This window comes from Callithrix jacchus, chromosome 14, assembly GCF_049354715.1.
Source record: "Callithrix jacchus isolate 240 chromosome 14, calJac240_pri, whole genome shotgun sequence".
Lineage (NCBI taxonomy): Eukaryota > Metazoa > Chordata > Mammalia > Primates > Cebidae > Callithrix > Callithrix jacchus.
In genome coordinates this window covers 104,794,002-105,050,377 of record NC_133515.1, presented here as the reverse complement: position 1 = coordinate 105,050,377, position 256,376 = coordinate 104,794,002, and the positions used below count along the sequence as shown (strand labels likewise).

The 256,376-nt window shown below is 49.6% G+C and overlaps 4 protein-coding genes and 4 non-coding genes across 27 annotated transcripts; 3 read left to right on the top strand and 5 right to left on the bottom strand.

Moving 5' to 3' along the window:
* The first annotated feature begins 9,629 nt into the window (after positions 1-9,629).
* GRHL1 (grainyhead like transcription factor 1) lies at positions 9,630-62,174 on the top strand. Of its 4 annotated transcripts, none has more exons than XM_002758039.5 (16): positions 9,630-9,787; positions 12,855-13,041; positions 16,767-16,837; positions 18,868-19,258; positions 20,583-20,659; positions 21,985-22,141; positions 22,334-22,445; positions 23,402-23,496; positions 46,160-46,318; positions 50,248-50,299; positions 51,544-51,683; positions 52,817-52,854; positions 55,750-55,841; positions 56,185-56,270; positions 58,667-58,731; positions 60,515-62,174. In XM_002758039.5, exons 1-16 carry the CDS (start codon positions 9,768-9,770, stop codon positions 60,627-60,629), a joined length of 1,857 nt encoding a protein of 618 aa, XP_002758085.2. In that variant the 5' UTR covers positions 9,630-9,767; the 3' UTR covers positions 60,630-62,174. The 4 variants fall into 4 exon arrangements, with proteins under 4 accessions (XP_002758085.2, XP_008979393.2, XP_078206096.1 ...); XM_008981145.4 differs by having other exon boundaries at positions 50,248-50,335; XM_078349970.1 differs by lacking the exons at positions 18,868-19,258; positions 20,583-20,659.
* A 44,676-nt stretch (positions 62,175-106,850) lies between these two features.
* Positions 106,851-118,483, top strand: KLF11 (KLF transcription factor 11). Of its 3 annotated transcripts, none has more exons than XM_035273260.3 (4): positions 106,851-107,044; positions 109,873-110,142; positions 111,047-111,992; positions 115,636-118,483. In XM_035273260.3, the coding sequence occupies exons 2-4, from the start codon at positions 109,882-109,884 to the stop codon at positions 115,914-115,916; spliced, it is 1,488 nt and encodes a 495-aa protein (XP_035129151.1). In that variant the 5' UTR covers positions 106,851-107,044; positions 109,873-109,881; the 3' UTR covers positions 115,917-118,483. The 3 variants fall into 3 exon arrangements, with proteins under 3 accessions (XP_035129151.1, XP_035129150.1, XP_035129149.1); XM_035273259.3 differs by lacking the exon at positions 106,851-107,044 and adding an exon at positions 107,526-107,716; XM_035273258.3 differs by lacking the exon at positions 106,851-107,044 and adding an exon at positions 108,212-108,354.
* On the bottom strand, positions 117,638-149,012 carry CYS1 (cystin 1). Of its 5 annotated transcripts, none has more exons than XR_013526772.1 (4): positions 148,677-149,012; positions 134,809-134,857; positions 129,599-130,523; positions 117,638-121,611 (listed from the first exon to the last, which is right to left on the bottom strand). XR_013526772.1 is itself a non-coding variant. In XM_017964554.4 (3 exons), exons 1-3 carry the CDS (start codon positions 148,992-148,994, stop codon positions 121,583-121,585), a joined length of 396 nt encoding a protein of 131 aa, XP_017820043.3. In that variant the 5' UTR covers positions 148,995-149,012; the 3' UTR covers positions 119,903-121,582. The 5 variants fall into 5 exon arrangements, 3 of the variants coding, with proteins under 3 accessions (XP_017820043.3, XP_078206095.1, XP_008979391.2); XR_008476467.2 differs by lacking the exon at positions 129,599-130,523 and adding an exon at positions 124,420-124,537 and having other exon boundaries at positions 120,721-121,611; XM_017964554.4 differs by lacking the exon at positions 129,599-130,523 and having other exon boundaries at positions 119,903-121,611.
* A 7,633-nt stretch (positions 149,013-156,645) lies between these two features.
* LOC118147614 (small nucleolar RNA SNORA26) lies at positions 156,646-156,764 on the bottom strand. The gene has a single exon (XR_004734055.1). It is a non-coding gene; the product is annotated as a small nucleolar RNA SNORA26 (small nucleolar RNA).
* A 5,406-nt stretch (positions 156,765-162,170) lies between these two features.
* On the bottom strand, positions 162,171-162,269 carry LOC118147638 (small nucleolar RNA U13). The gene has a single exon (XR_004734082.1). It is a non-coding gene; the product is annotated as a small nucleolar RNA U13 (small nucleolar RNA).
* A 5,543-nt stretch (positions 162,270-167,812) lies between these two features.
* RRM2 (ribonucleotide reductase regulatory subunit M2) lies at positions 167,813-228,963 on the top strand. Of its 11 annotated transcripts, none has more exons than XR_013526771.1 (13): positions 175,997-176,155; positions 176,243-176,317; positions 176,641-176,784; positions 176,945-177,061; positions 177,956-178,089; positions 179,794-179,888; positions 180,017-180,150; positions 181,442-181,546; positions 181,632-181,745; positions 193,733-193,812; positions 195,530-195,797; positions 227,396-227,505; positions 228,497-228,963. XR_013526771.1 is itself a non-coding variant. In XM_035273254.3 (12 exons), the coding sequence occupies exons 3-12, from the start codon at positions 176,057-176,059 to the stop codon at positions 181,975-181,977; spliced, it is 1,173 nt and encodes a 390-aa protein (XP_035129145.1). In that variant the 5' UTR covers positions 167,813-167,887; positions 168,852-168,910; positions 176,013-176,056; the 3' UTR covers positions 181,978-182,550. The 11 variants fall into 11 exon arrangements, 6 of the variants coding, with proteins under 6 accessions (XP_035129145.1, XP_078206094.1, XP_008979390.1 ...); XR_008476464.2 differs by having other exon boundaries at positions 176,638-176,784; XM_035273254.3 differs by lacking the exons at positions 193,733-193,812; positions 195,530-195,797; positions 227,396-227,505; positions 228,497-228,963 and adding exons at positions 167,813-167,887; positions 168,852-168,910; positions 181,825-182,550 and having other exon boundaries at positions 176,013-176,155; positions 176,638-176,784.
* LOC118147607 (small nucleolar RNA SNORA2/SNORA34 family) lies at positions 203,413-203,547 on the bottom strand. The gene has a single exon (XR_004734049.1). It is a non-coding gene; the product is annotated as a small nucleolar RNA SNORA2/SNORA34 family (small nucleolar RNA).
* Positions 228,964-232,725: 3,762 nt separating the features above from the next.
* Positions 232,726-232,835, bottom strand: LOC118147532 (U6 spliceosomal RNA). The gene has a single exon (XR_004733985.1). It is a non-coding gene; the product is annotated as a U6 spliceosomal RNA (small nuclear RNA).
* Between the last annotated feature and the right edge of the window lie 23,541 nt (positions 232,836-256,376).

Below are 256,376 nucleotides of genomic sequence, written 5' to 3'. Positions count from 1 at the left end.
AGATTAAAACAAAATCTTCAAGTTAAAAACAATGTTAAAATCAGTCAATATATTAATACTATGAGTCTTTGCCTATGAGAATACAGAACATTGGCCCAAATATTTCATTAATCTACAGGGTTATCTTATACATGGGAGCACAGTCTTGTTGTTTGTGTGTTTGTTTTTAATCCTCTTCCCCAAAATGGGTTTCTTTAGGCAGCTTGAGACTTCTATGCTAGACTTAAAAGGAAAAGGAGTGTGTACCTCTCGCCTAAGACCAGTGGACATTTTTATGGGAATCTACCAATGGTGGCAGGTTGATGACCCTGTTCTCCCTGCAGGTAGCGTTTCTTTCTGGGTTCTCAGCAGGTCTGCCTGTCATTGCCACCCAGAAGTGAAGCCACCTTCTGAAGCCCAAACCTAGGAGTGAGAGGCCAGGGCCCTCGGGTACCGCGCAGCAGGAGGCCGGGAGTTCACCTGGTTCTTTGTAAATCTTTTCTTTTTCCCTCCATTGGCACAAAGCCACCTAGCAGAAAAAAAAAAAGTATTAATTCAATCCTATATTCACACGGAAAGAGAGCATGATTTCCCAAATCTTTAACAAAACCTTGAATAGAGTTTCCAAAGTATGCGTGCCATAAAAATTTGGTGGATTATTATAAACTGCAGATTGTTAAGAGTGTGTGTTTTTATCTTGAGTATGTAGCTGGTGACTTTTTAAAAAATTTTAAATGCCTCTGTTTTGCTGAAAGCTGAGTAAATTCACACACTATTAAGTCTCTCACAAAACGAATTCAAGAAGCTCTAAGTGTATGTTCCCTTGTTTTGTGCCCTTGTGAAGTATTTAAGTATAAAGGGCTCTAGTGCCAGACCTACCTGACAATATGCTACGCCTTGAGAAGAGCTTACAAAAGAGTGCTTTTATTGACTTTATAAATGAAGAGCCTGGTATTTCAGCTCACTTGGCCTTCTGCCCTTCTGAAACAATCATTCCCTTCTGGGACAATTAGTACATGTTTTATGGATATTTGCGCTGAACTGGGTGACTCGCAGACACTCCCAAAGGAATTTTTAGTTAGAATACCACTTAAACGCAGCCCTTTTGTCACCGTTGTTGTCCACATTAATTTAAATTGAGTAAGTTAAACATTACCTACAATGCAAAAGGTGGTCTCTAAATTTTAAAACTCACCGCCAAGTTTTAAAGTAGGAAAAAATGTGTTCTTTGCCAAGTTTGAGGATAAGAAAATGTTGTAAAACACGATTACTTGTTTTTACCTTTCTCTCCTGGGCAATTGCCACCAGAATAAAAATCTCCCGGGAAAGGTCCCTCCAGTCCCAAGCGGTCACCCTGCTTGGGCCCCAGACCCCCCAGGGGTAGAGAGGTGGTCTCTGGGCCTCTTCCCTGCCACTGTCTATCCTGCCTCAGCAGTTTGCAGTGTCAGCTCCTCCACTCCAAAGCTGGTTTTGCTGCAGTTGCCCCGTGCTCTCTGAGTGCAGCCCATGGCCCCATGTGGAATGGGAATCACAGGTAGTAAAATCAGGAATGCTGGTCTCGCCTGCTGCTCCTCACCACAGCCCAAGGGTCAGAGCTGTGGGATGGCCTCTGAGAACCCAACTCTATCACACCCTCCCATCTCCTGCTGCTGCCCAGGACGGTAGGGACCCAGGCTTCTGAGCCTATCCGCTCATTCTGTCTCCACTCTCTTTCTTCAATTCCTCCGCATCTACAGCACAGCCTATTTTTGACATTATCGTAGCCTACTTACGTGTGTCCTGGTTTACTAACTAGACAGGCTTTCATGAGACACGGCTCCTACAGAACCCTAGATCCAGCAGATGTTCAGTAAATGCCTTGAAGAAAGTAGTGACGAGAAAGGGGAAAATTACAGAAAGCTTCCCACTTTCTGATCAGATACTGCTGGGCTGTTTTCACTATTCAGTGATTTCACCATTCTGTGAATGGTCTCAGTTATCTAGCTATCTGCCTACAAATGTTGGTTTTGAGTCAAAGTTCTTTGACGGCAGAAGGGGGAAATGGGCCTAGGTTTCGCCCCTGGCATTCCTGTGGCCATATCAAATATTGATATAGTGCTTAGAGTGGGCCAGGCACTTCACATGTATGGACTCTTTTATCCACACTTTTAGCAGCCCTACAGTACTGTCATGTTGTACAAAGGAGGATGGAGAACACAGAGAGGTCAATTACTTGCCCAGGGCCACGTGGTAAGCATGGAGCTCGGCTCTGATACCAGGCTGTTTGGCTGAAGTATGTGGGCTTGGCCAGCCCACCATGCAGCCTCATCAAGACTCAACCCCTGATGATGTCAGTTTGGAATCTAAAGGAACTCAAAAGCTGCTCAGAAGAAAACTGGAAGATTTACAGCTAGCGTAGATGCTCACCGCCCCTCCTCCACACCTCCACCCCAAACCTGTTCTTCCTCTCCCTTTCCTGACTCTCAGTGACAGCCCCGTTCACCTAATTGCACCAAGTCATAAATCTCCAACCCCTCCCTCCCTGTCACCTCCAAATCTCATCCTCACTTCACTGACTTTCTACCACCAAGCACCTCTGGACTCCGCCCTCCTTCCACAGTCACTGCCCAGCTCTAATGCTCCCCACGTTCTCCTTGGGGCTGCAAAGCTCTCTCCTGTCCAACATGCATTGCCTCTTTGCCAGTTATTTTCCCAAATTAGATCTAAAAACCCTCGGTGATGCAGCATCCTCCTGCGGCTCCTATTGCCTAGAGGCCAGTGTGTTCTGAGTGGGCCATCAGAGCGTGGCCCCAACACTTTTCCCGTCCCCTATCTCAGGGACTCCATGGCCTTTCACACCCTGTGTTCTTTGCCTGTGCTGTATGCTCTATCAGAAATGTCCTTCTTCCTTTAGGGCCCTTGCTGAAATGCCATCTCCATTCAACCTTCCCCTCTCCGCTCCCCAGGCAGAATTCATGGTTTCTGAGCACAGAGCTCACACCTCTGTTAGCTCATGCACCATCTGTGCCACATGCCTGGATCTCTAGATGGGGCCTCCTTGTGCTGGCCCGTGAGCTTGCTGTGCACACAGATGCCAGTTTCCACAGGGTAGGTAGGCACTGGGGTCAGCACTCCCTCCCCAACCCGAGGGCTTGGTAAAGTTTAACATTAAAGTTTTATGCAATTAATTTCCACCTACCAGCTCATCAGAAACCTTGCAGGTTTGCTCTTCTCTGCATTTTCAATGTGATGACTACATTTATTTAGCTACATTGAGAATCCTTTGCATACTAAGATTTGGCCTTTGCATTTCGCCTGTTCCTCCAACTACATGAACAGCCCTCTAATTTCATGTCAGAGTTAGTGCCTGCCCTCTGCTCACCCCCATAATGGTCCCAGAGCAGAGTAACTTGAGGTTTTATGATGCCTTGAGAAACTTTTATTAAAAGGACTGAGGGAATGTGTTCTCTCTCCAGGTCCATGAGGGGGCGTAGTTTTCAGGGCAAGAATTTCCCAGCACCATGCCCGCTTCCATCTCTCTCCATCCGGGAGATTTAACAATTTATGTTTGAATTTCGCAGGCATAGGAAGAAACTAAAAGTTAATCACTTCAGCGGAAGTTTTAGGGAACTGCTTTCATTGGCCCAGGGCCTTGGGAAGGTGGGAATTTCTCCCAGGATAAACTCCCCTGCTCCTTCACCCACGCCAGATTTCCAGCTCTCTGGAATCTCTTCCCACATGGTGGGAGCTCCCTTTCCCCTCTGGGATTTCCCCTCTGGAATCCCCTTCCACACTCTTTGTGGAAGTGTTTCTCTTCTTTTCCTTTTCTTCTCTTTTCTCTACCTAAATAAAATCACCTTTCTGCAACACTTCTTGGGTCTGATATTTACTTTTACGAGCATACGGCGCACCTGCAGTGGTCCCATCATTTATTCTTTAAGAGATTGGAGGCCAGAAACCCGCAGCATTATCTTGGGGGAGGTGTGCCTCACCAGCACCCAAGAAAAAACCCGGTTACAGGACCACAATACCTAAGTAAATAATGCTCAAGGAGCTCCCCAATTCCAAACCGGGAGAGCGTGGTTGTAGGTCTCTGCCATTCCTGAAGAGCAATCCTGAAACTTCAAGACCGTCCATTCTTCTCCCCCACCTTATGCTTATTGCAAAATTCTCCCGCTTTTTCCCTTCACCTTTTTTCAACCTCTAGCTCTTTTTCTAATCATCACCAAAGCAATGCCTCTTATTTGAAAGCTCTATGCTGTATTGAACATTTTACATTTGGTCATTTAACAGATCTAGATAAATCTTATTTATAGCTATAGCGATTCAAGATGTGGTCACAGCAGATTAAAACAAAACCTTTAAGTAAAAATTAATGTTAAAATCAGCGACTATATCAATACTATGGAAATCAACTCAAAAGTACAGATACTGAAATCAATAGTATCATGGTTTAGAAAAGACATACCAACATAGGTTGAAAAAACTCAGATTTCAAGTAAGGGAACTGGCAGCTGGGGAGGGATTACTGTAAAAACCCAGTTAATGAAATGTCAATTTTGGGCAGATGATTTAATCCCTCTTTGCTTTTTTCCCTACCTATAAAGCAAAGAAATATCTGTCTTGTACTAAAACGTGGTAAGATGCTCCAACAATTTTTCTTAAAGACGGAGTTTTGCTCTTGTTTCCCAGGCTGAGCTTCAATGGTGCAGTCTTGGCTCACTGCAACCTCTGCTTCCCAGGTTCAAATGATTATCCTGCCTCAGCCTCCCAAGTATCTGGGATTACAGGCATGTGCCACCATGCCCGGCTAATTTTTGTATTTTTAATAGAAACAGAGTTTCACATGTTGATGAGGCTGGATGGTCTTGAACTCCTGACCTCAGGTGATCCACCTGCCTCAGCCTCCCAAAGTGCTGGGATTACAGGCATTAAGCCACCACTCCCAGCCACTCCAACAATTTTAAATAGACATTATTTTACAATAGAGATGTTTGATCACTAATAGCCCTTTCTTCAAAGAGTGAAATATGCACCTGTGAGCCAGCAAGCCTCACCATAGCCCCTCAGCTTCCCTGTCTCAGAGGCTTGCTTGAAATACCATTGAGCCTAATGGCTCCGCCCCTCTTGGTGTCAGTCAAAGGCAAGAGAATTCACTGGAGATTAAGGCCAGGGTGCTTGAGCCCAGGGCTTTTGGTAAATGTGTTGCAACTATTGAGCCTTCCTTGGAATGGTTAGTGAAGCCACAGGAAAATAACGTGAGTAATCTAGGTTCTTCCAGCTGCCAACAAGTGGGTGACACCCAACATGACATAGCTGCTTCTGTCTCCATCCCGAAATGGGGAGAGGTGGCTACTGGCTTCATGACGACTAGGTCTGGGTCAAATCCCAAGTATTTGACAAGACTCACCTGAGACTCCAGTCTTCCTGATAGTGGCAGGCAGGTATGGCGGGGACAGGTGTCAAACCTCCATAAGCAAGCATGCTTAAGACAGCATTAACGAAGACATGGGAAAACAGAGCCTGTGTATACCCAACAACCGAGAGATAATCCACAAAGTCGATGTGTTCTCTAAGTTGGATAATCGACTTAGGAAGCAATCAAATGCCATCTTCCAAGCCAGACACTGTTACTAGGAAGTACTTGCCATGGCTGCCACATGTGTTCAGGTGCTCTGTAATGAGTGCTGCGGGCTGAATCCAAAATCTCACGCAGAAACTCCCACCCACTGGCAGTACTACCACTAGAAGGAAAATACAGGATTTGGAAACAAGATGTCCGGGTTCTAGTCCTAAACTGATTGACAAGGGACACTTAAATACGTTATCTGATCTCTCTGGACCCATTTCCCATCTGCAAAATGGGTATAACCCTGTCTACTTCCAAGGGTTGTTTTGAGAATCAAATGAGCTCAGATATGTGATCACATTGAACACTGAATTCTGCTAAAAGAAGGTACATGTCCTTATCATCCTGAATAACAATGAAAATTGTTGATCATCTATATTATGCTTGTCTCTATGTCAGATGATGAGGACATTTAAAAAAATATGAGATAGGCCGGGCGCGGTGGCTCAAGCCTGTAATCCCAGCACTTTGGGAGGCTGAGGTGGGAGGATCATTTGGGCCCAGGAGTTTGAGACCAGCCTGGGCAATATGGCGAGACCCTGTCTCTACAAAAATCACACACACACACGCACACACACACAAGCTGGGTGTGGTGGCATGCACCTGTAGCCCCACCTATTCAGGTGGCTAAGGTGGGAGGATTGTTTGACCTGGGAAGTCAAGGCTGCAGTGAGCTGTGATGGTGCCACTATACTCCAGCCTAGGCAACAGAGTGAGACCCTGTCTCAGATAAAATAAAATGAAATAAACAGGGTTATTGGCAACAGCTCAGATACAGATTTTCACTTCTGTTTTAAAGAGCTATTAGAGACAAACTATCCCATATTCAAATTGACAAAATAGACCCAATGTTTTTAATTACTACATCTATGGTCTAATAACCTCAGGCCCTTCCTGTTCTTATTTTTGGCTTTATGATTTGATATTTCTTCATTCATCCCCTATTTATTTTGTGCCTACCACGTATTAGGCTCAAGGGCTTTCATCTTCTGCAACAGGAGGGTCATTTAAAAGAGCCCCAGCTATGCTGCAGAAGGGAGGTGACTGAGGGCAGATGCATGTCTGCAAAGAACTGGATCCAGTCAGTAGACATCTGCTGGATGTTTTCTATGAATATACCTGGTACCAGGAATGTAAAAATGAAAGTGGTATAATCCCTGCCCTCTCTGGAAAAGCTCACGCTTGGTGGAGACCAACACAAACAGGAAAGCCCCATGTGGCAAGCATGGTGATGGGCAATGCAGAAGGCGCTGTGGATCCCACAGGACACTGCCCAGCCTAGAGGGTTGGGAATGCCACCTGGGGGAAATCAGCCAGTCTGGAAGTTGAGTGGAGTCCCAAGCATGAAGGGGAGGAGTAGGGAATGGGGGGATGGTGCACGAGAGCCAGCATTAAGGGAAGCGCTGGATGGCCAAGGGGAGGCTAAGCTCAGGAGTGTGGGCTTTAGAGTGATTGTAACCGAGTGACAAGAAATCTCTGTTTTATAAAGGTCACTCCAGCCACAGTGTGGAGCCGGATCAGAGGAAAAAAGAGAAAAAGCAGGTAGAGGGATACTGTTCCCAAGTCAGTCACTTTGGCACCACCCTGATGATTTGCACCCTATCTAGGGACCATCTGTACTCTTACTGACTTAGTACTTTTCTTAAATTAGCTTGCTTAGAAAATATAATTGATTTGGCTGGGTGCAGTGGCTCATGCCTGTAATCCCAGCACTTTGAGAGGCCAAAGTGGGCGGATCATCTGAGGTCAAGAGTATGATACCACCCTGGCCAACATGGTGAAACCTTGTCTCTACTAAAAATAAAAAATTAGTTGGGCGTGATGGTGGGCGCCTGTGATCCCAGTTAGTTGGGAAGCTGAGGCAGGAGAATCGCCTGAACCCAGGAGGTGGAGGTTGTAGTGAGCCCAGATCGTGCCACTGCACTCCAGCCTGAGCAACAGAGGGAGGCTCCGTCTCACAAAAGAAAGAAGAAAATATAATTGATTTAAACAGGAAACTAGTGATAAGCACAAACAACAGGCTGCATGGCTCCAGTGCTGGGCCAGAGTCAGAGGACAGAAACTGCGAAGGGCGGTCTCAAGTGAGGCTGCGGATTCAGGTCCCTGAAGGCCTAGGACCAGGGCACAGAGGAGGGCTGGCTGCAGAAGGGCCCTGTGACTTCATGCTGCTCCTCACTTCACTTCCTTCCGTTGGCTTCCACGCTTCCATTTCTTCCGACCTCGGTGTCACAGTCTTCTGTCTCCTCCATTGGCTCTTCTTCCCAGCTTTTCTGTGTCAGAGGCTCCCAAATCCAGCATGGGTCCCATCCTCTTTCTTCCCTTACAGCCTTCTCATGCTGTAAATGGCTTCTAGACATGGGTGGCACCCAGATGTGAGCTTCAGCCCAGATTTCTACTCCAGCCTGGTACCCAGCAGCCGGCCTGATTCGTGGATTTCGATCTCCCATACATCTTGAGCTTAGCATGTCCAAAAGCGACTCCTGTTCTCCCCCAAATCTTCTATGCCTCAGATCTTCCGCATCCCAGGGGATGGCAAATCATTCCTCCAGTTGCCCAGGTGGAAACCCTGTGGTCGTCCTGGATTCCACTTTCTCTCACACCTCATCCGATTTTCAGACAATCCTCTTGGTCCCACCTTCAGAGCATGTCCAGAATCCGGCCACTTCCCACCCCTTCACTCTACTGCCCTCGGCCTGCTCATGGCACTGGCTCCTACCTGGTACCCACCACGCAGCAGCAAGGAACTATTTTAAAATGTGAGATCCTGTCACTGCTCTGCTCTAAGCCTCCGCAATGCGTCCCCATCTCGCCCCTAGGAAAAGCCACAGTCCTTACGGAAACTGGCAAGGCCCTGCTCAATCTGCGCGCGTGCACCCACTACCTCCGACCGCAGCTCCCGGCGCCCGTTGCCCCTCCAGCCGCCCCAGTCCCCTCACGGTTCACTGAACACACCAAGGTCCCTGCCTCAGGCACAGTCCCACCTTCGTGGCCCCTCATCTCCTTCGAGCCTGAAAGCCCGGCTCCTCCCTGCCTCCCCAGGGCCTTCCTGTTTTACCTGCCAACGAGCCACACCATTTACTTATTTTCTTATTGCCCGCTACCCCAACTAGGATGCTCGAGGAAGGCGAGGCGTTGTGTCTGTTCTATTGACTGCCCTGTCCCCGGCGACAGGGGCCGCGCCCCGCGTAGGGTCAGGTCCTTCGCTGGGCTTGTGGGGACACAGTGACCAGACCCTAGAAAAGACGGCAGCTCGGGAATGACAGGGGGCCGTCGCGGTGGAGGGGCGCGCGACAGCACGGCCAGCGTGGGGCGGCCGCGCGGGGAAGCGACGCTCGAGAGAATGCGGGGCACTGGCGCGGTCGGGGACCGTCGCGGAGCCCCAGGGACTGCCACTGAGGGGACCGCGGGAGCCGCGAGGGCAGGAAATCCTGAAAGCGCGCGGCCGCCGTGGGCCGCGAGAAGGGACATTCCAGAGACGGCTCTCGGGGAAGCCACGGGACGCGGGCGTGACCGCTTTCGAGAACCGGGAGGTGAGACGTGCGATCCGGTGCGACTGGCGGAGGCGCCCCGGCCGAGCGAGCGCAGTGGCAGCGGGGGGCTGGGGCCGGAACAGCGGGCGATGCGGGCGTGGGACGCGGAGGCCTGAGTGAGCGAAGAAGGAGGCGGCTCCACTGCCGGGGCTAGTAGCCGAGGGGATGGCCTCGGGCAGCGGCGGCGTGGCGGCAGCGGGGGCGCTCTCTGTGCGCGCGGAGGGTTGGCGGGTGCGCGCCGCAACCGCGGCGCTCCCCTACCAGTCAGGACAGGTGCGGATGGCCGCGAGTTGAGCGCGCAGTCCCGGGCGCAACCTCGCGGAGCGCGCGGCCCGCGCCCCCAGCCCGCGCCGCTCGACCCCGTCAGCCTCGCCCAGCGCTTCTCTCGCTGACCAATCAGGAGGCGCAGTCGGCCTCCCGGCCCCCGAGTCCCCGCCCCCAGCCGGCGCAGCGCCAGCCAATGAGCGGCCGAGTCCGGCGCCCAGTGCGCGCAGCCCGCGAGGAGCCGGCTCAGAGCGAGAAAAGCGAACCCAACCCGTCGGGGCCGCCGCTCCGGACCCGCAGCCGCCGCCGCCTCCTCCCCCCGGATCGGGTGTACTGTCCCAACCCGAAAGTCCAGTTCTGCGGCCCGGCAGCGGCGAGCGGGCGCGATGACACAGGAGTACGACAAGTGAGTGAGGCGCGGGAGTCCGGCCGCCGCGGGGGGGCCGCGCTGAGGGGCCGCACCTGCCGCGAGCGAGCCCGGCGCCGACCCGGAGGCCGCGCGGGCGGGTGGGCACGGGGTGCAGGCCGGGGGCTGCTGCCCACTGTCCACTTCGCGCCGCCGCGGCCTCTGCCCCGCAGCCCTGCCCGGCTCTTTGTTCGGTCGGAGCTTCGGGAGGAGACCCCCGCTTCGGGGAAACTCGACACCAGAGGGGCAGTCCTCCTTCCCTCCTTCTCGGCCCCCCTTGGGCGCGCACGTCGGGGTCCGGTTCCCCGGCGTGGCCGAGTGCGACGCGAGGTCGGGGCGCCGCCAACGCCCCCGGGCTTCCCAGCTCCTGCCCGGTCGGCCTCGGGAGCCCGGTGGGGCGCGCGCCGGGGCGGGACAGGTGGACTTCTGCAGGTAATCTGTGGTCGCAGGCTCGTCACTCGGCGACCTGCCGTAACTTCCAGAACAGAAATGTAGGGGAAGGTTGAAGTGCCCCGATGTCTGGGCGTTTTCTTTTCACTGGCTGGCGGTGTGAGTGGGAAAACGGCTGTAGGAGTTACTTTGCCACTTGCATCATTGATGATAATTACAGATTACCGTGTTTTTAGTGCTCGGGAGAATCAAGAGGATGAAACTTTGAAATGCGGGTGATAAACGAGAGTACCGTACAAGCTATTATGCCTTTTAGAGTTTGTGATTTAAAAGCGTATTTCGACAAATGTAAGGTGGTAATGTAAGGCATGGGGGATTAACTGGGCGAGGGACATGTTTGTATTTTCTTTGCAGCTTTTCTGAAAATACAAAATTGTTCTAAAATTTTAAAAAACTTATTAAAGGGAAGTCGCACCAGGCCAGTCAGTATATTTCATTAAGCTCAGTAAATTTAAGGCAGACAGGTACCCCTCCCAGTTTCTTAGTTATTTGTGAAGGATCGGTTTTTGTCCGTGTTTTTTTTTTTCTGGATGAGATCCATATTTTGTAAGGAGTATCTTAAAGGGATTACGCTTGTGTTGTAGAATATGCAGTTAAATTATTGCCTAAAACATATTTCAGAATTCTGGGAGATCGAGGACGAAGGGTTTAAGGCTCACCTGAAAGTGATGATGAGCCTTCAGGGACTGAAGCCTACTTCCTGTCATGAGGAAGCAGACTAAGAAAGGCAACTGGTTTTGTGTTTATTTCTTGACGTATAGTTCAGATAAGGCAAAATTTCCAAAGCTAACATTTTGGCCTTAGGCAGGCTTTGGAAATACTAAAAACCTTGAGGGTGATTCCAAACATAAAGCCATTTCTCTATTTTCTATTGCTTGTACAAATTTGGGATGTGGGTGGGAGAAGAAGGGAAGCTGAAAACTAGCATTAAGGAAATTGAACAAGCCAAGGGCTGTCATAGTCTTCTGGAAGTAGCTATTACGCTATTAATTATATTTTAGCAATACACCGGTAAATCAGTCCATGATACTACCCATTCAGTCGTTGTCCTACTCTGGTCCTGGTGGCTCAGGGAATGCCACTTGTATATATTTATTTTCTCAAAAGTTGAGATTTGTGTAAGCAGTCTTCTCCATTTTTAGACAAACATCTGCTCGCTTTGAACAGCCTTTTCTGTTTGTTTTGTGTTAAAATAGTATACCACCTCAGGACTTCCTTACCAAATTAAGATTTATGCCTAGATATGAGTAAAAACATTGGCTTTCAAATAACACTTCATGTTGACTGAGGATACATTGTTGGGTTTTTTTTCCCCCTTTTTCGAAGATGTTCTCCTTTTTCTAAGTCTGTATCTGTTTTTAAAGGCCCTGGGTGACTCCCAAGCCCTAACCTTTGTTGATTACTTGAAAAGATAATCAGTCTTTCTACATTCACTTTTAAAATAGGTAGGTCACCTTTAGGCCATTTACATATTTCATTTGTGTGTTGCAATGAAAGCCAGTCCTTCAGTTTGCTTGTTAGAATTGTGATAATTTAGAGGAGTTCCAAACATTTAAATTTATTTTTCTCCTTGAAAATAAACTGCTTTGTTTTGCTAGAGTCATTGTTCCATTTTTTTCTCTTTATTGACTTATTAAATAGTACCAAGTGAACAGTGTTGAGACTGTTTACATTTCAAGTTTTGGAATCAGTAATGTTTGCTTTAATCTTTTAAATTAAATACTCCGTAAGGTTTTGCTAAGATCACGGTTGATTTAATTTTTTAAATTTTCCCCACCAAACTACAGTGTTAAAATGAAACAGGTCTTGTGCAGTGTGGAAAACTAGTAAAGATTTTTTTAAAAGCCAGATTTTCCCACATATTTTTTTTAAAAACTCTTTTTGTTCGGTGGCTTCATTTATTGTTGTAGATTCTTAAGTGTTTATCTCTAGGATAAGCAGTCAACTCCCATGCCAGAAAATTATGCCTCTTTATTGATTTACAGTCCCCTTTGGCCACATTCCATGCTCAATCTGCTGGTAATCAGTAGAATATTCTAACTTTCTCATATACCCCTGAGGATTATGTGAAGTATCCCTTTTTCTTTCTGCTGCTCCTTCCCTCCCTGCTGTGTTCAGGTAGGAGTTTTTAAGACGTGTCACCCCCCGTAGAAAGAGGGGAATAACATGTAGCAGGATGATGAAACGGCACATGCTCTTCTCAAGAGCGGACAGTCCTGACGGTGTGTTGGAAGAGAACAAATATTCTCTTTTCTTGACTGTGTCCTTGTGTTTGTTTATGGAAAGTATTTGAATAGCCTGGCATTTTCTCGAGGGTGGTTTTGTTTCGCTTTTTTGCCAAACAGTATATCCTGGGTTCCATGTGTAGGTGAACTGCCAGTTCTCTGGGTGCCTAGATACTTTATGTCTTTTTGTGGGACCCATTGGTCTGCACTTCAGTGGTTTGTCTTTTGCTCTTGTATTTGTTTGATCTTAAACTGGTCTTGTCTTAATATGACCTCCTAGGGTCATTGATGAAACAATAGGCTATTTTATAGGAATGTCAAGGAATTGGTAGCTTATGATGCCTTACAGTAGAAAAATGTGTGCTTTTTTTTTTCCTTTAATTTCTCTGAAGCAAACGGCCAGTGTTAGTTCTTCAGAATGAAGCACTTTATCCACAACGGCGGTCCTACACTAGTGAGGATGAGGCCTGGAAATCCTTCCTGGAAAACCCTCTCACTGCAGCGACCAAAGCGATGATGAGCATCAATGGAGACGAAGACAGCGCAGCTGCGTTGGGCCTGCTCTATGACTACTACAAGGTTGGTTTGCCTGCTTTTAATACCCTTAATAGCAGTCTGTAATGCACTTGATTCAGCAGCATATAAAACAGTCATTTGCTGGTAGAATGCCATGCAAGTTGCTTCTGTAGTGACTATAAATAGTTTAATGAGTACTCTGACTGACTGCGGTTCAAAGCTAAAAATCTCTGATTGTAGAATCAAAGGGTTGTTTTTAAATCATGCAAAGCAGCCAGCTGCTATGTCTCTATCCAGAAGGTGAAGCTACCATAAAAGAAGATGTTAGATGTGCCTTCTTGGGTTTGAACATCTCACTGAAGGTAGTTCTTAGTGCCATGGAAAGTGGGCAGGGCTCACTTACCTTTTGCCTTTATTCCTGTGTAGTCAGGATGATTTCCTTTTCCCTAAACGATACTACAGAGCCTTTGAAAGCATCTTCTCTAGTCTAGGACTGTCTCGTTCTGAGATCAGGATATGTTTTGCTGCCTGTTTTCTAGAGATTTGGATTGGTCTTAATTGAATATAGTCTGTACTCTGCATGGGATTTTACGTGGTTTTCATTATCTGGAAAGGACACTACTGATCTGTCTCATCATCATCATTGTCCTAATAACACTAGCTGCCACTATTACAATAGCATGTTACCAGCCTGTGTGACTTCTTACTCGGGTCACAGCTAGATGTGTGCAGCTGGGGCCCTCTCTGGTCCATGCCCTAGGCTGCTATCTGTCCAGTGCAGTGTGCAGGCTGCTCTGCCTCTGGATTCACCTTGGCATTCTTCCATCTGACCAGGAACACGCTTTTGAGGGTGGCTAAGTCTTTAGGGTACTACTTAAAACAGTAGACTGACTTGAAGCACAGCTTTGCCATGGGGCCTTTGTCTCATTGTCACTATATGTGACTGTCTTGTGTAATCATTGTGTTGTCATCAGTACCTACAAGATCTGTTTGGGATTACCAGAAGCTTTTTAATGACACTGCCTTCTCATGGAAATAGTGCATATTTTTTACAGTTTATTTTTGCTATCTTTTTGTTTTAAAAACTTTGAAACCTACATAAAACATAAAAAAAGAGGATAATTAATTCTTGAATACCTTTACCCAGAATTGCCAGTTGGTGGCCATTGGCTACATTCTGGTGTATTCTTTCCTTAATATAAGAAATACAGAGGGGAAAGAAGCATAGGAGATAGTTTTATTTTTAAAATTATGGTGATTAGCCTGAGCAACATGGTGAGACCCCATCTCTACCAAAAAAAAAAAAAAAAAAATACAGAAATTAGCCAGCTATAGTGGCACACATGCCTGTAGTCCTAACTACTTAGGAGGCTGGGGTGGGAGGATCACTTAAGCCTGGGAAGTGGAGGCTGCAGTGAGCTGAGATCATGACATAGCACCACACTCCTACCTGGGATGCAGAGACAGACACTACCAAAAGAAAAAAAAAAAAAAAAAGGAGGAGGAGGGGTAGTTATTTCCTAGTATGAGGCCATGTGTTTAAGTTGGAGCTGAGAGATTGAGGTCAGCTTTTTTTCTTTGAATATGAACAGAAACTTGTGTAATAACTAATAATGCCAGAAGAAACCATTACCAGGGAAACATAGCCATGAAGAATTCCTTTGAGGTGGAAATTATTATATATCTGTTCTTATAGCTTATTTTATTGACTTAGTATAAAGTTCCTAAAATATTTATTATTAATTTCCATATTTTTAACTGAAACTGTTGAGAATGGGAGAAACTTGTTGGTACAAGTTTTGTGCCAGAAAGACCAGTGTAATAACACTAGATGTAGTACCCCTGTGTGTGTTTTTAAAATAAAGTATCCTAAAAGTATTATATCTTACAAGGATAGAAATCCTCTTGTCTGTTGGTGAAGGGTGACAATTTTAGTGGTACTTACTTGTCAGACTTCTTGTGATAGGTATAAATGTATTTTCTTCTTCTTCCTTTTCTTTTTCTTCTTCTTCTTTTTTTTTTTTTAGAAGCAGAGTCTCACTCTTGCCCAGGCTGGAGTTCAGTGCCGCAGTTATAGCTCACTATAACCTCAGCCTCCTGGAGTTGAGTGATTCTCCTGCCTCAGTCTCCTGAGTAGCTAGAACTACAGTTCATGCCTGGCTAATTGTAAATTTTTTTTTTTGTAGAGAATGAGTCTCACTATTTCCAGGCTGGTCTCAAATTCCTGGCCTCAGGCAGTCTTCCTTCCTTAGCCTCCCAGAGTGTTAGGATTATAGGCGCCAGCCACTGGGCCTAGCCTATTTTCTTTTTTAAATAAACTGAATGATTTGTTTCAGATCTTTGGTTGTAAGCATCAGTCATTATTCCATAATAATTTTGATAAGGGTTGAAAAGCATATTTTTAATACATGAAGCATTGTTTTTTCTTCAATGGTGAAAAGAATGTAGGAATAGAATTTTCACATTGAAAACAATTTTTAAGCGTCTTAGCCATTTTGGAGTGTGCAGTGGGGTTAGGTCTCAGTTGAGTTATATCTACAGGACATTCACTAATGTTTGCGTACTTTTCATTTCCCTTGCCAAGAAAAGAACCAAAAAAAGGAATAGAACAATCTGAGTTAGACTTGTCCTTTGGGTGGTAGACATACAGATCCCAGTGTATCTAAAGACACTGATCATATGAATCCCTCATTTGGATCTTGGAAGAAATGAACAGTTAACATGGCTATTCCTTCTGCTTCTGCATTTGATGAGAAGGGAGAGTAGTAAGAGGGCACTGAGAAAGCTGAAAGAGCTCTGTTGTGTTTTCAATAGCGTCTTTTCTAATATTGTGTAGATAAACGAGTAAAACCAGGGCAGAGGTCTTTCTTTTTTTTTTCTTTTTTTTTTTTTTTGAGTTAGGGAGAGTCTTGCTCTGTCACCCAGGCTGGAGTGCAGTGGCGCAATCTCTGCTCATTGTAATCTCTGCCTCCCGGGCTGAAGCAATCTTCTCACCGCAGTTACTCTTATGCAGCTGAGACTACAGGCACATGCTATCACGCCCGGCTAATTTAGAATTTTTTTTTTGTAGAAATGAGGTTCACTGGGGCTGGGCGCGGTGGCTTAAGCCTGTAATCCCAGCACTTTGGGAGGCAGAGGCGGGTGGATCACGTGGTCAAGAGATCGGGACCATCCTGGTCACCATGGTGAAACCCCGTCTCTACTAAAAATACAAAAAATTAGCTGGGCATGGTGGTGCGTGCCTGTAATCCCAGCTACTCGGGAGGCTGAGTCAGGAGAATTGCCTGAACCCAGGAAGCGGAGGTTGCGGTGAGCCGAGATCGCACCATTGCACTCCAGCCTGGGTAACAAGAGCGAAACTCCGTCTCAAAAAAAAAAAAAAAGAAAGAAAGAAATGAGGTTCACTGTATTGTCCAGGCTGGTCCTGAACAGTCCTGCCACTTTGGCCTCCTGAAGTGTCGGATTACAGACATGAGCCGCCAGCTTTGGCCATCGGAGGTATTTCTTTTAAGAGATGAGACCCAAACTCTAGGGCAAAGTAAATTTATCATGCCCTGAGTTTATTTGGCAACTCAATAACAGTTGCTTTTTACATATCAACCAGATGGGTGACTAGATTTCAAGCTCATTGAGGGCAGATACTCTCTTAATCTTTGTGTGTCCCCATAGCTTGGTAGGCAACCAGTAGATGAATGATTGAATTTACTGAAAAATAAAAGGCTATATCTTTGGGTGAACTGCACTTCACTGGATAACAGCTAAATTCTTTTCATGTGTGTTAATATCAGGTTCCAAGAGAGAGAAGGTCATCAACAGCAAAGCCAGAGGTGGAGCACCCCGAGCCAGATCACAGCAAAAGGTATCGTTCAGTGCATAACAGCATAAATAGTGCAGGGGGAAATGCCACATTTCTGTAACAGCAAAATGGGAGTTTGTTTAAATGAACAAGCACTAGTAGAAGAGAGAGGTAAGTTGGACTCAATATCTCAATTCAGATTTCATCGCTGATTTGCCGCTGTTGCTCTGAAAAGTTTCTTTTCTTTGGGCATAGTAGTAGCCTTTTCTAGAATGAAAGTACTAACTTTCTCCTCCTCCAAAGGGTTATTTTTAGTAATAATTTAAGGGAAGTATTTGCTTATTTGTTTTTGAGGTTTTCGAAATTAGGGGGATGTGGCAGTGGTCCATTAAAAACAAATTAAGTACCAGTGACTCTTGAACAACTGCCTGCGTAAAATTGAATAAAGCAAGTTAAATTGTATTCAAATTTCTGTTGAAATTATTTGTGAAATATTTTAGATTAAAACTTTCAGAAAATTTAATTAAGGTTTAACTTATAGCCATGACAAACTTTAAAAAGACAACTTTTAAATTGCCCTGTGTTTTATTATTAATCAAGGAATAAAACATATTTAAAGGAAGAATGATCATCACCCAGTATCCCATTATGCTGTTGATTGGTTTATTCATTGTTTGGGTATGCATGCAAATTTTAGGTAGCTGTAGTTGTGTTCACAGATGGGATTTGGTAGTATACTTTCTTCTATTTAGTTTGTTTCATAAACATTTTCTGTTTGTTTTAATCTTCATAATTATCCTTTGGAAGAGGACTTGTGGCTTTTATCTTTTACTTTTCATTATGGACATTTTCAAACATAATAAAAATAGAGAAATAGTATAAGCCCACATGTATCCATGACCAGTCTCAGCCGTTATCAACACGGTTCCTCTTGTTTGATCTATTCTTCCCCCTTCTTCAACTTTGAGATTAATTCACGTTTTTATTTTATTTATTTTTGCTGGAGCATTCTGAAACAAACTCTAAATATCCTTATCATTGCTGCTATATCTAGTTTTCACTATTATAAAGCCTTAAGGAACAACTTTCTAGATTATTTTTCCATTTTAGGATAAATTTCTGGGAGTGAATTTATGGTTCAGGATTCAAACAGTTTTATTGATCTTGAAATGTAGAGAATTTCCAATATTCCTATTTCTTAAAGCTCAGCCTATATGATTTTTGGGGGTGAATTTTTGTATTTTTAGTAGAGACTGGATTTCACCATGTTGGCCAGGCTAATCTCAAACTCCTGACCTCGGGTGATCCACCCACCTCAGCCTCCCAAGTGCTAGGTGGGGCATGGTCGCAGGTGCCTGGAATCCCGGCTACTTGGGAGGCCGAGGCAGGAGAATCGGTTGAACTCAGGAGGCAGAGGTTGCAGTGAGCTGAGATTGCACCATTGCACACCAGCCTGGGTGACAAGAGTGAGACTTTATTAAAAAAAAAAAAAAAAAAAGAGTGAGAGAGACAAAGCCAAATAGCATAGGTGTTAGGTAAAGTGGTGACCAAGTAGCAATAGCTCACAGTTCTTGAAGACTGTGTGTCAGGCATTATTATGCATACTTTAGTGCATCATCTCATCTCAGCCTTAGGAGAATGGATGCCATTACTGTCCCCATTTTACAGATGAGGATTCAGTTACTAAGAGATGAAGTAACTTGCTCAGGTGACACAAAACTTGAACCCAGGCAGTTTGACCCTGGAATCTATGCTGTAACCCCAACTGATAGGTCACATAGCTTCAGGTTTCTAGTAAAATATATTAATTTGTTTAGGATTATGGAAAGCAAAACTTATTAGAGGAGAGCTCTGAGTCCTCAGTATTTCACATGAAATTTTACTTAATATGTTTGGATTTTATTTGACCTATAACGAGAAGGTCTTTTTCCCTTTATCTAGTAATGGGTAGTTTTGATGTTTTCTGTTTATTTGTTCTCTGTCAAGTATATTGTTATTGCATGGGAGTCAACAGCCCAATGCCATTAGGAAAATAAAAATTGCCAAAGAACTACATCAGCATCGAGTTTGAAAGCAGTTTTCTTTTTTTAAAGAAACAGCATACCAATTGTGACGGAGCAGCCCCTCATTTCTGCTGGAGAAAACAGAGTGCAAGTACTGAAAAATGTGCCATTTAATATTGTTCTTCCCCATGGCAACCAGCTGGGCATTGATAAGAGAGGCCATCTGACAGCTCCAGATACAACAGTCACTGTCTCCATAGCAACCATGCCTACCCACTCCATCAAGACAGAAACCCAGCCACATGGCTTTGCTGTGGGAATCCCCCCAGCAGTGTATCATCCTGAGCCCACTGAGCGGGTGGTGGTTTTCGACCGGAATCTCAATACTGACCAGTTCAGCTCTGGTGCTCAAGCCCCAAATGCTCAAAGGCGAACTCCAGACTCGACCTTCTCAGAGACCTTCAAGGAAGGCATTCAGGAGGTACAGGGAACAAAAACATCTTCCTAAGACACCTGTGTGTTTGTATAAGTATTGGGTTCCGCCTTTTTCTTGTTATGTAAGTGTGAAACTCAGCCTGAAATGAATGGATTAGGAATAAAAGATTTTTTTTTTTTTAAGAGAAAAGGCCCATGAGTATAATTTGTAAACTAAACCTATAAAACCAGAAGTTATTATCAGGGGTGCATGGCTAATCTTACCAACAGCTGATTTAACCATTATGATTTCAGCTAAGTGATTTGCTATAGAAAAAGAAAGAGAACCCCATACATAATCTTCTGTTGACCACGGATAGATTCTCATAGTCTGTTTTTAGCATTTGTCCTAGTGCCAAACAAGCTCCCTGGAACTGGTCTTAATATGAAATGAGTTATTATGTCTTTGCTTGGTGTTTCTTGGTTGGTAATATAGTTAGGGAGATCACAGATGCACTGTGTGAAGTTTACACATTAATTCCAAATAGTTCTGAGGGTTTTATGGTGATGAATACCTCACTCAGCTAAAAGTTAGGGACAGAATGTGTTAGAAACTGTATTTAATGACTTGGTGGAGGCAACGAGCATCCATCTTTGCGTAAGGAGTTCGGGGCAGAATGTTAACCTTTCCTGAGAAAATGCACCACAACTCTTCAGCTGTGGTGTGAACTTGATACTGTGTCTTAACTTGGTACAATGATAGGGTGACTCTTAAAAGCCATGAAATGTTGGTTGCAGATCCTAGTGTTTGAACAAAGTTGGGATGTGTGTGAAAGACAGAAAACGGGGTTATGAGTCAGAAGCACTTGGTGGAATTACCTACACAGCTTGTTGTAATTTACTTGAGTGGCATATAAAAAAGGATATTTTCTCTTTTTTAATTTTTTTTTTTTTTTGAGACAGAGTCACGCTCCATCGCCCAGGCTGGAGTGCAGTGGCATGATCTTGGCTCACTGCAACCTCCACTTCCCAGGTTCAAGTGATTCTCCTGCCTGGGACTACAGGCTTGTGCTACCATGCTCGCCTAATTTTTGTATTTTTAGTAGAGATGGGGTTTCACCATGTTGGCCAGGATGGTGTCGATCTCTTGACCTCGTGATCCACCCGCCTCGGCCTCCCAGAGTGCTGGGATTATAGGCGTGAGTCACTGTGCCTGGCCCTCTTTTTAAATTTTTAAAATATTTGTAGATTTAAATTTTTTATTTAAAAATAAATATGGAAATGATAGTGGGTTGCTGTAAGCCACATACTTTTATGCGGTACCAGAGCTTGGTCTTTAGTAACCATGATAACCAGTTAAATAGTTGTGGCTTATCACATTGATATTTCAGGTTTTCTTCCCCTCGGATCTCAGTCTGCGGATGCCTGGCATGAATTCAGAGGACTATGTTTTTGACAGTGTTTCTGGGTAATAGATGTCTTTTAATTTGATTTTTAATTTGCAGCTTTTTATAACTTATTCCTTTCTTGTTAACTTGATAAATCAAAGGTGGCTTTTGCCGGCTTTTTCCTTATCTTACTACATTTACTGTGGCACAATCTTGGGTAGAGGACATCTGCTTCAGTGCTTTTAATTTTGAACTCTTTGAACTATGTTTCAAGTTTCCTGAATTCTTGGTGTTGGTACTTTTTCTTTCTTTTGGTTTCTTTATGTGATGGTAGTAGAATGAAATCTAACAGGAGAGATGAGAGGATTAAATTCGGTCTCTGAGGTCCTTTCTGTTGCCAAAAATACATAATTAGGTGAGAATTTAGGAGTAACATCAAGTGGATAAAAGCTTTTATTTTTTTATTAGCTTCACTAATGATAAAATGAATGAAGTCAACTTTTTTCTGAGCTGACAACTTCCTTTTGACCTCACAAAATTGTATCTCACTCTGGGAATATGAATTTCCAAGTTAATTAGGAACTCATATTTTGTTTTATGTGTTTTTCACATGTGTTATGTTGTGCAGTTTTAAAAAAGTCTAGGATTTCATGGGAATTGAGACTTCCCTTAGAGATCTGCCTCAAGATGCAGGAGTCACAAACATTAATGCCTTTAGGGTGAGCTAACTTTGCCTGTAAAGAGTCAGAGAATACATATTTCAGGCTTTGTGGGCCATACGACCTCTGTATGTTTTTGCAACTACCCCAGTCTGCCATTGTGCAAAAGCAGCTGTAGATAACATGTAAACAAATGGTGTGGCCATGTGCTAATAAAGCTTTAGTTACAAAAATGGATGTAATCTGCTGAGCCCTGGCCTGGGAAGGTTATTAAATAACTTTAGGAGCACGTATGAATGGTAATGTTAGGTAATAGTTGTAATGTTGAGAATTGTGGAGTGCTTATTAAAGACATTTAAATTACAAGTAGAAACAACAAAAAAGTGCTATACAGTCCAAAATGAATTTAGTCAGAGGACTGCTATCCACCTGGCTGAAACCTCTGCTGGATAAATACCAGATTGGCAGCATGTCTTGTGAGAAGTTCCTTCCAAAGTCCTTTCCACCTATTAGTATCTTTGATACTCTGATCCCTCAAACTCAGGATATCTGATCACTAAGATCCGTCACATCACAGAATTTTTAATAGACATCTTGTACTTCTACATCTGAGAGACTTGAGAATTTCTACCTGCTGAGTACTTTCAGATTTTATGAAAAAGATAGCAAATGATATTTATAATATGATGTATAGCAAGCTTTGAGAAGAGTGGATTTAGAGACCTGTGACTTCTTTTGTCCTTTAGGAACAACTTTGAATATACTCTAGAAGCTTCAAAATCACTTCGACAGAAGCCTGGAGACAGCACCATGACGTACCTGAACAAAGGCCAGTTCTATCCCATCACCTTAAAGGAGGTGAGCAGCAATGAAGGAGTCCATCACCCCATCAGCAAAGTTCGAGTAAGTTCTGTTCTTAGTCCTGTTGTCTAGGAAAGCTGGTGACAGCCTAACATTTCCAGGTCTGAAGAAGCTCTGAATGATGGCCTAAAATTGCAGCTTCAAGCCTTCACTGTACAATATAATACTAAATACTTTTTCCAAAACACACTCACCCTTTAGTGTCTTTATGCTGTAATGCATTCTCTTTCGTAGAGTGTGATCATGGTGGTTTTTGCTGAAGACAAAAGCAGAGAAGATCAGTTAAGGCATTGGAAGTACTGGCACTCCCGGCAGCACACTGCTAAACAAAGATGCATTGACATAGGTAAGCAGCTCAAGAGCCTGCTTTTATTCCCAGAGGTGCAGCCATCCAGTTTTCTAAATCCAATTATTTTTGGCAGTGATTAGCTTCCTGCCGAAAGCATTTGAATTTTTATGCCAGCTACTGATCTGTTCCAAACACTGTCCTCAGCCTCCTGGAACCAGTGCTCTCACCATTCCTCCCATGCAGTAATGGGACATGTGCCCATGCAGTGGCTTTCCACAGGACACTGGGGCCAGAAGCCATGTAGCTGGCTAAGCTGAGAGAGTCCCCAGTTTTTAGTATGCAATTGCTTTAAGGGGTAATATCTTCTTTAAGAGATTCTGATTATTATTTGGAGATGACAAGATAGAGAAAAAAACAAGTAAAAGAAAATAAGTAAAAAAAGATAACTGCTGCTATACAGTTACCTAACGATCTTCCCTAGTCACGTGCTGAGCTGTGTAACTAACCTCTCCTATCTATGTGAGCTGTAGCGGCAGACCTGTGCAAATTCACATTTACTGAAGTAGCTTTACGCAGACCTCTGTTCTTGTCGTGTATGTAATTTCATGTAAAACCATTGCCTGTAACACAGATGGCTGTTAATACTAGTGTTACTTTTTTTCTTTATCTTTTGTAATGCTCATGTTGCCTTTTGAGGAGAAAGAACTCAGTTCTAGTCCTGTTTCTACGGAGTAGTTTTGTGACCTTGGGACTGTTATTTAAACTCTTTAGACCTAAATTTCTTAATTGTGACATAATGAGATTGAATTAAATATGTCCAAGCTTGCCTCTATTAAAAAAACTCTGTGATTCTTTTTCTTCATATTTTGAACTTCTTCTAACCCAACAAAATGTTAATTTAAGTTGTCCAGAGGTGATGATGTTAAAAACTAGATCTTATTTTGAGCTGCTGGGATCCCATGTTGAAACTAAAACTCATGAGTTTTTGTTTTCTCTTCCACCGCTTCCTATAGCTGACTATAAAGAAAGCTTCAACACCATCAGTAACATCGAGGAGATTGCGTACAATGCCATTTCCTTCACGTGGGACATCAACGATGAAGCAAAGGTGGGTGGTGAGGTCTGGGTACCTTATGTCTGGCCGTTTGAGAAATGGGAGGAGTTTAAGGATTTGACAACTGATGATTTTTTTTCACAGTTTTATATGTTTTCATTTTCAGGTGTTATGAAACTTTCCTCTCTTTCTATTCTCCCCTCCTCCAAAACAGATCATTTTTGTTACCATACTTTGCACAGAGTGCAGTGTGTGAAACATTGGGATTAAGTTGCACTCTGCTGCTCCTGCCTGACTTTGAGTCTGGCTCCTCATTCACTTGGCCTCATTTCCTCATTTGCACAGTGGAGGTGATACCTGTCTCCTTACATTCAAGAGGGTGTAAGGAGTAATGAAACAATGACCATCAAATTATTGGAGTGTCTTTGAGAAAGGCTCTTAAATACAAGTGATTATTAGTAGTACTTTGTTTCATATCATTACCTTATAAATATGACTCGGTGTTAAGATTCTTCTGCCTTGGGCTTTTACAATTGAAGAATTGCCTCTAATTCAGATGGAGTTAACTCTGATTGGCTAGAGTAACTCTATCTGGGTGACTCTAATTGGAGTTTTTGGGGCTTTTAAGAAAAATTCAGCATATTCTTAAGTCCTTTCTGCCTTTCCCATGCCTTATTCCCTGTTAGTGTGATCCTTCACTAAATTATTAGAGTTCCTATATTTCTTTCTTTCTTTGGATTATTTTAAAAACTGGGTGCTCAAGAAACTGAATAGAGGCTGGGCGTGGTGGCTCACACCCTTAATCCCAGCACATTGGGAGACTGAGGTGGGTGGAACACTTGAGGCCAGGAGTTTGAGACCAGCCTGGCCAAAATGGTGAAACCCTGTCTTTACTAAAAATACAAAAAATAGCATGGCGTGGTGGCATGGGCCTGTAATCCCCATTACTTGGGAGGTTGAGCCAGGAGAATCTCTTGAATCCGGGAGGTGTGGTAACAGTGAGCCGAGATCACGCCACTGTACTCCAGCCTGGATAACAGAGTAAGACCTTTTCTCAAAAAAAAAAAAAAAAGAAAGAAAGAAACTTCAGTAGAAACACAGGTCATTTTTTGGACGGTTGTCAACAGAAGGCTGATCTTTGATTTTTGTTAGAATATTAGGTATAGTGTTCTCTCAGGGACATGGTACAAAGAAGTGATGTTCATCTTCTTGTCCTTTTTCAGTCTCTGTTTTTCACTTTGTTCACTAAGAATTTTGGTAACTTTTAGAATAAGACACTGTATTAGGTGCTATTAGGGTTTCATTTCATACTGTCCAAGAGAGCTTTTGAAAATCATGTGACTGGGTCTTGAGGGCCATGTTAAACTTGGATTATAATTGCTTTTCTTTCTTATCATTGTCATCATGTCCAAGACAAACATGTGCCTTTCAGACTGCAGACTCTAGGCAGTTGGGCCCACCAGGCAGTATGGAAGTTTAGGTGATTGTAGCTTTAGAAGGGTTTTCCTGCCAACCACCTCAGTCATACATAATTATCAGGTAGATGCATAGTCCAGAGTTTGTTGCTTGGTTAAGCAATGAATAGATAAACTTTCAATTTTATATAATTGTTGTTACAGTTGTTTTGAAATTAAATATCATAATAAGACAGTCCACTGGCTACAAAGAACAGCTTATAAAACGTATTGGCCTTGTGCCCCAGGATGCTTTTATTCTTTTTTTTTTTTCAGTTCCTGAAAAATTGCCATAAGAGATGAAGATGCTTTTATTCTTAAAGCAAACTGGAATGTTACTTGCTATTAGCCATTGGGGCCTCACTGAGAAATTGTGGGGGAGGTGATAAAGAGCCCATAAGTCCTGAGTTCCCTTTTCCAGCTTATCCATGACCTTGGGTTAGTCCCTCAGTTCACTAGTTCAGTCATTTCTCCTTGATCCCCTAGGAAAGTCACAAGGTTGGAGTGGCCAACTCTTCTTTGCTGGGTGTTGTCAGGATTAATAAGCACTTGTCAGAGGCTTGGAGATCTTGGCTGAAAGGCCCAGTGCATGGGCAGGGCACTTTGTTTGTTTGATGTGTCACTCTTTGGGGTGGGAGTAATGAAAGCCAAGATGACGGGTAGGGATAATGGCTTGTTTTATTCTGAAGGCCTGCAGCATATTTGTATTAGAAATATTGTTGGAGGAGTGGCTTAAGTAGCCTTAATAGCATTGCTAATTGATGTAGGTAAACTCAGTTTCATTTCCCCTTTCAGACCCCCAGCACTGATGTGATTTTAAGCCTTTGCCTGCTGCCAGAAGGGTGTTGTGCCATTTTTTTAATGAGGCTGCTGCCTTTTGAAGCTGATATCAGGCGTCAACTTCAAGCGTGTGTTCTAATTAAGTATCGAGGTTTTTTGCTTTCCTGGCCAAGTTGATGTTTTCTGTTTTATTCTTAAAGTAATTAATGCCTCAGGGCAGCAAGAGTGAACAAGTGTACATGCAGAATCCTGTATAGTTGGGTTTTTTTTTTAAACTATTGTCTGAAAATACCTATTTTCTTTGCCCACTTTCTGGTTCTCATTTAGGATGCATTTGATTTCATTTTTTAAATTTAAGATTTATACTTGGCACATAATAATTATACGTATTTCAAAAATTAGCTGAGTGTGGTGGCGCACACCTGTGCTCGGGAGGCTGAGGCAGGAGAATTGCTTAAACCTGGGAGGCAGAGGTTACAATGAGCTGAGATCACACCACTACACTCCAGCCTAGTGACAGAGCAAGACTCCTATCTAAAAAAAAATTTGTATGTATTTATGTGGTATTTGTTAATGTGACTTCAAGTTATTTCTCCCCCACAAACATAAGGGTTTATTGGAGTTATGTGGCTTTTTCTCCCTCTCCTCCCCTTGTAATGATCTCTAATGTACCCTTTGGCCATGCCAGGATGAGTAAAACCGGAAGTCTGGCCCAGTGTCAACATCTGAATCTTACCTGTAGCTTCTGCTTCTCAGTTTGGAAGTGATGATAGTTTGAGGATGGTTTGGGTTGAATCTTGAATGCTTTGGCTTACATTCCACTTTGGGGAAACACTGATGAAGCTAGGATCCATCTTACACCTGCCCTTTGTGCGCTCTGTTCATCACCATAAACTTATATTTGCTATCATCATGGAAACTTTTGGAGTTCTGGAACTTGTGAAGATTTGTTAGTTTTCAAAGTGGTGGAAGAAAAGGAAGTTGCTTTTTGAAAAGCAGAAATGTCTTAGAAACAAGCCCCTAGGGGATCTGTCTGCTATATAGATTATTTCCTTCATTTTATTGTACTCCCACAGAATTAGATTTGTTTGGGTAGTTAAGAGTGAGAGGTCTCTGGACAGGTTAAAGGTCATCAGGCATTCATATTTCATTGTGAAATAATCGGTTTTCTTCCTTCCTGATGCATAGCTGAGATTAGCTGCTTGGGGTAATTTCTGCAGGGAGAAGAAGCAGTTACCTTTGAAGCATTAAAAAATTGAGCTCTGGTAAGGTGCTGAAGTTTAGGATTTGTAGGACAAGATGAGGGCACTGGTCTGGAGAAGAGTGGCCTAGGAGCTGAGGGGAGGGGGGCATACAGCGAGGTGGGAGAAAGATATACACAAACTCAGCTGGATCAACATTTTCTCTGGAGCCAGCGGTACACCTTTGCAGAAGTTCAGAACTGAGCCCAGCAGATTTCTGAGTGCCTGCTGTGGACAAGGCGTGGGCTGGATCCAGCTCCTACCACTAGTTCTGCAGGCCAGGTAGACAGTGGCATAAGTGTCCCCATTTGTGGGGACAGCCTGAGATTTTAAATATGACATGTTTTCTTAGGAAAAATGTTTTTATCCCACTTTAAAAATGAACTTTGGGAACACAATTTATAAACTAGGGCTATTTGTTCTGCAACAATTACAGTATTTTCTAAACCAAGCAAGTTTAGAATAGGCTGAACTGAATGGGCTGTGCATCTTGGCCTAGAGTGTAATTTCTTGCCTGAGTTGTAAATCTTAAGAGTCTATAACAGCATTGAGATTTGCTGAGTGATAAGCAAGGACCTCTTGAAGAGTGAAGATCTAAAATAAATAGAGGAAAAAGAAGTTAAGGAGAGAGAATTAACTTCTTTGAGTCCCTCTTATATGCTAGGTGCTGTGCTAAGGTACCTCATCTCTATTCATAGTAAGTGAGGCATGGCTGCTTGCCCAGCACCCATAAACAGTACCCAGTACTCCACGCAATTACATGCTTTCTGCTTGGTTATCCAAATGAGGCCTTCTGAGGAAGATAAACTCTAGACCTTGAAATGGATAGAAAATGTTCTTGACAGGGAAGATTACTTAAAAGTGTAGGTATTATTATTAATAGAACAGCGTTACAGACTCACTAATATAAATAAGAGCACCTTTGCTAGTAAGAAATAATTTATGTTAGATTATAATGTTTAAGTTGAATGAGTAACATTGAAGCACAGAGAAGTCGAAATTATAAACTAAAAAGCAGCTGTATTGAAATGCAATGAAAACTGGGCCAGCCAGCTCTGAGAGAGGCCTGTGAGCCAGCAGGCACTAAAGGAGGGATGTCTGGGGGTGATGTAGGGACACCTTTGATAGAGTCAGCGACCCAGCATGGCAGATGGGAAAACTGCGGTCAAAGCGAATTGCAGGATTTCTTTGGTCATCTGTACATAGGTATGATCATCATGAATAGTAAGCACACTTTTTTTTTTTTGAGACGGAGTTTCGCTCTTGTTACCCAGGCTGGAGTGCAATGGCGCGATCTCAGCTCACCGCAACCTCCGCCTCCTGGGTTCAGGCAATTCTGCCTCAGCCTCCTGAGTAGCTGGGATTACAGGCACGCACCACCATGCCCAGCTAATTTTTTGCATTTTTAGTAGAGTCGGGGTTTCGCCAAATTGACCAGGATGGTCTCGATCCTCTTGACCTCGTGAGCCACCCGCCTCGGCCTCCCAAAGTGCTGGGATTACAGGCTTGAGCCACCGCGCCCGGCCAGTAAGCACACTTTTAAAGGATGTAATGAATCCTGGGAATACAAAATAAGAGATTTTTCCAGTGCTAACATCTAAATCCCTACACTTAAGGTGAATTATGTTGTAGCTTTCATTCACACATTTCATTTTAAAAATAGTAACAGCAGGAATTTTCTGCCAGACATGTGCCAAGCTCCCACTGGATTAAGTGGCGTCAGAGAAGTAGACAGATGTAGAGTCTGACTTTTTTTTACTGTGTTGCTTATTCCATGTTAAAACACCTGGAGTTTTGGGCATTTTTCCTGAAGTTCTGTTTTTAGAACTTGGTTGCTTTGGTAAATCTTGATCAAACCTTCAAAAGGAGGCTCTTTGTCCCAGTTTGTGAGCAGGTTGCTTGCAGACAGATAGAACTTCATTTTTTTTCTTGATGTCGAGATCTTATCTGTGGGTGTGGCCGAGCAAATTTCAACACAGTTTGTCTCTTCCCAGTTCAGTCCCCATTCATTTTCCCCTTCAGTGTGGTATCTCAGCCTGTGGAGAAGGGGAAGGGGCAGTCAGAGACAGGACAAAACCAGAGTGCCTTGCTCCCTGGGGGAAGAAAACCCTTTCAGATCAGAGGATGCTGTGCTTTTACTTTTAATTATAATCTGTCAGCTCTAAGAAGGAACTCCAAGGCCTTTGGAAGGGTTGTCCTTCAGAGCCAAACGGTCTACATCATGGAAAGGCTCATGTTACAAAGGAAAGAGGATTAAAGAAGAACTTGGAGCCCGGCTAAGTACCAAGAAGCTTTTCCGTGAGGGAGCCTATGTTTGGATGGGGCATCGGTATCTCTCTCTTTTGTCTCCTTGTCTCAGCAAAAGCCAATGGAGTTCCTGGTGAGGGATTATTGAGGCTTGTAGAGTTCTTTTTGTAGAAGAGGGGTGTAACCATTCTGGTAACCTGAACGTAAGTCTTTCTGCTTGTGGGATGCAGGTTTATGAGTTTAATAACAGTTTGTTGTTTTGTCTAAGCATAATATTTGGAATTCATTGTGAGAGTAATTTTTAGTTTGTTTGGACTGAACATATTGCTTGCATTTATAAGGATTCCATTCTAGTGAAGCATCCATCAAGTGTATCATTAAAATAAGGTGTTGCCACGTTTGGTTCCATTAGGCAGGGACAGGTTTGGTTTGTTTCACAACTTTAAATTTCCAGTGTGATAGGAGGAAGGAGTGGGGAGAGAAGTGAGTCAAACATCCTACTTGCAATGGCAATTAAATGAAGGCAGGAGATTTAAAACTAAAGGGTATACTCCCTGGCCTAAATAGAAAAGATGTCAGGAAGCACTGTTAACTTTTGAAATGAAAAAGGTTTTTAGTGTCCAGGCAGATAACGAAGCTAACTAGACTGAGCTGGATTACTCACGTATTTCTGTCCTTAGACCCCAAGGAAAACTCAAGGTATAGCCGTGGAGGCTTCTGAATTGAGATTCATTTAATCCCAGGGGTTTTCTTTATGCAGTTTAACAATGCGTGTCTATTTAAATAAAAAATGAAGTGTTTTAGTAACAGAATCCAGATAACCACATTCCCCTACAGGGAATGAATAGTCTTTAGAGTTGTAGCTTGATCAGTATTGGAAATGACAAGAAAACTTCCTTTATTGGAAATTTGTAGAGAATGCCTTTAATTGGCTGATACAGAATAAAGTTTTTACTTGGCAATTGGACGTTTTGCTTTGATGAAGCTGCTGTTCTGGGGGTGATTGTGAGGATGATTTCTCCTAGAAACTTCTAACTTTTTTTTTAAAACTAAGTCTGTTGGACTTTGGCTGGAAAATATGTTCCATGCTGATGTGAAATAAAGTACATCGAATCATAGTAGAACTTGGAATCCACAGGTAACAGAAACACACATTTGTCGTCGTACAGGCCGGAGGGTAAGGGCCAAGCGGAAGCTGTCTCTGGACAAGGGAGGGAGTTGGCAGCTGAAGAAAGCTTTAGTTTAGTAGTGAAACTTGCGTCTTGTGAAACGGGTTTCCAGCACCCGCGTCTAGGGAGCCTGCATCTGGGCTGTCACTTGAATTCCTTTTCCTTTTTTATTTGGTCAAATTTTTACCCTTCCTCCACCCTGCCACTGCCAAAAAACAATTGACTCCTCTATAGAACTTTCTTTTTTGACAGCTTATCACCTTAACTGTCCTTCTCTTGGGTCCTTCCTGGAAATTCTATCTGTGGTAGCTTTCTTAAGCTGCCTTTTCAACCAGTTTTGTTACTTAGAAACTAAAGCAGAGAGCTTGACTGTGACCTGACATTATTAGTAGTAACTGAACTTATCCAGCATAGCAATTTCAAGGCAGCACGGGGCCTTGGAGTTCAGATTTCTTTTCTGTGGAGCTCTTTTGCATGCAAGACCCTCAATCCTTTAGTAAATACAGGACACTCCCTATGTTAATGTAGAGATTTTGCTTTTAGCTTTTCCTTTTAAATGAAAGAGAACTTCTGGTTGGAAGATAGGCTGCCCACCAGGTCTTCCTTTCTGGCCCATGGGTTTGCCTGCCCTGTTCTCTGCTTGGTGAGGATGGAATGTGGCCTCTGTGCCTGTGTCACACCTGCATCCAGTTCTGCATATTTCAGAGCAAACATTCGACTTATTTGGGACAAGAGGTGCCAAATCACTGTATGTGCCAAGTGTCCTTAGGTTCACTAGGTCTTGCTTATAGGACCATGACACAGGGGAGAACAGAGTGGTTTTTTTTTTTTTTTTCTGTCTCTCTGTTTGTCTCTGTGACTTTTCCCCCGGCTCCCTGCACTCCACAGAAACCAAGCCCACATGTGGGCGGTGTGGGAAGGCGGTGCTGAGGCAACAGCCAGGCTGCTGACTCGTCCTTGTTTTTCTTTATGGAAACGCCCCACAGATGTGGGAAGATTTCAAGTTAGTGCCTCTCTCTTCCCATATCCCTGTCCTCCCTGCCCGCCCCCGCCAATCCTTCTTCTTTTCCCTTGGTGGTCATTGGATAGTCTGAGAAATAACACAAATGCTGGCTGCTGCTGGAAGTCTTTTAGTTCTTGAGGGTCGCATTCTGCCCTGGGATAGGCTGGTCTCCTCCTACCCTCAGAGCACAGGAGGCAGGTGTGCTGGGGTTCTCTGACAAGTCTGAGTGGGTTCTGCCTGAGTCTATGACTCAGTCCCCAGTACCTTCTTGGGCCTCATGAATTAATGGAACCCGCACACCTGGAGGACTAGCAGGGGACCACACGGCTCAGACAGAAGAAAGGTCATCAGTGTTTATTTGTTTATTTTGGGTTGGGGAAGGAATGCTGCTGCTGATTAAGTGTCCTTCATATCATACTCAATAAAATGTTCCTGGGTATTTTGACTTTGATTTGTTAGTTTAAACCATTTCCCACTCTACTGACTTCAGTTGAATTTTATAACTTTATATACATGTCTTAGAAAATGATTTCATTCTCTTAGTGCTGTTGGATTTGGGGTTGAACTACATTATGGACCTTACATTTTAATTTTGGTTATTAGATTCTGTGAACTAGAATCTTGGAGCAGTTTTTTTGACTGATTTAGAGAATTAAAAATTTTCCTAGGGTTTCTACATATAATTTAGTAGATCAGTTACTTTCTGAAATATTATGTCAGCATTTGACTAAGTTGAATTTAAATACAAGGATGGGTTAAAATGATAAAGACTCCTAGAGGCAGCTGGGCCTGTGTACCCAATTGCTGCTGCTGTCTCATGGAGCCATGTCACCAGCTAGGGTCGTAACTTACGTGAAGTCAAATAGGAAGTTTGGAACGGCCTTGCTATTTAGTTCAAAATGTAGAGACCTTTCTTTAATATTATTCCTCATGACCAAAAAACAACCTGCTCAGAACTATTTGGGGTTCATCCTTTTCTCTAAGTTGTTCCACTGCACAAAACAGTTTTCCACAAGGTGCTTCTCTGGCTTTCTATCTGTCACTGTAGTAGTGTGGTTTTGAGAAAAGACCCTTGAGGTTGGCATCAGGAGACTTGGGTCCTGGCCTTGGCTTTGTCACCTGTGTACTGTGTGTCTTTTGCCTTCTGTCTTCAAAGCCTGAGGCTCAATCACAGCTTGACACTGTCTCTTGAGTTTAGAGATACTGAAAGCCAGAGACTGTGCACTGTGTGATATTCTTGTGAAAGGTGAATGTTTTTAGGGTAGATAGTGAGGATAAGTGCATTTTGGGATTGTAAAACTTTTTTCAGTGACCAACTTGCTGAAGCATCTTCCACAGTTAAATAAACCTACATTACTTTTTTTCTTCCTCTAACAAGATATTTTCTTGTTCTATTTACCAGGCAGTTAGAGCTCACTTGAAGCTTTTTAGTTGGGTGTGATAATGCACAAATGACAGCACGCATTGTTGACATGGGCCAGCAGGCGCTCAGCTCTGCGGGCTGGTCCAGAAACCTGCTGTGTATCATCCTCTGATTGACAAAAGCAAACACTTCCTCAAAGTTTTTTTTCCTCCCTGTCATTATTGACCAGTTTGACTCTTTTCTAACATCCGAGAAATTCTATACAAGGTGATTGCTTTATGGCTGCCCTGTGGAAGAACTGACTTAGGAAATCATGTTGCAGGGAGTCAGCTTCCCAAACTGTATATTCATTCATTCACTGAGTGAATTGTTCCTTACATACACTTCTCTATGTAAGCACTGGGAGGGAATAAGAAAATGACTGAAGCATAAGGCCTGTCCTCAGAGGAGATTACACTCTGTATTCAGGTTCATGTTGTGAGTGACATTAAAAACATGCTTCTAAATTTTCCAGGGAAATGGACTTGCAGCTGAGGAAATCACCAGCCTTTACTGGAGCTCCAGAATATTTTTGCAAAGGATGTTTGATTGGACCTTATTTCTTTTTCTTTTTCCTCATCTCCCCTCATAGAGTCGCTGTTGTGAATGTAAGTGGAAAAGAGGCAGCTGGAACAACTTAGTCTGAAGAGGTGCTTTCACCTGTTAAGGCCTGTGTGGTGCAGAAGCAACAGCTGCGGCCTTGTCTTCTGCAGCACTAAGTCACTCACATAGGAGTCTAAAGTGGCGGACATTACCACATCTGTAAATGCAACATGAAGGGATAAACCTGTATTTAATTATCAAATACAAATTGTTAGGTACCTGCAGCTTCTGTAACAGAAAGATAGTCACTGGAGATAGCCTTGAAAAGTGAGTACACACAATAGAAAGGTAGATCATAGCCTGTGAGGTGGGTTTATCTCTACCTTGACACTTACCTTCTATATCTCAGTGTATCTTAGGCAGTCTCTAAATACTATGATCTTTTCCAAAATACTTCAGGGGATATAGTCATTTAAGTATTTATTCAACAAATATTTACTGTTCAGTATGTGTAAAAAACTGCTGGGCATTTTAGATTCTACCCAGATGACAAGGAGTTCAAGTCTGCTTAAAAGAAAGTTGTAAACACAGGCTGGGTGGGGTGGCTCAGGCCTTTAATCCCAGCACTTCGGGAGGCCGAGGTGGGTGGATCACCTGAAGTCAGGAGTTCGAGACCAGCCTGACCAACATGGTGAAACCCTGTCTCTAGTAAATACAAAGAAAAATTAGTTGGGTATGGTGGCACATGCCTGTAATCCCAGCTACTTGGGAGGCTGACACAGGAGAATCGCTTGGACCCAGGAGGTGGAGGTTGCAGTGAGCCAAGATTGCACCACTGCACTCCATCCTGGGCAACAAGAGCGAAAACTCCTTCTCAAAAAGCAAAACAAAACAAATATATATATATATACACACACACACACACACACACACACACACACTCACAACTTGGAATGGGTTACCTAACCTCTAAGCCTTGGTTTCCTCATCTGTAAAATGGGGCCAACATAGTACCAATTTCATAGGTGTTCTTGAGGGTCAGAGAATGGTATAAATATAGCTCAAATATCATAGCAGCATGTAGTTTTATTTGGCTGGAGTTTAGGAAAGTGGGGTCATTCATCCAGAAAATGTATATTTCTTATTGTCCAGGCATTGCCAAGATGCTCTGGCAATGGAAAGATGAGTAATCCATGACCCAAAACTCAGAACTCAGTGGGAGGATTCCACTCTAGTAAGCGTAGGGGGGATGTAGGTGACATGAAGGAAGAGAGCCTCACTTGGAATAGGAAGATTCGTCATGCTTCTCAGGTGACCCCAGCAGGGTGGAGTCGGGGTCCTAAAGGATAGCAGGAACCAGGCTGGTATGCAGAACCCAGAATGAGCTGTGACCTTTTATGTCTGAACCTGGAGCGGTAGGGACTGCATAGGAAGGCCCTGGGGTACCCTCGCAAGGAGCTTGTCTCCAATCCCTGGGGTCTGTGGACCAAGGGTGTTGGGGTTGGAGGTTCTTTGAGGCTGTTTAATGTTGTGTTTTCAAGTTAGTGATGAGACTTTTTAGTCAGAACCCTATCCTGCCTGCCACCAGAGCCAAATGCTGCCAGGAGACGTCCATGCCAGGGTATGTGCTTAGGGATGGGGTTGAAGCCAGATAAAGGCCACATAAGGTCTTGGGGTGCTGGGTGAGCAGACATTTTACAGTCCTTTGAATAGAGTGGCATTTCTCAGACTCAGATATGGCTATATTTGTAGGGGTGAAACAATTTTTGCCTTTTAAAGAGGATATGTTTAGTATACACATTTGGGAAATACTCTTATAGGTGGTACAAAGTGTAGCTGGAAAGGTGGATTGGAGTCACATAAATAGCTTGAATGCTAAGGAATGTAGTCTTTTTCACACAGACTGTGGTAAGCTATTGAAAATGTTTAGGAATACATGATTAAGATTCTGAAGTGATACTAATATTTGGCAGTTGCCTAATGTTAAATAGTCTGTCTCTTTCTTTTTCACTTCATTGCCTGATTTGTAGCCATTTTATTGTTCGGGGGTCCTCTACTAGAAGTTGGAAGAAAGAAGGTTTAATTTCTGTAACTTTATATTCACTCTGTTTTATTGTTTGTGTGTGTTTATCTGGTGGGGGCACTGTTGTGTATTTATTATGAGGAGTTGAAACTTATTGAAATAAGATTTGGAGACAATATGTAGATTTTTGTATGCCCATGGTTTTTCTGTCTCATTACTAATATTTAATTCAGTATCATTTAGTAATAGATAATAATTGGAAGGAATACAAAATATGTGCTAAACACTGGAAGACTTTTTTTTTTTTTGAGACAGAGTCTCGCTCTGTCACCCAGGCTGGGGTGCAGTGGTACAATCTTGGTTCACTGCAACTTCTGCCTCCTGGGTTCAAGTGATTCTCCTGCCTCAGCCTCCCAAGTAGCTGGGCTTACAGGCGCTTGCCACCACACCTAGCTAATTTTTTATGTTTTTGGTAGAGACAGGGTTTCACCATGTTGACCAGGTTGGTCTCAAATTCCTGACTTTAAGTAATCCACCCGCCCCGGCCTCCCAGAGTGCTGGGATTACAGGCAGGAGCCACCACACCCAGCTGGAAGAAATTTTTAAAATGAACAACATCCTTGCCTTCAAGCGACCTAGGGAACTTACTAACTGCAATTTTACAGGGACAGGAGTTAAACAGAGGCGAATGTCAGGTTCTCGCTCCCTCCTTTCTGTCCTTGATCCAGGTGATGACCTTGACTGAGGCAATGATGAGAGTATAGAGGAGTGGTCATTTCCCTAAAGGATCTCATAGTCTGGTGTTTTAGTCAATTTTCACACTGCTGATAAAGACATACTTGAGACTGGGTCATTTATAAAGAAAAAGAGGTTTAATGGGCTCACAGTTCCATGTGGCTGGGGAGGCCTCACAATAATGACAGAAGGCCAAAGGCATGTCCTACATGGTGGCAAGCAAGAGAGAATCAGAGCCAAGAGAAAAGGGGAAACCCTTTATAAAACCATCAGATCTTATGGGACTTATTCACTACCATGAGAACAGTATGGGGGAAATCGACCCCATGATTCAGTTATCTCCCATGGGGTCTCACCCACAACACGTGGGAATTATGGGAGCTACAGTTCAAGATGAAATTTGGGTGGGGACACAGCCAAACTATATCATCTGGCCTTACAGGGAGTTTGAGGGAAGGAAAAAACTACTTAGTCCAACTTGGTAAATGATAAAATGGAACTGTACACTGAGTGCCATGGACACAGCTGAGAGCGTGAAGGATTGCCTTTGGGCAGATGAGGGGATGATGAGAGAAAGGGTGTATTCGTTGGTGCTAGGTCTTTGTCCATAAGGGAAATGCATGTCAGTAGACAATGGAGGAAAGGGTGTTTTAAAATTGAGGGGCAGAGAAAATAAAAATCCCCAAAGTTTGAAAGTGCCTGTAAAGAAGGTGTGAACTAGAATGGACATTTGGAGCTGTATTTTGGAAGGCCTTGAGAATTTGGATTCCTTCTTGAAACTGCAGAGAACCACTGAAGGTTATTAATGGTTTTTCCTAGCTAGGCTCTTTCATTTTTCCAGGCAATGAGATGATGCTGCTTAGATGAGTACCTGTGACATCTCACTTGCTCTTGTGAGCAGAACACTTAGTTACTCTATTTTAATTTGAAAATCAGATCTTTAAAAAGAAAACCGGCCGGGCATGGTGGCTCATGCCTATAGTCCCAAAACTTTGGGAGGCCGAGGCGGGCAATCACCTGAGGTCAGGAGTTTGAGACCAGCCTGGCCTTTAGTAGAGATGAAACCCTGTCTCTATTAAAAATACAAAAATTAGCAGGCATGTTGACAGGCATCTGTAATCCCAGTTACTTGGGAGGCTAAGGCAGGAGAATCACTTGAACCCAGGAGGCGGAGGTTGCAGTGAGCCGAGATCGCACCATTGCACTCCAGCCTGGGCAACAAGAGTTGCTCCGTCTCAAAAAAAAAAAAAAATTCAAAAATTAGCCAGATGTGGTGGTGCATGCCTGCCATCCCAGCTCCTTGGGAGGCTGAGACATGAGAATCGCTTCAATCTAGGGTGCAGAGGTTGCAGTGAGCCGAGATCGCGCCACAGCACTCCAGCCTGGGTGATAGCACAAGACTCCCTCTCAAAACAAAAAAAGAAAGAAAACCTTATTAAAAAGAAAACCTTATCCAAACTGTTGTAAAGGTGCTTCATATCAGCCTTAACGGATCTCAATATTCATTTTTTTTTAATCTAAAGACAGGGTCTCACTCTATTGCCTGGGCTGGAATGCAGTGGCATGACACAGCTCACTGCAGCCTCTACCTCCTAGGCTCAGGCCATGCTTCCGCCTCAGCCTCCCAAGTAGCTGGGACTACAGGTGCACACCACCATGCCCAACTTATTTATTTATTTATTTATTTAGAGATAGGATCTTGCTGTGTTGCCCAGGCTGGTCTCAAACTCCTGGACTCAAGCAATCCTCCCACCTACAGGTGTGAGCCACTGCCTGGCCAGTGCTCAAATTTTGAAATTGCTTTATTCTACTCATTTGAGCAAACTATATTATGAGAGTCATAAGGAAATTATTTTCAGCATTATAGCAGCAATGTTACAAAACCATGTAAAATTCTACCTAAATTTCCCAATGGAAAAAAAATTAAGACTAATATTTGGAGGTTGGATTATTTTTTTCTTTTCTTTTTTGAGATGGAGTCTGGCTCTTATTGCCCAAACTGGAGTGCAATGGTGTGACCTCAGCTCACTGCAACCTCTGCCTCCTGGATTCAAGCGATTCTCCTGCCTCAGCCTCCCTAGTTGCTGGGATTACAGGTGCCTGCTACCACGCCCAGCTAATTTTGTATTTTTAATAGAGATAGGGTTTCTCCATGTTGAACAAGCCAGTCTTGAACTCCCAACCTCAGATGATTTGCCGGCCTTGGCCCACCTCAGCCTTCCAAAGTGCTGGGATTACACTCGTGAGCCACTGCGCCCGGCCAGATTATTTTCTTATAGGTGAATGATAATATAGAATGAGTATTACTGGCCTTGTAGTAATTTTTAAAGAGGAACAGCCTTTTTGCTAGTTCATGAAAAATACCCTGATATGTATTAAACATTTTCATCTCTTAGCTCCTGACTTCACCACTTAATGTTTTTGTAACTTCTGATGAACTCTAAGTACTTTGTTCATACTTTCTTTTCTGTGAATTAGGAGAGTTAAAAATATTTCTGTAATTTCTCTCCACAGTTAAATTCACTTGTTAAAGTTCACGTGTCTCACTACTCCCTTTAGACTAGATAGTTAGCAAGCTTTACTGGGATTGTGTCTTGGTTTGTGGTGTTGATGATAAAGCTCAAAAGGAGTGGGTGAGGTGAGTTGGGGGTTTTATAAAATTGATTCTCAGTTGCTTTCCCTATACCTGCTGTGAAATAAACCTCTGATGGTGATCTCTGTTTTGAGCACACTGGGTTTTTTTTTTAATCTTTTTCCTCCTTGTTTTCTCTTTGAGGACTAACTTGGCAGAAGCAGCCAAGTGTGAACAGTGCTTATGTGACTGCCACAGCACTTCCTGGAAGAATCATTATAAATTAATTCAAGATCTGATTTCTTGTTGGTTTCTGTGCTTGTGAGCATTTAGAATAAAAGTCTGTATTAGTTATCCTTTGATCATGTAAATCATTTTATGTTGTTTCCCTCTCCTTTTCAAACTGAGGTTTGAAAACCAAAGAAGTTAAATATTTTGAAGCATTCTAAGTGCATACCTTATTGGTCAGGAATGAGGAACTGTCCTTCCTGGCCTGTTAGCAGGTTATGTTTGTGGTTAGTTTTTTTTTCTTCTGATAATTTGGGTGGGAATATTAGTTGCTCATCTTTTGAGATGGCTGTTCTAACTATTTGAATACAAACATTTTCTCAATAGGTGGGAAGGAAGTATGAAAACAGAAAAGACCATCTTTTGAGTTCTTAAAGTTTTATATCAGAAATCTTTACATCTTTCTAGAGAAGGAAGGTTGTCAGTCATTCAGCCTTACTCCAATTCTGAAATGGGGCTTTTGTTGTTGTTGTTGTTTGTTTGTTTTTGATACGAGTTTCACTCTTGTTGCCCAGCCTGGAGTGCAGTGGCGTGATCTTGGCTCACCACAACCTCCACCTCCCGAATTCAAGCAGTTCTGCCTCAGCCTCCCAAGTAGCTGGGATTACAGGTGCTTGCCATGACACCCCACTAATTTTTGTATTTTTAGTAGAGATGGAGTTTCACCATGTTGGCCACACTAGTCTCAAACTCCTGACCTGAGGTGATTCCCCCTGCCTTAGCCTCCCAAAGTGCTGGGATTACAGGCGTGACCCACTGCGCCTGGCCTGAGATGGGACTTTTTAAGCACGCATGCATGCGCGCGTGCACTCCCATATGTTTTATAGAGGAGGAGTTGGATATTTCCTCATCCATCTTTTTACCTCTTTCCTATCCTCTGTACAGATAGTTTAGTGTTTTCTGTAATCACATTGATAGTATTCGTCTGCAAGATAGGAACAGTCGAAGCCTGGTTTTACCTGGATTTGGGTGAGTAGCCCTGTGGTCTTGCTCACTTGGGGCTGCCCATTAGGTGGAATTCATGAGAAGTGTTAAAACTGAGGAAGAGGCCAGGCGCAGTGGCTCACACCTGTAATCCCAGCACTTTGGGAAGGCGAGGTGGGCAGATCACCTGAGGTCAGGAGTTCGAGACCACCCTGGCCAACATGGCAAAACCCCATCTCTACTAAAAAATTCAAAAATTAACTGAGTGTGGTGGTGTGCACCTTGTAATCCCAGCTACTCAGGAGGCTGAGGCAGGAGAATCACTCAAACCCAGTAAGTGAAGGTTGCAGTGAGCCAAGATCATGCCACTGCTCTCTAGCCTGGGTGACAGAGCAAGGCCCTGTCTCAAAAAAAAAAAAAAAAAAAACAAAAAAAAAACAAACTGAGGAACAAAGTGTGCCTGTGTTGTTGCTCCCACTGGACCCAAAGGAGAGCTCTGGCTTATGTTTTTACACTCGCCCTCTCGCTGTTTTAGGTGTTGTAGACTAAAGAAGTCTGCCCTCCTGACTGCAAAGATCCCTGGAAGCTGTACTTCCCCCTCAGAACTTGCCTGGTCCCCTCCATGAGTGTGGGCTGTGCTGACAGGGACAGTGTGTTTCCACAGGGGAGCAACGCATGGGCACACACTGGGTGTCTTGCCAGGAAGTTGCTTATGTGGAAAGTGGAAATTACAAACAGGGAGATGCACTTCTTCCCTATTTACTGCGTCATGATGTAACAATAAATTAATGTCCAAGCAACTTAGAGGAGGGTTTAGATCAGTGGTCGGCAAATGACAGCTCTGAGGCCAGCTAGATGCCTGTTTATATGAATCAAGTTTTATCAAAACACCGCCACACTCATATCCATGGCTGCTTTTACACTATTACTGCAGAGTTTAGTAGTTGCATATGGCCTATGGATGTGAAGATACTATCGGGCCTTTTACAGAAAATGGTCGATTTTGGTTTGGACAGGGATTTGAAAAGATATTTTATATATCTACATTGTACTTACTCTTAGCCATGCTTGTTCACTACCCAGCATGCATGTTTCCTCCTTTTCTCAAAAGCATGTGTTAAGCATGTGTCATGAGCCAGGCATGAGACATAGAGATGATTAAGACAGTGTCACCTCAAGGAGATCATCGCAGTGTGGAAGGCATCACATCATGCTTTGTCCTGTGGTTCAGAGTTACAACTTCAGCCTTCAGCTGGACACACAAGTTCATCCACAAATGCAAATCCCTATGAAATCAAACATGAGTAATAAAAATAAGCGGGAGAGTTTAGTATGTCTGTAATTGTTTTTTCCTGGTTAATATCTTAAGAACTCTGGAGTATTTGAGGATTTGTATGACCTTATTGAATAGCAGAGTTGAGCAAAATTGCTTTAATCTAAATCTTTCTGTAGATTACATGAACATTCTTATTTGATAGGGCTGTACCTGTGTTATACATATAAATACATATCAAAACCTGTTATACATTTAAATACATGTAAAATATCTTAATTCTTTAAGGAAAGGAAACCATGTATTGGAACTTGCTTTAATAATCTCAGAGTTTTGGAGCCAAAGGAGACCTTTTGTGGATCACAGTGTATAAGCAGCTAAAACACTAATTATTTTATAGTAGTGGATTTTAGTTTGGCCAATCACTTGAATTATCTGGGGAGCAGTCCCAAGGTCTTGACCCACCCCAGGCCAATGAAATCAGCATCTCTAGAGGTGTGGCCAGGACATCCAACATCCATAAATTTTAAAGTCCTGCCAGGTGATTCTAATTCAGTCAGGATTGTGAGGCACTGTTGTACAGACAGGGTTCTGAAACTTGAGTGTGTACAGAACTAGCTGGAGAGCTGGTTAACCTCCCCCTCCACTCCCTGAGGTTTTGGATTCAGTGAGTCTGGGGTGGGCACCAGGATCTTCATTCCCAGCAAATTCCCTTATGCTGATGCTCCCAGCACCACACTTTGAGAGCCATTGCTATATAAGTTCTTAAGTTTTACATAAGTAGTTATTGTGATGACTTTAACTGGCAACTTACATGGTATTTTTAAATGAATATGATTTATAAAAAGTTGTTTGGTAAATGTATTACACAAAATTATTGTCACCAGTAAAAATAGTATTGATAAAGGAATCATCCTTTGTCAGTATACATATGTAATCATAGCCATCCAGAGGTAGGAGTCATCTAGATCCATGAACTCACCCGGCCCTTTGATGGGTAAGGACCCTTGCGCTGGTCACAGTGCTAGTTAGGGGCCAGCTCAGATGCTTTGATATTCAGACCTAAGCTGCTTCTCTTGGGCACGTGGCTCCCCTTGTAGACTTTGATTGAGGGTTAGACCTAGCACGCATGTCCCCTCTGCACCAGCATGTCCCCTTGATGGTCTGTGTTCTTGCCTTGGATCTTTCCTTAAAAACAGGGGCACCATAAGCATTGGCCCCATTTTCTCTTTGGCATCTTTGGCCCACTGTTCCTGCCCCTCACATCCCTGGCCTGCTGTGCTTACGTTTCACAGCTTTGTCACTTTTTCCTGGGATGTTTGTGTATTTATCTAGGCAAGGTAGCTTTTTTTTTTTTTTTAATGCTGAATTAGGACCATCGTAAACTTTCTTTAATAAATTTAGAAAACTGCCAAGTTTGGAAATAATTGATTTTTTAAAATAAGAGAAATGTATGTCAGTAAGAGACCACAAATCATCATGAATGCACACCAGCATGGGGAAACCTGCGCCAAAGCTCCATGTTTGCCCTGATCCTGGGAATTGGCCCCTGCTTGTTTCTTTTTTGAATAGAAACTTGAAACTGGGAAGCGAGGGGAGGTTAGGTTTTGGGTTGGATTACCGTGAAATCCTCTTGTAAAGAGGATTTGGGTCAAAGACTTCTGGAATTGTTGAGGGTAAAGTTGAACTTTCCCAGGCAGCTGTTTTTAAATTAGGAATTGAGCCTAGAATGGCCTAGAAGGTCAGAAAAAAGTTCAGATTTTCCATCTGGTTGTAAAATGAAGAATATATGGTAGTTTAGTTACTTTACGTGCTTAGTTGTGTGCATGGACTTTTTTTGTTTTAAACCTGAATGGATTCCACAGACTGTCCTTACCTCTAATTTGTGGATTTGGGGATTGTACTTAAAGTGTTTTTTTTTTAAAAAAAAATGTAAGAAAAGATATAAAGTCAGGCCAGGCGCAGTGGCTCATGCCCTTAATCCCAGCACTTTGGGAGGCTGAGGTGGGCGGATCACAAGGTTAGGTGTTCGAGACCAGCTTAACCAATGTGGTCTCTACTAAAAATATAAAATTAGCGGGGTGTGGTGGCACATGCCTATAATCCAAGCTACTCGGGAGGCTGAGGCAGAAGAATCACTTGAACCTGGGAGGCAGAGATTGCAGTAAGCTGAGATTGCGCCCCTGCACTCCAGCCTGGGTGACAAAGCAAGACTCCGTCTCAAAAACAAAAAGAAATCAAAACACATATTTTCTGTAATGCTGTTGGAATTTGTACATGCCACTTTTGCCTCTATATCTAGATCTAGGTATTTAAATTAAAGCAATTTGCTTATTTACTGGAAATAAGTTTAAATGGAAAGAAAAATCATAGCAGGCAGGATAAGGCACTGTGCTCCATATTGGAAAGGACAAATTATGGAATATGGACCCAGACTGCTAAATATTTACAGTCTAATCAGGGAGATGAACCATGCGCATATCAAAAGGCAAACCATCCCAAGTAGGAGATCAAAGCCAGCTAATCAGGGAAGATGTTGGTTTGGGAGAGACATGGCAGGGTATGAAGAGGAAGGCCCTCTGATGAACCCTGGTGCATCGCTTTCTACCTTTTAAACACCACTGTGGGCTTCATCTGTACAAGTAGGATGATGGTCCCTTTTCCTGTGTGGTGAGGCTGTGCCTGACATGCCCAGCACAGGTCCTGAAGCCACGTGCGCAGTGTGTGGTCCCTCTGCTGTGTGGCCAGCCTGGTGCTTGTGACCATGTGTGGCATGGGACTCAGGCCAGCCTTACAGATGGAGACAGACAGGGGAAGCTGTGGAGGTGGGTCTGCCTGGGAAGCCACTAGCAGGAAGTGGACAAAGACTAAGGTGAGGCGGAATTGGATATGCAGAATGTGTTCAGGGAAGTGAGATCGGCCTGGGTGGAGGGCTTGGGACAAGATCAGAGATGACTTTTAAATCTGTTAACTTGGACTCCAGTCCTCTATCTTTTTAGGATGTGTTGGTCTTTTCCTGCTGAAAAACAGTGTATAGCCTAGAGTGAGGGTAAAACCCCCACCTCAGCATTTTACATTTTGCATGCCTTCTAGAGAGCCATCTTTGTCACCATGATCCTGACTTCCCTCTTCTCCCTCCCTTCCTTCTCCTTCATCTTACAAGTTCATATAGCTGCCCCCACCCCCATTATAAGGTAAATTTCTCCCCATCTGCCCTAGTTCAGCCAGTGACACCCAGTGCTGCTCGTGATGGACCCATTCTTGGTTGTTGACCCAAGGGCTATGTCAGCTCACAGGGCTTGGGTTTGAAATGGGCCAGTCTTGTTTTTAAAACTGTAATTCCAGTAATGTCCACTGTGTGGTGCACATGCATCAGAAATAAATTCTAAAAGTGGTTGAAAAGAAGCTCAAAAACATTTTAAGAATCCAGAATTATAAAAATAGTGGGGAAACGGCACATGTTTGTTTGCTGTACACTGGTTTTCTCTAAGTAGCAGCTTCCAGTGTCGTATTAATAATGTGACTCAGTTTATTTTAACTTTTGAGAAAATGTGCTGGGAGAGAACTGATTTGGATCCCAGGAGAGGAGAGAAGGGTGTGACATCTTCCGCCTTCCATTTGAAGGTGGGGGAATCCCCCTGGATGGGTTCTTTCTTGCTCACTGCGTCACTCAGGCACATGCTAGCAGATGGAGTGAGTGTAGCTGGTGCTAACCTTCTGTACTTGGAAGTCATCTTTAATACTGTACTTGTGGGCTGGGTGTGGTAGCTCCTTCCTGAAATCCAGCACTTTGAGAGGCCAAGGTGATAGGATCACTTGAGCTCAGGAGTTCGAGACCAGCCTGGGCAATATAGCAGAACCCTGTCTCTACAAACAAAAATACAAAAATTAGCTGGGTGTGGTGGTGCACACCTGTGGTCCCAGCTACTTGGGAGGCTGAGGTGGGAGGATGGTTTGGAAGGCAGAGGTTGTGGTGAGCTGAGATCACACCACCACACTCCTGCCCGGACGACAGAGCTAGACTGTCTCAAAAAAAAAAAAAAATTGCTTCTGTAAGAAGTGGTGGCTTGGACTTGGGCACTGATAGGAAAACAGACTTTTGAAACTGTGTTGAGAAGCTAAAAGTTTGCTTTAGATAGTTTCTCCGAAGTAATTTTGTAAATGGTTGAATAGTAGAAGTATTGCTTAAAGAATTGGATTCTTCTTTTCTTTTGTGGACATAGACCTGCCAGCATAACATCTTCCCGGGTTATTTTAGGAAGTTTTCACCACATCTATGTGGAACTTCTTGAATGAGGAACACATTCCTGAGTGTTTAATGATCATTAAGTTATTAACCCATTAACAAACTTTACCATTTTTGTCTTAGTTTTAATCTGGGCATGTAAAGAATCCAATTGTGTTTAAATAAAAGACCCTTGCACCGATATTTCCATACCTAGAAAGGAGTATGGAAATAATTGTAAATTATAAATTATTCCTTGAAGACTGGGCCCAGTGTTACTTGATAACCAAAAGATTAATAAGAACAAACTGGAAAGAACTGAGGACTGTTTAGTCTGGATAGGCAGAGATTGAGAGAGAACTTTATTGGAATCTTATGGTCATAAAAATTGTGGATTAGAGGAACACTGATTTCATAAGTTCTAAAATATTAGGACACAGAGTACTACCGGTTATCCTAAGAGGTTGTGTCAACATAAATATAGGTGGATTCCCAGAAGTTTGTACTGCAGAGGGAGCTATGCTCCTGGTAACTCTGCAACATGGCATAAGGAAAGCTAACCAGCCTCTTCCACCGTCCTAGCTGATACTAAATAGGGATTCTGGAAGGGAATGTAAGCAGAGGCTCAGAGCTGCCGACTCTTCCTCCTCTTTAAGATCTATTTCTATGACCAAAGGCAATTTTAAAATAAACCCCAGATTGCCTCTTTTTAAAAACTCTTTTTTAAAAAATGAGAAGCTGAACTTCTCATTTAAAATGGACTTGAGTAATTGGAGTGATGTTAATATTTTCATGAGCTGTGGCCTGTTGCTTATGGAACCTTCTCTTCTCTTTGCAGGTTTTCATCTCTGTGAACTGCTTAAGCACAGATTTCTCTTCCCAGAAGGGAGTGAAGGGGTTGCCTCTTAACATTCAGATTGATACCTATAGTTACAACAACCGCAGCAACAAGCCTGTACACCGAGCCTACTGCCAGATCAAGGTCTTCTGTGACAAGGTAAAATCAGCAGCGATGCTTGGAACAAGAGTTTGAGACACTCATGGAAAAAGACCAGGGTGTCTTTAATATTTGATATTAAAATGAGAATATAGCTGTTAATAGAGAATAGCTTTGTAAATTTTATTTATTTATTTTTGAGACAGAGTCTTACTCTGTCACCCAGGCTGGAGTGAAGTGGTATAATCTCGGCTCACTACAACCTCTGCCTCCTGGGTTCAAGCAATTCTTGTGCCTCAGCCTCCCCAGTCACTGGGATTACAGGTGCACACCACCATACCTAGCTAATTTTTGTGTATTTTTAGTAGAGACGGGGTTTTGCCATGTTGCCCAGGCTGGTCTCGAACTCCTGAGCTCAGGTAATCTGCCTGCCTCCAGCTCCCAAAGTGCTAGAAATACAGGCACAAACCACAGCGCCCAGCCTTTATCGAAGATGAGGTTTCACTCTGTCACCCAGGCTGGAATTCAGTGGTACAATCACTGCTCACTGTAGCCTCAACCTCCTTGGCTCAAGCAGTTCCTCAAACTCAGTCTCTTGAATAGTTGGGACTACAGGTACATGCCATCACACTCAGCTAATTTTTTAAATTTTTTGTAGAGATGGGGTCCCGCCATGTTGCCCAGGCTGGTCTTGAACTCCTAGCCTTAAGTGATCCTTTCATTTTGGCTTCCCAAAGTGTAAAAACAGCAAAACAGCTTTTTTTTTTTTTTTTAGACAAAGTCTGGCTCTGCCACCCAGGCTGGAGTGCAACGGCACGATCTTGGGGCTCACTGCAGCCTCTGCCTCCTGGGTTTGAACGATTCTCATGCCTCAGCCTCCTGAGTAGCTGGGATTACAGATGCAAACCACCACACCTGGCTAATTTTTTTTTTTTTTTGAGATGGAGTTTTGTTCTTGTTGCCCAGGTGGGAGTGCAATGGCAAGATCTTGGCACACTGCAACCTCCACCTCCTGGGTTCAAGCGATTCTCCTGCTTCAGCCTCCCAAGTAGCTGGGGTTACAGGTATGCGCCACCACGCCCAACTAATTTTGTATTTTTGGTAGAGACAGGGTTTCCCCATGTTGGTCAGGCTGGTCTCAAACTCCTGACCTCAGGTGATCTACCTGCTTCGGCCTCCCAAAGTGCTGGGATTACAGGTGTGAGCCACCACGTCTGGCCCAAAATAGCTTATTTTAAGTGAATAGTTACTGTTTTGGCCTTGCAAAGACACATTATATAGAGATTTTTAAAATTCCATTTTGACTGAAAGATTAGAAGGGTTGATAAGTACGTTTTGTTGGGCATGTCTGACAAGTAAAGGAGGTGCACACAGGACCCTCTGAGCCCAGCTGCTGGGTGTATAGGCGGTCACCCCTGCACGGGAGCTCTTCTTTAGCCACGTCTGAAAGGATGAATCACAAAGAACAGTGGCTTCACAGACCTGTTCCCCAAAGGCCCTTCACTAAGCCTGGGGAAGGAGAGGTGCGAATTCTCCACAGCCACAGGGAAGCAAGAAGAGAAAGTGCAGGGCCCCGAAGGATCTCTACATGACCTGTTTTCTCTGGTGTAGCTCCTTTATTTCTGGAAAAGAGAGGCTCACTTTTGCCTGGTACAGAGCCAGGGGCTGACCTGGATTCAATGCAGGGAGAGCCTGGAAGGTTCGTGCTGGCTCGGAACTGGAACTGGGGAGCAACCATGGATGAGAGTGAACAGTCCATTGAACTAAGGCAACAAGATCTGACTTTTTCCTACTCAAAAATATTGGACTTTTTTTCGTGGTAGTGGGGGTGGGGGGGGCAGTTCTTTTCATCCTGTTAAGGGAACTTGTCTTTTATTAAGATTTTTAGAAAGTGCTAGGAAGTATGTTTGCTATCAGAGGCCTGGTCCGTCACCCCAGCTTTTGCACCAGGTACACAGCGGCTGCGCACAGTGAATGAGCCTGAGGCCTTTTTTTTTTTTTTTTTTGGATTGTGTTTACTCTATGTTGGCATTTTGGTGATTTTCACCTTCCTGGGTGCTGGACATTTTTGTATTATTGTCAATCTCCTTAAATTTTGTCCTAAAATCTGGTTAAGTTGGTTGGAAACCATTTGATCTTCCAGATCTTATATCTGTGATTTGATAGGTGGTCCTGGAGCTGTGCTAAATGTAAGGCTAATCATTCTGTGCTTTTCTGATCAGGATTTTCCTGAATATTCTACCAAGTGCCCTGCTCATTATAAGTTTTTCTAGTGGTTGGTGGCAACAGTTACAATTTCTGGCTCTGTGTGGGTTTCAGGCACTGTTTCTCTAATCTTTTCAGATGGCAGTTCCCAACCCTGACCCCTGGTCTTGGGCAGTGTCCTGGCACCTATGTCCCTGTTGGTACCCGGCCACATACTGGAGGGGGGCTCCCTGAAGATCTCGGAGCTCTTTCTTCTGTGGTACTTTGTCCTGCTGCCTTGGTCACTGTGGACTTCAGCTCTGTCTGAAGGTGCCCTGGTTGAGGGTGCCCTCAACACAGGGCACCTGGACTGAGACCACGTGGGCTCTCCTTCCTATGCCACAGCCTGGGAACTCTGAAGGCAGCAGCCTGCATGGGTGTAGGGCTTACCATACATTCCTGTCTCCCAGGGATTGCTGTTCTTTGTTGCCTGCTGGTCAGGGCCTTCTCATCCTTGTTTCATGCATTTTGCCTGGTTTTTGTTGTTTCAAGGTGGAGGGTAAATCTGATCTGTGTTACTCCATGTTATGTAGAAGCAGAAATGCCTTATTCTTTATAGATTCATAGATAAAGAGGGACAGTCCTATTTTGTAATAGGACTGTACCATCCACCTTTTTAGAGGAGGGTGGTGTTTATCATCAGAACGAAGTTATGGTTAGACTCTTAGAAGGGACAGAGAGATCCAGACCAAATTCATACAATAATGGCTAAGAGATTAGGGATATTTACCTGTTTTTCTATGTCAAGGAGGGACTATTGTGTCAATGCTACATAGCAGTTTTTATAAGCAGGTTGTATGTCGACTGTGTTAGTATACTAGCACTTTCTAGAAAAGGCAGAAGGTGGTTTTATATTGTTTTTAAAATGTGTTCCTTATTATATAATAATGCTTAGATCAGTGGGATTTTTATTGCCTCTCTTTGCTATCAGCAGATTTATTTAATGGAAAAATAAGCTACCAGTTCATCCTAAACTAGATAACTATGTAAAGAAATCTGTACCATTCAGAAATTAATTCCAATAAATCAAGCAAAATGATTAAATGTTATGTTTTTAATACACTTAATTGCATGATTTCAGGTCATGTTTATTACTAATATGGTTCTTTTAAGAATTATTGTGGGTTCAGTTGCCTGGTGCTATTAGTCTTTGCTCAGTTGATCTACAGAGTACATGGGTATCCTTTTTCTAGGACTCTGAGTACACTTTTTCTCTTTTTTTTAAGATGGAGTCTCACTCTGTCACCAAGGCTGGAGTGCAATGGTGTGATCTTGGCGCACTGCAACTTCAACCTCTCGGGTTCAAGTGATCCTCCTGCCTCAGCCTCCCAAGTAGTTGGGACTACAGGTGCCTGCCACCACGCCTTACTAATTTTTGTATTTTTAGTAGAGGCGGGGTTTCACCATGTTGGCCAGGCTGGTCTCAAACTCCTGAGTTCACACGATCCACCTGCCTTGGCCTTCCAAAGTGCTGGGATTACAGGCATGAGCTACCGCATCTGGCCAGAATTTTGCTTTTGTTTGTTTGTTTTTCAAATAAATGTTGTTCCTTGTGATTTCATAGAATTAAAAATAATTTTTAAGACTAATCTATTTAGAAGAAACTACTATGATAAGCCTCATTTATATAGTAAGGGAGTTCCTGTCCACAGAAGAGAGGTTTTTCCCCCGACTGGTCAGGATAAGAGTTAAATATTTTAAAGATTGGAAAACAGAATCCTATCTTGTCTTCTCTTGACATATAGGGAGCTGAGCGGAAAATCAGGGATGAAGAACGAAAGCAAAGCAAAAGAAAAGGCAAGTGTCCTGACCCCAGCTCCCAGTTGAATGCCTGTAAGTAGAAGTGTTCCCACCACGCTTCAGACCTTTTCCGTTCAGAATGGTGGCTGGAGTTAACACACAGAAGATAGTGGGTGTCCTCCCTGCCCCGCAGTACAGCACTGCCTCTCCCTCAGATGCAGCAGTAGACACCGGCTCAGCGGGGTAGTTTTCCTGGAGCCTACAGATGGATCCCCAGGTTTTCTCGAGCTCAACTTTTCCAGCTGTTAATTCTAGTTCAGACTCCTGCTTCCAGTCTTGAAAAATGACATACATTCTATATGAATCGCTGTTAAAATTGGGACTTATCTAGATTTTTGAAAGTCATAATAATGGTTTTGTGAATTCAAGATGCCTTAACTCTAAATAGGATCATTTTTGTATCCAAAGTATAATATTTTAATATTTCCAAAAGCTATAAGGCTTCTATTTGGACATTTCACCAGGAAAGGTTTTCTTTTTTTTTTTTTATTGTGACCAGTACTCATATTCACAAAATCTTGTATCTAAAATGAAGAAAGTGCTGCTCGGTGCCTGTAGGATTTCATCTGTAGTACATGCGCTTCTGGCATGCTCTTTTGAATGGTCTGTCTGGCTCAGCAGACATTTGTCCTGCAACACCTTAGTCAGGATTCTCCTACTGTATCAAAGTGTAAACTCCCAGTGACACTTCAGAGACAGCTGACTAACCAGAAGACCTCATTACTGAGTACTTCAAGGCAAGATTACTGGGGAAGATGGAGTCTCTGACTTATTAAGTTAAAAATTAGATGGGCATACTTACACTTCACCTCATTGTCGGGTTTCTTGATGTGTTCTGAAGTCAATGGGTTCGTTAGAATGTAAATAATTTAATGGGGACAGCTGAGGTGAAATTTCTTCCAAATTATGTTTATACAATTACAAATTTTGGCCTTTTCAGTGAAAACTAAATATACTCTGCCTCTGTTGCAAATCTTGTGTGGACATGTGTCTCTGTGTGTTTGAAGATACCTTTTCCCTTTTGGTTTGATAAGACATTCAGATGATTTTAGTGGAAATACACACAGCAAATTCCTTTACATAAACTAGGATTCTTCTTGGCCAGCATGCCCTGTTGTGTCTTACAGAGTACGACACTTGAAGTGTCTTACACAGAGGTGAGTGCTCTGGGCCTGCATCCAGTCTGTATATAATCCTTTGACCTTGGTTTTCTCTCTCTCTTTTTTTTTTTTTTTTTCCAGTTTCTGATGTTAAAGTACCACTGCTTCCCTCTCACAAGCGAATGGATATCACAGTTTTCAAACCCTTCATTGATCTCGATACTCAGCCTGTCCTCTTCATTCCTGACGTGCACTTTGCCAACTTGCAGCGGGGCACTCATGTAGGTACCCAGATCCCAGGGCAGATTCCCAGGAAGGAAAGCATGGCAAAAGGAAATTCTTTGGCATTATTCATGAGAAACAGAAGCCAAAATTGGGCAAAGTTTGACCAGTTAGTCAGCTCTTTGGAATATTCTGCTGGGGTGACAATGGTACCCATGCAATAAAATATGGATTGTTGATTTGAAGGTGCAGTGCAGTCTCAGCTTTATTCTGTTTGCAATCCTTCATTCATTCATTCCTACATATCCTAGCTCATTTCAAAGATTCTAGGATAGTAACATAATTTGGAATTTGAGCCTGTGATCCTTCTGAATTTAACTTGGGAGAATACCTAGGTTAAGGAGCTTTCATAGTGTAAGAACATCTGAAGGCTTTTCTCATGGTTCCAGTTACTGAGTTGTCCTTGCCATGTGTAGTTACCAATGCCTTGGCAACTAAAGCTATTTAAAAAATAGTCATTCCTGTTTTGTGGCAAAGGCTTTCTAGAGACAGGAACTTCAGTAGAAAGGCATAGTTTTATGCTGAGTGCAAATAAATATTGAAAAGACAGTCTTTCCTGCACTTTGTGGGCAGATTTATAAGGACTAAAGATTTGTCAGTGTTCTTGGGGCCGTGGCCAGTACATTTAGTTTCTGATGGAAGTGAGCAGGAGTCAGCATGCTGTTTTTACGAAGGGCCAGGCGGTAAAGGTGTTCAGCCTTTGCGACCACATGGTCTGCACTGTGCAGCTCAGCTCCGCCATACTACTGCAGATGCAGCCATAAGCAGCATGTGAGTGAATGAGCGTGGCTTTGTTTCAGTAAGGACTTTATTTACATAAACTGGCTTTGGACCAGATTTGGCCCAACCACTGAGTTAGAGGAGTTCCAGACATCTGTAAGAATCTGGTTATTGAAAATTAGGGGTAAAGGATTTTATATTAGATTATATAGTATATATGTATACTATATATTATAAAATCTTATATAGTATACATATATACTATATAATATAAAATATATTATAAAATCTAATATAAAGGATTTTATATTAGATTGGTCAAATTCAAATTATTTCTATTTTAGGAATAATTGATTTATGGTCAAACATTTTGAGCATACATTTGAAAAGCAATCTGTTTCTTTGATCTTAGGTCCTTCCCATTGCCTCAGAAGAATTGGAGGGTGAAGGGTAAGATTTATGTTTCATTTTAATAATGAAAACAATCTCAAACTTGTAGAAAAACTGCAAATATAGTAGAGAACTCATTTTTCCCTGAGCCATTGAGAATAAGTTGCCAACCTGATGGCCCATCACTCCTGAATATCCTGGTGTATATTTCCTGCCAACAAGGAGATCCTCCTGTGTCACAGTTAAGATTAGGTTATTAACATTGCTACAACAGAACCAATAATGTCCTTTATAGCAAAAAAGGATCCAGTTCAGGATCACAAACTGTAGTTAGCTTAGTTAGCTGTCATGTTCGTTAATCGTCTACAGTCTAGAACGCTCTCAGCTGCTCCTTAATTTTTCTGACCAAATATTTTTGAAGATTTCAGCCAGCTGTTTTGTAGACTATTCTTAGTTTGTGTGTGTCTGCTGTTTTCTCATGGTTAGATTCCAGTCCTGGCAGGGATGTCATAGAGGCGAGGCTGGGTTCTCCATGCTTCCTAGCAGATGGCGCTCGATGTCAGTTTATCCTGTTACTACTGGTGTGCTTTGTCACTTGATTAAGGTGGTATCTACCAGCTTTTCCACTGCAAAGTGGCTCCTTTTGTAATAAGTGTTGTCTGGGGAGCTACATTATAGCTTTGTAAATACCTCATTCCCCATCAGACTTTGAATTTACTCATTTTTTATTTTTTTGAGACGGAGTTTCGCTCTTGTCACCCAGGCTGGAGTGCAATGGCACGATCTCGGCTCACCACAACCTCCGCCTCCTGGGTTCAGGCAATTCTCCTGCCTCAGCCTCCCGAGTAGCTGGGATTACAGGCGCGCGCCACCATGCCCAGCTAATTTTTTTTGTATTTTTAGTAGAGACGGGGTTTCACCATGTTGACCAGGATGGTCTCGATCTCTTGACCTCGTGATCCACCCGCCTCGGCCTCCCAAAGTGCTGGGATTACAGGCGTGAGCTACCGCGCCCGGCCTCAATTTACTCATTTATTGCTACAGTATGAACTCATAGTTTCCTGTTTTAGTCAATAAATCGTGGTCCATTAGTCATTCACTTTGATGCTCAGTTGTCCCAGAATTGGGCTCTGCCTTCGCATGCCAGGCAGTCCCCTACTCAGACACTGCCCAGTGGAGGCAGCTGACACTGCCCCTCTTTGGGCCATCAGAACCTTCTTGATGGCTTTGGGACTTTTTTCAAAAAGGCAAAGATTCTTTTTATTTCATTTTACTTTTAGAGACAGGGTCTTGCTCTGTGGCCCATGTAAGAATAGAGGGGTGCAATCACAGCTTACTGCAGACTTGAGCTCCTGGGCTCAGGTGATCCTCCTGCCTCAGCCTGCCAAGTAGGTGGGACTACAGGCACATGCCATCACATCCAGCTAATAATAATAAAATAAAAATAATTATTATTAATTGTTATTATGATTGTAGAGATCCTGGCTTCAGGCAGTCCTCCCACCTCAGCCTCCCTCTTTCTGTTATCTACTCTCAGAAAGGTGCATCTTGGTGGAAAGAGCCAAGGTTTCCATGGGAAGTTCATTCTTCCACATCCCTCTTCCCTTATCTTCCATCCATTCCCAGGGCTTGAACCGTCATACTGGGGACATTCATCCCCACACTTTACCCACTGTGCCTCTCTCTGAAGGCAAGGCCTGCATTACCCCTTTGATTCTTAGTGTTTCAGACTTGAGTCCTGCAGGCACCTTCACTGGACGGCTGCTGTGTGCTAGGAACTGAGATGACAGCGTCTCGGAGGCTCAGCCCGTACTCCCGAAGTGGCCATTCTGCTCCAAATCCAGCACTCACTCCCTTCACTTTCAGTTATTTGCCATTTCTCTTGTTCACCACAGTACCGCCTGCCGGACCCTCCATACCAGCTACCCCTGGTAGCCAGGTGCTCAATCTGAGCTTTTCTCTCCTCAGGCTCTTCTTGATTTGTTCTCCCCTTTTGGCTTCCATTACACCATCATATTTTAAACCCACAGAATCCTGTACTCAGATTAACCTCCTTCCCCTGGTTCCTGTGCTTGAAGGTCCTGGGGTCCCCTCCATTGTTGACCATACACTTTGGGTACCACACTCTGTTTTCAAATAGTCCCTCTTCCCTGCCATGTAAAATTTAATTCCTTAGAGCTGAATGATGAGGGCATTCACGGTTGAGCTAGCCTCCCTTTCTAGATGTGGCTTCCTGTGGGCCATTCTGTTTGAGCCAGGCTGGCCCTGCATTTTCCTGCACACACTTCCTCAGTATTTTGAAATGTCATCTCCTTTGTTACTGCCTGTACAAGGTTATCTCAGATCCTACGTCCTCCATAGACTGTTTCCTGAAAAGAAACACCTAAGAGTTAGATGTGGTGGCTCACACCTGTAATCCCAGAACTTTGGGAGGACAAGGCAGGAGGATCGCTGGAGCCAGGAATTTGAGAATATCCTGGGCAACATAGGGAAAACCCAATTCTACAAAAATAAAAAAATTAGTGGGGCATGGTGGTGTGCACCACTTGGGAGACTGAGGTGGAAGGATTGCTTGGGCCTGGGTGATTGAGGCTGCAGTGTGCCATGATCTGTGATGGCACCACTGCACTCCCAGCCTGGGCAACAGAATGAGACCCTGTCTCAAAAGAAAAACAAAAAGCACCTCATCCTCAAGAAAGCAGCTTTATCTAATGAGAGTGAGGGGCAGATACCTGCAAGTAACCTGAGTGTGGTCCCATGTCCGCCTGTAAATATCCATGAGCCTTGGAGTCAGGATCTTTCTTCAGGCCTGATTTTTCATCCCCAAATAAGGAAGCTGGACCAGATAAAGAATGAAAGTCATTTTAAATCTAGTTCCATGTTAGGCTCATAAACAGCTTTGTTGATGCAGCTTGTTGAGTTCAATCACTAACAGCGTATTTTGGATCGCTGCAGGTCTGCCTTGAAAAGGGGGCCATATGGCACAGAAGATGACTTTTCTGTCCCTCCTTCTACCAAGCTGTCCCGGATAGAAGAACCAAAGAGAGGTGTGTTGGTTTCCATTTGTTAGTGGGAGTTTTAAATCAGAAGTGAGTTTGGAATCTATCAAAAGCATAAATTACTCAAACACATTTTTTCCAATTTCACTTGCTTGAGAATTCTTCCATCAGACCAACATCTAGCTTGAGCTAGGACTTCTAGCAAAGTTCAGAGAAGCTGAAACCTGTGTTCCTTAAGACAGAATTTATATTGGCTGATGTTTGTCATCCTTGATGTGAATGTGTTTTTTATTTTAGCTAGTACCCGTGGTCTGTTTTCCTCTTTTGCTCATGTGAACTGAATCCTTTTTTTCTCTTTTCCCTTCCTTATTCCCGGTTGGGGATTGACTAGTGCTACTCTATGTTCGAAAGGAGTCAGAAGAAGTCTTTGATGCCCTGATGCTCAAGACCCCATCGTTGAAGGGCTTGATGGAAGCTGTAAGTAGGATCCACTCTGTACTCCCCTGTACAAAGTGAAAGGAACGTACATAGAATTTTATTGAAGCAGTTTATCAGATGATCCAAATCCTTTGTCAGACCTTCTGGAATCCTTGACACCTTTCTCAAGTCATCACGTGTCCCACATTTTATCCTAACGCAGGGATTCTGTGTAGTCACTCAGTAATACCTAGTTCACTGAATTGAATGGATTTGTGATGTCCTATGAAATAGTTTAATTTGTATATATGTGGTTAAAGGGAAATTGCCATTCAGAAGCTAACAAAAGTAATTTTTAATCAAGTAAAATCTTAAAAACTTCATATAGAACAACAGTGGCTCCTCAGTCTGCCTTTGAAACTCCCGATCCTAGAACAGTACTGAACTTGTATCCAAGAGCTCACGACAGCCTATTGGAGAGAAAGTAGAAGTGTAACCAGTGATGGCAGTAAATCTGTCTTACAGGGATCTCAACATAGGGCTGGAATAAACTGACCCCATGTTCCCTGTGGTGGTATCAGTAAGAGAGGAAGGCTGCTGTGTTAATTTCCCGTTCTGGCTATGCCCTAGGAAAAACGCAGGTCATCAGCACTGAGTGCAGACATTTACCACCCTGTCTCCTACAGACCATAGAGATCTTTGAGTTCAAACTGTGTCCATAATTGGGCTGAAAACATCTCCCCCAGCTCCCTCTGATGACTGTCATGTGTTGAATTCATAACACATCTTGATGAAGGGCATGCTTCATGCCAGGCATTGTGGCGGGCACTGGAGTTAGGAGCGTCAGTGACACAGTGCTGAATGGAGTTTATGTTCTAGTTAGGAAGACAGAGACACCAAAATAAGCGAAGAAATTGAGGTCCTTTTTCAGGTACTGGTAAGTACAATGAAGAGGAATAAAGCAGGGAGATGGAGCATGGGTTTGGGGAGCTGCTGTGCATCTCTCAGCCAGGCACCCCAAGTCCACGGGTATCACTCAGCACATCCCTGCCCACCTGTAGCACTACAGCACAGGCAGCACCATTCCCACTGTCGCTTCCTGCCTCCTGGGATGTCCCCTGGGTTTCTTTTTTCTTGCCTTTTGAGGACCCTTCATTATGTCTTTTTTTCTTTCTTTCTTTGAGAGGGAGTCTCGCTCTGTCACCAGGCTGGAGTGCAAGTGGCGCAATCTCAGCTCACTGCAACCTCTGCCTCCTGGGTCTAAGTGATTCTTCTGCCTCAGCCTCCTGAGTAGCTGGGATTACAGGCGCATGCTACCACACCCAGCTAATTTTTGTAGTTTTGGTAGAAACAGGGTTTCACCATGTTAGCCAGGATGGTCTCAATCTCCTGACCTCGTGATCCATCCACCCTGGCCTCCCAAAGTGCTGGGATTACAGGCGTGAGCCACCATGCCCAGCTCATTGTGTCTTAAGAATCATGCCAACTGTTTTGACAACAAACAGGTAAAACTTTGGGCTGGAAAAAGAAATAAAAAATCATGCCAATTTGCTGGGTACAGTTGTTCATGCCTGTAATCCCAGCACTTTGGGAGGCCCAGGCAGGCAGATCACCTGAGGTCAGGAGTTCAAGACCAGCCTGGCTCACATGGTGAAACCCTGTCTCTACAAAAAATACAAAAAATTAGCTGGGCGTGGTGACTCATGCATGTAATCCCAGCTACTCGGGAAGCTGAGCCAGAAGAATCGCTTGAACCCGGGAGGCAGAGATTGCAGTGAGCTGAGATCACGCCACTTTACTCTAGCCTGGGAGAGGAAGACTATCTCAAAAAAAAAGAATCATGCAAACCCTGATTACAGGGAGAGAGGAGAGTAAAGAGGATGGAGAATTACTATGGTGGCATAACTGTTCATGGCTCACAAGGAATTCATAACAGGATCTTACATTTCATAACACACAAAGTATTATCCACTGGTACAGAAAAGAAAAAGGACTTATGTGGTGAGAACTCGGAGCTGGGGTCTGGTATGAAACATGTGTTTGGAAGATTGGCAGGATCTGCAGGTTTGTCATCTGAGGCTGTTTCTCAGCACCCCCTTGAGCTTTGCTCTGTGGCTTGAGGTGAAGCTGGCGATGGATGACAAGTGTGAATCAAGTGTTGGATCTGGAGTGAATCAGCTATTTGTCCTTGAAGCAGCTCACCCATTCTCTTTAAAAATAGCCTCTGTGCCCCAAAAGGAAGACAGCCAGAGTTTACACAGAGAAGCTCATTACAGGGGGCAACCAGCTGAGGAGAGGCAGAGGCCCAGCGTGTGAGCTGGGGCTTTTCCGTGTCTTTGCATTTGATTTTTGAAAAACAAAGTTGAGTGCCTACACACATATATACATATATATGTTGCTGTTTGGTTTCTAAAGCCTTGGTACAGGGTTTTGTAATTTTTTTTTTTCCTCTTTAGATCTCAGACAAGTATGATGTTCCTCATGACAAGATTGGGAAAATATTTAAGAAGTGTAAAAAGGGGTAAGCAGCCATTGCATCCTTCATCCCTCAGAAAGTGCTGATCCCCGGCCCCTCCGTAGTGCCAGTGTGATACCCCCCCAGCACCAGTGTGACACACCCCTATGCCAGGGATATACCCCCTGTGACACATGTGCATTATGCCTAGTCCAACAGCAGCCGAAGAAACGTGGGTGCTAGAATGTGGCTTTTCTAAATTATATACAAAATTACTTAGACAAAAATTGATCTGGCTTGAGGAGATCTTTGTGGATTGCTTTTCTAAGTCACCTTTGCCCTCCACATGCCTCGCAGCAGTGCCATGGCTCCATACCCCAGGGTGTGTGACCAGTGCCACTGAGGATGGCCAGGGCAGCCCCTCTGTGTGTGGAGCTGTTGGAGCCAGGCATGGGGTTGGGCACGTCCATGATGCTGCACTTGGTCTTCACAGCTTCTTTCTGAGTTGGTCTTAGGGCTTGTTGTTCGTTTATAGACAGCAGCTGAGGAGCAGAGCTCGGCAGGCTTGTTGGCGCCGCAGTTCGTATCCGCTGCCTCTGCAGCCCATGCCTTGCTCTGCCTTCCTGCCCAGGATCCTATTTCCCAGTTATTTCACGTTGCTGCTTTGTCCAGAAATTCATACTTTTCGTTCTTTTTTTTGCCTGCCTGTGATGTTTGGCATGGATAAGCAGGGGCTAGCATGAGAATTTTTTGTCTTAGTTTTTTGTTTTTTTTTTTTTTGAGACGGCATTTAGCTCTTGTTACCCAGGCTGGAGTGCAATGGCGTGATCTCGGCTCACCACAACCTCCACCTCCTGGATTCAGGCAATTCTCCTGCCTCAGCCTCCCGAGTAGCTGGGATTACAGGCACGTGCCACCATGCCCAGCTAATTTTTTGTATTTTTAGTAGAGACGGGGTTTCACCATGTTGACCAGGATGGTCTCGATCTCTTGACCTCGTGATCCACCCGCCTCGGCCTCCCAAAGTGCTGGGATTACAGGCTTGAGCCACCAAACAAATACTAATGGGAAATTTCTAGATGGTTCTAGTGGAAAGAGTTGGACTTAGTAGTTCATTTATTTTTGTTTCTTATTCTTTATTTTTTGTTTGATAATAGTAGTTCATTTAAACTTTGAGGCTAACCTGCTGGAGTGTGCGGTTTGTCAGGGGGCTGTGGCTTCCCACCATGTAAGTTAATGTTGTTGATGTGCTTTTACTTTATTCCTTTAGAGGTGGTTTCACTCTGTCGTCCAGGCTGGAGTACGGTGGTGCCATCGTAGCTCACTGTACCCTTGAACTCCTGGGCTCAGGCGATCCTTTCACCTCAGCTTCCCAAGTAGCAGGAACTACAGGCATATGCCAGCACATCCAGCTAGTTTTTAAATTTTTTCTGTAGAAAAGGGATCTTGCTATGTTATCCAGGCTGGTCTCAAACTCCAGGGCTCAAGTGAGTCTCCTGCCTCAGCCTCCCAAAGTGTTGGGATCACAGGTGTAAGCCAAGTACCATTTGCCAAGTGACTACTATTAAATACATGCCAGAAACGATAATCACAAATAAGCTAATGTATTTCATCTCCCATGTGCTGTGATATATCACCTGATTTCCTCCTAACTTAATTCTCTCTACAATCCTATAAGATGGGTACTATTATTATCCTCATTTTATAGATGAGGAAGTTGAGGCTTAAGGAGATTTATAATTTGCCTCACATGCCACAACTAGTAAATGGGAGAGCTAACAGTTAAATCTAGGCCTGACTCCAGAGCCGGGGGGAGTGAAGTCGGTTTGTCTTGTACCTCCCCTTCCAGGATCCTGGTGAACATGGACGACAACATTGTGAAGCATTACTCCAATGAGGACACCTTCCAGCTGCAGATTGAAGAAGCCGGGGGGTCGTACAAGCTCACCCTGACTGAGATCTAAAGGCCCGTGGGCCACAGCTCCCTAGGAGATCAGTGCAGGTGTTTCTAAATCTTACGGTTTGGCAAGTGCAGATAACCCCAGTCAATCATCTCGCCAGCACAGGTCTATGTCGAGGGAAGGGGTTCCTTGCAGATTGGAGGCGGGGCTGCATCTGGCTTGGTGGTAGCATTTAATCTATTGCATTGGCGTTTTTCAGATGAAAGAGAAATCCATGTACCATTATGTTTGAATTTCCTGATATATACAGGATTTAAAATGAAAAATTTATTCTAAGAGTTAATGGTCTCTAGGAAGCTTTGGGATATCTGCTATGTTATTTATCAAAATATTGGGATATCTGCCTTGTGCCTATAGTATCGTGGGCCTGAGGTCAGCAGAAGTCAGAAAAGGTGGAGGCTTGGCTTTCAGTGTTATGTGCCTGGATTCAGTACAGCTCCACTGCCTCAGGTTAGTGGGAGCGAACCTGAAGAGGAAGGGGTGAGCCCTCTCTCCCTTACCCTCTCGTTCTCCACCAGTGTTTACTACCCAGGGCATGTTACTGAAATCTTCCTTTGAGACTTTCTTGGACATATCAACTGCCTTTCTCATGAAGAATTTTAATGGGTTACAGTATGAAATCAGTTAAGATAAAGCTGCATTGTATATAAGTGCAATATATTTTTGAAGGTCTGTAAATGTGTACATACATGTCTTATATAAATATATAATATATAAATGTGGTGTCTGTGTACATATAGTGAAGATATGCAGTAAGATCTACCTTAAAGACTTTCCCTAGTCAAAGGTTAAGTTATTTTTGATAATGTATGCCAAGCAGATAGATACTGTGCTTAGTGGAACAAACTAAAATCCTTTTTCTCTGTGTTTTTCCAAACACAAGCAGTCATTTTGTAGCATAGCAAAACCTTCTCAAATGACAGATTGTTTGCTATTGAGAATGTTGTTATTTGGATTTCTGTACTGTTTAACAAATGAAGTAAAAGAAAAACACTATTGCAATTCACATCTTTTGTTATGCTAGTATCAGTCAGATGTACTTCAAAGAAACAGTAATTACATCAAACATATTGCAAGTGTTGTGTACCAAGTGATACAGCTCAAAATGGAGTTCTCCTCGTCTTCCTGTTTGGAGAAATGATTATTTTATCACACTTCAGATCCTTGGTGCTTTGATTATCTTGTATGTTAACAATTCTAGAATACATTCACGAATTTATAAAAATATATTACTGTGGTAGGGGAACATTTTGTACACATTTAAATATATAAAAATACTAAACTATATAATTTTACAACAAAGTCACGGGTATCTAGGTTCAGGGAGCTAGACTAGGTCATCTGTGTACATAGGACTGGTAGTTACAGTCTTGGGTTAAAGTACTCTAATGAAGTATGGGAACTAAATTGCTGGTTTTCTAAGATGAGATATGGGATATGGGTCATACAACTATTTTATATTTTTTATGAATTTGATTTTGTGTGTTATTTTCAGTTGTATCATTGAAGATGTATTTTAAACCAAAGGGATTAAATTTTATATGTCTATTTCGTAATATGTCATTTCCTGTTTTTCAATCTGACTTTATCATTGCATTTGTCAGTAAAACGTGAGAGCTGAGAAGCATCTCTTGCTAGCACCTTCTCCTTCTTTCTTAATATGTATGCTTAGGTTGTTTCCTTCATGTTAACTTTTTCTCACCTATGTCTGAAATGATTCACATAATTGTTAGGTCAGGTTCCCTGAAAGATTTTTCAATTCTTACCAAAATTTAACCACTAAAGCTGAAGGTAAATGCTTTCATACTTAAAATCTTAGTATTTTTAGTGTTTAAAAGCCTAACAAAATATATGTAGTTAAAAAAATCTACCAATGTTTAAATCATCAGAATTTATAAAACAGGCGTTCTGAACATATTCCAGGGTAATCCAGGGCCTAAATATGATAGATGCTAAAACATATTTTTAATGAATACATGATCAAGTTAATGAAGTAAACTCCCTGATAGGGCTCCTGGGACATCTGGATTTTTCACAGTAACCCTTCGGCCAAAGTCAAGATGCTCCTGCGGCCTGGGTTCCCATTCACTCAATAGTTCCAGAGTCTAGCTCCACACAGGAGGCCTGGAAACACAGCCCCGCATCCTCATCCTGGGATCCCTGGAAACACAGCCCCGCATCCTCATCCTGGGATCCCTGGAAACGCAGCCCCGCATCCTCATCCTGGGAGCCCTGGAAACGCAGCCCCGCATCCTCATCCTGGGAGCCCTGGAAACGCAGCCCCGCATCCTCATCCTGGGAGCCCTGGAAACGCAGCCCCGCATCCTCATCCTGGGATCCCTGGAAACGCAGCCCCGCATCCTCATCCTGGGAGCCCTGGAAACGCAGCCCCGCATCCTCATCCTGGGAGCCCTGGAAACGCAGCCCCGCATCCTCATCCTGGGATCCCTGGAAACGCAGCCCCGCATCCTCATCCTGGGAGCCCTGGAAACGCAGCCCCGCATCCTCATCCTGGGATCCCTGGAAACGCAGCCCCGCATCCTCATCCTGGGAGCCCTGGAAACACAGCCCCGCATCCTCATCCTGGGATCCCTGGAAACGCAGCCCCGCATCCTCATCCTGGGATCCCTGGAAACTCAGCCCCGCATCCTCATCCTGGGATCCCTGGAAACGCAGCCCCGCATCCTCATCCTGGGATCCCTGGAAACGCAGCCCCGCATCCTCATCCTGGGATCCCTGGAAACGCAGCCCCGCATCCTCATCCTGGGAGCTCTGGAAACGCAGCCCCGCATCCTCATCCTGGGAGCCCCTCCTCACCCCTACCCTTCCCAGGACTTCCCTTTGCATCAGAATTTGCCTTTTCCCCAGCCTCCAAAGGCATTACCCCTAGTTCCTCAGCCCGGCACCCCCTCCCCACTCTCACAGCTCCAAGTGCTGACAGACACCTATGGCCTTCTTCGCAGCCTGTCATTTCCTGGAGAGCAGGCTTTGGTGTCTTTGTCAGCTTTGCATTTCTGGCACCAAACCTAATGCTGAATACATAGTAGATGCTCAGGGAATGATTCTATAATGATAAAGTGACTAGTTTACCATTAGAAACTGCCTTCAAATAATGCAGTCACTTGCAAAACATCAACAGGGAGTGTGTTTAGACATTACATGCCCAGAAATCAGTCAGGGCTGGATTTGGACCAGTAGGTGAGATTATCAGGGACTCAGGTGTACCACAGTACATGGCTTTCTCGCCTGGATCTTTGTAGTAGCCCAGCTGGACTCATTGTTTTCACCCCTGGGCCCCTTCTTTTATTCCTAATCCAGCAGCCATGATGATTCTTCTGAACTATAAATCAGGACTCTGCTCAAGACCCTGCAGTAGCTCCCTGCTTCACTCATAATGGGTACAAGATCTGTCCCCTGGCCACTGACCTCAAATTACACCATAGCTGAAGGTCCTACATAGGCCTGCTGAGGTTATGTGATAGTGAGAGCAAATGTAAGCATTTGGGTAATCAACACCTTTGACTCTTAGTTTTCTGTTGCTGAAAGTCATGTTGGACACATTGGCTCAATCTTAGTCATGTTTCCAGGAAGAAAAACTCGTTTTATGAGCCTCATGGGATATTGGTGGTGTTAATAACAAGAAGAGTTGAAGGTTGAGTGTCAGGACTCCTGTTGTTAGCAAATACTTTTATCTCTCTACTAAAATTAATCAGAAGTACTTCGCTTGCAGATGGCAGGGCCAATAATACACCTTCAGTGTCCCCCCTCGGGGCTCTCCTGGATTCCTCAGCCTGGTATTCATTATGTGAGGGGTCTGGTCTGCAGCAACTGTGGTCACCTTTCCAGCCCACAGGGTGTCAGTCAACCCTTCGCATTGCTGAGAGTGCAGGAGAGACCTGGAGAGCAGGAGGCAGCATCTCCCCCAGACAGCGTTAGAAGGTTACATGGATGTCAAAAGGTGGAAAACCACCCCTGCAAAAATTCAGGGGCTGCCTCAGTAGCATTTCTAGGGGCCAACGATCTGGAGCATGAAACAGGTCCTCTCCAGGGTGAAGGACAAGTGCTGCTTGGTCCCTCCACCCCACTCTCCAAACTCCTTCACCTGCTGTATTTTTCCCATCGCATTTATCACTCTCTAACCTGGCATCTATTTTACTTGATAATTGTGCTTACTGCTCGCCATTTGCCTACCTTTGCTAGAATGTTCCCTGTACCGGAACAAGGTTTTTTTGTCTGACTTGTTTGCAGACATATCCCAAATGCTCCAAAAATGCCTGGTACCCTGTAGATGCTTGTGTGCATACCTTCTCTTGGCTCTCCCGGTTCCTTCTCCCCGCCCTGCCCCGGGAGGCTCACCTGTGGGGCCCGCACCAACCCAGAGGCTAAAGGCCCCTTAGTCTATCCCACTCTCCCCCAGTTCTCAGGCCTTCAGACTGACCGAGTTACACCAGCAGCTTTCCCGGTTCTCCAGCTTGCTGGCAGCAGATCTCGAGAGGGACTTCTACAGCTGCAAAATCATATGAGCCAATCCCTATGGTAAATAAACAAAACATACTGGTTCTGTTTCTCTGAACCTGACACACAAATCTGGTTCCAAAAATGGATTCAGAATAACAGAATTTGAAGGATGTGTTCCAAACTGGGGTTCTGGGGTTTCCGGAAGTGGCTCTCTAAATGGATTAGATTCAAAGATGCTAATGACACCATTTCAATTAATAATGAGAACACCAGTAGTCCATGGTGTGAACTGTTTATAGAAATACACAAAATATCTATTGAATACTCCTGCTAATCAACCACTTGTGAAAAGCAGGAAGCTGAGTGACTCTGTAGATGAGAACTTCAGACATTTTTGGGAAACTAAGAAATATAATGGCATTGGTTGGTTGGTCCTAATGTCACTGGACAAAGTGGTGAAAGAAGAACATGAGCTCCGGGATTCAGATTCCCAGCCCGAGAGCTGCACAAATGACCACAGAGCTTCTAGGTGTGTGTGCCTTAAAGGGGAGACTCCTATCTCCTGTGGCTGAGAAAGACTGAAATGACTGAAAAGCAAATGCAGAACCTCATCCTTGGATTGCCTGGATTACCATGCAAGTTGACCCCCAGCCTTACTGAACATCTGCTATTCAAATGTGGGCATTGATTGGAAAGCAATGGGATCCTGTAAGTTGGAATGTGGATGGGTGGGAAGACTGATGAAAGGGGTAGTTGAGCCCCTAAATGCTGATGAGTCTTGTTTGCCTTAGGGAGAGGTCTCCCCACTCAGTAGCACTGAGGCCCAGTGGAACTGGCCTTCCCATCCCAGTAGCAGAGGCCTCCCCACTCAGTGGCATGAGCCTTCCCACCTCTGTCTAGGGGAACTGACTGCATTGCCTGAGGAAATGGTAGTGGCCTCCCCTGAGGCAGTTTTTAAAATTGCTGATTCTTCTCAGTACTCCTCCCCCACTTCTTTGCAGACCTAAACTAGACCCAGGTCCCAGCACACCCCTGAAGGTGAGAAGCACAGTCTCACCTGTGACGAGGTGTGCTACTTTCCAAACGAACTGCCTGAGTTTTCTAATTCATACAGAAAGAAATCCGCCCGTCACCTATACATCTAATTCATTCAAGCAGAAATTGTTCCCTATAAGTGAAAGAATATAAAGGGTGTGGGATAATGGGGAAGGAAACATGAAGTTGGATCAGGCCGATCTTACTGATGTGGGTCTACAAAGCAGAGTTTCTGCATTTAATGTTGCAGGTGGGGAGTTAGAAGGGACCCTAACAGTTTGGCTGAAACATGGATTGAAAGAGGGCCCACAGTGAGAGAATTGGAAATTCCCAGTCTCTCATGGTTTGATGTAGAAAAAAGCCTTGGGGAGATTGGAACGTTCCAGTAGATTTGTCATTTAAGACCTACTCACCTGCACTGAGACCGTCCAAAAAACATACCTTTCACCAATGCTTTGAGCTCTTCAACAACCCTGAAGAGCTCCATGACACGCACCTCCGTAGGCCAGACCTTACAGTGTGGACTGCAGCCCCACCGGAAAACCGAAGTGCATTGGGAGTAATTGGGTCATGAATGGGGCAGAGACTAAGTGGCAGCACTCACCCAGAAAAGCCAAGGTCGGCATGGGTCACTTAACGAACAGCAGATCACTGCCACCATCAGAACAGTCTGGCTAGTTAGTCACGGTGTTCCTAGGAGTGAAATTATTCCTACTTGACCTGTATAAGCAAAAATGGTCTAGGTCAAGTGAACAAAAGTCTTATTTGAATCATTATTTAAAAAAAAAAAAAAAAAAAAACCTCAGGCCAGGCGCGCATTGGCTTATGCCTGTAATCTCAACACTATGGGAGGCCGAAGTGGGCAGATCACGAGGTTAGGAGTTCGAGACCAGCCTAGCCAACATTATGAAACCCCGAGTCTATTAAAAATACAAAAATTAGCCAGTCAAGGTGGCACATGCCTATAATCCCAGCTACTCAGGAGGTTGAGGCAGGAGAGTCACTTGAACCCAGGAGGCAGAGGTTGCAGTGAGCTGAGATGGCACCACTGCACTCCAGCCTGGGCAACAGAGGGGAGACTGTCTCAAAGAAACAACCTCAGCGACTCTAGTCACAGCCCCTCAATTAGTTTCCAGATAAGCCAGTTTACAGACCCAGAACCTCTTGAATAAGGGGAGCCCAAGATCCCTCAAGGAAGGACCTTAGTACCCTACCAAAAATTTACAGTTAATCTCCCTGAAGGGAACCACCCTGGCCAGTGTAACTCTGTATTGGGGAAAAGGAAGCGTCAGTCCTTTTGGGGACTATTGGACACTGTCTTTATCTAAACTGACATTGATTCCAGGAGACTGAAAGCAACACTGGCCTTCTGGTCAGTAAGGGCTTATGGAGGTCAGGTGATCAACAGTTTTAGCTCAGATCCATCTCATAGTGAGGACAACGGGGCCCTGAGCCCACACTGGGCCTTGTCCAAACTGGGGTGATACCCCAGTTCCCGATGTATAATTGAAGCAGACATAGCAGCTGACAGGACCCCCACACTGGCTCCACAGCCCATGGAGTGAGGACTAATTACGGTTGGAAAGGCCAAATGGAAGCCACTAGAACTGTCTGTACCCAGGAAAACAGAAGCTGAAGCAATATTGCATCTCTGGAGGGACTGCAGAGCTTAGTGCCACCACCGAGGACTTGGGAGATGCAGAGATGGCGATTCCCAACACATCTTTATTCAATTCTATCTGGCCTGTGTAGAAGACAAATCTGTCTGGAAAAATGACAGTGGATTATCATAAGCTGAACTCAGTGGCGGCTCCAGCTGCAGCTGCTGCACCAGGTGTGGTTTTATTGCTTCAGGAAATGACTGCATCTCCGAGTACCCGGGACTGTATGCAGCTATTGATCTGGCACATGCCCTTTTCTCCGTACTTGTCCACAAGGCCCACAAGAAGCGGTTTGCTATCAGCTGACAAGGCCAGCAATCCCCCTTCACTGCTAGGGGCACAGCAGCTCTCCAGCCACACATCACAATTTAGCTCGCGGCGATCTAGATCTCTCCCTTCCACAGGACACCACACGGGTGTAATACGCGGATGACACCACGCCGACCGGACTTGGCGAGCATGAAGTAGCAACCACTTGACTTTACTGGAAAGATGTTTGCATGTCAGAGGGTGGGAAATAAATTCAACTAAAATTCAGGGGCTTTTTCCTTAATTAAATTTCTGGGAGTTTGGTGGTGTGGGGTATGTCAAGATAACCCTTCTCACGTGAAGAAGTTGCATCTGGCCCTTCCTACATCTGAGAAAGAGGCATGTTGTCCAGTGGGCATCTTGGGATTTTGGAGGCAACACATTCTTCATTTGGGTGTGTTACTCCGGCCCATTTACCAAGTGACCCCAAAAGCTGCTGGTTTTGAGTGGAGCCCATTGCTAAGGAAGGCTCTGCAGCAGGGCCAGGCTGCCATGCAAGCCGCTGAGCCACTTGCACCATATGACCCAGCAGATCCAATGGGGCTCAATGTGTCAGTGGCAGGTGGGGATGCTATCTGGTGGCCACCACTGGTGAACCCAAGGGCAAGCCTTTAAGATTTTGGACAAGGCCCCGCTGTCTTCTGAGATGATTACCCTCCTTTCAAGAGACAGCTCTTGGCCTGCTACTGTGCCTTAGTAAAAACTCAACACTTGACAGGGGTCACCAAGCTACCATGCGACCCAAGCTGCCCATCGCGAACTGGGTGTGATCTGACCCTCCAAGCCATATGGTTGGGTGTGCACAGTAACACTGTCATCAAGTGGAAGTGGTGTGTACAGGACCGGGCCCCCAGGCCCTGAGGCACAAGGAAGTCACGGAAAGAAGCAGCCCGAATGCTCCTGGTCCCCTGCCGCTGCTGCCCTGCCTTCTCTCTCCCAGCCTGCGGCCCGCATGCTCCTGGTCCCCTGCCGCTGCTGCCCTGCCTTCTCTCTCCCAGCCTGCAGCTACGGTCTTGGGGAGTTCCCCACGTTCAGTTAACAGAGGTAGAGAAGACTCAGGCTGCTTTACAGATGTTTCTGCATCATATGGGGATGTCACCTAAGCGTGGACAGTGGCAAGACCACAGCCCCTCTCTGGGACATCCCTCAAAGCAGTGGTAAAGGGAAACCCTCCCAATGGCAGGACTCCAAACAGTGCAACTGGTCATTCACTTTGTTTGGAAGGAGAAAGGGCCAGATGTGGGTTACACACCCATTCATGACAATGGTTTGGTTACATAGGAACTTGGAAGGAGCATGATTAGAAATTGATGACAAAGAAATTTGGGGAAGAGGTAATACCTCTCTGAATGGGCAAAAATGTAAAGATAATTTTTCTCTCATGTAAATGTTCAACAGAGTGACCTCAGAAGAGGAGGGCTAGAATCAGCAGGTGGAGAAGATGATTGCTCTGGGGCTGGCTCGTGAACAGAGCAGCCATAGCAGCAGGGATGGAGGCTGCGTGTGGGCTCAGCAACATGGACCACTGCTCACCAAGGCCGACCTGCTACGGCCACCGCTGACTGTCCCATCGTCCACAATGGAGACCAACAATGAGCCCCTGATAGGGCACCCTTCCCCAGGGTGACCAGCCAGCTACCTCGGGGCAAGTTGATTACGCTGGACCATTTCCAGCATGGAAGGAACAGTGTTTTGCCCTTACTGGAGACACTCGCTCTGAATATGAATTTGCTTTCCGTGAACACAGTGCCTCTGCCAAAAGTGCCATCTGTGGACTTAGAGAATACCTCATACACCCTCCTGGTCCCCCGCACAGCATGGCTTCTGACTAAGGAACTGACTTCATAGCCAGTTCAAGGTTTGGCAGTGGGCCTGTGCTCATGGGACTTGCTGGTCTTAGCATGTTCCCCGTCATCCAGAAGCAGCTGGCTTGATAGAACAGCGGAATGGCCTTCTGAAGCCACAGTTACAGCACCAGCTAAACGCCAATACCTGCAGGGCTGGGGCAAGGTCCCCTGTGAGGCTGTGATCTCTCCGAACCCACGTGCCATGGATAATGCTGTTTGTTCCATAGCCAGGATTCGTGGGTCCAGGAATCGAGGGGTGGGAACGGGAGTGGCACCCCAAGTGACCCTGTGGCAAAATATTTGCCTCCTGTTCCCACAACATCATGCTCTGCTGGCCTAGTGGTCTTAATTCTCAAGGGAGAAATGCTTTTACCAGGACACAACAATGATTCTGTTAAACTGTAAGTTAAGACTGCCACTGGGCACTTTGGGGTCCTCATTCTTCTGAGTCAACAGGCAAGGGAGGAGAGTTACGGTGTTGACAGGGATGACAGAGCCAGACTAGGAGGGAAAATGGACATTCCTGCACAATGGAGGTTGGAGATGTCTGGAACGCCAGTGATCTCTGGGGGGCCTCTTAATACTCCCCTGTTCTGTGATTCATGTCAATGGGAAATTACAGCAACCGAATCCAGGCAGGATTACTGAAGGCCCAGACCCTTCACAGGAATAACGGTTGGGGTCACCCCACCAGGTATAGAGACCTGTGGCCAGCTGAGATGCTTCCTGAAGGCGAAGGCAATGCAGGATGGGAAGCGGCAGAAGGCAGGAATGAAGACCAGCCCTGACCCCACACAGAAATAGGACTGCTGTGGCCACATTTCCCCCTTAGTGTGAATAGGTTCTTGGTATACATGCAGCACGCTAATATCTTTGTTTTCATTCTTCTCTGATACTGCTGGCATGTAACATACATGTGTTGGCTTTCTGTCAGTGGTTAAGCATGGTTAATTTCACATCGTGATATTTAGGGTACAGGGTACCAGAAGACTAACCACCACCAAGGGCTCTATGATGTCCTTGTTATTGCCTTTATTTGGAGATTAAGTGAGGTTAATGGGTGCTAACCTTAGCAAATGGGTGCTAAGTTGACGAGGGGTGGGCGAGGGGCCTGGGGATGCCTGGGTCGCTAGTGAAACCTCATTTCTGAGTGTCTGTGAGGATGTTTCTGGAAGAAACTGGCATCTGAATGAGTGGACTAAGGAGGAGTCACTGTCACCCGTGTGGCTGGGTGGCCCTCAACCCTCTGAGGACCTGAATAGCACAGAAACTGAGGAAGGATGAATTCACTTTCTTCTTGAGCTGGGAAACCCTTCTGCTCCTGCGCTAGACACTGGTGCTCTTGGTCTTGGTTCTCAGGCTTTCTGAACAGGACCAGGACTGAAAGATAGATAGATGATAGATAGATAGATAGATGATAGATAGATAGAGATGATAGATAGAGAGATGATAGATAGATAGACGATAGATAGATAGATGATAGATAGATAGATAATAGATAGATAATAGATAGATGATAGATAGACGATAGATAGATGATAGATAGATAATAGATAGATAGATGATAGATAGATAATAGATAGATAGAAAGATAGATAGACAGATAGAGGATTAATGAGGGGAACTGGGCCCCACATTTATGGAGGCTGAGACGTCCCACGATAGGCTACCTGCAGGCTTGAGACCCTGGGATGCTGGCAGCATGGCACTGTCCAAGTCTGAAAGCCAAAGCACTCGGGCAGCAACGGTGTAACTTTCAGTCCAAGGCCAAAGGCCTGAGAGCCGGGGACCACGGGCTAAGTCCAAACGACAAGGAGCCTGGCGTCGTCCAAGGACAGGAAGAGTGTGCCTCAGCTCCCGAAGATCCATGGCCCCCACAGGGTGGATGCCACCCACCTGCACTGAGGGCAGCTCTTCCCTGCCAAGCCCACTCAAACTCACATGCCCGTGTCTGGAAACCCCCTCACAGACACACGTGGAAACAAGGCTTTCCCACGTTTCCAGGTATTCCTTTATCCAGCAAGTGGACACCTAAAATTCATATCACAGCAGCCAAGGTCAAAGAATGCTCATTTTGTGGGGTGGGCAGACTGCCTTCCCCAGTACCCCTGGGTAGTGTCTAAGGGTGGCCCTGCTCCCAGGGTGGGTGCTGGGAGTGGTCTGCTTGCCCAGAGCTTGGGCTTGGCCATGGGGCACAGGGTGCACCTGGGCAAACCTGCCTCCCACAGCCTCCCAGGGCCTGAGGCAGGCTCTCTCCCCTAGCCAGCTAGGTTTCCCCGTGGCCTCCCAGCTCCTTTACAGGTTGTCCTCTTGGGTCCGTGTGGGTCAGTGAACTCCCTGCCCTGTCACTGCAGACAGAGCACAGGGAGAGCTTGGCAGAGTGACCCAGTTGCCAGGCGACCACAAAAGGCACTTGGCTCTGTTCACATGGCTGGTCTTGATAAGTCAGCAAACATCCTGCAGGCCATGCAGGCTGGGGTGAGGCTGCCAGGGTACCCCACAGACCAGCAGCCCTGAGGGAGAGACCAAAGGAGAGGAGAACCCCACCCTCAGGCTGCTCCAGCACCTTGAGGCAGACAGGGCAGGCTGGCCAGGCAGGGCCATCATCTCCAGGGCTGTGGGCAGTGACTTGTCACAGCAGCAGACAGCGCCGGCCAGCTCTCAGCTGTCCGCAGAGCCCATGCCCTTCCCTATTCCCACCCCACACCCAATACCCGACTCCTTTTTTTTTTGATAAGGTCTCACTCTGTCACCCAGGCTGGAGTATAGTGGTGTGGTCATAGCCCATTGCAGCCTCAAATTCCTGGGCTCAACAGATCCTCCCGCCTCAGCCTCCCAGGTAGCTAAGAATACAGGGGCGAGCCTAGCTAATTATTATTATTTTTGGAGGGACAGGTTCTCACTATGTTGCTCAGGCTGGTCTCAAATTCCTGGCCTAAAGCAATCCTCCTGCCTCAGCCTTCTGAGTGCCTGGGATTGCAGACGTGAGCCACTGCTCCAGGCTCTTTGTCATTTTTGTTCTTTTGGATTCATCCTCAAAGCAGGGTGTGCACAGCTCAGCAGTGCCCGCAGGACTCAGAGGCCAGGCTGGCTGCTGCTTTCATTCCAGCTCCCTTGGACTTGAGGGGCTCCCAGTGGCTCCCTAGCCCAATTTCTAATCTGGTGGCTGTTTGCAGGCAACTTTTGGAGGGTGGGGTGGCGATGGGGAAGGGTGTGGAGTGGCTCCAGCAGCAGACGGTACCCCAGACAAACTATGCGATGAGACAGCGTCCTCATATTTTCTTTTAACCCTTTAGACATGCTTTCCTTGTTTATTGAGCATATTTTAGACAATGAGTTTAACGTCTCTGCTAATAAATCCAGTGCCTGGGCCATTTCTGGAAGTTTCTATTGATTTCGCCCTGTATAGGGGCCTCACTTTCATGATTATTTGCATGTCTGGTAAGTTTTTGTTAATACCTGGGCATTTTAGTAAATAATGTGGCTCCTGTGGAAATCGGGCCCCCTTCCCTGGGCTGTGTGGCTGCGGTTTTGTTTGCTGAGTGACTTCTCTGGCCTCCTTCTGGAGTCTGCTTTCTGTGTCGTGTGTGGACCCTGCAACCTTTTCTCAGCAGTGCGGTGGGTGGCTAATGATTGGACAGAAATGGCCTTCAATGCCAAAGCTTTTCAGGCCTTGCCAAGGGCTCTGTGGGGTGCTTGGGCCACCTCGGACCCTCAGCCAGGCGGGCAGCAACTCTACCTTAGCCTGCCGTCCTGCTGCTCAGAGCCTCAAGCTCACCCAGAGGTGAGATCTCAGCCACCTCAGGTCCTTCCTGAGCATGTTCACAGCCCAGAAATTCGCAGGGCCTCCGGGTGCCTGGAAATGTGCACAGCCCCCCAGGGCCTGCGGAACACGCTGGAGCCTCTGAAGGCATCTCTGCACTTCTCATTGCCCGCTTTTCCTCCTCAGCCTTTCGGCGAGTCCAGTGTCTGCTCCAGCTGCCAGGTGCCTCCTTAGCCATGAAGTTAGGTGATTTCTTCCAAATCATTTTTGACAAATCCCCTTGGGAAAAAGGCTTTTCTTACTGGGGGAGCTCCCAGGCAGGTCACATGGCGGCAGCCTTGCCAGCAGGGTTTTCCAGGGACCCACAGGCATTGGAGTGACAACAGTCCTCAGCACTAAGCCTTCGAAGGAGCTCCCACCATGATCTGCCACTTCTGGGGGCTTCCAGGCTGCTGGGTGTTGCTGTGATTGTGGCTTTTGGCTTTCAAGGCTCCTGCAGGAGCTGAAGAATATAATGGATCTCACTCAGCAAGAGAGGAATAAACCAGCGACCACACAGAGGTGAGAGTCTCAAGATGACTGCGGAACTCAAGAAGCTAGACGAAAAGAACCCACCCCACATGACCCTTCCTCTACAACTCCAGAAAATGCCAACAATCTGTGGTGACAGAAAGATGGGAGGCTGCCTGGGATGGGGTGGGGCGGGAGAGAGGGAGTAGAACGGGGCTCAAAGAACCCTTCAGGGGTGATGGAGATGTTTAGTATCTGATGTGAGGACAGTTTCAGGAGTGTAGACATGAAAACTTACCAAACTGTATACTCATTGTATATGAATTATATCTCAGTGAAGCCGGGTTTTTTTCATTAAAAGATGACCTGGATCTCTACCTGAAAACAGCTCTCCTTCTCTGGCTTCCCCAGCCCCAGTCCGCCTGCATCCAGAGTTGGCAGGACCCTGTCTCTGCCTGAGACAGAAACTCCCTGTGAGTCCCTGTGGACACGGCTCTGCCCTCACCCACCTCTGCTTGCACAGCTCCCAGTGAGAGCGCCTCCCTCCCCCTCGCCCTGGTGAACATCTGCAGACTGCCAGCCAAAAAGAACCCACCCCACAAGCCAAGCCCATGCCTGAGCCCCTCCTGCTCTCCCCGTCCAGGGCTCATCTCCCAGTTTTTCTGGAATCCTCTGTGTTCTGGAATCCTCTGTGTATGCAACTGCTTCAGACTGCAGTGGGCAGCTTTGGCAGGGCGCTGGGTGCGGTGGCAGGAGCCAGGCTTACCCATCTGCTGTTGAAACGAACTCAGCAGCACTCTTGAAACAGCCTAGATGCTCTGAACCCGGGCCTGGTGGAGCGCCCGGCACCTGGGCGCGGTGGCTGCTGTGTGGTCCTGGCCACAGCCCGGTGTGAACAGGCCTAGCTGAGGGAGGACTATGGTCCCCGCTCTCTTTCCTGCCTTGGACTTTCTCTTCCATCAGCCCCTGCCCATGAGTGAGGAGGGCCAGACAGTCAGCAGGGGCCTCATGGGAGGCCTGCAGTCACCAGGCCCCCTGTCCAGCCAACTCCTCCCCTCCAGCATCACACCCTGGCGTGGCCCCAGAAGGCCCTCTTGTTGGGACAGCAAGGGCTGGGGCCTGGAAGAGCCTTTCCACGAGGAAGAGGGAGGCGCCGTCACGGGGCCTCCCTCCCCATGCTGGCCTGCTGCCTGCTCTGGAGACCAGAAGTCAGCCAGGCCTGTCCACAGGTCTCTGTAGCTGGCCGAGGTGGCTGGCTGCCAGGCTGGGGCTGGCCTGTGGGTGTCTGGCCCCACTGGCCACCAGCCACCTTTCCCCGCTCTGACCTTGGCCACAGCCCCACAGCTGGCACAACGCTGTGACCTTTCCCCCACTTCCAGCTCTGGCCTCCAGATGATTCCAGGGCCCTGAAGTTTACTTGAGTCACATGTCGCTGGCACAGAAGCATCCCACCCTGTTCCCTCTCCTTGTCCTGGGTTTAAAGGGCCACACTGGAGAGCAGGAGCAGGGCCTCGAGCCCTCGAGCAGGGCCAGGTGTAGGACCAGAGCCCCCATTGGGCCCAAGACCTGCAGTCCTCAGAAGCCCCAGCCCACACCTTGTGGGCCAGCTTTCTCTGATGGCATTCATCATGACGGCTGGGGTTCAGTGACCACTTTCTCTGGTGGCCGCCAGGATGGCATCTATGGGCTATCCCCCTCCCACCAGACACTCTGGCCTCTGCCCCCTGCTTAGAGCCCACAACCACCACTCCAGCTGCTTCTCTGCTCCCTGCAGCGTGGCACAGCCTATCAGCGACCCCCTCCTGCACACCTGTCCCCAACACGAGTGACAAGTGGGCCCCATGTGTCTGCCCTGAGGAAGCCTGAGGCCCGAGCGTCCTTCTCAGAGACCTGCAGCAGGGGCACAGGGCTGCTCGCCTGCAGAGCAGGGGCCAGTCCCACTGCACCACATGGGACAGATGGAGAAACCGAGGCCCAGAGAGGGAAGACTTGCTGAAAGCAGGGCCAGATACATGAGGCCCCTGGTGATCCCCAGCCCTTGCTCTGCCTGGACCAGGACTTGGGGACCCAGGGGCACAGAGCTGAGGGTGGGAGATCTGGGGGGAGCCGATGGCTCCCACGCCTCTCACACTTGCCTGGGGATGTGGGGCAAGAATGTGGAGAGGTCAGCATGGCCCTCCCCTGGCCTTTAGGGGAGGGAAGCAGGGTCTGGGCAGGAACCACTGCCTGGTGTGGAAGCCTGCAGACACCGCCTGCCTCTGCCTGGCTTCTGCGTCCAGAGAGTCTCCCTGTGTCCAGCCTGATGATCTGTAGACCTGGGCAGGGGATTCCCCGATTGCAGGGTAGATGGCACCAAAGTCACCTCTTGGCTTCTGTAGCTGGCCCAGGTGGCTGGCGGCCACTCACTCTACCCTTCCCTCTGGTGATTCTTGTTCTTCAGGTTTGGGGCAGGACCCAGTAAGCAAACTTGGGAAGTGGCATCCACCAGGCCACCCCAAAGAGCCTCCCATCTGCCACCAGGTCCCTTGGGTCTGTGCCCTTCCCAGGCTGAGGGTCCTCAGCTTCCCAGCAAGCAGTGGTCACCTGCCCAGCTCCTGGAATGGGCTCTCACTACTTTCCTGTTCCTCCAGAGAAAAACCCCATGGGCACACAGGTTGCGAGAGGTCACTGCAGTCCCCAGGAGGAGCCCTTCTTATCTAAAGCACTAATTCCTGAGTGAAATAACCGTAGAGCTCAAGGGCCTGGGACAAGTAAGACAGAGAATCTAACTGTATTTCTAGAGGTGCCCCAAGCCTGCAGAAACAGGCAGGGAGCAGGACTGTCTGTATCCTGCATTTCGGCTGTGTGACAGGCTCTGTGACTCGCTGCACCCACTCCAAGCTTCCATTTCTGCAGTTTGAAAATGGAGAGCCGTGATGAAACTGACTCATGGGCTAGCGTGGAGATGGAGACGGCACACAGAACATGCTGAGTGCATGGTGGGTGCTCGGCGCGGCTGAACGAGGATTGCTACGGCAGCGCTTCTGAGCGCAAAGCACTGGCCTCCGGCTTCTATCAAGAAATAACCTTGGCTGCACATGGTGGCTCACACCTGAAATCCCAGCTGTTTGGGAGGCCAAGACCAGAGGATCACTTGAGGCCAGGAGTTTGAGACCAGCTGGGCAACACAGTGAGACTTCATCTCTACTAAAGATTTTTAAAAAATTAGCTGGGCTCACATGGTGGTGTGTGTCTGTAGTCTCAAATACTCAGGAGGCTGAGGCAGGCGGATTGCTTGAGCCGGGGAGTTTGAGTTGGCAGTGAGCCATGACTGTATCACTGTACTTCAACTTGGGCGACAGAGCGAGACCCTGAATCAAAAATAAAAGTGGACATGCATGTGTGTCTGCACATGTGTGCGCAAATGTTACTGCTGTGTGCCTGCACGTGTGTGCACACGTTACTGCTGTGTGTGTGTGCGCAGATGTTACTGCTGTGAAGGTGTGTACATGTGTGTGTGTGCATGTTACTGCTGTGAGGGCATGTGTCTGCACGTGTGTGCATTCAGGTTACTGCTGTGAGGGTGTGTGCCTGCATGTGTGTGCGCATATTACTGCTGTGAGGGCATGTGTATCCGCATGTCTATACACATATGTTACTGCTATGAGTGTGTATGTATCTGCACATGTGTGCACATGTGTTACTGCTGCGAAGGTGTGTCTGCACATGTGCAAATGTTACTGCTGGGAGAGCCTGTCTACATGTGTGTGCATGCATGTTACTGTTGTGTATGCCTGCACGTGTGCGCACGTTACTGTTGTGAGTGTGTCTGCACGTGTGTGCGTGCTTGTTACTGCTGTGTATGTCTGCACGTGTGCACACATGTCACTGCTGTGTGCCCATGTGTGCGCACATGTTACTGCTGTGAGTGTGTGTCTGCCCATGTGTGCATGCATGTTACTGCTGTGTGTCTACACATGTGTGCGTGCATGTTACTGCTGTGTGTGTCTGCCCATGCGTGCACGTGCCTGTCTGCACGTGTGTGCGTGCATGTTACGGCTGTGTGTCTGCACATGTGTGTGTGCATGTTACTGCTGTGTATGTCTGCACATGTGTGCGCACATGTTACTGCTGTGAGTGTGTCTGCACATGTGTGTGTGCATGTTACTGCTGTGAGTGTCTGCCCGTGTGTGTGTGCGCGTTACTGCTGTGTGAGTCTGCACTGCTGTGAGGGTGTGTGGCTGCTCTCTCAGGTCCTGAGAGACACTCTAATAACAACAATCACCCTGCTGCCCAAATCTTGGCTTCTAAGTGTCGTTCACTAAAAGAAACCAAACCTCCTTGGAAAAATGGCTGACTCCAGGGAAAGGGCAGGGAAAGGAGTAGATGGGCCTGAACCACCTTGCTGAGCCAGAAAGCAAGGACTTGCTCCAAGGATGACAGGACCTGTCAAAAGGCCACAAGAGCCAGCAAAGGGGCTCTGTCTTAGTCACGTGGGCTGCTATGACTAAATCCCGTAACGCTGGCTTCTGTGAAACGGGAACGTATCTTGCACAGTGGGGAGGCTGGGCAGTCTGAGATCGGGACCCTGATGGCTGCGTTCTGGTGGGTGCTCTTCGGGGTTGCATCTGGCTGACTTCTCACAGTGTCCCTCTGTGACCGAAAGAAAGGTGCCAGCTTTCCAGCCTCTCCCACCTTCGTGACCTAATCACCTCCTGAAGGCCCAGCCTCCTAATGCCATCACCCTGGGGGTGAGGATTTTGACATGGGGACATGGAGAGGATACAAACATTCAGACCATGAGGGCTCCCGCTAGCCAAATCTGGGAAAGTTTGGAGCATCTGAGTGAGTAAATGATTGTAACACATGACTCACCGGACCAAACGGCTAGCACCCCCACACGGATATAAACTAATACATACATAAACTGAAATGTCAGCGTGAAATGGATATTTACACAATTTCAATGTACCTCCCCTCAAAATACTTACTAATTACAAAATAAAAAAGAGTAACTTGACATGGAGACATCTGGCAGACAGCACCTCATCCAAAGACCACAGCGAACACCGTCAGCCACAGGAGAAAGCAATCGTATTGGGCAGCATCACGGCATTGCCTGGGAGATTTCCTACAAAGATCACACCCTGACCCCAATCATAAGGACACATCAGACAAACCCAAAGCAGACCCACTGTGAGCATTTTCCCTCATGGGACACCGCAGAGCATCCTCTGGCCTGTGAGCGCCCTAAACACCGTCTGATGCTGCGTGTCCCAGGGCGCCGCCACCTCTGCTTCACCTTGCCAGTGCAGGCGGGGCCCCGGGGGCTGCAGCGGGGGCCGTGCGCAGAGTCTCTCTTACACACTGTGCCCAAAGGGCTTCATGAGAAAGAGTCGGAGAGGGCTTGGACCCCGAGGGCTCCAGGGGGATTGAGGAAAAACAAGGAAGGGATTGGGCTCCATGTAGTCATGGAACTCAACTGAAAGTGGCCCTCCACTGGGGGAGCCTCAGCAAAGCAGTCCCACGGCACCCCGGCTCCTGTGTGCTGATGGGGGACTGCCCTGGGAAGTGCTGGGTCTCATGTGGCAGCCAGGGCCTTCTGTAGACCAGGAGTGGCAGCAAAAGGTACATGTATGTGTGTGTGCCTCTGTGCACACAAGCATGTGTGTATAATTGTGTGCATGTGTGCGTGCACGTGGGTGTGTGTTGGGGGGTGGGTTAGCTTGCTGGTTTGCCGGTAGCTTGACTGCTAACTTTGAGAAGGAAGACCGTGTGGAACGGTGGGGGCTGGGGCTTCTCAAGAGCCCCTGTGTCATGGGACATTTTTAGCTGTTCTCTTTCTTCCCTGGCAATTTGCCGTCAGGTGGAGCCCATTAACCTGGAGAGAGAGGGACACCTTGCAAAGGAAAAGGCCAACCTTCCTGGGCTCATACCTGGTCGGGCCTTGTTCCGGGTGCCGGTGACCCCACTGATTCACATTGATGTCTGTCAGGGCTCTCAGTCACAAGCAACAGAAAACTCTCTAGCAACTTGGGCAGAAAAGCACTCTGAAAATCCATAGGAAGGCTGCAAAGACAGGCAGGAACCCGGCCAAGGTCTCAGCCCAGGAACTGCCCAGGACACACCCTGCTGCACAGGGGGAGGCAGACTGCAGGACCAGGGTTTCCTGCAGACAGGAACGGCAGGGTGAAGGCGGCTGTGAGTGACACAGTCCCAAGTAGGCCTGCCCCAGGTCTCTCTGAAGGGGGAGGTGGCAGTAGAGCACATGGCATGGCAAGAACCGGGCAAGGAAGCCTGAACAGCGGCGGGAGTCTTGGAGAACTTCACAGAAGTGGTGACGTGGCGGCGAAGTCTGGGCCAGAGCTGGGAGGACAGTGTGGAGAAGGGTGTTCCGGGGCTGCACAGGGGCGGTGGGAACCTGGCCCTCCTCCGACGAGTGCAGCTGTGATGTGAGGGCACCGGGCTGGGCTGGAGAGCTTGGGAGAGGAACGCGACAAAACTATGTGCCTCTTCATTCTTTGAGGGTCTCCTGTCTTGGGAAAGGGGTGGGCACCTGTGCAGCCCCTCAGGGCTGAACTCCCCTCCCCGACCTCTCTCAGCAGATGCAGGCCCCTCCCTGCCACTGCCTGGAACCCCTGCATCATCTCCAGTGAGAAACAGCAGGCCCAGGGCCCAGATCCAGGCCTGGGACTCTGCATTCCTCACTCTGCTGCCGGATGTGTTTGGAATTAGTCTAGAGGGAAGCCAGGGTCAGAGAGGGTTTCGAGCAGGAGAGTTCCCGAGGAACTGGGCTGTGGAGAACCGATCTGGCTATGGCTGGACGATGGACAGGAGACAGTGAGGTGGGAGGCAGGACTCCAGGCACAGACGCAGTGAGGCGGGGACTCAGTGTGGAATGTGGAGGAACTGCCCAGCTTGGGGGCTGATTGAATGTGGAGGGTGCAGGGGAAGCTGCTTTACCAGAATGAGCCTTCTTGTCCAAGGGAAGCTACTATGGTTTCCAGCCGCCCCACACACACCCCCACCGCCGCCGTCCTGAGCCTGTGGCACCTGTGACCGGCCCTGGCCCCACCTGTCTCCTCAGACCCACTGTTGGGCCATCTCCTCCCCACAGCAGGGCCCTGGGCATCAGGCTCAGAGCCATGGGGCTTTCTGGAAAGGGCTCTGGTTTCCTGGAAGGCCCAGGCAGCAAACACACAGCGTTATCTCTGCACTTGAGACTGTGCCAGGGCCTTGACTTGGGAAGATAAGGCTGTGTACACAGCGATCAGACACAGGGGTGACCTCGGCTCCCCAGCAGCTGGCGGGAACGGAGGGGAGGGACAGGAAAGGGTCTCAGGACACAAAGACCCAGGAGCTACAGTGCCCTCCTCCAGGCTGCATCTGAGACAGGGATCCCAGCTAGAGCCCCGAGTACACCTGGCTGTGAAGCTCTGCTGAGTACCTGGGAATCATGTCCATGCTAGCCACAGTCGGTCAACTCCACAAGTCAGGTGTGCACATGGGTGCCTCTGTGTGCACATGAGCTACTTCACTTCTTTCTGTGTTCACGTGTTCGTGGAAGTGCTCCAGGCCCAAGGTGAAGGGATAGGACGAAGCAGGGGCAAGGACTCCACTCCACACTCAGAGTCCTTGGGTTCCAGAGAGACACACAGATAAGTGGTTACTAGGATGCCCGGGGCTACGGGTGCACACAGACCCGACCGAGCCCAGCATAAGCGCCAGGGAAGACTTCCTGGGGGTCTGAGTGGAAGATGCAGGGTGAGTGGGAGGAGGGATGGTGGGCGTCAGTGTCCTAGCATTCAGGGGCGCACAGAGTCCAGAGCAGGCATCCCAAGCATGTGATGGATACTCTGGGGATCGCTGGTGCCGCTGAGCATAAAGCTTATGGAGATGAGGTGGGAGGACTGAAACCAACTTTAAATTCCCACAGCTCTGCGGGGACTGCAGCTGCAGCCATAAGACGGTGACAGATAGCAGGCTTCCCTTTCCCCCGTAAACAACTAGAAAACTAGACAAATGACATGAAGCAACTGTTTTGAAGCATAGATGCCGTGGCAGCACTGTGACCTTAGAGAAGGACACACATGAGGGAGCTCCAGCTTCACCCTCGCTCTCTGCCCGGACGTGGTTGGGGCATTTTCTGAACACAGCACAGGGAAGTGGAACTCAGAGAGTGGCGATCGTATGGGTCAGAGCAGGCAGAGACTGGAGTTGAGGGCCACTGAGGGGACTGGAACTTGTGGGGCTCCAGAGGGGAGAGGGTTGAGCAGAGAAGGAGCTCCAGAGATTTGCAGAGGAGTTCCCTTGAGTCTTTGAGTGAACTTCGAGAAGGAAGCTCCCTTGAGTCTTTGACTGCTAACTTTGAGAGGAGCTCCCTAAACTGCACGTGCACAGGCCGAGACTGCAAGGCAGAGGAGAGCTGCTGGGAGCTGGGAGCTGAAGCAGGTGCTGGAGGACGCAGGGGCATGGAGAGCTTAGAGTTCTGGCTGGCCAGGGTGAAGAGACTGCTCGGAACATGCCAGGCATTCAGAAAGAGACCTCAGAAAAACCACCCTTTTAAAAAAGCTTAGCTTTATTGAGGTATCATTTACATACAGTGAAGTCCGCCTTGTTTAGGTGTACAGCTCTGTGACAAATGACAGTCATGTAATCACCACACGATCAAGACAGAAACCATTTCCACTGCCCAGATAGTCCCTGTGCCCTTTGGCCGTCCTTTCTTCCCTCCACTCCAGCCCCTGGCAACCACTGCCCTGATTTCCATCCTTTTGAAAAGCACACGTCTTAGGTGTACTCCACTCACCCTGGGGTGAGGGCTGCTCTCAACCTTTTGTAACAAGCCTTGACAGGGCGAAACATCCACCGATAATTTAACTGGGTGCCAAAACAAACAAATTCACGAATCTTTGAAAGAAAACAACAAAACCCAGACTCCCAACAATGTAATATCATAATGTCTAGCATCCAATCAAAAATTATTAGACAAGTGATAAAGCAAGAAAACTTGAATCATAACCAGGAGAAAAATTAGCCCATAAGAAGCCCTGTGGGATTCATGGGGCAAAGACAAGGTGTCTTTTGTCATTGAGTATTTTCCACTGATAGATGGTAGAGCTGCCATGAAAAAATATTAATATTAAAAGGAGTCTTCAAAAACAAAAGAGAACAATGGGTGGAGGAGACAGCCAGAACCCAAGTGCACATCTAGATGGCAAATAGGCACACAGCGTGGGCAGGCTTGGAGTTAAACACTAGGACCCAGCCATGTGCACAGCCACATCACTGAGGGGTGAAGACAGACATGAGCACAGAGCAGAGGATAGATGCCACAAGAGACACACAAATGTCCCAGGCATCAAAGAGTGAGTGATCACCTTTCCCTTGAGAAATTGTAAAAGACTTCACAGAGGACATTTTCTTTTTTGAGACAATCTCGCTAGGTCACCCAGGTTGGAGTACAGTGGTGTGACCTGGGCTCACTGCAACCTCCACCTCCTGGGTTCAAGCGATTCTCCTGCCTCAGGCTCCCAAGTAGCTGGGACTAAAGGCATGTGCCACCAGGCCTGACTAATTTTTGTATTTTTGGTAGAGACAAGGTTTTACCATGTTAGCCAGGCTGGTCTCAAACTCCTGACCTCAGGTGATCTGCCTGCCTTTAGCCTCCCAAAGTGCTGGGATTACAGGCATGAGCCACTGCACCCGGCCAGGAAATTTCTTTTGCACTGGGCTTTTAAAGACGACAGAAATAGAGAAAATTATTTTAAAATCACCTATAAAGTCGTTTATTACCCAAATGCAATCACCGTTGGTATTCTGGTAAATTCCTTCTCTCTGAATTATCTTCTTATTTTTCCCAAGTGGAGCTCCATCTCCTCAATTCCATTTTGCATTTTTCAGTTAATGTGATTTCAAAAAGCATTTTCCGAAAATTCTTTGTAGCAGCTACTTTTAACAGCTGTGAAATAGTAACTGTCTGTGACATAATCCAATTATGATTCACTGTTGTCGGGTTTGTGGGTTATTTTCAGGCTCTAACTAATCCTGCAGTGAGCATCTAGTTCTTCTCTGTCCTGGTTAGTCTCTTAAGTTAGCTTTCCAGAACCAGGATGATCCTTTCCAAAGATATACACTTTGGGAGGTTCCTGATATGTATTGCCAAATGACTTTTCTAGAAAGTTGTGCAAATTTACACTCCCTCTGCACGCACTCTCTTCTGTTGTAATACACATTTATATGCCTTTTCCCCCACGGATTGTGCCCTATCCACCTTCCTACCCCCGGTGCCTGCACAGGCGCCACCAGCGGCTTCCCTGGCATCACACACCACCACACTTGCATCACGCGTGACTGCACTTTCACAGGGAAGAAGAAATATCCAGGGTCGGGCAATGTCCCTGACAGATACTCCAGGAACCAATACGTGGACAAGTGTGGATGGACATGTGGGTCTCTGGACTCTTTCTAGAACACCTGGTGTGAAGAGGAGATGGCTGTCAGAGACCTCGCAGTTCAGCTTTCTCGCTTGGTGGCAGGGAAGCTATCTAGGTGGGGCAAGTGGCTTCCACATGGCACAGTTCATCACGTCAGCGCAGCACCTGCTTCTCGGGGTATGGCCAGACGGGGATCTTGCAGCCTCGGCTTCCGTGAGGACCTAACTAGCGAGGGACCTCAACCCTAGGCTGACATCTTGGCCTTACTGGAGTCATGGCTCAGTCCTCACCCTGCGACCTGTGCAGATGAGGAGTGGGAGACGAGAGCTGGAGGCCAGACCTCCTGAGAAAAGGAGGGTTGGGAGGAGAACGACGTGGACTTGGGGGAGGCCAGGTTTGCTCTCCTTTTCTTCAGCAAGAATTTCCTCTTCTCATAATGCCAGGAGGACCCCGAGGTGGCTGTTGCCCCCTTTAGAGATGCTGTGTCCCAGTGAAGGGGCACCTAGAACAGGAATTCTCAACCTCCCAGGACAACGGTGGCCGCTGAGAAGCCAGAGACCTGGGGCAAGCGTCTCGGGCTTTCCTCCACTGCTCCACCTGGAAACCGGCTGGCAGGACTGCCTTGCAGGCTGCTGGGACTGCCCAGTTAGACCACGTGAGTGAGCAAGGGGCTTGTGCCTTGCCCCGAGGGAGTTCAACGCACACCTTTCTATAGGGCACATCCAGGGAGGCCAAGCTCACCGGCCATACTGAATGTCTTTTTTTTTTTTTTTTTGAGATGTAGTCTCTCTCTGTCTTCCAGGCTAGAGGGCAATGGCAAAATCACGGCTCACTGCAACCTCTGCCTCTTGGGTTCAAGTGATTCTCCTGCCTCAGCCTCCCAAGTAGCTGGGGTCACAGCTGCCACGCCCGGCTGAGTTTTGTACTTTTAGTAGAGTCGGGTTTGGTCACCATGTTGACCAGGATGGTCTTGAACTCCTGACCTCGTGATCGGCCAGCCTCGGCCTCTCAGAGTGCTGGGATTACAGGTGTGAGCCACCATGCCTGGCCAAGGCCTATCTTTTGAGACCCTAATTCCCCATTAAAGCTGAGCTCTGCTTTTCTTATCTCCTGTGGTAGACTACTAACTTTTATTTTTTTTGAGATGGGATCTTGCTCTGTCACTCAAGCTGAAGTGGAGCGGTACGATCATAGCTCACTATAGCCTCAACCTCCTGGGCTCAGGCAATCCTCCCACCTCCTGAGTAGCTGGAACTGCAGGCGTGCGCCACCATGCTTGGCTAATTTTAAAATTTTTCGTAGGTTGTCATAACTATGTTGCCCAGGCTGGTCTCAAACTCCTGGCCTCAAGTGGTCCTCCCACCTTGGCCTCCTTAAATGCTGGGATTCCAGGCGTGAGCTGTGCCTCCCCGCTCCAGCTGGTAGACTATTGCCCTGATGGTCCTCCATGACTCTCCCGATATGGATGATCTTCATATCCCCTCCCACACCAGATCTGGACAGACCTTCAGGCCTGTTTGACAGATAGAATGTGGTGGAAGACATGCTGCACTGGGTCCTGGCCTTTGGAGGCCTGGCAGCTTCCTGCTCTCTCAGAAGCTGCCATGCTGTGGGGAGGTCAGGCCATCCTCCTGGAGGGAAAGGCCATGCACACAGCTGCAAGAGTGACCTTCATCAATACCATGTGGAGCAGAAGAACCACCCCAGTGACCCACAGACTCATGAGGAGGAATCAATCACCATCATCTTAAGACACTCAGTAATAGATACTTGAAACTCCCTCCTCCCCATCCCAGCCTTCTCCTTTGGGTCTTCTCCTGCAGTGCACTAGTAAATATTTAACAAGCAGGCTGGGCGTGGTGGCTCATACCTGTAATTTCAGTACTTTGGGAGGCCGAGATGGGTGGATCACCAGGTCAAGAGATCGAGACCATCCTGGCCAACATGTTGAAGCCCCGTCTCTACTAAAAAATACAAAAATTAGCTGGGCATAGTGGTGTACACCTGTAGTCCCAGCTACTTGGGAGGCTGAGGCAGGAGAATCACTTGAACCCAGGAGGCAGGTGTTGCAGTGAGCTGAGATCGTATCACTGCACTCCGGCCTGGGTGACAGAGCGAGACTCCATCTCAAAAAAAAAAGTTTAACAACCAACTCTCTTCAGGGGGTCTAGGGGAACTAATGTGACGTGTTCGTCAATATCTATGGTGTAAATATTCTCATCATGGCTGATGTCAAGCTACCAACATGACATGCTGAAACAGGATTGAGAAGAAATGTGCTCCATCCCTCCAGGCGCAGCCCAAGCTGCACCCAGCATACCTGGGTTCTCCTCCGCAGCACTTGACAACCCTGCAAAGATTTAAGATCAGCAGCTCAGATTATGTGATCAGAAGCTTTTGTCACAGAGCCACAGAGTTCTGGGCTGGGCCTTATCTCAGGGCATCTGGTGGGTAGAAAGGCCTTGGAGTCATGCCCCAGGCCCTTGTCCTGTTCTCTGGGCCTATTCCCTCCCCTTGAAGTGGTGGAGGCAGAGCCCTCAGCTGAATGGTTGACGCCGGCTCTCCCTCACGTCTAGGCAGCAGGTCTGGGGAGGCAGCAGTCAGGCTGTGTCCGGGCAGGCCAGGGCGTAGCCCTATGGCCACGGCGAAGAGCAGTGTCAGGTAGAGGGAGTTCTGCACACCCATCAGCTCAGCCCCTGGCTCTATCAGAGGCGGTGGAATGGGCCCTGATGGAGCCTAGCCCTGGGCCTTAGGGGCAGGCCCTCCGGGTGAAGTCCTGGGGACCGGGTAGCCCTGCTCAGCAGCCCGGACCCCACCTCAGCAGTGCTGGGAAGTCAAGAGGATGAGGGACCAACTCGGGAAATGGTGAGTGAGGCTGGCAGCGCCTGGAAACCCCCATCACCAGGGCACAGCCCCAGCCCTGCCCCTCCCTGCCAGGACTCCAGCAGCTCTCAGCCGTAGACATGAGTTTCTTGGCCAACCAAATTGTCACCTAGGGGTTGCCGTGAGGGTGTTTTGTAGGTGTGAGTCACATCTGCAGTCAGCTGACTGGGATGAAAGCTGATAACGCTAAATCACATGGTGCCGCAGTGGGTGGGAAGCCTTAGGCAGCCAGTGAAACGCCTTACGAGCAGAACGGGGCTTCCCTGAGGACAAAGAGATCTCGCCCCTGGACTATAGCATCACCTGCTGCCCAAGCACCCAGCTGCCGCCTGCCTTGTGAATTTCCGCCTTGCTCATCCAGCCCCCGCCTTGACTATACAACACACGTACATGCATATCCCTGTGTAAACGTGTGTGCGCATGCACACTCCCCCACACACACCCCTGTCCTGCAGGTTCCTTTCTCGGTGGGGACCTGCCTGCTCCAGCAGGGGTGCAGAGCCTGTGTAGCCAGTGCGGTCTCAGCAGTGCAAGGCCCCAGGCACAGCCCCTCAGTGCCCTGCTCTTGGCTGTGGCTCCAGGTGTGAATCAGGACCTCCAGGTGCATGTGCCGGTGCCGTAGTTCCACGGTGTGTGCTGTGGGAACCCTCATCTTCAAGAACGTGTGAACTGTGCCCCCAGTTCTTTCTGTTTCCATGAGGGAGGCCTTGGCTTCCGGAACCCAGAGTCAGAAATTCCCTGGACCTCCTGTGCAGGCCACCCCACCTGGCTCCCTGGCTGTGGGTCCACGGCCTCCATCCTGAGTCGGGACAGGGAGGCCTGAGACTTGGGGAGGAAAGGGGAGAAGCTGGAAGCCAGGCAAGCATATGCCCCCAAACCAAGCTGGGGCCTGTGGACTGTGGCCGGGAGGAAGGGCAGAGGTTCGGGAGGGCTGGAACCCAGAAGAGGAAGGAGAGGGGATTTGGGGAGTGCCAAGGGAAGCTTCCACCAGGGCCCTGAGCGGTTGAGTCATGGGGACACCAACTGGCTGATTTGGGGGCAGATAGATGGGCCACAGGGGTGAAGTGGCCACAGGGGTGATGAGGCAGAAAGAGCACCTCTTTCCGCCCTGACATCTTGGCAGGTGCTGAGACGTGCAGCTTTGAATTTCATGATCACTGACGGTGGCAAGGGACCCCCACCAAAGGTCTCAGTGGGATGTGGCAACAAGGCTTAGGCACTCAGGCTTCCCCAGACTTTGTGACCTTGGTTGTCTGGTTCCAGGGTCCACCACCGTGAAAGGGAGGACTCTTCTGGGCCCGGCTCTGTCCATGGGTATCGAGAAACAGGGTCTGGGAGAGGCCTCCAGAGCCAGGCACTCAGGGTAGTCACGGTGTGGGGGTTTTGCCGCTGTTACTCTGACAAATTTTATTTATTGTAGTTCTGACCCTAGGCTGCTGTTGGGCAGTGAACAAACAGCATTGGATTCAGAGTCAGACAAGCCTGGGTTCAAGTCCAGTCTGCCTCTCAAGCTGTGTGGCCTTTAGCAAGTCACTTCTTCCCCTCAGGCCTCAGTTTCCTCATTTGCCATCTCACACTTCACAGCAGTGACGTTCGGATTCACGGGCTGAGGCAGGTGAAAGCACTGTAAATGCCACCCCGCCCCGGAGCTCTCGTGGAACAGCTGAAATGCAGGTGAGAGGAAACTCAGCATCCTGTTGTCCTCCCACCTCACATTATTAAAGAGACTTGGGCTGGGCGCGGTGGCTCATGCCAGCACTGTGGGAGACGAGCTGGGCAAATCACCTGAGGTCAGGAGTTTGAGACCAGCCTGGCCAACGTGGTGAAACCCTGTCTCTACTACAAATAAAAAATTAGTTGGGTGTGGTGGTACATGCCTGTAATTTCAGCAACTTGGAGGCTGAATCCCTTGAACCCGGGAGGTGGAGGTTGCAGTGAGCCGAGACTCCACCATTGCACTCCAGCCTGGGTGACAGAGTGAGATTCCACCTCCAAAAAAAAAAGTAAAATAAAAAATAAAGAGAATTGGTATGCGCGTGCACACACGTGGCTTGAGAGCATGCATAAACACAACAGGTGTGTCGTGGTGACACATATGGGCTGCCTGACACTTGCCATTAAAAGCATGATCCCGACGAACAACTCAACAAAAACCAATGGGCAAAAGAATCCACCAGACACTTCACGAAGGAAGATACCGTTTACAGAAGGCCGAAGTCAGCATGTGCATCGGCTCCACTTCATTAGTCGTCAGGAAGATACAAATGAAACCCACAGTAACAAGCCACTTCCACGCCCCAGAAGGTGAAGATGACAGCTGGCGCGGCCACAGCATGTGCTGGGAGGAGCGGGGCCCCGAGGCTCTTGCACACCGCCACGGCGGGGGGGGGGGGGGGGGGCGCACAAGGGTGGAGCTGCTGTGAAAGAAAGTTTGGTGGCTTGTTATAAAGTTAAGAATGGCCCGGCAATTCCACTCCGGTGTTTTACCCATAACAAATGAGAGCACATGTCCACACAAAGACTTGAACACGAGTCTTCATGGAGGCTTTATGCCAAAACGTCAAAAACTGGAAGCAGGCTGAGTGTGCACGAGCAGATGAACGTAGCATCGGGCAGGTGACAATGATGGTGGCTGGTGGGCCCACGGGAGTGTTAGAGGAACCCCTGCTTTCCAGGCCCTGGTTTGACAAAACAACACTGGAGTGAGTGCACCAGGCGCGGTGGTGACACCTATAATCCCAGCATGTTGGGAGGCCGAAGAGGGAGGAGTGCTTGAGCCCAGGAGTTTGAGACCAGCCCTGACAACATAGTGAGACCCCATCTCTATGCACACACCTGCAGTCCGAGCCACTTGAGAGGCTGAGGTGGGAGGATCGCTTGAACCTGGAGGCTGTGCGCCACGACAATTGAGCAAGATCCTGCTCAAAAAAAACCAAAAACACCCAAACAAAAAGCAGCTGTGGGACAGCCCTACAATACTATTCAGCAAAACCACACAATCATAAAACAAGAAAGACAACATTACTGGTACATCCATTAACATGGATTCATCTCCAAAACATTTTGCTGAGCAAGCCTCCCACAAAAAAATAAAAATAAAAAAATAGACACAGAAGAGTACAAACTGTATAATTCCATTTCTGTGACCTTCTATAGTGACAAAAGAGCAGATTCGTGGTTGCCAGTAATTCCAGGGGAGAATTCCCTGCAAAGGGGCACAAGAACCCAAGAGAGAGTTCTTGGATCTTGTGTAGGAAAGAATTCAAGGCAAGTCACAGAGCACAGTGAAGGAAGCGAGTTTACTGGAAATGACGCTGTTACAGAGTGGGACATCCTGAGGAAGAGGGAGGAGGAACGCACTGTCCTTTGTGAGCGTCGCTGCTTATAAGAAACTCTAAGGAGCGGTAATGAAACTTGGAATGTGCAGATGTGCTCACTGAAGGCGGGGCTCCTGGTGTTATCGGTGGCCATTAATCCTTCAACCTAAGCCTGCTCCTCGACGCTATGTTTAAATAAAGAGGGCTGCAGTCTCCAGACTTGTGGACATTCTGCAGGTGGAATGTGGTGGGAGATGATACTTTGAAATTTTGCTGTTTTGATCAGTGGTCAGCTTTGAATGTGGCTATTTTCAAACCTTGAATATTCTTGTGAGTGCCTAGCTACTCACGTCAAGATGGAGTCACTCTAGTCATGTTTTATTAAACCAGGGGCCCGGGCCAGGCATGGTGGTGCATGCTTGTAATCCCGGTACTTTGGGAAGCCGAGGCGGGTGGATCACGAGGTCAGGAGATCAAGACCATCCTGGCCAACCTGGCGAAGCCCCATCTCTACTAAAAATACAAAAAATTAGCTGGGTATGGTGGCTTGATCACGCCACTACACTCCAGCCCGGCAACAGAGCAAGACTCCAACTCAAAAAACAAACAAACAAACAAAGCCAGGGGCCTGGTAAGCAGGGATTCCTCTAACATCCCCGTGTGCCCATAAGCTGCCCTCATTGTCACCTATGTGATGCTGCCTTTGGGAAGGTCACAGAGAAGCCTCCAGGCCCGTGGGGGAGTCCCCTGTGGATTTCAGACCTGGCCGTATCTGGGGCTCAGGTGAGCCATTAGGTCACTCTCTCTGCTTCTCTGGTGGTTTTGGCCTCGGTCTCTCATGCTGCTGAGAGATTATCGCCATGGCTGCTAGACCTACGGCCCTGGCAGGCCCAGGAACATCTTGCAGCCCAGGAAGGAAGAGGCTGTGATTCCTGCCAGCCCCAGCAGAAGTCCTGGGAGAGGCCCTGCGGGTCTGGCTATGTCCCATGCCCACCCTTCAGCCACACTGTGTCCTGAGGAATGAAGAATTAGGACTGACCCACTCGGGCCACTGGTGAGAGAGGAATGGTCAGAGCTCAGTCCCATTTTTCCCATGAGGCCTTTCAGCCCTCCGATGAATTCGTGGATAGAAACAGATCTGTGAGCAGAAGAGCTTCCCTGCAGCCTCCAAACCCCGAGGGCCAGTGGGAAGGGAGGAGAGCTCCAGCCTCTTCCCAGACGAGACAACCAGCCTGGTGTGTAAGTCTGTGTAAAACATCTTCTTCTCAGGTCTCCGTGGCTATGAAGGGTTGCATACACAAATAAACAGGAAGAGGCCCCTGTCACACACAGAATTCCAAGATCATCTCATGATCTCGACCATGCATACCCACTCCCCTTGAGCATGGGTAGGACCTGTGCCTTCCTTCTAGCCAATAAGATATGCCACAGGGATGTCACTTGGTGGCCACACTGCTTAGCTAGAGTGTGTCTCCCGTGGCCTGGAAGAAGCGAGCTGAGGTTGCACTGCCCACGGAGAGGGCCATGTGGCAGACCTAGGAGTGGCCTCCAGCCCACAGCCACAGGGAGAGGACAGAGTCCTCCTAGGAGAGCTTCCGGATGAGAAAACAGCCCAGGAAATAGATCCACAGGTGGCTTTGAGGCTTCCAGCACAAAGCTGTATGCCAGGCCCAGGTTCCTGCCCACAGAAGCTGTGAGATGAGAAAGGGGTGCTGCTTTAAGCCACTGAGTTGAGGATGATTTGTTACACCGCATAGAAAACCAGGGCACCTCCACTTTTCCTTGTGGAATCACTGCCAAAGCCCCAGACTGGCCCCCAGCCCCAGCTTGGCACCTGCTCAGCCGCTCGCCATGGTCCACTTCAGAAATAGGGTCCTAAAATGCAAAGGGGTTGCCTGGTTCCCCTAGAGGGAGCCCACTGCTGCCTCCTCTTGGTTCTCAGAATAAAAAGAAAACTCTTTAGCAAGGCCATAGGAATGGGCTTCTGCCCTATCCGCTGTCTGCTAGGGCTGGGGTGGGAGAGGTCAACACCCCCAAACCCCTCATGCTCCAGGCCCTCCTGATCCAGTTATTTTCCCTCTGGATCTCTGCTCCCTCCTCCCTTCCAACACACATGTAAACATACCCCTTTTCCCCTTCCTCTTTAACGCTCAGCTCAAATGCCACCAGCAGGCAGGGTTCTGGCCCTAGGGGCTGGATGAGGTGTCCATCTGCCTCAGGCTCCCCCGCTCATGCAGTTCTTCTGGCCTGGTCTCATGCCTGGTCACATGACTGCCCACCCACTGTTGGTATACTGGAGTGGGGCAGCAAAAGCCAGAAGCTTGGGGTCCCCCAGGACCAGCTTTGCCAGGGCCCTCAGCGCTGAAATGAAATGGTGAAAAGCATGGGGGGTAGGGGTTATTTCACCCTTTCCCACCCTCTGGTTGAGGAGTGGGAGTGAAACATGAGCAGGGCAGTGTTGGGAACAGATGCCTCCAGTCCCCCTGGTCTGGACTGCCAGGGCACCTGGAACCCAGCTGCTACTTCCTGGAACCCAGGGAGGTGGGTTGATGCCCATGGGAACTGTTTTATCTGTGTTCACCACCCTCCCATTCCAGAGAGGAAACCAAGGCTGGGGTGACAGGAGGCTGCCTTCACACACACACTGGCTGCTGAGACCATCGGCCTGGGTGTGTCCCTCTGCCGGGTAGGTGGTGGCAGCCCACACTGAGGGCCAGGGAGGGACGTTCCCCAGGGTGGGAGCTTCTTGCTCCCTGGATACCAAAGCCCTCAGTGAGATCCTGTGAAACCAGTGGCTCCTGGCTGTCCTTTCCCACCTGCCTCCACCCAGAGGAAAGTGCTGGGCCAGAGACACCCTCTTCTCCTCCCTTCCTGCCGCGCCGCTGGAGCTTTGTCAGCTGGAGCCAGGAAGCTGGAGTGCTGGGAACGTGAAGGGTCTGCAGGCCTTGCTCTGAAGCAGCTGAGCAGGAAACCGTGTGTCCTGAAGCAGCCCAAGGCCTGGCTGTAGGCCAGCGGATGGCTTGCTCTTGAAGGACGTCAGCCCAGCTGAGGCTACACACCCAGGGTTCCTGCGGCGCTTCACCTGCCCCCCGAGACTCCGGCCTTGTCCCTGCCAAGGCTTCCAGGGTCCCCCATGCTGGGGCGACAAAGGCAGCTCCCAAGAATGAGGTACCCTAGATGTCCTGTCCTCCTGTAGGCATAAAACAAACCCCACTCCTGACAAACACACTGTTTCTGCTTTTGGCCAGCCAAGCCAAAATATCCCCTGCTCTGGGTGGCGACCGTTGATGCTCTGGGTGGGGATGGCTGATGGACTGGGTGGGGATGGCTGATGGACTGGGCAGGATGGCTGATGGACTGGGTGTGAATGGCTGATGGACTGGGTGGGGATGACTGATGGACTGGGCAGGATGGCTGATGGACTGGGTGTGAATGGCTGATGGACTGGGCGGGGATGGCTGATGGACTGGGAGTGGATGGCTGATGGACTGGGCGTGGATGGCTGATGGACTGGGCGTGGATGGCTGATGGACTGGGCGGGGATGGCTGATGGACTGGGCGTGGATGGCTGATGGACTGGGCGGGGATGGCTGATGGACTGGGTGTGGATGGCTGATGGACTGGGTGTGAATGGCTGATAGATGCCGCGATGGACTGGGCGGGGATGGCTGATGGACTGGGCGTGGCTGGCTGATGGACTGGGCGTGGCTGGCTGATGGACTGGGTGTGGATGGCTGATGGACTGGGTGTGAATGGCTGATGGACTGGGTGTGAATGGCTGATGCCACGATGGACTGGGCGGGGATGGCTGATGGACTGGGCGTGGCTGGCTGATGGACTGGGCGGGGATGGCTGATGGACTGGGCGTGGATGGCTGATGGACTGGGTGTGAATGGCTGATGGACTGGGTGTGAATGGCTGATAGATGCCGCGTTTTATGGAGCATCATCTCTAACTCTTGAAACAAATCAGCCAGGATTATATTCTTATTATTCCCATTTTATCTTTTTTTTTTAATTTTTAATTTTTTGAGATGGAGTTTGGCTCTTGTTGCCCAGGCTGGGGTGCAGTGGTGTGATCTCGGCTCACCACAACTGGGTGTGAATGGCTGATGGACTGGGTGTGAATGGCTGGGTTCAACCTCCACCTCCTGGGTTCAAGCGATTCTCCTGCCTCAGCCTCCCGAATAGGTGGGACTAGGGGTGCGCGCCACCCTGCCCGGCTAGTTTTTGTATTTTTAATAGAGACGGGATTTCACCATGTTGACCAGGATGGTCTCAATCTCTTGACCTTGTGATCCACCCGCCTCAGCCTCCCAAAGTGCTGGGATTACAGGCGTGAGTCACTGTGCCCAGACCCATTTTATCTTTTTTTCCCATTTCTTCAAACCTTGTAATTACGACTCCCATTTTACAGTTGGGGAAACTGAGGCTTCACACTGTGAGGTAGTTTCTGGAGAGCTCATAAAACCAATGAGCCAGGGCTGCAGGTGCAGGCTGGGTGGGGACTCCCAGGATGCAAAAAGCCAAGTGCAGTGGAATACGCTTGCCATGGAATACACTCAGAAAACATTACAGACCCAAGCAGAGAGCGTGCGTGTGCGCATGTGTGCTCTGCACAGCCAAGATAGCCCAGCTCTGATCGCCTGCCTCAGGAGGGAGGAAGATGCGATGGGCTGAGTGGCCACGTCCCCTTAGACTCATACTTGAAACCCTCATCTGCTAGGAGGCAGGGCCTTTGGGAGGTAATTAGATTGGGGGGTGGAGCCCTCATGAGGGATCAGTGCCCTGACAAGAGGCCAGAGGGTCGGTGCCTCCCGCTCTGCCACCTGAGGACACAGTGAGAAGGCAGCCATCTGCAACCTGGAAGACTGCCCCTGCCGGAACCCCACTATGCCAGCACCTGAGCTTGGATTTCCAGCCTCCAGAACTGTGGGAAATGAGTGTTCCTCGCTGAGAAGCACCGTTTATGGTGTTTTGAAACAGCAGGCTACGGGCAGAATAAAAGAGAGGACTCATGGTTTCTTCACAGGATTAAAGAGGTGGGCAGGTAGGATGGAAAGAAGAAGGGGGAGGGAAAGGGAGGAGGGGGAGCCGGATATCGCCAAGGTAAAGGAGCTCCCAGAGCAAACCAGGTGGCCAGCTTGCAGCACACAGCAGGAAGTGGGGCTGTGGGGCGCCCTGGAAGGGAGACTGCACAGAGGAGCTGCGTTTCCACTGCCCCTTCCCCATGCCACAGCCCATCAGGGCCGGTGCTGCGCTGCCTGTGGGCAGGATATGGTGAGGGGTACTTCCTGAGGAAGGGGGGCTTAGAGCCCTCTCTGGGCCCTGGGCCAGCCTCTGGGGCTACCATCTCACAGACCCTTGATGTGGGGGCATGAGCTTCAGTGTGACTCCCTGGAGGCTCCACGCGCTTATTGAGCAGATTTATGAGCTGAAAGGGAGATGGCCATCCGGGCGGAGCCCAGCTAGAGGACTTCTGGGGCATGGCTTGGGCAGATGATAAAGGCAGCTTTGGCCAGAAGTTAGGAGGGGCTTCCTGGGCATGGGGGCCGTTGCTCTGCACTAGAATGGGCTGCCAAGTGACGTGCTCCAGTTGGGTGGCACCACATGTCCGGACAGGAACTGCTCAAGCCTGCGGAGACCAAATGCCTCCACAAGACCCCAGAGTCTCAGGAGTGGCCTTGAGGCCTCAGCAGCCGGCCCATCCTGGACAGGAGTCTTCAAGGCCCCTGCAGGATTTCTGCCCAGTCAGGCTCAAGCACCCTTCTCGGGGTGATCCACCGCATCCACTGCGATCCTAATCCACCCGCCGCTTCGCTGTTAGCAGAGGGACAGGCAGTCAGCTAGTTCAAGGCTGGCTGCAGGATCAGTCTTCAAGGAGAGGGCTCCTTTGGGCTTCGGCCCTGTTGGTCCCTGTAGGTGTGGGAGGAGAGCCCCCAGGGTCTGACCATGATGGGCTGTGAGGGAGACAGTGGGAGTGAGGAAGCTGGGAGGAGGGAGGAGGGCCGGGACACAGCACACAGGACGAGCTAGGCCCTGGAGGACAGAGGACCCAGGCCTTGCGAACAGCGATGCTCATATTAGGTCCCCAGCTCTATCCCCTCCTCTATCCTGACCTGCAAACCAGTTGTCCACACACTCAACCATGAAGGGACTCGGCCACCTCCAAGGCGACTTGGTGCACGTGAGGTGAGACCCAGCCATCAGGAGAATCAGCAGAGCAGAGGGGACAGCCAGAGCCACACCCTTGGGGACTCCTGGTGACACTGGAAAGGATGTGGATTTCCCTCTGGACATGGGCTGAACACAAGTGGTGGAAGCGATTTCACTGTCATCTGAAAGAACAGGAGGCCTCAGCAGGCTGGGGTCTTGGGAAGAGCCAAGGACAGTCCCATGGGTAGAGAAAGCTACTCTCTGGGCAACCCAGTGGCCATGTCCGAGAGCTGGGGCTCTGCTCTGGCCGGCACAACCCTTCCCTTGCCTGGAAAGCCAAGCTCCTGGTACAACTTCGAAAGCCTGCGCCGGCCCCTGCCATCCCCTTCACCCACTCACACATGTGGATCCAGCCACACGCATGGCTCCCCCCAATCTCCAGGCCTACCCCTCAGCCCCACCTGGCATGTATGTATTGCTCCTTTATCCTCTCTCTCCCACCCCTCCACTTCTCTCTCCCTCCCCCGCCACACACACACACAGAAAACTTCCTCTGATTCATCTCTTATAGTGCATTAATTAAATTATTTTAGAATAATTTTAGATTTACTGAAAGCTTGCAAAAATAGGCTGGGCACGTTGGCTCACACCCGTAATCCCAGCACTTTGGGAGGCTGAGGTGGGTGGATCACATGAGGTCAGGAGTTTGAGACCAGCCTGGTCAACATAGTGAAATCCTGTCTCTACTAAAAATACAAAAAATTAGCTGGGCTTGGTGGTGAGTACCTGTAATCCCAGCTACTTGGGAGACTGAGGCAGGAGAATCACTTGAACCCAGGAGGCGGAGGTTGCAGTCAACTGAGATTGTGCCACTGCAATCTCATGGAAGTTTTCTGTGTGTGTGTGTGTGTGTGTGTGTGTGTGTGAGAGAGAGAGAGAGAGAGAAAGAGAGAGAGATGTGGAGGCGTGGGAGAGAGAGGATAAAGGAGCAATACATACATGCCAGGTGGGGCTGAGGGGCAGGCCTGGAGATGGCGGGGGACCATGCATGTGGCTCCAGCCTGAGAGACACAGTGAGACTCCTCAAAAAACAAACAGGTGGGCACAGTGGCTCACGCCTGTAATCCCAGCACATGGGGAGGCCCAGGCGGGCGGCTCACCTGAGGTTAGGAGTTCGAGACCAGCCTGACCAATATGGTGAAACCTTATCTCTAGTAAAAATATAAAATTAGCTGGGTTGATGGCATACACCTGTAATCCCAGCTACTCAGGAGGCTGAGGCAGAAGAATCACTTGAACCAGGGAGGCAGAGGTTTCGGTGAGCCAAGATCACACCATTGCACACAACCGGGGCAACAAGAGTGAAACTCCGTCTCAAAGAAAGAAAAGTTGTAAAAATAGTACACAGTCCCATGTACCCTCCACCCAGGTCCCCCTAATGTTAATGTCTTCCATAGCCATGGTACATTTGTCAAAACTATGAAATTAACACTGAGTCAAAACTGTCACCAACTGCAGACTTTCTTTGGATTTCACCAGCTTTCCACTAATGCACTTTTACTATTTCCACCCAGGACCACTGGGGTGCATTCAGTCAGCGGGCCTCCTCCGATGTGAGATGGTGTCTCAGCTCTTCCTTGGCTTTCATGACCTGGACCCTTTTGAAAAGCACCGATGAGGCGTTTTGTGGGTGCTCCTCAGTTTCAGTTTGTCGGATGTTTTTTCCTGATTAGACTGGAGCTCTGCATTTTTGGAAAGAATAATATGGCAATGAAGAACGCATCTCCTCGTGTCATATCAGGAGTATGAAACGTGAACACGGTTTATCACTGGGATGTTAACCTTTGCTGTCTGATTGAAATGATGACTCAAGGTTTCTTCCCTGCAGAGCTGCTCTTCCCCTTTCCATACTTCGTTTGCTAGAAATGTGTCACTAAGTCCAGCCCACACTCAAGGGGAGAGAAATTAAGCTCCATTTCCTGGAGGGGCGTTCTCTCCATATATTATTTGCAGTTCTTCTGTACAGAACTGTACCTTCTCTTCCATTTGCTTATTTACAATGCATTTTCATTATCTCCGTCCCCTCCCTGGAAGCTGAGTGGCCAGGTGAGCTCCTCCCCAGGGAGAGTGCTAAGGGGGATCTCCATCCCTGTGCCTTCAGGAGCTATACCAAAATCATTACTTTCCTTGTGAGCTTCCTTACCATGGGACAGTTTTTAAAAAGTCACTTATTGAGTAGTGATTGGCAGGCATCTTTGCCAAGTATTTTTATGAGCATGATCGCATTGAATTCCCGTGACATCCTATGGTTATAGTTTCCATCCCCATTTCACAGATGAGAAAACAGGCTCAGAGAGGTTAAGCTACCAGCCCAAGGTCACACAGAAACTGTGTCACACCCATCTCTCCCAGTGTCTAGCGCAGTGACTGGCAGCATAGCTAGCTTCAGCAGGAACTTGCTTACGAAGAGCAGCCCACACGTGAATGGGCATAAAAGAGCAACACAGCAAAACCCCAGGTGGTTATCCATAACTGCCTCAGGGCGTTGAGCCTACAGTCAGGGAGCTCAGCGAGCTCAGCCCAGGGTCTCGCCCCTCCTGCTGAGGCCCAACACCACTGAGCAGAAAGCGGGGTCCTTCTTGTAGTGGAGTGAGGGCTCCCATTTTCGTCTTTTTTTTTTCTTTTTTGAGATGGAGTCTCGCTCTGTTGTCCAGGCTGTAGTGCAGTGGCATAATCTCAGCTCACTGCAGCCTCCACCTCCCGGGCTCCAGGAATCCTCCCACCTGAGCCTCCCGAGTAGCTGGGATTACAGGCACACACCACCATGCCAAGCTAATTTTACCCACTTTTTCAAGTTCCCACACAGCAGTGGTAAACTGGTAGGGCTAGCAAAAGGAATGACAATTCCTTCCAAACTGCAGGCACCAGATGATTGCAGACAGGGACACTGTGCCCCTCCGTTCCCCATGCCATCCAAAGTGGCCCAGAGTGACCCGAGGGGACCCAGCATGGATCTGTGAGTGACACTGAACCAGGAAGGTGTGCAGGGAGGGGCTGCAGACCAACGTGGGCATGAGGCCTCTTTCTAAGGCCACCCTGATTAAGCGCCTTGCCAGTTTCTCCATGAGGAGCAGCTTCAGCCTGCCCCGGGCCTACTCAGCAGAGGTTTCCACGGCCTCTGGAGTTGGAGCCCCCAGTTTAGGGCGGAGACAGGTGTAAACTGACCAAGCATTAGAAGACATGGCCACATGAGGATGCCTGGGAGGTGCACTGACCACAGCCTGGGTGGCAGTGGCTCCTGGGCCAATGGGGTACTACTGTGGTTACGGAACAGGCCAGCAGGAGGGGCCAGTGATGAGGAGTGCCCTGGTGCCAGGAAAGCCCCTGGCAGAGGGCCTGGCCTGCCTGGGGGAGGCTGGTGACTCCTGGTTCCATTGTGCTCAGCTCTGAGCCAGAGGCTGGCCTGCATCAGACAGGGCATTTCCTTCAAGTGGTTAAAATTTGTTTTTGTGCTGAGTCAGGAGCTGGCTGGCTTGGGCCTCCCCGCCCCCAATGCTGAGTAGCACACAGCACCACTCCTGCAAATTCCTTTCCACCTGAGCTGAGACCTGGGTAAGTGCCGCTGGCTGGTGAGTGGCCAGGAGGTGGGAATGACAGCAGCTTCCCAACAGATTCCTGCTCAGACCCTGCAGGGATCCGCACCAAGTCACCCTGTGAGACGTTTCTCCACTGGTCACTCTGCCAATGCCTTGAGCTCCTGCCCTGGCCGTTCCTGCTGCCCCATTTGAGCTGGAGCCAGTGCCACGCTGGGTCACTGGGGAAGCCGGGCTGGCAACATACCAGGTACAAGCAGTTGGCTGAGCACACAAGCTGCATAGCCATGAGGACCCTTGGAAGGCTGCCCTCCCAGGCCAGTCGGTGGTTTGTGCTGTTGTCCAGCGACACGTGGGCCTCCTGAGGCTTTCCTCTGGGGCCGCTCCTGGGGCACTCAGTCCAAGAGGTGGCAGGGTGGCATTGCAGTGTGGTTCGGGGCGGGACTCAGCGTGAGTCTGGAGGCAGGGTGTCCAGTCATTCCTCTGCTCACACTCTGAGTATCAGAGACAGGCTGCTTGTGGTCGCTGTGTCTCCATTTCCCTTTCTGTAGACGCAGGGACTGGATTAAATCAGTAGTTCTCAGAGCTGAGATTCCTGGACCAATGGCGTCAGCAACATCTGGATACTAATTAGACATGCAGATTTGGCCGGGTGCGGTGGCTCATGCCTGTAATCGCAGCACTTTGGGAAGACGAGGCAGGTGGCTCATGAGGTCAGGAGTTCGAGACCAGCCTGGCCAACATGGGGAAATCCTGTCTCCACTCAAAATACAAAAATTAGCCAGGCATGGTGGTGGGTGTCTGTAATCCCAGCTACTTGGGAGGCTGAGGCAGGAAAATCACTTGAGTCTGGGAGGTGGAGGTTGCAGTGAGCTGAGATCGTGCCGTTGCACTCCAGCTTGGGTGACAGAGTGAGACTCAGTCTCAAAAAAAAAAAAAGACATGCAGATTCACAGACCCTGATGAGACCGGCTCAGTCAGAAGTGGGGTAGGCCCGGCAATCCGCGTTTTAACACGCCGTCTGGGCTCACGCTGCAGAACCACTGGCCTGGACAATGACCTGGGTTTCCTCCCAGGCTTATTTCAACTCCCTGGCACCCCCTGCATAGGAGGGCCTTGTGCTAAGAGCTAAAGAATGCAGACATGGAGGAGGCATGTCACTAGTACCCAAAGGTCACCTGTTTCCTGGGTGGCTACCTCCTATCTGTCCTTAACACCCAGCTCAAATGATGTGTTCTTTGAACACTGTCCCAGACCAGCCCTCCCACCAGTTCCTCAGACATGAGTAGTCGGGTCCCCTCTGCTCCCCCATGCCTGTGCCCACACAGCTCTCAGTATATAGGATGTACCATTGTTTGTGAGTCAGTTTCCTGCCAAACGGTAGGGGCCGGAAGGGCCAAGGGTGCTTCTGGTTCCTCCATGGTCTCATAGCCCTGAGCTATGAGGGCTCCCCTTTGCCGCCATAGACTGTACTGGCCCAGCCTCTGCAAGGCCCTGCCAAGTGTCCATGCCCTCAAAGAAGCTTTCAGAGCCTACTACACACATAGCCGCATTCTGGGCTTTCCTTTGGCGAAAGTTGCAGGTTGGGCCACGTGGTCCCTCTACTCTAAGCCTAAAACCCTAGGCCATCGGCACAACCTAGTTCTCCCTCTTGGGAGGTCTGGAGATGTAGCACACTGTGAGGCTGTAGCCTGGAGGCAGAGAGAAGGGTGAGTGCAGCAGCGGAGGCAGCCAGAGGCGGCAGCAGGGGGTGTGTCAGGTGTGGTGGGGAAGGGGGCTTGGAAGCCACAGCAGGAACAAAGAGCTTCCTCACCCTCTCGGGAGGGATGGGACTGAGCACCACCTTTTGTGTCTGGTGGGAGCTGCCTGCAGCCCCCCACTCTGGCTGGCTTAGGAGGACTCCGCAGGTGGTCTTAGCAGCTGCTCTTCCCGGAGCAGGCAGCAGGGAGAAAGCAGTACTGGACCTGCATTGGAGGGATGAACCCTGGTCCCTTGGCTAACTGCCAGCAGTGATGGGCAGCTGGCTTCACCTCTCCGTCCCTCAGTGTCTTCATCTATAAATGGGGCTGAAATCAGGGGATCAAAAGGCCTGAAGAGCTGGCACCAAGCACGATGCTTGGCCTACTTTTGGTATTTACTAAACATCTGACCTGGCCCTCCTTCGTACCTCAACCACATCAGACGCAGCATTGTGAGGCTTTCTCCCCTGAGCAAAGCGGCTTTGTGTGAAGTTGCTAGGCCTGAGTTCCCCATCTGTCAAATAAGCAGATTGACCTGGACGGCCTGTGCTTTGGCTACCCCTACAGACCTCTCTGCTCCCCATAGTCAGTGCCCCCAGGGGAGGGAGACAGGGCCCTGGGGTGTCTGGAGAAATGGACACTCACTTCCATTCAGGATTGAACAGCTCGGTGGATTTGTGGATCTGCGATTCATTCATCCATTCATTTAGTCAACCATTGATTAGGTCATTTGCCAACTAAACAGCCAGCCCAGTGGCTGGTCAGCTCACAGCATGTTCCGGTCCTTGTACTGCTTGCAGGTCCCTAAACTCAACCCAAGAGAAAGAGAACAGAAAAATGAGAATAAACAAAGTCCAACTGCCCATAACACCACATTGAGTGAAAGAAGGCAGACCCCAGATTGAACACACTGTAGGATTTTCTTTGTATTATAATAGTGTCACACACACAAAAAAAGCGTCAATACATGCAAAGCCAACCAACGGTGTTAGAAGCCACAATGAGGATTTTCCTGTGCAGGGGATTAGGGTAAGTAGTGACTGGAAGGCAGCCTCGGGGGCTTTGTGGATGCTGCTGATATTCTGTTTCTCAATCTGGGTGCTGGTGAGACAGTGTGTTTGCCTAGCAAAAATTTGTTGAATTGTACATGTAAGCTTTTGCACTTTCCTATATCTATACTATGCTATACTTCATTAAAAATTTACCAAAAAAAGGCCGGGAACAGTGGCTCACCCCTGTAATCCCAGCACTGTGGGAGGCCAAGGTGGGCAGATCATGAGGTCAGGAGATCAAGACCATCTGGCTAACATGGTGAAACCCTGTGTCTACTAAAAATGCAAAAAATTAGCTGGGCATGGTGGTGTCCACCTGTAGTCCCAGCTACTCAGGAGGCTGAGGCAGGAGAACTACTTGGACACAGGAGGCAGAGGCTGCAATGAGCCGAGATCATGCCACTGCACTCCAGACTCCAACCTGGGTGACAGATCAAGACTGTCTCAAGAAAAAAAAAAAAAAAAAGAGAAGAAGAAGAAAGAAAGAAAAAGCAAGGAAATGCACAGAGCAGTTAACTGAGAAATTCCAGTTCCAGGAGCTGCTCATCCTGCAGTTATCCTTCCACGTGGGTAAATGATGGAGGGGCACAATGTTCCCAGAAAACTGAGAACAACCTAAACGTCTCGGTTCTTCAACTAGAGTGTTAAATTGATAACATATTCAATATTACTTAACCATTACAAAGAATTAGGTTGATCGTTATGTAACAACTGCAGAAGACACTGAGAAGTCAGGCAGCATGTGTGCACAGCCATAGGCTCTCTCTGAAGGACACAGGAGAAAGCAGTGGCATTGTGGCCTGCAGGCTCACACTCTCCCCACAGGGGATGTTATCTGTGACCCCAACCAGTCTGCCTGACAGACCTTGCTCTTCCCAATGGTCTACAGAGCCTGGTGCCAGTGGTCTCAGTGAAGTCTCCAAATAAATGAACCCTAACAGTCTGAGCTTACAAATTTTCATCCCTCTGATTACAGGCAGGGCCAGAATCAGGGGTTTGACAGTGACTACGCCTGTCTCTCCATCTGGAAGATGGGCTAGATGTGGGCAGAACAGGGGCTCATGTCTGAAGAGGGCACAGTTCTCATGTGTGCCTGCTGTCCAGAGAGCAGAAACAGAGCTGGGGGCAAGAGAAGCCAGAGCGCCAGGTCAGGGAGAGCTGCTGCCGCCTTCTGTCCCACAGCAAGGAGGACTTGGCAAGGTCACACCAGCAGAGCAAGGATCTGGATCCAGGTCTGACTCCAAAGCCCAGACACGCTGCCTTCCACTGAGCGTGTTTGGGGGCATCAGGGAGGGCTTTGCCCCGGAGTCACATGCAATTTTTTTTTTTTTTTTAAAGACAGAGTTTCACTCTTTTCGCCCAGGCTGGAGTGCAATGGCACAACCGTGGCTCACTGCAACCTCTGCCTCCCGGGTTCAAATGATTCTCCTGCCTCAGCTTCCAGAATAGCTGGGATTATAGGTGCCCGCCACCACGCTGGGCTAAGTTTTTATATTTTTAGTAGAGACAGGGTTTCACCATCTTGGCCAGGCTGGTCTTGAACTCCTGACCTCAGCTGATCCGTCTGCCTCAGCCTCCCAAAGTGCTGGGATTACAGGCATGAGCCACCATGCCTGGCCATCTCATGCAGTCTTACAGTCAAAGCAGACAAGGATTGGCATGTTCCACGCAGAAGGAATGCTGTCTAGAAACAGAAAGGAGTGGCGTGACATGACCTTGGGAGCACTGGGTTCTATATTGGGTCATGGGGGCAGGAAGGCAGAAGGGAAAGCAATTTGGGGAACTGGTCAGAAATGATGCAGGAAGTGCTGGCTGGAGCCTGGCATGGAGTCTATGAAGTCTGCTGGCCAAGGAGCCTGCAGTCAGTCCCATAACTGTTTGGATTCCAACTGACAGTTTGAATGCAGGTTCAGTGCAATCTCTGCTTCCAGAAGATCATTCTGGCAGTGAGGTGAGGGCAGATTGTAGGGTGTCTGGCTGGAGGGAGGGAGACCTCCTGGGAGGCAATGGCAACAATTCAGGCAAGCAGGTGATGGCCAGGACAAGGGCTGGCATGGGTGACCTAGAGAGGAACTGAGGAAGAAGAGGAGCACAGCGTAATTGGCGAAAGAAAGCAACCCGGGAAAGGGAGGAGTTAAAGGTGATGCTCAGGTTTCTAGATTAAGGAACAGGGTATACAGCTGTGCCCTACAGGGAAGTGAGAAATCCAGATTTGGGTGGAATCTAAGTTCAGTTTTAAGGACACAATTTGAGGTGCCCACAGGATGTTCAAGCAGGGAGGATGGTAGATACCTTCATTTGCTCATTCCCCTACGTGGACAAATGAGATAGACAGCCTCCCTGGCCTTGGGAGATTCTTTCTGGTGGTGACACAGACATAAACAAATAAGTCATGGAAAAGGGATAGATCACCAAGTATTGTGGAGGAAGAAAACGAGATGGCGTGCGAGAAGGGGACTGGAGGTCAGCCCGAGGGTGCTCTCTAGGTGGACTGCGGGTAAGAAAAAAGGGGGCATCTGGGAGAAAAAGCATTCTAGGGAACGGCAAGTACAAAGACCTGAAGGTGGCAGAGGGGCTGGTGGGACAGGTGACCAAGAGGAGGCCCGGCCTGTCCCTTGAGGGTATGGGGAGAGGGATGGGGCTGGAGAGGGAGGGGCTGGATCGCTGCGGGAGCTTACAAGCCACTGTGGGAAGCAGGAGAGTTCCGCTAAGTGCAGCGGGAGCCACTGAATGGGTTAAAGACCCCTGGGGCTGCTGGGAGGGAAGGGGCTCTGGGAGCTGGAGCGGTCGCAGGGAGACGAGTTGGCAAATGCGGGAGTCCAGGCAAAAGAGAATATTCCAGTCTGTACCTAAGACGTTTCACCCTGTGCCCTTCTCAGAGCCCCTGGGGTCCTCATGCGAACACTTAATCACGGTTCATTCAACTTCAACCCTCTTACTGTTTCAGCAAACACCCTTTCCTCAGCCTGCTCAAACCCTCTCCCCAACCCGAGTGGGCCCCGCAGGAGCAAGTGGGGAGCAGAGCCTTGCTCAGGTGAGTGGTGGGGCCCGGCCTGTTCCCCAGAGCCCAGGCTTCTCTGGCTCAGAGCAAAGCCCCGGGGTGCTGGGATTCAGTATCTGCTCCCGCTACCCTGGATATGAGCTTTCAAGAACAACTCCTCATTGCGGTCTCTGCCCCTTGCATTGAGCGCCAACCCGCATCGCGGCTAAGCAAACGCGGGCGCAGTGGACAGAGGGGTGACCCGTCGCTGAGCTGAAGGCTGCAGCGACACAAATAAACAGTATGGCTCCTGCTCTCCACGAACCTGGCCCTGCAGACGTGGGCAAACCACACCAAGAGACGGGAACAACCGAAATATAGGGAGGAAAAAAAAAGGTGCCCTGGACACCGGGCCAGACCTCTCCTGTACGCTCGTGGACTTCCCGGAGGGGGCGGCGTTTCCTCTGGGCATGGGAAGAATGGGCGGGTTTCAGCAGGCGCCTCTCCAGTGATTGCCCGTCTCAGCTTCCCCTGACCCCGTAACAGAGCGGCAGAGGCCCAGAGACGCTTGAGGAGGGACACTCAGGCCGTGAAGATCCGGCTCCGGGTGTCTGCAAAAATGACCGAATTCAGGAATGTCACCTAGAACCAGCCACCTTTCAGACTTCTTTGGTCAAGGACGCACTCGTTAAGAGCCAAAGGTAGAGTGACAGAAATTAAAAAGCAAACAAAATCTGGGGTGAGGCCTATAGGTGAGTCTCCGCTACCGACGGATTCAGCCGGTGGGGCTGCAAGAGAGTCCTTTAAGTGCGATTTCCCCCCCATCCCGCCCCCCGCTGCGAGTCCAGTCCCGGCCCTGGGACTTCCCCAGCTGCCGCCGCGCCTCACCCTCCACCCCGCGCGCCCTCTGCGCCGCCGCGACCTTTCCCCTACTTTCCAGGGCCTCAGGCCCCGCCCCTCGCTCCGACCAAAACACGTGCTGCGTCCCGCCCTGACCGATCACGCCGCGGCCAGGCTCCGATCACGCGGCCCCCCGCGGCGCTCATTGGCCGGCCGCGCAAGAACCAGGTGCGGATTGGCTGAAGGCGGCCTGCCCCGCCCCGACGGGGGCGCGGTGTATTTTGGTTCGCCGCCCCGCCCCGCCGACCGCTCCCTCGTCGGCCGCCCCGCCCCACCCGCGCCGCGAGGGCCGCGCCAGGGTAGAGCGGCGCGGGCGGGCGAGGCGCGTGCGGAGCGCAGGAGCTCCGGGTCGCCGCAGCCGCAGCCCGTTGCGCACGTGCGACCGCTACTGCGCCCCGCGGCCGCTTTGTTGCTCCCGGCCGGCCGGCACTATGCACACGCCGGACACCGCGGGCCCGGACGACGCGCGCGCAGTAAGTGGTGGGGCCGCCGCGGCGGGAATACTCCTCCGAGCGAGGGGCGAGGCTAGGGACAGGGTGCGGGGCCCGCGCGCCCTGTGAAAATAGGAGGTGGGGCGTGCAGGGCCTCACTACGACCGCGCTGGTGGGGGTCTGGGCGGGCTCCGGAGCCGGCGGGGCGGTGGCCGCACGGGGCGCACCCGAGCCGACGGGGGCGAGAAGGGGGCGTGTGCCCCGCGTAGCTTTGTCTCTCGCTTCCTGGGCGGCTCCTCCCCGGCGGCCCCGCGGCTATTTCCAGCCATGACGTCACTCCGGTCCAGTGAGCTGGGCGGCCTTTGGGCGGGGGAGCGGCTGGCGGGAACGCGGCACGCGGCCGCGGGGGCGGGGCCAGAGCGGCTGGCGGGAGTGTGGCACGGCCCTGGGGGCGGGGTAAGGCTCGGGGTGGGGGCGGGGCAAGGCCGGGAGGCGGGAGCGCGGCAAGGTCCTGGGGGCGTGGCAACGCACGGAGGCGGGAACGCAGCATGCAGGCGTTGGGGCCCCTACGCGTCGCCACCCGGGTGCGTCGGAGAGGTAGCCGAGTAGACGTGGGCCGAGCGCGGGCCTCGTGGTGTGAGGGCAGCTGTGTACCGAGCGAGCCCCTTTCCTCCGATGTGGTGAGCGGGCCACGAGGCCGGGTTCTGTGACTTCACAGGGAGTTTCGTGGCGCGGCCTGCGGGACAGAGACCTCGTCTTGTTTGATCTGGGTGAACCCGGGCAGACGGAAAGCTTCGGTGCTTTGGTGCATGGCAGTCTGAGAGAAAACGTGTATCTTCGTACATTTAAAATTTTCTTTTGATCGAGATTAGCTCATTCCAGTCTCTTCCCTCTTGCTTAGAAAGAGACAGTGACGGCCTGGTGGTGGCTCACGCCTGTAATCCCAGCACTTTGGGGGGCTGAGGCGGGCGGATAACCTGAGGTCGGGAGTTCGAGACCAGCTTGACCAACATGAGGAAACTGCGTCTCTACTGAAAATACAAAAATTAGCAGAGCGTGGTGGCGGTCACCTGTACACCCAGCTAGTGGGGAGGCTGAGGCAGGAGAATCGTTTGAACACCGGTGGGGAAGGTTGCAGTGAGCTAAGACCTTGTCATTGCACTCCAGCCAGGGCTGCAAGAGCAGAACTCTGTCTCAAAAAAAAAAAAAAAGGCTGGGCGAGGTGGCTCGCACCTGTAATCCCAGCACTTTGGGAGGCTGAGGTGGGCGAATCACCTGAGGTCAGTTTTAGACCACCCTGGCCAACATGGTGAAACCCTCTGTCAGTACTAAGAATACAAAAATTAGCTGGGCGTGGTGACAGATGCCTGTAATTCCAGCTACTCAAGAGGCTGAGGCAGGAGAATTGCTTGAACCATGGAGGTTGGAAGTTCCAGACCAGCTTGATCAACATGGCAAAACTCCCTCTCTAATAAAAATACAGAAATTAGCCAACATGGTGGCGGACACTGCAGTGATGGTAGATTATGCCACTGCACTCCAGCCTGGGCAACTGAGCGAGACTCCGTCTCAAAAAACAAAAAAACTCTTAAGCGTCAGGTTTGCTTCCTGTCACCCCCAGTAGCCTTGGGACAGTGACAGATGACTTCTGTTCTGAATCTGGGGCAGGCAACTGGTGGAATCACCATGGTCCCTACCTGCCTAGAGTCCTGGAGGCCTAGGGGGAAGGCCCCAGAGTCCCTGAGAGCATCTGTAGGGACATTGCTCTGGTGGCTTTGCCACCTCAGAGAGCCATGGTCAGGGTGCCTCGGCCCCTGGCAGACCGACTAAGATGGCCTCAGTGTCAGTGCCTCCTCCCTGGGCAGCAGCTTCACCCCAGCCACTGTTTGACTTGCACCTCAGGAGTTAATTTTATTAATCATTTACCCAAGAAAAGTATGAACTTAGTAGCCTTTTTTAAGAGTGAGGATTTTTTATGGCAATGCTTGCCAGCTTAGTTCAGTCTTTGAAATGTTGGCTTAAGAGCCGAGTGGTTCCCCTGTAACATCTCTTACTACAGTTGAGCGTGTGTTGCTATGCTGTGTTGCATGTGCATTACATGCCTAGTGCAGGCTTCTGGTATGCATAGCCACATGGCCATCGTGGGTGACCTCTGTAGTTCCCTCCACTGAGAAGCTGTTGTGTTGTGTTGCCTCTAGGTTGGCATCATGGACATATGTGAGTCCATCCTGGAGAGGAAGCGGCATGACAGCGAACGGTCTGCGTGCAGCATCTTGGAGCAGACAGACATGGAAGCTGTCGAGGCTCTTGTTTGTATGAGCTCCTGGGGTCAAAGATTCCAGAAAGGTGACCTGTTACGGATAAGACCCCTCACGCCTGTCTCTGACTCTGGGGATGTCACCACCACTGTGCATATGGATGCAGCCACACCTGAGCTACCAAAAGACTTCCATTCTTTATCAACTCTGGTAAGAGGAGGTGGAAGAGGAGCATTTTTGTGAAATGACTAGAGTTGCTGAAATCAGTGTGTTGAAGAACTTGTGGGAAGATTCCCTGGGATGCTGGCAAATAAGTTGCATACCCTCTTTGTGTGGGTCTGAGGGAGTGGAAACTCTTCCTTCATTTCTGAAAAATGTGCCCTTTCTATGGATGGATCTTACCTTGCTAGCTATGGGGGTTAATTTCCGTGGAATGAAACCTACAGATACATGTGAGAAAGTGAAATTTACTTCTCCGGGGGTATCTTGGGGTGGAGCTTAGGTTCTCCTGGTGACCCAGCCTAGGATCAGGATATGTGGGTGGCAACTGGAGAAGCATGTGCTTTTACATCAGATTGCCTTCATTGGGTGACATCTCTGCCTTCCCGAGGCAGCCGACTCCTTCATGTGAGTTGGGTACAGTAAATCACTTGTTTTTGGTTTTTTAACTTGCTAATATCTGTGAAAGCATTTGGAAAAATAGCATATCAGCTTGGAGAAGTTGAGAACTGTAGGCTGCTAACAGAAGTGGAAATTGTGGTTGTCCTGGGCTGGAAGCTTATCTGAAAGAAGAGTGTAGAAAGCAGATTTGGAGAGGGGTGGGAGGGCCTTGTGGGGCATCAGGGGTTGTGGAAGCGGTGGGCCTGCTGGCCAGGAGCTCCTCAGAGTTCCCTGGCATTGGGCCCTTGGGCAGATCTGGGAGGGGTGAACACTGGGAAAAAGCTGAGAAAGTAAAGTGCCCCATGCAGCCTTGAAACCCACTGGGGCATTGAAAACAGGCTTAGCTGAGTCTCTAGATGATTCTATGTAAAGGTATTGGGAGCATTGTGATCAATTAAATCCCTTTTAAAATTTAAAGCAGCCTTTTCACGTGGTACTTTTTTTTTTTTTTAAGTGCATAACTCCTCCTCAGAGCCCCGATCTCATGGAGCCATCGACAAGGACACCTGTTTCTTCCCAAGTAACAGATTCCAAAGCATGCACAGCCATGGCCGCCCTCCAGTCCTCTGCTGTGGTGGCCAGAGCACTGAATGGGGCGGTGGAGAGGGGCCTGCCGGGTTTGGAGCCAGTGCCCAGCTCTCTCTGCAGGGCCGTGGGGACCAGCGTGATCCGACACACTGGGGAGAGCCCTGCTCCTGCCTGCTTTCCCACCACCCAGACTCCAGATGGCCAGCTTTCTGACAGCAGAGAAGAAGAGCAACTTTTGGGACCCTTTGAAACTTTGCAGGATGCACGCCTCACAGACTGTTTACTCAGCACTAACGCGGTGTCCTGTCAGCCTTGCTTGCACAAGCCTGGTGGCCTGCTCCCCACTGATGGAGGCCAGCAGGCAGGGTGGCCTGGTGCAGTGCAGACTTGCTCACCAAAGAATTACGAAAATGACCTGCCCAGGAAAACCACCCCTCTGATTTCTGTCCCTGCTTCTGCTCCCCCTGTCCTTTGCCAAATGATCCCTGTGACTGGACAGAGTGGCATGTTCTCAGCTTTTTTGAAGCCGCCTCCCCAGTTGTCTGTGGGGACTGTGAGACCCATCCTAGCCCAGGCTGCTCCAGCTCCACAACCTGTATTCCTGGGACCTCCTGTGCCTCAGGGAGCTGTGATGCTGGTCCTGCCCCAGGGCGCCCTCCCTCCGCCTGCCCCCAGTTCGGCCAGTGTTTTGGCTTCGGGGAATACCAAGTTGTTGCCCCTCGCCCCTGCGCCAGTGTTCATCGCCTCTAGCCAAAGCTGTGTCCCTCAGGTAGACTTTTCCCGAAGGAGGAACTACGTTTGCACCTTCCCAGGTTGCCGGAAGACCTACTTCAAAAGTTCCCACCTCAAGGCTCATCTTCGCACTCACACAGGTAAGCACCAGGGCAGGTAGGGCATTGGGCACACCAGACCCTGTGGTTAGGAAACACACCTGGAGCTGCCTTTGGGTGAGAGGGTGTCATGAGAACTCCTGGTGGAGGGGGAAGGGTGGCTTTTTCTTTGGTTCTGAAAAGCCTGCACAATCCTGTAAGGGCGGGGTTGTGAGCACAGCCTTCAGGAGTTTGCAGACGGCGCCAGCTGCTCACGCTGAGAGAAGAGGTAGTCTAGTTCTGTGATGGTGTCTTTCGGGAGCTTTTAGAGTGACTCACAGTGCCCCCTTGTGTTCACATTGCAGTAGACGGTTTATTTTTATTTATTTTTAAGAGAACATGCATTCACGTTCAGTAAATATATCTTATCAGTGTTACTTACGTTCATTGTGGGAAGGTCTGGCCAAACTATATTAAAGTTAAAATTCTAAAATTTTTTTTAAAGAGTATAGTTTTCTTACCTCTGAAAGTAGTTTTTACTTTAAAGTAAGTTCCACAAGACTCTTCTGACCTAATGATCCGTTGTCTAACCAGCTCTGTCCAACTGAATTTTCTGCAATGGTGGAAATGTTTGCTGTCTGTCCTTTAGGGTAGCCACGGCCTGCTCACATTTGAAGTGTGGCTAGTGTGCCCGAGGAACTGAATTTTACACTTTTAAATACTTGAAGTTTAAATAGCTCCATGGGACCTGTGGTTTCCCTGCCGCCCACCAGTGTTCTGGGTGTTGCTGGATAGAATGGCTCCAGTAGGTGAGGGCACCATTTCTCAGGCGTTCTGTGAGTTTGTGTTCTCTTGCTCTGATCATGGTGGCCTCCACGTGGAGAATGAAGCGCTATCTGGTGTTCAGACACTGTAAGAGGAACTCTACTGCTCCCCCATTCTACCGAGTGGATGTTTCCTTCCATGATAAGGCCAAACTTGGCCATGAAGTAGTTGCCTCTGCCCGTGCAGAAACAGCCTCCCAACCTTCTGTTCTATATTTCCACTCTCCCCCTCGGCCCTCTGTCCATGTCTACTTACCGAGAGCCTCCAAGGGCCCCCCCAGAATTAGTTATTAGCTTGTTTCCTTATCTTCCTTTCTTCTTTGGCCCCAGTCGTTTATTGTAGGTCTCACCACATTCTCCCTTTGCTTTTTAGTTACTTATATATTAATCTCACCTGGATATACTCCTGGTGCCTGATGATACAAGGGTGTGACACTAGTTAGTAAATGAGGGTTGGTCGTTCACATGGCGGATGGACTTGGGGGCTGCGTCAGGGAACCAATGCTTCTGATGAAGTTGACCTGCTTGCCTCTCTTAACGGGCTTGTTGACTTGGTGAGCTCCACATTTCACTGGGGCTGTGCAGGGGAACTTCACATCACACTGGAGCACAGCTTCCAACTTTGGGGAGGTGACTGAATTAGGTTTTGCTGTTTCAGTTTTCCTTGGTAAAGTACTGACGGGATGATTTACAATGATTAAAACAAGCTTCTTCCATGTTTCCTAAAGTACTTCCAATTAAATAACTGGCCGGGCGCAGTGGCTCACACCTGTAATCCCAGCACTTTGGGAGGCTGAGGTGGGCAGATCACGAGGTCGGGAGTGTGAGACCAGCTTGGCCAACATGGTGAAACCCCATCGCTACTAAAAATACGAAAATTAGCTGGGTGTGATGGTGCGTGCCTGTAATCCTAGATACTCAGGCAGCTGAGGCAGGAGAATCACCTGAACCTGGGACGCGGAGGCTGCAGTGAGCCAAGATCGCGCCACTGCACGCCAGCCTGGTGATGAGTGAGATTCTACCTAAAATAAAATTTAAAAAAATTAAAAAAAATAAATGAGCATAAGAGTTCTGAAGAATCCCCTTCTGTGCCATTTTGTAGACTTGGAGTTTTCATGAGAAGTAGAAACTGGGCAAGTTTCCCTTGGCTAAGACCACTTTTTATATATATTCCTACCAACCTGAAAGGTCGTTAAATTGGAATAAGCTAGAGTGAATGGATGCTACATTTTTTTTCTTTATTTTTCCACAAGTTATTGGGGTACAGGTGGTATTTGGTTACATGAATAAGTTATTTAGTGGTGGTTTCTGAGATTTTGGTGCACGATGCTACATTTTTAATTAATTAATTTTTATTCTTGGTAAAGACAGGGCCTTACTTTGTTGGCCAGGCTGGTCTGGAACTCCTGGGCTCAACTGATCCTCCCTCCCAGCCTCCCAGAGTGCTGGGATTATAGGCATGAGCCCCTGTGCTTGTACTTGGCTTGATTTATTTTTAGTTTTAGATATATTTTGAAAGATTAGCTTGAAATCTTTGGGTGCTAACAACATACTGCATCTTAAGTGTGGCAGGAATAAATGCTTTATGGAGGATTGACCCGGATCATCCAGTTCCATGTAGGGCTGATGGCCCCACACGGTCGTGGGGTGTCCCTTATGCTGTGCTGAGACGCAGGATCTGAGAAATAAAGAGACAGGACACAGAAGTACAAGGAAAACGCAGCTGGGCTTAGGGGGCCATGCCACCTGTAAGCAGAGTTAGGCGAGGCCCCAATGTCCCGAAGCATGAGTATTTATTGTGTATAGGTTAGGGGGCAGGGCAGTGAGTGAAATCATCTTTAAGGATAGTGATAGGGTCACGAGCAACAGAACATGGAGTCCACCCCCATTAGGTCACCTAGGCCAGGAGGTGGACAGTTCGCAGCAAGGGGCCCGTTCCCATGAAGGGGCAAGGGCCGGGTGCAGTAAGGGGTCCAGCCCCATCAGGTCACCGAGGCTTGAAGGTGGGTCATGCACAGTGAAGAGGGTGCAGTGTGCAATACTTTTATCTATGGGCAAACTACTTTTAAGATGATTTATAGGAGGATATTTTAAGTCACATAGCAGTGACAGAGCTGTTAAGGTTACCGCCACCTTCTGGCAGTTTCCAGTGAGTTTTATAGGAAGATGCTTTTTGAGCAGCATAGTAGCAAGAGCTGATAAAGCGCATACCAAGGTGGATTGCCGTTCGGAGGGCAGCCTTCCACGAGAACTGGAGCAAGGTCCTACAACTCCTTATCAGGAGGAGTGGCTCTCGCCGCAAGCCTGCCATAGAGCGGGTATCGTTACAATACTGAACGCTGCCGCCTGGGCTATGGATTCTTGTCCTGGTATAACTGTTTTTCCCTTAAATCATGCTCTGCACTGTGTTTACTCTAGACATTCCTCCAATTATAAGCTACTTATTCCTTAATTCATGCTCGGTACTGTGTCCACTTTAGGCATTCCTCCGATTATGAACTAAAATATAATTATATGTAGGGAAATATTCTTTAGGCACTCATACTATCAACTGTTATATGATTATATAGAGAGGATTATATAAAGGAGTTCTTTAAGCTCTCATTCTATAAACTAATATGATTATATAAAGGCTTATATAAAAGGAAATTGCTGAGTAGTAACACTATAAAGTGAAATATTCTTTAAGCCCTAACTGTGCCAGGGTTTTGCTTAGCTTTTATTCCTCGGTGCCTATATGGGGGGTTACCCACAGTTCCAGAATAAGAAGACATCGTTTTCTTGTGAGCTTGATGAACACGATTTTAAAACGACATGAATTAACCCCTTGAATAAGGTGCTCAGCATCTCCTTTTCTTCAGCATGTGTTTTCTCACACTTAGGGGAGAAGCCTTTCAGCTGCAGCTGGGACGGCTGTGATAAGAAGTTTGCTCGTTCGGATGAGCTGTCTCGCCACCGCAGAACTCACACAGGAGAGAAGAAGTTTGTGTGCCCGGTGTGTGACCGGCGTTTCATGCGCAGTGACCACCTGACGAAGCATGCCCGCCGCCACATGACGACCAAGAAGATCCCAGGCTGGCAGGCAGAGGTTGGCAAGCTGAACAGAATCACCTGTGCAGAGAGCCCAGGGAACCTGCTTGTGACCATGCCAGCCTGCACCTGAAAGGTCCACTAGGATGTTATTCATGGGGTTTTTAAAAGCCTCTTTTCAGGAATGGAACTGATGGATTGCTCTCCCATTGCCTTACCCCCAAAAAATGGTTTTGAGGGCTTGGGAAGATCGGGGAGCTGGTTTTGATGAAGGTGTGTTAACTTTTCCACTTGGGACCCTGTTCAATATGTTTTGTAGTTTCAGAAGTTTTTTTTTTTTTTTCTTTTTAAAGAAATGGTAGAAAATTTGGTAATCGAAATCACCAGCATTCAAACAAATATTTCGGCAATAAAGTTTACAAAATCTGGATTTTTACAACCTTTCTATGGATGTTTTGTAGAAATAAGACAGGGTACTAATTTTTATACTGTTTTTTATAAAAATATTTATATTGGTGCTCAAATCACCAGTTTCTAGATAGATTATTTTGCAGCCTTCTTTTCAGTGTTTAATAACAAAGTTTTTTATGATGACCCGTTTTAGTAAATTTGACATGTTACTCCACCAAAAAAAATCACAGGTTATCTGGCCTTTTAGATCTTTTTGGAATCGGAACTGGTTGAATAAGGGCCTCTTAAAAGGGAAAAATAAACTTTGCAATCAGCTTCTTCATAACATTTTCAAGGAAATTCTAGGCAGCCATTCCTGTCACCCAAGAACTGTAAGTGTGGTTGACTAAAACTAGTGAGCTGTGTCCATGGTGGGTCTTGTGAAGGATGTACCCCAGAGAGCACCATGAGCCACTGGGCACATCCCAGGGAGCAGGAGCAGCTGCAGGCTGCAGTCTGTGTGGAATCGTCTTGGCCATGGCCCTGCTGAACGCAAACCATTTAGTTTCTTGTTTGTACCTAAAACACCAAAAAAGATAAAACACTCAAATCCAGCCACTTTTCGTCAGTTGACTTGTTTTGCTGTGGCCTTATCCCTACTACACTGTGGGTAGAGTAACTTCTCAGTGAAGAAGTGTCCATGTTGGTGGGATGAACTTTCCACCAGAGAACAGCTTAGCCGAGGGTGAGATGCATGTGCAGGCAGGCAGTGCCAAGGTTCTGCTTCCTCTATTTACCAAATACTAGAACTCGAGGAAATGCAAGTTACGCTAAATAGCAGTAATACTACCCAACTGCCCTTTTGTCTTTTTTTTTTTTGAGACAGAGTCTTGCTCTGTTGCCAAGCGCCAGGCTGGAGTGCAGTGGCGCAATATCGGCTCACTGTAACCTCTGCCTCAGCCTCCTGAGTAGCTGGGACCACAGGCGCGTGCCACCATGCCCAGCTAATTTTTGTATTTTTTAGTAGAGACGGGGTTTCACCATGGTCTCAATCTCAACCTCATGATCCACCCGCCTCGGCCGGATTACAGGCCTGAGCCACTGTGCCTGGCCCTTTTGTTTGAAAGAAATTGTTTTGATCAAACAGAATTACCTGGAATGGTATGTTTTACAGTCTACCTAGAAAATAGATGATGGATGACACTTTTAAATGGTGTGAGCGCATATCCTGGATAAGAGAATGTGGCCACCTGCGTTCAGGAAGCCACTGAGACTGGTTCTTGCTAAACGGTGGAAGTTCAGGCAGTGGAATAAGGGTAGAAGCATGCAGAATGCTGCACTGATTGGTAGCCTGGGGATTTGTTTTGATTGTGCAGTATGTATGTAGCTTTTGTCTCTGCTGGTAAGTTATTGGCATTCATCTTTGTTAAAATGATGGAAGGTGAAACACTGAATAAAATGAGGTTTTGTGTTTTGTTCTTTGTAGTCTGATAAAATCCCCACCTGGTCATTCACTGTGTGTTACTTGGTACCCGTTAACTTGCCCCTTAGTATCAGTTATTTGACACAAATGTGTATGTTTTTAGGAGGCTTCCGTGTGTTTGTACACTCCCGTAGGTGGGTCCTGTCGTTATGAGGCAGTGCAGCTGTGGGAGAGCCACAGCGTGCATTGTTCCTGTGTCCTCATCACCCAGTCCTTCCTTCCACTCATCCAAACTGGCATCAGCATTTCCCACTATGCTACAAATGGCATCAAATTTGGATTTTTTCTTAATTATGACATGCAGAGTCGTTAGTCCTGCTAGTATTCTGGTGGATAAGGTCTTTGAGTATTTGGTTGCATATCACAGAACATTCTCCAAGTAGTGCTATTTCTAAGAAAGAGCTACATGTTGAAGATGGTTTAAATTTTACAGTTCCATTCCTGATTACATTTGGAAATGCTTTCTTTAAACCATCTTCCTTCCCCCTCCATCTGTCTGTTGAAAGGTTTTAAGTTGGAAAGAGTTCCTGTCTGAAAACTGTTCGAAGCAGCAGAACAGTTACCCTTGTTTGTGGATTCTGTGTGGAGCCCCTCGGCAGCGGCTCTGGGTGCTGGAGGCTCCCGGAGAGGCAGGCCCCCCTAGTGCACTTTATTGCCTGAGCAGTTTTGCTTGATCTTTTGTGACTTTGAGCCTTTTAAGTAGTTTGAATTGTAAGACTTAAAATGTTTCATGATTATGTTTTATGTAACAGACTTTGACTTATTATTTAAATGGGTATGTGTAATGTAACTTTTCTTTGAATCATATAAAACTTGATTTTAAACTGGATGTGTGTCCTGTGTCATAACTGTAAGTAGAGACTATTTGGAAGAGTCTATAAAATTCATTGTGTATTGGCCCAGACTCATCTCTCCTCTTTGTTTTCTGGGGTTTTATTCTGTTTCTTCGGGTTCCTCAGAGGGTTCTTTCTGAAAGAAATGGGTGAAGAGAGCCAGGTGTGGTGGCTCACACCTGTAATCCCAGCACTTTGGTGAGTTGAGCCAGGAGGATCCCTTGAGCCCAGGAATTGGAGGCGGCTGTGAGCTATGATCACACCACTGCAGCCTAGCCTGGGCGACACAGCAAGACCCTGTCTCAAAAAGCCAAAGTGTGAAGTGGCCACTCTGGCAGACCCAGTTGTGTGCCGGGTAACCCTGTGGCCCTCGGTGCTCACGCCCTTCCTGTGCCGGGGGTGGCTGCATAGAGGTAGAATTCAAAGTGGTTTTCCAGCCACTCTGGAAGAAGTGCTTGGAAGTGTCTTGTGTACTTCCTTCCTCCCCAGCCCAGGGTTGCAAAGCACATCCTGGAACGCAGGCTTCACTCTGGCTCTGCACATTGTCTCTCCAGCCCTCTAAGGGGGCCTTGCATCCACACCACTGAAGGTGCTCCTGGGGTGTGCTCAGGGCTTTCATGGGCTCAATTCTCAGGCCTGTCAGTGGCATCGGCTGGAGCTGGGGGTGCCCTGAAGGCCACCTGCCCCGTCCCCCCATCTGCCTGCCCTAAGTTCTCATGCTGCAGTCCCCGGCGATGTTTCCCAGCCTCACCACTTAGATGAAAACAGCATCTCTACCAGAAACGCCCCCACGGGGCTCTCCTTTGCACTTCTGTCCTGAGTTGGCGTCCCTGTATCCACCTGTCTACTTGGCACTGGTCAGTTAACACTGCACACTTAAAATGACCAAGGGCCTCATCTTCTCCTCACTTGACCCTACAATTCTCACAGTTGACCCTGTTGTCTTTTGTTTGCTTGCTTTTGAGATGGGGGCTCGCTCTGTTGCCCAGGCTGGAGTGCAGTGGTGTGATCTCGGCCCACTGCAATCTCCGCCTCCCAGGTTCAAGCAATTCTCCGGCCTCAGCCTCCTGAGTAGCTGGAATTACACGCCTGGCTAATTTTTGTATTTTTAGTAGAGACGAGCTTTCACCATATTGGTCAGGCTGGTCTTGAACACCTTACCTTGTAATTTGCCTGTCTTGGCCTCCCAAAGTGCTTGGATTACAGGCATGAGCCATCATGCCTGGCCAGACCCCACTGTCTTTAAAAAGAAGAGTGCATACATCCTTGCGAGACCTTAACTCTTCTCTCACCCCCCATCCCATCACGGTCCTCGACTCCTTTTAAAACATCCAGCATCACCAAGGAGGAACACATGTCCACAAATAGAGCCGTTTGCTGCTCCTCAGAATGAATGGAGACCAGAAATAGATGTTTATGCCCAAGAAAAGCAGGATTTCATTCCGCACTTCTCCCAGATGGCTAGGGTGCTAACTGAGGATGAGATAAGGTACCCAGAGACAGGAGATACTATTGCCTGGCTCCAGGAGGTCCTCCAGTGCCATTGGAGGCAAGCGTCACCAGGGCTGGACGGTGCTAGTAGTGTTCCGGGAGCTGGTGGCGCCGAGGAAACAGGATACCAATAGTCTCCAGCGAGCCCGACTGTGGGCTGCTGTGTGGGAGTGCTACAAGCTCTCTTCCAGTGGCAGATGACATCATGGACTCAGCCCTCACTCGCCAGGGGCAGATCTGCTGATATCAGAAGCCAGGAGTCAGTTTAGATGCTATCAATGATGCTATGCATATATCTACCGGAAGCATATATCTACTGCCTATTGCCAGGAGCAGCCCTGTTACCTGAGCCTGATGGAGCTCTTCTGCAGAGTTCCTATCAGACTGAGATTGGGCAGAACCTGGACCTCATACAGCCCCCCAGGGCGATGTGGATCTTGGTGGATTCACTGAAAAGACGTACAAATCTGGCTGCACGTGGTGGCTCACGCCTGTAATCTGAGCACTTTGGGAGGCTGAGGTGGGCGGATCATGAGGTCAGGAAATCGAGACCATCCTGGCTAACACGGTGAAACCCCATCTCCACTAAAAACAAAAAATTAGCCAGGCGTGGTGGCATGCTCCTGTGGTCCCAGCTACTCAGGAGGCTGAGACTGGAGAATCACTTGAATCTGGGAGGCGGAGGTTGCAGTGAGCTGAGAGCATAACACTGCATTCCAGCCTGGGCGACAGAGTGAGACTATCTCAGAAAAAAAGAGGTACAAATCTACTGTCAAGTACAAGACCACTTTCTACTCCTTCTGCCATTCTGGAGCTGCAGCCAGGAAGATCCTGCTGGAGATGGGAGAGTCCTTTCAGATTGAGGATGATCATCTTGACCTCTCTGGGGATCCCAATGTGACCAGCAAAGTTGGCACTAACATCCGGGGCCACAAATGCAGTTGGCTGATGGTTCAGTGTCTGCAGTAACCAGATCCTGCAGGAGAACTGCGGGCAGGAGGCCGAGCAGGTGGCCCGGGTGAAGGCACTACTCGAGGAGCTGGCAGTGTTCTTGCAATATGAGGAAGATGGCCACAGCCACATTGTGGATCTCATGGAAGAGAACGCGGTGCCCCTGCCTCCAGCCATCTTTCTGGGGCTGGCGAGCAAAATCTACAAGCGGAAAAAGTGACTAGAGACTGCAAGGGTAAGGAGAGGAAGCTTGCCATAAACGATTGTGTCACCTCCGATTCACCATCATGTGTCTCCTGGATTAAGCCCACCCCTCCCCACTTCTGCCTGGACCCCCTTCAGTCTGTGCTCACCAGCCACTGACGCTATGGAGAAATGTCAGGTGATTTCGCTCTGCCTGAAACCCCCAGTGGCTTTCTATCTCTTGCCAAAAAAAGCCAAAGTCACAAGGGCCCCCTCGGCCTCACCTGAGCGCACCTCCTGCTGCAGCTGTGCTCGCCTCACTGCCCCCCCCCCCCGAGAACTAACAGCACATTGGTCACTCTTCCTGCTGGACCCACTAGATCTTTTGTCAGGTGGTGACGATGTCGGTGTGTCTTGGATCAGGTTCCCTGGAAAGAGATCCTTGAGACAGATTTGCCCACAGCACATTTACTGGGCGAGACTTCCAAGACTGGTACCTGTAAGGAAGCGAGAGACGAGGACTGAGACCGGGAGAAAGCTAACTGCAAAGCCAGTGCCACGGAGGTGGCCCCACGGGAGCTCTGGCACCAAGAAGCCCTGCAAAGGAAACCCAGACAAGGGCAAGGAGCGCTGCCTTTGTCATCAGATGAAGGCTGCCCCAGGGGAGGCGTCACCTTGGGCAAGGTAGCTCCCTTCAGGCAGAATGCAATTCCTGAAAGGCCTGCAAGGGGCCCTAGCCAACTCTGTCGGCTGTGACCCCAGCACCCACCTCCAGGTGCTGTGTGTCACCCACTAGCAGCAACGCACACCAAGCCTCCAGGCCCCACATGACCACACTTCTGCTTCTCAGTCCACACTCTGTTCTCCTTTTTAGCACCTTCTCAAATGTACCCTAAATCTTTGAATTGGCTGTGAGATCCTGGAAAGACTATTGGACTTGGAACAAAAAAAATAGGTAACTGAATCCAGGCTCCACTAGTTACTTCTGTGTGCACTTGGGCTAATAATGCTTGCCCCACAGCGGGGTGAAAGGAAGAGGGTGTGTCGAAGAGTTTACTGTAATCCAAGTATGTTCAGTAAATGCTCCAGGATATCGTCACCATGAGGACAAGACCTGTCTCCACTGCCGCATCCCTGGGCCTTCAAACTGCCTGGCCTGGGGCGGGCACTGAACACGTGTCAGAAGGGATGCCATTCTTTGCACTGGAATCCAAGCCCCTGCCCAGGAATGTCGTGGCAGGGATGAGCAGAGCTGTTGGTTTCTGGTCCCGAGTTCCTGGGCAAACAGCCTGTGGGGAGTGGAGGGGGCTGGGGCTTCCCAGGTGCTGGGGCCAAGTGGTCCTGTGTCCACCACATGGGAGGGCTCCAGCTGTGTGTGCCTCTCTCAGAAAGGGCCCACTGCCTTCTAGAGCCACCCATCCAGGAGGTGGCCATGGAGAAGTTTACAGAGATCTTGTCACTCACATGGGTGTATGTGTGTGCATGTATGCATGTATGCGTGCGCATGCGAAGAAACGGCAGGGCTGGTAAATACTAATGGCCTTTGCATTCATCATTTCACCTGGAAAAGTCCCTCCAATTCCAAACCCTTTTGTCTCGGGGTGGCAGCCACAAGCCTATGACCCTCAGCTTTCTGACTGTGTAGCTGCTGTTCTCTGGGTGTTGTCACCAAGATTCGTAACGTCTTTCTGGCCATGACATCAGTACTCTTTTTACTTTCAACCTACCTTTTTGTTTAGGGATTTTTAAAATGAGGAACTTGAGACATTTTCCTAACAGTTGGGCCACATCCTGGGAGTGAGCCTGGCCCACTCCAGAGGTGTGAGACACACACACTCAGTCACCTCCCAGTTAGGGAAGTTCACTCTCAAAGTCCTCTCGCCTTTCCTCCTAAGAAGCCTAGCACGTTCCAGAGAGAGCAGATTGGACAAGAGAAATGAGAGAGAAGAAATAAGAGTATAAGCCAAGTGCCCGGGGAAGACGCACGTATATAAGCAGGTAGCAACAGGATGGAGCGCTGGAAGCCAAGTGCTGATGACGCCACCTCAGCTCTCACTGCTGAGCTCTCATGTGGCGACCTCTGGGGAGATTTCCCTGGCTCCCTCCCCTAGACTCCTGTGAAATCAGAGATTTTGACTGCTAGTAAAACCATGCCAGATTTTACTGAACTTCATTTATTGCAAATCTAGTTTACCTGCTAAAATACAAGCTGTTCTATTACAGGAATTATATCACATCCACTCATCCACCCACCCGTCTACCCACCCACCCACCCACCCATCGTCCATCCACCCATTCTATCCATCCAACCACCCATCGTCCATCCACCCATTCTTCTATTCATCCAACCACTCACCTACCCATCTACCCACCCACCCACCCATCGTCCATCCACCCATTCTATCCATCCAACCACCCATCGTCCATCCACCCATTCTTCTATCCATCCAACCACTCATCTACCCATCTACCCATCCATCCAACTATCCATTCATCCACCCACCCATCCATCCACCCACTGATTCATCTACCCACCTATCTACCCACCCACCCATCCTTCTACCCACCAATTAATCTATCCATTCATCTATCCATCCAACCACCCATCCACCCATCCATCCATCCACCCACCCATCCATCTATCCATTCATCTATGTATCCAACCACTCATCCGCCTATCCATCTACCCACCCATCCACCCATCTATCCATCCATCCACTCACCCATCCATCCACTTACCCATTCATCTACCCACCTATCCACCCAGCCACCCATCCTACCCACCAATTCATCTATCCATCCAACCACTCACCCACCCATCCACCCACCCATCCATCCAACCACCCGTCATCCATCCACCCATTCTTCTACCCATCCAACTACTCACCCTCCCATCCACCCACCCAACTATCCAACCATCCATTCATCTATTCATCCAACCACTCACCCACTTATCCACCCACTCATCCATCCATTCACCCATCCATCTACCCACTCATCCATCTACCCACCCATTCATCCATCCATCTATCCATCCATCCAACAAGCATTTAATGAATCCTGCTGTGTTGGGTCAGAAACTCAGAGATCAATTATCTCAGTTCCTGCTCCCAAAGAGCTCATACTTGAGTGGGTAAGACATGATGAACAGCCTGGGCATGGTGGCTCACACCTGTAATCTCAGCACTTTGGGAGGCCTAGGTGGGCAGATCACGAGGTCAGGAGTTTGAGTCCAGCCTGACCAACATGGTGAAACCCTGTCTCTACTAAAAATACAAAAATTAGCTGGGTATGATGGTGCGTACCTGTAATCCTAACTACTCAGGAGGCTGAGGCAGGAGAATCACTTGAACTCAGAAGGCAGAGGTTGCGGTGAGCCAAGATTGTACCACTGCACTCCAGCCTGAGTAACAGAGCAAGACTCTGTCTCAAAAAAAAAAAAAAAAAAGACATAATGAACATTTAGAGCAACAGGCAGGACAAGAGAGGTGGGACAGAGGGCTGGGGCACCCTGTGCTGTCACAGTGTCAGAATCACCTTGATTCTGCCTGTGCCACCGGGTTTATGGGGGCAGATCCTGGACTCATGCTCACCTCGCTGTGTGTGTGGGAACGCAAGGAGCCTGAGCGGTTTTTCTGTGGGATACCCCTACCACAGCTCCACAGAGGCAGTGGCATGTGCCCCAAAGGCCCTGGGGCCCTGGGGCCCTGGGTTGGGCAGCTGCGCTTCCAGAGCCCAGAGGCATGTGGGAGGCCCTGGGTTGCTGAAGTGCCACACTCAGGTGACCATGACTCCATAGAGACACCTCTGAGGAAACCTCAGAAACACTTATGCAGGGAGCACAAAAGTCCCTGGAGCTCCGGTAGTGTATGGGGCAGGGCTGGACAGCGAGGCCCTCATTTATAGTCTTGGGACAGGGGATACCCTAAAAAAGAGTGCATCTCTTGATAGACCTGGCCCCAAGTCCAGCTGAGCCCCATGGTTTGCTGGGCCAGGCCCTATTGCCAGCTTCATATGGGACTGCATTCCCTACAGGCACAGCCCAGCTCACCTGCTACTCCAAGGGGCCGCCAGGGCCCCCCCCACCCATGATTCTCCTTCTGCAAGACAGAAGCAGTCCCCACCACCATCACATGAGCTTTGTAGTGCACAGAGGACTCAGTAGGTCATTTGTCATCTCGGGAGGTGGGAGGAATAGGTGTGTGCTGCCCCTTGAACAGAGCAGGAAGCTAAGGTCCCAGAGGGCACATGGTTGGTAGTGGTGTGAAGTCAAGCCTGGCATCTGGGTCTCCTCCCTCGAACCCTGGGCTCTTGCTAGGCTCTCCACAGCCCACCTGAGCTCTCCCTGCAGAGGGAAGCCTGGCTACTTCCACCCTCCATGTCCTCCAGGCAGGGGAGAACAACCTGGGCCTTGGGTCTGACCGCTGACTCATCTGCACAAATCGGATGAGCACAATAGCTTCCCAGAGACACAGTCTGTGCTTCCTCCACACCTCACTCATTCCTTACTCATCGTGACTCTGTGTGCCTCAGAGCCCGGCATGCAGTACCTGCTTCAAGTAGTTGCTGCCTAAATCTTTAGAAAGATGTTTCTGGAACCTGTGCTAATAAAGTCATAGTATTTTATGTTTCACTTAAATCCTCTCCTGCCAGATTAGTAGGAAATTCAGTCTCTCCCTCTGCAGTTTCTCCCCTTTCCCACAAATTATTTTAAGCTTCCAGGGGTTAGTTAGCCCAAGTTGGGACTTTTTCTTTTTTTGAGATAGTGTCTTGCTCTGTTGCCCAGGCTGGAGTACAGTGGCACAAGCATAGCTCACTGCAACCTCCAGCTCCCAGGCTCAAGACATCCTCCCACCTCAGCCTCCTGAGTAGCTGGGACTACAGGCATGCGCCACCACGCCCGGCTAATTTTTGTACTTTTTTGTAGAGACTGGGTTTCACCATGCTGCCCAGGCTGGTCTCAAACGCCTGGGTTCAAGCTATCCTCCTGCCCCAGCCTCCAAAGTGCTTGGATTAAAGGTGTGAGCCACTGTACCTGGTCTCCAAGTCGGGACCTTCTAACTTCTACTCTCCAGGAACAGAGCTGTGATGGCCAAGCTGCTGCCGAGTTCCTGCTGCCACATCCTGTCACTGTTAACGGGCTGCAGGCCCATGGCCTTGTTGGAGGCCAAGATCACAGAAGAATATACTTGTCCCCTCAGCACCACAGGCAGCCACACGCTCATTTCTCGGGGGTGCAGATTTCAGGGCCCACCCTTTGTCTCCCATGTGGCCACATCCCAAGGCCCCCAGCCACACAAAGGTGCTAGTCAGATGTCACCTCTTGTGGACTTAAATTGCCACCTTTCTTTCCCACAGATCCATACCTCCAAAAAGGAGTGGTCTAGGTCTCCTTCCTTCTTTTCCTTCCTAACTATTGAAACTAAAGGCACAAAAAGCAAAAAAATAAAAAAAACAAAGAAAAAAAAAGAAAGAAACTAAAGGCTGCCGTATCCCCAGTCAGCACAGGCCCTGCCCACCTCTGAAGGTCTGATTTGTCCCTAGGGGGTCCAGACCCTCACCACACAACAGGTCTGATTACAGAGCTGCCTCCTAGAGCGAGCTAGCTGCTACAGCCACAAATGTGATTTATCCTCCTCAATGGCAACTGGGAATACTTTTCTCCTGCCTCATTATTGCCAGAAAGGAAACAGAAAAAAAGCCCCAGACTCTCTCTTCCGTGGGGTGCTTGGCTACACTTCTTCAACAGCCTTACGCTCTCCCAAGTGCTCACACCTGCACACGTGCACCCCACCCCTGGGAATGGAGAGTGCTCTCACAGGTCCACCAATCAATGTCAGCAGCAGGTGTCCAGGCACCATGTGTGAGTAGGCGCAGCATTCCATGAGGACAAGCGGCCCTAGGTCTTTGGAACAGCAAAGGAAAATGTCTTAGAAAGGGCCATCTCAGGGAGGTGCAGGGAGCCTGAGCCAACAGCAGCTGGGGAAGGAGGCCCCTGCCTGGGTGAGGCCAGAAGCCCAAGAGCCTGTGAGGAGAGGCTTGGGAATGCACGTGCCAGGAGGAGGGTAACAGCGGGGCTCTGCTTCTTCCTCGAGAAAACACACCCAGCATTTCTCAGAGCTGGGCGTGGACAGTGTTTTCTCAGTTCCTGGGGCTTTGTAGCATCTCCAAGGAACTCTCATACTACAGAAACTGGGAGACACACAGCCAGACATGGTGGCTCATGCCTGTAATCCCAGTACTTTGGGAGGCCAAGGCGGGTGGATCTCAAGGGTAGAAGTTTGAGATCAGCCTGGCCAATATAGTGAAACCCTGTCTCTACTAAAAGTACAAAAAAAATGCTTGTAGTCCCAGCTACTCAACTGCTTGAAGCCAGGAGGCAGAGGTTGCAGTGAGCCGAGATAGCACCGTGGCACTCCACCCTGGGCGACAGAGCAAGACTCCGTCTCAAAAGTGAAAAAAAGAAAAGAAAAGAAAAGAAACCAGTAGACACTTTTGTGGTCACTTAAGATTCTCCCAGGCAGTAACAGGCATCATTTTTGCCTTTGAGACGTTTTTCTTTCTGCCTCGATTCCAGCCACAGTCCTACCCTGGCAGTAAGCAAATCCCCCATGCAGTGCTGAGCAGGACAGTGAGCAAGCGCCCCATGCAGTGCTGAGCAGGACAGTGAGCAAGCGCCCCATGCAGTGCTGAGCAGGACAGTGAGCAAACGCCCCATGCAGTGCTGAGCAGGACAGTGAGCAAACGCCCCATGCAGTGCTGAGCAGGACAGTGAGCAAGCGCCCCATGCAGTGCTGAGCAGGACAGTGAGCAAACGCCCCATGCAGTGCTGAGCAGGACAGTGAGCAAACGCCCCATGCAGTGCTGAGCAGGACAGTGAGCAAGCGCCCCATGCAGTGCTGAGCAGGACAGTGAGCAAACGCCCCATGCAGTGCTGAGCAGGACAGTGAGCAAGCGCCCCATGCAGTGCTGAGCAGGACAGTGAGCAAACGCCCCATGCAGTGCTGAGCAGGACAGTGAGCAAACGCCCCATGCAGTGCTGAGCAGGATGCTGAGGCTCAGATGCAACTTGAGGCAGCCAGGAAGATGCCTGAGGTGGTGCCTGGCACACAGGAGGCACGGGTACAGGCTCGGGCCGGGCCGCAGGCTACAGCGACAACCACCCTCCACTTCCAGGCACAGCCCCTCCATCTCACGGGACAGAGCCCCGTGGCACACATCATTTTATTTGCTCTTTTTGATTTTTGTTTCACCTGCAGCTGCCGTACACACACTGCTTCATTTGGCTAGCTGCTGTTCAGAAGACACTTTCCCCAAATTCAGGAAAAACTTTTTCAAAGACACGAGAACAATTCCTGTGAGTTCTTAGTGTTGATGAAGTGCATTCACTTTGACATTGACGTAGCTTGTAACGACTTCTGAATTACTTTTTCCCTAACGCTTTGATCTCATTGGGAGTATTACACGTTTTCCACCAGAAAATGCCGAGGTATCATCTTTTTCTTGGAAACCGATTGAAAGCATCCCGTTTTAACAAAATGACATAAAACTATAAACATTTACATGATTAAATTCAAAGCCTGATCCATTTGGTGGTACAAAATAAAATGTTAACTTATTTTAAAAGACGTATTTGCATTATTATTAAAGTATAGTAATGACTTCCATCTTTATACCAAAGAAACAGTTGGGCTTGGATGGGCAATGGCTCCCGGCTCTGGGGAGGGTTTGAGCCACGCCCTTGAGGGGGCCACTGCAAGCTCCAAGCTCCGACTTTGAAGTTGGAGTTTCCTGGTTGTGAACAGCTGGTCAAAGGCACTCTCAAATAAAAGGTCAAGGAAATGCCCATTTGCTGATGGCCACAGCAGGCCTGTGGGTCTGGGGACAGAGCCAAGGAGCTGGCTGTTGGTTCCCGAGATGCTCCTGCTCTGCCGTGTTCTCAGGACTTGAGGGCTGGAGCTCTTCTCAGGAAACCAAGGATGCCCGGGGCAGGGGGCACTGTGCTGGCTGGTCAAACCAGATAACCAGGCTTGTACTGGCTTCAGTAGAAGCTGCCGCTGTTCCCTCCTTCCCCCTCTGTCCCGATGCCCTCAGAGGCTGCTGGGGAGGAGCCTGCCGCCTGCCTCCTGCCTCCCTGGACTGCTATTCATCCTGCAGTTCTCCCTCGAAGTTGTCCTTGCACCTGGGCCCAAGCCCCAGCCCTGCTGGCCCACACAGGCGTTCCCTCCAGCTGGAGCTCCGCCCCTGTTCCAAGGGCGTCCTGGGCAGGTCAGTTTTCCCATCTGCAACTAGTAACATTCCAAGGCTCTTCCTGCCTCATTGCTGTGGTTTCCCACCTTCCACCCAAGTGGGAATAGAATTTAAAAGCCCCAAAGGCACTGGCCAAGCTGCCTGCAAAAGAGAGAACTGGAAAGCCGGTGGCAGGCAGACCCTCCCGCCATGGGACCTGAGCGCTGGCTCCCCACAGGGAAGGCAGTGCTGTACCTAGGGCAGGGGGACCGCCGTGGCCGCCTGGACTGGCACAGTTCCAGATTGTCAGAGCTGGGGATGGCCTCCCAGAGTTGCCAGAGCTGATTTTCCAGAGAGGGAAACTGAGGCCCCTCTAGAGGCAGTGATGAACCCTACCTCCCACTGCAAGTCTGTCAAGGGCTAGGATCAGAGCTGGGGTCCTCGCTCCTCAAAGTGTGGTGGGGGGCTTCAGAGCTTGGGCCTGGGCTGGGAGCTGGTTACACTCACAGACCCTCAGGTGCTGCCCAGCCCAGCAGCATCCCCAGGCTGCTCCTTGGGGAGTTAAGAGGCACTAAGCTGACTTGGCCTCACCTGGAGAGATGGGCCTGAGGCTTGAGGGAGCAGCACAGGTGCACCTTCCACAGCAGAACCTTCCAGAAATGCTGTGGCACAGATGCCAGGAAAGCTCGCTTGTCTCACTCACGCCTTGTGAGCCCTCCCCACAGTGGAGAGCGGGCAACCAAGAGGGGCACACACTTCAGGCTGCAGAAGAACCTGGCAGGCTCCCCACGGTGGGGAGGAGGCGCCTGCGCCCCAGCCCATGCACCTGTGGGTCAGCACCACCTGCCTCCTGACCTGGTCTGCACAGCTGATCACCGCCCCCCCAGCAACCGTGACAGCCAGTAGCTGGCCCTGGGCCGCACTGTCTGAAAGCGAATTTGAAAGGTCAGCTCTGAAGTATCTGGGAGTGACTGTGTTTTGGAGGCGGCTCAGCTCCTGCTAGAGCTCTGGGCCAGCGGGGAGAGACCCAGCCAGCAGGTGCCTCTGAGGCCTGGCCGGGGGCCGGGGCGCGCTGTCCTCCCGAGCGGGGCAGTACTCCCGCTCGATGCTCGCCATCAGCCCCTCTTCCGCGTGGTCGTAGGAGATGGTGGCTGGCCTCTTGCAACTGCTGCCTGGGACTCTGTGGGCGAGAAATGGGCAGGGCTGTCAACAGGCAGGAAGTGCCTTCTCACTCGTCTCCCCTGGGCACCACCATGGCCACCAGTGGGCCCATCCTGAAACCCAAACTGAAAACCGTTCCCCTGGGACACCCTGGCTCTCTCGCCCAGCACACAGCCACCAGCAGCCACAATGCTGAGCCCTTGCATTCAGTGGACGCCAGCACCTGCCCTGTTTGAGGGAGGGCGGGCTCTGGGTGGGAGGACCCGAGCTTGAATCCTGGCTCTGCAGCTCACCTGCGCGGCAACGTCAGGCAAGGCCAGCCTCTGTTTTTTCTCCACAAGCAACTTGATTCATGAGTTTGTTCTGAGGTACAAGACAATGTGTGGCCAGCATGTGACATGGAATCCAGTGCACCACAGCCTTAATATATGGGAATTACGACCAGGCCCAGTGGCTCACACTTGTAATCCCAGCACTTTGGGAAGCCAAGGAGGGCAGATCACTTGAGGTCAGGAGTTCGAGACCAACCTGGCCAACATGGTGAAACCCCATCTCTACTAAAAATACAAAAATTAGCCAGCTGGGGTGGTGGGTGCCTGTAATCCCAGCTACTCAGGAGACTGAGGCAGGAGAATGGCTTGAACCCAGGAAGTGGAGGTTGCAGTGAGCCGAGAATGAGCCACTGCATTCCAGCCTGGGTGACAAAGTAGGACTCTGTCCAAATAAAATAAAATAAAAATAAGGGAATTAAGGTCACGTTGTCCGTGTACCGACATCAGTCCTGTGACCTCTGGGGTCTCACAGGAGCTGCTCATTCTGTGGAACCACACGTCCAGGATCCCGCCACTCCCTCAGCCCACCTGGCAGACCAGCTGAGAGGGACGGATACCTTAGCCCCTGCCCCTGCTACCTGGGCTCCAGAAAGTGACCCTGCCAGCCTGGGCCCTGCCGGCTCGTTCTGCTCTCCCAGTCCTTCTGGACTTTGTGTGGACACCTGGGTGGTGCTAACTGCCCCAGACCTGCCACGGCTATGTCGACAGGTGCAGGCCTTTGCAGGAGGGAGTCCTGGGAGTCCAGGGCAGGGCGTGAAGCCTTGGCCAGGCTGGGTGCTGCTTCTTAGAGACGCTGCCTCAGAAGGGGGTGTGCAGGTGTGCAGCTGACAGGGCCTGGGAGAGGTAGGCCAGTTGCCCATGGCCAGGTGCCCATGGCCAGATGTAGGATGCTGCCCTCCCCATGGCCAGCCAGGGACCCTGGGCAAGGGGAACACCACCTACTACTCTGCCATGTGCCAGACATCGGGGCCAGCCGCCCCCCATTTCCCGGCCTGGTTCCCTACCTGCCAGCCTTGGGGACTGGGCCAGATGGACTCAAACGTCCTTCTGACCACTGCATTCACACCCCACTGCTGCTCTGAGCACAGCCTCCAGGTCCCCGTCTGGCTCTCTTGGAACTCAGGGCAAGAGTTGGGCCCCTGGCACAGCCACCTGACTTCAACAATTAGGTTAAACTTTGCTATATTTACTTTACCACATACTTATCTACTTCTTCATCTGATTTTCGGATGCATCCCAGAGGCAGCTGCAGACATCAGCATCTGCACCCTGAAAAACTGCTGGAAGGACCCTGCCTGGGGGGCAAGGGTGATGCTGGAAGACTGAAGGACAGGACATTGTTGCAGCCACAGAATAAGGCACTGGTGCCTGAGAGCTGCACGCTGGGGGGCTGAGACTGGCCTGCAGGGTCCCCGGCTGCCATGAGAGCTGGGTGCTATGCTGTGGACAGTGAGAAGCACAGTGGGTACAGGGCAGATGCTGCCAGCCCGGACCCTGGGGCAGGCCTGCTGGGACCTGGGGCTTCCTTCCTGGTGGGAGCACAGCACTGATCTTGCTTCCTCATTTCTGCACCAGCAGAGCCAGGAGGAGCCAGCAGAGCCCCGGGCACTTCTATGCCCAGGGTGGCACTCAGGGAGGCCCTTATTAAAGTATACTGAATGAGAAGCCTGGCGAAGTGGCTCACGCCTGTAATCCCAGCACTTTCAGAGGCAGAGGCGGGCGGATCATCTGAGACCAGGAGTTCTCGACCAGCCTGGCTAACATGGTGAAACCACATCTCTATAAAAAATACAAAATTAGCCAGGTGTAGTGGCACACATCTGTAGTCCCAGCTACTGGGGAGGCTTAAGGCAGCAGAATCACTTGAACCCAGGAGGCCAAGGTTGCAGTGAGCCGAGATTGTGCCACTGCACTCCAGCCTGTGCAACAGAGCTTGACTCTGTCTCAAAATAAATAAATAGGCCAGGCGTGATGGCTCATGCCTGTAATCCCAGTACTTTGAGAGGCTGAGGCGGGTGGATCACTTGAGGTCAGGAGTTTGAGACCAGCCTGGCCAACATGGTGAAACCCTGTCTCTACAAAAAACACAAAAATTAGCCAGGCATGGTGGGGTGCACCTGTAGTCCCACCTAGTTGGGAGGCTGAGGCAGGGGAATCACTTGAACCTGGGAGGTAGAGGTTGCAATGAGCTGAGATCTTGCTGTTGCACTCCAGCCTGGGCAACAAGAGCAAAACTCCATCTCAATAAATCAATAAACAAACCAACAAATGAATGAATGAAGTATACTGAATGAATGAATGAAGTGCCACTGGTGAGTGGTGGTAACAGAAATGTGAGGGTGTCCTGGAGCGTGCATGTGTAAAGGTCAGAAGAAATAACAGCTAATTACTTTCCTTTTGAGGGGAAAAAAAAAGAAAGAAAATAAATAAATGAAATAATAGCTAATCAGTTCATGGTGGGATTGAACCCTAAATTCCTTGGGCTGATGGAAACCATAAAGTCCTTGGCAATAGTGCAGGGGCAGAGCTGCGTGGGCCTCCTCACCGCCTCCCCCTCTGCAGTGGCTTCTAATATTGCCCAGAGCCACCACAGCATTCTACTGGGAAGCAATGCCCAGCTGTTTCCACTTGGCATTCAAGGTCCTCCCCACACTTCAATCCTCTCTCCCACATTCCCTCTACCAAGCCCACCTGCCACAGTGTCCCAGAAGCCTCCTTCCTTCCCGTTTCCTCGGCAAACCCCTATACGTTCTTCGAGCCATCTTATATTTATATTTATATATATATGTATTTTTTTGAGACGGAATCTCCCTCTGTTGCCCAGGCTGGAGTGCAGTGGCGCAATTTTGGCTCACTGCAACCTCCACCTCCTGGGTTTAAGCAATTCTCCTGCCTCAGCCTCCTGCGTAGCTGGGACTGCAGGTGCACACCACCACTCCTGGCTAATTTTATTTTTTGCATTTTTTGTATTTTTTTAGTAGAGATGGGGTTTCACTATGTTGGCCAGGCTGCTCTCGAACGCCTGACCTCAGATGATCTGCCCACCTCGGCTTCCCAAAGTGCCGGGGTTACAGGTATGAGCCACTCTGGGCTCAGCCCCTTCAAGCCATCTTTGTTTTTTGGTGCTGTGACTCAAATCCCTTGAAGCCATCTTAAACGCCAGCTCTGACCTCCCCTGGAGCCCGCTGCCTGCATTTCCAGAGACCATGGCCCTCCCGCGCAGGGCCTCCATCCCAGCGCCTGCACTGCTGCCCTCAGCACTGCTGTGGGCTCAGGGAAGGACCTCCCGGTGTCTGTTACATAAGGGGGTCCAGCAGGGTTCCTGTCCTGAAATCATTTGTAATTAAGGACCATGGCTAACATTTCCAACCATTTTCACCCCCACAGTCTTATCTGAGCACAGTCACCTGCTCCCAGTGACCTGTCGTCACATTAGTTGGAGGTGTGCAAGCCAAGGGGGTGACTGGCCTGGGGTAGAAAGTCATCCTTGGAGCAGACAGATGAGGCCTGGGCTCTGGGACTGGGGGAGAAAATGAGCTCCTCGCCTGCTACTGGCAAGGGTGTTCAGCGTGATGGAGCTGTACATGGGCCCACAGCTGGCCCTGGACTGCCAGTTCCTTAAGGATGGTGTCTTGTTCCTAGGTCTGGCCATGGCGCCCAGCACAGCACCTGAGTATGTTTGAATGAGTTAAGGCACAAATAGGGAATGGGTTGGGCAAGCCCTGGTCTGATCCAGGTCACGGCCTTTTTTAGGCGGGAGATCAAAGCTGCCGTGAGAGGATGAGACTCCTGAAATCTCCGCGGCAGGACTTTCTCTTAAGCACTGGGGCTTTGCATTTAGAGCAAGCGGCCCCTGGAAACCTCGTGAGGACCTGGAGGAAAACAGTGAGGGCAGGAGGGCTCTGAGGCAGGCTGGAATCAACAAAAAGAACCTGTGGCTTTGGGGAGATGTGCCTCCCTGGTACTACTCACAGGCGCTGCTGCTCTCCGGGTGGTCCTCTGTGCTCTGCTCCGCAGACACCTTGAGAAAGATGAAACGAGGCATTCAAAGACTGTCAGCAGTGCAGCCTGCCTGATGCTTTGGCTCTGTGTGGACAGACGATGGCCACCACTTTCAACCCAGGATCCACAAGCCTCAGAGCTTATGGATCTCGAGCTGTCGAGTTCCATCTACTCATAGCACAGGCGAGAAAACGGAGGCTGCAAGAGAAGAGTGACTTGGAAAGCTCGTGCACAGAGCAAGTGGCAGAGCCAGGGCGAGGCTCACTGCCTCCCAGACGGCCACCCGTGCAAGGGCTCTGTCTCTCACCTCCAGGGATCATGTGACCCAGTGTCACCTAGCATAAGGACACCCCGTGTGTCACCTCCACGGGTCATGTGACCCACTGTCACTTAGCATGACGACCCCAACCCCACTCTAAACATTGCCCAGAACCTCTCTCTGCCGCCCTGCAGTGCTTTTTTGTCATAAGGCAAGGATGTGTCTACGCAGCATGCAGCTGCCGTGCAGTCTATGTGCCAGCAGTCCACTTGCCTATCCGTGCCGGGCCAGAACCACCCCGTCTCATCTCTGGTGTCAGGCAAGGCTTGCTGTCTGCTAAAGCTTGTCTGCCCGGCTTCTTTCTTCTTGCAAGAGAGTCTTGGTGATTCTTGGCTGTTGGCACTTCCAGGTACAGGGGCTCCTCTGCTTACAATGGGGTTATGTCCCAAAGAACACATTGAAAAGTTGAAAAATCCTATGTTGAATCATCAAAATCAGGGACCATATATACATATAATCAGCTTGTCATATTTGGGGAAAAAAAACGGGATTTTTCTAGGGTTGTACTAAACTACCTATCATTTCAGGGGGACTTACAGATTTACACTAATGAGTCTTCCAATTTATAAGTAGGGACTATCTATTCATTTAGGACTCCTTTAGTGTCGCCTAAGAAGTTATCATTTTCCCTGTAGAGATATCATGGATAGCCCTTTTTATTTTATTTGTTGTTTGTTTTTTGAGATGGAGTTTTGCTCTTACCAGGACGGAGTACAATGACAAGATCTCAGCTCACTGCAAACTCTGCCTCCCAGGTTCAAGTGATTTTCCTGCCTCAGCCTCCAGAGTAGCTGAGACTACAAGCATGGGCCACTAAGCCTGGCTTATTTTTGTATTTTTAGTAGAGACAGGGTTTCTTCATGTTGGTCAGGCTGGTCTCGAACTCCTGCTCAGGTGATCCACCTACCTCAGCCTCCCAGAGTGCTGGGATTACAGGCGTGAGCCACTATGCCCGGCCTATTTATTTATTTTTGAGACAGAGTTTTGCTCTTGTTGCCCAGGCTGTAGAGCAATGGCATAATCTCAGCTCACTGCAACTTCTGCCTCCTGGGTTCAAGTGATTCTCCTGTCTCAGCCTCCCGAGTAGCTGGGATTACAGGTGCCTGGCACCACACACAGCTAATTTTTGTAATTTTAGTAGAGACAGGGTTTCTCTATGTTGGCCAGGCTGGTCTTGAACTCCTGACCTCAGGCGATTCGTCTGCCTCAGCCTCCCAAAGTGCTGAGATTACAGGCGTGAGTCACCATGCCCGACCAGATATCTCTTTTTAGACCAATTTCTAGATAGCTACTTGGTAATTTTAATGTTATTGTCAATGTTATCTTTTAAAAATAAAAATTTCTACCTGCTTGATGCTTCAGAAATGACTGAGATACATACATTTTTAAAAAACTTCTTTCTTGGTCCGGGCGCAGTGGCTCACACCTGTAATCCCAGTTCTTTGGGAGGCTGAGGCAGGCGCATCATGAGGTTAGAAAATCAAGACCATCCTGGCTAACACGGTAAAATCCCATCTCTACTAAAAATACAAAAAATTAACTAGGTGTGGTGGCACGCATCTGTAGTCTCAGCTACTTGGAGGCTGAGGCAGGAGAATTGTTTGAACCTGGGAAGCAGAGGTTGCAGTGAACTGAGATCGCACCACTGCACTCCAGCCCGGCGAGAGAGCAAGACTCAGTCTCAAAAAAGAAAAAAAATTTTTTTTGAGACAGGGTCTTGCTCTGTTGCCCAGACTGGAGTGCAGTGGCCTGATCATAGTTCACTGCAGCCTCTACCTCCTGGGCTCAAGCGACCCTCCCATGTCAGCCTCTCATGTTGCTGGGACTACAGGCTCACACCTCCATGCAGCTAATTTTTCATTTTTGTAGAGATGGGGTCTCACTATGTTGCCCTGGCTGGTCTTAAAGTCCTGGACTCAAATGATCCTCCCATTTTGGCCTGCCAAAGTGCTGGGATTGCAGGCATGAGCCACTGGGCCTGGCCAGAGTTATATGAATTTATCTTGTGCTCAGCAGTCTTACTGAACTCCCTTATTAGTTCTAATAATTTATGGATTTCTTTGGATTTTCTTACTTCCCATTCACATGATCTGGGAATAATGACCATTTGATTTTTCCCTTTTGGATCCTTATACATTTTCCCCCTAACCTTTCTGCACTGGCTGGGACCTTCAGTAGTATAGTGAAAGGAAGTGACAATGACAGGCATCTCCATCTTAATCCTTTATTAAAAGGAAAAGTTTCCATCACATGAGTGAATAAGATATTTGCTGTAATTTCTTCTCTGGCTATCTTTTATCAGGCCCTTGTCTCTCTATGTTGTGTTCTGGGTCATTTCTATCTCCCTCTCTCCATCTCACTGATCCTCTCTTCATCTCTGTCTAATCTGTTAAACCCATACCATTGACATCTTTCATTTTGCTCATGGTATTTTCCATTTCTAGAAGTCTTATTTGGTTATTTTTCAAACCTTCTAGGTCACTTTCTATAGTCCTTGTCCTTTGCAGGTGTTTTCTTTAAACGTAATAAGGGTAGTTGATTATAATCTGTGTCTGGAGATCTTAGTAACTGAGCTCTTCATTGGCATATTTTTGTTTATTGTTTCTTGTAAGTCTTCACTTGCTTATTTGAGAGTTGGTTATTTTTTGTCATTTGCAGCTTGTCATCCTTGAAAAATTCCCTATGGGTATTCTTTGAGGCCTAAGAGGAACGTGCCTTCCTCCGGAGAGGGGATGCATTTGCTTTTGCCAGGCATGTAGCAGGCATCCCTGGCCTGAAACCACTTTGAATTAAATCTTTTAATTTAATTTAAAGGATATTAAATTAATCCTTTAATTTAAAGGATTTAACGTAAAGTATTTTGGACCACCCAGGTGACGAGAATTTAGGCTGCAAACATAAGAGGTGCCTGGATCGATCGTACAACTTCTCAGGGTTTGCAAGTTCCTTCTGTCCAAAGGAAAAACTTTAGGGCAAATACGTGTGTGCACGACTACAAAGAAACCCACTCCAGCTGCATGTGCCCGTTAACCAGTTTCTGATTCATAAATATAAATGGTCATAAAAGAACTCAGAGACATTTAAAGGGGAAAGTGCAAGAAAGAATAATCAAGATGAACCACCGGGTGCAGTGGCTCGGACCTGTAATCCCGGCACTTTGTGGGGCTGAGGTGGGTGGATCACTTCAGGTCAGGAGTTCCAGATCAGCCTGGCCAACATGGTGAAACCTTGTCTCTACTAAAAATACAAAAATTAGCTGGGTGTGGTGGCAGGTGCCTGTAATCCCAGCTACTGGGGAGGCCGAGGCAGGAGAATTGCTTGAACCTAAGAAGCGGAGGTTGGAGTTAGCTGAGACAGAACCACTGCACTCCAGCCTGGGAGACAGAGCAAGACTCTGTCTCAAAAAATAATTATTATTTTTAATTTTTAAAAATTAAATAGCTAAGTCTCTAGGAAGGGCCGAGCAGGTGGAGACAGGCCACGGACAAGAAACCAAGAGTCAGGTGGCCTCACCTGGTCATCAGTGACACTGGAAGCCAGTGTTATAATGGCAGCGAAGGTACAGGGGAAAGCTCAGAAATTTTGAACTCAGAAATTTAATCCCAAATAAACTATTAATCAGGTACTAAAGCAAATGAAAGATATTTTCAGACATACAAAGACTCAAAGTTTATCTCGCGTTACCTTTCTGGAAAAAAAATAATATTTTTTAAAGTTTTTTTTTTTTTTCTAAATCATAGAAGATAGAGGTTTCACGAGCCTAAAGGAATTAACCCAGGAATGCAAGGTAGTGGAAACTTCTGGATAATGTGTAATAGGCCCGGAAAGCAACCTGTCAATGTCCAAAGTTTCCATGACATCAACTGAGCAATCAGGGTAGCTGCCCCAAGTATCTGCCGAGCTCATGTGTGAAAGGGCCACACTTCCGCCTGTCCTGGGGCTCAGTGTGTCTGTGCTGGAGGGAGGCGGGTTGTGTTCAACACAGGGGGACTAGGTCAGAGCTGCCTGCGAGGGAGAGGCTGCCCCAGCAGGTGGCAAGATTCCTGTCACTGAAGCCAGACAGAGGCTGGGTGATTCAACAGCTCATGCCCCCCATTCGAATTCAAAATCAAGGCAAAACACACACCCTGAAGTCATGCACTTCTATTTCTATGGTCACCACAAACGCTCAGCAGGTGAGGAGGAAGAGTGCAAGGGAGGGGGGGATGGAGAAAACTGTGTCTTCGTGCACACCCCTCCTCACCTCCCAGGCTCTGGTGTACTTGGTTCAATGCCAAGGAGCTCCCCAGGGGTTCCCTCCTCTCCCAGTCTGGCCTGGTGCCCTTTGACGGGTGTGGCTTTACCCTGACTTCCATCGCTGCGCTCCGTGTGCTGTTTTGTAAGTGGGCTGAGATAGAGAACCTCTTTTATTTTTATTTTTTCCTTTTTTTTGAGATGGAGTCTTGCTGTCACCAAGGCTGGAGTGCAGTGGCGTGATCTCGGCTCACCACAACCTCAGCTTCCTGGGTTCAAGCTATTCCCCTGCCTCAGCCTCCTGAGTAGCTGGAATTACAGCATGTGCCACCATGCTTGGCTAGTTTTTGTATTTTTAGTAGAGATGGGGTTTCACCATGTTGGCCAGGCTGGTCTTGAACTCCTGACCTCAAGTGATTCACTTGCCTCATCCTCCCAAAGTGCTGGGATTACAGGTATAAGCCACTGCACTTAGCCTCTTTATTTATTTGAGACAGGGCCCTTCTCTGTTGCCCAGGCTGGAGTGCAGTGGCCTGATCAGAGCTCATTGCAGCCCCAACTCCTGAGCTCAAGCGATCCTGCCACCTCTGCCTCCTAAAAAGTGCGGGATTACAGGCGTGAGCCACCAACCCAGCCTGAAAACCTCTTAAAGTTAAGGTGGGGCCAGGCGCAGTGGCTCACACCTGTAATCCCAGCACTTTCGGAGGCCGAGGCGGGTGGATCACGAGGTCAAGAGTTCGAGACCAGTCTGGCCAACGTGGTGATATCCCGTCTCTAGTAAAAATACAAAAATTAGCCGGGCATGGTGGTGTGCACCTGTAGTCCCAGCTACTCGGGAGGCTGAGGCAGGAGAATCACTTGTACTTGGGAGGCAGAGGCTACAGTGAGGCAAGCTTGCGCTGCTACACTCCAGCCTGGGCAACAGAGCGAGACTCCATCTCAAAAGAAAAGAAAGAATCATCCTTCTTTGAAGCCCGGGTTTGGTTTGTTTGGATTTTCTATGTTTTCTTAAGGAAACCTGAACATGTACAGTAGAAAAACTACAGTGGCTCTCCTGGACCTGACCCAGCTTTCACAATTTTGCTAGTTGCATTCCGTTGCTCACCACCAGAGGGCACTGTTCTCCCTACACAGAGGCCAGGGTCCCCAGTGCCCTCAGGAAGCTCCAATGCAGGGCTTTGCAGGCAGCAGAAGCTGAGCAGAGCAGGTGGGATGTAGGTGGGGGGGCAGTGCAGGTGGGGTCTTTGTGGGGGGGTTGGTGCAGGTGGGGTCTTCGTGGGGGAGGCGGTGCAGGTGGGGTCTGCAGGGTGGGCAGTGCAGGTGGGGTCTTTGTGGGGGAGGCAGTGGGGTCTGCAGGGTGGGCGGTGCAGGTGGGGTCTTTGTGGGGGAGGCAGTGGGGTCTGCAGGGTGGGCGGTGCAGGTGGGGTCTTTGTGGGGGAGGCAGTGGGGTCTGCAGGGTGGGCGGTGCAGGTGGGGTCTTTGTGGGGGAGGCAGTGGGGTCTGCAGGGTGGGCGGTGCAGGTGGGGTCTTTGTGGGGGGTTGGTGCAGGTGGGGTCTTCATGGGGGAGGCGGTGCAGGTGGGGTCTTCGTGGGGGGTTGGTGCAGGTGGGGTCTTCATGGGGGAGGCGGTGCAGGTGGGGTCTGTAGGGTGCGCGGTGCAGGTGAGGTCTTCGTAGGGGGGTCGGTGCAGGTGGAGTCTGCATGGGGAAGCAGTGCAGATGTGTGGGAGCAGTGCAGGTGGACTCTGCATGAAGTGAGGGAAGTGGCAGGTGGACTTTGTGTTGAGACCTGTCTTGCATTGCTAAACATGAGAAGGACTTGTTCCAAAGGGGCTCTGGGAACCCTCCTGGCTGTGAGCTGCCAGTCCAGGGCCCCTCTCAACTGGGAAGGCCTTGCCTTGAAGGAGGTGTTTCCAAAGCCACAGAGAAAAAGGCAAGGGAGACCAGAGGCTTTCAATGGACTGAGGGTCTGAGAGGCTTGTCTGTGCTAGCAGGGCGTGAACTGCATTCAGCATAACCCCAAACAGGCATCCTCCCACTGGCCCTGCCGGTGTGGGTAAGGTGAGGGTCACACCCTTGTAGTTGGTTTGAACCCCAGTCCTGCCAGGGGACATAGAAAATCACCTTGCTGGGCCCCAAAGTCTTCCAATGTAAATAAGAAAGTGGGACTGGTTGGGTGAGGTGGCTCACACCTGTTAGCCCAGCACTTCGGGAGGCTGAGGTGGGCAGATCACGAGGTCCAGAAATTGACACCATCCTGGTCAACATGGTGAAACCTCGTCTCTACTAAAAATACAAAAATTAGCTGGGCGTGATGGTACGTGCCAGTAGTCCCAGCTACTTGGGAGGCTGAGGCAGGAGAATCACTTAAAACAGGAAGCGGAGGTTGCAGTGAGCCGAGATCACGCCACTGTACCCCAGGCTGGGTGACAGTGCAAGACCCCGTCTCCAAAAAAAAAAACAAGGTGAGACTGAACCATTTCTGAGGTCCCTTAAGCTCAAGTCATCTCAAATTTTAGTAATGTAAAGAAATGACAGTGGTCTGGCCATTTATTATCAAGAAACAGAGCTCAGGGGGATCAGAAGGGCAGCCTTGGCCAGGGGCTGCTTCCCTGCTGGGTAATAGGCTCACGGCGTTTGGGGGCAGAAGGGCCTCTGTTCTGTGCAGACCACTGTTCTGCCCTCCTCCCTGGAGGCTGCCTCAGCCCCATGGGACTCAAAGCTCCAAGTCTAAGAGCTCTTGGTCAGCATCTCTCTAGGAGAGCATGAGCCGGCACCGTTCCGTCCATGGCCTTTCTGCACCCTGCCGTGCCCAGTGCCCAGCAGCAGCCACCACGGCCTCTCAGCAGGGCAGGGAGCATGAGGCTATACCCCGACTCTGATGCAGCCAGGCTTCTAACCATCTACCGCAGCCAGCAGCCAGGACCATGGAGGGAGAGAGCCTGAGGTCGTCTGCTCCTCCCCTGCCTCTAGGCCCTGGACTTCTCACATCTTGAAATCCTACTCTTTTTATAGAACTCCAGAGAGAACAATTCTTCCTTCAGTTTTGGGTGTTCTCCATGTTCCAGGCTTGGCATCCCTCCCCACCCATCCACACGCTCTCCCTCAGCAACTGTATTCTGGTGTGGCATCAGCCACTATCCAAATGCTGATGTCCACAAAGTGACAGGGCCAGCTCCAACCAGGTTTTGCTGTTGCCAGGAGTTTCAGACAGCCCGCACGAATTATCCAGCTAAGAGTCAGAACTCAACTGTACAAAACTAGGCCATCTCGTTGATGGCATTATCTTCTCAACGACACAAGTGGGGAATCGTGGAGTCTTTCTAGAAACTCACTTTCCCTTGCTCATCACACTCAGTGGCTCACCTCACCTCCTCCTCCACCTCTTACCAGGATTCCTCCCCGACCCGGGCTCCTGCCCCATGCAGTCTCCCCCAGCGCAGCCTCCCCGCCACTGTGTAGCCTCCCATAACACGGGTGGGAAGACACACAGGAAACTGAGAAGCTGCTTGGATCTGGAGATGGGAACTGGGGAAAAGGTGGGCAACAGGTGGAAGGGAAGCTTCCCTTGCAGCTACCTTTTCCATGTCCCCTTGTGTGCCTGAGTTACCTCTTCTCATTAAAAAAAAATAAAACACAGAACAGGACAGTTCAGCCTCTTAGCCTGGAACCCTGTGAAATGTGACCCAAACGCGTCTCATTGGTTTCTGCTCTCCGACATCGCCTGGCTGAATGGCACATAAACTCCAGGCTGTTCAGAAGCGCTTCTGGGCCAGACATGGTGGCTCATGCCTGTAATCCCAGCACTTTAGGAGGCCGAAGTGGGTGGATCACCTGAGGTCGGGAGTTCAAGACCACCCTGGCTAACAAGAGACAGCCAACCCTGTCTCTACTAAAAATACAAAAATTGGCCAGGTGTGGTGGCACACGCCCAAAGTCCCAGCTACTCAGGAGGCTGAGACAGGAGAATCTCTGGAACCCAGGAGGCAGAGGTTGCAGTGAGCCAAGACAACACAAGACTCCATCTCAAAAAAAAAAAAAAAGGAAAAAACTGAGCGCTTCTGGAGCTCTGGAGTTTTCTACACATTGTTTTCTCTTTACGGAATGCTCCGCCCTTTGTCAACTGCTGGAACACATTAGTGATCCTTCAGAACCAACTCAGGGAAGACTTCTGTCTCCGGCAGGAGTCCGAAGCCTCCGCATGTGCACTCACTGGAGCGTGCCTCTGCCACATGCTTCCACGCTCACTTATGTACCCTCCCCAGCACGGCTATGAGCTTTCTGGGGGTCAGCAAGGTGCTTTCTTCTTGTCCCCTGGATGGATCGAAACATCACTTATTGCCATTCAACTCTGTGTTCTTTACTACAGACTTGAGCGCAGGCAGATAGTCGCCGTCTTCAGGACAGTGACCTTGTGTGGCTGCAGGTCTGTTAAGGCATCCATCACCGTGACGTCCCTCTGCGGAGCCGCTGTCCAGCCAGGCACTCATTGCAACTGCTCTTTTCACCTTCACGTCTCACAGCAGCTGCATGCCAGGATTACTGTGAAGTCCTGGCTGGGGTAACAGGCAAGAAAATTACCCGGATGCTCCACAGCCAGAGCAAATGGAAATTTCTCCAAAATGGTGGATGACAGAGTCCCTCAGCCTAAGGAGAGGACACTATTGCCTGAGACTTTCTTGCAAAGAATGGGCTATATTCTCAGCATCAGAAAAATTCACAGATAACATACTTCCCTTGATCTTGAGTGACCCAGGTTTATAGGCAAAGGGAGGAAAACAGTCTTGACGTACTACCTGCTAGTAAAAATACTGAATCTGGCCAGGTGTGGTGGCTCACGCCTGTAATCCCAGCACTCTGGGAGGCCGAGGTGGGCAGATCACCTGAGGTTAGGAGTTCAAGAACAGCCTGACCCATATGGTGAAATCCTGTCTTTACTAAAAATACAAAAAAATTAGCCAGGTGTGGTGGCACACTCCTATAGTCCCAGCTACTCGGGAGGCTGAGACAGGAGAATCGCTTTGAACCCAGAGGCAGAGGTTGCAGTGGGCCGAGATCGAGCCATTCCACTCCAGCCTGGGTCACAGAGCAAGACTCTGTTTCAAAAAAATAAATAAATAAAAATTAAAATACTGAATCTATGTCTACTTGATTAAACCAAAATTTCTCCTCCAAGGGTTCCTTCAATTTTCACGAGAGCATCTAATGCTCAAAACCACCTCTTATCCAGCCCATTCTGGGACAGATTTTCTGGTGAATTCCGTGTCCAGCAGAGCCATCCCTGCCACCACACACTCCTGCCATGCTGAAAAGGAGCCTTCTAGCGAGAGCTGACTGCCCCGCATGCCTGTGTCTTGTTCTCCATGAACTCCAGCCCAAGGCACCCCCACCACTCTCTGACCGCCTCTCAGCAAGGACCCTGAGACCTCCTAGCGGCTCCGTTCCACCACCAGCTCTCAGGCCTCCCTCATCACAGCAGCAAGCAGCACTTCCAGGAGCTGAGCATGCCCTCCGCCCTAAGCAGCTTCCTCCCTTGGCTTCCGGATGCTGCCTTCTCTTGGTTCTCTCCCCTTTACTGGCTGTTCTTTAGGATGCGGCCATTTCACTGGGCACAGTGGCTCACTCCTGGAATCCCAGCAATTAGGGGGGCAGAGGCGGGAGGATAGCTTGAGCCTAGGAGTTCAAGACCTGCCTGGGCAATATAGCAAGACCCTGTTCTCCACAAAAAGGAAAAAAAAAAAAAAAGGACGCCTCCATCTCCTCAGCCTTTGCACAGGGTGCTCAACTCCTGGCCTCATCCCACATTAGTTCACACAAGCACACCCTGGTAGCATCATCACTGGCGATCCCATCTAATCTCATGGGTTTAAATCCTCCCATGTTCTAATGGCTCCTAAATTAACTCCAAGCCTGGCCTTTCCCCTGAAGGCCAAACTCGTACACAGATCTACTCACCTGACGTCTCTGTTTGGATATCTGACAGGCATCTCAAATTTAAAATGCTGAAAACCAACTTCCTGGTTCACGACACCCCAAATCTGCCCCTTCTACATTTTCTGTGTCTGTGCATGGCAGCCACATCCCTCTGGCCACTCCGGCCAGGAACTCTGGGGTCACCTTTGATTCTTTTCTTCCTCACACATCCCACAGTCACCCCACTAGTAAGTCCATAAGCCAGCTGCCCCTCACCACCGCCCACCAACCTGGTCCAAACCACCCCGAGTCTCGCTCAGATGCCTGCAGAAGCTCCCCTCCACCAGCACAACTCCAGTTTCTGTGCCTGCCACCTCCTTCCCTCTTTGTTCACTTTGTCTCAAAAAACAAAAACAAAACAAAATATAAGATTCAGAATGATGATTCAAGGATAAACAGAATCAGCCTCTAAGACATTCCCAGTCAACAGTGGTTAAAATGTTTAAATGTGGGTGCTTAAAAGAATAACTTCCACTGAAGTTTGATGTTCTCCTATGAAGAATATGTCTCTCCTCCAAAATGTTAGATAGTTGTGAAGCTATAAAAGGTTCCTTTCCTCCTTTCTTTTTAAAGAAACTAGAAGTAGTGTTATTGGCTGGGCACAGTGGCTCACACTTGTAATCCCAGCACTTTGTGCGGCCGAGGCACGTGAATCACCTGAGATCAGTTCAAGACCATCCTGGCCAATGTGGTAAAATACGGTTTCTGCTAAAAATACAAAAATTAGTGGGGCGTGGCAGTGCACATTTGTAATCCCAGCTTCTCGTGAGGCTGAGGCAGCAGAATTTCTTGAACCCAGGAGACAGAGATTGCAGTGAGCTGAGATCATGCTACTGCACATCAGCCTGGGCGACAGTAAACAAATAAATAATGTAGTGTTATTTATGGCTGCACTCAAGCAAGCCTTTCCTCTGCTCTTAGGAACCTTCTACCCCGTCGAAGAAAGGCCAGCTTCTACATATGCGTTGTCATGCTGCCTCATCAGTCTCCCAAGTTTCTCCTAGCTCAATGGGGTCTTGTTAACTCAGCGTCCTGCAAAACGTACGACTAAGAGAGTGTCAATGAAGGGCTGTCATCTCTAAAGCATAGAAGCATGAACTCAAGTGTACGGGCAGAACCTTCAGAGCCCGTCAGTCATGAGGCTGCAGTCTTTTGCTTTGTCTCCCCAGACCTGAAAATAATGAATTGGACCCAAGGGCTCCCTTATAGCTCAAATAATCTGTAGCTCTGGGATTTATTCAAGAAATATTTATGGTGCAGAAGATACACATCGTCGGCTAAGTGTGGTGGATCACGCCTGTAATCCCAGCACTTTTGGAGGCCAAGGCAGGCGGGTCACCTGAAGTCAAGAGTTCGAAATCAGCCTGGCCAACATGGCAAAACCCCGTCTCTATTAAAAATACAAAAATTAGCCAGGCATGGTGGTGGGTATCTGTAATCCCAGATACTCGAGGCTGAGGCACAAGAATTGCCTGAACCCGGGAGGCACAGGTTGCAGTGAGCCAAGATCACACCACTGGACTCCAGCCTGGGCAACAGAGTGAAACTCCGATTCAAAAAAAAAAAAAGATATGCACAGTTTACACCCAGAAGGGCAACTGCAGCTGGGTGACTCCCTCAGCACTTCCTGAACCCATCTCCTCTGCAAGCCTCTCACGGCCACTGCCGTTCAGGACTCGGCCACCTGGACCATCGCAGGCCCTTCCCCACACACACAGGTGGTCATGTTATCTCTAGTCTGACTCTGTCCAGTTCAGCCTCCCCACAGCAGCTGGTGTGACCTTCCTAAAACACAAACTGTCACAATCCTCACCTTTCAGATGCCCAGAGCTTTCATAGTAATCCAAACTCCCTAACGTGGAATACTCCTGGCATGGCACACTGGCCTGGCATACTCTCTCAAGACCTCTCTGGCCCATGCTCTGGGCATCAGCTGCCCCAGCCACGACTGACATTAGGCACGAGGTTCTCTGCACAGAGCTTGCTGCCTGGCTCATATCCACAGACCCTTCCAGATTCGGGAAAACTTCCAAATTCGTCCCTTCTGGAATGCCTACCTGCCTCCCTTGGGACTAGCCGCTTCCTCCTGTGGCCTCTTGACATGGATCTCTCACCGCCCTGCTTTCTACTTTTTTTCCGAGACTCTTTTCTTCCCCATTAAGCTGCACACTTCTTTAGGGCAAGGGCTATGCTGTGTGGCCTCTTCCCTAGCACCCACAGCGGGACCCGGGCTCAAAGGATAGCCGGAAAATGACTGAAAGAATGAGCAGTCACCATGATGAATATCAGCAAATCAGAGGGCACAACTTCCGCTCTTGCTGTTTGCCTCTCATTTTCACCTCCAAGTTTCCAAAGCACTTGAAAATGAACACTCAAAGTAACTGCCTCCTTGCTCTGTGCGAATTCCCCCCAAATCTCTCAGCTATTTGTCCACTGTCAGTGTTATATAACTGCAGGCTGATGTTGTCTTAAAGGAATCTTGTTATATAATTCAGCCCTCCTCACTGCGGCTCCCTAGGGCTGTTTTTAAATATGGTTCAGGAGGGTAGCAGGGAACCGAGGCAGGAGGGAGAGAGCTCTGTGCACTGTCGCCTGGGGCTGTCCCTCTCCCCACCCTCCCTGGGGCCTTTTCAGGATTCTGGGGTGCGGTGGCGCCCAGAAAGGCATCTCCTTTGGTGTCCAGCAGCTACTAAGCAAAACCTAGGGGACGCCAGGGAGGAGGATGCGGCCCTTGGCACCCTCCCTGCGCCCGGGAGCGAATGTTAAAGATCTTGTTCATTCAGCTCTGCTGGAGCCAAGACGGTGGCCAAACCAGAGTGCTCCTTTTATTGTTTTTTAGAACAGCAAGACTGTTATTTTAAGTGTTCAGGAGAGAGAATAGGAAGCGCAAAAGAGATTCTGCAGCATCTTAAAAATAGCAGTAACGTGAGAATTGCCTGCCAAGCAAGGCGAGGATCCGGATGGGTGGGCATGGCAGGCGCTTCTGAGCCACAGCCCGGCGGCCGCGCCACCTCCCGCGCCCCCGTTCCAGGGCGGCCCGGGAAGGCCAGGCGCGGGCGCTGGCCCGAGGGGAGCCAGAGCGTGGCACGCTCCACCTAGGGGTGTCTGGCCCGGCCGCTCCCAGCGCGATCGCCCCCGGGCCTGGACACAGATCCAGAGACGGGGCAGAGAGGGAGGAGACCAGGGGGCTCGGGGCGGGGAGGCTGGGGTGGGGAGAAGGTTCGGCGCTACCGGGGCGATGGGCTGGGGTGGGGACCCGCAGCCGGCGAGTGGGGTCCCCGCAGTCCCCCGAGGCCCCGCGCTCCCACACTCACCAAGCTCCCCTCGCCCGCGGCGGGTCGGGGCCTGGCTGGGCGGCGCGGGGCGGGCTCCGGGGCTACCCAGGCCGCAGACTCCGCCAGCAGCTGGTCCAGCAGGCGCAGCGTCTCGTCCCTGCCGTCGGGGGGCGCCTCCGGGCTGAGGTCGCGGCTGGGCGCCTCCTCCGCGGCTGTCCCCGGGGCCTCGGCCGCAGCTGCCGGCATTCGCTGCCCAGTCCCGCCCTCGGGACTCCCGCCGGGCTCCCTGGGGAGGCTCTCAGGACTGCGGCGCCGCCGCCTCAGGGTCTGGCCGCTCCGGCTGCTGCCGCTGCCCATGGCGCTCCCGCCGCCCCCGGGACCGCCGAGCAGGCCTCGTGCGGGGGCGCGGCTGGGGGCGGGGACGCTGGGGGTGCGGTCGGGGCGGGCTGCAGGGGGGGCGCGGGGCGAGGCCGGGAAAGAAGGCGCCGCCGAGGGCGAGGGCGCCGGGGCGGGGGTCGCGGCCCGAGGGTTGGCATGCGGGCCTGGGGAGGGCGGGCGAGGCAGGGGAGGGGCGGGAGAGGCGGAGGCTGCACGGGCGTCCAGCTGGGGGGGCGCACGCCGGCCCTAGGGAGGGGCGGGCCCGAGACCCGGGCTAGGGGCACTGGGTGCGGGCGCGGCCTCCCCTCCCGGGTTTCCCCCTGCGTTTCCCCCCGCCGTTCCCCCAGTCCCGCCCACGGGCCCACTCAGTCCCCACCCTCCTGTCGGCCCTGTCCCAGCAGCGTGGAAGAGCTGGACACCAGGGGGGCCCCGGCCGGGTTTGTTCGTTTATGGAACCGTAGTCCCCAGACGACGCTCGCCCGGCCCGTGGGAGGCGGCGGGAGGATGGGGGGACTTTCCAGCGCCTGAGCCCCCTGGCGATGCGCGCGGGGTGAGTTGGGGTAAGATCCCGAGGGCTGCGCGCGCTGTCATCTCGGGGTCTGGCCCTCAGTGCGTCCCGGCCTTTCAGTGCCCGCCAGGCCTGAGACGCCCCGAAGGGGAAGGGGCGCTCCTCCCGGCACCGATGGTCGCCTCCCGCCTTCCCCTTCCCTCTGTAGGCCCAGCGGAGACTGGGTGTATGAAGGTTGAGCCTCATCAAAACCCCCGAATAGTAATTACTTTTGGGAAAGAAAAACTTTTAAAATGAGGGAGAAGCAGAAAGCAACCCCGCCCCCAGCCCCAGGAGAAAAGCAAAAGGAAATACCAGTAGGTGGTGGTCATAAGCCTAGCTTTTGGTCTTGAATTTTTTTTTCCGTTAACCGCTTTTCTTTTTAAGTGAACTAACCACAACCCAGAAGTGTACAAAACGCTCCAAAGCTGTCGGATTCAAACCCAGCGAGCCTTCCTGTTGGTTGGTCCTGTATTTTACTTAGAGGTGATTACTTCCTTCCCTTGCCCTCCCTGCTTTAAATTCCAGCTTTTCCAAGGCAGGGCAATTCAAAAGTCCTGGGTTTAACTCACCTATCTTGACTTGACCTTAACTCTAATACTGATTGGATTTCAGAAAAATTGTGAAAACGGAATTTCGGCTAAATGTTCCCAACCACAGACTTGAAATTTTACTATTTCATCACTTCAGAGGTAGACATTAAAAAAACATATGCCTAAGAAAATGGAATAAAAATGGGACTGAAATTCACATTCATTTATTTTTATTAAGAGAGAAAAAGAAAATATTTATGATCTGGCCAGACGTGGTGGCTCACGCCTGTAATCCCAACTTTGAGAGGTTGAGGCGAGCAGATCGCTTTAGGTCAGGAGTTTGAGACCACCCTGACCAACATGGTAAAACCGTCTCTACTAAAAATGCAAAAATTAGCCGGACGTGCTCACTTGAACCCAGGAGGTGGAGGTTGCAGTGAGTCAAGATCACGCCATGACATTGTGCGACAGAGGCAGACGCTGCCTCAAATAAATAAATAAATAAATAAATGCTGTAATCGTGGCACTTTGGGAGGCCGAGGCAAGCATATCACTTTAGGTCAGGAGTTCCAGACCAGCCTGGCCAATATGGCGAAACCCCATCTCTACTACAAATACAAAAATTAGCCTGGCTTGGTGAAGGGTACCTATAGTCCCAGCTGCTCTGGAGCCTGAGGCAGGAGAATCGCTTGAATCCGGGAGGCAGGGGTTGCAGTGAGCTGAGATCCCACCACTGCACTCCAGCCTGGGCGACCAAAGAGACTCTGTCTCAAAAAAAAAAAAAAAGAAAAGAAAAATTTTTGAGCCAGAGTCTCTCTCTGTCACCCAGGCTGGAGTCCAGTGGCATGATCTCGGCTCACTGCAACCTCCAGTTCCCTGGTTCAAACAATTCCCCTGCCTCAGCCTCTTGAGTGTCTGGGATTACAGGTGCACACTACCACATCTGGCTAATTTTTGTGTTTTTAGTAGAATATGGGGTTTCACCATGTTGGCCAGGCTGGTCTTGAACTCATGATCTCAGATGATCCACCTGCCTCGGCCTCCCAGGGTGCTGAGATTACAGGTGTGAGCCACCGTGCGAAGGCTCCCCCTCCATTTTCTTGTTTTTGTTTTCCTTTTATTTTGTTTGTTTTTGATGTGCTGTCTTAGCCATCCAGGTACAGGACATGGGGCCAAACAATTATTTCCAGAATAATTGTGAAAATGGGGTTGCGGCTGAACTTTCCCAATAACGTCATCTGGGTGCTCTAAGTCCACAGATATGTCTCCTTTTGAAGCTACTGATATAAATTTTCACTTTAAGAAAACAAATCTCATCTTGAAACTCTTTAAAGCCCTAAAGAACAACAACATTTAGAGGGAGACGAGATTTTTCTTGAGTTCAACTCAGTTTAATCATTTAAAAAAACACACGTTTTGCTTCTGCTGAGGTAGAAGCTAGTCACGTGACTCCGTTTAAAACCATCCGCAGCTCCCTGTGCCCACCTCCAGGGCAACCAATTTTTATGGCGGCTCTTGATTCCAACAGTTTCCCAAAACTTGTCATTAGATCTGCTTCAGTGAGAGGAATGCCAGAGCCTACGTTCTTTCCACTTTGAGAGAACATTTTAAAATCTGCTACATTTGTAGACCTGGCTTACGTCAAATATGCTGAAAATCCAGATTGATTGTATTAGAAGCTTCCTATAATAAGCAAACAACGTAAAAGCTTCCCAAATGACAAATGCTCCTAAAATCGTCTGTAGAAATAAACAAGAATCTTTGTTCGAAAGAGTTAGCAACTCCCAGGAATACTGGAGAACTGAAACGGGGTGTAATCCTTCTTAAGAAAATGTCCTGCAGCCACGCCTGCAGCTGAAGGACTGTTTTCTTGGGTGACAGTGCTGTGGGTGCTGGTGATGTGGGTGGAAGGTGAAGCCCAGTTTGGAGCTCTCTGCTTAACTCTTGGGAAGTAGAACTTCCTTTCTGTAAACAAACTTTGGAAGACGACTACAGTTGCTGATGCTTTTCAGAAGGGCTTGGGTGCCTGAGTTTTCCTTGGCTGCAGGAGTAGCCTGGCATCTATTTGGAGATGAAGCCAGTTCCTCTGACCATGACTCATGGACCAGTCGTTACAGTGGCCTGCCAAACCAACCCACCTTTCAAAACCCCACTCCAGGGCCCCTGCGTCAGGACCCGCAGATCCACTCTCCCTGCTCAGATAACCCTGCAGTTCCCACCGTTCGTGGCACTCCCAAGCCGTTACGTAAGAAAGATGTGTTGTGCAGGTGCTGGTTCTTATGAAAATGCACACAAATAGTATTTGCATCTGGGTGACAGATGAGATGGCATTTGAAACATAAGCCAGCCATGTTTCTATTTTTAATGCTTAATCGGTAACTGGAGAGAGTCACAGTGCTATTAATGAATGCCGATCTGTTTGTGCAGCAGCCCACATAAGTGCTATCGTCTTTTTCCAGAGTGTCCAAGCTTTTGCATTTGGTTTCGTGGGTTCAGCATCAAGAGGGGAAAACAAAATTTAAGGATAAGTCACCATTATTCATTAAGGACAAGTAATGAGTTACAGAACTCCTTTCAATATTTACTCAGAAATAAGATATCTGAGGTCCTGAGGGTTGGCCGCTCCAGGTCGTGGCTGCTTTGGCCTGTTCTATAACACTGTAAAAAATTCTGACTGTAAAATGAGAACGACTTGTACCCCATCTAAACAAAAAGTAGAAACTGGATTTTACAGTGCATACTTTCCGTTACTTGACCATTAGTTCTCACTGTTAAGAGATATCCGTCGGCTTCTGGCTCAGAACTGCAGATCGGGTGGGTGCAGAGCTGGCTTTTCTTGGTACTTGAGACTTTGCTGGAATTAAGTTAAAAGAAAAAAGGACTAGAGGAGGAGTTGTAAGCAGGAGGGAAAATCACAAATGAGAGATTTCAGCACATCTCTGGAAGGTGGAGAGCTGACAGTAGAGAGCTGCCAGATGACACACGCTGAGAAATTGGAGTCGACATCATGATGTCAGACGCCGGAGAGGAAAAAGCGTCAATGGATTGACAGGTGAGACTCCGGGACTAGGTCAGTGTGTATAAAAGGAGGTGGGAGACCAGGTGCGGTGGCTCAAGCCTGTAATCCCAGCACTTTGGGAGGCTGAGGCGGGTGGATCACGACGTCAAGAGATCGAGACCATCTTGGTCAACGTGGTGAAACCCCGTCTCTACTAAAAATACAAAAAATTAGCTGGGTATAGTGGTGCGTGCCTGTAATCCAAGATACTTAGGAGGCTGAGGCAGGAGAATTGCCTGAACCCAGGAGGCGGAGGTTGCGATCAGCCGAGATGGCGCCATGGCACTCCAGCCTGGGTAACAAGAGCAAAACTCCGTCTCAAAAAATAAAAAAAAAAAGGAGATGGGAGTGAGAAGTGGGCATCAGTCCTAAGGAGTGATTAAGGGTGGGGTGGGGCTTTTAATGGACAGGCTTTGATTAGCTGAGCAGGCAGGAAGCTGGCTGCCCTGAACTGGATCTACTGGAGGTTCAGGTGCCCATCCCTGGCCCACCCACTAGGACGATGTTTGTGTGGAAGGACTGTCCTTTCTCTAGGCTGTGCACACAGCAGTTGAGAAAGATCTGTGGACAGGTCCAGCAACAGGACTGTCCAGTACAGTGTCCACAGCCGCTGGCCTTGGTGAACGTAAGCTTCCTTCTCCTTACAAATCTGCTACACAGGATGAGCTATGAGCTGACTGCCCTGTCATGAAGCCAGTTTTTGAGTGTGAGATTTAGAGGCCACTCAAAACATACTTGGACTCTAGGCTTTGTTGGGGATATTTATCATCCTGAGGACAAAGTGTGAGGGGGAGAGGAAGGGCAGTGCTGGGAAAAGGAATTGAGTCTGTGTAAATTTGGCCATTAACATGTAATATTTATTACAGGGGTTAACCTTTAACTTTTTAACCAGCAATACTGTTGGCTAAAAAGAGTGTGCAACAAATACAAAATGTCCAACATTAAGCTCAAACCCCCACACGGTGGGTAGCAGCTTCTCTAATGCGGAAGTTGCCCCGTGGGGATGGCCACCTCTGCACGCATGCAGCCCGTGGTCCCAGACACCTGGGAAGATGCTTAAGTTCCTTCTTCTCATTAGAGATCTGAGAACCAACCAATTAATCTGCTCAAAGGAATAGAGTGCTCTAGTTAAGGCCCAGGTTAAATATTAAAAGCATCTCTTAGCTCTTTAATTAGTAGCTGTTGAACTTGGTAAGAGGAGTTGAAGTCCCAGCCTGCTCACGGGGATTCCTGATGAATGCCTGTGCACATTTGTGCAAGTCCAGCTGGCTGCACGATGGTCTGCCCTTCACCGAGCAGTCAACCCCCACCCAACAGGGACAGCTGATGCTTCCTGAGAGGCCGTCAGGCCCTGCCCTGACCCTCTACTGACTGTGGCTTGTTGCATGAGCCTCACAGCACCCTTGTAAGGTAGATATTATCTCCCTCTATTTTATGGATGGCAACACTGAGGCTCTGAAGAGTGAGGAGCTGGCCTAAGGTGAAGCTAGTGACAGCCGAAGCTGGGACTTGAGCCACCATCTGGCAGGACCTCATGGTCCTTTCATTATGCTATCTGTACCCAAATAAGTGACAAACCTAGCAGAATAGACCAGCTGAGCTCTGAATATAAGGAACTATTCCTCTTACCCAGGGCTGCCATGTAGGTGGGGTAATTGATACGGTTTGGGTTTGTGTCCCTGCCCAAATCTCATGTTGAATTGTATTCCTCGCCATGTTGGAGGAGGAGCCTGGTGGGAGGTGATTGGACCATGGGGGTGGACATTCCCCCCAGTGTTCTCATGATAGTGAGTGAGTTCTCATGAGATCTGGTTGTTTAAAAGTGTGTCTCCCCACCCACTTCCTCCTGCCTTAGCCATATAGGATGTGCTGCCTTCCGCTTCACCTTCTGCCATGATTGGGAGTTTCCTGGGGCCTCTGCAGCCATGCTTCCTGTACAGGCTGCAGAACCATGAGTAGCTGGGACTACAGGTATGTACCACCATGCCCAGCTAATTTTGTATTTTTAGTAGAGATGGAATTTCACCATGTTGGCCAGGCTGGTCACGAACTCCTGACCTCAGGTGACCCACCTGCGTTGACCTCCCAAAGTGCTGGGATTACAGGTGTGAAGTACTGCGCCTGGCCTCATCTGACCTCTTTCCAGTCCTGAGAGCTGTGTTTTTTTTCACTCATAATTTGGTCACGGCAGGGAGTTGTGGCTCGCACCTATAATTTCAGCACTTTGGGAGGCCGAGGCAGGCAGAGCACTTGAGGCCAGGAGTTGGAGACCAGCCTGGCCAACATGATGAAACCCTGTCTCTACTAAAAATACAAAAGTGGTGGCTTGTGCCTGAATCCCAGCTACTCTGGAGGCTGAGGGATGAGAATCACTTGAATCCAGGAGACAGGTTGCAGTGAGCCAAGATCGCACCACTGCACTCCAGTCTGGGTGACAGAGCGAGACTCTATCTCAAAACAAAATAATAATAACAATAATAATAATTTGGTCACTGTGCCATATGGACCTTACAACTTTGGTAGACATCTCTTCCTTTTATATAAGCATGCTGTGGGTTATGGACTGAAGGTTTGTGTTTCTCAAAGATTCATCGGTTGAAATCTTAATCCCCAGTGTGCTGGCATTAGGAGATGGGGGTCTTTGGGAAGTAATGAGGTCATAAGGGTGGAGCCCTCGTGCCTGTGATTAGTGTCCATATAAGAAGAGCCCTGAGAGCTCACCCCTCTCTTCTCTCTGCATCATGTGAGGATGCAGCAAGAAGAAGGCTGTCTGCAAACCAGGAAGACAGCCCTTGCCAGACACTGGGCCCATTGGCACCTTGATCTTGGACTTCCCAGCCTCCAGAACTGTGAGAAAGAAACATTTCTTGTTTAAGCCATCCAGTCTGTGGTATTCTGTTGGAGCACGCTGAGCTAAGATGGTGAGTTTGAGAGAATGGGAATACTTAGACCTGAAAATGGAATGCTGCCTCCAGAGGTCAGAAATCTATAGCCAGCAAGCCTAATTTGACTTCCAACTGTGGCCGTAAATAAAGTTTTATTGCAACACAGCTACATGCCCATTTGTTCGCATGTCTCTCTGGCTGCTTTTGCATCATTATGGCTGAGAAATAGTCACCATCTGGCCCTTAGAGAAAAAGTTTGCCCATCTCTGGTTTAGTTAATGGTTTTCTGGGTTTCATCCATTAATCCCAGATGATATGGTTTATTCACGAAAGAAAAGGAAGTTAATATTAACCACCTAAGATCTTTAGTAACTTATTTCTGCCTTCATAGCTAACTCGCTGTTCTCACCTGGGGCCTCAGGGGAGATTGTTGAGTCATGAACCCCAAGGTGAAAAGGGGAAATAAATTAACCTCCCTAATGTTTAAATTCCTCCGTTAGGAAGAACGAGAAACTAAATCTGAAAATCATTTTCACTTTTCTGCTTCTAGTTTCTTCACTCCTTACGATAACTGTGTTTCTGTTTTTTTGTTTTGGTTTTGTTTTCCGGCTGTGACTCCAGACAGGATCCTGAGCGGAGCTTCACAGCCTCTTCTCGGTTTTATGGAGACTGACTTTGCACTTTTGTGTTAGCTCCTAAGGCACTGTGTTAACCTTAAAGAGGCACAGGAAAGGAGGCAGATAAAAAAGCACCTCCGCACCTTCGTTCTTTCTCTTCTTCAGTCTCTAATAAAAGGAAAAAATCTGGCCGGGCCGATGGCTCATGCCTGTAATCCCAGCACTTTGGGAAACCGAGGCAGGCAGATCACAAGGTCAAGAGATTGAGACTGTCCTGACCAACATGGTGAAACCCCGTCTCTACTAAAAATACAAAAATTAGCCAGGCGTGGTGGCACTTGCCTGTGGTCCCAACTACTCTGGAGGCTGAGGCGAAAGAATCATTTGAACCCAGGAGGCAGAGGTTGCAGTGAGCCGAGATTGTGCCACTGCACTCCAGCCTGGCAACAGAACAAGACTCCGTCTCAAAAAAAAAGGAAAAATATTTTAGATGTTCAGTTTTCAGCAGCGGCACTAGAAATCAATTAAAAGTCCACTCAAGAATACCTATCCAAATGTTTTCACTACTTCAACTGAAAACAAACTGACACCAAAATGAAATTATCAGAAAAGAAACTCAGTCTGTTTGCACAAGTGTACACCCCACATAGTCCATTTGATTCAACTCTATAAATGTTTGTAGAGCACCTACCATGTGATACATTTGGGGATATAGACATGAATAATCCATAATTCCTGTCCTTGAGACCCTCGGGGGCCAGTGGGAGAGACAGATGTGTTAAATAGTTAAAGTAACAAGACAAACATGTAATAACAGGTTCAAAATGCAAAGGAAGGCCTGGGCACAGGGGCTCACGCCTGGAATCCAGCACTTTGGGAGGCCAAGGCAGGAGGATTGCTTGAGCCCAGGAGTTCAAGACCAGCTTAGTTAACCTAGTAAGACATTATCTCTACAAAATCATAATTTAAAGAAAATAGCCAGGCCTGGTAGTGCAGACCTGTAGTTCCAGCTACTCAGGAGGCTGAGGTGGGAGGATCCCTTGAGCCGAGAGGGTAGAGGCTTCAGTGGACTTTGATCAAATCACTGCACGCCAGCCTGGGCAGCAGCATGAGGCCCTGTCTCAAAAAAAGAAAGAAAGAAGTAGGAATGTCTTCAAGCAGAGGAAAAATGAGAAGGGAAGGTACTGAGGTAAGTCTGCTGAGGTACTAAGGACACAGGACCTTCAAGGAGGTCAGTGTGCCAGGCAAGGGCAGGACAGCAAGAGACGGTGCCATTTCCCGTATGGACTAAGCTTACTGCTACAGTGAGGAAAAGGGCAATCTGATTTCTTTTCTTTCTTTCTTTCTTTTTTGAGATGGAGTCTCAATCTGTTGCCCAGTCTGGAGTGCAGTGGTACAATCTCGGCTCACTGCAACCTCTGCCTCCTGGGTTCAAGTGATTCTTTCACCTCAGCCTCCCAAGTAGCTGGGATTACAGGCGTGCACCACCACACCCGGCTGATTTTGTATTTTTAGCAGAGATAGGGTTTCATCATTTGGTCAGGCTTGTCTCAAACTCCTGACCTCAGGCAATCCACCCACCGTGGCTTCCCAAAGTGCTGGGATTACAGGTGTGAGCCTGGCTTTTTGTTTTTTTAGACGGAGTCTTGCTCTGTCACCCAGGCTAGAGTGCAGTAGTAACCTGCATCTCCTGGGTTCAAGCCATTCTCCCACCTCAGCCTCTGGGTAGCTGGGATTACAGGCACCCGCCATCATGCCAGACTAATTTTTGTAGAGACGAGGTTTTACCATGTTGGCCAGGCTGGTCTCGAACTCCTGATCTCAGGTGATCTGTCTGCCTCTGGCAGTGCTGGGATTACAGGAGTGAGGCCGAGCAATCTGATTTCTAAAAAGCATCCTGCATTTTGAAGAAAGTGAAATGAAATCCAAAAGTGAAGGGAGGCTCCCCCTGCCCACAGGAAGTCTTTGGGCACTTGGGGCATGTGGCCTGTGTGGCACCACAAGGGTGCTGGATGAGTACACAGCAAACACACGGAGTTTTGGCGTCAGCAGTGGAAGGAATCCTGGATAATACATGCTCTGGGAACAGAGTCCTGAAGAAGGTGGTGACTCTTCCAAGGTGACCCAGCAGGTGTTCCAGAGCAATCCTTTGTTGAGGGCTGTGGTGTGCTGGGCACCCTGTAAGGCTCCGAAGTTCCCTGAGCAGCATTACGGGGTAGATTCTGTGGTCCTCCACTTGATGGACAGGGCATGGAGTCTTGGGGAGCCCGAGACACTCACCCATAATCACACAGGTAATCTGTGGGGGAGCCTCGGGGTCTCCCTCAAGGGCCTGTGCTCTCCTGACACCTTCCTTAACCTGAGGCCAGAATCCTGGCTCCCAGCTGTGCCCTCCATCACCAGCAAGCCACTGACACTAATAGGCCAGCAGACAGTTGCACAAATGGCCTCAGTGGCACCTGTAAAGCATGTGTCCCTGTCCTCAAGGGAACTCTCTCACAGACCGGAGCTGAATCAGCATCTTCCATTCCTAAAATGATCACAGACCAGCTTGTAGTTCGTATAACCTGGCGCTCACGTGCCTGCCTCTAGTGGCCAAATGCGTGAGGGGATTATTGGATTTGCATGGCATCCAAACCATGGTTACATCAGGCTCTCCACTGCATCTTGAAGTCCAAATGAGATCTGAACACCAGCTGCCCTAGAGCAAGCTTGGGTTGCCATGGTAACCAAGCCATCCTGCTCTTCTGGACTCCAGCAGTCCAAGTAACACCACTCAGGTCTTAGCTACAAAGCTCAGCTCACAGCGGGCCCCTCTGTCACCTCTAGCTGCATGTTTCAGAACACTGGGTGGGGAGAGGAGAGCTTAAGTAAGGTACTTCCTTGATCTGATTTTCCTCTGATTAACCTGTCAGCTAGTTCATATGCACTGACTGCGCACCAGCTGCATGGGAGGCCCCGTGCTGAATGTGGGGAGAGGGATGCCTTTAGCAAATGGAGATGGAATCGAAAGTCTAGGGAACATCTCGTCGGTAATCCAGTAAACACTTGTGGCCCTGCTAGACTCAGGCATTGTGCTAAGCACTGGGGGGCAATGAACATGACATAGACCAACCTTGCCCTCGAAAAACCTGTACGCTGGCTGGGGAGAAACAGGGTGAACAAGTAACTGCAGTCCATGGGGATGAATCGGACAGAGCACGCACACAAAGTCCTGGGGCAAGCACCTCTGCCTGGGGACATCAGGGCAGACTTCCCAGCAGAGCAAGCTTTTGAACTGCTTCCTTTTTTTTTTTTTTTAGACAGTCTTGCTCTGTTGCCAGGCTGGAGTGCAGTGGCATGACCTCAGCTCATTGCAACTTCTGTGTCCCCGGTTCAAGCGATTCTCCTGCCTCAGCCTCCTAAGTAGCTGGGACTACAGGCACACGCCACCATGCCCAGTTAATTTTTGTATTTGTAGTAGAGATGGGGTTTCACCTTGTTGGCCAGGATGGCTTCCATCTCTTGACCTCATGATCCACCTGCCTTGGCCTCCCAAAGTGCTGGGATTACAGGTGTGAGCCACTGCGCCAGCCTTTTTTTTTTTTTTTTGAGATGGAGTCTTGCTCTGTTGCCCAGGCTGGAGTGCAATGGCATGATCTTGGCACACTGTAACCTCTGCCTTCCAGGTTCAAGCAATTCTCCTGCCTCAGTCTCCTGAGTAGCTGAGATTATAGGCACCAGCACCAGCCATCACACCAGGCTAATTTTTGTATTTTTAGTAGAGACAGGGTTTCACCATGTCAGCCAGGCTGGTCTTGAACTCCTGACCTTGTGATGTGCCCGCCTTGAGCTCCCAAAATGCTGGGATTACAGGTGTGAGCCATCGCATGAACTGCTTCTTAAAAGATAAGTAGAGGTTGCTGGGTGCACTGGCTCATGCCTATTATCCAAGCACTTTGGGAGGTTGAGTGGGCAGATCACTTGAGGTCAGGAGTTTGAGATCAGCCTGGCCAACATGGTGAAACCCTGTTTCTACTAAAAATACAAAAATTAGTCAGGTGTGGTGGTGAGAGCCTGTAATCCCAGCTACTCGGGAGGCTGAGGCAGGAGAATCGCTTGAACCTGGAAAGTGGAGGTTGCAGTGAGCCAAGATCGTGCCACCATTTACCAGGCAGAGATAATGGTGAAGGGCGGTTCGTGTGGAATGGGAAGAGGTGGGGATGTCCAGATCAGAGGAACCTTGACTGCTGGTGAGCAGGTTGGTTTTCATTCTGAGGGCTGCTGCAAGTTTATCGAGTGAGTTTCAGCTGTCCACCCAACATGGAAAATGGAATGGAGAGGACAAAAGGCCAGAGTGCAGCCAGGCGGCAGGAACAGTGGTCCCGGTGAGCTGGGGTGACCTGGGGTCTCTCCTTCCAAACAGCAGCATTCTTCCACCCCAGTAGCAAACTGTGGAGCCAATACTTTGATCCTGAAGGGGCTCAGGGGGCCAAACTCTTTCCTTCACTGTCTGTGCTGTCCGGGGAACAGGCCTCTCAAGAGGGTTGTTTCCTGCCTCCCAGGCTCAGCTCTGGTGATTAGAAGTGGCTGTGGTGACCAGGATTGGCAGTGCCCTCACCTAAGAGCTGCAGTGAGTTGGGAAGCAGGTTATCCACCAAGGCCAGAAGTAGGGACCAGGCTTCAGGCTGCATGGGCCTTGGAGCTGGCTTCCAGGAGGGGGCTGGAGCCCCACCCCTGCCTGGACTCAAGTGAGCTGCCTGAGCTGGCCTCCCAAAGTTCTGGGATTACAGGAGTAAGCCACCTCACCCGGCCTAAAGCTGTGTATTTTTCTTCCTGACAGTAAAAGGAAGTGCTGGCTCTCGTATCTTGTACACCATGAATAACTTTGCTGTGACAGCTTCTTTTTTTATATATTTTATTTTATTATTATTATTATTATTTTTCCACAGAGATGGGGTTTCACCATGTTGGCCAGGATGGTCTCGATCTCCTGACCTCATGATCTGTCCGCCTCGGCCTCCCAAGTGCTGGGATTACAGGCGTGAGCCACCGCACCCAGCCTCTTTTTATTTTATTTTTAAGACAGGGTTTTGCTCCTGTCACCCAGGCTGGAGTGCAATTGCGCCATCTCAGCTCACTGCAACCACTGCCTCCTGGGTTCAAGCGATTCTCCTGCCTCAGCCTCCTGAGTAGTTGGGATTACAGGAGCATGCTACCACACCTAGCTAATTTTTGTATTTTTAATAGAGACAGGGTTTCACCATATTGGCCAGGCTGGTCTCGAATTCCTGACCTCAGGTGATCCGCCCACTTTGGCCTCCCCAAGTGCTGGGATTCCAGGTGTGAGCCACTGTGCCCAGTTAATGCCACCTTATTTCTTTGCCCCTCTCACTTTCTCACTAAATGTGGAGTCTCTGGCAGAGGCACGTCACTCACGCTGCTGGACACAGGCCCACGGAGTTCATGGGGAACAGAAAAGGATGGCTGATCTCTTCTTAATGCTGTGGTTTTAGTTTTTTGTTGTGTTTTTTCAGGTGAGATGGGTAATGTGCTGACGTAACAAAGTTCGAGGCTGGCACACTTCACACTGCATGTGAACACTCCTCATCATGCTCACAAACTACAAAGGACTGAGATTGCTTTAAATTCTTTATTACTCCAGTTACCCAGGCCAAAAGCCCTGGAGTCATCCTTGAGTCCTGTCTCCCAGCCCACCTCCATGTCCTTAGCAAGTCCCTAGCTGTGCCTTCAGTTGAGTCCTGGAATCTGACCACCATCGTGAACACCCTCATCTCTCGCTTCCATCTCCCTGCTCCCAACTCAGCAGCTGTAGCTAAAACACAGGCCTGATTATGCCCCCTTGTAACTCGAAATGTTTCCATATCAAAGTGTCACTCATAGGTCCCTGAGTCATTCAGAAGCCAGCAGCAGAACTCCACTTCCTTCAGGCGTGAAGCCAAAGTCCTTATAATGGCTTCCATGATCCTCTCATGTGGGCCCTCATTTCTCCTCTGATCTTGTCCCTTCTCAGTCCTCTCCAGCCTCCCTGGCTCCTTGCTCTTCCTCACCTGGGCCAGACACTCTTGAACCACAGGGCCTTTGCACTGACTGTCTGCGTCCTTCTCCCAGGACCCATAGCCCACGTCCATCCACGTCTCTCACCTCCTCTGGCCCCTGCTCACATTGCTTCTTTGCAAGGAAGCCTATTTTGTTTTCATCTTTTTTTTTTTTTTTTGGTAGAGACATGGTTTCATTATGTTGCCCGGATTGGCCTCAAACTCCTGGGCTCAAGTGATCCTCTGGCTTCGGCCTCCCAAAGTGCTGGGATTATAGGCATAAGCTACCATATGGGCCTGGAAGTCCTGTTTTAAATGAAAGCCCCCTTCCTCACATTCGAGATCCCATTTTTTTTTTGAGCCAGAGTCTCACTCTGTCGCCTAGGCTGGAGTGCAGTGGCCCAGTTGGCTCACTACAACTGTCACTTCGCAGGTTCAAGCGATTCTCCTGCCTCAGCCTCCCGAGTATCTAGGATTCCAGGCACCTGCCATCATACCCAGCTAATTTTTGTATTTTTGTAGAGACAGGGTTTCACTATGTTGGGCAGACTGGTCGTGAACTCCTGACCTCAGGTGATCCGCCTACCTTGGGCTCCCAGTGGGCTGGGATTACAGGTGTCAGCCACTGCGCCTGGCCAATCCAGATCCCTTTATTTTGCTGTTTTCTTTCCTTAGCCCTTTGCCTTGTAATGTACAATTCAAGTACTTATTGATTACGTTTATCAATTATTATACTGATTGGTTTACAGTGTCTGAACCTCAGTAACCATTTGTTACCTTGCTGAATAGTGCGAGAGGAGGCTCTGTGAAAGCCTCTCTCTCCTCCAGGGCAAGCCTGGGCAAAGAGGCCTCAGAACTGCTCCTCACAGGTTCTTGTTCTTCTAGAGCAGGGCTGTTTCTGGCCACATGCACACCATCTGTCTGGAGCAGGACTGGGGTCTGTTTGCGAGTACGAGCTCTATGGAGCAGCAGCGCCTGGGAAATGCATACACTCTGGATTCGCGGGAGTCTCCCATCTGTGTGCTGCGGATAGACTGCTTCATCTCACTGCCCCTTCAACTGCGGATGGATAATAACTGCCCTGTGTTGTTGAGAGAAGTGAATAAAATCAAAAGTGATCATGCATGTTGAGCAATCAGTACAGCATTCAGAAGATAACCAGGATCAAACAGTGAGCTAAAAATGCTTTTGCAAAAGACAGCTACTTAAAACTCGAAATACATTTTCCCAGAAAGTCAGGGGAAAATACCTATTCCATGGAGATCATGAGAAAAGTTTGGTAACTGAACAGAGAATGTATCACCACCTGAAGGCTGGTGTCAACTCAGTGACGGTTTTTGAGGCCCTAGCCCCGGCCGGCCTGTTCCTGTGATGGGTGGGGCTGCTTTAAGCACAGCCTTGATTTTTACCTTTGGCTCTGGACATGTGAATAGAATTGGAAATCAGAGCGCAAAGGACAGAGTCGGTGCCGTTTAAACACCATCCTTCCAGGTGGGCAAGCAGAAGCCTGGGGAGGGGAAGCAGCTCCCCCAGGTCACAGGACAGCGGGCTGGTGGCATGAGGACTGTGCAGGGTAGCAAGTGAAGGTCTCCCAGAGGAGTGTGGAGCTGGTCCAGGTGTCAGCAGCCAGTGAGGAGAGAGGAGCTCCACAGGGGTCGGCTTGTCCCCCAAATCCTTGCTCTTTTTTTTGAGACAGACTCTCGATCTGTCACCCAGCTAGAGTGCAGTGGTGCAATCTCGGCTCACTGCGAACTCTGCCTTCTGGGTTCAATCAATTCTCCCTCCTCAGCCTCCTGAGTAGCTGGGATTATGGCAGCTGCCTGCCACCACGCCTGGCTAATTTTTGTATTTTTAGTAGAGAAGGGATTTCACCATGTTGGTCAGGTTAGTCTCGAACTACTGACCTCAAATGATCTGCCCATCTCAGCCTCCCAAAGTGCTGGGATTACAGATGTGAGCCACTGCACCCAGCCCTGTGCTCTTTTTGATGCTTGTCTGACTGTGTCAATACCTGCGTGTAATGTGGAATAAAAATGTCGTCTCTTTTGCAATAAAAATGTCCCAGTGTCTTCTATATAATGAACAACTGTGTCCCACCTTGAGCCTCCGAACAGGCCCCTGCCTGGCCTCTGTTCCTTCAGGTCGTGTTTCAGGTCAGTTTCTCCCTATTCCTCCCAGCAGGGAAGCAGAGCTTTTCCCTGCTTCTGCCTGGAAGAAAAGGCCCTGAGCTACCATGAGGCTGGGGCGCCCCTGGCGGCCGCCGGCGACACACATTCCTAGGCCAACCTGGGAGCTCAGGCTGGGTGAGCTCCCAGAACTTCCAGACGGGAGGACTGAGGGCAGCCCAGTCATCTGCCCCACAGTCGAGGGGGTGAGAGTAGCTAAGGGACTTGACAGATGCCATGGGGAAAAGCGCGCTCTTGGATTAGGGTCCTCCATGTATTTGAGGAGCTTAAAGTTTAAAAATGCATTTGTTGGCCAGGCACAGTGACTCATGCCTGTAATCCCAGCACTTTGGGAGGCTGAGGTGGGCACAGATCACTTGAAGTCATGAGTTCAAGACCAGCCTGGTCAACATGGTGAAACCCCATCTCTACTAAAAATACAAAATTTAGTCAGGCATGGTGGCATGCACCTGTAGTCGCTGCTACTAGGGAGGTTGAGGCAGGAGAATTGCTTGAGCTGAGGAGGTGGAAGTTGTAGTGAGCCGAGACCTTGCCACTGCACTCCAGCCTGGGCAACAGAATGAGACTCTGTCTCCAAAAAGAAAAAAAAACATTTGTTTCCACATGAGGGAGTGGATACATGAGCACAGGGAAATGTCCCAGCCAAGCTACCCCCGAACAGGAAGGGCTAAGCAGCACTGAGGAGCCCATGGTGAGCGTGACGTGGGTGTGATCGTGTTCAGTGACCCAGCAGAGAAAGGCCCAGGGGTGTGTGTCATGATGGCGGACTGGCCAGACGATTCAAGTAGGGCTGACTCCCTGGCCTCGCCCCTCAGAGATGAAATCTTGAGTTGATCTCACAATTTAAATATGATAAAGCTAAAGGACCAGGCCATGGTGTCACAATGAGATGACAGTGGATGATTAAGGCGAGCCGAGTGGCCGTAAGAAGACACCAGTCCAGAGAAAAACAGGTTGGAAGATGTACAGTCTAGGTTGAAGATGTGTGCTGAGATCACCTTCCCTACCTAACGAGGGGGTGAATGTCCCAGGTGCCCCAGCTCAGGTCATCTTGAGAGAGGAAAACTGCTTCCATGTCCTGATTCTGGTTCAACTGGTGTTATTTTCTTATACATTTTTTATTTTTTTCAGACACGATGACATTTCCCCAGGCTGGAGTGCAGTCAGTGCTCACTGCAGCCTGGGCCTCCTAGGCTTAAGCCCAGCTGGGCTTGAGTGATCCTCCTGCTTCAGCCTCCTGAGTCCTGAGTAGTTGGGACTACAGGCCTGTACTACCATGCCTGGCTAATTTTTCTTTTCTTTTTTTTTTTTTTTTTAAGAGATGAGGTCTTGTTTTGTTGCCCAGGCTAGTCACAAACTCCTGGCCTTAAGAGATTCTCCCACCTTCACCTCCCCAAAGTGCTGGGATTACAGGTGTGAGCCACCATGCCCAGCTCAACTGATGTGAGTTCCGAATCTGTACCTGGCCTACTCTGAGAAATGAATTTTTCTTTTCTTTTCTTTTTTTTTGAGGTGGCGTCTCATTCTGTTGCTCAGGCTGGAGTACAATTGCAACCTCCACCTCCCAGGTTCAAGCAATTCTCCTGCCTCAGCCTCCCAAGTCGTTGGGATTACAGGTGCCCATCACCAAGCCCAGCTAATTTTTGTATTTTTAGTAAAGACGAGGTTTCACCATCTTGGCCAGGTTGGTCTTGATCTCCTGACCTTGTGATCCACCCACCTCGGCCTCCCAAAGTGCTGGGATATAGGTGTGAGCCACCATGCCCAGCCAGTTATAATAATTTGTAAATATAGCTTAAATCACTTATGAAAATTGATAGAAATTTGCAATAAATTTAAAAATATTTAAGACCACACACATAAACACACACACACACACACACACACACACACACATTTTTTAGATTCGGGTCTCACTATGTTGCCCAGGCTGGTCTCAAACTCCTGGCCTTAAGAGATGCCTCTGCTTCAGCTGCCAGAGCTGCTGAGACTAAGGTGTGAGCCGCTGCACACTCAGCATAACAGAATGATTTTTAAGGTTTTGTTTTACATATAGATGGTCCTAACTTAGGACGGCTCAACTACAGTCGCTCAACATTACAACGCTGTGAAAGAGATACACATTCAGTAGAACCTGTGCTTCGCATTTTGATCTTTTCCTGGGCTAGCAATATCAGTAAGGGACTGTCTGGCCATGATGGGCAGTCACAGCTCCCCGTCAGCCTGGTGATCATGGGCAGTAAAGAACCAGCACTGTAGACAGTGCACTGTGTTGCTGGCGTCCTCTGGATACTGTATTTTGTGATTAGGCATCCCATAATGTATGTACAATGCCCATCTGCATACGGAATCCAACCATTTGTTATAAAATAGGCTCCTGCTGGCCGACATTCCCCAACTGCAGATAATGTAAGTGCTCCAAGCACTCCTAAGACAGGTGAGGCTGGGCTGTGACGGTCAGTAGGGTAGGTGGATTAGACGCATGATCCAATGATATGTTCAGTTATGATGGCATTATCAGGGTGTAATCCCATCGTAAGTTGAGGACTATCTCGCTATTCGAGTGTTGGTATTTATTTACGGAATACGGTCTAAACATCAGGGAGATGTCTTTTGTCAAGCCCTAAATTAATCACTAGACTCTTTTTATGAGGAAGCAAGTAAAAGGTTCAGATTTTAAACAACTATCATCTGAAATCGTTTTATTTTTTACTCAAGCTAACATTAATATTTAGATATTTCCTGCACTGCTTTTGAGCTCTTTGCTTGATACATTCTTCTCCTTGAATTGTTTTCTAGGTCAGAGCAGAACTGGACACACAGGCGCGCACGCAGTCTTAGGAGAGGCAGGAAGCAGGAGAAAGGTGGGGGCTGCCACAAGTCAGATGATCAGCTTCCTAGGAATCAGGTGGCTGTGGTGAGCACAGCCACGCGGTGTGGTACTGGGGATGCAGGCGGGGGCAGGAGGGAACGGCTAACCTCCGGCTCTGTTTCATGTTTAGGAGCAGGTACAGCGGAAGAGTCTTGTTGGCCTTTTTGGGCACGTGAGCCAATCAACACTCCTTTGCCTGTCTGTTCTCATGAAGAGTCTCTTGCTGTCTCAGTTCTGTTTTCCTCTTTGTCGATTCCATTTTCCGCTCTGTACTCTCAAGAGCCGCCACCTCCGATCTCCAAGCTTCTCAGGCAGCAGAAGGGCAGTTTCTCTCTCCCTGCATGGGCAGCCAATGGCCTGAAATCCAGCTTCCGTAGTAACACTGGTGTGGGTGGCCTGTGCCTAATGGGTGAGGAGAATAGAAAACGTCCCTCCCCAGACCTTTGGGGATAAGGAGGACGGGGAGGGAGGGAGTCAGCTCCCTTCAATCTTGAAGTCTGGGAATGGGGGAGGGTGGTCTCCAGTAAATGTAGGGAGTTGCTAACTACAGATCAGGGGAGCGTGGGCGGGCAAGAACAAGAATTGCTCATGACTGAGGCAAAATCTGAAGGGAGAGAAATGTGTCTAAACTCCACTGGCGGCTATTTCTGGTTGATTAGAACAGGGATGATTTTATTCTATCTATTTTTTCTTAGTCTCTACAATGAATGTACATTCGTTTTCTTTGCTTTACGGCTCTGTCACCCAGGCTGGAGTGTAGTGGCACGATCATGGCTCACTGCAGCCTCAATCTCTTAGACTCAAGCAATCCTCTCACCTCAGACTCCTGAGTAGCTGAGACTACAGGTGCACAGACACTTTTTTCATTTTTATAGAGACAGGGTCTCACTATGTTGCCCAGCTGGCCTCGAACTCCTAGGCTCAAGTGATCCTCCCACCTTCACCTCCCAAAGTGCTGGGATTGCAGGTGTGAGGCACTGCACCCAGCCTGCATTAGTTTTATCATGGGAAACATACGATAAATTTTAATTCAAAAATTGAACAAGTCTAAGCTTCTCTGTGGTACTAAATAATTGTTTTATATGCATTTATCTTCCCAGATAACTGCAATCTCCTTGGAAACAAGAACTCTACTTCCCTGGGTTTCTGTGTTCCTCCGGTGAGTGCCGCTCAGGTGTCATTCTAGATGCCGGGATGCAGCAGTGAGCAGGACAGGTGAAAATGCCCATCCAGTATTCTAGAGGGGATGGGGAAATGTGAGTAAGTGAAGTCAGTATTATAGAGAAGGCAACTGGAGCAATAGAGAAAGAGGAGGAGGGGCCAGAGGCTGGGGAGTGCAGGGGGAATGTTTAGGGTTTTATGCAAGCCTAGTCATGATGTGGTCTCCCTGTGAAGATGACTTTGGAGAAAGCCTTGAAGGAAGTGAAGAACGAGTGCCACAGGTAGAGGGGCCACAAGGCCAGAGGAGCCCCTGAGGCAGCTGTTGTATCTTCAGTTTTCCAGGAAAAGGAGGAGGTCCTTGCATCTGGAGGGCTGGGCATAGGGAGGACACAGGGAGAGGGGCTGGGAGCTGACCATGTGGCACCCTGTGGGCCTTTGAAGATTGGGACTTCTGCCGAGTGGGATGAGACAGGGAAGTCAGAGGGCCTCAGGACAGCCGGAGCCCCGCCTCCCTGCCTCCAGGCCCTGTTCTTCCCACGGAGACCTGTCCCTCCACTTCCTGGAGCGCTGTCTTGCCACTTTGGTTTTGTCAATCCACCCTAAGTGTGATTCTTCAAGCTTCTGAACATGTGTACCCACTAGGCCCAATGTCTAGCCTCACTGATCTCTCCAGGACTGCCGTCCCCACAGGGCCACATTGAGATCAGCCTCTCGGGCCTGCCTCTTAGGCTCTACCAGGGAAGAACAGCAACACCTCCTGGGGTCATCACGGGGCTTTTGAGAGGTGGGTAAAGGGGGAGCCCTAGAAAACCCTGGCAGAGCTCACAGTCATCGCACCAGCTAGCATTCCCTGAAGATTCCATGTGCAGGCACTGTGCAACCTCTGCTTCCTCGGCTCAAGTGATTCTCCTGCCTCAGCTTCCCAAGTAGGTGGGACTCCAGGTGCATGCCATAATATATAACTGCAACATATATAATAGAAAGAGATCCTGTCCAAATCATATAAAGCCCCTGTAAATCAATCAGAAAGTGATAAATGACCCAATCAATAAGTGGACAAAGCCCAGGCACAGTGGCTCAGGCCTGTAATCTCAGCACTTTGGGAGGCTGAGGCTAGAGGATCACTTGAGGCCAAGAGTTCAAGACCAGCCTGGGACCCATAATGAGACCCTGTGTCTATAGTAAAAAAATTAGCCAGGCAATGGTGGTGGTGTGCACCTGTAGTCCTAGCCACTTGGGAGGCTGAGGCAGGAGGATTGCTTAAACCCAGGAGTTCAAGGTTGCAGTGAGCAATTATTGCACCACTGCATTCCAGACTGGGTGACAGAGCAAGCCTATTTATTTAAAAAAAAAAAAAAAAAAAGAGAGAGAGAGAGATGTGACAGACTAAGAATTTTAAAATAAGAATAACAAACATACTGAAATATGTGGATTCTAAATTCTAAGAGTTAAAAGCACATAGTTGCTTTCTTCTTTTTATATATTTACTTTGAGAGAGCATCTTGCTCTGTTGCCCGGGTTGATGCAATGGTGTGATCATGGCTCACCACTGCTTCAACCTCCTGGGCTCAAGCAATCCTCCTGCTTCAGCCTCCTGAAAAGCTGGGACCACAGGTGCGTGCCACCACAATCAGCTAATTTTTTATTTTTCAGAGACAGGGTCTGACTATGTTGCCTAGGCTGGTGTTGAACTTCTGGGCTCAAGCCATCCTCCCACCTCAGCCTCCCAAAGTGCTGGGATTACAGCTGTGAGCCACCATGCCCGTCCAGTTGTCATTTTAAAGGACTAATATTTGCAACAAGATTAGATTACATCCCCTGTAACTATTTAACATATGACAAAAAGTTTAAACATCAGTTTAATTCTTATTTATTTATTTTAGTTTTAGAGACAGGGGTCTTGCTGGTTTCAAATGCCTGGTCTCAAGCAGTTCTCCTTCCTCAGCCTCTGGAGTAGCTGGGAACATAAGGGTGTGCCACTATGCCTGGCTAAAGGTCACTTGAAATGTGTGCAAATGGGCACATCACTTTTCAACACCAGTTTGGAGGTTATCTGAGCACAAAGAAAATCACTGCTCCCAAAGGCTCTGCCCTGGGCTGCCTCATCCTCATCCTCATCCTCATCCTCATCCTCACCATCCCCTGAAAATGGCCTCTCAGTGGCTGGAGCTGTCCAGTTCGAATGTTCTAGACACTTATGATGTGGTGACACATCAACATCAAACAGCTCCATCTGGTTGTCCAACCAGCTTCCTGCTTAACCATTTCCTGCCAACTTCTGAGTGCTGTGCTGTGCTACGTTAAGAACGTTGAGCTGGGCTCAAAGGCTCATGCCTGTCATTCCAGCACTTTGGGAGGCTGAGGTAGAAGGATTGCTTGAGCCCAGGAGTTTGAGACCAGCTTGGGCAATATAATGAGACCTCGTCTACACACACACACACACCCCAAACAAAAACAATGTAATTTGCGGTTCTTTTTTTTTGAGACAGAGTCGTGCTCTGTCACCAGGTGCCAGGCTGGATTGCAGTGGCGCAATCTCGGCTGACTGCAACCTCTGCCTCCCAGGTTCAAGCAATTCTCCTGCCTCAGCCTCCTGAGCAGCTGGGACCACAGGCATGTGCGCCAGCACACCCAGCTAATTTTTGTATTTTTTAGTAGAGACAGGGTTTCACCATGGTCTCGTTCTCTTGACCTCGTGATCCGCCCACCTCGGCCTCCCAAAGTGCTGGGATTTCAGGCGTGAGCCACCACGCCTGGCCTGCAGTTCATATTAAAACAAAGTTTTTGAGAGTCTGGAATTCTGGAGTTAGTCAGACCTGGGTTCAAATCCTAGCTGTAGGGCCAGGTGTGGTGGCTCATGCCTGTAATCTCAGCACTTTGGGAGGCCAAGGTGGGCGGATCACGAGGTCAAGAGATCAAGACCATCCTGGCCAACATGATGAAACCCTGTCTCTACTAAAAATACAAAAATTATTGTATTTTTACCAGCCGCCAGCCTGGGCGTGGTGGTGCATCTGTGTAGTCCCAACTATTTGGGAGGCTGAGGCAGAAGAATCACTTGAACCTGGGAGGCAGAGGTTGCAGTGGAGATCGTGCCACTGCACTCTATCCTGGTGACAGAGCCAGACTCCATCTCAAACAAACAAACAAACAAATCCTAGCTATATTATCACCTAAGACGTCTTCTTGCCAATAACTTTTAACTTAAGTCTAATAAAGCCTTCTTCTTCTTCTCTTTTTTTTTTTTTGAGAGGAGTTTTGTTCTTGTTGCCCAGGTTGGAGTGCAATGGTGTGATCTCAGCTCATTGCAAACTCTGCCTCACAGGTTCAAGCGATTCTCCTGCCCCAGCCTCCCAAGTAGTGGGAATTACAGGTGTCTGCCAGCACATCTGGATGATTTTTGTATTTTCAGTAGAGATGGGGTTTCCCTATGTTGGCCATGCTGCTCTCAAACTCCTGATCTCAGGTGATCTGCCTGCCTCAGCCTCCCAAGGTGCTGGGATTACAGGAGTGAGCCACGGAGCAGGGCCTAATAATAAAGCCTTTTGACCTACTTCCAGTGTAGCATACAGGGGTCAGGAAAACAAATTAATTGACACGATGAATAAACAATCAGGCAAGTGTAGAATGTGGGACATTCTACAAGAAAACTGGCTTGCGCTTCAAAGTCAATGTGTGGGGAAAAGAAGTGGAGGAGCTTTACTAAGAGACTAAAGTGACACATAATAACCAAATGCAATGCATGTACTGAATTAGATCCTGTATGAAAAAAAAAATCCAAAATAACTATGAGACATTTTTGAAAAAAGTGGAAAAACAGGAATGTGTACTGGATATTAGGTGACACCGCAGAACTATTTCAGCTTTCTGAGGTGTAAGTGTGGTATTGTGGTGATGGCAGAGTGTCCTTATTTTTAGGAGCTGAAACATTTGAGGGGAGTCATGATATCTATCCCTCACTTTCAAATGATCCATAAAAAAGCATAAGCCTCACATACCCACAGAGGGTATTTGCTTTATTTGCTGGAAGCAAATATGGCAAAATGGAAACAGCTGTGGAATCTGAGGTTGTGGGTGAACAGTAGAAATCTTTCCATTATTCTGCATGTTGAAAACAACCATAATAAAAAGTCAGGGTAGAAACGTTCTGTTGTGTGACCTTGGGCAGTTTCCTTGCCTCTCAGGCCTTCATTTCCCTACTGGTGAAACAAGGTTAAAAATACCAATCCTGGTTGGTCTGTGCTCATGCTTGTAATCTGAGCATTTGGGAGGCCAAGGCGGGTGGATGGCTTGAGCCCAGGAGTTCAAGACCAGCCTGGGTAACATACTGAGAAGCCATCTCTACAACAAATTTAAAAATTAGTCTGGCATAGTGGTGCATGCCCGTAGTCCCAGCTACTTGGGAGGCTGAGGTGGGAGAATGGCTTGAGCTCGGAAAGTCGAGGCTGCAGTGAGCTATGATCGAGCCATCAGCCTGGGCAACAGAACGAGACCCTGTCTCAAAACAAAAAACACAAGCCAGCCTCACATGAGCCAAGCGCCCAGAGGCTGTGGGTGCTGCAGCTTTAATTATTATTATGACCACCCTCAGCATGGCGTCTGGTACACAGCGAATCCTCAGCTCCCCGGGTCGCGGTTTTTCCACCTTAATGGTGGACAGGTAGGAACAGCCTTTTGGAACCCGCGCTAACCTTGGCCAGGGACCTGCAAACCTGCACAAGCAGGGCGTGTGTTCGGAGCGCGCGCAGCGGAAACGGGGCGGGGCGCCCGAGGCTGGGGACGTAGAGGAGCCTTCCGGGGGGCGGGGCGGGGCCTCCCGTGCGGACCAATGGTGGAGTAAATGCCGATGTCAAAACGCGCGCCCAAGTGGCTCCCGCCAGGAATCCCGGCGCTTAGGGAGGCGGAGGAGGTGGGATCTCCTGGGGCCAGCAGTTTGAGACCATCCTGGGCAGCCTAAAGCAGTCACCTCTGTTTGCTTAAACAAAACCAATAAAACGAGCACCGAGGGAAAAAGGAGTAAATCCCCTGCGCTTTACTCCGGGATTCCCCTGCGCTTTACTCCGGGAAAAAGGAGTAAATCCCCTGCGCTTGCAGCGAGCGCCCTCCCGGGAGTGGCTGCACCGCCTGGCACCCCCAGGGGCGGAACCTCCAGCTTCGCCGCGTGGTCCTGGGCGCCACCACCTCCTCCGCAGTGGGGCAAAGATACCGGACCTGGGGGGAGGAGGGCCACGCCAAGATGACGCAGGCTCGGCGCGGGAAGGGATCACCCGGCCTCTAACACGTACGCATCTTTCCACTACTTCTACAGTGGCTATGTTATTTACGTGGCCAGGAACTAAACCATAAATGAAGCCACCTCTGGCTGCTTCAGTTCCAGTGAGTATAACAGGAGTAAAAAAGCATAGAGCGCCCCAGGGCAACCGAAACGAGGGCTTTGGATGTTGATTATGGGAAGTTGAAATCTGAGTTGGGTATGAAATGACACCAACAAATTGTAATTTTGTTAGATAATGGGTTTATCAGCCATAAAATTATCAATAAAAATACCAGTTTCCTGGAGACGGATGCTTTAGTGTGTTGGGGTGAAACTGGCACTGTCTGCGAGTTGCTTTAAACAAATGATGCACATCGAAGTTTTAGTTGTGGCTTTGTGTAAGGAATGTGATGCTCACTACTTATCTCCGCAACACGAGAATACTTTGAATACAAGTCTGTAGTACTTTTAATTAATGGGAGAAACCGTAGGTGGTGAGGGCACCTGCCCCACCCCACCCTCTATAAAGTATCTTGTCTAGAAAAGGCTTTGTAAAAAAAAGTCCAGAGTCTCTAAATAACACCCCGAGTGCAGCTGTTGAAGCTTTCTCAGGTTAATGATTTCTTTCCTGTTAAAGTTTCTTTCTCCTTTATTTTTGGCATTTTGCCCATTGCAGGGCCTGGCAAATCAGAAAGCCAGTGAGTAGTATACTAATTCCTAGTTCTAAAAGTCATTCTGTGAGCTTTCTCCCAGGAGTTTTCGCCCACTTTGTAATTAAAACAACTTTTTTCTTTTAATGGCGGGGGGTGGTCTCACTATGTTGCCCAGGCTGGTCTCCAGCTCGTGGCCTCGAACAATCCTCCTGCCTGGGCCACCCAAAGTGCTGGGATTACAGGCGTGAGCCACCGCGCCCAGCCATTTTGCAGTTAAGGCGAGGGTGACAATACGGGACAGGCGCCTGACTGGAGACAGGATTTCAGTGGAAAACTGCACCATGGGCCTTCTCTCCGTGTCCTGGAGTTTGAAGGTTTACAAAGGACTGCACATTTTTCATGAGTCATCTCAACGATCACGCTCCTCACCGTATTAACACCCCACGCGGTGGGTACTGTTATGAGTCCCATTTTACCCTCGGGGACACCGAATCTGTAAGAAGCCTGGTCGCTTATTCCATTTACAGCAAAAGGAGCCGCGGGGCTCAGCGGCTCTAACTTTTAGGCTGTAGGGTCCTCGCCGACCACCCCGCCAAAGTGTCAGGCCTCGGGGCCCTTGCAACCCCACCCAGGGACACGGATCGAAAGGGTGGCAGCAACGCCTCCCCTGCAGCTGGGAGCGTTTTCCAGACCTTTGCACCAACCTCGTTGGCTAAGCCCCCCGCCCGGCCGCCACCGGGCTGGGAGGAGGCACTTTTGGGAGGCGGGGCCGGGGCCCGGGGATACTCTCGCGCCGGCGGGCTCCAATCGCTGCGCCTCACGCAACCCCAAACGGTTCCCTGGCGAACTGGGGCCCGCGCGCGCCAAGTCCTCCGAGACCCTCAGGGGCTGCGACCCTGGTCTCGTGGGACCCGCGGGGGACCGGGCGGCAGCACCCCCGACTCAGTCAGCGGATAGTGGGGATCCCGGGAAGTCCCGGGGGCGTCCTCGGGGGTCTCCGGAAGACACTGGCTGAGGCTCCCGCGCAGCGCTTGAAAATTGCGCGCGGCCCTACGGCCAGCCTGGGTAGGGGCAAGGCGCAGCCAATGGGAAGGGTCGGGGCACTGCATAGCCAATGGGGAGGGCTGGGAGTACGCGGCGAGGGAGATTTAAAGACGGCTGAGTCGGTGTGCTGCCCGTGCACCCCTTCCCAGCCGCCCGGCCCCGGCTGCCAGCTCTTCTTCGTCGCGCCGCCACCATGCTCTCCGTCCGCGTCCCGCTCGCGCCCATCACGGACCCGCAGCAGCTGCAGCTCTCGCCGCTGAAGGGGCTCAGCCTGGTCGACAAGGAGAACACGGTGAGCGCGGGGCGGGCGCTGCGGGCGGGGGAGGGAGGCAGGGAAGGCGAGGCCGGCCGCCCCTCACTCACACGCGTCTCCCCGCAGCCCCCGGCCCTGAACGGGACCCGGGTCCTGGCCAGCAAGACCGCGAGGAGGATCTTCCAGGAGCCGGCGGAGCCGGTGAGTGGCGGGCGTGGGGCAGAGGGGCCGGGGGCGGCCTTGAGCGTCTTGGCGCCAACGCTGCATTGTTCCCTCAGCTGTTCCCACTCCCGCGCCGGCGCCTTTCCCGCCAAGGCGGCCCCTCCCCAGGGCGGCCGGTTTCCCGGTTCGGGCGTGCGCTCCCCTGCTGTGACCCACGGAGCGCGACGGGACAGCCACGTTTCCTTCCATCCTTCCACATGGGGCCCCACGAAATTGCCGCCAATGGAACGGACTTGGCCCAGAAAAACGACAGTTTGATGAGGCTCGCCCGTGCTTCAGTGTTTTACTTTCTCCCCCAGCAGAAAACTCGAGCAGCCGCCCCCGGCGTGGAGGAGGAGCCGCTGCTGAGAGCAAACCCGCGCCGCTTTGTCATCTTCCCCATCAAGTACCAGGACATCTGGCAGATGTATAAGAAGGCGGAGGCCTCCTTCTGGACCGCCGAGGAGGTAAGCGGAGGACCCCAGGAGAGCCCGGCAGGGGCCCCCGGGACGCCCCGGAAATGCACTTGGGGGTCCGGGTTGGCGAGGGGGGCTGCCTGGGAAGCTCAGCGTGAGTCCTGCAGGCTCCGCTGTTGTTCATGCTGAAGTTGTGACCACCGAACCGCAGGTGGACCTGTCCAAGGACATTCGGCACTGGGAGTCCCTGAAGCCCGAGGAGAGATACTTCATATCCCACGTTCTGGCTTTCTTCGCAGCGAGCGACGGCATAGTGAATGAAAACCTGGTGAGTTTCCAAGACGAACTCTCTCATTCCCTTGACGATCTGAGGTCGGACTAGGGCGCTCTCTTGTCTCTCTTTGTCTTGTAAGTCCAGCGTTTTCCACGCTCAGTGCGTGTGTGTGTGTGTAAGCCGGTTTTTAGATTACACGGCATTTCCTGTGTGTAACACTCTTTGCAGTTCTTTCTTCCGCATGGTATTTTCCTGACTAGAGAAACTGAGGCCATGATCAGTGGTAGTAACAGGCTGACTTCCTGTGGCCAGCACATCTGCTCCCGCCTTTTTTAAATAAAAAAAAAAAAAACAAAAACGGAGTCTCACTGTCACCCAGGCTGGAGTGCAGTGGTGCGATCTTGGCTCACTGCACCCTCTGCCTCCTGGGTTCAAGCGATTCTCCTGCCTCAGTCTCCTGAGAAGCTGAGATTACAGACGTGCACCACCATGCTTGGCTAGTTTTTGTATTTTTAATAGAGACGGTTTTACGGTATTGGCCAGGATGTTCTCAAACTCCCGACCTCAGGTAATCCACCCGCCTTGCCTCCCAGAGTGCTGGGATTACAGGCGTGAGCCAATACGCCCGGCCCTGCTCCCTCCTTTTGGCGGCTTTGCTGTTTAGATAGTAATTTGGTTGTATCTCTTACTATGAACAGATCTTTCTTGACATAAATTAGGAAATAATTGAGTGCTCAAAGAAATCCTATTTTATATGTTTCTATTTCCTGATCTGTAAATTGAGCATAGGATATAAAATATCACACTTTGTCACAGAATTGTGAAGAATTGGATGAAATATATATAGAAAGAAATCTTACAAGGGTGCAGAACGTGATGCTACCATCCATTGACAAGAGTTGCTGTCGCCAGTTTTTTCTCAAGCTTGACTTTGTGTTTTGCCACTAGGTGGAGCGATTTAGCCAAGAAGTTCAGATCACAGAAGCCCGCTGTTTCTATGGCTTCCAAATTGCCATGGAAAACATTCATTCTGAAATGTATAGTCTCCTTATTGACACTTACATAAAAGATCCCAGCGAAAGGTGCGTATTCAAGTGGTATGCCAAGATTTTTAGGACTCTTTAATTGTTGATTTGTGGCAAAGTTTTAGTTCATCTAGGGATAAAAATGACTCCAGAATGACTAAGCAGACATAGACATTTCCAGCACCCGTGGTCATGTCTGCTCTTAGCAAGGGGCCTAAATTCACTTTATTATTCACGTAGAGTTGTGAAGGTGCTCCACTTTTAGAGTTGGATGCCTACCAATCTAAAGCCTTTTTTTGAAGGAATTCCTACATGTTGGGTAAGACAAACTAAAACCTATGTCTGACCATCTTTGGTCATTTGGTAAATTTGTTGAGAAACTAGAATGTGGGGCTGCAGCAGGATGAAGGGCGGGGAGGACTTCCTGCTGAGGGGTTGCAGTACACTACAGGCAAATAAGAGGAGTTACACAGGCAGAGGCAGCAGTGAGCCCTGAGATGGATTTAGGTATGCAGCAGTTTGACTGAATAAAGATAGCATTAGGTCTGTTTTATGTTTTGGAGATTGATTGGAGGCGATGGGTTAGAAACGGGCTGTTGGAGTAGTCTAGACACTAAGGTCAGCTTTAGGGACTGGAGCCTCCATATGGAGTAGAAGTGGTGAAGCTGAAACCTAATGTGGCTGTTGTAAAATTAGAAGTGCATGAACAGGAAAGTGGTAACTTGAAAGGACTGAAGAAACTCGTTCTGGGTGAAGAGATTTGAATATGTTTATATAGGTGGAAATTGAGAAAAGAAGGCAAAGATTAGGGGTACGACTGGGGGCAAATGACCAGAAGGAGAATGGGTGGATTCAGGAAGTTCTGGGGAAGCCTCAAAAGCAAGGGAGAGGCAGACCCAGGTCTCAAAGAGAAGGACAGTGAGATGGAAAGAGAATAAAAGGCAGCCAAATGTGGTAGTGTGAGTCCCAGCCACTTGGCACAGCGAGGCAGAAGGATGGCTTGAGCCCAGGAGTTTGGTTTTAACATGAGCTATGATTATTTCACTGCACTCTAGCCTGGGCAACAGAGTGAGACCCTCATCCCTTAAATAAATAAACAGAAATGAAAGCTGCCCAATGTCTGGTGACCTTGGCTTCAGAACACAAGGTCATCTGGTAGGAACAGGCTGAGAAATCAGTAGCCTCTCAAGGTGGGCACCAGAAGAGTGGTAAGGGAGACCCACTTAACTAATACCCATGGATTTACTTTGCTGACCTGGGATTGACAGTGTAGGACAGAATTTTAGTAGGAAGCAATCTTTGTTTATTGGTTTAATTATTTTATGATAGAGATGTGGCAATTGGGGCCAAATAATGCACCCAGGGATAGTCTGATAATAGCATGGCAGTTAGGATTTTATGGTTCTTTAAATTTTATGGTTCGTCACATGGAACTATGACCTGGACTTGAAATAATAAAGGCAACAAATGTCCCTGCTGTACTGACCCACGTTTTACTGTTTGTAGACCCTGAAGCTCCATATGAACTACAGATTACCCACATTTGTATTAACGTAAATCAAATGTTGAGACTTTTAAAAGAACACTGGAGGGAAAAGCTGACCAATAAAAATAAAACATTTTGACATGGGTTCTTCCTTTGAGAAGAGAATCAGCAAATACTTGAATTTGGCCTTTGTCCCAGAGCTCTTATCTAGCAGCTGGTAATCGGGGGTCTTTTACTGTAATACTTCAATTGCTGATGCTGTGTGTGCCTACTAGGGAATTTCTCTTCAATGCCATTGAAACGATGCCTTGTGTCAAGAAGAAGGCAGATTGGGCCTTGCGCTGGATTGGGGACAAAGAGGCTACCTATGGTAAGGAGACCCTTGCCCCCACTTCAGCTTGAGCTTCATTTTCCATGTAATGTTACTGGATTGTTGACCCTTCCTATGAATACCAACAGTTACTCACTAGAATCCTATTGCTGTTAACTCTTAAATAGGTGAACGCGTCGTAGCCTTTGCTGCAGTGGAAGGCATCTTCTTTTCTGGTTCTTTTGCATCCATATTCTGGCTCAAGAAACGAGGACTGATGCCTGGCCTCACATTTTCTAATGAACTTATTAGCAGAGATGAGGTGAGTCTGAATCAAATCATAGGGTAACTGGAGTCCCAGACACAACTCGGGCATGCTCTGGCGTTTACTGATGGGGACCTGAGATACTAGATGGCATATATCCATGTTTAATGTGTGAGTTCGACCATACACATACTTGACAAAAGAAGGAAATACTTTAATTTACTGAAATTATTTTACTTGTATTCTCTATAATACATTAGTATATACCTATTGCCTTATAGGCTTTGAATGTGTAAAAAAGTACAAGTTTGTTTTTTGGGGGAACAGAATCTTGCTCTGTCGCCCAGGCTAGACTGCAGTGGTGTGATCTTGGCTCACTGCAATCTCCGCCTTGCAGATTCAAGCGGTTCTCCTGCTTCAGCCTCCCAAGTAGCTGGGATTACAGGCGCCCATCACCATGCAGGGCTAATTTTTGTATTTTTGTAGAGATGGGTTTCACCACATTGGCCAGGCTGGTCTTGAACTCCTGAACTCAGGTGATCCTCCCGCCTTGGCCTCCCAGAGTGCTGGGATTACAGGCACGAGCCACTGTACCTGGCCAAAACTACAAATTCTTAATGGGATTGGGATTTTAAGGAATGTTTTATTTTTGCCTGATATTATATGTGATCCCCTTTTCCATAAATGTTCATAGTAGCCATTATGTTTCTCCTGTTTGATCTAGAAATTACCTCTCTACTTCAGTGTTAGCATCTCAATGGAATGAGTATACATTTTGGTCTAGCGTATGTCTTTGATTAAATCACATTTGAAAAGGAAGAAGCATCTTACTTGGAGTCCAGTGGGCAAATCAAACTTGGTTGGTCTTACCTTATAGGAGGACCTTCCTTACTGGATCGGGAGATAAGCTTGGGGTTTAATGGGCTAACTTGCAAACTTGATTTACGTGAAATTGCATACAACCTTCCTGAAGATATACGAACTAACCTCATCACTGAGTTTTGCCTTTCCTTCTGGGAGTAGTGGCAAAATAAGTGTTCATGGCTGTAGAAAGAATATTTTGAGTGAAGCTCTGACTCCTCCTTTGCCACCACACAGAGCAGAGCAAGAAATAGACCTTGCCTGTTTTTATCTAGGTGGCAACTTTGAGGGCCTTGAGTGGGACTGAGCTTGCCTTGGTGGCATCAGCAGAAGAGAAGCCAGTAGTTAGTTGTCTTCCCTTTGAGAGTTCAAGTGCTCTCAATATGAGTATGTTGGATAAGGAGAATGCAGAAAAGGATAAAGTCATTTCATTTCTATGTTAATGACAAGTCTTCTGGCTTAAGTGATCTTGTACTTTTTTTCCTAGGGTTTACACTGTGATTTTGCTTGCCTGATGTTCAAACACCTAGTACACAAACCATCAGAGGAGAGAGTAAGAGAAATAATTCTCAATGCTGTTCGGATAGAACAGGTAAGCGGGTGATGAAAGGGGTCACTCAAGCTTGCTAGAAAATGTCGGCTTTAGTTGTATTCAGAAGCTGTATTTTGGTTCCTAGGAGTTCCTCACTGAGGCCTTGCCTGTGAAGCTCATTGGGATGAATTGCACTCTAATGAAGCAATACATTGAGTTTGTAGCAGACAGACTTATGCTGGAACTGGGTTTTAGCAAGGTAAAGTATTGTTTAAATAGCCTTCTGCTTGTTTTGAAACTGGTGCTCTGTATTTATGTCTTGATGTGAACCTTTTCAGGTTTTCAGAGTAGAGAATCCATTTGACTTTATGGAGAATATTTCACTGGAAGGAAAGACTAACTTCTTTGAGAAGAGAGTAGGCGAGTATCAGAGGATGGGAGTGATGTCAAGTCCAACAGAGAATTCTTTTACCTTGGATGCTGACTTCTAGATGAACTGAAGATGTGCCTTTATTTTGCTGATTTTTATTTTTCCACCTCATGAAAAAATCAGCTAAAGTGTTATCAACTAGCTACACCATGCATTGTCCATAATGTTCATTAACAGCATCTTTAAAACTGTGTAGCTACCTCACAACCAGTCCTGTTTATTTATAATGCTGGTACTATCACCCTTTGCTAGCAGGCTGGCTGGCTGACTGTGACTATCATAGCAGTGACAGTGACAGTCTTACGGGTGACCTTCTAGTGAGCTTGACACAGCAGGATTAAACATTTCATTTAACCAGCACAGGCAGTTGAAAGATGCAGCCTCACTGCTTCAATGCAGATTTTCATGTTTACTTAAATATAAAACTGGCACTTTACAAACAAACATTGTTTGTACTCAAAAGATGATAATAGCTTGATTTATTTGGTTTCTACACCAAATACAAAGCATTCTCCTGACCACTAACAGGAGCCAATTCACAATTCACTAACAGATTAAAGTAAATTAAACTTGTATAGACTAAGCATGTAATTTCTAACTTTTATTTTAATGAATTAAAATACTCATTAACCAACTTTAAAGTCAATGCTGTGTATAGCTAGATATCAGTCTGTTGGTGCCAGATATAAGATGGGTTGTGTGTTTCTTCTGTGGCTTGGGTAGCGTTCTGGGATTCTCTGCCCCATCTGAGTAGAGTGTTGTGGGATCAAGGAATCTCAGGGCAAGGAGCTTCTTAAGTTAAATCCCTAGAAATTTAGGCATGATCTGGGCCTTCATATGGGTGAGAAGCCGTTTCATTTTATTTCTCACTGTAGTTTGTCCAACTTCTGGTTGATAAGATTCTTGAAGAGTTTTCATATGTGGGAGCTAAGGTAGTATTGTAAAATTTCAAGTCATCCTTAAACACAATGACCCACCTAAGATCTTGCTTTTGTTAAGTGGCAAAATTGTTGTTTATCCTAGTTTTGTTTGTATGTCAGTAGGTTGTGTGAGTTAATTCATTTATATTTACTATGTTTTTTAAATTGGGATTTTTAATTATGTATGTCCTTTTAGATTTTGCCTGTAGTTCATACTTTGAAATAATTGCCGGGTGTCATCTTCTAGCATTGTCTAAATCTGACCATCATCTAGGGGAATCTTAAACTTCAGTAGGAAACCATGAGTTATAAATACAGTTTCCATTCAAATATTCATTTCAGAAGGAAACAAATATTCTTAATAGGGCTACTACTTTGAATTAATCTGCCTTTATGTTTGATAGAAAAGAAAATCTGTCTTTATGTTTAGGAGAAGCCGTGAGTTATTAATATAGTTTCCATTCAAATATTAATTTCAGAAGGACACAAACAAATATTCTTAATAGGGCTACTTTGAATTAATCTGCCTTTATGTTTGGGAGAAAAAAGCTGAGACGTTGCTTGAAAGATGATGCGAGATAAATGTTGGCCTTTTGGCCCCATTTGTTAATTGTATTCACTATTTGAACATTGTTGTGTTCTGTTGTTAGTTTTCATCATTTATTGTATAGTCAATTTTTAAATCTGTATATCTTTCCCTAGCTTTTAAGTTATTGTTACCTAAAGTTAACGAATCCAGATTATATAGTCCTTATACTTATATAACATTAAAATAAAGGCTTTGCCTTGCATTGTGGGATACAGGCAGAAGTTAGAATCAGGTTTTAGGATTCTGTCTCATTAGCTGAATAATGTGAGGATTAACTTCTCCCAACTCAGACTGTTTCCTAATCAGTTGAAAGGGAAACAAGTGTTTCAGTCTACAGGTGGCTCATGCCTGTAATCCCAGCACTGTGGGAGGCTGAGGCAGAATTGTTTGAACCTGGGAGGTGGAGGTTGCAGTGAGCTGAGATTGCACCACTGCACTCCAGCCTGGGCAAAAGTGAGACTGCCTTTTTTTTTTTAAAGTATGTTTTGTAAAGGCTAATGAGTTCATTTGTCTTCCACTGGTTCTGGGCGAGAGACTTGCCTTGTGCCTTTTCCGGCACATGGTATATAGGAGACGGGTAGACCCAAAAGGTGGTGCCCAAAATTATTAACTGCTATACTGCATGTGGGGTTTGTGAAGCCGGGGCCGAGGTAACTTCGCAACTGTGGGGAGCCACTCCTAGGCCTCCTTTTCCATTTGCAAAACAGGTGGGGCTACAGGTCTTCCCAGCTGGAGTTTTGCTTTGCTGTCCCTCATCTGACTGACCTGTGTGGATTCCTGCATAGGTTTGGATCAGTCCCTCTGTCTGTAAAAGCCCTTTCTTGACTTGTAATCCTACCCACTCTCATAAAGCCTTTTAGAATTCCTGACACCCATCTATCCCCAGATGAACCAATTATTATTCCTTATACCTCATGCCACCACTGCCATTCAGTTCATTGAACAAACAACAGCTCTCTCAGATGCCATGTTCCACCTGCATTTTAATTCAGGAAGATGGGTCCGAGCCAGAGGGGAGGCCCTTCTTTCTGGAGCTTGCGTTTACTCCTAGAGAGGGAAACTGATGGATGAGTAGATCGGAAGTGTTGGGCAGCGATGGGAGCAGCAGAGGATTCTAAGGTGGTGGGAGTGGTTGGGAGAGGCCTCATGGGGGAGACCATGTATCCTTGGAGGGGGACTAGTGTTTGAAGTGCTGCTTCCAACTCCTGCTTTTTCATTAAGATTCTTTCCCCCTTCCCGTGCTGCTCTGTAAGAGACAGTTGTCTTTGAGGACACACGTTTTTACCTATCTCTAATAGGTACACAAGGCCTTCAAGGGTCAGGTATTTAAGTGACTGATGTGTGAGGAAATAAACAAATTGGAACTCAAGTATTTTGGGTTGGATGGTAACTTGGGTAAAGGTGTGTTCTGTGTCCCAGAGGATCCTGGTAGAGAGCTTTGCCTTTGTACCTACAGGTGTTCAGTGATGGTCATTTGATTTGTAATGTCAGGTCTGTTGCAGAAGTTCAGGGCAACCAGGCTTCAAGATGGTGACCAACTACTAGAACAGCTCCCCTGCTGGTGGCCTGCGGTCCTATTCTGCTCCCCTGTCCCCAAGCCAGCTGCCATGCTCTATAGAACATGTCTGCCATGCTGCCCGAGGAGGGCCTGCAGAGTTCAGTGAGTGCTCACGCTGCTGAGTCGATTGCCCTGGGTACTCATTAGATCCATCCTCCCCCTGAATCAGTCTGGGGGTAAAACCAGGGACCCTGTAATCTTAATGGGAGATCTCAGACGTTTCAGATTGGGTGGGATGGACTGCTGACATAAAGGTCAAACCAATGGGTTTCAGCCCTGGATGTGAATTATAATCACCTGGGGGCTTTTAAAAGCTACAACTGTCTGGCTCTCACTTCTGGAAAAGATAGCCCTGCTCAGTTTTAGCATGTTCCAGATGTGTTTCCTGTTGTGCGTCAGTTCTAGACATGCTTATGTAAGGGTTACACTTCATTGTGTGTGCACTTTCGTGGCCCTGCCCAGCTGCAGTAGCCAGGCCTTGCTGCTAAGAGCAGACCTACAAAAACCTCCCTTCATCTGCTGGTACTGCTGTGGCCTCTGACCTGAGGACTTCATCCTTGCGAAGCAGGAACCAGATAGGTGTTGAACTGCCACCTGACCGGGGAGATAACTGGCTGTATGTTGAGGATCAGTGATCCTGCCAGTGTTGGTCTGGAGATCCCGATAATGGTTTAATACCTCTTAGCAAGACAGCGACAGGCCCAGCCCCTCATCAGTGAGTGGCCACAGCGGGACTGTGTGGCTTGGCCTCTTCCAGCTGTCCCTCTGGAGTGCAGAGGGCTACCCTCCTGGTGTCTGTCTGGACACAGGGAACACATCAGTGGTGTCTCCCTGCCATTCCCTGGAGGGAATATGTCACATCAGGATTTTTTCTTTAATTATGAGACTGGCTGAGCCCATTGCCACTTAAGGTTCATTAGTCATGTTCACCTTAGCCTTGGCTCTAGAGACTGGAGTGGCTCCAGCCAGGAGGTGGACTAAGGAACCAAACTCCTCCTGCTTCAAACATCTGCGCATGATAAATAGCACAACAAAAAGTTAAGTAGGTAGGCCGGGCACAGTGGCTCACGCCTGTAATCCCAGCACCTTGGGAGGCTGAGGCAGGCGGATCACCTGAAGTCAGGAGTCTGGCCAACATGGTGAAACCCTGTTTCTACTAAAAATACAAAAATTAGCTGGGCATGGTGGCAGGTGCCTGTAATCCCAGCTACTCAGGAGGCTGAGGCAGGAGAATTTGAACCTGGGAGGTGGAGATTGCAGTGAGCTGAGATCACACCATTGCACTCCAGTCTGAGCAACAAGAGCAAAACTCCATCTTGAAAAGAAAAAGTTAAATAGATGGTCACCTCTTGGGAAAGGGGAATGACCTCTTTGGGGAGCAAAGGAAGTGACCATGGAACCCCAGAGCCTGTAGCAGCCCTAGGAGTTGTCATTAGTCTCTTAGAGAAACTGAACAGTGACGGCTGATGGGCAGTTGGATTTGGAGGGAGAGGTTGATCTAAACCAGGGGAGGAGTTGGGACCAAAACCTTGGTATAGTCAGGGGCCCCAGTAACACACAGAAGGAAAAAATAACATGATACGGTGAAGAAATACATTTTAGAATTAAGAATGGGATACAGCGTAACTACTGGAGTTCAGGCCCAGAGCTATTTCGACACAGATGAGACAGCTGAGGAGTGGGCTTATGAACTGGAAGGGATGTGTCTGAGGGAATTATTGGAAAGTAGATGGAAGAAAGCATGGAGTGTGGACAGGCAGTGTTTGAGGAGGTAATGACTCGTGGCTTTCCAAAACGGACTCATCCTTGAGATCAGGAAGTCCACAAGTGAGAAGCTAAGGCACATTCATTCCTAGGCTCATATGAATGAAGCTGCAGAACATGAACAAAAGGAAAAATCATTAAGTGAAGATGTCAGTAGAAACCAAAAGATGATGACATATCTTCAGTGCTGAGGGAGTCGTTGGACTACACTATTTAGAAGATACGTTTTCATGCCAAGGTTTTGCCATTCATATCCCTGAATCAAAATAATTCCTAACAAATTGAGCCAAAAGAAAAGATGGTGGTGAGCAGAGATACTGGTTGGGCCACGGTGAATGGACAGGATCATAGGGAAGCTGGGCATGATGGTGAATGTCTGATCCCAGCTACTCAGGAGGCTGAGTCCAGCCTGAGCAACAGTGAGACTCAAATTCAAACAAATGGAACAATAGTGGACACTGCGGGGGATAAAGAATAAAGATTGAATCTCAACTTCTAAAGTGAGGGGAGTTAAAGCTTGATGGGCTTAGTAGAAGGCAGAAAGGGTTAGGTGGGGTAGCAGAGAACAAGTCAATGGAAAGCACAAGACAAATAAAAGCACAGTAGATGCAAATAGTCTTAAGAGTTAAAACTCAAGGCTCAAATTCCAGCTATAAACGATTTACAGACTAAAGAATGCGAACAATTGCCGTAGGAAGAAAGACTAAAGCAAAAAGCCCATTAGAGATGGAAGTTACCGGGCTAAAGAATGATTGTTCCTCTGGGAAAACACAATAACAATATTTGGATGTGACCTCAACCCTGCCCCCGCAGGCACTGAGTCCCAGTCAGGCTCAGAGTGAAGGCGGGTGTTGTCCTGGTGCTTCCATATCCCCTTTAGTCCTGTTTTTTACTCATTGTCCTCTGGTCCTACACACGGTCCCTAGGTTTGCTTTTATGCCACTTGCAGACTTCATGGCTCTACAGGGAATTGCTTGAGAGCTCACATTCCTACCAGATGTGAGAAGATGCTCCATCGTGTGTCCAGACAGGACTCGGAGTGGGGCTGGGGCCAGCCTAGATGGGGTAGGGTGTGGTAAGATGACTGCTCACAAGTGAATGGTTTGGATTATGCAACCTGGACACACTGGGATCTTGAGGGGCAGGGGGTTGAGGCCCGTGTGATGCCAGGTGGAAAGAGGTTTGCAGATGTTCCTTGGACATGTTGGAGCCTCTTAGTCTGGGGCAGGCTGAGCCCTCCTGGGTGTGGGTGGGCTTCCACCGTGTGGGCTGCTGTCCTTCCAAGCTTTGCAAGATGGAATCTGTCGGGTGTGGGCATGGTCTTCAAAAGGCATCCTCTCCCCTAGAGGCTGCTGCTTGACGCCCAGAGGTGTGGCTGAGCATGGTGGCTAGTGCCTGTGATGTCAACACTGGGAGGATTGCTTGAGGCTGGGATTTCAAGACCAGCCTGGGCAACATAAGGAGACCCTATCTCTACAGAAAAAGAGATTAGCTATGTGGTGGCATGCATCTGCAGTCCTACTCAGGAGGCTGAGGCAGGAGGAGCACTGGAACACAGGAGGTCTAGGCTGCAGTGAGCCATGTTCACACTACTACACTCTAGCCTGAGCAACAGCAAGACCCACTCTTAACATGCCCTGGCCATAGCCTCAGATTCTAGATTCCATACAACCAGGACCCCATGAGCCACACTTAAAGGTTTTCACTTTGTGGGGGATGGGGAGAAGGGAGGCCCAGGATTGGGGGTGCTGCACCCATGGGGGTAGGCTTCTCCAAGAATGGGGCCTCTGCTCTGAGGAAAGGAGAGCTGATCTGCAAGAGGCTGAAGCCTCATGACATCCATTTTCTGAGTCCAGCTATTCCTAAAGCCCACACCTCAGATGTTTCACTGAAATGAATCAATACATTCCTGATAGGATAGGGTTGATTTTCCTACCGCGTGCAGTCAGTTCCACCCCAACAGAATTCACTTGGTCTGCACAGCCACTCTGGGGCAGAGATGATCACCCCCATTTTACAGATGTGGCCAGGAGGCTTGGAGGCCATGTGTCTCACAGAGGACTGGCCTGCACAAAAACCAGTGGTTGCCCAGAACTTGAACCTGTCCATATTTGTCCCTTCACTGCATGTGCCCCTCTTGATGGGAGAGCTCGCACTTGCTGGCCTCATGCTTGTCCACTCAAGGAAATGGCTCCTGAAACCACCAGCTGGGCAGTGAGCCATGTGTAAGGGTTTGGTCATGTCCACCTTCAGCCTGCCTTTCCTCCCTGGTCACTTCACTGTGGTAGTAGGAGAGGGTGAGCTCTGCTTTGCCCCTTGTCACTGGCTGTGGGAATCCTGCCCTGATAGGACCAGGGGCTCTCTTACTGTCTGTACATCAAGGGTGGGGGCTACTTCCAATTTGCTTCTACCTGAGACTCCCAAGTCAGTGTCACAGGCCTGTGATGCCCTGGGTACCATGCTAGAAAGGTAGCTTATGGCCATGAAAAGTCTAGGGACAGGCACTCACATGCCCAGATGGATCCCCATACTTAGGAATGGGGTGAATGGGAAGCAGTGACTTACCTTGGAAAGTGGGGAGGTTTTAGTTTTCAGAAAGCCTTTTGGGCAGCAGCTGCCTGGCTGAGGCCTGTCCTTAGCCTCTGAGTCTTCCCTCTCTACTTCAGGGGGTGTCTAGCCTCTCCTCCAGATGGAGTGCCAGGATGAGATGGGAAGAGATTTGCTTTGGAGGGCTGGAATAGGTCTTGGGGCTGCTCTGACCTTCCCCTAAACTGATGTGGGTCCCAGTGTTAGTTACTGAAGGACACTTCCAAATCCTGTTGGCACAGGAGCCGCTGCAGCAAAGGGTTGACTTCAGGAGCCATCACCTGTCTGTCTGCTGCCTTGTTTTTGAGATGGAGTGTGATCATGCAATCTTGGCTCACTGCAACCTCTGACTCCTGGTTTCAGGCGATTTCCCTGCCTCAGCCTCTTGAGTAGCTGGGATTACAGGCATGTGCCACCATGGCCAGCTAATTTTGTATTTTTAGTAGAGGTGGCATTTCTCCATGTTGGTCAAACTGGTCTCGAACTTCCAACCTCAGGGGATCTGCCTGCCTTGGCCTCCCAAAGTGCTGGGATTACCCCCAGCCACCTTTTGTGTTTTTTAGTAGAGATGGGTTCACCATGTTGTACGGGCCGGTCTTGAACTCCTGCCCTCAAGTGATCTGCCCATCTCAGCCTCCCAAAGTGCTGGGATTACAGACATGAGCCACCATGCTCAGCCTGTCACCTCCGTTTTGGAAAACTGCTCGGTGAACTAGGATTTGTAATTCAGGCTAAATGGGCTTGTGATAATTTACATGAGTAAAGTGCCTGACATGCTTTGATAAATAATTTTTCACATGCCATTCAGTTTGCCCATCTAAACTGGGTGCGGTGGCTCACTCCTGTAATCCCAGAACTTTGGGAGGCTGAGGTGAATAGATCATTTGAGGTCAGGAGTTTGAGACCAGCCTGGCCAACATGGTGAAACCATACTAAAAATGCAAAAATTAGCCAGTCATGGTGGTAGCCTCCTGTAATCCCAACTACTTGGGAGGCTGGGCAGGAGAATTGCTTGAGCCTAGGAGGCAGAGGTTGCAGTGAGTAGAGATTGTGCCATTGCACTCCAGCCTGGGCGACAGAGCGAGACTGACTCAAGAAATAAAAAGAAAATAGTAATAAAGTATACGGTTCGGTGGTTTAGTATATTCACAGGTACGGGTAGTCATCCCTACAGTTGAACATTTTGCCCACCCCAAAAAGAGCCTGTGTCCATTAGTCATGCCCTGAGTCCCCTCCACCACCTTAGCCCTGGGCAGCCACTGGGCCACTTTCTGTCTCTGGGTTTGATCTGGCACATCTAAAGTAGAAGTTGTTGGTAAGGGCACTGGCTCTTATTTCTAAGAGATGATTTAGGATGCCGGGGCAGCAGAGGATGGGTCTGCCTCGCAGAGAGAAGTTTGATTTCCTTTTCAGAAGGAGCTCTCCTGGCATTTTAGGCCACTTGTCATTAAAAAGATTCGTGGGGCATTGTCTGGAGGGGACTTTTGCCACTGTGAGCTGGTGACAAGCAGACTAGAAGTGGGGGTGTCAAAGGCTGGAATCACTACCTTGGTGGGGGCAGAGGAGATGACAGTTAGTGGATTGGGGTCTGCTCTTCCCCATCTCTCTTGGTGACCTTTCCCCTCCATCGGGAAAATGAGGTGCTGAGCCATCTCTCTGGTCCCAGGCTTCGGTTGTCCTCAGAGAGCTGACTGTCCCAGGGCCCTTGGGAATTGGAAGCAAGTCCTAGAACTTTCTGGAACACAGAGAGTGGTCTGTTGGGCCTTCCTTCTCTTTCTCAGTTTCCACCCTCCCCCTTCACTCCTTTCTAGGACTTTTCTTCCCCACCCCTGGATCCTCCAGTGTTAGTGGAGCAGGAGTACTAAGGCCAGGGGTCAGGAAACAGCCTGTGGGCCAGATGGGGTTCCTGTGTGGTTTTGTACAAACTAGGAGCTGGGGATGTGTTTGAAAAATCAAAAAAACATTTCGTGTTGCATGAAGATTCTATGAAATTCAAATTTCAGGGCCCATAAATAGCCTTGTTAGGGCGCAGCCACACTTGTTTGTATGGTGTGTGGCTGCCTTCACCATGGATAACAGACTAGAATAGCTGCCGTGGCCTGCATTTTCTATTTGTCTTTATCGAAAATGCTTGATGAACTCTGAGGGGTCTGTAGTGGAGCTGTTGGGAAGGTGGTGCATGGCGTCGGCGGTGGCTGAGCCAGCAAGTGCCCACTCAGCTGGTTATTAATGGAGTGCTAACCAGTTCACTCTAGATGAGAAACATGCAGAGCAGGTTTAAACACATGGAAAGCTGTTTACAGGAAAATGATAAAATAGCAGAACATAAAATGCTGGGTACATTCAAGTCCTCGATATCCTTGTTAATTTTCTGTCTCATCGATCTAGCTAATGTTGATGTTGAAGTCTCCCACTATTATTGTGTGGGAGTCTAAGTCTCCTTATAGGTCTTATGTATCTGGTGTTCCTGCACTGGGTGCGTATATATTTAGGATCGTTAGCTCTTCTTGTTGCATTGATCCTTTTACCATTATATCTTTGTTGCTTTAAAATCTATTTTATCAGAGGCGAGAATTGCAACTCCTGCTTTTTATTTATTTATTTATTTTTGCTCTTTATTTATTTTTGTGGTTATGTTGTCATACAAATGTGTACATATGGATAGAGAGGAAGGTGTCCCACTTGGAGAAATAAAGAGGCACCTTGGACGGGTTGGGAGAGCAGTTTTTCTTTCTATTATATTTTGCTGTTTAAATGTTCCTTTTTTTTTAGTTGTTTTTTTTTTTTTGAAAAAGAAAGAAAAAAAATGAAGGACAGGAAGAGGGAGAATGGGAGTGTTGCTTTATTCTAAAAATGGGTCTTGAAAACCTCTTTTATGCCAATAATTGTGCTTAATAATGGCCAACCAATATTTCATTTAAACCTGTGAGTTGGTGTGATGTGGTACTGATAAGAGTGTATATTCTATATATTTAAAGTGGAGAGTTCTATAAATATTTATTGTTTACTTGTTCCGGATCTGAGTTCAAGTCCTGGATATCCTTGTTAATTTTCTGTCTCATCGATCTAGCTAATGTTGATGTTGAAGTCTCCCACTATAATTGTGTGGGAGTCTAAGTCTCCTTATAGGTCTTATGTATCTGGTGTTCCTGCACTGGGTGCGTATATATTTAGGATCGTTAGCTCTTCTTGTTGCATTGATCCTTTTACCATTATATCTTTGTTGCTTTAAAATCTATTTTATCAGAGGCAAGAACTGCAACTCCTGCTTTTTATTTATTTATTTTTGCTCTTCATTTGGTTGGTAAATCTTTCCCCATCCCTTTATTTTGAGTCTTTGTGTATCCTTGCATGTGAGATGGGTCTGGATGCAGCATACCAATGTAAATGTTCCTATAATGTTCTTATAATAAGTGTTGATGAGCACTTGCAGCCACTGGGGAAGCAGCTACCCAGGCAGAAGGCTGTTCTGGGTCCCCGGAAGGCTGTAGGCAGAGGGACCCTGAGCTCTGGACCAGGGTTAGGGGGAGGTACTCTGGGCATGTGGAGGCTGGCGGCCCAAGCTCCTGTGAGCCGGGGGCTGGGGCTGTGTCTCGCCTATGTTGCTGTCATGTATGTGTAGGGCCCATGTTGTGACTTGTGTGTCTGCCCACTATTGTGCTTAGCCTCTGGAAGTCGCTTAGGAGCCTGGGATTTTGTGGAGATGTGGGAGTCAGTTGCTTCTGTCCAAAGGAGTTGGCCAGTGGGGGCCATTCTGAGTTCAGAAACCTCTGGCTTTGAACCTGATGGACCCAGCCAGGCCCAGCTCTGCTGTTGACCAGCTGTGTGCTCTGGGACTCAAGTTAAGTCTGCAGGTGGCAAAACTGTCACCTGCCGTCCCATCTTCCCTTTACCCCGCCCCCGACCCCTGTGTTCCATTTGGGGCTTCAGAGAGTTGGTGCCACCTAGCTCCGTTCACTGACACGCATCTTGTGCTGTGCTAGGATGTCGTCCCCATGTTAGTGTGTCCTCTCCAGGGAGACTGGCAGCCCTCGTGGGCGTGCATCTTCTGCTTCTGCATCCTCTGTCACTGCCAGCAGAGGCCTGGGCAGTGGTGGACAGCGGATATTATCTGTGGTTGTGCTGGAATGGAGGAGGCCTGGTGTCTGGTTTTAGAGTCAAGAGCCCATGTGCTTAAGGGTTCCAAGCTCATACGGAGGAGGACGTGATTCGCTCTGGGAAGGAGAAGGGCTGGAAGGAGGGCAAGAGCCCTCAACCTGTTCTTGCTGGGAAGGAAAGAGCAGGTGAGGGTGGGATACTGTTCCAAGCATGGGAAACAGGCCACGGGAGGTGGCTATGGCCCTGGGAGGCGGCTGCTCCAGCACACAGTCACTGAGCCGTCCCGTGTGCTCTGCGGCAGGTTCTGGGAGTCTAGGAAGTGCTGAGCAGATGGAATCCATGCCCTCGGGGAGACGGGGACCATCACCCACCCAGAGTGTGGTAAGTCAAAGGGTGATAAGCTCCCAAGACAAGGAAAGCAGGGGGGAAGGGGCGGGAGATGCCCTGTTCTCTTTCATGTGGGGAGATGAGAGGAAACCGCAGGAAATGGGGACCTACCACATGGTTAGGGGAGGAAAGTGTGTTTCAGGCAGAGTCACCAAGAGCAAAGGCCCTGTAGCAGGCACGTCTGTTGAGTGGTCAGAGCAGAGTGAGGGCTGGGAGATGGCGGGTCAGTGGGGAGAGGGTGTGTACATGGCAGGTCCGCAGACCCAGGTAGAGTCTGGATTTCATTTCTAAGGGGATGAGAAGCTCGGGAAGGTCTGATCAGCCTTCTGTCTTGAAAGGGACACCCCTGCTTCTGTGCGTCAGGGTGCGCCAGTGGAAGTGGGAGATGGTTGCAGCTTTCAGGTGAGAGAGAAATGATGGCAACTTGCACGGTGGGGGAAGAGGCGCCGCCTTGGAGGTGGCTTGCGGGGCTTGTTACCTGCTGTTCTCTACCTCAGTGAACAGCGCCCCCACACTCCCCCGCCTGGTCCCCGATGGCAGACATCCAGGCCCTGCCAGCCTGCTGTTCTACGTGTGGCCAGGCGGGGGAGCCTTCACCCTCCCGTTTCCCTCGCCGCACGCCCCAGGCAGTGCGGTCCTGAGATCCCCCTCCATTCCAGGGCTCAGGCCCCCAGCAGGGCAAGACCCCCCTCCCCCGCCTTCACCCTCCCCCAGTCCATTGCACACAGAGCATCTGGAATGGTCTCTCAGGCAGCACCTCAGACGTGTGGCTGTGTCACGTGAGCCCCTCCCCTCACCGCAGCTCTCTGCCCTACCTGAGCCCAGGTACCTGTGGGCTCCCGGCTCACCTCTGCCTTGAAACTCCCTGAGTCTGAACTTCTTAAACACGACATCCCTCAGCCTCCTGCCTTCACACAGGACCCTGGACCTTGACCCCACCCACCCCTTCCTGATCCTTCAGGTGGCAACTTAGAGATGACTTTCCCCAGGAGTTTCCTCAGACCCAGGGAGGCCAGATTAGGGCCCCCTCCCTGCCCTTATGGCCCCAGGTGGTTAGCACTTCGCTTTTTCATGCTGTCGAAAGTGTACAGAATCATGTTTCTGATGGCTTGTTCCAGCTGTGAGTGCCCTGAGGGCAGGGATGGGGTCTGTGTCCCCACTGTGGGTTCAGCCAGCACCTGGCCGGGCACTTGTAGTGTTGTTGAATGCATGAGTGAGTAAGTGACCCTCAGGGGAAGCAGCTGTGTCTGACGCAGGCACATGCGGGTTGCACTGGCGGGGCCTATTGAGACCATGACTGGAGCCTCTGGCCAGCAGAGTGGGGGGCATCAGTGGGGCTTGCTTCCTCTGCCAACTTTTTTTTTGTGTGTGTGTGTGTGTGACAGAATCTCGCTCTGTCGCCTAGGCTGGAGTGCAATGGTACAATCTCGGCTCACTGTGACATCTGCCTCCCGAGTTCAAGCGATTTTCCTGCCTCAGCCTACCGAGTAGTTGGGATTACAGGCACGTACCACCACACCTGGCTAATTTTTTAATTTTTAGTAGAGACAGGTTTTCAGCATATTGGCCAGGATGGTCTTGGTCTCTTGACCTCGTTCGTGATCTGCCTGCCTCAGCCTCCCAAAGTGCTGGGATTACAGGCATGAGCCACTGCGCCCGGCCCTTCTGCCCACTTTCTTCCCCTTCCTCCTCCTTTCCCGTCTCCACTCAGGCTGTCTCTCGAGTGGCTGTGGATGCTGACAGAATGCGTGCCCACCTTGCCATCACTGTTCACGCACAGCACCTGCTAGGGACTCTCCTGTAACCCAAAGGGGTGGTGGAAGGATGGAGCTTCAGGCCTTGAGGGCCGGGAGATGAAAACGGAAGACTGAATCCTCAGGGGACCCCAGCTCTGGGCTGTGTTCTGAGGACGGGGAGTGGAAGGAGGTGGCAGCAGGAGCCGGGCCCGAGGCATCTCCCACACTATTCTGAGGTCGAAGGTGAGGTGTTATATCTGCTCGCTAATGCATGATTTCTTTTTCGGTTTTCTTTGGAACCTGTGCTGTGCAGCTGTTCACAATGTGGTGGGGAAGTGAGTTTTAAGAAACTCTTGGCAGAGTACCATTTGGCGTCCCTGTGGTTCTAGAGATTTCTGGGGCCTCGGGGATGTAGCACCAGCTGCAGACAGCTGCCTGCCTTCTGACAGCACTCAGCTTCTGGGCCCAGCAGCTTTTTCAGTTCTGAAAACGTGTGACCTCACGATTCTGGCCCTTCCACCATCCCTGGCAAACAGTTCCGGTGTGTAGGTGGAATTCCTATTTTTAATAGCCAAGTTGTTGAGAAATTGTAGGACTTTTACTTCCTTTGGAACGGAAGGGCTCCAGAAATATTTATATCTTTGCTTCTATAGAATCTAGGAGGTCATCTTTGCCCCGGGGGAGTCAGCATGTTGGAGAGGGTCACCTGGGAGAGGTCCCAGTATCAGCCCACACTTGCTGTCAGCAAATGGTACCTCAGCGAGCACCCAGGGGCTCAGCCAGCCCCTACGAGGGAAGTCCCAGCTGTGCACTGGGGAAGGGCAGGGTGGCATGGAAATGATAATGACCCCCAGGCTGGCAGGGGCGATGGCAAGGTGTGCAAGTGGAGCGTGAGCATGGGCCAGGACGCCCCAGGCTGGGAACCAGGGAGACACCACAGAGGAGGTGGCCCTTCCCTTGAAGGGTGAAGGATTGATAGCAGTCTGTGGGAGAGTGGAGGCTGTGGGAAGGAGGCCTGTGGGAGGAGGGAGGCTATTGCATTCCAGGCAGGTGTGGGAGCTCCTGGCAGAGTTTGCAGAAGCCAGCGGCTCAGTATGTGGGAGCCGGCTGTGGGCCGGGTGGGTGGGTAGACAGGGGCCAGGTCTGGAGGGGTTTTCAGTGCTGTGTTGAGGGGTCTAAAGTCCATCCTGAAAGTTGTAACTGGGGAGTGGCCTGGTGGTGGGTTAGAGCAGTGTCTTTCAAAATTTCTCCCAGTTCACACAGATAGAGACCTAGCGTGCATACTCGCATCCTGCTTGTGAGTCGCAGTCGCCCTTGCCGTGTGCAGCTCCTTCTGGCGTGTTCTGTTCTGCTTCTATTCCGGCTCATTTGTTCTTTGAACAATGCTGTTTGCAAGCCTCTACACTGGCTTCCTGTCTCCCTGAATATTTTTGATCTGCAGTTAGAACAGCACTGGATTGGCAAGAGGGAAACTGAGGCAGGAGCCCAGGCAGGGGCTGCTGTCAGTCCGAGTCCAGCCAGGATGAGAGACATGAGTGCCAGGCAGTGGGCCTGGGGCAGGGACTCCGGAGTGAAGATGCTACCTCGGTGGTCCTCACCCAGGCCTCAAGAGACTTGGGGCAGCTCTGGAAGCAGCAAAAGGGGTCCTGTCATCATGAGGCTCACTGAGGATCCGGAAGCTGTGGTTTCATAACTCAGACACTGCGTGGTGTCTGAAAGCCATTTCATTAAATGTCACATGGAATCAAAATAGAAATTACATCTCTGGGACAAAGCCCATTGAGCCAGGAGCCAGGCATTCTGAATTGGAACCAGAATAGCCCCCGAAGCTGGTACTGTGAATCCAAGGCGGCTTGTGTTTGGGGGGCTAGCCTCCCTGCCCTGTCTCGCTCACATCTGGACTCCCCAGAGGGGGCAGGTGGTCCTGGAGCCTAGCCTACCTGCTGGGAATCAGAGGCAGCCAAAGGTTTACATGTACAATCACCCATCCCCAGCGCCTTCTGGGAGGGAATTATATCTTACGGATGGTAACCTTGAGGCTCAGGAAGGGTAAGGTGCCAGCCTGAGATCACACAGCCAGTGAGAGGCAGAGATGGGGCTTAGACTCCAAATAATGGCTCCAGAGCGCCCACTGTTTTCTATGCCCTGGGCTGCCTTTTCCCCAGTGCTCCTTGCTGTTTGGAACCAGATGACCAATGTGGAGAGACATGAGCTGATTCAATCAGAGTGTATGGGGAAGGAACTTAGACCCTGGCTTTTTTTTTTTTTTTTTTAATTTTGAGACAGAGTCTCACTCTGTCACCAGGCTGTAGTGCAGTGGCACAATCTAGGCTCACTGCAACCTCCACCTCCCGGGTTCAAGCGATTCCCCTGCCTCAGCTCCTGAGTAGCTGGGATTACAGGCACCCACCACCATGCCTGGCTAAGTTTTTGTATTTTAGAAGAAATGGGGTTTCTCTTGGAGTATGTTTGAATTTGAGTTGCTGAAAAAAAAGAAAAAAAAAAGAGATGGGGTTTCACCATGTTGGCCAGGATGGTCATCTCCTGACCTCCGTGATCCACCCACCTCACCTCCCAAAGTGCTGGGATTATAGGCGAGAGCCTCTGTGCGTGGCCAGAGGCATTTTAAAAGCTCCCTGGTAAGTCACATATGCAGCTAGGGTTGGGGGGGCCTCTGCTCTGCGGAATAGGGAAGGGTTGTGAGTGGCCTTGTGTCCGCCCCGTGTCCGTAGCTGCCACCTGCTGCCACCTGCTGGTCCATCCACTCAGCTGTTGCATGACACGGGTCATCTTCTGGGGGCTACTAGCCCCCTCGCACTGGGCAACCCTGAGTGTCCCCTCTGCCCCTGAAGCAGGTGGGCCATCCTTGGAGGAGCGCAGAGAGCTGAGGTGAGGTGGGGGTGGATCAGGCCTTGAGGGGGTGCCTGGTAAGCCCCAAGAAGGGTAGGGAGGAGGAGGAGGGAGGGGAGAGGGCAGTGCAAGGGGCAGTGACCCCCAGCTTGGCCCCTGTTTTGAGCATAGGGAAGGTGTACACAGATATTGAGGAAATGCCTGCGTGTTCATTTTCTAATCCATTAATCTTCACTTTTTGTGTATTCTATGTACTTTTTAAAAGTTTATTTTGTTTCTTTTCTAACTTTCTATGTTAGATGTATAATTTAGTTTCTTTATTTAAAGATAAGGATTTGTTGTCTTGTTGGTGGTTTTTTGTTTTTGAGACAGTCTCACTCTGTTGCCCAGGCAGGAGTGCAGTGGCACAATCATAGTTCACTGTAGCCTCCACCTCCTGGCTCAAGCGATCCTCCCACCTCATCTGAGCAGCAGGGACTACAGGCATGCACTACCACACCCAGCTAATTTTTGTATTATTTTTTTTTGTAGAGATGGGGTTTTGCCCTGTTGCCCAGGCAACAAGCAAATCTACCCATCTTAGCCTTCCAGAGCGCTGGGATTATAGGCGTGAGCTACTGTGCCTGGCTTGAGATAAGTTTTTTATTCCCCTAGCCCCTGAAAAGATAAGATTTTAAAACTATATAGCTTTTCCTCTGAGACCTTTTTTTTTCTTTAAGTAGAATCTGCTGTGTTTTCACCCTTACTATTTCTGTATGTTCTGGGTTTCAGAGGTTCTTTGTTTTGAGGCGGCATCTCGCTCTGTTGCCCAGGCTGGAGAGTAGTGGTGCTATCTTGACTCACTACAACCTCTGCCTCCCAGGTTCAAGTGATTTCTGGCTAATTTTTGTATTTTTAGTAGAGACAGGATTTTGTCATGTTAGCCAGGCTGGTCTTGAACTCCTGACCTCAAGTGACCTCAAGTGATCCATCTGCCTCAGCTTCCCAAAGTGTTGAGATTATAGGTGTGAGCCACCGTGCCCAGCCATAGATGTTGGTTTTGACTTCCCCTTTAACTTGTAAAGAGTTTTTCTCCCCAAAGGTGGTAGCTCCTTTTTTTTCCTTTTGGAGTTTGTCATACATTACATTTTTTTTTTTTTTTTTTTTTTTTTTTAAGAAACAGGGTCTTGGTTTGTCATCCAGACGGGACTGCAGCCTCTACCTACCAGGCTTAGGTGATCCTCCCACCTCAGCCTCCTGAGTAGCTGGGATTATAGGCTGACACCACTGTACCTGGGCTGGTCTCAAATTCCTGGGCTTAAGCCATCTACCCACTTGGCTTTCCAAAGTGCTGAGACTATAGGTGTGAGCCTTCACACTTGCCCTGAATTCCTTTTTCAGCAGTATGTTTCCTACTAAAAGCACTTATGAAAAGTGAGTATTTTCTCTCTTACTCCTTCTCCTTTTTTCTGCCATCCAGTTTTTATATTGTATTTCTTAGTGTTTGTCTTGAAATGCGCTTATACCTCTATGCTATCTTTTTCTTATTTTTGCCCTCTCCCCCACAAGAAAGATAAAGAAATCAGAGACTTAGGCCAGGTGCGGTGGCTCACGCCTGTAGTCCCAGCACTTTGGGAGGCTGAGGTGGGTGGATCACTTGAGGTCAGGAGTTCAAGACCAGCCTGGCCAACATGGTGAAACCCAGTCTCTACTAAAAATACAAAAATTAGCTGGGCATGGTGGCTGGTGTGTGTAATCTCAGCTACTCAATAGGCTGAGGCAGGAGAATCGCTTGAACCTGGGAGGTAGAGATTGCTGTAAGCCGAGATCATGCCACTGTGCTTCAGCCTGGGCAACAGAGTAAGACTCTGATTCAAAGAAAAAAAAAAAAAGAAAAGAAGTATATCAGAGACTAACAACTCTCTTCTTCTTTCCTCCTTTTCTTCACAAGTTTTGTTTGCTGTATCATTTCTAAATTCGGGGATTTTTATTTATATATGACCATAATCCTCACATTGGCCCTACAGATAGATTCACTGCTCACTGTCAGTTCTCTTAATGAAGTTTTCCTATTTTTCTCTTGATTTTCTGAAATTCCTTCTCCAGCAGTTCCATCAAAAGGTGCTAAATGAAAAAGACTTACTGAGTTCTTGCATATTGAGCCAGGTTTCTAGTCTTCATGTTTGATCGATAGCTTTTTAGGATATAAAATTCTTAGTCCGCACTTTTCGCAGGTGTCACTTGTCTCTAGAGTTAAATGCCATCGTGGGAAAGTCTGAGTTAACTTCTGTTTTGTTTCCCTTTATGAACTGTTGTTTTCACTTGACTGTCCAAAGTCTTCTCTATTTAGCTTTCTCCCTCTTTCTTTTATATTTTTAGTCTCGTTGCTTTCATAGAAATTGCCTTGTTATCAACAGATTTTTGTCATTTTCCCCAAGACATGGTGTGCCCTTTCAGTTTGTAGATTTGTCTTCTCTTATTTCAGGAAAATTTTCTTGAATTATATCTTTAAATATTTATATTCCCTTATTTCAGTTTTCTATTCCGGGATATATGATGGGTCCTTTGTAGATTTTCCAAATCTGTCATTTTCTCTGTAATCTCTTTACACTGTTGGTTTTCATTTCCTTTTGCTCAGTTTCCTCAGCCTTGTTCTCAGTGTCCTGATTGTGTTTTGAGCATCTTTGATGCTCCTTGGCCCTGCTTTCCGTTTCATCATGACTTTGAAGATGTGATGTGTTTCCCTCATTCTCCAGTTCTGTCAGCTCTGGTTTTATGTTCCTCCTGAGCTCTCATATCTGTTTTGTTTGCTTGTTTTTTGGAGATGATTGCTTTATTAGTTTTTTTTTTAGACGAAGTCTCAGTCTTGCTTAGGCTGGAGTGCAGTGGTGCAACCTCAGCGTACTGCAACCTCCGCCTCCTCGCCTCCTTGCCCCCTCGGATCAAGTGATTCTCTTGCCTCAGCCTCTCGAGTAGCTAGGATTATATACCTGTGCCTCCGTACCCAGCTAATTTTTGTGTTTTTAGTAGAGATGGCGTTTCCCCACGTTGGCTAGGCTGGTCTTGAACTCCTGACCTCAGGTGATCCGCCCACCTTGGCCTCTCAAAGTGCTGGGATTATAGGCATTAGCCACAGCACCTGGTTTATGGTTTGTGGGCCTGTAATCCCAGCTACTCGGGAGGCTGAGACAGGAGAATCACTTAAACCTGGGTAGCGGAGGTTGTAGTGAGCCCAAGATTGCACCACTGCACTCCAGCCTGGGTGACAGAGTGAGGCCCTTTTGCCAAAAAAAAAAAAAAAAAAAAAAAAAAAAAATTAAAATAAAAGATCTCTTTCAGCTTTAAGATATGAAGATGTTTTCTTCTAGGTACTTTGTAGTTTTACATCTAGGTCTATGCTGCATTTTTAGTTAATTTGTAGTTAATTTCTATGTGTGGTATGAGGTTGGGGATTTGGGCTTATTTTTCTATTCTCTTTGATCTGGTTTCTGGGAGGAGACGGAAGACCCACTAGCTTTTGTGCAGTGTCAAGCTATTATAAAAGGCCCCATGGGCTCAGGTTTCTTTTTTTTTTCTTTTCTAGGAAAAAAAGAGGAAAAGCTATCAGCAATACCAAGGGAAACAGCAGTCTAAGGTTGGCACAGTTCTCAGTAACCCTCACGGCAATTCTCTGCTCCCTCCCTCACCTCTTGCCTACCGTTAATCCAAAAATGTCCAACAAATAAGACAAGACCTGAAAGCACTGAAAACTTTTTCTTGCCGCCAAGTATAAAACACGGACCCGTATAGTGGCTTAAAAAAGTAAATTCCCAGGAACATTTATAGAGATGGAAAATAGGACAGTGGAATAGCAGGGGCTGGGGAGGGGAGAAGGAGAGGTGCTGTTGAACAGGTGCAGAGTTTCTGTTTGGGCTGATGCAAAAGTTCTAGAAAAGAAAGCGTTGACGGTTGTACAACACTGTGAAATTCATAATACCACTGAGTGCACACTTAAAAACGGTTAAAATGGTAAATGGTGTTATCGATGTTTTACCACAGTTCAAGAGTATTTTTAAAAAAGCATATTCCCTCTGGGGTTAGCTGTAGTCAACATCCAAATTCCCTAGTGATGAACTGAAGTAGGGACCATCAGCATAAATGTAAATTAAAATTAAATATTGCCAAGCGGGCTGGGCGCATTGGCTCATGCCTACAATTCCAGCACTTTGGGAGGCCTAGTCGGGGAGATCACTTGAGGTCAGGAGTTCTAGACTAGCCTGGCCAATATACCGAGACCTTGTCTCTACTAAAAATATACAAAAATTAGCTGGGTGTGGTGGTGTACACCTGTAGTCCCAGCCACTTGGGAGGCTGAGGGAGGAGAATCACTTGAACCTGGTGGGCAGGGTTTGAGGGGGCACGCAGAAGGTACAGTGAGCCAAGATTGCGCCACTGCACTCCAGCCTGAGTGACAGAGCGAGACCCATCTACCTCCCTCCCAAAAAATTGCCAAGCAGTATGAGGTTGCTTGGTCAGTATCCTAAGTCACAAAGCAATCAAGGGATCTTGAGAGGGGAAAGGGAGGAGGTGGGGAGAAAGGAGGAGGACCAAGTTCCTCTGAGTGGCTAAGAAATGTTATTTGGTTAAGTCCCTAGCTCCACAGAGTAATTACTCTGTGTAATGCCTGATTCTAAGCCTAACAGAGTTAAATTACTCTGTAAAAAAAAGAAAAAAAAACAATGGCTGGCCGGGCGTGGTGGCTCAAGCCTGTAATCCCAGCACTTTGGGAGGCTGAGGCGGGTGGATCACAAGGTCAAGAGATCGAGACCATCCTGGTCAACATGGTGAAAATCAAAATACAAAAAATTAGCTGGGCATGGTGGCGCGTGCCTGTAATCCCAGCTACTTGGGAGGCTGAGGCAGGAGAATTGCCTGAACCCAGGAGGCGGAGGTTGCGGTGAGCCGAGATCGCGCCATTGCACTCCAGCCTGGGTAACAAGAGCGAAACTCCATCTCAAAAACAAAAAAACCAGTGGCTTTATATTCAAGACCATGTTGCTTCCAAGTAAATTGGCCACTCACACTGGGATACCGAGCAATGAACAGCCCACAAGGAAGACATCACTCTTGACTCCTGCTTGAAACCAACAGCTATAGCAAACTGCTAATCTTGATCCAGGGTCTAGTGGGGTTTCTTTAATTAGCAAGTTTACATTCATGGAGTCTTGTGAAAATGGTTCGATAAATTGCAGATAAATCAATATTTTGTACATCCAAGTATCTTCATTAATTTCCACCTGGCTACATGAGGCTCCCTCCTGTGGGCTTTCTTTCTTCGCCCTTTTGCTGCGGACAGAAGGTAGCCTGCTCATTCATCCATCCAGCTTATCAGCCAGGGGCGGCTCAGAGGGAGAAGTGGAGGGGATGTGGGCCTGGAATTAGACTGAGCTGGGTGTGTCCCCAGCTCAGGCCACACTGCCAGGCCCTGGTTTCATTACTATGAAATGAGGGGTGGGGTCAGTATCTGGTCTCCCACCCCTGCTACGAGGGGTTCCAGGGTTCTCTTCCACTCTCTGATTCCTTCCGCTCTTCTGTCGCAGTCCAGAATCCCTAAACGCCTCTCATCTTCATTTGATCATCAGCAGCTGCAGAGCCACAAGCCACTGGGCTTGGCTTGGGAGATGCTGGCCCTCCACTTCCAGCACTCTCCAGCTGGGATTTCCTCCAGAACAGTGGCAGAGAGTTTGCTCAGAGCTGTGTCCCCTTACTAGTGAGCAATGCTGAGCCAGTTACCTGGCTCCACTATGCCCCTAGGGATGTGAAATTGTGTCATCAAATTCCCACAACGACATTGGTTCTTCCTTAAGGATAAGGAGGCTACCGCACAGAGAGCTTGTGCAGCGCCAGCTCACACTGCTCTCCTGAGGACTTGCTTTGGCCTGAGTCTGCCTGAGTCCACAGAAGAACCCTGCTGGCCCCCCAGTAAGCCCCTCTAGACCTTGGAGCTCTAGCTGCTCTCAGAGCTTGCTTTGAAGGGAGCCTGTAAGGCAGGGGTGTCCAGTCTTTTGGTTTCCCTTAGCCACAGTGGAAGCAGAATCGTCTTGGGCCACACATAGAATATACCAACACTGACAATAGCTGATGAGCTAAAAAAAAAAAAAAAATCACAAAAAACTCATGATGTTTTAAGAAAGTTTATAAATTTGTGTTGGGCTGCATTCAGAGCCATTCTGGGCTACGGGTTGGACAAGCTTGCAATAATGGATCAGAGATACATACAGTCTTAAAGAAGAAGCAGCTCCCAGGCCAGTAAGGCCTAGCAGGCACTCACTGAGTGCCGTGAACAGGGGAAGGGGCAGGCCTGGGCAGTGGGGTCCTCTGTGGGGCCCAGCTGTGTCTCCAGTCATCTGGAGAGCTGGGACCAGTACACTGGGGTCTGTTGGCCTCCCCAGAAAGTGCTCACTTGCAGGAAGAGAGAACAGAGGTGCGAAAGCGAGGCCATGTTCATTATTCCTTCATTTATTCCCTGTTTATTGAGCTTTGACAACATGCGAGGGACTGCTTGATTGATTGACTGATTGAGTGATTAGGACGGGGTCTCCTCTGTTACCCAGGCTGGAGCGCAGTGGTGCCACCTCAGCTCACTGCAGCTTCTGCCTCCTGGGCTCAAGCCATCCTCCTACCTCAGCCACCTGAGCAGCTGGGATTACAGGCCCACGCCACCACATGCCGATATTTTTTGTCCTTTTTGTAGAGACAGGGTTTTGCTATGCTGCCAGGCTGGTCTTGAACAACTAGTTCAAGTGATCCTCCTGCCTCCCCTTGGCCTCCCAAAATGATGGGATTATAGGCGTCCACAGCGCCCGGCCAGAGGAACTGTTTCAGATGCTGGAACTGTGGTAACGTGTTGGAGGAAGGGAGTTTCTGAGCTCAGCCCATTTCTTATACTTGGATCTTCCCAAAGTTCCAGTGTAAGGGGCTTCGGTGGAAGGGAAGTGAGAAGGGAATGGGCTGTGTCCCTTGGCGGTAGGGCCACGGGATGTAGCCTGAGCTTTAGCGGCGTGAAGCGTCCGGACAGCCCACACCATTGCAGGGAGCCGAAGAAGAGACCCATGTCGGCGTCAGGCGACAGCACTGTGCCTGACACCTTGGAAGACCCAGGGGCTTTAGGACTGTCCAGAAAGAGGCCTGGGGTGGCAGATAAAGGGAGGACTGCATTTTTGGGAGAAAGTTATCCAGTGCTTGTCACAGCTCAGTTACTCATTATTAATGAAAAAAAAAAAAAAATAGGTTCTGGTTTATATGCCAGCCATGTAAACTTGGCTAATGTGAGTCTTCCTTGCAAGCTACTGTGTGTGCCAGTTCTGGCTTGGCCGTGAGGTTTCCGAGAGGGGTTAGCTGACAGGTAAATGCTACCTGGAAGGCCTCTTGGAGGATAGCCAGCTGGCTTCAGCCATCAGTAGCTCAGTAAGCAAAGGGTCATGTTCAGTTCAAGTGCAAAGATTGTGAAGCTCAATGGTGAAAAGCCAGATGAATTCAAGTCACCTGAGTTTTTCTCCAGCTTTTGCAGCCTGGACTAGGGCTGGGGTCGTGATGTGAGCTGGGGAGAGAGAAGAAAGAAGACCTGCGTTACATATGCAGGCTCTCCGCACTGTGTGCCAAAACCAAGTGTGGCCAGGGGCTGGTCATTCCTTCATTCCGAACCGTGCCGCTTTTCTGCCACTCCTTGAGGCCGATGCTAGGTGCAGGATGTTGACCTGACCTCTGTGTGGGGCAGAGAGGTGAGCTGACCCAGTTCTTGTCCTGAGGCCCTTGGGGTGTAGAGGGGGCTGAAATGGGGATGGAGAACTGAGCTATATGGGAGCGGGTGGGTGTTGGTCCTGCCCGGCTCTTACCTGTCTGCATCTGCTGTCCCTGGTGTTCCCTCTGTTCTGGGGGTAGCTGCTGTGGGGCCTGCCTGTGGCGAGGCCAGGTCTCTGCCAGCAGTCAGGTCTACACAGCAATCTGGCAGTGGAAGGAAAAGGGTTTTGGGGTCAGACACAAAATTTCCACTCTCCCTCTTCCCTGCTTTCCTTTTCTGGGCAAGTTGCTGAACTTCTCTGTGGCTTAGTCTTCTCATCTATAAAATGGGTTCTGAGAAACATATCTAGGAGAGCACTTTGTGCCTGATTGCTTAATTCAGGGTAACTCCTTTCCCACAAAGGGCACCCCCTCCACTCCATCTGCTTTGCTTCCCTGACGGACAACCTGATTCAGAAACCTTTTTCTACCCATGGACAAGGTCCAGGGTAGTGAGGACTTGTGGGCTGAGTGAAGCCAGGGAGGTGAGAACTGGGGCCTTCCGTTTGCCTGATCCGTAACCCAGGTCAGATTGCTGCATCACATTACACAGTCGTGGGTTCCATCGCTGCTGGAAGTTTTGAGAGAATGTACAAGGAGCTAAATTAAATTAAAACAAAATTGCAATCACTGAGTTAATGACTGTGGCAATACAAATAATTCACAACCAAATTAACGTAACATTAAATCTCATCATTATACTAATAACCTTTGCATGGCAATACAAGAACAACTGTTGGGGGAGGAATGATTTATCACATGAGAGAACAGAGTTTTGGGAAAGTCTCAGGCCAGGCACAATGGCTCACGCCTATAATCCCAGCACTTTGGGAGGCCAAGGCAGGAGAACTGCTTGCGTGGAGGAGTTTGAGACCCATCTAGGCAACATGATGAGACCCGGTCTCTACAAAAAATTAAAAATTAGCCAGGCATGGTGACTCCTGCCTGCAGTCCCAGCTACTTGGGAGACTGAGGTGGGAGGATCACTTAGCATGGGAGGTTGAGGCTACAGGAGCCATAAATGTGTCATGGCACTCAATTTGGGTGACAGAGTAGTGAAACCCTGTCTCAAGAGGCCAGGCACAATGTCCCAAACCTGTAATCCCTCTGGAAGGCCAAGCACTTTGGAATCTAAGCAGTTTGGAAGGCCAGGATGGGAGGATCACTTGAGCGCAGGAGTTGAGACCAGCCTGGGCAACCTAGTGAGACCCAATCTCTGAAAAAGAAAAAAAAATAAGTCTCAGAATTGCCTCTGGGATCTGAAAAGGGAGAGGGAGGAGCTAAGGTTTCTAAAGGGCCTATTGTGTGCCACAAGGCAGGGGTGACAGTCCTTGCCCTTGGGAGGTACTTGGCTCACATGGTAGGACAGCTGTATTTGCAGTGACTATGAAGTGAAGGGGCCTTAGGAGTCGAGGGTTATTAGGAAGGCTACCTGGAGGTGGCAGTTTTGAGTGAGCCTGGAAGGATGAGTAGGCTTGAGTAGGATTCAGTGGGTCTTGTTCTGCTTCCTTGTCTCCCTCCTTTCTGCAGCTGGCTACAGTCTGGCCCTTGGTCCTTCTTTGTCCCTCAGATGCTTTTACCAAGTAACCTTCATGTTGCCAGACCCAAAAGTGCGTCCTCAGGGCCTCGTCTTTCCTGACTCTCAGCAGCACACACTCCTGGAAACTTCCATTGGCCTCTGGGATTCACCCTGCCCTGGTCACTGCCAGCATCACTAGCTCCCCTTCTTTTTCCCCTTTGCTGGGTCCCCTCCCCTCCCAACCTCCTGCACCCCAGAGCGTGGCACTCCTGTCCTCCTGTGCTGCTGGCTCCCACCAGGCCCACGAACAACGCTGACATTCATGGCTCTGTCCCGGCCCTCCTGGCTGCCACACTCAAGTGTCTCATTTTCTGTGAAGCGCTTCCCCTGGGATGTCTAACAGACAATTTTATTGTTTTGAGATGGAGCCTTGCTCTGTCACTCAGTCTGGAGTGCAGTGGCATGATCTTGGCTCATCACAACCTCTACCTCCTGGGTTCAAGCGATTCTGCCTCAGCCTCTCAAGTAGCTGGGCTCACAGGTGCATGCCACCACACCTGGCTAATTTTTGTATTTTTAGTAGAGACAGGGTTTCACCATGTTGGCCAGGCTGGTCTCAAACTCCTGACCTCAGATGATCTGCCCACCTTGGCCTCCTAAAGTACTGGGATTATAGGCGTGAGCCACCATGCCCAGCTAATTTTTGTACTTTTTGGTAGAGATGTGGTTTCACCATGTTGACCAGACTGGTCTTGAACTCCTTACCTCAGGAGATCTGCCTGCCTCTGCCTCCCAAAATGCTGGGATTACAGGAGTGAACCACCACACACAGCCCTAATAGACATTTTAAAAAACTTAATACAGAAAAATGCACATATCATAAGAGCACAGCTCAATGCATTTTCTCAAAGTGCATCCACTTGTGAAGTCAGCCCCGCCCCCAGATGGAGAAAGAGAACATCATCAGTGCCCCGGAAACCCCTCCCGGCTCCTCCCAGTCCTGACCACACTAAGATGCCACCATCTCCACTTCCATCCTTCACTTGCTGGGTCTGGTACTTCATGCAGACGGGATCAAGGATGGTACACTTTTTTTTTTTTTTGAGATGGAGTCTTGCTCTGTAGCCCAGGCTGGAGTGCAGTGGTGCGATCTCGGCTCACTGCAACCTCCGCCTCCTGGGTCCCAGTTCAAGCAATTCTCCTACCTCAGCCTCCCAAGTAGCTGGGATTACAGGCACAAGCCACCATGCCCAGCTAATTTTTATATTTTTTAGTAGAGACAGGGTTTCACCATGTTGGCCAGGCTGGTCTTGTACTCCTGACCTCATGATCTGCCCGTCTCGGCCTCCTAAAGTGCTGGGATTACAGGTTAGAGCCACCACGCCCGGCCGAGGATGGCACACTTTTTGGTGGCCTTTTTTTTGGCTTCTTTGGCTGAACATCATGCCTGTGAGAGTCCAGGTTGCAGGAGCTGTAATCCTTTTTCGTTGCTGGAGAGGATATTCCATTGCTTGACTATCTCACAGTTTGTTCATTCTGCTTCTGATGGGCATTTTTGCATTTCATTTGTAAAATTGTGAATGATTCCATTAGAGGGAACTAACGGCTCCATTTTGCTCCCTACCCGGCAAACCAAGGCCTGCCCACAGGAACTGAACTTGTGAAGGGGGCAGGTGACATGTATTTTAGTGGGGCCCTTCCATGGCGTAACCTAGCAGAATGCCTAACGTTGGAACCTCAGGCATCACAGCCGGCCTCTTTATTTTAAATAAATGAGTGCGTGAATAAATGAAGGAATAAATGAATGAATGAGAGGAGGGTTAAGTGACTAAATGAATGCATTTCTGAGACGAGCATTATTGGGTGGTCACCTGTGCCACACCCTTTGAGATGGGATGGCCACCTTGATTTTATGGATGATACAATACCAGGGCCCAGAGAATCCAGGCCATTGAATCACTGAGCTACTCCGAGCTGCTTCCTCATGTTCGAAATGGGAGTCCGCAGAGCTCAGCCGGTTGTTGAGAGGATGAGGCGTGATACGTATAAGCCGTCAGCAGTCCTGGCACAGGAAAGCGCTCACCAGCTTCCTGCCCATCATCGTTCTGGTTTGTGCTCATGTAGCCTGTAAGTGGCCTGGCCAGGGATATAAATCCACAGCCAGCCGGGCATGGTGGCTCACGCCTGTAATCCCAGTACTTTGGGAGTGGGAGGCCGAGGCGGGTGGATCACGAGGTCAAGAGATTGAGACCATCCTGATCAACATGGTGAAAACCCATCTCTATTAAAAATACAAAAAAAAAAATTAGCTGGGGATGGTGGTACATGCCTGTAATCCCAGCTACTCAGGAGGCTGAGGCAGGAGAATTGCCTGAACCCAGGAGGCGGAGGTTGCGGTGAGTTGCGCCATTGCACTCCAGCCTGGGTAACAAGAGCGAAACTCCGTCTCAAAAAAAAGAAAAAAACAATCCACAGCCTTCCACCATCCCCTGCATACCTTCTGCCACCCCATGCTGCCTGCCTCTGGGAGATTAGGCGAGCGAAGGGGTCATGGCCATGTCTTTCCAGGCATGCACTCAGAGTGCAGAAGGTGAGGGGTCCCTGAGCCACCTCCATCTGCTCCCTGCCCTCACCCAGGGCTGTGATGGAGCAGCTCTGTTGGCTGAAAACCTGACTCCAGCGCTCTTCCTCCCCTCGCCTTCCTTACCCAGAGGATGAGGTTGAAATACAATTGCAGTGTCTGTGCTCACTAATTTCATTTTCTGTGTCTGCAGTAATAGGTGCGCTTGAACTCATTATGCTCATTTGAATTCAAATAATAAGCAGCCAAGCATGAGGCTGGCATGGGGGCCGGGGCCGAGCTCCGAGCAAGGCCTGGCTGCCCCAACTGGAGAATGGCTGGGCGCTTCCGAGGAGTGGCCTCCTCTGCTGGGAGCTTGGGGTGGGTCAGCTGGTCAGCTGTGACCAGGCAGGAGCTGATACTGACCTGACCCAACCTGGGAAGGCCCAGGAGAGTTCCTCCACAGACTTCACCAGCAAGCAGGAGTGTGAACAGTGCCGTGGGGGCCGGGCCAGATCATCGGTCCTTTGGACATCTTCTTCCATAAATTTACATCACACTCTGGCCAACAGGTGGAAGTCAGTTTCCAGTGGGGACCAAATTGGCCCTAATGTTTGTTCACATCTGGTACTGAGAGGTGAGGTGGGTGTGGGTGACATTTTCAAAGGAAGACTCCTTTAGAGGGTTCCCTAAATGAGACCAGATCACTCCCTAGTGGGTGGAGACAGCCTCAGCCCAAAGGCGTGAGTGGTGGGAGAGCTGTGAACAGTGGCCACCAGGTGCCCCACGTATGCAGACGATGAAGGCCACGCCGGCATTTCCCTGATGGTTCCCACCCTCAGCCTGGGAGCGTCGCTGTCTCTGGTGCTTCCGGAGCCTTGTCTTTTGGCTTCAGCCTTTGCCTAGTGTCCACTCCTGTGTCTAATTCTCAGGAGGCTGAGGTCTGGCCTAGGCGGGTCTCTCCTCCGACTCAGTTCCATGAACGGGATTTGACTCCTGGGCCCAGATCAGACACAAGGTCTTTCCACAAGGCCCTCCCAGAAGGTGGAGCTCTGAGTGGCAGGATTTTAATAGTGCAACAAGAGAAGAAAGGCTCCAGGATGACTGAGGTTTAGGCGTCACTGGGCTGAAATAGTTCCAGAGGCTTCCTTCCTGCAGGACTCCTCAGAGCCTTTATTGGCGGCTGTATTGTGTGTTCACATACATGGAGGGAGAGAATGGGGCTTTTCCCCACACTCAGACCTTTGTTTCCCAAGAGCCTCTCAGGGAGGAGAGCCCCGCTTCTGTTTCAGAAATGCTGGCCCAGAGGAGCCCTGGGAGCCTGCCCCCAATTTCTCCGTAGCCTCACGGTTGTGCTTCCTGCTGAGGGGAGGTGCCCGGGAGGCCTGGCTCTCCTCCTTGAGGGTAAGAACTCTGCTTAGTGTCTCCAGGGCCCTCGGGGGAAAGTCCAGTGCCCTCTCCCTGCCCCTCCAGGTCCTCTGTGATGAGTTTCCTCCCTGCTCTTGTGTGATTCCCTGTGTGCCCCTACAGCCTGGGCAAACCAGGGGGTTCCTGCTCTTACAGGCTGCCGAATTCTGCTCATGCTGGGCTCAGGCCTGGATGCCCTTCCCCTCACCTTGCACATAGTTCAGGTTTCATCTGTGCTGCATCCACTTCCAGGAAGCCCTCCTGACTGCCTTCTGCTATCTTTTCATTTCACTGCTCTGCAGCATTTTGTACCAAACCCAAAGGCCTTCTGAGCTGAAAGCATCACACGCCCTGACAAGATGCAGGCCCCTGGGAAGTGGTGCAACATCTAGTTATTCCCGGGTCCCCACTGCCTGCATGGAGTGGTGCTGAGTGGATGCTCTAGGAAATCCAAGAGCTTAACCCCGGGTTTGCCTGGCGGGTTCTGCAGCTTTGAGCGAATAGACTGAAGGTGCTTACTGTATAGAACTGAGCATGGGGGAGCCATGCAGGCAGGGGAGAGGAGGCCGGCGTGGGCAGGGGAGAGGAGGCCGGCACGGGCTGGGGAGAGGAGGCCGGCGTGGGCTGGGGAGAGGAGGCCGGCGTGGGCAGGGGAGAGGAGGCCGGCGCGGGCTGGGGAGAGGAGGCCGGCGTGGGCAGGGGAGAGGAGGCCGGCGTGGGCAGGGGAGAGGAGGCCGGCACGGGCTGGGGAGAGGAGGCCGGCACGGGCTGGGGAGAGGAGGCTGGCGTGGGCAGGGGAGAGGAGGCCGGCGTGGGCAGGGGAGAGGAGGCCGGCACGGGCTGGGGAGAGGAGGCCGGCGTGGGCTGGGGAGAGGAGGCCGGCGTGGGCAGGGGAGAGGAGGCCGGCGCGGGCTGGGGAGAGGAGGCCGGCGTGGGCTGGGGAGAGGAGGCCGGCGTGGGCTGGGGAGAGGAGGCCGGCGTGGGCTGGGGAGAGGAGGCCGGCGTGGGCAGGGGAGAGGAGGCCGGCGTGGGCAGGGGAGAGGAGGCCGGCACGGGCTGGGGAGAGGAGGCTGGCGTGGGCTGGGGAGAGGAGGCCGGCGTGGGCAGGGGAGAGGAGGCCGGCGCGGGCTGGGGAGAGGAGGCCGGCACGGGCTGGGGAGAGGAGGCTGGCGTGGGCAGGGGAGAGGAGGCCGGCATGGGCAGGGCCTCCTCCCTAGAGGCTGCTTGGATTCGAGGCGGTTCCCTCATGCCCAGCTCCTCTCCTTCCTTCCCATATTCACCATAGATATTTGGGTCCCCTCTTCCCTCTGCCTCTGCCCCAGGACCACCTGTGCAGACCACCCCTGCCTGCCAGACCAGTCTCAGGGCATCTGATGGCTTCCCTGCCTGCTCTGCCCACATCTCAGCCCACACCCCTAGACATCAGGACACTGCACCATGTAGCCCACTCACTGTATTTGCAAGCCTTCCCAGAATCCTGACCCTGCCAGGTGAGCTGGCTGCAATCTTGGGATGCCAGAACCTTCTTGCCCGCCTCTGCCTGCCCCATTGCTGCACCCTGAAGTGCTCCCACCAGGCTTTCTGAATCGGGCCTGGCCCTGAGGCCCCTAGCCCCACCTCTCTGTGGAAGCATTCCTGGCTGGTCACTCCATCCTTCAGAGCCTCCCTCCTTGGGGCTGCAGGAAGTGTGGACTGGGCCACTCAGCACCGAACTCCACTCTGTCCCAGCTGTAGTTCTTTTTTTTTTTGTTTGAGACAGGGTCTCACTTTGTAGCCGAGGTGAGAGTGTGCAGTGGTGTGATCTTGGCTCATTATAACCTCTGCCTCCCAGCTCAAGCAACCCTCCCACCTCAGCCTCCCAAGTAGCTGGGACCACAGAAATGTGCCACCATGCCTGACTACATTTTCTCATTTTTGATAGAAACAGGGTTTCCTCATGTTGCCCAGGCTGGTCTTGAACTCCTGAGCTCAAGTGATCCACCCGCCTTGGCCTCTCAAAGTGCTGCGATTACAGGCATGAGCCACCGCGCCTTGCCTGGTGGTTCTTTATTAGCATGGGTCCAAGACTTCGACCTCCCTATTGCAGGGCAGATATGGATGTGTGCCACCAGGGTCATGGCCTCCACCACCCGCATGCACAAGGGGCACAGCCTCCTGCAAGTGTGCCACACGGCAACCTGGACCAGTAATCTCCCCAGCCCAGTGAGGGGCCAGCCTCGTCTCCATTCTACAGATGAGCAAAGAGAGGTGCCAAGAGGGCGCGGGATGCCTGGGTGCACAGAGGGAGGAGGCAGGGTACAGCCGAGCTGCCAGGCCAGGCACAACTTCCTGATGAACAGAGTGGTGTGGAGCCACCTGTCACTCATGTTGATTCTCTCAGTCAATCAAAACGTTGCCGCAGCGGGCTTTGAGATGTGGTGTGTCGGTGTGTGTGGGTGTGTGCAGAGCGGCTACTGAAGTTACTCATAAGCGCCCGCCCAGGAGTCGGAGACGGGAGATGAGTCTCAGCTCTGCCATTTCTTGGCTGTATGACATCTGGGCCTTGATTTCTCCACGTGGAGACAGAGGAGCCCTTCCTTCTCTGTCCCCAGAAAAAGTGCCGGCCACACTCTCCTTGGTATGTTAACAGGGATGCACCTGCTGTTTAGTGGGAAACCGTCTTCTTTCATGGGCTCAAAGCCCTGCTTTTTGCTGGGCAGGATGACTGTGCACTGTGAGTTAGCCTCAGGGTCAGGGCTGGGAAGACACCAGCTCCCCGGGAGGCCTGGATTGGAGTTGTGGCTCTGCCTGAACCTGCTGTGTGACCTTGGGCAGGGCATCTACCCTCTCTGGGCCTCAAGTGCTCCATCCTGACAGTAAGGCCATTGTCCACCCACGCTAGCAGTCCCAATCCACGACAGGGGTGCTCTAGGTAGAGACGAATGGCCTGCATTGGCGGGGGTCTCCGGGCATGTCCGTCCCACCGCAGGTCCCAGGAGGAGCCCCAGCCTGGCTGGCTGCTTCTAAGAATAGAGCAGACAGGGCCTGGGCGGAGCCGCCAGTGGGCAGCTCCTGCATGCAGGGCCCTGGGTCCTGAGCTCATCAGCGAAGCAGGTAATTATGTGTGTGCTTTGTTCCTGCACAAAGGCACTCTCAGAGAACTTCCGAGAGGCTCTGCTTCCTTGCTGATTTGATTTTTTTCAGAACTGGAGTGTGAAAGTCAAGCTGAACCTGCCTAATTGTGCCTGCAAAGGCTATTCAGAGACTGCTCTTGGAAAGAAATCAGGACAATTAGCTCTTGGCTGCAGGGAGACGGGGAGCCAGCACATGATGGTGAATGTCAGCCTGTTCCTGGGGGAACCAAAGGGCAGAGCTGGGCAGAGGAGGGTGTCTGCAGCTGCCTCTGGGGGCCAGGGCCGAGCCCACCACCTGCGCCGGGCACCAGGCTCTGTGTGTGGATGTGGGGCAGCCAGGCTGAGAACAGAGGCCAGATCAGACAGCAAGCTCAGGGCTGCTCCTCCCAGCTCAGTGGGGGTTGGTTGTATGACCTTGGGCAAGTCATGTAGCCCTCTTGACCTCAGTTTCCCCCAGGTCTGCAAAATGAGTGCTGTGCGGAATGAGCAGATGGAGCTCATTCATCACGGGCAGCTGCAGGCGGGGGCTGTGGGGTCCGGGGCAGATGGTGCCGAACGGTTCTGAAGAGGGAAGTCCTGCAGCCAGGCGGACAGACTCGGGTCCCTGCATACCCGGAGCACAGCTATGGAGCTGGCCTGAGTACTGTGGGCTCCACCTCAGCAGCTGTGTGTGAAATCACCTTGTTCTGTTTTCTTAGTTGTGAGTAGAGGTCACATCCTCTGTCCACATCACTGCCTAGGTGTGTGGACTGCTTCATACACTCGGACGCCTCAGAACAAGGACTGGCAGTAAGTGCTCAATACATTTCATCATCATCATCATTGTTATTTTTGATGCTGACAGTCACTGTAACGTCCACATGAAGCAGCCAGTGCTGTGGGATGAGTCCACTCAGGAGCACGCAGGGCTGGGTCCACTCAGCGCTCACAGGCGAGGCTAGCATGCAGGCACGTGATTGGATTGGTCTCTGCTTGAACCCTGTTAGTTGTTAAACAGTTTGAATGCCATCCCTGGATAGAAGAGACAGTAACTTAAGGGCTATTTATAGATGCAGGGACTAGGGGATGGATGTGGGTGTGGCCAGAGAATCCAGCCCTGGGGACCACCCAGTTCTGATCTGGGCAGCCAGGGCCCCCGGGTCCTGCAGTCCATCTGGGATGTGAGGCTACTCAATCAGGCTCAGTTTTATATATGGCCTGGGGGCCAGCTGCCACCGCAGACTGGGAGCATTCCTCATTCTCAGCTGGCTTTACCCTTTGCTGTGGCTGCTCCTTAACAAAGTGTTTTGAATTCTGCCGCACACAGGGGACCCCGCTTTACTCTTTTTGTTTCCTTTTGCTTTTGAGATCAGGTCTTGCTCTCTTGCCCAGGCTGGAGTGCACGAACACAGCTCACTACAGCCTCAACCTCTTGGGCTCAAGCGATCCTCCCACTTCAGCCTCCTAAGTAGCTGGGACCACAGGTACACGCCACCACACCTAGCTGACTTTTTTTATTTTGTAGAGATGGGGTTTCACCATGTGGCCCAGGCTGGTCTCAGACTCCTGGGGTCAAGCTTTCTGCCTGTCTCGACCTCCCACAGTGTTGGGATTACAGACGTGATCCAGCGCGCCTGGCCTCTTTTGGTTGTCTTCATCGGAACACTTGCAGGGCCTTTGAGATCCATCGAACACATTTCCCTTTCAGCACCTTCCCTGAATCCTCTCGGATGAAATTTCCAGCAGGAGAGGAACTGAGGTAGAGCCACATGGGGTGACCTCTCAATTAATGGGCTCTGTAGCTGACGGTCCCAGGACAGGGGACCTGTGTGGGAAGAAGGGCAGACCTAGGCAAAGCCAACAGGGGTGAGGACACAGCGCGGGGGCCGCATTTACCCGGCTGGGGACCAGCTGTTTCTAAGGCTCCCGCCACTCCTCTGGACAAAAGGGGTATAAACATTGTAAAGCCTGCTGGAAATAATGGTTTTAAGCAAGCTCTGGAAGTGTCACATGCCCACGGGCGTTCCTCATCATCAACGCTGTCATCCTCTCCTGGGTGACCAGGGTGATGAGTGACCCAAAACATCACACTCGAGGAAAGGCAAAGAGATTAGGGAGATGGCTTGGCCCAGAGACTGGATGCTGCCTTCTGAACTGGAAGAGCTGTGCTGACAAAGCTGCATGTGATTCACTGGAATAAGTGCGGGGGTCCAGGGCCTGCCAATTGCTTCCTGGTCCCTGTGCATACCCTGTGGTGACTCCATGCAGTGCTTCACAGCCCTGTTGCTGAGGAGCTAGGGATGGGCCGGGAAGGAGGCTTGGACTGGGTGCCTCGAAGCCCCGGGCAGCAGCCGCATCAGAGGCGTCTGAAGGCAGGACGGGCAGCCAGCGGCCTGGGGGAGCACAGCAGCTGCTGGTGACAGTTTGCTGGGTGGTCACGGGGGCTCTGGAAGGTCCTTCTGCCCCGAGGTTTGGCTGAGCTTGGCGCGGGCAGCGTGGAGCGCATCGTTCCATCTTAATGCCTTTTCCATAAAGCCTTAAAGACGACAGGCCCCATTTCCTGAGCAGAGCTGAACACTTATTTTACACTTCATCTAATTGATTAAAATGACTCCTCTAAATTAACCAGGCCTTCCAGAGCTGAGTGTGGGAGAGTGAAGTCCGGAGACCAGGGCTGGCTGCAGGGGCACGCCGGGGCCCACAGCCCTTCTCCCGGGCCCTGCTGCCCACCAGCCCTGCTTGCATCCCAGGGTCCTGGTGACTGGCGCGAGTAGGTCAGCCAACTGGCTGATGAATGGCTTCTGTGCCCTGCACCCGAACACCAGGCTGCCCTGAACAGGGCCCGGTCTGTCAGGGTCAGGGTGGGCCAGGGACGCTGCGTGTGCTCCCCGTGCTTTGTGCACAAGTCTGGCAAGTGGGTGAGCTGTCTGGCACCCCAGTCTCTGTTAATTGTCCATGCTGCCCCTGTGGGTAGAGAATTATGTCACATTTTATAGCTGGAGAAACTGAGGCCTGTCTGTGATGCATAGCTAGGAGGCAGAGAGGCAGGGGCCAAGGTTTAGCCTGTTGCCTACAACGCCCATGCCCTGTTCCCTATGGCACGCTGGGCACTTGGATGCTCCCACGGAGTGGTGCCTCGTTGTCACATTCTATTTACCGAGCAGTGATAGAACATGCACTTTGCCCCTGCCCATGTCCTAAGCACTTCACAAGCATGAGTGTGTCTACATGGTGACAGTTTGCTCATGGTCTCTCTCTGAGGACTTTTACCCAGCAGCGTTGGAAACGTGGCAGTCGGTCACCACTGACCCTATTAGGAAACGAGTGTGTCTGTACATGCCACTTATGATGGGGACAGGCCATGGTCACTTTGCTGGGGCCAGTGTCAGCATGATGGCAGATGCCTTGAGAACAGGGCGAAGAACCCTGCCTTCTGGAGCAGGATGTCAAATGCTGTTTGATTCATGCATGTGACACCTGCCAAGAGCCTTGTCACAGCCGCTCTCAAGACACGCCCGGACTGCCATTCTCCCACCCCTGCACAGCACCTTCCCGACTGTGTTTTATCTGCCTTGGTTTTTCTGGGTCTGGCGTAGCATCGGAAATGATCGTTGATAAATGAATGAACCAATCAAGGAATGAATGAGCCAGTGAAAGGCAAATGACTGGACGTGAACGGTGCTCTTGATGGACTTGGGAAGAAGCTGGCCCGAGGGCCCAGGACAGCCTCTTGTCTCGAATGCCCAGGTGCTGGGATCTCACTGCTCGGCTTGGACATGCCTCTCGCCCTGCCTGGCTGTGGGGGACAAACAGCCGGGTGGTGGGTGTTGTGTTCATGCCTGTGTGGAGGATGTGGTGGCTGGTGAGTGTCAGGCTCCGAACACAGTGCCCTGCCTTGCATTTTTCTCTTCTCTCAGGGGCTTTGCATAGTCCTGGGCAGGTGCTCTTGGTGGGTGTGGTGGTGGGAAGGTCCTCTGTCCCTTGCTCATCCTGTGTCCTGGCTCTGCCTCCTTGTGTCTCCTCTCTGGGCCAGGAGGAAGTGGAGAGGTGGGATCAGGGCTGATGTCCCCAACCTGGGAGGCAGTGTACTGGACCATGGGTTCCCACCCCGAATTCTTCATGGCAGAGATTTATGACCTGCCTTTCCTCATTTTCCAAATTGAAGATAACTGGGCCATTCTGATATCTCTTCCCACACAAGGACATGGGGGCCACCTCTGAGATGTAATAAGCCCTTAGGCCAAATGTCTGCTTGGCCAGAGGAATTGTCTCTGGGGCTTTCTTGGAAACGACTCTCAAAGCATCCAAACTACAGTGTTAGGGGGAAAAGCAGTTTCTTTACCCACGTGGGCTCCATGTTTGAGGGTCTGAGAATTTCACAGTCAACAGATCAACAGTAGAAAAGACAAAGGCTGTTTTTGTTTTTGTTTTTTATCGTAGAGATGGGGTCTCACGTGATTCTCTCGCCTCACCCTCCCGAAGTGCTGGGATTATAGTCCCAAGCCACTGGACCCGGCCTGCCTGAAGAGACAGTTTATTCACATGCACAAACCCTCTCAACTGCTTTTTCTCTGCTCTCACCCCACCCTAGTCATCAGCACAGAAGACTTCAGGGACCGGATGTGTGGGGTTCCTCCCCACCACCAAGCATTGGGCACCAGCTGGCTGTCCTCCAGTTCAGGGCCAACATCACCTACCTGGACAGAGTGTCAGATGCCTCAGGCTGGGGTTCAGTCCGTAAGGCTACTCTACCCCCAGCAGACACTAGTCACAAGTCAGCCTCCAGAACTTCTGACCAACTGGCTTCAAGTTGGGGTTCCCACAACCCCCTCTTTGGGTTTGAATAATTTGCTGGAGTGGCTCCCAGAACTCGGGGAGACACTTGTGTTTCTGGTTTATTATAAAGGATATTGCAAAGGATACAGATGGAGAGTAGCGTAGGGCGAGGTGTGGGGGAAGGGACGCAGAGCTTCCATGCCCTCCCTGGGCGCCACCCTCCAGGAACCTCTGTGTGGTTTGCCATCTTGAAGCTCGAGAGCCCAGTCCTCTTGGGTTTCTATGGAAGCTTCATGATGTCAACATCTCTTCCCCCAGAGTATAGGGCGAGACCCTTTCTGGGGAGGGTGTTAAGACCCACAGTCAGAAAAGTGGGGGAAGATTGGAGCCCTGCCTTGGGGCAGGAGTGGTTCAGAGAGATTCTGTTTCCTGCGGCCTAACACCCGATGTTATAAGCGAGACTGTAACAAGGGCTATGAGAGTTAAAAGACTGTCTTTGCTCTAGAAAAGTGCTCACAGGCGCTGTGAAGGCCTAGATGTCCCCTGGGGGCAACTCAACAGAGAAGCCAGCAAAATGCTCTGTAGGGGGCAAGTTCTGTGCATGCGGCTGAGCTCAATCTCTCTCCTCCACTGCAGGATCGCATTGGTGGTTCATACACCTATGGCGATAATTCCTTCCCCCCACCCCTGATGCCCCCAATAAACTGTGCCTTCTTACCATCATTAACAAACGTCATTGAATCATTTTGCTTTAACACCAGGTTCAAGAGATCTCCTCCACCTTGCTCCTGGCAGGACATGCCCTCCGCCCCAAAAGAGAATTTATGGCAGTTTCAATCTGGACCTCCTTCCTGGGAGTGAAGCTGCCCCTTTCTGAAGAGGGGGTTTATGGCAGCCTCACTCCCAGACGTTTCTGCTTTTAGTCAGATAAGGGAAACTCCAAAAAGCCTTCTTTCTGGATCTGTTGAATCTCAGATATCTTCAGTTTAACATAATCTTGATTCCAGCACTGGGGGTTGGAGTGGGTCCCACGCCACTCTCCTATGCGCCTCACCTGTCCCCACAATCAGCTGAGAGATGTGCCGGCTCTGGGCTGGCTGGCTGGCTCCACCCTCCAGCCCCCGTCCTGTTGATTGATTTCTTCCCTTTCTTTTCTCCATTTCTTTTTCCATTACCCAGCCATTCCTTCCTTCTACCCACCCACCGACCTGAGCACCCAGTCAGTCTTCCATCCTTCAATCCAACCTTTCCTCAGTACCCAACCTGTGCAATGTACCATGGACTCCTTCAGGCAGTGGCTCCCAAAACCCAGCATAGAGCCGGTACTCAGTACGTACCTGTTTCAACCGTTATTTAACAAACACTGGTCACTTGCTGCTTTTCTTTATTATTATTTTTTGGAGATGGAGTCTCGCTCTGTCGCCCAGGCTGGGGTGCAGTTCTACGATCTTGGCTTACTGCAACCTCTGCCTCCCGAGTTCAAGCAATTCTCCAGCCTCAACCTCCTGAGTAGCTGGGATTACAGGCAGGTGCTGCCATGCCCAGCTGATTTTTTTTTTTTTGTATTTTTAGTAGAGACGGAGTTTCATTATGTTGGCCAGGCTGGTCTCAAACACCTGACCTCATGATCTGCCCACCTCAGCCTCCCAAAGTGCTGGGATTACAGGCGTGAGCCACTGCACCCGGCTTATTATTGTTGTAATATTTATTTATTTATTTATTTATTTAGAGACAGGGTCTTGCTCTGTCACCCAGGCTGGAGTGCAGTGGTACAATCATAGCTCGCTGCAGCCTCCACCTCCTGGGCTCAAGCCATCCTTCCACTTCAGCCTTCCAAGTGGCTGGGACTACAGGCACATGCTACCATGCCCAGCTCCTTGTATTTTTTGGTAGAGATGGGGTTCTCACTGTGTTGCTCAGGCTAGTTTTGAACTCCCGGATTCAAGCGATCCTGCTGCCTCAGCCTCCCACAGTGCTGGGATTACAGGCGTGCGCCACTGCACCTGGCTGCTTCTCTGTGCAAGTTCCCAAGTTGAAGCGTCCCCTTCAGGTGTCGTTTTAGATGTGCAACATGGGGGGACATCTTAGATTAATTGCTGCGTGCAGAATTGCTCTCAAAGACAAAGACTGTCTTTGCTCTAGAAAAGTGCTCACAGGCGCTGTGAAGGCCTAGATGTCCCCTGGGGGCAACTCAACAGAGAAGCCAGCAAATTGCTCTGTAGGGGGCAAGTTCTGGTTTTTGCTGCAGAGACAGTAAGAGATTCAAAGCCAGCACAGTGAGGGTGAGCTGGGGTGGGGGAGGGCATTTGAAGGCGGGGGCAGCTGCTCCTTGGAATCTGACAGGCTTGGCTACAGAATATGTGCCCCTTTCCTGGCCCCTCCAGGTCTGCACAGTTCTGAGCGCTCGTGCCGTGCAAATGAGTGTCTGAGCTTGGAGAGCCAGCCTCCGCACTGGGCTTCCTGAGGCCGGGAGGATGCCCGCCAGCCCCTGGGGATCCGAGGAGGTCTGGGAGCTGGCTTTGAACTTCTGCCCACGCTGGAACTTGAGGAGAAGAGGGAGATGTGAGTCAGGTTTTCCTAGTTCCTGAGGGCCTGGGAGGCCTTGGCTGGCATCCATCTGACTGTTCTGATCCAGATTCTGGTACTCGAGTGAGCTAGGCCACAGGAGCAGCCAATGTCCCTGCTGTCCCTGAAGGCCGCATGGGAAGCACCTGGGGCTGGGGCTCAGGCTTTCCAGAGTGAAGGGGGTGCCTTTGCCTGCCAACTTCCTGGCTTTAAAGTACACCCCAGACATCCCCAGACTCCCAGAATGAGCTCGAGTTCCTGCACCTGCCATGAGCCCTGGAAACACCTCTGCCTTCCAGGATGACCCACTCCCAGTTTTCCCAATTACCTTTCACACTCCCTCTTTGGGCATGGAATTTGATTTTGAGGCTGAGCAGGTGGCTGGAGACATAGAACATAATGTATCATGACTTGGGAGTTGACTGGCTTATCCTGGAAATCACTGTTCTCCCTCCTCGAGAAGAGGTCCCTTGGCCAGGTCACTTTGATCTTGCCCTGTGTTGAAATCAGATGGCCCCTGGCTCGTGGGCGCTGGAACCAGGGGGGAGTTTCAGGGTGAGTCAGGAATGCTGGGGGTGGGGATGAATGGGCTGTGCTGTCAGCCTTGTTTTCCTGTTGGGAGAGAGAGCAAAAAAGGAGGGGGACAAGAGAGAATGATACCAAGGAGGCGCCTGGGTAGCTGATGAGCTCAGCCCCAGGGTGACTGCAGTCATTTGGCACTGGGGACAGACACCAGCCCTGGCTGGGAGGTGGGTCATTTATGGCCTGGGTCTCCCCCCTCCTCCCTCCTCCTTCTCTCCAACCTGCTTTCCTGCTGCCAGAAGTGGGTGTACAGGCTCCCGTGTGCGGGGCACGGCAGAGGCAGCACAGGAGACTCCATGGGGCCTGTGTGCTGCGCTCCCTCCATCCTCCCCAGCCACAGCCCTTTGAGAGCTCAGCAGAATGAACGCTTGATTAGGAATCAGATGCCAGAAAGAAGCTATGTCTATTCCAAAATCAAGAGGCCAGGAGAGGTGGCGCCCTTTAAAAGGAGAGGAGAGAGAAGTGGCCATGAGGGGCTTGTTCCCCAGTAGCGCAGGCACTTCCAGGCTGCAAGCTCCTTTGAGAAGCGGGACCCAGCCCTCGTCAGGGGAAAAGTGGGCATCCGGGTGACCCTCTACCTGGAGTGGACCCTGCACAGGCTTGACCACTCATTATAGGCACAGACCCCAGGCAGCGAGCCTGTGGCAGGGCAGGGTGTGGTGGAGGCCGAACCCCTCCTCTGTGGCTGGCAGCTTGGCCCAGCCTCCTCTCTGGTGAACAGTCCGCTCTGCACCTCAGAGCTGCCAGGGGATTAAATGAGATAAGGTATCAACACCGAGCAGCTCCGCCTGAGAGCCATGTAGTACCCAGCAAGGCCCCGCAAAGGGAGAGAGAAGTCAGGTGGGGCCCATGGGCTGAGGTGGGGTTTGGTGGCTGCTGTTGTCTGCATCTCCCACCCTCCTCCTAAGCCTTGCTTCCAGGGCAGCCCGGCCCCTTGTGCCAGCTGGTGGCTTCTCTGCAGTTGTTCCTAAAGAGGGGCATGTGGGTCAATTGAGGTAAGCAGGGCCGGGCAAGATGGTGCTCACCGGTCAGTGCCAGAGTCTCCCTAATGTGGCCCGTAAGACAGAGCTGGCGTTGAACAAAGGAACAGGGTGATTTGGGAGCTGCGGCAGCCTCTGTCCTGAGCATGTGGGTCAGGACGACACGGATACCACCCCAGGATCCCTGGCATAGGGAGCCGAACAGGGCAGCCGGGCAGAGGCAGGAGCGAATAGTCACAGACACCTCCCGACCAGCAATGTCCCTGGAATAGTCTTTCTTATTAAAAAATATTGAGTGTCAGTTACGCATCAGGCACTGTTCTGGACACGAGGTCTCAGGAACAAACAAAATGAACAGCAACTTGGCCCTTGTGTTGCTCAGGATGAAGAATAGAGGACAGGGAGCTGTGAGGTGCCCCCATCTGGCCAGAGGCTGGGAAATCTCAGGAGAAGGTGCTGCTTGTTTAGAAAACCAGGCCAAGGGGCCCTGCCAGTCCAGGCCTAGCCAAGGCCCAAGGATGAGAGGAAGCGCAGCTCCTTTGGGGTCTGCGTGCATTTTAGCATGAGTGCATTGAGAGGGGGACATGTGTGTTAACAGGGCATGCGTGTGGGAGCCAGACAGACTTAGGCTGAGTCCTGCCCTGTCTACTAACTAGCCTGCTGGGTCACCTTGCATGGGGTGCAATTTCTCTGCTCTAAGTCGTGGATGCTGAGGCCTGCCTGTCTGTCGAGGGTCTGGGGAAAGTCAGACGAACTGAAGGAGGCCAGGGCTGGCACCATGGTGGTCCCTGGGCTGTGCCTGCTTCCCTGCCTCTTCCGCTGCCTCCACCTGATGCTGCTCTAGAGGGACCAGGGTGGGCAGACGGAGGACGATACCCCGTGCCACGCTCCTTCTCTGCTCGTCAGTGATTTATAGGAAGCCTGCTCAAACGAGCGCTTAGGGAAGATGGCGAATACCCTTTTGTTTTTAGTTCAATTTTGTGAGCAGAATGCTCCTGGGGCCAATAGATTTTTCCAGTAATGAAATTGTAAAATAATTGAATTATGCCTTTCTAGCTTCAAGGACAATCTGTGCCCTTTCCCCAGCCCTCCGCACGACATGAGCGAATGTTCGCCTCCCGCTCGGTCGGCCCCTTCCCTCTTCCTTCTGTCTGTTGGTGCAGCCTCCGAATATAATCCCGGCGAAGGGAGGGGCTGGGTGAGCTGTTTGTTACTGCACCCTGGACTGCCCACATCAGCTGCAAAATGAAATGTGGGGCCCTTCGTTGAAAAACAATGAAGAATTTCAAGACGGTGGCAGCAAAGCCTTCAGCTGAGCTCAGGGCCCATCTGAGCAGGGGCCCAGCGTGACCACATGGGTCACACCCTGTGATGCCCACCCCTCTGAGTTCCGTGGAACAGTGGTAAATCAGCACACAGGAAATGTCTGTTGAATGGAAAAGCCCATCTCCTCCAGCTTCCTCCTTGTCTGTTCTCTCCTCCCACCCCCATTCGACTTTCTCTCTTCTCATTGCACTCGACAGCATGGACTCTGGCTGCCTAGGTTCAAATCAGCCCAGCACTTCCTAGTTGTAAGCCTTTCAATAAGTGACTTAAACTCTCTGTGCTCAGTTTTCCACATCTGCAAAATGGGGAGATGAATAGCCCCTACCTCCAAGGATCGTCGTGAGAATGACGTGTATGAAGCTTGCCCAGCATGAGTTCCATAGCAGGCCCTCGGGAGTGTCGGCCAAGATGATTCTTTTTCTTCTTCTTTTTTTTTTGATGGAGTCTCGCTCTGTCGCCAGGCCTGACTGCAGTAGCGTGATCTTGGCTCATTGCAACCTCTGCCACCCGGTTCAAGCGATTCTTCTGCCTCAGCCTCCCTAGTAACTGGGACTACAGGTGCTCGCCTCCATGCCCAGCTAATTTTTGTATTTTTAGTAGAGATGAGGTTTCATCATGTTGGCCAGGATGGTCTCAATCTCTTGACCTCATGATCTGCCCGCCTCAGCCTTTCAAAGTGCTGGGACTACAGGTGTGAGCCACTGTGCCCAGCTGATGATTCTTTCTTTTCTCTCCTCTCCTTTCCATCTTATTTCCTCTCCCTCTGTTACTTGGTTCCCCTGTCCTTGGTCCCCTTTCTCCCTCAGCGGCATCTCAACATGCACAACAGTGGCAAGTGCCCAGCCTGTTCTTGCAGCCTGAGCCCCTCTGCTGGCTTTGCCAGTTGCCCCAGGAGCAGCTGGATCCGCCATGTCCTCTGGCTCTAGGGATGAGCCAGCTCCAGTCCCCCGAAACCCCTGTCTCTCCTTCCTCCCTCGGCAGAGGCCCAACTCAGTCAGGCCTGTGGCCGGATGGGAGTAGCTCTTCCCTCCGCCCCTGGGCCGGACTCTGCGGAGCCTCATCTGGAATCGGCCCTCATGCCTCAGGAGAGAAGGAGAATGAGGAGAGAGGCGATGGGGCTCCCTGGGTACCCCCGCTGCACAGTCTCCTCTGGGCTCCCGACGCCTCACAGCTGGAGGCCTGCCCAGAAGAATTCGGTCTAACCCAGTTCAGCGAACTTGAAGAGAACGAGGGCCTGCGCCGGCCGGGCAGAAGGCAGCCTTCCTGCCCTCCGAAGCCCTTGTCCTGGCACGGGTTGGTTAGGGCCTAACTCTGCCTGGGAGGCCGAGTGGTGATCAGGCTGGTTCTGTGCAGGGTGTGCTCCATGGGGGGCGTGATCTGGCAAAGCCTTGGAGGTGGGACTGTGAAGGCACCATTGACTGAACAGTCAGTATAATTCCGCTATTGATGCACTGTGGCCCCTGCAATTCCCATGTGGAAGCCCAAGCCCCCGGTGTGGGGCAGCCATTATGGTTAAATGAGGTCGTACGGGCAGGTGCCGAGCCACTAGGATGAGACTCCTTAGGCCTGCCGCCTTCTCTCTGCCACCTGAGGACACCGGGAGGAGGCGGCTGCCTCCCACCCAGGAGGAGCCCTTGCTGGACCCTGGGTCCTGGCTGCACCGTGAGTTTGGACTCTGGTCCCCAGAACTGTGAGAAGTAGATTTCTGCTGTTTATGATGTCCTGTCTGTGGCCTGAGCTAAGACAGCGGCGCTTGGGGAGAAACAGTCTCTGAAGAGCTCCTCAGTGCCAGCTGCCCGGGCCCAGCGTCAGCAAAGGAAAATGGCCGTGGCCACCCCCTGTCAGCTCCCTCGCCAGCTGGGCCTTCTGTGGGCTCCCTGGGCAGGCGGGGCCCTCCCGGCTCTGTGTCCTCAGCGAAAGCCAGCCCACGAGGGCGTCTGGGGTAGAGTGAGGAAGAAACATTCCCTGAGGGGCCACTCTCTTCAGAATACCTCAATGACTGTAGAAAACTGAATTTTTTCCTTAAAAAAACAAAAAAGCTAGGTGTGGTGGTTCATGGCTATAATCCCAGTACTTTGGGAGGCCAAAGGAGCACTTGAGGCCAGGAGTTCCAGACTAGCCTGGGCAACACAGCAAGACCCCATCTCCAGCTCTACAAAAAACTTAAAACTTACCCGTGTGTGGTGGCACATGCCTGTGGTTTCAGGTATTTGGGAGGCTGAGGCAGGAGGATCACTTAGGCCCAGGAGCTAGAGGCTGCAGTGAGCTATGACTGCACCAAGCATTCCCCCTGGGTGACAGAGTCAGACTCAAAAATGATAAAAAGAAGAAACAATGTTGCTAGCTGCTGTCAAGTCTCTCTTATGCTGTACCTCCTCATTTTACAGAAAATTTGGAAATAGGGAAAAGAGAAAGAAGAGGAAAAGATGCCTGAATATACCTAGACAGGCCCTGTGAACATGCTGCTGGCTCTCTTTCCACTCCTTCATCTACACAGGTGGGTTTTTCTTTATTTAAAATGTTTGTTTAGCTATAACTCACATGCAGCAGAGTGCACAAATCTGAAGTTAGTAGTTAAGTGTTAGACATGTACACACTCTGCGCCCACCGCCTCTGTTAGGATGGAGAGCAATGCCAGTGCCCAGGGGCGCCGCGGGCCCTGCCCAGCCTCACTCACACTCTCTTCAGCAAACCCTGATTCTCACTCTATTCCATAGGATAGTTTGCTCTGTTCTTAAGCCTCATATAAATGAACCATGTTATGTGTGGTTTTTGTGTCTGGCTGGTTTTCTTTTATTTTAAAAATTGTGTTAAAATACACATAAAATTTATCATCTTAACCATTTTTAAGTGCACGGTTCAACGTTATTAAACACATTCATCATGTGGTATAACCATCCCTGCCATCCATCTCTAGATCTCTTTTCATCTTGTAAAACTAAACTCTATTCTCATTAAACACTCTCTATTCCCTCCTCCCCACAGACCCGGTAACCACCATTCTACCTTCTGTTCATATAATTAAAAAAAAAAAATTTATTTTAGTTTTTGAGACGGTGTCTCACTATGTCCCCCAGGCGAGAGTGCAGTGGCGTGATCTCAGCTTACTGAAACCTCTGCCTCCCAGGTTCAAGCGATCCTCCTACCTCAGCACCCTGAGTAGCTGGGATTACAGGCACACACCACCACTCCCAGCTGATCTTTTTTTTTTTGGTATTTTTTAGTAGAGACAGCGTTTCACCATGTTGACCAGGTTGGTCTCAAACATGTGACCTCAAGTGATCCACCCACCTCAGCCTCCCAAAGTGCTGGGATTACAGGCATGTGCCACCGCCCACCCTTGTTCCTATGAATTTGACAATTCTAGGTACCTCCTATGGGCAGGTTCATACAGTACTTGTCTTTTTGCGTCTAGCTTATTTCACTTAGCATAATGTCTTCAAAGTTCATCCATGTTGTAGCATGTCCGCATTTCTTTCCTTTTTTAGGCTGAATACTATTCCAGTATGGATATCATTCGTGTTGCTCATGCATTCATCAGTCAATGGACACTTGGGGGTAGCTTCTGCCCAAGTTTTAGACACTGTGAGTAATGCTGCCGTGAACATGCTTGCACAAATATCTCTTCAAGACCCTGTTTTCAGTTCTTTCGGATATATACCAGAAGTGGAACTCCTGATCACATGGTAATTCTACTTCTAATTTTTTTAAAGGAAACACCGCACTGTCCCACAGTGGTTGCACCACTTTACATTCTGTGTCTGGTTTCTTTCGCTTAATATTGGTCAGGAAGATTTGTGAATGTCATGTACAGCACAAGTTTGTTTCTTTATAATTGACGTATTAAGGATTCCACTCTATGAGGGAAACCCAATCTATTAATTCCACTGTTGATGGACATTTGGATTGTTTCCCACTGTGGCTATTAGGAATGAAACTGCCACTAACTTTCTTGTACACGTTTTCTGGTAGTCATATGCACCTGTTTCTCTTGGGGGTATATTTAGGAATGGAATTGCTGCATCATAGGGTAGGCAGTTGTTTCACTCTAGTAGATATTAGGTGTAAATTTTGAGGTCTTAAAAATAGTACTGATTGGGCCGGTGCAGTGGCTTAGGCCTGTAATCCCAGCACTTTGGGAGGCTGAGGCAGGTGGATCACCTGAGGTCAAGAGTTTGAGACCCACCTGACCAAACAAAATTTAGCTGGGTGTGGTGTTGGGCGCTTGTAATCCCAGCTACCTGGGAGGCTGAGGTAGGAGAATCACTTGAACTTGGGAGGTGAAGGTTGCAGTGAGCTGACATTGCACCATTGTACTCCAGCCTAGGTGACAGAGCGAGACTTTGCCTCAAAATAAATAAAATAAAATAAAATAGTACTGATTGTTACATAAAGTTTTGAGGTCTGCCTTTTTCACTTAACATTAAATCATTACTATTTTTAAGTTAGAGCTTTTATTTTGAGATAATGATAGATTCCCATGCAGTTGTACGGAGTAACACAGAGATCCAGCGCGCTTTGTCCCGCATTCTCCCACAGATGGATATCTTGTGGACCCAGAGGGTAATGTCACAGTAACTGTATTGACATTGATCCAACATCCTCAGCTCTCCCTGGCTTTCTTTGCATCCATTCTTGTGCATGTTCCTCTAGTTCCACACACTTTTATCACCTGCTCATGTTTGTGGCCCCACCCCCCGCCACAGTTCCAATGCCACAGGGATCTCCTCCCCTCCCCTCCTTTCTCCTCCCCTCCCCTCCCCTCCCTTCCCCTCCCCTCCCCTCCCTTCCCCTCCCCTCTCCTCCCCTCCCCTCCCCTCCCCTCCCCTCCCCTCCCTTCCCCTCCCCTCCCCTTCCCCTCCCCTCCCCTCCCCTCCCCTCCCCTCCCCTCCCCTCCCTTCCTTCTTTGATTCTGTTCCCCAGGCTGGAGTGCAACAGCACCATTTCAGCTCACTGCAACCTCCACCTTCCAGGTGGAGCAATTCTCCTGCCTTAGCCTCTCAAGTAGCTGGGACTACAGGCAAATGACACCATGCCTAGCTAATTTTTGCATTTTTAGTGGGGACAATGTTTCACTATCTTGGCCAGGCTGGTCTCGAACTCCTGACCTCAGGTAATCCACCTGTCTCAGCCTCCCAAAGTGCTGGGATTACAGGCGTGAGCTACCATGCCTAGCCATCCCTCCTATTAGTTTCTAACACAATCATCTACCCAGCCTCTGACAATCACCAGTCTGTTCTCTGTCCTGATACCTTTGTTACCACAAGAATGGTCTGTAAATGGAATCAAGTAACTGGTAACCTTTGGGGATTGGCTGTTTGCAGTCAGCATAGTTCTCTGGGGAGTCATCCAGGTTGCCGTGTGCTGTGGTTTGAACATTGGTGCCCTCCTAAATTCAGATGTTGGAACCTCATACCCGATATAATAGTTTCAAGAGGTGGGACCTTTGGGAAATGATTAAGTCGTGAGGGCTCCGACTGCATGAATGGAATTAATGCCTTTATAAGACAGGGGAAGGGAGTGCGGCTGCCCCTTTCACCACGCGAGGACCCGGCACCCAACTGCTGTGTGTGAATCATGGAGCACTCACCAGACACCGAATCTGCTGGCGCCTTGATCTTGGACTTCGCAGCCTCCAGAGCTGTGAGCAATAAGTTTTTACTCTATACATGATGCAGTCTAAGGTATTTTGTTACAGCAGCTGGAGCAGACTGGGCACTATACCAGTGATTTGCTCTTCTCATGACTCAGTGGTGTTTCCAGGTCTGGATGTGCGGCAGCGTGTTGGCACTCACCATTTTTGTTTGTTTGTTTCCGTTTTTCTGAGACAGAGTCTCACTCTGTCACCCAGGCTGGAGTACAGTGTGATCTCGGCTCACCGTAAGCTCCGATTCCCAGGTTCAAGCGATTCTCGTGCCTCAGCTGGCCTGGCATTCACCCTTGAGAGGACATTTGAGTGCTACCAGGGTTTGCCTGCTATACAGGAAAGCTGCTGCGGAGACTAGTATATAGATTCCTTTGCAAACTTATGTTCACACAAGAATGCAGTTGCTGGGTTGTGTGGTATTTGCCTTGTAACTACAGATGCTTCTTGACTTACAACAGGGTTACATTCCAATAAACCCATTGTAAATTGGCAGCGTGGGGGAGTGGGAGCTGATCTCTCTGCCGCCGTCCAGCACTGTGAAGGAAGTCGTTTCTATCGAATGTATATCATGTTCGCACTATCATAATGTCAAAAATCCTGGGATAAACTATCATAAGCCAGGGATTGCCTGTACTTTTTTTTTTTTTTTTTTTTTTTTGAGACAGAGTTTCACTCTTGCTGACCAGGCTGGAGTGCAATGGTGTGATCTCAGCTCACCGCAACCTCTGCCTCCTGGGTTCAAGCAATTCTCCTGCCTCAGCCTCCCAAGTAGCTGGGACTACAGGCGTGTGCCACCATGCCTGGCTAATTTTGTATTTTTAGTAGAGACAGGGTTTCTCTGTTGGTCAGGCTGGTCTCAAACTCCCAACCTCAGGTAATTTGCCTACCTCAGCCTCCCAAAATGCTGGGATTACAGGCATGAGCCACAGTGCCCGGCCAGATTGCCTGTATTTGTAGAGGAGCCCAAGGTCCTAAGTTACTCTGCCAGTTACATATTCTGATGCAAACCTTTTCTGAAGTCTTTATTATCATGACATGCTGAGGGCCTCCACATCCCTCATTTTTGGGGATTAGAGGTTCCTTCTGTCTAATCCAGCTCTGGCGCCACTTTTTCTGGAAGCTTCCACCCAGAGTCACCTCCCTGAGAGAGCGGCCCCACCAGTGACCTTCCTGTGGAGTGATGGAGCTCTCAGGCTGGGCAGAGGATGCCACCTGATGGCTCCCTCCCCCTAGAGGAGGGGCCTCTGGTCTCAGCTAAGGCTTACAGCCTGACACCTGGCTCCAGACGCACCGAGAGCTCTTTCCCTGAGTGTGTCCCTGTCATGTAGACAGAGGCCTTTGAGAAGAGAAACAGTCCTGAGAGAAGCTCTTCCTACTGGGGGAAGCTGACTTGGTCTGGTGGAGACTTATTCACTTGCTTCCAGCAGAAAATAACTTCGCTGTGATCCTGGAGGTTATTATAACTAAGTCATTCTGCAAACTCTACAGACAGGCTGGGCACGGCCATTGCATTTCCATCACCCTGGAGAGAAATCTGTGACCAAATGGTTAAAAAAATTCCAAGTCATGCATTATTCACCCTCACTGCATAATGCATGAAGGCTACGGCCAGGTCCATTTATGTTTTCAGCGTTGGCCTCAAATGTCAGGCACTGCCTCGGAGAGGCCCAGGAGGGCCTTGGCACTCGTTGCTGGCCCCTGCTCCCCTCTGGATGAACTCAGGTCTCCAGGGCTCCCGCTCCTGCTCATTAGGCCTTCAGCCTGGATGGTCCTTCTTTCTCTTCTTCTATGAAGTCCTCTCCATTTTTCAAGGCTGGGAAATCACCTATCCCTGCCACCTCCCCAGGCAGGAAGTCATCTTCCCTCCCTGTTCCCCGTAACACTTTATTTTTATTTATTTATTTTTTCAAGGTGGCATCTCCCTCTGTCACCCAGGGTGGAGCACAGTGGCCCGATTGAGGCTCACTGCAACCTCTGCCTCCCAGGTTCAAGCAATTCTTGTGCCTCAGCCTCCCGAGTAGCTGGGACTGCAGGCACGCACCACCACGCCTGGCTAATTTTTGTTTATTTATTCATGTATTTTATTTAAAGCAATTAAAAGAAGTCATCCCTGAGCAGGGGCCGTGCTAATCTTCTCTGTATCGTTCCAATTTTAGTATATGTGCTGCCGAAGCGAGCACGATTTTTGTATTTTTATTAGAGATGGGGTTTCACCGTGTTGGCCAGGCTGGTCTCGAACTTCTGACCTCAGGTGATCTGCCTGCCTCGGCCTCCCAAAGTGCTGGGATTACAGGAGTGAGCCACCATGCCCAGCCCTCTGTAGTACTTTAGAATATTGATAACTACCACCACCGTGATCATGACTTGTATGACTTATGGAGTTTCTATTCTCTGCTGGACACTCACACTATCTCATTTAATGCTTACAATAGCCAGTGAGGCAGATATTCTATTTCTCAATTTTTAGGTGATGAAACAGGCTTAGAGAGGTTAATTAATTTGCCCAAAGACATGCTAGCAAGAGGCAGCGTCGCAGTTTGCCTGCAGGCTGGTAGTAATTGTCATCCCTTTTCTTCTCAATCATTCTCACCAGAAATGTATTCGCTTTGCAGCCTTTTCAAGGAACCAGCTTTAGGTTTTGTTGATTGTCTCTGTATCTTAGTTCATTAAATTTGTTTTCTTATTTCTAGTACTGCTTGCTTTAGATTTATTTTGCTGTCCTTTTTGTCATTTCTTGAGATAGATCTTAGTGCATTTCTTTCCAATTTTTTCTCCGTTCTCCAGCCCAGGCTGGTCGTGAACCCCTGGGTACATGCAGGCATTTCAGGCTAGAAATTTCCCTCTATGTACTGCTTTGGTTGCATCCCTGCAAATACAAGTTTTGGTATGATAGGGTTTATTATTCCATTCAAAATATTTTCTAATTTTCCTGGTGATCTCCAGGTGGGATTGTGCTCAATCTGACAGACTGCACAGCTCTCTCTCTCTCTCTCTCTCTCTCTCTCTCTCTCTCTCTTTTTTTTTTGAGACAGGGTCTTAGCTCTGTCACCCAGGCTGGAGTACAGTGTTGTGATCATGGCTCACTGCAGACTTGACCTCCAGGGCTCAAGCGATCCTCTCACCTCAGCCTCCTGTGTAGCTGGGACTATAGGAGTGAGCCACCACATACAGCTAATTAAAAAAAAAAAAAAAAAAAACCTGTTTTTTTTTTTGTCTGTAGAGATGAAGTCTCACTATGTTACCCAGGCTGGTCTTGAACTCCTGGCCTCAAGCAATCCTTGTTCTTCAGCCTTCCAAAGTTCTGGGATTATAGGTGTGAGCCACTGTGCCTGGCTCTTTTTACAGTGCTCTTTTCTGGCATTGAGCAAATCATCTTCCTGTCTGTCTCTCCCCCAGGATCAATGGGTCTTAGTCTTTTTTCCCACAACCACTAGGTGGTTTATTGTCGCTGTGCCCAGGCTAAGGGCTGTGCCCTGGGCAGTTCATGCTACCTGTCACTTCTTTCCCACTCAGGAATAGCATGACAGTGTGGGGGAAGTTGGTGATCCTGCAGGGATCCCTCGGATCTGTGCTAATTTACTGTGAAAGTCAACAGTTCATGAACTTGGGGCATTAGCTACAATGAGCCACACATTTTGAAGGGATCACTTAATTTGAAAAGGTCAAGCAGCCTACCATCTAAACACCCCCACTCTCCCATGGAAAACTGAAGTAGTGCCAAAGAAGAATCAGAGGGGATCTGGATAAATTACTGCGTATCTGCTTTATGGTGGTACGATACGGTCTTATTCCGTTCAGGCTGCTATAAGAAAGTACTATGCATAGGCTGGGCACAGTGGCTCACATCTATAATCCCAGTACTTTGGGAGGCCGAGGTGGGAGGATCACCTGAGATCAGGAGTTTGAGACCAGCCTGGCTGACATGGTAAAACCCTGTCTCTACTAAAAATACAAAAACTAGCTGGGCATGGTGGTACGTGCCTGTAATTCCAGCTACCTGGGAGCCTGAGGTGGGAGAATTGCTAAACGTGAGAGGTGGAGGTTTCAGTGAACTGAGATCGCACCGCTGCACACCAGCTTGGGTGACAGAGCAAGACTCCATCTCAAAAGGAAAAAAAAAAAAAAAGAAAGTACTATGAACTAGGTGGCCTAAGAAAAACAGACATTTATTCCTCACAGTGCTGAGTTCTGGCTGGGAGATCAGGGTGCCAGCACGGTCAGGTTCTGGTTCATAACTAGCTGTCTTATCCCCATGTCCTTACATGGTGGGAGTGGTGAATGGGCTCCCAGGGGCCTATCTTATAGGGCACTTATCCTGTTCACAAAGGCTCCACCCTCATGACCTAATCACCTCCCAGAGGCCCCACCTCAATACCATCACCTTCGGGGTTAGGATGTCCACATATGAATTTTGGAGGGACACAGTCAGTCCATGTCAGATATGCTTTGACATTATACTAGGGACACTGAGACCCATTCTTGGCCATCCAGGAACCTCCTGCCAGGCCGGGCTATACTTTGAGAACCACCACTCTTGATTCCAAGCTCTTCAAAAGTCAGCATGTGTCTTGTGATTATTTTCTGCACCCTGCCCCATCCTGGGTGGGGAGGTTGGGATGCCTGGTGGGGTCTGGAGGGGAGAGCAGGGCAGGTGAACTCCTGTATGCCAGTGAGCAGGCAGGGCAGGGAGGCTGGCTTCTCTAGCTGGGTGCCACGCTGGGGGCTATGTATGGGACAGTGCTATGAAGGGTCCTTTGGCCCCCAGGGTGGCCACCCAAGGGTGAGCTCTATGCAGGATGACTCAGCTAGCCCCCCAGGAAGCCGCCTGGCCATGTGGAAGAAGGAGTCGATGTTCTGCCACCAGCTCTGGGCACACAGCACCTGGTGATCGCCTCCTGGCACGCAGCAGTGTTGGATGCATAGTTACTTCATCAGTGTGTGCTGAGTGCATGGAAAAGTAAATGCTCACGTCTGAGATTTGCTTTAACATATGCCAGCAAAACAAGCAAGCAGAAAACAGTGGGGCAGGAGTTACATGGATCAGAATGGCAGAAGGTGGACTGCCAATCGCTGAAGCCGGATGGCGGCTACACGGTGCTTCATTGGACTAGTCTCTCTATTTTTGTATATATTTAACAATTTCTATGATAAAAATGTTAATAGATAAAATAAACACTGAAACAAAAGTGACTTATGGCCGGGCGTGGTGGCTCACGCCTGTAATCCCAGCACTTTGGGAGGCTGAGGTGGGTGGATCACCTGAGGTCAGGAGTTTGAGACCAGCCTGGCCAACATAGCAAAATTCCATTCTCTATTAAAAATACAAAAATTAGCCAGGCATGGTGGTACATGCCTGTAGTTCCAACTACTTGGGAGGTTGAGGTGGGAGAATCACTTGAACCCAGGAGGCGGAGGTTGCAGTGAACAGCGATCGTGTCACTGCACTTCAGCCTGGGCAACAGAGCGAGACTTAAAAAAAAAAAAAGTGATGTATTGGAGCCTTGATTTCCTCATGTAATAAAGTGGGACTGGTGTTGTGGTGAGATTTAAATGAGAGGGTCTCAAGTAGTGGCAAATAGAACGTGTTGAGGAAGGTGGAATTGTTACTTGCATATGTAGTGTGCCGGGCCGAATCATGGCTTCCCTGAGATGTCCTTGTGCTCATCCAGGAAGCTGTGAATATGTTCTGTCACGTGGTGCAGGAGAATCATGGTTGCAGGTGGCATTGAGGTTGCTAATCAGCTGCCTTTAAGACAGGGAGCTTATCCTAGATTATCTGTAGGAGCCAATGTAAACACAAGAATTTTTTTTTTTTTTGTTTTGGGACAGGGTCTCACTCCATTGTCCAGGCTGGAGTGCAGTGGTATGATTACAGCTCACTGCAGCCTCGACCTCCTGGGCTCAAGCAGTTCTCCTGCCTCAACCTCCTGAGTAACTGGTGTATGCTGCCATGCCCAGCTACTTTTTGTATTTCTTGTAGAGATGGAGTTTCACCAGGTTGCCCAGGCTGTGTAATCATAAGAGTAATTACATGGTGAAACAGGGAAAGAGGGAGGTGGAAGAGGAGAACCAGAGAGGGGCAGCCGAATGAGAAGGGCTCAGCCGGGGCTGGTGGCTTTGTGGGTGGAGGCAGGGCCATGAGCCAGGGAAAGTGGGTGGCCCCCAGGAGCTGCAGCAGGCAGGGGACCCGGCTCCCTCAGTGCCTCCAGGAAGGGCCAGCTGACAGCCTGGTTTGAGCCCAGTGAGACCTGGGTTGGAACTCCGATCTGCAGAACTGTAAGATAATTAATTAGTGTTGTTGTAAACCACTTATTTTGTGGTAATTTAAATATACAGCCCTAAAAAATAATATACACAACTTTAATCGAAATTGGGCTAAGAAGCCAGATGCTAGACCCAGCTATTCAGGAGGTGGAGGTGAGGGGATCACTTCAGCCCAAGGTGTTCGAGGCCAGCCTGAGCAATGTAGCAAAGCCCCATCTCTAAAAAATTAAAATAAAAAATTGGGTTAAGAGTTTAGCAGCTGGTCCTTAATAGGGCGAGCCATAAGGACTGGTAGTTATGTATCAGTTTGAAACACATTGTTGCCAGCTCTCTCCTCTACCTCCCAAGTCGTCACAGTGACATCCTTTTGCCCAGTGTCCTTCCCTGCAGGGTAGCTCAGGACAGAAGAAACAGCCAACACACCCATGCAGGGAAGTCAATGGCCACTCAAACGCAGGCTCTTTTAAAAGTGGGAGAATGGCTGGGTGCAGTGGCTCATGCCTGTAATCCCAGCACTTTGAGAGGTGAGGTGGGAGGATTGCTTGAGCCCAGGAGTTGGAGACCAGTCTAAGCAGCATTAGGAAGACCCTGTCTCTGCAAAAAATACAAAACTAGCCAGGTGTGATGGTGCATACCCAGCTACTCGCGGGGCTTAGGCTGGAGGATGGCTTGAGCCCTGGAAGCCAAGACTGCAGTGAACTCTGATTGAATCACTGTACTCCAGCCTGGGCCACAGAGCAGGACTCTGTCTCCAAAACAGAACAAAATAAATAGAAGCAGGAGAGGCGTGAGGATTGAGAGTTCGGCCAAGGAGGGGCAGCACTGGCTACCCAGCACTCACTGGCCACATCCGGTCCTGAGGATGTTATGTCCCTCAGGACTCACTGGGCTGATGTGCCATCTGAGACCTCTGGGACTGGGCTCTGAGCCTCTGGGACACTGGAGGGGTGCAGCAGGTGTCTGGGAAGCATCCAATAAGAAGCATGTGCCAGAGTCAACGTGGCAAGACCCCTTAGGGCCAGTCCAGCTTGCCCCTCCTGGAGGTCATTTTCCTGGATTCCCATCACAGCAGGCCTCTGTTGCTCTGCAGCTGATTCATTCAGAGAAGCAGGGTTCCGGCTGGGTCCGTTGGCTCATGTCTGTAATCCCAGCACTTTGGGAGGCCAAAGTTGGGCAGATCACTTGAGGTCAGGAGTTCAAGACCAGCCTGGCCAAAATGACAAATCCCTGTCTCTACTAAAAATACGAAAATTAGCTGGGCCTGGTGGCACATCCCTGGAGGCTGCAGTGAGCTCAGATCGTGCCACTGTACTCCAGCCTGAGTGACAGAGCAGGGTCCTTAGCCCTGGCTCCACTGTCTTTTCTGGCTTGGGAGACAAAGCTTGGTGACATCAGGACTGCAAGCATCCTGTGGTCAGATCTGGGACCCGCACTGGCCTGGTAGTTTGCTGTTTCATCAGGAGACGCAGTTTATAAGAAGCCTCTTCTTTCCTCCTCTCCCAGAGCTGGGCAATCTAAACAAAACTTCCTTCCCTTCCAATATTCCTCTTCACTAAAAATTTGCGCAGCCAGTTCTCCTGGGAGTGGGGGGACCAGCTTGGCTCAGGTTGGCTGTTACGGTCCTGGTTTTAGCATTGAAAACCACAAAAGCAATGAAAGTCTCACGCTGTGGGAGGCCCTGAGTCCAGGGCACGCTGGGACCGTTGGTCCAAACCATCCCTCCCACGAGTCCCACACGGCAGGCCCTTTGAGGCCTGGGGCAGGCAGGACAGAGGCAGCACCCGCCTGACATGGGCTGAGGCCTCCCGCAGCTGCCTCCTGGCCCCTTGTTCTTCTCTGTGGCTCCAGCGCAGCTGAGGGGAGACCTGAGCTCTCTCGGTCTCCGTGGGTTTGGGGCAGGCCCAGAATGGCCGAAGTCCAGTAACACCAGCTGTCCCTGGAAGTGTCACCTCCCTGGTCTGGGAGGAGCTTCGAGAACATCTCATCCTTCCATTTCTTGTACAGATGGGGAAATTGAGTCAGAAAGGGAGGAGACTGCCTTAAGAAAAATTCTTACAACTCAACTTTGATTCTGTAGGGCATTTGTGGGTTTAGGGGAACACAGGTCTGAAGACAGAAGACTTGGGTTTTAGCTCCATCTCTGCCCTGTGTGCCAGCGTGCCCAGGGTGGCACTAACCCAAAGCCAGTCTGACAAATGGACAAGTCATCATATTTGCTGGTTTCTCTGATCTATTTATAAAAATGAAAATTTATAGCAAATGCTGTAGGATGCGGGTAGGTTTGGAAGATTTCTATGATGTTTTGTTTGACTAATGCTTATTTTCCCTTTTGTATCAGTATTTTAACAAATGCTTTGGATTTCCTCCAAGCAGAGGAGAATCAGTGTGCAGCTGGTAATTTTGGCTGCTGACTCCAGGATGAGGAGGAGAGAGAGCAGGGGGAGGGGGGGCAGAGAGAGAGAGAGAGAGAGAGAGAGAGAGGTGGGAGAGGTTGAGGCTGAGTGTGGGAGGGAGGCAGACGGCATCGATTCATTAATATATTCAAAACCATATTCAAAAGCTGTTCATTAAAAAATTCTAGAATATATTGACTACATACTTAAAAAAAGACTTTTTTTATAATGGAAAACTTTGAACATAGGCAAAAATAGAATTATATGAAAGCCCAGCGTAGGACATGCAGTGTCAACAGAGGTCATTATGTGGCTTGTCCTATCTCATCTTTTTCCCCACCCAATCACTCCTCTCCCAAATCTGGATGGTTTTAAGGTGATTTCAGCCACTGAATTCCATCTGTGAGTATGGCTGACCGTTCTCAAGGGTACTGGATACATTCTTGAAGATACCCAGCCGGGTGCGGTGGCTGGTGCCTGTAATCCGAGCACTTACGGAAGCCAAAGTGGGCAGATCACCTGAGGTTGGGAGTTCCAGACCAGCCTGACCAACGTGGAGAAACCCCATCTCTACTAAAAATACATGCCTGTAATCCTAGCTACTCAGGAGGCTGAGGCAGGAGAATCGCTTGAACCCGCAAGAATTGCAGTGAGCCAAGATTGCACCGTTGCACTCCAGCCTGGGCAACAAGAGCAAAACTCCATCTAAAAAAAAAAATAATAATAAATTATTCTTGAACATATTCTTGAGGATGAGAACGAGAAATTCTTACAAATGTATATTTTTTTGTGTCTCTGTGTCTTGCCTTTCAGCCTCCTCTCTCTGTCCCTGTATCTCCTCTCCCTCACCCTTCACCCTCCCCCTCTGTTCTCCCCAGTCTCTCCTAAACTCCAGACCTCCACTCTGACCCTCAGTCTCATCTTCTGGGTGACTGGCACTGCAGCCCTTGCTGAGCTGACCCTCCTCTGTCCTTCCTCGTGCTGGGGTTCCCTCTCCTTGGCTGTTTCCCTAGCTGAAGCATAGGCTGCTGGACAGAGGCAGGCCCAACACATTTTGAATGTTGTGACAGAGCCCAGTGGAGAAGAGCTGGTCTAAACTTGGCAGAAATCTTCAAAATCTTTAAAAAAGAACCTCCTCCATTATGGGTCGCTGTAAAGTTGTATCAGTTGTCACAGTCACTGGACACATTGACTGGACTGGACTTTTGACATATTGCCTTAGAGCTGCGTGATTCTGGATGAGGCCGTTTATCTTTTAGAGCCTCCACCTCCTTCTCTATGAAGTGGGGAGGTGTGGATCATAGCAGTGGTTTTCAAACTGTTTTTGGAAATAGATTCATTTTTTTTTTCCCCAGCCAAAGCCTTGGTGAATGAACACTAGTGTATACAACGGTCAAAAGCAGAGACCTGCAGGTCCATGGAGCACACACTGAGATCAGGCTGCTGGGGGTCAACACCCAAGCCCCTCTATGCCTCTGCTGTTCATCTGCTGAATGGGTCTCCTGATAGTTGAGCAGTGGCTGAGAGATTTCCTGGGATGGAATACATGGAAGGGGCTTAGTGTAGGGCCTGCTTGGCATATGGTAAGCGCTCAGTGAACACCAGCTGTCATTATTACTTACCATGCCCTGCCTGAAGCAGGTGGGGCCAGGGGACTGGCTGGACCTTAGCCAATACCCCTCCCCTCACGTTGAGCCAGCCCCACCTCCACAGATTGGAGGCTTGGGGACACATGTCTTCTGTGCTTCACACTCTCAGGTCCCAGTGAGGCTGAACTCTGAACCACACAAGTTGGCAGGGCCAGGGCAAAGACCCAGGCTCTGGTGCCCAGGAGTCCCCTGAGAGGGAGTTCAGAGGATGTAGGTGAGTGGCTGGTGCCAGTGCCCCTGAGGTCCACGAGCAGCCTCCCTCTGTGGGAACTTTGCCAGCCAGCTTGTCCCTCCCAGTGCTGCATGGCGTTTCCTGCTGGAGTGCCGGTCACTGAGGGCTCAGACAAGGAATGACCCAGGGCTGGGTGAGCATCTCCGTGTTTCCCGCGGCTGCTGGGGCTGCTCCTCCCCTCCCAGCAGAAGGGTCCCACAGGAAGATCAGCTCTGAGGTTAAATGTCCTTCTGAATAGCTGCAGCCCAGTTGTCATGGAAACCGGTCACGCAGGGCTCCGTAGCAGGACCCTCCTTCCTACCTCTCCCGTGCTGCCACAGGCTCAGAGGGGGCTCGGGAGCCTGGTAGTGGGGGGCGATGGTAAGATGCTGCGGCCATTCTCCAACCATAGGCATCTGGGAGGCGAAGGCGGCCTGGAGCCAACTGGGCAGTGAGAGAGGCTTTTTCTGCGTCTCCCCCCAGCTGTCTTGTTTTCAGCAGTGGCCTCCGGGGAGATGTGGATGCTCTGAGGCCTGGAGCTGGCTCTGTGTGTCCAGGTCACAGCGGTGAGGGCCACCGGGAGAAGGGAAGGGCAGGGGCTCTGGCTTCGTGCGCATCTTGGTGGCCCTGGCACTTTGTTACTCTGAGCCCAGCCTCCCTTGTCTGTAGAATGGGGATGGTGGCACCCACCTTTTGGGGCTGCCCTGCAGATGGACTGGACTGAGCCACATCACTGGCGCTAGGCAGGGTCAGGCTCCTTCTCACCTCTGCTGTCCTCCTGCACCGTGATTCGTTTGGGGATGGAGGAAGGCGAGGAGAGCCATCTGTTCCTGCCTCTGACTTGGGCCATTTGCCCAACGCTCCCTGATGCTGCAGTTCTCCAAGTGTGGTCCCTGGCCTGGGAGCATCAGCTCCCCATGCGACTCTAGAAACTCAAGTTCTCCTGCCCCACACTAGACTGACTGAATCAGAAACCGGGGGTGGGGGGTGCCAGCGATCTGTGCGTTAACACATACTCTAGGGGGTTGATGCCCCTTGAGTTTGAGACCCTCTGGGCTAATGATTTATGGGTGGGACACTCTGCACCTCCTTCCTTGAGGACCCCAAGCTGCAGCCCCGGGGCTCCCCCTCATGCTTGGGTGAGTGTAAGCAGGGCCCAGGTGGCTGGAAGTGCAGTGGGCAGGCAGCCTGCCTGTGGTCTGGTGCCAGCTCAGGCTGCTCTAATGGAAGGCCACATACGGGGAGCTCACACCGCAGGAATACGTGGTCTCTTGGTTCTGGTGTCCAGAAGTAGAAAATGAAGGCACCGGCACTCAGGTTCTGGTGGGGCCTCTTCCTCTCCCGCAGGCGGCCGCCTTCTCGCTGTGCCCTTGCGTGGCCTTTTCGCATCCACGTATCCCTGGAGCCTCGCCCTCAGCCTGTAAGGACATCAGTCCTATTGGATTAGATCCCACCCTTAGGACCTCATTTCACATGCATCACTGCCTTAAAGACCTCATCTCCAAATCAGTCCTGTTGAGGGGTTGGGCTTCAGCATGTGGATTTGGGGGACACAATTCAGTCCATTGCACTCAGCCTCCCTGGGACTCTCAGCTCATCAGGGGTGATCACGAGCCACCTTCCTGCTTGAGGGGGACAAGGGGCAGCTGGGACCCAGGGTGTGGGCCTTGAGCTGAGGCATGGGGGGCATTTATGGGCTGGTGTTTGAAATCCTCCACCAGCACTGTGAGCACACCAGACCCTTGAAGAGAGGGCAGGGGCTCAGCCAGGAAGAGGCACTGTCTGGCCCAGAACACATGCTCTTCCCACCTGGCCGAGGAGGCGCTCACAAGGTACCCTCCAGGAGGGTGCAGAATGGGCCAGCCCCCTCCTTTCCTGCAGGCAGTGGCCCCCACTCTCCAGGGGAGTCAGACCTTGATTCTGGAGGCTGAGGTAAGGTGGAATTGATCTAGAGGGGAGAGGAATGTGAGGCGCTGTCCTGGAGGAGAGCGGAATGGGTCATCGACATGAACCAGTGCCATTTAGAAACTGGCAGCCAAAGGTGACAAGGCCACACAGGGCGGGAGGAGCAAGGGTGCATGCTTGGAGGTGGTGGCATTCTAGTACAGTGCCGTCTCAGCCTGGGCCAGGTCCACGAGCCCACCAGCAGCCTGACCCTTGCTGGATGGGAGCCTGAAAGCAGACCCCAGAGGCTATTGTCTTTGACCTGGGGGAGCTCAGGCCAGGGGCTTGTTAGAGTCCCCAGCACAGCCCCTTCCTCCATCCCACAGTGGGCAGCAGTGTGAACCTGGGCAGTGGTCTTCAACTTCCTTAGTCTAGTTTTTTCCTTCCTGTCAAGGGAACACCGGTTCCGACCTCACAGGGTGAGGGTTAAGTCAGATGATGTGTTTAAAGGTCTGACATGAGGCCTGGTGATACTAGATAGGCCGGAGATTCCTGAAGGCAGGACCGACTCTGATTCTTCTTGACATCCCCAGCTACTGGCCCAGAGCCTGGTGCACAGTGGGCACTTGAGGAGTGTCTGTTCCCTTCCCTCAAGAGGGGCTTCAAGTGGTGAATGGTGATGACAGCTGTGATGATGGTGATGGTGGTGATGGTGGTGGTGATGGTGATAGTGGTGATGGTGGTGGTGATGGTGATGGTGGTGGTGATGGTGATAGTGGTGATGGTGGTGGTGATGGTGATGGTGGTGGTGATGGTGATGGTGGTGATGATGGTGATGATTGTGGTGGTGATGATAGTGGTGATGATGGTGGTGATGGTGGTGATGATAGTGATGATTGTGGTGGTGATGATAGTAGTGATGGTGATTGTGGTGGTGATGGTGACGATTGTGGTGGTGATGGTGATGGTGGTGATGGTGATGATTGTGGTGGTGATGGTGATGGTGGTGATGATAGTGATGATTGTGGTGGTGATAGTAGTGATGATGGTGATTGTGGTGGTGATAGTGGTGATGATGGTGACGATTGTGGTGGTGATGGTGACGATTGTGGTGGTGATGATAGTGGTGATGATGGTGATGATTGTGGTGGTGGTGATGGTGGTGATGGTGATGGTGGTGATGTTGGTGATGATTGTAGTGGTGATGATAGTAGTGATGATGGTGATTGTGGTGGTGATAGTGGTGATGATGGTGATTGTGGTGGTGATAGTGGTGATGATGGTGATGATTGTGGTGGCGATAGTGGTGATGGTGACGATTGTGGTGGTGATGGTGACGATTGTGGTGGTGATGGTGATGGTGGTGATGGTGATGATTGTGGTAGTGATGGTGACGATTGTGGTGGTGATGGTGATGGTGGTGATGGTGATGATGGTGGTGATGGTGATGATGGTGGTAGTGATGGTGGTGGTGAGGTGGTGATGAAGGTGGTGATAATGGTGGTGATAGTGGGTTGTTGGTGATGAGTGTGATGATAATGATATGGTGAGGATGGTGGTGGTGGTGGTAATGGTGATGATTGTGGCAGCGATGATAGTGGTGATGGTAATGATGGTGATGATTGTAGTGATGGTGATGATGGTGATAGTGCGTTGGTGGTGATGAGTGTGATGATTATGATGGTGGTGGTGATGGTGGTGGTGGTGGTGATGGTGGTGATGATGGCAGTGATGAAGGTGATGGTGGTGATGATGGTGATGGTGGTGGTGATGGTGGTGATGATGGCAGTGATGAAGGTGATGGTGGTGATGATGGTGATGGTGGTGGTGATGGTGGTGATGATGGCAGTGATGAAGGTGATGGTGGTGATGATGGTGATGGTGGTGGTGATGATGGGGTTGGTGATGGTGAGTGTGATGATGATGGTGGTGATGATGATGGTGATGGTGGTGGTGATGGTGGTGATGATGGCAGTGATGAAGGTGATGGTGGTGATGATGGTGATGGTGGTGGTGATGATGGGGTTGGTGATGGTGAGTGTGATGATTGATGGTGGTGGTGGTGATGGTGGTGATGATGATGATGGTGATACAAATCCCATGCCACTTCCTCTTCTCTAGCTCTGTCTCTCACCTGCTCTTGCCTGAGCTCCACTGTGGCCACCCACCTGTGACCATGAGGGCCGTTTCTAACTGTGGATGGAAAGTCATTCTAATTATGACATTTTCCTACAGACAACAAACCACTGGGCTTCTCTGGCCCACAAAGGCATGGCAAGAAGAGCAATTTGCCCACAGGACCCTGGCATTGCCCTCCCAGATGTGCTGAGGACACAGAAGGCAGTAATGTGACTTGTTTTCCATCTGCTTGATGCTGCTCGTGCCTGGAACCCCCTGCTGTGCCTATGAGCCCCTAGGGGGTTGGCTCTCAGGGGAGCAAGAGACTCCCGGGGCAGTGTGGGCTTGGTCCAAGCAGAATGCTGGCTTCTGCCATTTAGGAGCCGTGTGACCTTGGCATGCTCCTTGACCTCTCTAAACCTTGCATGACACTCAGGAAGGTTAATAAGATCACGTCTGTGAGAGGCCTTAGTGCCACAGTAGATCAGTGTCAGTGAGGATGGGAACTTAGCCCTGTGGCTTGGGAGGCACAGGTGGCAGCAAGTCACTGTGCCTGTGAGTGGCTGAGTGGAGTGGGAAGAGGTGCTGTCGACTGGGTGCACAGGCAGAGGAGGGACCGCTGCCTACCAAGGGAAGTCTCTGAGTTGGAGTGGAGTAGGGACAGGAGAGAAGGGAACTGGGACCTTCTTGGGTTTGGGAGGCTCAGCACCAGGAGCAGCCCACAGCCGGGGCTCAGGACCCAGGGACTCTCCCAGCCCTCCTGACCAGGCTAACCTGCAGGGTCTGGAGGGAACATGGGCAACCAGGGCCAGGTGCACAGGGAATCAGTGAGATCCTCCGCCGTCTCAGGCCTGGCGTGGGCACCTTGGGCCTTTCCAGGGCCTGGGTGCTGCGGAGGTCAGGACTTGGTGTTGGTAGCAGGAGTGGCAGGGACACACTTTGGGACCTGCAGAGTGGAGGCAGGAGGACAGGGAAGTGGCCTTGTGTGAGTCCGCGACCCCTCAAGGAGTCTGCACAGCACTCCTGGCTGTGTTGTCACCTGCTATTAGGCCTCAAGCAGCCTCTCCTGAGGATTTCATGGAGGGCAGAGGGGACTCACCCAGCAGGGGAGGGTGTGAGCTCAGAGGCCAGAGCTCCCCAGGCTGCGGCTGCTGTCCCAAGAGAGCTCGGGGTGGGGGTGGGGGTGAAAGCTGCTCAGCCCAGGCTTTCTTGGCCTGGGGACTGACGTCTGGGTTTGTCCCCTTCAGTGAACTGACCCAGGTATGTGAATGTCCTGGTGCTGACCAAAGCCTTCACCAGTGGCATTTTCCCATTTTCTGAAGGACTTCTCAGAGCCTTTAATGGCCAGGAAATCTGTGATGCTCAGGTGGGGGCAGAGGAGGAGGGTTTCTCCAACTGAGGTGACTCTAGAACCTGCTCCCTACAGCAGCTTGGGGTGCTCCAGCTCTGGGGAACACACTCTGCAAAGGCTCCCACGCAGGACAGAGGTCTCTCTGCCTAACTCTGAGCCCTGCCCACTTGCCACCAGGGTTTTCAGTCCCCTGGTGTGAGAGCAGCTGCAGGTACCTCGAGCCTAAGCGGAAGAGAAGCCCAGAGAGCAGCTGGGACCCCTCGCTGGGGCTGGCCTCCTGGGTCCCTGTTTCCTGTCGGAGGATCTGGGGGAACCCACCTCCACCACCCAGCAGGGGAAACATGGAAGTGTTAGGGGGCCTGCCTGGGGTCAGTCCCGCCGCAGACCTGGGCACGGCCACCCCGCCCCCTGCTGCCACAGGTAGTACCTAAAGGTGGTGCATTTGGCCCCTGAACCCCCAGCTTCATGCGTTCTAGGACCCTCCTCTCCATGGCTCAGCTTCCAACCAATGACCCCGCCCCACAGGCAGCTTCTCTCCTCCAGCAGGAGGCAGCTTTGGCCCCTCTGGGTCTCTGTCCCTTCTGTGCTGCTGTCTCTTGGGCTCAGGGTCCTCCTTCATCCTTCTCCAAGGAGGCCACACCCTGCTCATGCAGACCTGCCCCGGGCTCCCCTCTCTACTCTGAGGAGCCCCTAGTCTTACAGGAGCTCCACAGAGGCCCTTCCACTGCAAAAGAGCTTAGGTGACAAGCCAGACACCTTGGGTGACCTCCTTCATTTGCCAGCCCTCCCCTGTTGGTTCTCTGCTTTTTCTACTCTGCCTGGGTCTCGGGGGGCTGGCCTGGAAGGAATTTGTCAATGACTCACCTGCCCTTTTATGCTCATTGTGCTTGGGAAGCCCTGGCCAGAGGTGCAAGTGTGGAAGGAGAGGTTGGCATGTTCCTGCGCCTCATCCCAGAGCTGCCGCTGTGGGCCAGGAGAATTCTTCCTCCTGGTGGCCTCCTCTCCTTCCGCCCCTCCTTCTCACGAGGCTCTGTGAGACTGTTTCGGGCCTGGAGGCGGTAACAGCTTTCCACAGGGCTGGGTGCCAGGTGCCTCAGTGTCCCCCACTGTCCCTCCATTCTGCCCACTCCTCTGCAAACAGCCTCTGCATCACGTGCTCGTCGAGATGCCAGCTGAGCGCCTGCAGGAGCCTGTCCTGCTAGGGGCAGAGGCCTCTGCTCATGGGGGCACAGCTCTGAGACGATCCTTGTAGCAAACATTGCTGAGTGCCCGCCACACACCAGGGGACCTCCTGGGCACTTGTGAGTCACGAGCAAAACAGGTTCAGGTGACTCAAGTCCCAGGCCCTAACTGGGCAGTTGCTCATGGGCAGCAACAGACCTCGGGCTTCAGGATGTCCCAGCAGAGCCGCCGCAGTCACAGAGCAGCCCCCCTTCACCCGGGAGATGGGGCTGGGCCTCTGAGAGCAAGCATGAGATTGCAGCTCCAAAACCCAGGCTGTCAAAACCATCAGCAAGAAAAACAGTTTGAATTCATTGGCACAGGGAAGTGGGCACTGGTTTTGAGGTCCCTAGACGTCTAGATCACGGCTGGTCCTGGGCCAGAGTGTGGAACCCAGAGGCATTTCACAAATTAACATAAATCCTGTGAACCCTCTGTCCTTTTCAATGCTTAATGCCAAACATAAACAAATGAAAGTCATTTCAGAATCTGCAGGAGTTTGAATAATTCAGACCCATCATCATTTACTCCAGAACGCCTCATTTCATCTTATGAGTCATCACTGAAAGGAAAGATAGAGATTCTACTTGATGTGAGAACCAGGAGAGCTGGAAAAGCTTCAGAGAGGAAGGAGGCTGCCAGCTTCCTGGACGGACAAGGCCGTGGCCAGTTCCAGACTCAGCTGTGGACAAAGGCCTCCTGGGACGGACAAGTGGCCTCTAAGCAGAGGCGGTGGAGTGAGGCGAGCAGGCCCATGTCCAGTTCCCGGTCAGGCTGCTGTGTGGTGGGACTCTGGGGGCAAGGTCTTGGTCCTGCCGTGCCTCAGCCTGGCCCATCTGTGACACAGAAATAGCATTTCCTACTCCCCAGCTTGTGTGGGCCTAGAGACGGGTTGTGTGTGCAAGAGGATTGGGGCCTCAGCATGTGCAGAGCAGGGGGTGTTACTAACATCACCCCACAGCTCCAGGGCAAGCACTGCCCCCTCCATCCAGCTTCATTTCTTTATGTCTTTGATGCACACGTCCATCTCCTCAGTCACCTGTGGGCCCCGTGGGTGGCTTGGCCGGCCCTGTGAGTGGCTTGGCCAGCCCCATGAGTGATTTGGCCAGCCCCGTGTCCCATGCCCAGCATGGCCAGCCTGTATCATATTCCCAGCATGGCCTCTGGCTGTGTCCCGTGCCCAGCATGGCCACCCCGTATCCTGTGCCCAACATGACCAGCCCCATGTCCTATGCCCAGCATGGGCTCTGGCCTGAGTTAGCACTTGCTGCCTAAGCACCTCTGCTATTCCTCACCTCCACCTGGAGTTGGCTCAGGAGGCTCCTGCTGGGGTCTGTGGGGGCATCCAGACTTTGCCGTCTGACCAGCCCCACTGTCCTGTCCTTCCCACCCCTGCATCCTCATCTATCACCACTTGGTCACAGTTGCCCCCAACTTTCCTTCCTGCTTCCTTGGCATAGTAGGAAACACGTGAGTTCCATTTCTGGGGCTACCTCATCCTCACCTTGGGCAAGTTGCTTGCTGGACCTCTTGGCATCTCCGTTCTCAGTGGTGGAGCACAGGGACCTGGCCCTGTACTACTGTGTATGGGTGTAGAGCTGAGGCCTGCGAAGCACGAGCCCACCAAAACCCTCACGAGGCCAGGTGGTCGTGGCCACAGGTTTAGTCTAAAATTCATTTCTAACCCCTCAGCCTTGGAAAAGGCACTTATCAGGGTGGTGGGAGCCACAGATGTGGTCTGGGCTCCTGGGGAGCTACTGAGGGTGACAGCCTCTCTGCAGAGGGGGGCTTCACAGAGCAGGCAGCAGCTCAGGCGGTCCCAGGAGCATGGGTGGGGCTTGGAGGCAGAGGGCTGGACTTGGGAGGAAGGAAGAGGGGACACAGGGCCTCTGAGCAGACAGTGTCGGCAGAGCCGTGGAAGGCACTGAGTCCCCGCCGTGATGGGTCCTGAAACACAGGAGTCTGTGGCAGGGGCATGCCGGGAGACCTGGGCCCAGCCCTGCAGTCGGGCAGTAGGTGAGCCCCAAAGTGGGAGGTAGCTCCAGCTGGATGAGAGGGTGTGGGGGAGAGGAGCGTCCCAGGTAGAGGGAGCCACGTTTACCTGGAGACCAAGGGTGGGGAGTGAGGGAGAAGAGGTCATGTGAGCCTCTGGTGGACCCGTGTGGCAGACATGTGAGTTGGTTCCTGACAGCCTCCTGCTTTCTCCCTGACTGCCCAGGAGCCATGTCCTCAGGTCCTGGGGACACGCTGTGACTGGCTGCCACGGTAGTCCTGTGCCGTGGGACCAGTTGGCAGGTAAGTAGTGACCTGGCCTGGCCAGAGAATTTTCCTGCTTGACCAAGACAGAGACTCACATGAGGAAATCCCTTCTGCTCCTCCCCTCAAGTCCACTGTGGACACAGTTGTGCTAGAAATGCTAGCTGGTGCTGCTGTGGCCATCTCACCACCAGCAGGGCAAGGCTGAGCTGCCCGCCCAGGGACCTGCCGCTGTGGGGCAGCCAAAGCAGCTGCAGGTCCGCAGAGCTGTGACGTGCTGTTGTCAGAAGTCTTTACCATGTAAGCAGTTAGTCAGATGTGCCACTTCTCACCCTGTATTTCCTCGGGCAAAACCCTGTGGTGCTACAGACCCCTGTCCTCATCTGAGGCCCAAGCAGTGAGGAGCTTCAGACCCGTGTGAAGACAGAGGGGCGGGGAGAAAGGTGGCTAGAGAGGGGTGGGGTGGGCCACGAGCCCCACCAGTTGCAGGCCCATCGCTTGGCAGCAAGCCGGGGTCTCCCAGGCAGCCTTCTGCCTTCCTTCCATAGCTCCTTGGAAAGAGCTGGGTTTCATCCCAGGCCAAAGCAGCATTAGGGACTGGCACAGATCAGTAGAGCCCCAGGGCCTGACTGTAGCCGTTTCTGTGGTGACCAGCAGCCGGCAGTGCCTGGCAATGCCTGGGAGTGGATGTGAGGACACCGTGCTCAGGAGGTCGGTCTGCCCACCTAGACTGTGTCCTGGCTGCTGGGTGGGGTGTGAAGAGTCCAGGACCAGCCGTTGTCCCACCTAGCAAACCCTCCGTGTGTGGTCCCCATGGAGGGCTAGGCCCTGGGATGGAAAGCCAGCAGCCCTGGCCTGAGCAGCCATCTAGGGGAGGCAGCAGACAAGAAACAGGCAGTGACTGCACAGGGTGGCCGTATGGGTTGACCGCACGGGGTGACCGCATGGGGTGACTGCATGGGGTGACCGCACAGGGTGACCACATGGGGTGACCACACAGGATGACTGCACAGGGTGACTGCATGGGGTGACAGCACAGGGTGACCGCACAGGGTGACCACACAGGGTGACCGCATGGGGTGACTGCACAGGATGACCACACAGGGTGACTGCATGGGGTGACAGCACAGGGTGACCACACAGGGTGACTGCATGGGGTGACCACACAGGGTGATGGGGCTGGACAGGGCGGAGGTCAGGCTGCTGTAGCCAGATGCCAAGCCAGAGCTGGGAGGCCAGAGGGAGGGCCGAAGCTGGGGCAGGAGTGACAGATGCCAGGGTACTGGAGTGAAGACAGGAGTGGGCCCCCCAACCCCTGATGGGAAGGAGATTGTGTGGCTGGGGTACCCAGGTGCATGTCTCTTTCGAGACCACGTTCCTCAGCAGCGCCTCCCTCTCTCAAGCGCCAACACTGGCTTTTTGGCTGTCTGAGAAGGAGCTCTGGGGTAGCCAGCTCAGCCCACCCCAGTGAGCTCCCCATGCTCAGAGGAGGCCCTCTCCAGGGCAGCTCAGCCCCTGCCAGTACCTGTGCCCCTGACACATCATCTCTCCAGGCCCTAGGTCTGAGCTCACATAACCTAGCCCCACACCACACTGACTCAGTCTCTGAGCCAAAAAACCCCGCCTTCGACAGGGGATAACGTTCCTGCCTCCAAGGGCCAGTGTGGGGGTTGAGGGAAGTCACAGGTAGTCACAGCTCTGTGAAGGGTACCATGTGCGCCTGGGCTGGGAGGCTGGGTCTGCAGCTGCGGGCTCTGTGGGCCATCTCCACCTCCTGCTGCCTGGATCTCTCGGCCCTTCCTTTCATCATGTTCCCTCTCCTGCCCAACGAGTACTGGGGGCACATAGAGACTCCTGGGCACAGGGGCTGGTCAAACTGTCCTTGGACAGATGCCTTCCTGCCCTGCCCCAGGCAGCACTGGGCAGCAGGAGGGCTGGGGGACTCCAGCAAGGCCTGTGGGGTGTTAGGCAAAGTCTGGAGAGAGCACAACTGTGGATGGCACACCTGCAGGTGGGCACACATGTGGACAGGCGTACCTTTGGGCTTGGAGTGGGGAGGCTGCAGAGTGGGCCCTGAGGAGGGGCTGATGGGTGTTACTGAGTAAGTGGCCCCCAGCGCTCCCAGTCCTTTCAACCTTTAAGTTGAAGAAGAAGTCACATCTAAATACTAAAGACCAACAAATTCTAATTTTCATTCCCATGCAGGAACTAAGTGTCTGTTATGTGCTGTCCTTCTCATCCCATCTTTTGGTTCCCAGGAGCCAGCAGAGCCTTGGCCATACTTTCTCTAAGGCCCAGGCTCTGGAGGGAAGGACCCTCAGACTTTCAGCACCACTGTTGGTGAATGGGACCCCTCTCAGAGGCCCTGGGTCCAGCTGGGCCTGTCTGTCTGTCTCACCATGGAAGCTTCCAGTGGGGCAGAGTCCAGGTTTTCCTCCCCACAAGCATGTTCCTAAGCATGTCCGCTCTGTTGTCATAGGTGTAGAACTCAACAATCACACCTCCCAAAGGAGGAGGAAGCCCTCCTTCCTCCCCAGGGCCCATTGTCTGCCTCAGGCCTGCCTCTCACCTATATATACTGCATACCTCCCCTTTGGAGGTGTGCACAGACTTCAGGGGAGCCCCACCCATGGGGTGCGTTTTCAGCAGGACAATAATCAGAGAACGTTTCAGTCCAGGATAGGGCAGTCCTCCACTTCTGGTCCTCCCCATAGTAACTTACATTTCCTCCAAAGTCATTCTTCTTCCACTTTTACGGTCACCTCTGCCTTCTGATCCTGGGAGGAGCCCTGAGCTGAGTTCATGGGAGCTGGGAGACCCTGCTGCCAAGCTGGGTCTCACCATCTTTTGGTTCCCCCTCTTTCTTTTTTTAAACAGGGTCTCATGCTGTAGCCCAGGCTGGAGTACAGTGGTGGGCTCTTGGCTCACTGCAGCCTCAGCTTCCCTGGCTCAAGCAATCCTCTAGCCTCAGCTTCCCAAGTAGATGAGGATACAGGTGTGTGCCACTATGCCTGGCTAATTTTTCATATTTTTTGTAGAGGTGGGGTTTTGCCATGTTGGCTAGGCTGGTCTTGAACTCCTGGCTGTAAGAGTTGAAGAAAGAAGAAAGAAACATGAAAAGTGGCTCAACAGTCAAAGACAGGTTTATTTTGGAGAATAAACCTGAGAGGGGCTTCTGGCTGATTTTTTTTTTTTTTTTTTTTTTTTTTTTTGGTGGCGGGGAGGTGGTCAGGAGCATTCTCTCTTACAGACCGAGGGTGTTTAAGGGTTTAGGGAGGAAAAGCTTATTGTAGGTTCGGTATGTTTCTGGTTGGAGGAGAGTTTTATTTTGGAGTAGGAATGTTTCTACTCAGAGCAGAGGTTATCCTGGGATTGGTATGTTTCTGGTCAGAGGGGAGGTTATCTTGCAGTTGGCATGTTTCTGGTTGGAGGGGGCTTTTATCTCAGGGTTGGAATGTTTCTGATTGGAGCTGTCATTTGTGGTTTATGGTTATGCTGATGTTACCACTAGGCTGAGGTTCTTTTGGGCTGAATTTAGGCTGTTTTTAATGAAGGGGAATTTAAAATGGCAGTGTTGTCCAAAATGATGATCCTCCTGCTCTACCAATCCAGACCGTATGGTTACAAAAGGATGAGGGGCACTGTGCTCTTTCTGGCTACTTCCTGCCGAGAGAGGGTCATCATTGTGATGGGACACTGAACGTAGTGCTGGAGTGGAAGAGGTCGATTTGTTCCTGGTAGCACTCTCCGCCTTGGAGGCCCAGAGGCAGTGCCTGCTGAAACATCTAGTCTTCAGCTCACAGGGCTTTAAGAAAGCACAGCTTGGCTGGGCACAGTGGCTCAGGCCTGTAATCCCAGCACTTTGGGAGGCCAAGGTGGGCAGATCACTTGAGGTCAGGTGTTTGAGACCAGCCTGGCCAACAGGGTGAGACCCTGTCTCTATTAAAAATACAACAAATTAGTGGGGCATGGTGGTGTGTACCTGTAATCCCAGCTACTCGGGAGGCTAAGGCAGGAGAATAACTTGAACCCGGGAGGCGGAGTTTGCAGTGAGCTGAGATAGCACCACTGCACTCCAGCCTGGGTGACAGAGCAAGACTCCATCTCAGAAAAAAAAGAAAAGAAAGAATAGCTTCGATTTAGTGATCTCCAGTTAGAAAAAAAAAAAAAATGGGGAAAAAGGAAAAATAGAAAACATTATTTCAGAGACTTTTAGCCAGAAAAATTAGAATTTAATTGAAACTGTAGAAAATAACAAAAATTGAAAAACATCAGGCAATACTAGAATTTAACAACAGTTGTGCTATAGTTTTTGAAAAACAATTTTGTTTCTCCAGTTTTCCATTTTTATTAAAAGACAAATCATGATAGGACTGGTTTGCTTGGCCATTTTTTTTTTTTTTTTTTTGAGACAGAGTTTTGCTCTCGTCACCCAGGCTAGAGTACAATGGCACAATCTCAGCTCACTGAAACTTCCAACTCCTGAGTTCAAGTGATTCTACAGCCTTACCTCTTGAGTATCTGTGATTACAGGCATGTGACACCATGCCCAGCTAATTTTTATATTTTTAGTAGAGATGGGGTTGCCCAGGTGAGTCTCAAACTCCTGATCTCAGGTGATCCACCCATGTCAGCCTCCCAAAGTGCTGGGATTACAGACATGAACCACCACACCCATCTGTGCCCAGATTATTTGTATAAAATGCAGCAAGAATAATTATTTTTACATAGGCCTTTTAAACTGGTTTCGATAGAACTCTGTTCCATGGAAGGAATCTGAGATAAGACCTTTTTAAAGCCAAGGCCAGCCATGGAACTGCATCATCAAATACCCATGAATTGGGCGAATTCTTCTCCTCTTGAGGCTCCAAGATAACTTGGGATTCCTGAGGTAAGTGACATTCCTTCACTTACGTCAGGTGAGTGAAGGGACCATGTGCACAAAACATGAGGCAGCTATCCCAGCTAAGGGCTCCACTTCACAAGCCGAGTTTGATTCCTTAAGGGAGAGCTTACTATTCCGGTCAAAGCCTTGGTAAAACAACCAGTTCCTCCAACTGTGTCCTGCCATAAGAAAAAACAGACTTTTGGTCTGGTGCAGTGGCTCACATCTGTAATCCCAGCACTGTGAGAGATGGAGGTGGGCAGATCACCTGAGGTCAAGAGTTCAAGACCAACCTGGCCAATGTGGTGAAACCCTGTCTCTACTAAAAAGTACAAAAATTAGCCGGGTGTGGTGGTGGGTGCCTGTAATCCCAGCTACTCAGGAGGCTGAGGCAGGGAGAATTGTTTGAACCTGGGAGGTGGAGGTTGCAGTGAACCGAGATCATGCCACTGCATTCCAACCTCGGTGACAGAGTGAGACTCTTTCTCAAAAAGAAAATGGACTTTTATTGCACCCATGCAAATAACCGTACTGCCATAATTTAAGAATACTCACAGATAGTTTCCAAACTCTGGAGAAAACCAGGCAGAAAGAAACAAGCATGCCTCAAATTTTGTTCATGGGAGCACACCAAACTGTCAAAACCTGTTTATAGCTCAAAAGAAAAGTCTATTTGACTCTGAAAAGCAAAACAAAGAATCAGCAATATTCCTAGCAAAATGTCAAAAAGATCACTAGGGTCCATTACTTCAGTTCATGTAGTCAGTTCCCATCTGGCTGATATTGATGAACATTCCAATTCTTCAAGAGCCCTGAACCTCCCTCCTCTATTCTGATGTCACACACTCCAGAGTTATCAGAAACCTGCATTCAGGAGCACCTGCCAGAGCTTTATAGCTGACCATAAAACCACCTTCTAAAGACCACCAAAACCAGACAATTGTTCATCGATGACAAAAAGTTTTAGGGTAGCCACAGTAAAGACATAATTGACACGGAAATTGGTTACCTCCACACACACAACAATGTTAACACAACAATGATGATTATTACTGAGGACATACACTAAAACATATTGGGGTTGTAGGAGTCTCCCACAGCCTTGGAACACATCCCAATAACTATCTACATAAATATAGCCCAAAGAAAGCCAGGCACCATTTCATATTTGACAGGGTTTCCTGTATAGTTTTTATACCAAATAAGCCAAATTTCACCTTTACATTAGTGTACTGTGAATGTTAAACCCAATTCTTACTGAATCCTTACAGCCGTATTTACCCAATTTTAATGTTGGACCACAAGGTAAGATTTTTATAGACGTTTTATAACCCTTTACAGTTTTTTCCAAGATCAGGTTAGTGCCCTAAGAGAAACCCACCATGTTTTTATTTTAATAAAATTTGATGCATAGAAAGACTGGAGGATACCCTTTTAACTTTAGCCAATATGTTTACACACAGAACTTCCTCCACAATCAACCTTTCAC

Coding starts and splice junctions, on each gene's coding strand:
- GRHL1 (XM_008981145.4), top strand. CDS start 9,768: ATGACACAGGAGTACGACAA. Junction 16,838..18,867: donor GAGCCAGATCACAGCAAAAG/GTATCGTTCAGT, acceptor CTTTTTTTAAAG/AAACAGCATACCAATTGTGA. Junction 46,319..50,247: donor TCAAGGTCTTCTGTGACAAG/GTAAAATCAGCA, acceptor CTTGACATATAG/GGAGCTGAGCGGAAAATCAG.
- KLF11 (XM_035273258.3), top strand. CDS start 108,223: ATGCAGGCGTTGGGGCCCCTACGCGTCGCCACCCGGGTGCGTCGGAGA. Junction 108,355..109,872: donor AGCCCCTTTCCTCCGATGTG/GTGAGCGGGCCA, acceptor TGTTGCCTCTAG/GTTGGCATCATGGACATATG. Junction 110,143..111,046: donor TCCATTCTTTATCAACTCTG/GTAAGAGGAGGT, acceptor TTTTTTTTTAAG/TGCATAACTCCTCCTCAGAG.
- CYS1 (XM_017964554.4), bottom strand. CDS start 148,994: ATGGGCAGCGGCAGCAGCCGGAGCGGCCAGACCCTGAGGCGGCGGCGC. Junction 134,858..148,676: donor CCGCGGGCGAGGGGAGCTTG/GTGAGTGTGGGA, acceptor ATCTTTCTCAAG/GTGTCTGCGGAGCAGAGCAC. Junction 121,612..134,808: donor CCCGGAGAGCAGCAGCGCCT/GTGAGTAGTACC, acceptor GCTTCCTTACAG/GTACCAGTCTTGGAAGTCTC.
- RRM2 (XM_035273254.3), top strand. CDS start 176,057: ATGCTCTCCGTCCGCGTCCCGCTCGCGCCCATCACGGACCCGCAGCAG. Junction 176,318..176,637: donor TCCAGGAGCCGGCGGAGCCG/GTGAGTGGCGGG, acceptor TTTCTCCCCCAG/CAGAAAACTCGAGCAGCCGC. Junction 177,062..177,955: donor GCATAGTGAATGAAAACCTG/GTGAGTTTCCAA, acceptor TTTTGCCACTAG/GTGGAGCGATTTAGCCAAGA.